General features: G+C 43.8%; 1 protein-coding gene and 3 long non-coding RNA genes across 11 annotated transcripts; 1 reads left to right on the top strand and 3 right to left on the bottom strand.

The window, feature by feature from the left end:
- The first annotated feature begins 84,471 nt into the window (after positions 1–84,471).
- Positions 84,472–86,066, top strand: LOC139833475 (uncharacterized). Its single transcript, XR_011749298.1, has 2 exons — positions 84,472–84,519; positions 85,786–86,066. It is a non-coding gene; the product is annotated as an uncharacterized lncRNA (long non-coding RNA).
- Positions 86,067–153,303: 67,237 nt separating this feature from the next.
- On the bottom strand, positions 153,304–283,999 carry LOC139834217 (uncharacterized). Its single transcript, XR_011749750.1, has 3 exons — positions 283,894–283,999; positions 283,683–283,763; positions 153,304–153,552 (listed from the first exon to the last, which is right to left on the bottom strand). It is a non-coding gene; the product is annotated as an uncharacterized lncRNA (long non-coding RNA).
- LOC127314544 (uncharacterized) lies at positions 198,832–205,780 on the bottom strand. Of its 7 annotated transcripts, none has more exons than XM_051345025.2 (6): positions 205,666–205,780; positions 205,093–205,245; positions 203,634–203,787; positions 201,306–201,389; positions 200,311–200,439; positions 198,832–199,399 (listed from the first exon to the last, which is right to left on the bottom strand). In XM_051345025.2, the coding sequence occupies exons 4-6, from the start codon at positions 201,372–201,374 to the stop codon at positions 199,085–199,087; spliced, it is 513 nt and encodes a 170-aa protein (XP_051200985.1). In that variant the 5' UTR covers positions 201,375–201,389; positions 203,634–203,787; positions 205,093–205,245; positions 205,666–205,780; the 3' UTR covers positions 198,832–199,084. The 7 variants fall into 7 exon arrangements, with proteins under 7 accessions (XP_051200985.1, XP_071679300.1, XP_071679301.1 ...); XM_071823199.1 differs by adding an exon at positions 201,468–201,663 and having other exon boundaries at positions 205,093–205,774; XM_071823200.1 differs by adding an exon at positions 201,472–201,663 and having other exon boundaries at positions 205,093–205,774.
- Positions 205,779–206,840, bottom strand: LOC139833059 (uncharacterized). 2 transcript variants are annotated; one of them, XR_011748135.1, is made up of 4 exons: positions 206,566–206,840; positions 206,397–206,491; positions 205,928–206,010; positions 205,779–205,828 (listed from the first exon to the last, which is right to left on the bottom strand). It is a non-coding gene; the product is annotated as an uncharacterized lncRNA (long non-coding RNA). The 2 variants fall into 2 exon arrangements; XR_011748134.1 differs by lacking the exon at positions 205,779–205,828 and having other exon boundaries at positions 205,835–206,010; positions 206,566–206,834.
- Positions 284,000–288,358: the final 4,359 nt, after the last annotated feature.

The following is a 288,358-nucleotide window of genomic DNA, read 5'->3' as shown; positions in this document are numbered from 1 at the left end:
CCTAGAGATGGGAATGAAGCCTAGGAAGCTTTTTTTTGTGCCACCCCCGCCTGTGGCATCTACAGTGCCGGTGCTCCCCTAATCCTAAGAATTACACACAATGAGCACCCGTCGGGTTCCTCCGTCTCATTGCTGGAGAGACAGATGCGGGAGCAATACACATGAGCTAAGAAAAATAGTCAAAATGCAATTAAGCTAATGACTATGGCATGCATAGTAAACATATGAGAACATTGGAACATTTTGGCCGATTAAATAAGCTCTAAAGCAAAGTCATTAAGACAACTTATATTGTTAATTATGCCAACAGAACCTACATGACAAGAAGATTAAAAAAAATAGCACCTTGTCTATATCTCTACATGTGTAAATGACCTGATAAATCCAGATGATCAGTCTTGATTTCTCTCTTTGCTGCAAGAGAAGATATAAGAAACACAAATACGATGAGCCATTCAGCCTATAAAAATAATATCACCAACTAAAGGTACAACGGAATGATCTTCCTCTTTAGCATCAACACTGAATGTTTTTTTTTTTCCGATAAAGATCAACACTGAATGTATCCTTCAGCTTAAAAAAACTGAATGTACCCGGTACCCAGATTGTAGTTCTTTTAACACGTCAGAATGCCCGCCACGAGGGAAAATCAATCAATGACCCATGGGCAGTGCCGAAGAAAAATTGAGAGCAAACAAGCCCAAACAATCAACGCTACCGGAGTAGTAGAGTTGAAGAGTGATTAGCGCTGATCATGGTAGAGCTGGCTGCCGTCCGTCAGTTCGCCGGCAGTGTTTCGCTGGACGGATGACGGGGCGGAAGCCGGATGCAGAGTGGAGCGGCTTGGCTGCAACCGCGCCGCCGCCAGCGGTCAGAGTGCCCGGTCGATCCGTAGCCCGTAGGCGGCGTCCCGCCACTTGTACAGAGCATTTCTCAGACCAAGCTCCTCGATGCTCTCTTGCGGCAGCGGCGTGGTCGGTTGAGGCCCCATTGTCGCTTGTCCAGCACCTGCGCCATCTCCCCGACACACACTCGTCCGCCACCACTGGCCACTCCCGCCCCACCCTGTCGCTCGCCCCTCTCGGCCGAGTTCAGCACGGTAGTACATCGGAAACCGACAGGCGCGCGTGGGCAGAGTCCGCTCGACTGCGCGCACAGACCAGAGACCGTCCTGGACAGGTCCACGGCACCGTCGTCCGCCTCCTCACGCAGTCACGCCCGGTGTCGTCCGCCTCCTCACGCCAGACGTCGTCCTCTTGTCTGAACTTTAGCACCCATCGGCCGTCGCCAGCTTCAGTCCCTCCTCGTCTTGGGCATGACGAGCTGGCGGCGGCGTGGCCTACCTGTCGTCCTTATCTTCTCTGTAGTAGTTGTAGAACTCGTTGTTGCTTGCTAAAGGCTAGCCGCTGGCGACGTGGCCTCATCGAGCATATCGACGTCGTACTTTTCCTTCCACAATCCCTACTCTTTCTCGTCTTCACTGCCACCGGCCAGGCGTCTGATCGATCACGGCGTGGACATGGCCCGTCCAATCCCTACTCTTTCTCGTCCTGGCTGCGGTCGGCCGGATGTCTGATCAATCAGGGCGTGTCCTGATGGACTCTGCATCCGCGTGTGGCCTGGACCTACCATTATTAGTTTAGATAGTATCTAGCGTGTTAGAGCAAGAGTCTACTGCCAATCAATGACAGAACAGGACAAACGAAACCAAGGTGGGACATTGAATAGAAGGCGTAAAGTGGGTTGGACGAAAGCCCAAAACCGACGGACGAAACCACGGAAACGCTTCTTTTTTTATTATTAGGTATAGATATAGATTTCTGAAGTTACCCATTGGCTAGAATTAAATCGGCTCTATAAAAATTAAGTCGACCTCCAGTCCACGTAAATAAGTAGTCAGTTTTCACATACACATACTCCGATTTTGTGAACAACAAAATTTAGTCAACCCACTCATTGGTCATGTCAAAACTCCCTTCAAAATTTCAGGGTATTACACTTTCACCAATGGACTAGTGGCACATCCGCTTATCCAATAATTTTGCAAAAGGAGCTGGCAACGCGGTGCCCAGCCCCAATTAATTACAACTTTCATTAATAATTCTCTTCACATGGTTTGCCCTGATTTATCAGTAAGCAACTTAATTTGCAAATAGACACTCCTCCATGGTATGAGAATGTTGGAAGGCACCCGAGGATTCGGTTAGCCATAGTTTGTGTAAGCAAAGGTTGGGGGGAGTGTCATCCATAATGAAACTAAAATACATGTGTAAACAAAAGAGAAGAGGGATGATCTGCCTTGCTGGTAGAGATAACGTCCTTCATGGGAGCCGCTCTTGAAAGTCTGGTTGACAAGGTAGTTAGAGTCCCCACTATCATTCGTTGACAACAACAAACACCTCTCAAAACAATTTTACTTCTGTTTCAAAAATGAAAAGCTCTAGCACACGTTAATCCCTGCTTCCCTCTGCGAGGGGTCAATCTCTTACTTTTATGTTGAGTCACCATCCTTTCTTTGAGCACCTTCTTGAGAGCATAATTGTCATTCTTAGTTTAATATGTTTGTCCCAGAACATGGTTAACTGTGGTATGACTTTGATGCTTTTATCTTTGATAATTTTTACTTCTAGTCTTTCCATGAACTTCAGAGGTGCCTGGGCATTTATGTTTTGCTGTAGAAATACGGGCAAGCGAGATACCACTTTATCATATCTTTTTATGAACATTGCAATCCTGCTGATAGATATGATTCATGATGCTTATTATTAGTTTGTTGGTATCTTTTTCATGATTGACATAACTATTAGATGACTTTATTTGCATTTATCTTATTATGAATTGCCTAAGTACTCGTCCATATAATGAGAATATTTACATCATATGAGCAAATGTGTTCATGAAAGTTCTTTTATCGCACTCAGTTGTTAACTGAATTGCTTGAGGACAAGCAATAAGCTAAGCTTGGGGGGAGTTGATACGTCCAAAACGTATCTAATTTCCCGAACACTTTTTCTATTGTTTTGCCTCTAATTTGTGTATTTTGGATACAACTAACGCGGACTAACGCTGTTTTCAGCAGAATGGCCCTGGTGTTTATTTTTGTGCAGAAAATCAACTTTCAGGAAAATCCCCGGAAATAATTGCGAAGGGCCTATTTTCACAGAAGACTTACGGAGCCAGAAGACAAGACGGAGGGGGGCCACGAGGTGCGCACACCATATGGCGGCGCGGTGGGCCCCTGGGCCGCGCCACCCTATGGTGACGCCGCCTCGGCCAGCCCCCGACGCTCCCCACTGGACTACTTAAAGCCCTTGACCTAAAAACGCGAGGGGGTTCGACCACTTTTCCAGAAGACATCCAGAACGCCGCCACCATCGCGAAACCCAATCTCGGGATCAGAAACTCCGTTCTGGCACCCTCCCGGGACGGTGAATTGGAGGAGATCATCGCCATCATCGCCATCGACGCCTCTCCATCGACCATCCATGATTCCCCCATCCATGTGTGAGTAATTCCCCCGCTGTAGGCTGAAGGGGATGGTAGGGATTGGATGAGATTGTTCATGTAATAGCCATAAGATTGTTAGGGCATAGTGCCTAGTATCCGTTGTTGGTACTTTTATGATATAATTGCAACTTGTTATGCTTAATGCTTGTCACTAGGGCCCGAGTGCCATGATTTCAGATCTGAACATGTTATTGATTCATGATGATATTCATTGTTTTATGATCTTACCTGCAAGTTGTATACACATATTGCTATCCGGAACCCGAGGCCCCAAAGTGACAGAAATTGGGACAACCGGAGGGGAAGGCTGTGATATGAGGATCACATGTGTTCACGGAGTGTTAATGCTTTCCTCCGGTACTCTATTAAAAGGAGTACCTTAATTACCAGTAGTTTCCCTAGAGGCCCGGCTGCCACCGGCTGGTAGGACAAAAGATGCCGTGCAAGTTTCTCATTACGAGCACGTACGACTATATACGGAACACATGCCTATGGTTGTTTAGTACTTGGATACTGTTTTATTATTATCTGCAAATGCCTAGCCTTGATTATTACATGAGTTATCTTATCCATGCAGCGCCCGTTCATCCATCCCTATGCCTACAGTATTTTAATCCTGCTGTTTACTACAATCACTACTGTTGTCTTTATTACTCTGCTGCTTATATTTCACTACTGCTATTGCTATAAAACTGTTGCTACTGATAAATTCTTGCGAGCAAGTCTGTTTCCAGGTGCAGCTGAATTGACAACTCCGCTGTTAAGGCTTACAAATATTCTTTGGCTCCCCTTGTGTCGAATCAATAAATTGGGTTTTACTTCCCTCGAAGACTGTTGCGATCCCCTATACTTGTGGTTCATCAGGCACCAATTATTGGATCCGCATTCTCATCCAAATCATATATGTTCCTTGCCACAAACTTTTGTACATACTGCCATCCTTTTCTAGATCTGTCTTCCAAGAAAAGTACCTTGGCCGCTTGAGGTACCAAAATATAAGGATCATCCTTGTACCACTGAGCAGTAGTATTGACTGATATGAAATTCCCATCATTTCTGGCACTTTTGCCCTTGTTTGGATCTTGGTTGTACCAATAACACTTAAATAGAACCACAGATCGGACAGTAACCTTATCACTATAGAACAACTGAATAACCTCTTCTATGTGACCATAATGGTCAAATGACTCTGACCTCTTCTTTCTGGTTGTCAAGTGATCTCCACTGGTTGTGATGCCACTATTTCGTGTCTTCAAATGTTGTTCACGCTCATAGGAGCTGTAATGGACACCATTGGCATTGCAAGATGCAGCTACCAACACCCTCTTATCTGGACCACGTGATAGGACAAGGAGATCAGCACTAACAGCGCCTGGATTCTCCGCATGGAGTTTCGAGATCTACGATTACAAAATAGACAAGAGGTCATCTCATGTGAAAACGCATAGACAAGTCAGAGTGCAATTGAACATCTTACATGTTTCTCAAACCAGTCCTGAAACCCACTCCCACGTGCCGATAGCTTTCCATTCGTTTCCATGTACAATGTGCAAAACATGGCCAAGTCAGCTGAATATATTTCATTTTGATACAAGTTCATAGTATATGCGAGGAACTGAGGATTTCGTGTGCATAGTACCCACTTAACATATTCATCAGCCTCCGCAGCATTATTCAGCACATACCAAGACAGCTGTTCAAATTCAGACTACTCTAATGTTTTTTCGGTCCTCTTTCCTATTAGCTCAACACCATGATTAAAAACAGATCCTCCAACTTCCAAAATTCTGCGACCCCGGTTGAATCTGGTCTCAATATCAGGAATATATCTTGATGCAAATGTATATGCTTCAGCAGCAATATACGCCACTGCAATGCAAGCCTCCGGTTTAGCTTTGTTCCTAACTGTATTCTTGAAAGTGCACAGTCGACGTTCTATAGGGTACATCCATCCATACAGTACCGGACCTCTTAAAAGTACCTCATCAGGTAGATGAACAGCCAAATGCACCATCACATCAAAGAAGGCTGGAGGATATATCAGCTCCAGCTTGCACAGAGGATTACTGCTATGTCCACCTTAAGACATTTTACAACAGCTCTGCTTAGAGTTTTACTACATATTTCCCTAAAGAACCTTCCCAACTCTGCAATCACGTTGTACATATTTGGCTTCACTAAATCTTTAATGCTAATAGCTAAAAGCCTTTGCAGCAGGATGTGACAATCGTGAGTTTTCAACCCTTGGAGCTTGTTTCCTTCAGCATTGAGACAATTTGCAATGTTGGAAGCAAATCCGAACGGGAACATCACACCTCGGAGGTACTCACAAAATAATCTCCTTTTAGGCATTGGCAATGTGAATTTCGCGCCTCGAAATTTATAATGTTTTTCCTTGCCTTTGTTCACTTTGTCATTACGATCCAGTTGCAAGTGCCTGTTAACATTCAATGTTGCACAATCAATCCTAGCATTTGAGCTATCTTTTGTCTTGGATGGAATGTTGAGTAATGTGCCGACAATGCTGTCACATATATTTTTCTCCATGTGCATGATATCAATATTATGCCGAAGCTTCTTACCAGCCCAATACGGCAAGTCCCAAAGAGTGGCCCTGCACTTATAAAATATTCTCGGTCTATCATTTTCCATTTCCTTCCTCTTGGTACATGCTGCTATTTCATCTCTCATCTTCCTTTTGGTAGCTGCTAGACTCAGTTCATCTCCTCTCTTCTTCCTTTTTCTACCTGCTACTATCGCTTTGCATCTTGTATTCTTCTCTGCTGTACCTGCTGTGGCGGCTGGTGGTTTTCCAGGTTTAACATTTCTGACCGCTTCTAGGTGCGCCTCCAACTCGTGACTCGTAAAGTGCTGCGGTTCAGTCTTTGCACAGGCCTGATCACCAATAAATTGCAATTTTTTTATTTTTTCGGAAACTGTGACCTATTGGAAGGAAACGGCGATGGCCCATATAGCATATTTTGTTTATTATCCTCACTGCCAGTTGATCTGTATCACAGTGAACACATGCATTATAACCTGATGTTACTCTGCCTGACATAGTGCCCAAAGCTGGATAATCATGGGTGCAATACAGTACAGCAGCACGTAATAGAAAATTGTGTTCTTTAGGTTGACACACATCCCGTTTAGGGACACCCTCCCATAATGTTTGCAAGTCTCTAATAAGAGGCTGCATGAACACATCAAAATCCTTCCCAGGAGATTTGGGACCTGGGATGAGTAAGGCCATCATACAGTTCGACTGATCGGTGCATGTCCAGGGAGCCTGGTTGTAAGGTGTAACTAGTACTGGCCACATGCTATACGAGTTGCTCATGTTGCCAAATGGGTTCAATCCATCTGTAGCAAGGCCAAGTCTCAGGTTCCTTGGATCTGCAGCAAAATCTGGATGATCCAGGTCGAATTGCTTCCATTCATCGCCATCAGCAGGATGCCTCAGTAAATCAGGGTCGGGCGTGAGAATCTCTTTGTGCCATCTTGTTTCCCGAGATGTTTGTTCTGAAGCAAACAACATCTGCAATCTTTGTACAAGTGGAAAGTATCTCAGAACCTTCCAAGGAATCTTTTTCTTACCACCAGCTCCATCATGTTTCCATCTTGATTCCTTACATACTGGACATTCATCGAGGTCATTATACTCCATCCAAAATAGTGCACAGTTGTTTTTGCAAAAATCAATCTTCTCATATCCAAGTCCCAGTACCTTGATGTACTGCTTCACCTCATAAAAGGGTTTTGGCAGTCCAGCCCCAGGGAGTGCGTCGATGTATGTCTTCGCAACTGCATTGAAGGCTTTATTGGTAATCCCCTGGTATGACTTGTCATGAAGTAATTTCACAATTAATTCGAATCTTGACACAATAGAACCAGGGGCCACTAAGCGCTTAGCATCTTCTATCAGGTCATGGAAAAGAGGCTTTTTGTGATAACCATGGGGCTGTTGGCTTGCATATGGATACAGATCCCGTAACAAATTAGCAGTAGCCTCCTCCTGGACGAGATCTTCAGGCCGATAACCATCAGAATAAAGAGGATCAATAATGTCAGGCTGATCATAGTGTTCACCATGGTTAATCCACCTGATATATGTCTGGTCCATCCCATAAACGAATAAATGATCTGAGACTACATGTTGAGGCTTGGACCCAATATTCAAACATACGCGGCATGGACAAATCACTCCCTTTGTCGTGTCGCTGTCAGTAAAATCACTAACGTGCTTCATGAAGTCTTCAATACCACTCAAATATGTTGGTGTGTTTAATGAGTGAAATAATATCCAAGTTCTGTCCATCTGTTGAGGAGGTAGATGGTCAGAGAAGCGATAAGCTATTTCAACAAACAGGTCAGCTACGAATGTAAGCAAACATACCTGAGCAAACATGTCGAATATAAAACTATAAATGCTACATTATTTGAGCCGATTTCAGCAAACGAACTGAGTGCAAAACTACTGCTACCTAGCGAACATATTTTTTTTGGCTGACCACTGGGTTTCCCCACTTTGTATTTTTTCTTTTTATTAATAAAAAGAGGGAAATATGTACAAAAGTTGCTGGAGAGCAGCAACTAAAAGGATCATAGATCCCAAACAGTAAAATATATATAAAATGTTCTACCCATGATATGATTTCCTCTTTGCCTTATGAACAAGGAGAGCAATTTCATCCTTGAATCTCTTGTGCCATCTGTAAATGCTTGGGGGGGCGAACAGATCTATCGAAAGCAATTCAATACGAACACATTCTTTCTTCTTTTTTGCCATAATTCCGCCGATCTATTAGCAGTGCAAAGAAGTCAAAAGTAATAAGATTACAAACAGGTCCATAGACCACCAGGACCGTACCTGAGAATACGGAGGGCCTGAGCAAAACAAGAAATAGAGGACCTCAACATGATCATTGGCAACTAAAATGATTTTATATATACTACTCACTCCATTTCAATAAACAATGCACCTTTGTTTTTCGTAATTTATCTTCGAAAAAATATTAATCTATATCTCTCTATTTAAAAATGAGGTTTCAATTTTATGTAGATATACATGTATTTAGATGAGTTTAGTTTGCAGATACATGCAAGTTTTGATGAAGTTGTGTTGACTGTCAAAACCCACCGGCGAGCAGCGACGGTCAACACGGTAGAGCCGGGAACAACCTAGAGCTGCGGCTGGCTGAGGTCCCTCCGAGCGACGGCCCGCAAAGCCTTCTGGTCACACGTCCGATGCTGATTGCAAGGGCGTGCCACCTGACCTATACCTGGTCAGGAAGGTGATGGAGATGCCTCGCTTAGTTTCCTGCATGGCATACACGTAAACATTAAATACGAGCCTCGATCGGCTCTCAGGTTATCCTGTGAATCGGCTCAAGGAGCCGATCCACCCATGATTCGTACGGGGTGCACGAATATATGGTGGTCCTGCTTGATCAAGATAAAGCTAATTAGATCTACGACGATTTAGGGTTTTCACCGCATAATCGGATCATCCTACTCCAGGTTGGGCCTCGCGGCCACGCACGGTGATCGTAAGCCGATCCTAAACAAGGCCTAAAAACCAACATGAAGTTGATCCCCGGAACATCCTGTTTAGGACTAGCGAACGACACCCTACGTGCCGCTGGATCCTCCCCCCCTTTGTAAGGCCTAACTATTGCAGATATTAAACTAATCCTTGTAGAACAAGGAGCAATCGTAACGGATCAAATCTACTAAATAATGATCAAGCGGGGTGCCGCCCCCACACCTAAGATAGGTGTGAGGGCGGCTAGACATGCAAGGGTTGCACTACGATAGCATATTACGCGAAGAACTATGCTAACCCTAACACATCTATGATAACTACGTTGCTCGCCATCAACAAGGCTTCAGTACGAGCAACGCATGAACAACGTGGAGCTTGTGCTGCCTAGATCGCAAGATGCGATCTAGGCAGCATGTCGCTTACCGGTAGAAACCCTCGAGACGAAGGAGTTGGCGATGCGCCGAGATTGATTTGTTTGGTTGAACGTGTGTTGTTGTTTTTTCCATAAACCCTAGATACATATTTATAGTCCAAGGGACTTTCTAACTTTAGACGTGCACCTAACCGTGCACGGGTAAAATTCTATCTAAGATACGATCTATTACATTACAGATATATGGGCAATCTAGCCCAACTTTGCATATAAGGCCGATCTACGTATTTTCTTCATATATAATCTTCAAGCCCATCTTGATCGTGGCCCACCTCTGACTTGGTCAAATTCTGGTGATAACACATGCCCCCCTGGTTTTGGAATTATCAATTCCAAAATCACTCCGTTTTTTCTTCGTCGGGTCATGTTATGGCAGAACCGTTGCAATATCATGATGTCTTGTCTCCTCAACTTCTTGCAAAACTTGATAACCTTAGCACCATTTCTTTGGAAACCGCAATGGCTTTAAATCCCCCATTAGGCTCCTCCTTATTAAACTGTGCCGATTGACTAGCCTCTTTCATCCCCTTCCTCTGTTCGTGCTATCGGCACTAAAAACCCTCTCTCCCTGTAGCAATGTCTTCTTCCTCCTCTGTCTCCTCCGGCCTTTCTTTCCAATCCTCTTCCCCAAGCGAGCCAATGTCGGAGTCCGAGTGGGACCTCGATCTCATGTCAGATGGCGACATGCCCCTGACCGATGAGGAGGGCGACCTCCACCTCCTCGTTAAAGGGGAATTGGAGAGCGAAAACGAAGATGACCTCTCCTCCTGGAGGAATCCCACTTCCTATGATAAGGAAGAGGAAGACGAGGATGCGGAGGAAGAAGAGGAGGAGGATGATTCCTCCTCCTCCACTGGATACCCGTCGGCGAAGCGCCTCCGTGCTTGGGCAGATAGTGAAGATGACGATGACGACGCGGAGGAAGAAGCTCCGGTCGAGGGCTGGAGCAGCAGTGACGAGGAGTTCTCCGGAAGCAGCACCGGTGACAGCTACGATGCCGACGACGAGGGCGGCGAGGATTAATGACATAGCATCAGTAGTATGCGAGCAATCGGCTCTTTCTTTTGTTCCTCTTTGAGCAATCGGCTCTTTATTGTAAAAAACCCTCCTTTGTTAATGAAGAAGCATTTCCAGTCAATTATTTTGCCGATAGTCAAAGTCACACAATCTCCAAAAAGAGCCGATGGCATCGCATCGGTCTCTATCATAAAAACACGAGTAACGTCGACCTAGCCGCCCTTCCAAACGGTAACCTGCGACCTCCATCTGAAAAGGCAAACTCAGATCCCCAAATCGCCGCCTGAGCAGTTCCAACCCACCACTACCTACACAGATCTCGACCGCGCCTCCCCCAACTCCTTCAACGCATCCCATGGCGGAATCATCCAACACCGAGACCACGGCTTCCGGACTGAAGGTAATCCTAAACCTCCTCTCGCCGTTCGAATTGACATGGGATTAATGGCAAACACCTGAATTAATGTCTCGCTCCGCTACTAATTTAGGTTTCAGACATTCTTCTGCCACATCCTTCTCTCGTAAATTTGATGTGCCTCGGTCCTCGTTCTTCTGAGAGTCCTGCCCTGTTAATTTCGTGCGAAGCTAACAGAATCCCCTTTGTGAGCCAGAACCTAGATCTGACTTCCTGGGCCGACTGCTTGCGAGCCTGGCCTAATCCTCCTGAGGGTTGGGTGGCATGGTACAATAGAGTATCAAAAACCCACTATGCCACTTGGGAAACCATAGGGATAGCCGATGCCCTGTCTTTATCATTATCTCCTCTTGAGAAGAATGAGAACATCCTGAAAACCATCGGCTACTTCTGGTCTGATGCACTGAACTGTTTCATGTTTGGTCATGGCCCTATGACACCGACCTTGCTGGATGTGGCCATGATCACAGGGCTAGACATTGCATCCCCCAGCCCTTCTGCATTCAAACTGCCAAAAGTCCCTTTCACTCTTTCCTCTAAAAAAGAGTGTACCAGCTGGGGCGCCTATCTCAATCGTTATATGAAAACCAAAGGCCCCGTGACGGAGAGGGAGCACACAGCCTTTCTGAATTTCTGGCTGGAGCACTTCATATTCTGCGGCCCATCACTTGCTCCCACCAAGAATTACCTCTCCCTGGCCTATGAACTTGCTAAAGGCACCCAACTCGGCCTAGGCAAACTATTTCTTGGAGAGATTTATCGATCCCTTCAACTGATGTCTGTCAAACTGTTCTCTCGAAAGACAGTTAAAACTGGCGGCCCCTGGTGGTTCATTCAGTTGTGGGCCCAACTATACTTCCAAAACCGAATTCCAGACTTCCCATCGCTGACCACCTGCACCTTTCCGGATGTAAACGGAAAGGAAATTCGATGCACCAGCTACGGCCAAGCCCTGTATGGTCTCCCGGGCAGCAGGCTGATCCCCAAGGAAGCAGCAGGGTGGTTTAAGATTTTCTTCCAAGGTTTGGACAACCCCCTGTTCGATCCTTATACTGAATCGGCAAATTTTGAAAACCCAGTCTCTTTCCGATTGGATGACTTTGCCGATGACGCCAGCACACAGCATTTGTACTCCCTCATGATTCGTCCTTGCTTCCTCCCTGTTGGCATGAGTACCTCGAACCGGATCATAAAGCCCGGTTATGAGTGTTACCAACCGGTAGTGGCAGCCCGACAGCTTGGTCTCGGACAGGTGCCTCCACACTTCTTCTTACACCACCTGACAGCAAGTAGAGCTGAACTGCCTGACATCCTTACTGCCCAAAGGTGTTATACCTTCTTTGATGCTTTGGCCATCCCAATTCCTCACGACCTCCGCTTCTCCTTCACTACCGATGGTTTTGAAACTTGGTGGTCTATGTGGAAGACCCACGTCTTCAGGAGGGCTCTAGGACCGCTGCTGAGAGAGCTTGACGCCGAGTATGACATCCCTGCAGACCAGGTACCATTACTTAAGCATTTCCTGTAACCGCCTTATGGTGATCGTCTGTGACCTGACTCTTTCTCCTGGCAGCAACAAGATGGTCCGGCTCCCACACAAGCCGACGGTTCCCCTTTCGTATTCCTTCCTCCGGCACCAGTGGTTCTCTTCTGCCAGAGCTCGCCACCCCTGAAGAAAGTCATAATGCAGAGTCAGCCGATTTCACCGAAATCGGCTCCCAAGAGTAAAGCATCTTCGGGGCCGGTTGCCCCCCGAGCCTCGACTCAGGCGAGGACGACAGTGAGGAAGGTGGCTACCAAAAAAACCCTGAAGCGTAAAGCTCCAGCCCAAGAAAGCTTGCGTGTAAGTTGGTTCAGACCCTGTAGACACTTGTCCGCTTTCAACAATTTGTTTACAATACGCTCGTATTCTTTCCTACAGGCCTCCATTGAAGGAACCTCCAGCGGGGCCGAAGAAACCAGTCAGGGGGACTTGAGCTCGGGTAATTCCGAGAGGTCCACCACCCAGAGCCAGACGGCTTCACCAGCGCCGGCTTCCAAGAAAAGGTCGATCACTGAACCCCCTGCCCCCCAAGCCCCGAGCAGATTGGGGTCACGCACGAAGCGCCGCTGCGTCAAAAGGGCTCGTAAGAACCCACGAGCCTCTTCATCAAGCCAGGAGGTTTCAAATGTAATCATCTTCTTGGTCATACTTCATGCTTTCCCGTCGCCATGTGTGGATCGGCTAATCACTTCCTCTTGCAGGCCGAAGAAACTTCTAGCGGAGACGTTGAGGAGATACCGATGCCGTCCGCCACCCTGGACCTAGCCACCTCGGCGATTGCGGCTGCCCAAGTGGCTGACCCATCTCAGTCCACAGAAAAGCCGATCGTCACGACATCGGCTGTTCCTCCTACAATGGGAGAGGTATGCCCCTCCTCCTTAGCTCCATCAATTTCTTCATTGCATGCCAACTCACTTTGTTTGCCCTGTCAGGGTTGTGATCTCTCGAGCTTGCTGACGTTCGATCCAGAATCCATCGAACCCACTTCTTCCAAGGCAAGTGGAGAGCCGAACCCTAGTACGGTCCGTGGTCCACTTCAGCGTCTCAAAGACTTGCTTTCTGCCTCAACTGAGACTCTGATTGAAAATTCCGAGGAAGCCAAAGGCATCCTCGAGGATATCCAGCCTCATCTCCCTATGACCCTGCAAGTGAAGCTCTGGCCCGCTGTTACCCTGTCGGTCTTTAAGTCAAGGGTGCAATCGGCTCGCCAAAGGATTACTCTTCGCCACTCCCAACTTCCGCTGAGAGCCGATATTGCCGAAAAGTGTCGACGGCTCAATGAGAAGAAGGCTGCTCTGGACGCCAAGACGGACACTTCTGCCACTCGCGCCGAACTCGAGACCCTGCGCAAGGAGCTGGAGAATCTTGAAGAGAGGGTAAGGGTGACCAAACAGCTCATCCAAGACAAGGAAGCCCTTGTTGCCCGTTCTCAAGACGAAGCACAAGGCCTCACAGCCGATCTGAAGACCGATCTGGCTGAAATCCGTACCCTGAGCAATCAGCTGGTGACGGGTAAGGACGAGGATGACCAGGCTGAGATCGCTGAGGCGGATCGCATCCGTGTTGACGCCGTTCTCGCCCTCGGCGTGTTTCTTCAGTAGGGCCTTCAGAGACAGATGATGTTCCGCTGGACTGGATCTTTCTGTACTTGCTACATTTGCACTTGCTAAATTTTTTTTTTACTGGCCGATTTTCCATCGGCTCCTGACATTTTCTTTTCTTACCCATGCGTCTGTCTGCTGCTCACATGCCTCCCCCGAGCCGAATCTGTCAGGTGACTGCAGCTATCGGCTCTGTATTATGCCAAGGCACTGTACTCGTACGTCGGCTCCGTTGAGATTCGCGTAGCCGACGTGGCCGCTGTTCGTTAGATCACCGTTGAACCCAAGCAGACCGTGTGGTGAGAATAATCTTGGCCGATTCGCTGGATCGAAGCGCTCCATGAAGGTTTTGTAATATCCCTACATAGATCCTCGGGGGTCGACCCCAATGTTATTACTACCCGGCCTTCGTCACGTCGATGCGTTTGTCGCCGTTCAAATTGGGTACCTCGTGTAATCCTGGAGCACTAGGCTCCGTCGGGAGGACGAGCATCGTGTTCGTACCAGCCGATGTCTCGTCACCGGCTTTCCTTTGCTCGGAGTCCCACCGGGCGTGCCAGAATGTGTTGACTGTCAAAACCCACCGGCGAGCAGCGACGGTCAACACGGTAGAGCCGGGAACAACCTAGAGCTGCGGCTGGCTGAGGTCCCTCCGAGCGACGGCCCACAAAGCCTTCTGGTCACACGTCCGATGCTGATTGCAAGGGCGTGCCACCTGACCTATACCTGGTCAGGAAGGTGATGGAGATGCCTCGCTTAGTTTCCTGCATGGCATACACGTAAACATTAAATACGAGCCTCGATCGGCTCTCAGGTTATCCTGTGAATCGGCTCAAGGAGCCGATCCACCCATGATTCGTACGGGGTGCACGAATATATGGTGGTCCTGCTTGATCAAGATAAAGCTAATTAGATCTACGGCGATTTAGGGTTTTCACCGCATAATCGGATCATCCTACTCCAGGTTGGGCCTCGCGGCCACGCACGGTGATCGTAAGCCGATCCTAAACAAGGCCTAAAAACCAACATAAAGTTGATCCCCGGAACATCCTGTTTAGGACTAGCGAACGATACCCTACGTGCCGCTGGATCCTCCCCCCCTTTGTAAGGCCTAACTATTGCAGATATTAAACTAATCCTTGTAGAACAAGGAGCAATCGTAACGGATCAGATCTACTAAATAATGATCAAGCGGGGTGCCGCCCCCACACCTAAGATAGGTGTGAGGGCGGCTAGACATGCAAGGGTTGCACTACGATAGCATATTACGCGAAGAACTATGCTAACCCTAACACATCTATGATAACTACGTTGCTCGCTATCAACAAGGCTTCAGTACGAGCAACGCATGAACAACGTGGAGCTTGTGCTGCCTAGATCGCAAGATGCGATCTAGGCAGCATGTCGCTTACCGGTAGAAACCCTCGAGACGAAGGAGTTGGCGATGCGCCGAGATTGATTTGTTTGGTTGAACGTGTGTTGTTGTTTTTTCCATAAACCCTAGATACATATTTATAGTCCAAGGGACTTTCTAACTTTAGACGTGCACCTAACCGTGCACGGGTAAAATTCTATCTAAGATACGATCTATTACATTACAGATATATGGGCAATCTAGCCCAACTTTGCATATAAGGCCGATCTACGTATTTTCTTCATATATAATCTTCAAGCCCATCTTGATCGTGGCCCACCTCTGACTTGGTCAAATTCTGGTGATAACAAGTTGAAACATATTTTTCAGGATGAAGTATATATTTTTTTTTGATATAAAATTGGTATCATTAGAAAGTATTTTCCAACACGATTCTAACAATGCTGCTTATGTATTATATGATCGTGATATTGTTGTCCTATTTATTTGGTCAAGTTTCACATTGAAATGTGGTAAAATAAATTAAAAGAAGTGCATCGTGTGAAAAAGCAATCTAAGAATTCAAAAGTGCTAATTGTTAGTCGAAACATGACATCTTTCAAAAATGAATCTTCAATTAGTACTTCATAAAAATCATTGAGACAAAATATTAATATTCATTGGAAGACTAATTGAATTAGCTGCACTCGCGATGAAAGAGAAAGAGAAGATACGGGTAAGAGCAAGTACAATAAGGTACAGTCTTTTTGTTTGTTTGTTTGGGTTGTTCATCAAGCTTATCGCTCGATATAATAAGGTACAGTCAGCGGGAGTGGTGTTTTGGAACATGGGTGCATAGTGGATGGTATCATGGAGTACTATCATAGATATGCTATATTTATTATAGTGGAGTATTGAAAATGGCATAGAAGGGGATATTGAGAATTGAGAGTGGCATAAACACAAGTTCAGTTTTTGTAATGGCATAAACACAACTTGTGAATTGAGGAGTGGCATACAACCAATTAACCCTTGTTTCAAAAACAGCCATCAAAAGCCGATCGAACGCACGAGAATGGATCCAAAATTTACCCATTTTAAGTTTGATGAGAAAATTTAAAATTTTAAATTCGTATTGCCTAGAAGTTTTTGAAACAAAAATCCAGTAAATCTTATATGTTGGGTTATGCATTCTGGGGGAGTTTCATCAGATTCAGCCATATTGTTTATCAATAAACCTCATTTTATGTTTTACAACAAACTTTAAACTTAAAATTCAAATTGTCTAGAAAAAAAGAACAACATTCCAGTAAATCTTATATATTTCTTCTGCATTCTGGGAAAGATTGGTCGGATTCGAAAAAATAGTTTGGGAATAAACATTGTTTTAGTCTGGAAACGACTTATTGTAGAGTGATTTTTGGTTGGATGCATTCATGTGCGTTCGATTGGCTTTGGATGGCTATTATTGAGACAAAGTCATGGCTGGACTTTTGACCTGAACGTCAGTGGAGCTGCGCGTTCGATTGGCTTTTGATGGCTGATATTGAACCAAAGTTAACGCTGGACTTTTGACCTGAACGTCACTGGAGCTGCGATGCAGCTCCACTAACGTTCAGGTCAAAAGTCCAGCCATGACTTTGTCTCAATAACAGCCATCAAAAGCCGATCGAACGCACAGGAATGGATTCAACCAAAAATCACTCAACCGCTGGAATTTTGACCTGAAAGTCACTGAAGCTGCGTCCATACTTGCCCAACAGGTTGCTTACGAATGTAAACCAACATATCTAAGCAAACAGGTCGAATATAAAACTATATAACTAAATGCCACGTTATTTGAGCCGATTTTAGCAAACCAACTGAGGTCTATTTTTTTAAGGCTAGATAGTGGTTTCCTCGCTGTGTATTTTTTCTCTGTAATAAAAAAGAGGGAAAAGGTTACTGGAGAGCAGCAACTAAAAGGATCATAGATCCCAAACAGCAAAATCTAGCTAAAAAAATTATACCCATGATGATAAGCCATTTTATGATTTCCTCTTTGCCTTACGAACAAGGAGAGCCATTTCATCCTTGAATCTCTTGTGGCTTCTGTAAATGCTTGGGGGCGAACAGATCAATCGAAAGCAAAATAATACCAAAAAATTATTTCTTCTTTTTGGCCGTAAATCCACCGATGTATTAGCAGTGCAAAGAACCCAGAAGTAATAAGATTACAAACAGGTCCATAGAGGACTAGCACCAAGCGACGACTACAGAATTTGGGCAATGGTGAGCAGTACAGTGTATAGTACGAACGAATTCGAGCAAATAGGTAAAGCGGAAAACAATGTCAAACAAACACATCGAGAGGAAAACAATATCAACCGATCGATTCGAACGAACTAACGAACTTATAAGGGCTGGGCGACGGCGACTGACTTCAATTGAGCTATAATGAATCATACTTGCCCAGGCCTGAAGATAGCATGCATACCATGAGGATCTACCAGCTGACCGCGCCTGCCGGTGCGGCTGGAGAAGAACGGCGCCACCAGCAGTCGCCGGCTGATGTGGCTGATAGACAGCGTGGGGAAGTTTTGGTGCACGGCCTGGTTCACCGAGGGTGTGTCTAGAGAAGAACAGGGCGCCGAAGGACGTGTCTAGAGAAGAACAAGGTGGGCTGGCTGCTGGGTTAAAGGCGGGCGTTCGAAATATTGGGCGCGCGTTCGAAAGTTTAGGTGCGCGAGGGAGGTGTCTGCTGGTGTAAATTTCCCCGTCCTCTTCGTTTTTGGGCTAATCTATTTATCTATAATATCTATCTATACCTCTATCTATCTACATGTTTTTTATTTTTTTCTATTCTATACATGAGTTTTTGAATTCGAATTTTTTCACTCTGTCAGCCTTCCGGCCAATGCTCATTTGAAGTAATTTAAGCCATTGATTTGCAGCTTAGAGGTGCTATCTACCGCTCATCATACAAGGACTCTTCAGATCTAATGGCTGTGAATGCATGGATTCGTCACCGATGCTTCCCTTGGACTGGCGATGCTGAAAGCCGGAAACACTGGAACCTCTAGATACTTCGGGATACCTCACTGCTCCACATTATTAAACAGGCCTTTTCCGACATGGGAAGTCAAAAGTTGGGGGCTCCATGTAGTACATATAAATACTCGCTAGCTGCATGGTCTAGAAGCAGACTACTAGAGTAAATCATCAATTCATCAAATCAATTGGTGTATAATTTTTTAGGAGCTAAGACGCCGGCATGAACCATTTTCAAGCGTTTAAATTCCTCCTACCTGAAAAATGATTCTTTAGATTGACACCAACAAGAGAACTCTTTTAGAAAGAGTGAGAGAAAGGGAGATGTGATTGTACACACTATTCTTAGAAGGGAAATCATGTACTTGTTCATGGAGAGATACAAGTATATCGACTATCTACACTACAAATTTGAAATAAAAGAAACAAAATTGCAAATGTCTATTCTAACTAGATATGTTGATATTTCTAAATAGTACCAAAGCAATACTTATTCTAAGCTGGGCGAAGTTTAGCACTCAACTTCTGAAATGCGCGAGTATTCGTAGGTCGATTTTTTACATTTTTATTATTATTACTAGGCAGCACATGTGTTTGCCCGTCCAGTGAAACTCTTTCATTTCATTTTTCTTTTCCGCAAGGTCGGGAGTCGGAGGAAGAGGGATCACACGGGAGGAGACGAAGGGAGAGCAGTCACAGGGCCCCACTTATTTATGGTGTCTAGATTTTTTCGGGTGATGTTGACTGTTGTGCAGGGTTGTCAGTGCGCAGGGGGTGCGAGCGAGCGATGCCGAGAATGAGAGAGATTTTTTTGTTAGAGGGACAACCGAACGATCCTGAAGGACCCAGATTTCCAATACGCATCAGAGCACAGTTTACAGCAGGACACAAAATAAACAGGAAATTACGTCTAAATCCCTAAGATTGACATGGTAGACCCCAGGCTGAAAGCAAGAAATGTGATCGGGTCCTTAACACCCACCGCCCGGATTGATCCTCGTCGCAGCCGGGCGCGAACCACTTGGCGCGACCAAATCACCATGGCTACAGAGCCTGCACACCATGGCCTCCGAGCTTAGCTAGAAACGCCCTGCCAAAACCGGCAGCCAACGGAGGTGGATAATTGGAGAGATGGAGAGAGAGAGAGAGTCTTGATGCCTCTCTCTTGACAAAGAAGATGGGTGGGAGTTTGCCTACCTAGCGTACCTGACTTGTGCTCACTGAAGTGTGGAACCTCACGCATGGGAACCACATGTAAGGGACAGACTTGTTGCTCTAATAACTCGGGTGATTATTATACTGTATTAGTGCATAGTTTCCTATGGATCCTTCTTAGTCACTCCAAAATGAAGCTTTTGGGAGGTTTTTTAAATTTCCATGTTTGAAACCAAAAACCACTTCTCTTCATGCATGCTTGACTTCATAAGACAGAGTTTAGCTAGGGTTAGGGGGTAGATACATGATTTGTCTAGTTTGAATATGTCCAAACCTTGTTTATCAACTTGAATGCTTACTATATGACATAAGAAGACTATATGCTTTGGTTTTTCATTTTTCTGATTTTTTTTGAATTTTATGCCCGTTTGAATCTTTTGGTCAAATCTTAGGTTTGACCATGATTTAAACAAGTTTAAGACATGAAAATGAAAAGGGAAGCCTGCATCCATCTTAGTCACTCTAAAATGAATTTTTTAAGAGGTTTTTGAAATTTCCATGTTTGAAACCCAAAACCACTTCTCTTCATGCTTGACTTCACAAGACAGAGTTTAGGGGTTAGGAGGTAGATACATGATTTGTCTAGTTTGAATATGTCTAGACCTTGTTTATCAACTTTAATGCTTACTATATGACATAAGAAGACTATGTGCTTTGGTTCTTCATTTTTCTATTTTTTTGAATTTCATACCCATATATTTGAATCTTTGTGAAATCCTAGGTTTGACCAGGATTTAAACAAGTTTAGAACATGAAAATGAAAAGGTAAGACTGGATCCTTCTTAGTCACACTCTAAAATGAAGCTTTTTGGAGGTTCTTGAAATTTCCATGTTTGAAACCCAAAACCACTTCTCTTCATGATTGACTTCATAAGACAAAGTTTAGGGTTAGGGGTAGATATATACATGATTTTTCTGGTTTGAATATGTCTAGACCTTATTTATCAACTTGAATGCTTACTATATGACATAAGAAGACTATGTGCTTTGGTTTTTCATTTTTCTACTTTTTGAATGTTATACCCATATATTTGAATCTTTGTGAAATCCTAGGTTTGACCATGATTTAAACAAGTTTAGAACATGAAAATGAAAAGGTAAGCCCGAATCCTTCTTAGTCACACTCTAAAATGAAGCTTTTGGGAGGTTCTTGAAATTTCATGTTTGAAACCCAAAACCACTTCTCTTCATGATTGACTTCATAAGAAAGAGTTTAGTGTTAGGGGTAGATATATACATGATTTTTCTGGTTTGAATATGTCTAGACCTTGTTTATCAACTTGAATGCTTACTATATGACATAATAAGACTATATGCTTTGGTTTTTCATTTTTCTGGTTTTTTTTGAATTTTATGCCCGTTTGAATCTTTTGGTCAAATCTTAGGTTTGACCAAGATTTAAACAAGTTTAAGACATGAAAATGAAAAGGGAAGCCTGCATCCTTCTTAGTCACTCTAAAATGAATTTTTAAGAGGTTTTTGAAATTTCCATGTTTGAAACCCAAAACCACTTATCTTCTTGCTTGACTTCATAAGACAGAGATTAGGGGTTAGGGGGTAGATACATGATTTGTCTAGTTTGAATATGTCTAGACCTTGTTTATCAACTTTAATGCTTACTATATGACATAAGAAGACTATGTGCTTTGGTTTTCATTTTTCTAATTTTTTGAATTTTATACCCATATATTTGAATCTTTGTGAAATCCTAGGTTTGACCAGGATTTAAACAAGTTTAGAACATGAAAATGAAAAGGTAAGCTTGGATCCTTCTTAGTCACACTCTAAAATGAAGCTTTTTGGAGGTTCTTGAAATTTCCATGTTTGAAACCCAAAACCACTTCTCTTCATGATTGACTTCATAAGACAGAGTTTAGGGTTAGGGATAGATATATACATGATTTTTCAGGATTGAATATGTCTAGAACTTGTTTATCAACTTGAATGCTTACTATATGACATAAGAAAACTATGTGCTTTGGTTTTCATTTTTCTGATTTTTTTAATTTTTGATGCCCATTTGAATCTTGGTCAAATCCTAGGTTTGACCAAGATTTGAACAAGTTTAAAACATGAAAATGAAAATGGAAGCATGTATCCTTCTTAGTCACTCTAAAATGAAGTTTTTGGGAGGTTTTTGAAATTTCCATGTTTGAAACCCAAAACCACTTCTCTTCATGCTTGACTTCATAAGACATAGTTTAGGGTTAGGGGTAGATACATGATCTGTATGGTTTGAACATGTCTAGACCTTGTTTATCAACTTTAATTCTTACTATATCACATAAGAAGACTATGTGCTTTGGTTTTTCATTTTTCTGTTTTTTTTTATTTTCCGCCCATTTGAATCTTGGTCAAATCCTAGGTTTGACCAAGATTTAGACAAGTTTAACACGTGAAAACGAATAAGTAAGCCTGGATCCTTCTTAGTCACTCCAAAATGTACCAATTGATAGATGTGTTAACTTTGCTTCATGGAAAAAATAATGTCATGTAAATGAGTTAACTTGGATTTCCTACCCTTGAATCCATAGGAAACTTTTTTCTAATGCACTATAATAATCAACCGAGTTTTTACACCAACAGTTCTGTCACTTACGTGTGGTGCCCATGCGTGCGGTCCCACACTTCAGTGAGCACAAGTCACGTGCAATAGGTACACAAACTCCCAGCCATCTTCTTTGTCAAGAGAAGACGCATCAGCATGCGTATTGGAAGTCTCTGGGTCCTTCAGGATCCTTCGGTTGTCCTCTCACGAAAAAAACAAATCTCTCTCATTCTCGGCCTTGCTCGACTCGCTCGCTCGCTCGCACCTCCTGCTCACTGACAAACCCTGCACAACAGTCAACATCATCACCCGAAAAAGGGGAGACACCATAATGATCTCCCTTCTTCTCTCCTTCCGAGTGATCCATCTTCCTTCGAGTTTCACTCGACGGGCAAACACACATGTGTTGCATAGTCATAATAAAAAGGTAGAAAAATCGACCTACGAATCTATAATTAAATAGGTTAAACTAGGCTTTTGCCCAGTACTACAGATCAAGGTTCAAAAAAATCCAACTACGAGGTTCGAACAACCCCATTTCTAATCCAAGAATTTTTTCGACCTCATCCAAATGGCCTCAAACTATAGGGTTAGCATCTAGTGCAGTATGTGTGAACATGTATGCACTATGTGTGCTATAACTTGTATGTCTTTCAAATTTGAAACAAATTTGAATAAGTTTGAAATATTTGAAATGGGGCTTTTGGCTTAAACGTTTGAAACCCAAAACGACTACTCTTCATGCTAGACTTCATAAGACCGAGTTTAGGGTTAGGGGGTAGATACATGATTTGTCTGGTTTGAATATGTCTAAACCTTGTTTATCAACTTGAATGCTTACTAGATGACATAAGAAGACTATGTGCTTTTATTTTTCATTTTTCTATTATTTTTGAATTTCATACCATATATTTGAATCTTTGTGAAATCCTAGGTTTGACCAGCATTTACACAAGTTTAGAACATGAAAATGAAAAGGTAAGACTGGTCCTTCTTAGTCACACTCTTTTGGGAGGTTCTTGAAATTTCCATGTTTGAAACCCAAAACCACTTCTCTTCATGCTTGACATCATAAGACAGAGTTTAGGGGTTAGGGGGTAGATACATGATTTGTCTAGTTTGAATATGTCCAGACCTTGTTTATCAACTTTAATGTTTACTATATGATATAAGAAGACTATGTGCTTTGGTTTTTCATTTTTCTGTTTTTTTTAAATTTTCTGCCCATTTGAATCTTGGTCAAATCCTAGGTTTGACCAATATTTAGACAAGCTTAAGACATGAAAATGTTAAGAGAAGCGTGCATCCTTCTTAGTCACTCTAAAATGACTATGTACTTTGGTTTTTCATTTTTCTGATTTTTTTAATTTTGTGCCCATTTGAGTCTTAGTCAAATCCTAGGTTTGACCAAGATTTAAACAAGTTTAAAACATGAAAATGAAAAGGTAATCATGGATCCTTCTTAGTCACTCTAAAATGAAGCTTTTGGGATGTTCTTGAAGTTTCCATGTTTGAAACACAAAACGACTTCTCTTCATGCTTGACTTCATACGACAGAGTTTAGGGGTTAGGGGGTAGATACATGATTTGTCTAGTTTGAATATGTCTAGACCTTGTTTATCAACTTTAATGCACACTATATGACATAAGAAGACTACGTGCTTTGGTTTTTCATTTTTCTATTTTTTTTGAATTTTATGCCCATATATTTGAATCTTTGTCAAATCCTAGGTTCGACCAGGATTTAAACAAGTTTAAAACATGAAAATGAAAAGGTAAGCCTGGATCCTTCTTAGTCACTCTAAAATGAAGCTTTTGGGAGGTTCTTGAAATTTCCATGTTTGAAACCCAAAACCACTTCTCTTCATGTTTGACTTCATAAGACAGATCGAGTTTAGGGTTAGGGGTAGATATATACATGATTTTTCTAGCTTGAATATGTCTAGACCTTGTTCATCAACTTGAATGCTTACTATATGACATAAGAAAACTATGTGCTTTGGTTTTTCATTTTTTTGATTTTTATTTTATTTTTGATGCCCATTTGAATCTTGGTCAAATCCTAGGTTTGACCAAGATTTGAACAAGTTTAAAACATGAAAATGAAAAGGTAAGCCTGGATCCTTCTTAGTCACACTCTAAAATGAAGCTTTTGGGAGGTTCTTGAAATTTCCATGTTTGAAACCCAAAACCACTTCTCTTCATGATTGACTTCATAAGACAGAGTTTAGGGTTAGGGGTAGATATATACATGAATTTTCTGGTTTGAATATGTCTAGACCTTGTTTATCAACTTGAATGCTTACTCTATATGACATACGAATGCTATGTGCTTTGGTTTTTCATTCTTTTGATTTTTTTCTGAATTTTTATGCCCATTTGAATCTTGGTCAAATCCTAGGTTTGACCAAGATTTAAACAAGTTTAAAACATGAAAATTAAAAGGGAAGCATGTATCCTTCTTAGTCACTCTAAAATGAAGTTTTTGGGAGGTTTATGAAATATTCATGTTTGAAACCCAAAACCACTTCTCTTCATGCTTGACATCATAAGACAGAGTGGGGTTAGGGGGTAGATACATGATTTGTCTAGTTTGAATATGTCTGGACCTTGTTTATCAACTTTAATGCTTACTATATGACATAAGAAGACTATGTGCTTTGGTTTTTCATTTTTCTATTTTTTTTTGAATTTTATACCCATATATTTAGATCTTTGTGAAATCCTAGGTTTGACTAGGATTTAAACAAGTTTAAAACATGAAAATTAAAAGGTAAGCCTGGATCCTTCTTAGTCACACTCTAAAATGAAGCTTTTGGGAGGTTCTTGAAATTTCCATGTTTGAAACCCAAAACCACTTCTCTTCATGATTGACTTCATTAAGACAGAGTTTAGGGTTAGGGGTAGATATATACATGATTTTTCTGGTTTGAATATGTCTAGACCTTGTTTATCAACTTGAATGCTTACTAGCTATATGACATAAGAATGCTATGTGCTTGGGTTTTTCATTCTTTTGATTTTTTTCTCAATTTTTATGCCCATTTGAATCATTTGATCAAATCCTAGCTAGGTTTGACCAAGATTTAAACAAGTTTAAAACATGAAAATGAAAAGGGAAGCATGTATCCTTCTTAGTCACTCTAAAATGAAGTTTTTGGGAGGTGTTTGAAATTTCCATGTTTGAAACCCAAAACCACCTCTCTTCATGCTTGGCTTCATAAGACAGAGTTTGGGGTTAGGGGTAGATACATGATTTGTATGGTTTGATTATGTCTAGACCTTGTTTATCAACTTGAATGCTTACGATATGACATAAGAAGACTATGTACTTTGGTTTTTTCATTTTTATGATTTTTTTAATTTTGTGCCCATTAATTTGAATCTTGGTCAAATCTTAGGTTTTTGAAATTTCCATGTTTGAAACCCAAAACGACTTCTCTTCATGCTTGACTTCATAAGACAGAGTTTAGGGGTTAGGGGGTAGATACATGATTTGTCTAGTTTGAATATGTCTAGACCTTGTTTATCAACTTTAATGCTTACTATATGACATAAGAAGACTATGTGCTTTGGTTTTTCATTTTTTTTTGAATTTTATGCCCATATATTTGAATCTTTGTCAAATCCTAGGTTTGACCAGGATTTAAACAAGTTTAAAACATGAAAATCAAAAGGTAAGCCTGGATCCTTATTAGTCACTCTAAAATGAAGCTTTTGGGAGGTTCTTGAAATTTCCATGTTTGAAACCCAAAACCACTTCTCTTCATGATTGACTTCATAAGACAGAGTTTAGTGTTAGGGGTAGATATATACACGATTTTTCTGGATTGAATATGTCTAGAACTTGTTTATCAACTTGAATGCTTACTATATGACATAAGAAAACTATGTGCTTTGGTTTTTCATTTTTCTGATTTTATTTTTATTTTTGATGCCCATTTGAATCTTGGTCAAATCCTAGGTTTGACCAAGATTTGAACAAGTTTAAAACATGAAAATGAAAAAGGGAAGAATGTATCCTTCTTAGTCACTCTAAAATGAAGTTTTTGGGAGGTTTTTGAAATTTGCATGTTTGAAACCCAAAACCACTTCTCTTCATGCTTGACTTCATAAGACATAGTTTAGGGTTAGGGGTAGATACATGATCTGTATGGTTTGAATATGTCTAGACCTTGTTTATCAACTTTAATGCTTACTATATGACATAAGAAGACTATGTGATTTGGTTTTTCATTTTTTTGTTTTTTTTTTACTTTTCCGCCCATTTGAATCTTGGTCAAATCCTAGGTTTGACCAAGATTTAGACAAGTTTAACACGTGAAAACGAATAAGTAAGCCTGGATCCTTCTTAGTCACTCCAAAATGTACCAATTGATAGACGTGTTAACTTTGCTTCATGGAAAAAATAATGTCATGTAAATGAGTTAACTTGGATTTCCTACCCTTGAATCCATAGGAAACTTTGTTCTAATGCACTATAATAATCAACCGAGTTTTTACACCAACAGTTCTGTCACTTACGTGTGGTGCCCATGCGTGCGGTCCCACACTTCAGTGAGCACAAGTCACGTGCAATAGGTACACAAACTCCCAACCATCTTCTTTGTCAAGAGAAGACGCATCAGGATGCATGATACGTCCCAAACGTATCTATAATTTCTTATGTTCCATGCTACTTTTATGATGATACTCACATGTTTTACACACATTATATGTCATTATTATGCATTTTCTGGCACTAACCTATTGACGAGATGCCGAAGAGCCAGTTGCTGTTTTCTGCTGTTTTTGGTTTCAGAAATCCTAGTAAGGAAATATTCTCGGAATTGGACGAAATCAACGCCCAGGGTCCTATTTTTCCACGAAGCTTCCAGAAGACCGGAGGAGATAAGAAGTGGGGCCACGAGGCGACGACACGCCAGGGCAGCGCGGCCTGGGCCCTGGCCGCGCGGCCCTGTTGTGTGGGTCCCTCGTGTGGCCCCCTGACCTACCCTTCCGCCTACATATAGTCTTCATCGCGAAACCCCCAGTACCGAGAGCCACGATACGGAAAACCTTCCAGAGACGCAGCCGCCGCCAATCCCATCTCGAGGGATTCAGGAGATCGCCTCCGGCACCCTGTCGGAGAGGGGAATCATATCCCGGAGGACTCTTCATCGCCATGATCGCCTCCGGATCGATGTGTGAGTAGTTCACCCCTGGACCATGGGTCCATAGCAGTAGCTAGATGGTCGTCTTCTCCTAATTGTGCTACCATGTTCGTTCTTGTGAGCTGCCTATCATGATCAAGATCGTTTATTTGTAATCCTACATGTTGTGTTTGTTGGGATCCGATGGATATTGAATACTATGTCAAGTTGATTATCAATCTATGTTCTTGCATGCTCTCCGTTGCTAGTAGAGGCTCTGGCCAAGTTGATACTTGTGACTCCAAGAGGGAGTATTTATGCTCGATAGTGGGTTCATGCCTCCATTAAATGCAGGACGATGTGAAAGTTCTAAGGTTGTGGATGTGCTGTTGCCACTAGGGATAAAACATCGATGCTATGTCTAAGGATATTTGTGTTGATTACATTACGCACCATACTTAATGCAATTGTCTGTTGCTTGCAACTTAATACCGGAAGGGGTTCGGATGATAACCTGAAAGTGGACTTTTTAGGCATAGATGCATGCTGGATGGCGGTCTATGTACTTTGTCGTAATGCCCTGATTAAATCTCATAGTACTCATCATGATATATGTATGTGCATTGTTATGCCTTCTTTATTTGTCAATTGCCCAACTGTAATTCGTTCACCCAACATGCTATTTATCTTATGGGAGAGACACCACTAGTGAACTGTGGACCCCGGTCCTATTCTTTACATCTGAAATACAATCTACTGCAATACTTGTTCTTTACTGTTCTTCGCAAACAATCATCTTCCACACAATACGGTTAATCCTTTGTTCACAGCAAGCCGGTGAGATTGACAACCTCACTGTTACGTTGGGGCAAAGTACTTTGGTTGTGTTGTGCAGGTTCCACGTTGGCGCCGGAATCCCTGGTGTTGCGCCGCACTACACTTCGCCGCCATCAACCTTCAACGTGCTTCTTGGCTCCTCCTGGTTCAATAAACCTTGGTTTCTTTCTGAGGGAAAACTTGCTTCTATACGCATCACACCTTCCTCTTGGGGTTCCCAACGGACGTGTGTTAATTGCACGCATCAATGCGTATTGGAAAGTCTCTGGGTCCTTCAGGATCATTCGGTTGTCCCTCTCACAAAAAAAAACAAATCTCTCTCATTCTCGGCCTCGCTCGACTCGCTCGCTCGCTCGCACCTCCTGCTCACTGACAAACCCTGCACAACAGTGATCCATCTTCCTCCGAGTTTCACTCGACGGGCAAACACACATGTGCTGCATAGTAATAATAAAAAGGTAGAAAAATCGACCTACGAATCTATAATTAAATAGGTCAAACAAGGGTTTTGCCCAGTACTACAGATCAAGGTTCAAAAAAATCCAACTACGAGGTTCGAACAACCCCATTTCTAATCCAAGAATTTTTTTTGACCTCATCCAAATGGCCTCAAACTATAGGGTTAGCATCTAGTGCATTATGTGTGAACATGTATGCACTATGTGTGCTATAACTTGTATGTCTTTCAAATTTGAAACAAATTTGAATAAGTTTGAAATATTTGAAATGGGGCTTTTGGCTTAAACGTTTGAAACCCAAAACGACTTATCTTCATGCTAGACGTCATAAGACAGACTTTAGGGTTATGGAGTAGTGATACGTCTCCAACGTATCTATAATTTCTTATGTTCCATGCTAGTTTTATGACAATACCAACATATTTTAGTCATACTTTATAATTTTTTTATGCATTTTCCGAGACTAACCTATTAACAAGATTCCGCAGTGCCAGTTCCTGTTTTCTGCTGTTTTTTACTTCAGAAAAGTTAGTTTACGAATATTCTCGGAATTCGACGAAACAAAAGCCCACGGTCTTATTTTCCACGGAGTCTTCCAGAACACCGAAGAGGATACGAAGAGGAGCCACGAGGCGGCCACACCATAGGGGGCGTGGCCCCACCTCCTGGCGCGCCGCCCTATGGGGTGGGCCCCTCGGGCGCCCCGCGACGTTGCCCCTTCGCCTATATATTCCTTCCGTCGCGAAAACCCTAATACCGAGAGCCACGATACGAGAAAAGTTCCAGAGACGCCGCCGCCGTCAACCCTACCTCGGGGGGTTCAGAAGATCGCCTCCGGCACCCTGCCGGAGAGGGGAATCATCACCGGAGGGTTCTACATCACCATGCCCGCCTCCGGACTGATGCGTGAGTAGTTCATCCTTGGACTACGGGTCCATAGCAGTAGCTAGATGGTTGTCTTCTCCTCTTGTGCTATCATGTTTAGATCTTGTGAGCTGCCTATCATGATCAAGATCATCTATTTGTAATGCTACATGTTGTGTTTGTTGGGATCCGATGAATATGGAATACTATGTCAAGTTGATTATTGATCTATCATATATGTTATTTATGTTCTTGCATGCTCTCCGTTGCTAGTAGAGGCTCTGGCCAAGTTGATACTTGTGACTCCAAGAGGGAGTATTTATGCTAGATAGTGGATTTATGTCTCCATTGAATCTGGGGGAGTGACAGCAACCCCTAAGGTTGTGGATGTGCTGTTGCCACTAGGGATAAAACATCAATGCTTTGTCTAGAGATATTTGTATTGTTTACATTACGCACAGTACTTAATGCAATTGTCTGTTGTTTGCAACTTAATACTGGAAGGGGTGCGGATGCTAACCTGAAGGTGGACTTTTTAGGCATAGATGCATGCTGGATGGCGGTCTATGTTCTTTGTCGTAATGCCCTAAGTAAATCTCATAGTAGTCATCATGATATGTATATGCTTCTCTATTTGTCAATTGCCCAACTGTAATTTGTTCACCCAACATGCTATTTATCTTATTGGAGAGACACCACTAGTGAACTGTGGACCCCGGTCCATTCTTTTACATCTGAAATACAACCTACTGCAATCATTGTTCTCTTTTGTTTTCTGCAAGCAAGCATAATTCTCCACACCACACGTTTAATCCTTTGTTTTCAGCAAGCCGGTAAGACTGACAACCTCACTGTTAAGTTGGGGCAAAGTAGTTTGATTGTGTTGTGCAGGTTCCACGTTGGCGCCGGAATCACTGGTGTTGCGCCGCACTACACTCCTTCACCAACAACCTTCACGTGGCCTTCATCTCCTACTGGTTCGATAACCTTGGTTTCTTACTGAGGGAAAACTCGCTGCTGTACTCATCATACCTTCCTCTTGGGGTTCCCAACGGACGTGTGCTTTACCGTCACAAGCAGCTACTTTTCTGGCGCTGTTACACCCTAGGGATTTCTAACTCCCACACGCCAGCAACTACTTTTCTGGCGCCGTTGCCGGGGAGATCAAGACACGCTGCAAGGGGAGTCTCTCACACCCAATCTCTTTACTTTGTTTATTGTCTTGCTTTATTTTATTTTCTGTCTTGTTTGCTTTGTTTATATCAAAAACACAAAAAAATTAGTTAGTTGTTTTACTTTATTTAATTCGGTTTGTTTTATTATTGCTAAAATGAATACTCCTGAGAACACTAAGTTGTGTGACTTCACTAGCACAAATAATAATGATTTTATATGCACTCCTATTGCTCCACCTGCTACTACAGCAGAATTTTATGAAATTAAACCTGCTTTACTAAATCTTGTTATGAGAGAGCAATTTTCTGGTGTTAGTACTGATGATGCTGCTGCCCATCTTAATAATTTTGTTGAACTTTGTGAAATGCAAAAGTATAAGGATATAGATGGGAGTATTATCAAAACTGAAATTGTTTCCTTTCTCCTTAAGAGGAAGAGCTAAAGATTGGTTGCTATCTTTGCCTAAAAATAGTATTGATTCATGGACTAAATGTAAAGATGCTTTTATTGGAAAATATTATCCTCCTGCTAAAATTATATCTTTGAGAAGTAGCATTATGAATTTTAAGCAATTGGATAATGAACATGTTGCCCAAGCATTGGAGAGAATGAAATCTTTGGTAAAGAATTGTCCTACCCATGGACTAACTACTTGGATGATCATCCAAACCTTTTATGCAGGATTGAATTTTTCTTCAAGGAACTTATTGGATTCAGCTGCTGGAGGTACTTTTATGTCCATCACTTTGGGTGCTGCAACAAAGCTTCTTGACGATATGATGATCAACTACTTTGAATGGCACACTGAAAGAACTCCTCAAGGTAAGAAGGTAAATTCTGTTGAACAAACCTCTTCCTTGAATGATAAGATTGATGTTATTATGTTTATGCTTGTTAATGGTAGATCTCATGTTGATCCTAATAATGTTCCTTTAGCTTCATTGATTGCTCAAGAAGAGCATGTTGATGTAAATTTCATTAAAAATAATAATTTCAACAACAATGCTTATAGGAATAATTTTGGTAACAACAACTATAGGCCATATCCTTCTAATAGTGGTAATGGTTATGGTAATTCTTATGGTAATTCTTACAACAATAGTAGGAGTGTACCCTCTGATCTTGAACTCATGCTTAAAGAATTTATTAGTACACAAACTGCTTTTAATAAATCTCTTGAGGAAAAGTTTGGTAAAATTGATGTTCTTGCTTCTAAGGTTGATAGTCTTGATCTTGATGTTGGTTTTTTGAAACTGAAAGTTATGCCTGGTGAAGTTAAAGATACTAAGTCATTTGCTAAAACAAATGCTATCCAAGTTCGCATTAATGACAATATTAGAATGATGGCTAAATTGCATGCTAGGTGGAAAAGAGAAGAAAAACTTGCTAAAGAGAATAATATAGCTAAAGTTTGGAATATTACCACCACTAGTGATGTTGATGCTTCTTCCCTTGATGTTACTTATTGATTTTCACTTTCTGCGCCTAGCTGAAAGACGTTAAATAAAAGCGCTTATGGGAGACTGCCCATTGTTTTATTTCTGCAATTTTTGTTTTATATTTGAGTCAAGGTGCTTGTTACTACTGTAGCAATACCTTTGTATCTTTATTTTCTTGTATTGTTGTGCCAAGTAAAGTCTCTAATAGAAAGTTGATACTAGATTTGGATTTCTGCGCAGAAACAGATTTTTAGCTGTCACGAATTTTCGTTTTTCTCTCTGTAGAAGAATCTAAAAATTCTGAAAAAATTCATGCGTGATCCTCAGATATGTTCGCAACTTTCATTAGTTTTGAGTTTTCTGATCGGAGCAAGTTAAGTGCCTCGAAAAAATTCGTCTTTACGGACTGTTCTGTTTTGACAGATTCTGCCTTTTATTTCGCATTACCTCTTTTACTGTGTTTGAGTGGATTTCTTTGCTCCATTAAATTTCAGTAGCCTTGGGTAATGTGCAGAAGTGTTTGTAATGATTGTGTCCTTGCTGAACATGTGAATTTTTGATTATGCACTAACCCTCTAATGAGATTGCTTTGAGTTTGGTGTGAAGGAAGTTTTCAAGGATCAAGAGAGGAGGATGATATAATATGATCAAGAAGAGTGAAAAGTCTAAGCTTGGGGATGCCCCCGTGGTTCATCCCTGCATATTTGAAGAAGACTCAAGCGTCTAAGCTTGGGGATGCCCAAGGCATCCCCTTCTTCATCAAAACTTATCAGGTCACCTCTAGTGAAACTATATTTTAATTCCGTCACATCTTATGCGCTTTACTTGGAGCGTCTGTTTGCTTTTATTTTTGTTTATGTTTGAATAAATTCGGATCCTAGAAATCCTTGTGTTGGAGAGAGACACGCTCCGCTTTTTCATTTGAACACTTGTGTTCTTCGTTTTATTTTTTTTCAGGGCGAAAGCTGAAAGCCACAGCACTTATACTTATTGTTATTTGGTTGGAAACATAAAATGCTTCATATTGTCTTGAATAATTTGATACTTGGCAATTGTTTTGAGATCTCAAGTAGATCATGTTTAAGCTCTTGCATCATCTAGTTTAAATGTATTAGTGGAGAACTACCGTAGAGCTTGTTGAAATTTGGTTTGCATGATTGGTCTCTCTAAGGTCTAGATATTTTCTGGTAAAAAGTGTTTGAACAACAAGGAAGACAGTGTAGAGTCTTATAATGCTTGCAATATGTTCTTGTGTAAGTTTTGCTGTACCGGTTTATACTTGTGTTTGCTTCAAACAACCTTGCTAGCCAAAGCCTTGTACTGAGAGGGAATGCTTCTCGTGCATCCAAAAACCTTGAGCCAAAACCTATGCCATTTGTGTCCACCATAACTACCAACTATGTGGTATTTTTCTGCCATTCCAAAGTAAATTGCTTGTGTGCTACCTTTAAAACCTTTCGAAAATTTATTCCTTGTCTTTGCAATACATAGCTCATGGGAAAGTAGCCTAAAAACTATTGTGGTAATGAATATGTCGCTTATGTATCTTAGTTCTTATAAGTTGCTTGTTGAGCGGTAACCATGTTTCTGGGGACGCCATCAACCTGTCACACCTTTGTTGAATATCATGTGAGTTGCTATGCATGTTCGTCTTGTCTGAAGTAAGGGAGATTTGCCATGAGTTGAAATGGTTTGAGTATACATGTTATTAGAGAAGAACATTGGGCCGCCAACCAAAGCCATGTATCATGGTGGAAGTTTCAGCTTGGACATTAATCCTCAGAATCTCTTATGAGAATATTATTGTTGTTGAATGCTTAAAGCATTAAAAAGAGGAGTCCATTATCTGTTTTCTATGTTGTCCCGGTATGGATGTCCTTAAGTTGAGATCTATCAAAATCGATAAATCAAATGCGATTTATCTCCTTGGACCTTTGTACAGGTGGCATAGAGGTACCCCTTTGTGACACTTGGTTGAAACATATGTAATGCGATGATAATCCATGGAAATCCGAGCTAATTAGGACAAGGTGCGGGCACTATTAGTATTCGATGCATGAGGCTTGCAACTTATAGGAAGTTTTATGCATAACCCATATGAATTATTACTACCGTTGACAAAATTGTTTCCATGTTTTCAAAATAAAAAGCTCTAGCACATGAGTAATCCCTGCTTCCCTCTGCAAAGGGCCTTTCTTTTACTTTATGTTGAGTCAGTTTACCTACTTCTTTCTATCTTAGAAGCAAACACTTGTGTCAACTGTGTGCATTGATTCTTACATGCTTACTTATTGCACTTATTATATTACTTTGTGTTGACAATTATCCATGAGATATGCATGTTGAAAGTTGAAAGCAATTTCTGAAACTTAAATCTTCCTTTGTGTTGCTTCAAAACCTCTTATTAAGAATCTATTGCTTTATGAGTTAACTCTTATGCAAGACTTTTTGATACTTGTCTTGAAAGTACTATTCATGAAAAGTTTTTGCTATATGATTCAATTGTTTAGTCATTATCTTTTTGCTAGCAAACTATATACCATTGCTTTGAGTCACTTCATTCATCTCATATGCTTTACAATAATGTTGATCAAGATTATGTTGGTAGCATGTCACTTCAGAAATTATTATTTTTATCGTTTACCTACTCGAGGGCGAATAGGAACTAAGCTTGGGGATGCTTGATACGTCTCCAACGTATCTATAATTTCTTATGTTCCATGCTAGTTTTATGACAATACCAACACATTTTAGTCATACTTTATAATGTTTTTATGCATTTTCCAAGACTAACCTATTAACAAGATGCCGCGGTGCCAGTTCCTGTTTTCTGCTGTTTTTGATTTCAGAAAAGTTAGTTTACGAATATTCTCGGAATTGGACGAAACAAAAGCCCACGGTCTTATTTTCCATGGAGTCTTCCAGAACACCGAAGAGGAGACGAAGAGGAGCCACGAGGCGGCCACACCATAGGGGGGCGCGGCCCCACCTCCTGGCGCGCCGCCCTATGGGGTGGGCCCCTCGGGCGCCCCCCGATGCTGCCCCTTCGCCTATATATTCCTTTCGTCGCGAAAACCCTAGTACCGAGAGCCACAATACGAGAAAAGTTCCAGAGACGCCGCCGCCGTCAACCCTACCTCGGGGGTTCAGAAGATCGCCTCCGGCACCTTGCCGGATAGGGGAATCATCACCGGAGGGCTCTACATCACCATGCCCGCCTCCGGACTGATGCGTGAGTAGTTCATCCTTGGACTACGGGTCCATAGCAGTAGCTAGATGGTTGTCTTCTCCTCTTGTGCTATCATGTTTAGATCTTGTGAGCTGCCTATCATGATCAAGATCATCTATTTGTAATGCTACATGTTGTGTTTGTTGGGATCCAATGAATATGGAATACTATGTCAAGTTGATTATTGATCTATCATATATGTTATTTATGTTCTTGCATGCTCTCCGTTGCTAGTAGAGGCTCTGGCCAAGTTGATACTTGTGACTCCAAGAGGGAGTATTTATGCTAGATAGTGGGTTCATGTCTCCATTGAATCTGGGGGAGTGACAGCAACCCCTAAGGTTGTGGATGTGATGTTGCCACTAGGGATAAAACATCAATGCTTTGTCTAAGGATATTTGTATTGTTTACATTACGCACAGTACTTAATGCAATTGTCTGTTGTTTGCAACTTAATACTGGAAGGGGTGCGGATGCTAACCTGAAGGTGGACTTTTTAGGCATAGATGCATGCTGGATGGCGGTCTATGTTCTTTGTCGCAATGCCCTAAGTAAATCTCATAGTAGTTATCATGATATGTATATGCTTCTCTATTTGTCAATTGCCCAACTGTAATTTGTTCACCCAACATGCTATTTATCTTATTGGAGAGACACCACTAGTGAACTGTGGACCCCGGTCCATTCTTTTACATCTGAAATACAACCTACTGCAATCATTGTTCTCTTTTGTTTTCTGCAAGCAAGCATAATTCTCCACACCATACGTTTAATCCTTTGTTTTCAGCAAGCTGGTGAGATTGACAACCTCACTGTTAAGTTGGGGCAAAGTAGTTTGATTGTGTTGTGCAGGTTCCACGTTGGCGCCGGAATCACAGGTGTTGCGCCGCACTACACTCCTTCACCAACAACCTTCACGTGGCCTTCATCTCCTACTGGTTCGATAACCTTGGTTTCTTACTGAGGGAAAACTCGCTGTTGTACTCATCATACCTTCCTCTTGGGGTTCCCAACGGACGTGTGCTTTACCGTCACAAGCAACTACTTTTCTGGCGCTGTTACACCCCAGGGATTTCTAACTCCCACACGCCAGCAGGTAGATACATGATTTGTCTGGTTTGAATATGTCTAAACCTTGTTTAACAACTTGAATGCTTACTAGATGACATAAGAAGACTATGTGCTTTTGTTTTTCATTTTTCTATTATATTTTGAATTTTATACCCATATATTTGAATCTTTGTCAAATCCTAGGTATGACCAGGATTTAAACAAATTTAAAAAATGAAAATGAAAAGGTAAGCCTGGATCCTTCTTAGTCACTCTAAAATGAAACTTTTGGGAGGTTCTTGAAATTTCCATGTTTGAAACCCAAAACCACTTCTCTTCATGATGGACTTCATAAGACAGAGTTTAGGGTTAGGGGTAGATATATACATGATTTTTCAGGATTGAATATGTCTAGAACTTGTTTATCAACTTGAATGCTTACTATATGACATAAGAAAACTATGTGCTTTGGTTTTTCATTTTTCTGATTTTTATTTTTATTTTTGATGCCCATTTGAATCTTGATCAAATCCTAGGTTTGACCAAGATTTAAACAAATTTAAAACATGAAAATGAAAAAGGGAAGCATGTATCCTTCTTAGTCACTCTAAAATGAAGTTTTTGGGAGGTTTTTGAAATTTCCATGTTTGAAACCCAAAACCACTTCTCTTAATGCTTGACTTCATAAGACATAGTTTAGGGTTAGGGGTAGATACATGATCTGTATGGTTTGAATATGTCTAGACCTTGTTTATCAACTTTAATGCTTACTATATGACATAAGAATACTATGTGCTTTGGTTTTTCATTTTTCTGTTTTTTTCCCACCCATTTGAATCTTGGTCAAATCCTAGGTTTCACCAAGATTTAGACAAGTTTAACACGTGAAAACAAATAAGTAAGCCTGGATCCTTCTTAGTCACTCCAAAATGTACCAATTCATAGATGTGTTAACTTTGCTTCATGGAAAAAATAATGTCATGTAAATGAGTTAACTTGGATTTCCTACCCTTGAATCCATAGGAAACTTTATTCTAATGCACTATAATAATCAACCGAGCTTTTACACCAACAGTTCTATCACTTACGTGTGGTGCCCATGCGTGAGGTCCCACACTTCAGTGAGCATAAGTCACGTGCGGTAGGTACGCAAACTCCCAGCCATCTTGTTTGTCAAGAGAAGACGCATCAGGATGCGTATCGGAAAGTCTCTGGGTCCATCAGGATCCTTCGGTTGTCCCTCTCACAAAAAAAATCTCTCTCATTCTCGGCCTCGCTCGACTTGCTCGCTGTTGCGGTCAGAAACCCGCCGGCGAGCAGCGACGGGCAACACAGTAGAGCCGGGAACAACTTAGGGCTGCGGCTGGCCCTGGTCCCTCCGAGCGACGGCCCGCAAAGCCTCTGGTACGCACGTCCGATGCTGGTGCAAGGGCGTTCCACCTGACCTATACCTGGTCAGGAAGGTGATGGAGATGCCTCGCTTAGTTTCCTGCATGGCATACACATAAACATTAAATACGAGCCTCGATCGGCTCTTAGGTTGTCCTGTGAATCGGCTCAAGGAGCCGATCCACCCATGATTCGTACGAGGTGCACGAATATATGGTGGTCCTGCTTGATCAAGATAAAGCTAAAACGATCTACGACGATTTGGGGTTTTCACCGCATAATCGGATCATCCTACTCACAATTGGGCCTCGCGGCCACGCACGGTGATCGTAAGCCGATCCTAGACAAGGCCTAAAAACCAACACGAGGTTGATCCCCGGAACATCCTGTCTAGAACTAGCAAACGACACCCTACGTGCCGCTGGATCCTCCAACCCTTTGTAAGGCCTAACTATTGCAGATATTAAACTAATCCTTGTAGAACAAGGAGCAACCGTAACGGATCGGATCTACTAAATAATGATCAAGCGGGGTGCCGCCCCTACACCTAAGATAGGTGTAAGGGCGGCTAGATGCGTAAGGGTTGCACTACGACAGCATATGATACGAAGAACAATGCTAACCCTAACACATCTAAGATAACTACGTTGCTCGCCATAAAAAAGGCTTCAGTACGAGCAACGCATGAACAACGAGATAAACTTATGCTGCCTAGATCGCAAGATGCGATCTAGGTAGCATGATGCTTACCGGTAGAAACCCTCGAGATGAAGGAGTTGGCGATGCGCTGAGATTGATTTGGGGTGAACGTTGGTTGTTGTTTATTTCATAAACCCTAGATACATATTTATAGTCCGTAGACTTTCTAACGTGGGAATAATCCCAACCGTGCACGAGGCAAACTCTAACTAACCGACACGTATCCTACTATGTTACAGATACAAGGGCAAACTAGCCCAAACTTTGCATACAAGGCCGATTCACGTATTTCTTCCATATATAATCTTCAAGCCCATCTTGATCGTGGCCCACCTCTGACTCGGTCAAATTCGGGTGATAACACATGCCCCCTGGTTTTGGAATTGATAATTCCAAAATCACTCTGCTTTTCCTTCGTCGGGTCATGTCATGGCAGAGCAGAAACGTTGCAGTATCCTTCATCATGATGCCTTGTCTTCTCAACTTCTCTACAAAATTTGATAGCTTTAGCATCACTCCCTCGGAAACTGCAATGGCATTAAATCCCCACTAGGCTCCTTCTTTACTTAACTGCGCCGATTGATCAGCCTTCTTCATCCCCTTCCTCTGTTCTAGCTATCGGCACCGAAAAAACCCTCTTTTCCTTTAGCAATGTCTTCCTCTTCCTCCGTCTCCTCCGACCTCTCCCTCCAGTCCTTCTCCTCGAGCGAGCCGGAGTGGAACTCCGATCATGTGCCAGACGGCGACCTGCCTCTGACCGATGGGGAAGACGACCTCAAGTTCCTCATCGAAGGGAAGCTGATAAGCGAAAGCGAAGACGACCTCCATCCCTGGGTGAAACCCACCTCCTCCGACGGGAAGGAGGAAGAAGAAGAAGTAGGGGAAGAAGAGGACAAGGAGGAGGGCGACCCCTCCTCCCCCGCTAAGCTTCTGCCGGCAAAACGATTCCGCGCTTGGGCGGACAGCGAAGACGATGATGATGACGAGGAGGAAGAGGAGGAGGATGAATCCTCCTCCATCGGATACCCGCCGACAAAGCGCTTCCGCTCTTGGGCGGACAGCGAGGATGATGATGATGACGAGGAAGACGAAGCTCCGGCCGAGGGCTGGGGCAGCAGCGATGAGGAACTTCCTGGGAGCAGCGCCGACGACATCGACGACGGCGACGATGAGGACAGCGATGACTAGTAGAGTGGGACTAGTAGTAGTAGTGCACTAGGCACCAGATCCCCCTTTTGAGAGCCATCGGCTCTTTCCTGTAAAGCCGCTCCTTTGAATTAATGAGAATTGTTCTTCCAATTTATCTTTCAATTAATCCAATTTCAATCCTTCCGCTTGCCACACCAAGACCGATAGCACCGTATCGGCTCTTTCTTCCTTAGACTTCCATGAAGCCGGACTCAGATATCGATTAGACCGTTAGTCAAGCACTTCTCAAATTCAGACTGTGATTTGATACCTGACAATGATATTTCGCCACCCTATAGCCGATGACTGTTCATCGGCTATTTTGAGAATCCAGTCTCCTTCCTTTTCTTGCAGCAACAGGACGGTCCAAACCCTGCAAAAGACGACGGCTTCCCTTTCCGGCTCCTCTCCGTAGCCTAAGCAGTCTTCTTCTGCAAACAGCTCACCGCTTTCGGAGAAGGTCATGATGCAGGGTCAGCCGATGCAACTCCAATCGGCTCCAAAGAATAGAGCATCCACCAAGTTAGTTGCCCCCCGAGCCTTACCCAAGGCGAGAATATCGGTGAGGATGCACCAAAGCCGATCACCTTTCTTCACTCAAGAGCCGATATATTGACAGCACTGCTGAACTGGCACAAAGGGTTGAAAAATCCTCGACGAGAAGGTCCAGGCACCAGAATCGGCTCAAGGCAGCTGAGGAAGCTCCCATTGTTTTACTCCCTCGAGGAAGCAGAAGGCCCCACAGCTGAACTGGACTTGGTGAAGATCCACGCTTTGAACACATAGCCAGTAGATCCTGCGTAGTTATACTAGAGTCGATGGCTGTGCATCGGCTTTGCGTGATGCTGATTTTTTTTACTGGCCGATTTTTTCCTATCGGCCCCCTACATTTCACTGCACACATGTTCATCTGCACCTGTTCATTGCGCCTGTTCATCTGATTATATGCCCCCCGAGCCGAATCTGCCAGGTGACTGCAGATATCGGCTTTGTGGTTAGCCAAGGCACTGTATCTGCACGTCGGCTCCGTTGGGATTCGTGTTGACTCTCATCCGCCGACGTGACCGCTGCCCAATAGATCGATGCTGAACACAAGCAGAACATGTGGTGAGGATAATTTTGGCCGATTGTTGGAATCGGCCTCCATATTGAATTGGTCAATGAAGGCTTTGTAATGTTCCTCCATAGATCTTTGGGGCCGATCCCAAGGATCAGCCTCGCCACGTTTGCTCATTGGTTTGTTCTTGCTACACGGTCAGGCCGGTGGATAAGACCAGCCTAACCTCATCCTTTGCTATGTCGATGCGCTCGCCGTCGTCCACCTTGAGTGCATCGTTTAATCCTCGAGCACTAAACTCCGTTGGGAGGATGAGCACCATGTTTGTGCCAGCCGATGTTTCATCATCGGCTTTCCTTTGCTTGGGGCGCCACTCCATTTTTTGTGGTCGACCCTCCTCATCCAGGGTTCGCTGAATTTTCGCAGCCAGATCAGGCCGCGCCTTCCTTAGCGTGTGCAGATACAACCTTTCGGCTTCCTCCAAGCCACGCAGTCACTGAACCCTACGCTTTTGGGAGCGGCTGAGTCCATCAGGGCACCACCTTGGCCGGTGGTACCTGTCTTCTTCTTCATTGTCTTCCAAATCCTCGAGTTCTTCCACCCGAGGGGACTCAGCGTGCTTGTTCCGAGGCGGGAGAGGCCCTAAGCGTTGGAACACGGACACGTTGGCTGCCTCCTTCTTCTTCTGTTTACATTCTGGGCAATTGCCGATTGTAGGCAATCGGCTCATTCCTGAATCCCAGCAGTGCCTGAAGAAGGGACAGTCCCAGTGCCTATCCTCGTCGTCTTGCTCCCTTGCCTTTTCCTTGGCACGGCACTCGTACTTCTTCTCATCGCGATCATGCCGACGATGTCTTCTGGCTTCTCTAGCCAGACAATCTCTTTCATCATCATCGCTGGATCGTCGGCGTTGGTCATACTGACTCACATACTTGTTGAGGAGGTGATCAGAGAGAGGTCGCTGATATCTTACGTTCCTTACTTCTCCCTCTGTGATGTAGCGCTTGCCATCGTGCCGGAGCCGATCGCGTGGAGCGGCCTCCTCTGTATCCTTGCTACGAGAGCAGCTGCCCTCGTCTCCGTCCTTGCCAGCGTGGTGTCCAGGTCCTACCATGTTGATGCTGAACGAGGATCCTGGCTGGCAACCTTCAGGGTAAGTGCACTCCACCATGTTTACGGCGGGGAAGGGGTGGGTGTCGACCTTCATGGCGTACTGGTTGAAAATCAGACGTCCTTGTTCTATCGCCATTTGGATCTGCTGACGCCACACCCTGCAGTCGTTGGTGGCATGGGAGACCGAGTTATGCCATTTGCAGTATGGCTTTCCGTTCAGCTCCTGTACCGTGGGGATTTCGAGGCCTTCGGGTATCTTCAACTGCTTCTCCTTGAGTAAGAGGTCGAAGATTTGCTCAGTCTTGGTCACGTCAAAATCGAACCCCCTGGGCGGACCTGGTGGCTTCACCCATTTGCAGGACACGGGGGTTGCCCCCCGAGTCCATTCAGCCACTGCCACTTCTTGATCTCCCACAGAGCCTTCATCTTCATCTGCCTCGACCAGGACTACTGCACGCTTGAATTTGTCCTGGTACAAGTCCGGGTGGCGCTGTTCATATGCCGACAATTTCTGAACCATGTGCGCCAGTGAAGGGTAGTCTGCTTGGGAGGCCATGTCCTTGAGTGGCGATGCAAGGCCCTCCACTGCCAACTCGACTGCTTCCTTTTCAGTCACACGAACCGAATAACATCGGTTCCTAAGATTCCTGAAGCGCTGGATGTATTCTGCCACAGTTTCTCCATGCTTCTGACGTATTTGTGCTAGATCGGCAAGGCCAGACTCGGAAGCCTCTGAGTGGTACTGCATGTGGAACTGTTCTTCCAACTGCTTCCAAGTCCGGATCGAGTCTGGTGGCAACGAGGTGTACCACCCGAAAGCCGATCCCGTGAGGGACTGTGCGAAGAACCTCACGCGTAATGGATCCGACACTGAAGCCGTTCCTAGTTGTGCCAAATATCGGCTCACATGCTCGACGGAGCTGGAACCATCTGATCCACTGAATTTGGAGAAATCCGGGAGCCGATATTTGGGTGGTAGCGGGATCAATTCGTACTCGTCGGGGTACGGCTTGGAATAGCCGATTGTCCTCCTTTTCGGCACCATGCCGAACTGGTCTCTTAGTATGGTACTAATTTGATCCGCGGTGCTGGCTGCAGGAGTTGAAATCTGAAGATTCGCCGGGGTGGCGTACTTAGGCAGCCATGCTTGCTTTTCCAGCTCTGAGCCAACTGCAGGAGCTGAGCTCTGGAGGTTCGTCGGAGTGGCATACTTAGCTAGCCACGTCTGCTTCTCAGGATCGGTCGCTGACGTTCCTCCTGCTTTCCCAGAAGTCCCTGCTGCTGCGGCCTGGTTTGTGAGTGCCCAGTTACCGCAATCTGGCACGTATGTGCACATGTATCCATGAGGGATCTCCTTGGGCGCCTCATGCAAGAACTGGCAGTCACTAGGGTCACCACCGATCTTGTAGACGACGAATGCCGGTGAATTCGGCACTTCTGGTGCTGCCCACGCTAATGGCAGCGGTGGACGGGACTGGAGTGGCATCTCTCCTTGGTATGTCCCGAGAGCTGGTCCTGACGGAGAGTACTGGTGCCTCATGATCTCCTGGATCACCCGGAGAGCGACACGCTCCAAAGTGTTCACCAGGTTCTCAGAGTGGCGGTGTAGCGAATGAGCTACCATGAAGTTGATCTCCTGACGCAGGGACATGGTGCGTTCTTCTGATGGGGCGGATAGGTCTATTCCATCGCGCGCACCTTCAGGCGAGAACCCTTTCCACCTGATGCCATGTGAACGGGTTCTGTGAAAAGAGCCGATGAGATCGGCCTCGAGGATAGCTTTGACCTCATCATACTTCTTCTTGAGCTCGTCAGTCAGATCCTCGTACGTGACTGGGGTGCCGTCCGCCATCTCAGATGTAGATGGCGATGTGGTTGATGTCGAAGATTGTCCCACCGGGTGTGCCAGAATGTGTTGCGGTCAGAAACCCACCGGCGAGCAGCGACGGGCAACACAGTAGAGCCGGGAACAACTTAGGGCTGCGGCTGGCCCTGGTCCCTCCGAGCGACGGCCCGCAAAGCCTCTGGTACGCACGTCCGATGCTGGTGCAAGGGCGTGCCACCTGACCTATACCTGGTCAGGAAGGTGATGGAGATGCCTCGCTTAGTTTCCTGCATGGCATACACGTAAACATTAAATACGAGCCTCGATCGGCTCTCAGGTTGTCCTGTGAATCGGCTCAAGGAGCCGATCCACCCATGATTCGTACGAGGTGCACGAATATATGGTGGTCATGCTTGATCAAGATAAAGCTAAAACGATCTACGACGATTTGGGGTTTTCACCGCATAATCGGATCATCCTACTCACGATTGGGCCTCGCGGCCACGCACGGTGATCGTAAGCCGATCCTAGACAAGGCCTAAAAACCAACACGAGGTTGATCCCCGGAACATCCTGTTTAGAACTAGCAAACGACACCCTACGTGCCGCTGGATCCTCCAACCCTTTGTAAGGCCTAACTATTGCAGATATTAAACTAATCCTTGTAGAACAAGGAGCAACCGTAACGGATCGGATCTACTAAATAATGATCAAGCGGGGTGCCGCCCCTACACCTAAGATAGGTGTAAGGGCGGCTAGATGCGTAAGGGTTGCACTACGACAGCATATGATACGAAGAACAATGCTAACCCTAACACATCTAAGATAACTACGTTGCTCGCCATAAAAAAGGCTTCAGTACGAGCAACGCATGAACAACGAGATAAACTTATGCTGCCTAGATCGCAAGATGCGATCTAGGTAGCATGATGCTTACCGGTAGAAACCCTCGAGATGAAGGAGTTGGCGATGCGCTGAGATTGATTTGGGGTGAACGTTGGTTGTTGTTTATTTCATAAACCCTAGATACATATTTATAGTCCGTAGACTTTCTAACGTGGGAATAATCCCAACCGTGCACGAGGCAAACTCTAACTAACCGACACGTATCCTACTATGTTACAGATACAAGGGCAAACTAGCCCAAACTTTGTATACAAGGCCGATTCACGTATTTCTTCCATATATAATCTTCAAGCCCATCTTGATCGCGGCCCACCTCTGACTCGGTCAAATTCGGGTGATAACACTCGCACCTCCTGCGCACTGACAAACCCTGCACAACAGTCAACATCATCACCAGAAAAAGGGGAGACACCATAATGCTCTCCCTTCTTCTCTCCTTCCGAGTGACCCATCTTCCTCCGAGTTTCACTCGACGGGCAAACACACATGTGCTGCATAGTAATAATAAAAAGGTAAAAAAAATCGACCTACGAATCTATAATTAAATAGGTTAAACTAGGTTTTTGCCCAGTACTACAGATCAAGGTTCAAAAAAATCCAACTACGAGGTTCGAACAACCCCATTTCTAATCCAAGAATTTTTTCGACCTCATCCAAATGGCCTCAAACTATAGGGTTAGCATCTAGTGGAGTATGTGTGAACATGTATGCACTATGTGTGCTATAACTTGTATGTCTTTCAAATTTGAAACAAATTTGAATAAGTTTGAAATATTTGAAATGGGGCTTTTGGCTTAAACATTTGAAACCCAAAATGAGTTCTCTTCATGCTAGACGTCATAAGACCGAGTTTAGGTTATGGGGTAGATACATGATTTGTCTAGTTTGAATATGTCTAAACCTTGTTTATCAACTTGAATACTTACTAGATGACATAAGAAGACTATGTGCTTTTGTTTTTCATTTTTCTATTATTTTTTGAATTTTATACCCATATATTTGAATCTTTGTGAAATCCTAGGTTTGACCAGGATTTAAACAAGTTTAGAACAAGAAAATGAAAAGGTAAGATTGGATCCTTCTTAGTCACACTCTAAAATGAAGCTTTTGGGAGGTTTTTGAAATTTCCATGTTTGAAACCCAAAACCACTTCTCTTCATGATTGACTTCATAAGACAGAGTTTAGGGTTAGGGGTACATATATACATGATTTATCTGGTTTGAATATGTCTAGACCTTGTTTATCAACTTGAATGCTTTCTATATATGACATAAGAAAACTATGTGCTTTGGTTTTTCATTTTTCTGATTTTTTTACCCATTTGAATCTTGGTCAAATCCTAGGTTTGACCAAGATTTAAACAAGTTTAAAACATGAATATGAAAACGTAAGCATGTATCCTTCTTAGCCAGTCCAAAATGAAGCTCTTGGGAGGGTTTTTGAAATTTCCATGTTTGAAACCCAAAACGACTTCTCTTCATGCTAGACTTCATAAATCGACCGAGTTTAGGGTTAGGGGGTAGATACCTGATTTGTCTGGTTTGGATATGTCCAAACCTTGTTTATCAACTTGAATGCTTACTATATGACATAAGAAGACTATATGCTTTTTTTTTTCATTTTTCTGATTTTTTTTAATTTTATGCCCGTTTGAATCTTTTGCTCAAATCTTAGGTTTGACCAAGATTTAAACAAGTTTAAGACATGAAAATGTTAAGGGAAGCCTGCATCCTTCTTAGTCACTCTAAAATGAATTTTTTCAGAGGTTTTTGAAATTTCCATGTTTGAAGCCCCAAACCACTTCTCTTCATGCTTTACTTCATAAGACAGAGTTTAGGGGTTAGGGGGTATAGATACATGATTTGTCTAGTTTGAATATGTCTAGACCTTGTTTATCAACTTTAATGCTTACTATATGACATAAGAAGACTATGTGCTTTGGTTTTTCAGTTTTCTATTTTTTTGAATTTTATACCCATATATTTGAATCTTTGTGAAATCCTAGGTTTGACTAGGATTTAAACAAGATTAAAACATGAAAATGAAAAGGTAAGCCTGGATCCTTCTTAGTCACACTCTAAAATGAAGCTTTTGGGAGGTTCTTGAAATTTCCTTGTTTGAAACCCAAAACCACTTCTCTTCATGATTGACTTCATAAGACAGAGTTTAGGGTTAGGGGTAGATATATACATGATTTTTATGGTTTGAATATGTCTAGACCTTGTTTATCAACTTGAATGCTTACTAGCTATATGACATAAGTATGATATGTGCTTTGGTTTTTCATTCTTTTGAATTTTTTCTGAATTTTTATGCCCATATGAATCTTTTGGTCAAATCCTAGCTAGGTTTGACCAAGATTTAAACAAGTTTAAAACATGAAAATGAAAAGGGAAGCATGTATCCTTCTTAGTCACTCTAAAATGAAGTTTTTGGGAGTTTTTTGAAATTTCCATGTTTAAAACTATGTGCTTTGGTTTTTCATTTTTCTGATTTTTTTACACATTTGAATCTTGGTCAAATCCTAGGTTTGACCAAGATTTAAACAAATTTAAAACATGAATATGAAAAAGTAAGCATGTATCCTTCTTAGTTAGTCCAAAATGAAGCTCTTGGGAGGGTTTTTGAAATTTCCATGTTTGAAACCCAAAACGACTTCTCCTCATGCTAGACTTCATAAAATCGACCGAGTTTAGGGTTAAGGGGTAGATACATGATTTGTCTGGTTTGAATATGTCCAAACCTTGTTTATCAACTTGAATGCTTACTATATGACATAAGAAGACTATATGCTTTTGTTTTTCATTTTTCTGATTTTTTTTTTGAATTTTATGCCCGATTGAATCTTTTGGTCAAATCTTAGGTTTGATCAAGATTTAAACAACATTAAGACATGAAAATGTTAAGGGAAGCCTGCACCCTTCTTAGTCACTCTAAGATAAAGTTTTTCGGAGGTTTTGTAAATTTCCATGTTTGACACCCAAAACCACTTCTCTTCATGCTTGACTTCATAAGACAGACTTTAGGGTTAGGGGTAGATACATGATTTGTATGGTTTGAATATGTCTAGACCTGGTTTATCAACTTGAATGCTTACTATATGACATAAGAAGACTATGTACTTTGGTTTTTCATTTTTATGATTTTTTTAAATTTTTTGCCCATTTGAATCCTGGTCAAATCCTAGGTTTTTGACCAAGATTTAAACAAGTTTAAAACATGAAAATCAAAAGGTAAGCCTGCATCCTTCTTAGTCACTCTAAAGTGATGTTTTTCGGAGGTTTTTGAAATTTCCATGTTTGAAACCCAAAACCACTTCTCTTCATGCTTGACATCATAAGACAGAGTTTAGGGGTTAGGGGTAGCTAGATACATGGTTTTTCTGGTTTGAATATGTCTAGACCTTGTTTATCAACTTAATTGAATGCTTACTATATGACATAAGAAGAATATGTGCACTGTTATTTCATTTAATTTATTGATTACTTTTTGAATTTTTATCCCCATTTGTTGAATCTTGGTCAAATCCTAGGTTAGACCAAGATTTAACAAGTTTAAAACATGAATATGAAAAAGTAAGCCTGTATCGATCCTTCTTAGTCACTCCCAAATGAAGCTCGTGGGAGGTTTTTGAAATTTCCATGATTTTTCTGGTTTGAATATGTCTAGACCTTGTTTATCAACTTGAATGCTTACTATATGACATACAAAGACTATGTGCTTTGGTTTTTGATTTTGTTTTTGAATTTTTATGCCCATTTAAATCATGGTCAAACCCCTAGGTTTGACCATGACTTAAATAAGTTTAAAACATGAATATGAAAAAGTAAGCATGTATCCTTCTTAGTCACTCCAAAATGAAGCTCTTAGGAGGGTTTTTTGAAATCTCCATGTTTGAATCCAAAAACCACTTCTCTTCACCATGCATGCTTGACTTCATAAGACAGAGTTTAGGGTTAGGGGTAAATACATGATATTTCAGGTTTAATATGTCTAGACCTTGTTTATCAAGTTAATTGAATGCTTACTATATGACATAAGAAGACCTTGGTATTCATTTTTTTTGGAATTTTTATGCCCATTTGAATCTTGGTCAAATCATAGGTTTGACCAAGATTTGAACAAGTTTAAAACATGAATATGAAAAGGTAAGCATGTATGCTTCTTAGTCACTCCAAAATGAAGCTCTTGGGAGGGTTTTTGAAATTTCCATGTTTGAAACCAAAAACCACATCTCTTCATGCTGGATTTCATAAGACAGAATTTAGGGGTAGCCAGATACATGATTTTTCTGGTTTGAATATGTGTAGACCTTGTTTATCAACTTAATTGTATGCTTATTCTATGACATAAGAAGACTATGTGCATTGGTTTTTCATTTTATTGTTTTTTTTGAATTTTTATCCCCATTTGGTGAATCTTGGTCAAATCCTAGGTTTGACCAAGATTTAAACAAGTTCAAAACATGAATATGAAAAGTAACATGCATCGATCCTTCTTAGTCACTCCAAAATGAAGCTCGTGGGAGGTTTTTGAAATTTCCATGATTTTACTGGTTTGAATATGTCTAGACCTTGTTTATCAACTTGAATGCTTACTATATGACATACACAGACTATGTGCTTTGGTTTCTGATTTTTTTTTGAATTTTTATGCCCATTTGAATCTTGGTCAAATCCTAGGTTTGACCATGACTTAAACAAGTTTAAAACATGAATATGACAAAGTAAGCATGTATCCTTCTTAGTCACTCCAAAATGAAGCTCTTGGGAGTGTTTTTGAAATTTCCATGTTTGAAACCAAAAACCACTTCTCTTCACCATGCATGCTTGACTTCATAAGACAAAGTTTAGGGTTTGGGGGTAGATACATGATATTTCAGGTTTAATATGTCTAGACCTTGTTTATCAACTTAATTGAATGGTTACTATATGACATTAGAAGACCTTGGTTTTTCATTTTTTTTCATTTTTTCGAATTTTTATGCCCATTTGAATCTTGGTCAAATCCTAGGTTTGACCAAGATTTGAACAAGTTTAAAACATGAATATGAAAAAGTAAGCATGCATGCTTCTTAGTCACTCCAAAATGAAGCTCTTGGGAGGGTTTTCGAAATTTCCTTGTTTGAAACCAAAAACCACATCTCTTCATGCTTGACTTCATAAGACAGAGTTTATGGTTAGGGGGTAGATACATGATTTTTCTGGTTTGAATATGTCTAGACCTTGTTTATCAACTTAATTGAATTCTTACTATATGACATAATAATACTACGTGCCTAGGTTTTTAATTTATTTTGATTTATTTTGAATATTTATGCCCATTTGAATCTTGGTCAAATCCTAGGTTCATGAATATGAAAAATTAAGCATCTATCATTCTTAGTCACATCAAAATGTAGCTCTTGGGAGGGTTTTTGAAATTTCCATGTTTGAAACCAAAAACCACTTCTCTTCATGCATGCTTGACTTCATAAGACAGAGTTTAGGGTTTGGGGGTAGACAGCACGCGCCGACGCGTGGATGCAATTTATTCTCTGTCCCCCTGACATGCACTTGCCAGTGTCTTCAACAGTCTGACACGAGCAGTGAAGCTTTTGCCCAGCGGAGAGGGGCTCCATTTCTCGAGCGGTAGCGAGGTGACATGCACCTTTTGCATGTCACCATGTGACATGCGGCCTAAATCCAAATTTAAACATTGTAGAAAAGTCTGAAAAAAATCATGCACGTTCACAGCACATATTAAGATAACCCCTAAAAATTTCAGATCAAAATTCTAAACATACATCGAGAAACAAAAAAGAGAAACTCAGATGTGAATAGTCTATAGAGATTCAGGAACTATTCATGGCAGATTTCTCTTTTTGTTTTCTCGATGTATGTTTCGAATTTTGATCTGAAATTTTTAGGGGTTATATTAATATGTGCTGTGAACATGCATGATTTTTTTCAGATTTTTTCGCAATGTTTAAATTTGAATTTAAACCGCATGTCACACAGTGACATGCAAAAGATGCATGTCACCTGATCTGCGGTGATGCTAGGGCTAAAAAGAAGACCTTTTTTTTCTCCATCAATTCAATGAAAAAAATACCCCTTTTTTCACCTTGCGCGACATGAGGAGCAGTTCGACCGGGGGGAGTACTGTTATCGGGTCTAGTCGTCGCCCTCCTCCTCCCCACCTCATTTCCTCCACTGTTTCACATATTTTAGCTTCTAATTATGCGGTGCCGTGGAGGTGGGGGTCTTGTCGTCACCCTCCTCCTCCCCACCTCATTTCCTCCACTATCTCGCAACTCCTTGATCTACTACTCCTATCCATATACATGCCACTCAAATGGATGTATTTGTAGATACATCTATTTTAGTGGCAGTTAATATGGACCGGAGGAAGTACGAATAATATGAGGCATGTTTTTGTTATCACCAGAATTTGACCGAGTCAGAGGTGGGCCGCGATCAAGATGGACTTGAAGAATCTACATAGAAGAAATACGTGAATCGGCCTGTTATGAAAAGTTTGGGCTAGTTTGCCCTTGTATCTGTAACATATTAGGATACGTGTCGGTTAGTTAGAGTTTGCCTCGTGCACGGTTGGGATTATTCCCACGTTAGAAAGTCTACGGACTATAAATATGTATCTAGGGTTTATGGAATAAACAACAACCAACGTTCACCCCAAATCAATCTCGGCGCATCGCCAACTCCTTCATCTCGAGGGTTTCTACCGGTAAGCATCATGCTGCCTAGATCGCATCTTGCGATCTAGGCAGCATAAGTTTATCTCGTTGTTCATGCGTTGCTCGTACTGAAGCCTTTTTGATGGCGAGCAACGTAGTTATCTTAGATGTGTTAGGGTTAGCATTGTTCTTCGTATCATATGCTGTCGTAGTGCAACCCTTACGCATCTAGCCGCCCTTACACCTATCTTAGGTGTAGGGGCGGCATCCCGCTTGATCATTATTTAGTAGATCCGATCCGTTACGGTTGCTCCTTGTTCTACAAGGATTAGTTTAATATCTGCAATAGTTAGGCCTTACAAAGGGTTGGAGGATCCAGCGGCACGTAGGGTGTCGTTTGCTAGTCCTAGACAGGATGTTCCGGGGATCAACCTCGTGTTGGTTTTTAGGCCTTGTCTAGGATCGGCTTACGATCACCGTGCGTGGCCGCGAGGCCCAATCGTGAGTAGGATGATCCGATTATGCGGTGAAAACCCCAAATCGTCGTAGATCGTTTTAGCTTTATCTTGATTTAGCAGGACCACCATATATTCGTGCACCTCGTACGAATCATGGGTGGATCGGCTCCTTGAGCCGATTCACAGGACAACCTGAGAGCCGATCGAGGCTCGTATTTAATGTTTACGTGTATGCCATGCAGGAAACTAAGCGAGGCATCTCCATCACCTTCCTGACCAGGTATAGGTCAGGTGGCACGCCCTTGCACCAGCATCGGACGTGCGTACCAGAGGCTTTGCGGGCCGTCGCTCGGAGGGACCAGGGCCAGCCGCAGCCCTAAGTTGTTCCCGGCTCTACTGTGTTGCCCGTTGCTGCTCGCCGGTGGGTTTCTGACCGCAACACATTCTCGCACGCCCGGTGGGACAATCTTCGACATCAACCACATCGCCATCTACATCTGAGATGGCGGACGGCACCCCAGTCACGTACGAGGATCTGACTGACGAGCTCAAGAAGAAGTATGACGAGGTCAAAGCTATCCTCAAGGCCGATCTCATCGGCTCTTTTCACAGAACCCGTTCACATGGCATCAGGTGGAAGGGGTTCTCGCCGGACGGTGCGCTCGATGGAATAGACCTATCTGCCCCATCGGAAGAACGCACCAGGTCCCTGCGTCAGGAGATCAACTACATGGTGGCTCACTCGCTGCACCGCCACTCTGAGAACCTGGTGAATACTTTGGAGCGTGTCGCTCTCCGGGTGATCCAGGAGATCATGAGGCACCAGTACTCTCCGTCAGGACCAGCTACCGGGACACATCAAGGAGAGATGCCACTCCAGTCCCGTCCACCGCTGCCATTAGCGTGGGCAGCACCGGAAGTGCCGAATTCACCGGCATTCGTCGTCTACAAGATCGGTGGTGACCCTAGTGACTGCCAGTTCTTGCATGAGGCGCCTAAGGAGATCCCCCATGGATACATGTGCACATACGTGCCAGATTTCGGTAACTGGGCACTCACAAACCAAGCCGCAACAGCAGGGACTTCTGGGAAAGCAGGAGGAACGTCAGCGACCGATCCTGAGAAGCAGACGTGGCTAGCTAAGTATGCCACTCCGACGAACCTCCAGAGCTCAGCTCCTGCAGTTGGCTCAGAGCTGGAAAAGCAAGCATGGATGGCTAAGTACGCCACCCCGGCGAATCTTCAGAGTTCAACTCCTGCAGCCAGCACCGCGGATCAAATTAGTACCATACTAAGAGACCAGTTCGGCATGGTGCCGAAAAGGAGGACAATCGGCTATTCCAAGCCGTACCCCGACGAGTACGAATTGATCCCGCTACCACCCAAATATCGGCTCCCGGATTTCTCCAAATTCAGTGGATCATATGGTTCCAGCTCCATCGAGCATGTGAGCCGATATTTGGCACAACTAGGAACAGCTTCAGTGTCGGATCCATTACGCGTGAGGTTCTTCGCACAGTCCCTCACGGGATCGGCTTTCGGGTGGTACACCTCGTTGCCACCAGACTCGATCCGGACTTGGAAGCAGTTGGAAGAACAGTTCCACATGCAGTACCACTCAGAGGCTTCCAAGTCTGGCCTTGCCGATCTAGCACAAATACGTCAGAAGCGTGGAGAAACTGTGGCAGAATACATCCAGCGCTTCAGGAATCTTAGGAACCGATGTTATTCGGTTCGTGTGACTGAAAAGGAAGCAGTCGAGTTGGCAGTGGCGGGCCTTGCATCGCCACTCAAGGACATGGCCTCCCAAGCAGACTACCCTTCACTGGCGCACATGGTTCAGAAATTGTCGGCATATGAACAGCGCCACCCGGACTTGTACCAGGACAAATTCAAGCGTGCAGTAGTCCTGGTCGAGGCAGATGAAGATGAAGGCTCTGCGGGAGATCAAGAAGTGGCAGTGGCTGAATGGACTCGGGGGGCAACCCCCGTGTCCTGCAAATGGGTGAAGCCACCAGGTCCGCCCAGGGGGTTCGATTTTGACGTGACCAAGACTGAGCAAATCTTCGACCTCTTACTCAAGGAGAAGCAGTTGAAGATACCCGAAGGCCTCGAAATCCCCACGGTACAGGAGCTGAACGGAAAGCCATACTGCAAATGGCATAACTCGGTCTCCCATGCCACCAACGACTGCAGGGTGTGGCGTCAGCAGATCCAAATGGCGATAGAACAAGGACGTCTGATTTTCAACCAGTACGCCATGAAGGTCGACACCCACCCCTTCCCCGCCGTAAACATGGTGGAGTGCACTTACCCTGAAGGTTGCCAGCCAGGATCCTCGTTCAGCATCAACATGGTAGGACCTGGACACCACGCTGGCAAGGACGGAGACGAGGGCAGCTGCTCTCGTAGCAAGGATACAGAGGAGGCCGCTCCACGCGATCGGCTCCGGCACGATGGCAAGCACTACATCACAGAGGGAGAAGTAAGGAACGTAAGATATCAGCGACCTCTCTCTGATCACCTCCTCAACAAGTATGTGAGTCAGTATGACCAACGCCGACGATCCAGCGATGATGATGAAAGAGATCGTCTGGCTAGAGAAGCCAGAAGACATCGTCGGCATGATCGCGATGAGGAGAAGTACGAGCGCCGTGCCAAGGAAAAGGCAAGGGAGCAAGACGACGAGGATAGGCACTGGGACTGTCCCTTCTTCAGGCACTGCTGGGATTCAGGAATGAGCCGATTGCCTACAATCGGCAATTGCCCAGAATGTAAACAGAAGAAGAAGGAGGCAGCCAACGTGTCCGTGTTCCAACGCTTAGGGCCTCTCCCGCCTCGGAACAAGCACGCCGAGTCCCCTCGGGTGGAAGAACTCGAGGATTTGGAAGACAATGAAGAAGAAGACAGGTACCACCGGCCAAGGTGGTGCCCTGATGGACTCAGCCGCTCCCAAAAGCGTAGGGTTCAGCGACTGCGCGGCTTGGAGGAAGCCGAAAGGTTGTACCTGCACACGCTAAGGAAGGCGCGGCCTGATCTGGCCGCGAAAATTCAGCGAACCCTGGATGAAGAGGGTCGACCACAAAAAATGGAGTGGCGCCCCAAGCAAAGGAAAGCCGATGATGAAACATCGGCTGGCACAAACATGGTGTTCATCATTCCTTCGGAGTTCAGTGCTCCAGGATTAGACGAAGCACCTGTGGCACAACTTGACTGCGGCCCACGGCCGGTTATCTTTGAGAAGCCACGAGAAAGAAGCTACAGACATCTGAAGGCCTTGTACTTGCGAGGTTATATCGATGGGAGGCCTGTCAATAAGATGCTGGTGGACACCGGAGCGGCAGTCAACATTATGCCATACTCTATGTTACGTCGGTTGGGACGCTCTAGCTCGGATCTGATCAAGACCAACGTGACATTGAGCGATTTCAACGGCCAAGCGTCTGACGCACAAGGTGTTCTGAACGTGGATCTAACCGTAGGAAGGAAAACTATCCCTACGACGTTCTTCATCATCGATAGCAAGAGCACCTGTGCTGTTCTGCTAGGAAGAGATTGGATCCACGCCAACTGCTGCATTCCCTCCATGATGCACCATTGCGTAATACAGTGGGATGGAGATGAGGTAGAGGTCGTCCAGGCCGATGATTCAGCCGAGATTTCAACGGCTGACACGAATGCTTGGGAAACAGCAGGCCAAGAGCCACTCTCAGATATCAATTTGGATGACTGCGAGCGCATCGACGTGACGAAGGGCAGGGTTAGGCTGGTCTTATCCACCGGCCTGACCATGTAGTTGGAGCAAACCAATGAGCAAACGTGGCGAGGCTGATCCTTGTGATCGGTCCCAAAGATCTATGAAGGAACATTACAGAACCTTCATTGAGCGCTCCAATCAATATGGAGGCCGATTCCAGCAATCGGCCAAAATTATCTTCACCACATGTTCTGCTTAACATCGATCTATTGGGCAGCGGTTACGTCGGCAGATGAGAGTCAACACGAATCCTAACGGAGCCGACGTACAAATACAGTGCCTTGGCTAACCACAAAGCCGATATCTGCAGTCACCTGGCAGATTCGGCTCGGGGGGCATCTAATCAGATGAACAGGTGCAGATGAACATGTGTGCAGTGAAATGTTGGGGGCCGATAGAAAAAATCAGCCAGTAAAAAAAAATCAGCATCACGATATACAGCCGATGCAAGGACATCGACTTTAGAACTAAGGAACAAAGCCGATGCGCAGCCATCGACTCTAGTACAAATGCACAAGATCTACCGGTTGCGGGTCCAAGACACGAATTTTGACCAAGTCCAGTTCATCTGTGAGGCCCTCTACTTCCTCGAGGGGGCAAACAATGAGAGCTTCCTCAAGCTGCAATGAGCCGATTGCAACAGTACTGTCAGAAGTCAGTTTTGGCGTACAACATCGGTTCTCAACGGGGGAAGAGGCAATCGATGGGGTCAAGAGCGGCTGTATCGGCAGGGTGGCTGTCTCAGAATTATCTGAGTTCCAAGCCTTTGGTCTGATCTGTGCATCCTCACTAGTATTCTCGCTTTGGTTGAGGCTCGGGGGGCAGCTGGCCCGGTAGATGCTCTGTTTAGGAGCCGATTGAGGTCATCGGCTTATCCTTTGTTGCAACCTTCTTCACAAAATGATGAGTGCTCGTAGAAGAGGATCGCTGAAATTGGTGGGAGAAATCTAAGGGCTCTTTTGAAGACTCCACATTATCCACCAGATCTCAAAATCATCAGTTGAAGAATCGATTGGATTTTAAAGGACCGATGCGTTGCTATCGGCTCGTGAAGCATTGGCTAAGGGGACAAATCGGCAATATCAGTATGAGGGGAAATCGGCAAAATCAAATTGGGAGAAGTTCTTCATTGATAAGCGAGATTTCTTACATAAAGAGCTGATTGCTCTCAAAAGGAAGTACTAGGAGATACATTGCCCCATCTACTATTACTGGTCCTATGCTAGAAGTCCTATCTACGGGCCGTCACTGCCCTCGTCGTCGCCATCGTCGCCGCTGTCGGCGCTACTCCCGGCGGGCTCGTCGTCGCTGCTCCAGCGGCCGCCGACCGGGCCTTCGTTGTCCTCGTCCTCCTCGTCGGCGTCGTTGTCGCTGTCGAAGTCGCTGAGGTTCCCGGGCCAGGGGCAGAAGCGCTTGGCCGGCGGCTCGTCGGAGGGGGTGTCGTCCTCCTCCTCCCCCTCCTCCTTCTCCTCCTCCTCCTCCTCGGGAGAGGTGAAGTCGTTGCAGGAGAAGCGATCATCATCGTTCTCCTCCTCCGTTTCCCCATCGGCGAGGAAGCGGAGGTCGCTTTCCCCGTCGGTCAGGGACTTGTCGTCCTCCGACCAGATGGAGAAGTCATGACTGGACTCCTCCCCGGCCTCAATGGCGCGACGGGTGTTGGCCGCGTGAACCTCCTCCTGGTTCGGCTCCGGCGTCGGCTCGCGGGACGAGGAAGACTGGGTGGAAAGATCCGATGAAGTGGAGGAGGAAGAAGACAAGGTGGCGCAGGAGGGCTTTTTGAGTGCTAATGCGAAGGAGATGCAGAAGCAAACTGTTCAGAGCGGTTAAATAAAAGGGGATATGGTGGAAATTCAATGCCACAGCAGTTTCCGAGGAAGTGGTGCCTAAAAGAAAAAAAAAATGCCAGGTCACGCGGAGAAGTTGAGAAGGCAAGGCATCATGATGAAGGATACTGCGATGGTTCTGCCACGACATGACCCGACGAAGGAAAAGCAGAGTGAACCAGGGGGGCATGTGTTATCACCAGAATTTGACAGAGTCAGAGGTGGGCCGCGATCAAGATGGACTTGAAGAATCTACATAGAAGAAATACGTGAATCGGCCTGTTATGAAAAGTTTGGGCTAGTTTGCCCTTGTATCTGTAACATATTAGGATACGTGTCGGTTAGTTAGAGTTTGCCTCGTGCACGGTTGGGATTATTCCCACGTTAGAAAGTCTACGGACTATAAATATGTATCTAGGGTTTATGGAATAAACAACAACCAACGTTCACCCCAAATCAATCTCGGCGCATCGCCAACTCCTTCATCTCGAGGGTTTCTACCGGTAAGCATCATGCTGCCTAGATCGCATCTTGCGATCTAGGCAGCATAATTTTATCTCGTTGTTCATGCGTTGCTCGTACTGAAGCCTTTTTGATGGCGAGCAACGTAGTTATCTTAGATGTGTTAGGGTTAGCATTGTTCTTCGTATCATATGCTGTCGTAGTGCAACCCTTACGCATCTAGCCGCCCTTACACCTATCTTAGGTGTAGGGGCGGCACCCCGCTTGATCATTATTTAGTAGATCCGATCCGTTACGGTTGCTCCTTGTTCTACAAGGATTAGTTTAATATCTGCAATAGTTAGGCCTTACAAAGGGTTGGAGGATCCAGCGGCACGTAGGGTGTCGTTTGCTAGTCCTAGACAGGATGTTCCGGGGATCAACCTCGTGTTGGTTTTTAGGCCTTGTCTAGGATCGGCTTACGATCACCGTGCGTGGCCGCGAGGCCCAATCGTGAGTAGGATGATCCGATTATGCGGTGAAAACCCCAAATCGTCGTAGATCGTTTTAGCTTTATCTTGATCAAGCAGGACCACCATATATTCGTGCACCTCGTACGAATCATGGGTGGATCGGCTCCTTGAGCCGATTCACAGGACAACCTGAGAGCCGATCGAGGCTCGTATTTAATGTTTACGTGTATGCCATGCAGGAAACTAAGCGAGGCATCTCCATCACCTTCCTGACCAGGTATAGGTCAGGTGGCACGCCCTTGCACCAGCATCGGACGTGCGTACCAGAGGCTTTGCGGGCCGTCGCTCGGAGGGACCAGGGCCAGCCGCAGCCCTAAGTTGTTCCCGACTCTACTATGTTGCCCGTCGCTGCTCGCCGGTGGGTTTCTGACCGCAACAGTTTTTGAGTTGGCCTTGTTTAGTAGAGTTTACATTTGAGAGTTTACATCTTTCTACCACCATTTTTTTGATTTAGCTTGTCTTTTGTGCCCACCATTTTATCGAGCAGGGTTAATGCAAGATCCATAGCAAACTAGCTTGTCATGAATTTTTTTTGGCGGAGTGCATCTTCTCATGGCGAGCTAGCGACTTTGCCTACTAGAGTTTTTTTGTTGAACTACATTTTTTGGATTTTCCCATTTTATTTGTGCACAAGCTATGAGCCGCCCGCAATTCAGCACCATATATTGGTGCCATATATTGGCGGGATTTTCTAGTTCAATTGTTTTGTACTAGGATATTAGCAGGATGCTATCTTCTAGGGCTTTCATTTCCCCTATATCCAGCCCCACCCAAGGACAAGCAAGGGCCTCTCTTCCTACCTCGCTCCTAGTCCATCTCGCTCCCTCTCAGTCCTCCATCCGTAGCCTACATCCACCGCACCAGAGCCAGCTCAGCGACGCTTTCAACCACACTCCGTCCGCTTCATCGGATCTGCTTCCCCGACTCACTGGTTCATCGCACCGGCCGGCGAGATCGGTACACAAAGCGCCACCATGATCCACCGAACCAAACCAAACGGCCAACGCGCCACCTCCCCAGTCGACCAAGGTTGAACACTTTGTCCGGCAGCTTTTGTTATGTATTTGATTTCCGAGACTAGTTTATTGCTTGCTTCCACTGCTTGTTATTATCATTTGTTTTTTGTGTAATGCCTGCTAGATATTCCACTCGAGAATGCCTACGAAGAATCTCGGAGGCAAAATATCTTGCGGAATAAGATAATTGCAGCTTCGATCGGCATACCGTGGATTGGGACAAAATCACCGCACCCCAAGTTGTTGCCGAGTTTTTTCACCCGTGTGATGTGGCGCCAAAAGGACGATCCCGTGGGGCTGCTGCTGAAGAAGGTATTTAGCCGCACTGCTCAAATTTCATATGTGTTGTTTGCTCATTGATTTGATGAACTTTGATTTGCAGCAGCTAGCCACTCCTCATGTAACTAACAAAGACAGTGAGCGCGCCAGTGATGCAGACATTGGTAGAAAGGAGGCGGCATTTGGTCCTATTGTTCTAGCAAGCAATCATTTGAGGGGCCGCCTAGGATCAGCACATCTGGATCCTTCTGAGCTCAACATTAAGGAGGTAATTTTATAATAGTGTTTTAAACATGACATAATCTAATGTACTGAAAGAGATCAAACTGTCAACAGGAGTGGAGTGGTAGAGATGGTAGAGATATAGATATAGATTTCAGATTTCCTATTTTTTTCTTCAAAATAGGGTCGCCCCGGCCTCTGCATCCAATTGATGCACCCACCCTTTTATTGCAATGTTTTAGACTCCATTTAAGGTTTAGAAACTCATGGGTTGCTCAAAGTGGTGACATGAATCAACCAACATATTTCCTTTTAATCTGCTGATTGATTTTATGCATGGCAAATCGCAGAAGCAAGTGATCAAGCTCATGTCCCTGCCAAGCAGCATTGTAGCACAGATGTCCAGAGTTCCAGTGATGCAAACGTTTGTAGGAACAAAACAGAAGGATGTGGCACTGGGGAAGCTAAGATTAGGCGTCTTCAAAAGGACTTGGATGTGGCCACTTGGCGGAACAAAGAAATGAACTGAGGATGGAATTCTACAATTCAAGATGGCCTACATGTTGTTGCTGATATGCAGAAGCTAGTGGCTGGCAACTTGGTTACCGCTTTGGCTGATGCAGATGTCCATGAGATCAACTGGACGATCTTCGAACAGGTGAAAGCACGAGCAGAAACTCTGCAGTCATCTTTGCAGGTAGATGATTTTCAAAGGGTGATGCAAGAGCCGTTATATGAATAGATTGTTGTTTCAGTTGATGATGTCTCTGGTTCTTTTGTTTACTTATGTGTTGGTAGTACTTAGGGGAACTAGCTTGTACAAGTATTTTTTCCGATAAAGTTGTACAAGTAAATGGCACATGTGATACGTCCCAAACGTATCTATAATTTCTTATGTTCCATGCTACTTTTATGATGATACTCACATGTTTTATACACATTATATGTCATTATTATGCATTTTCCGCACTAACCCATTGACGAGATGCCGAAGAGCCAGTTGCTGTTTTCTGCTGTTTTTGGTTTCAGAAATCCTAGTAAGGAAATATTCTCGGAATTGGACGAAATCAACGCCCAGGGGCCTATTTTTCCACGAAGCTTCCAAAAGACCGAGGATGATACGAAGTGGGGCCACGAGGCGACGCCACACTAGGGCGGCGCGGCCCAAGCCCTGGCCGCGCCGGCCTGTTGTGTGGGCCCCTCGTGACGCCTCCTGACCTACCCTTCCACCTACATATAGTCTTCGTCGCGAAACCCCCAGTACCGAGAGCCACGATACGGAAAACCTTCCAGAGACGCAGCTGCCGCCAATCCCATCTCGGGGGATTCAGGAGATCGCCTCCGGCACCCTGCCGGAGAGGGGAATCATCTCCCGGAGGTCTCTTCATCGCCATGATCGCCTCCGGATCGATGTGTGAGTAGTTCACCCCTGGACTACGGGTCCATAGCAGTAGCTAGATGGTCGTCTTCTCCTCATTGTGCTATCATGTTCGATCTTGTGAGCTGCCTATCATGATCAAGATCGTTTATTTGTAATCCTACGTGTTGTGTTTGTTGGGATCCGATGGATATTGAATACTATGTCAAGTTGATTATCAATCTATCATATATGAGTTGTTTATGTTCTTGCATGCTCTCCGTTGCTAGTAGAGGCTCTGGCCAAGTTGATACTTGTGACTCCAAGAGGGAGTATTTATGCTCGATAGTGGGTTCATGCCTCCATTAAATCTGGGATAGTGACAGAAAGTTCTAAGGTTGTGGATGTGTTGTTGCTACTAGGGATAAAACATCGATGCTTTGTCTAAGGATATTTGTGTTGATTACATTACACACCATACTTAATGCAATTTTCTGTTGCTTGCAACTTAATACCGGAAGGGGTTCGGATGATAACCCGAAAGTGAACTTTTTAGGCATAGATGCATGCTGGATGGCGGTCTATGTACTTTGTCGTAATGCCCTGATTAAATCTCATAGTACTCATCATGATATTTGTATGTGCATTGTTATGCCTTCTTTATTTGTCAATTGCCCAACTGTAATTTGTTCACCCGACATGCTATTTATCTTATGGGAGAGACACCACTAGTGAACTGTGGACCCCGGTCCTATTCTTTACGTCTGAAATACAATCTACTGCAATACTTGTTCGTTACTGTTCTTCGCAAACAATCATCTTCCACACAATACGGTTAATCCTTTGTTACAGCAAGCCGGTGAGATTGACAAACTCACTGTTACGTTGGGGCAAAGTACTTTGGTTGTGTTGTGCAGGTTCGACGTTGGCGCTGGAATCCCTGGTGTTGCGCCGCACTACACTTCGCCGCCATCAACCTTCAACGTGCTTCTTGGCTCCTCCTGGTTCGATAAACCTTGGTTTCTTTCTGACGGAAAACTTGCTACTGTCTGCATCACACCTTCCTCTTGGGGTTCCCAACGGACGTGTGTTAATTGCACGCATCAAGCTAATTTTCTGGCGCCGTTGCCGGAGAACGAAGAAAAGTTACACCATAAAGATTTCTAACTCCCACGTCAACTACACGCCAGCAAGTAATTTTCTGGCGCCGATGCTGGGGAGATCAAGACACGCTGCAAGGGGAGTCTCCACTTCCAATCTCTTTACTTTGTTTTTGTCTTGCTTTATTTTATTTACTACTTTGTTTGCTGCACTAAAACAAAACACACAAAAAATAGTTGCTAGCTTTACTTTATTTACTGTCTTGTTCTCTATATCAAAAACACAAAAAAATTAGTTACTTGCATTTACTTTATCTAGTTTGCTTTATTTACTATTGCTAAAATGAATACTCCTGAAAACACTAAGTTGTGTGACTTCACAAACACTAATAATAATGATTTCTTATGCACGCCTATTGCTCCACCTGCTACTACAGCAAAATTCTTTGAAATTAAACCTGCTTTACTGAATCTTGTTATGAGAGAGCAATTTTCTGGTGTTAGTTCTGATGATGCTGCTGCCCATTGATACGTCTCAAACGTATCTATAATTTCTTATGTTCCATGCTTGTTTTATGACAATACTTACATGTTTTGTTCATACTTTATGATGTTTTGATGCGTTTTCCGGAACTAACCTATTGACGAGATGCCGAAGTGCCAGTTCCTGTTTTCTGCTGTTTTTGGTTTCAGAAATCCTAGTAAGGAAATATTCTCGGAATTGGACGAAATCAACGCCCAGGACCTTATTTTCCCCGGAAGCATCCAGAGAGTCAGAGAGGCACCAGAGGGGAGCCCTGGGGGCCCCACCCCACAGGGCGGCACGGCCTGGACACTGGGCGCGCCAGCCTATGGGGGGGCCACCCCCTGGCTCCTTGATGTCTACGGGTGCTTCTATTCTTGTAGACAGTGTTGGGCCTCCAAGAGCAGAGGTTTGTAGAACAGCAGCAAGTTTCCCTTAAGTGGATCACCCAAGGTTTATCGAACTCAGGGAGGAAGAGGTCAAAGATATCCCTCTCATGCAACCCTGCAACCACAAAGCAAGAAGTCTCTTGTGTCCCCAACACACCTAATAGATGCACTAGTTCGGCGAAGAGATAGTGAAATACAAGTGGTATGAATAAATGCGAGCAGTAGCAACGGCACCAGAAAAGTGCTTGCTGGCGTGCAGTTGGTGGTATTAATATTGCAGGAAGTAAAGATGCAGTAAAACAGTAAACAAGCAGCGATAACAGTATTTAGGAACAAGGCCTAGGGATCATACTTTCACTAGTGGACACTCTCAACATTGATCACATAACAGAATAAATAGATAGATGCTAGACTCTACACCCTCTTGTTGCATGATGAACACCACTAACTGTGTAGGATTACACGAACCCTCAATGCCGGAGTTAACAAGCTCCACAATATTCAATGTTCATATTTAAATAACCTTAGAGTGCATAACAGATCAACATAACCAAACCAAGTACTAACATAGCATGCACACTGTCACCTTCACACTACGAAAGGAGGAATAGATCACATCAATACTATCATAGCAATAGTTAACTTCCTAATCTACAAGAGATCAGAATCATAGCCTACGCCAAGTACTACACGGTGCACACACTGTCACCATTACACCGTGCAGGAGGAATAAACTACTTTAATAACATCACTAGAGTAGCACACAGATAAATTGTGATACAAAACACATTGCAATCATAAAGAGATATAAATAAGCACTTCACTATGCCATTCATAACAGTGAATAAGTATTCTGTGAAATATAGCCTAAGAGACCCACACGGTGCACACACTGTCACCTTTACACACGTGGGACAAGGAGTCTCCGGAGATCACATAAGTAAAACCCACTTGACTAGCATAATGACATCTAGATTACAAGCATCATCATATGAATCTCAATCATGTAAGGCAGCTCATGAGATTATTGTATTGAAGTACATAGGAGAGAGATTAACCACATAGCTACCGGTACAGCCCCGAGCCTCGATGGAGAACTACTCCCTCCTCATGGGAGACAGCAGCGTTGATGAAGATGGCGGTGGTGTCGATGGAGGAGCCTTCCGGGGGCACTTCCCCGTCCCGACGGCGTGCCGGAACAGAGACTCCTGTCCCCCAGATCTTGGCTTTGCGATGGCGGCGGCTCTGGAAGGTTTTCTCTGGTTTCATCGAACGTGTCGAGGTTTTTAGGTCAGGGACCTTTATATAGGCGAAGAGGCGGAGTCGGAGGGTCGACGAGGCGACGACACACTAGGGGGGCGCGGCCAAGGCCTAGGCCGCGCCACCCTGTCGTCTGGGGCCCACAGGGCCCTCCTCTGGCGGCTCTCGGGTGTTCTGGAAGCTTCGTGGAAAAATAGGATGTTGGGCGTTGATTTCGTCCGATTCCGAGAATATTTCCTTACTAGGATTTCTGGAACCAAAAACAGCAGAAAACAGGAACTGGCCTTTCGGCATCTCGTCAATAGGTTAGTTCCGGAAAACGCATAATAATGACATATAATGTGCATAAAACATGTAGATATCATCAATAATGTGGCATGGAACATAAGAAATTATCGATACGTAGGAGACGTATCAGCATCCCCAAGCTTAGTTCCTGCTCGTCCCGAGCAGGTAAACGATAACAAAGATAATTTCTGGAGTGACATGCCATCATAACCTTGATCATACTATTGTAAGCATATGTAATGAATGCAGCGATCAAAACAATGGTAATGGCATGAGTAAACAACTGAATCATAAAGCAAAGACTTTTCATGAATAGTACTTTCAAGACAAGCATCAATAAGTCTTGCATAAGAGTTAACTCATAAAGCAATAATTCAAAGTAAAAGGTATTGAAGCAACATAAAGGAAGATTAAGTTTCAGCGGTTGCTTTCAACTTGTAACATGTATATCTCATGGATAATGTCAATGTAAAGTAATATAACAAGTGCAATATGCAAGTATGTAGGAATCAATGCACAGTTCACACAAGTGTTTGCTTCTTGAGATGGAGAGAAATAGGTGAACTGACTCAACATAAAAGGTAAAAGAATGGTCCTTCAAAGAGGAAAGCATCGATTGCTATATTTGTGCTAGAGCTTTGGTTTTGAAAACATGAAACAATTTTGTCAACGGTAGTAATAAAGCATATGTATCATGTAAATTATATCTTACAAGTTGCAAGCCTCATGCATAGTATACTAATAGTGCCCGCACCTTGTCCTAATTAGCTTGGATTACCAGGATTATCATCGCAATACACATGTTTTAACCAAGTGTCACAAAGGGGTACCTCTATGCCGCCTGTACAAAGGTCTAAGGAGAAAGTTCGCATTGGATTTCTCGCTTTTGATTATTCTCAACTTAGACATCCATACCGGGACAACATAGACAACAAATAATGGACTCCTCTTTAATGCATAAGCATGTAGCAACAATTAATGTTCTCATATGAGGTTGAGGATATATGTCCAAAACTGAAACCTCCACCATGATTCATGGCTTTAGTTAGCGGCCCAATGTTCTTCTCTAACATTATGCATGCTCTAACCATTAAATGAGTGGTAAATCTCCCTTACTTCAGACAAGACGGACATGCATAGCAACTCACATGATATTCAACAAAGAGTAGTTGATGGCGTCCCCAGGAACATGGTTATCGCACAACAAGCAACTTAATAAGAGATAAAGTGCATAAGTACATATTCAATACCACAATAGTTTTTAAGCTATTTGTCCCATGAGCTATATATTGCAAAGGCGAATGATGGAAATTTTAAAGGTAGCTTTCAAGCAATTTACTTTGGAATGGCGGAGAAATACCATGTAGTAGGTAGGTATGGTGGACACAAATGGTATAGTGGTTGGCTCAAGGATTTTGGATGCATGAGAAGTATTCCCTCTCGATACAAGGTTTAGGCTAGCAAGGTTATTTGAAACAAACACAAGGATGAACCGGTGCAGCAAAACTCACATAAAAGACATATTGTAAACATTATAAGACTCTACACCGTCTTCCTTGTTGTTCAAAACTCAATACTAGAAATTATCTAGACTTTAGAGAGACCAATTATGCAAACCAAATTTTAGCAAGCTCTATGTATTTCTACATTAATAGGTGCAAAGTATATGATGCAAGAGCTTAAACATGAGCACAACAATTGCCAAGTATCAAATTATCCAAGACATTTTATCAATTACTACATGTAGCATTTCCCGTTTCCAACCATATAACAATTAACGAAGCAGTTTCAACCTTCGCCATGAACATTAAAAGCTAAGAACACATGTGTTCATATGAACCAGCGGAGCGTGTATCTCTCCCACACAAGCATTTATTCAAACAAAAACAAAAACAAAAGCACACAGACGCTCCAAGTAAAGTACATAAGATGTGACTGAATAAAAATATAGTTTCAAGAGAAATGACATGATAAGTTATCGATGAAGAAGGGGATGCCTTGGGCATCCCCAAGCTTAGATGCTTGAGTCTTCTTATAATATCCAGGAATGAACCATGGGGGCATCCCCAAGCTTAGACTCTTCACTCTTCTTGATCATAGTATATCATCCTCCTCTCTTGACCCTTGAAAACTTCCTCCACACCAAACTCGAAACAAACTCATTAGAGGGTTAGTGCATAATCAAAAATTCACATGTTCAGAGGTGACACAATCATTCTTAACACTTCTGGACATTGCACAAAGCTACTGGACATTAATGGAACAAATAAATCCATCCAACATAGCAAAAGAGGCAATGCGAAATAAAAGGCAGAATCTGTCAAAACAGAACAGTCCGTAAAGACGAATTTTAAAATGGCACCAGACTTGCTCAGATGAAAATTCTAAAATTGAATGAAAGTTGCGTACATATCTGAGGATCACCCACGTAAACTGGCATAATTTTCTGAGTTACCTACAGAGAATTAGGCCCAGATTCGTGACAGCAAGAAATCTGTTTCTGCGCAGTAATCCAAATCTAGTATGAACCTTACTATCAAAGACTTTACTTGGCACAACAATGCAACAAAACTAAGATAAGGAGAGGTTGCTACAGTAGTAACAACTTCCAAGACTCAAATATAAAACAAAAGTACTGTAGCAAAATAAACACATGGGTTATCTCCCAAGAAGTTCTTTCTTTATAGCCATTAAGATGGGCTCAGCAGTTTTAATGATGCACTCGCAAGAAATAGTATTTGAAGCAAAAGAGAGCATCAAGAGGCAAATTCAAAACAAATTTAAGCCTAACATGCTTCCTATGCATAGGAGTCTTGTAAATAAACAAGTTCATGAAGAAAAAAGTAACAAGCATAGGAAGATAGAACAAGTGTAGCTTCAAAAATTTCAGCACATAGAGAGGTGTTTTAGTAACATGAAAATTTCTACAACCATATTTTCCTCTCTCATAATAACTTTCAGTAGCAACATGAGCAAACTCAACAATATAACTATCACATAAAGCATTCTTATCATGAGTCTCATGCATAAAATTATTACTCTCCACATAAGCATAATCAATTTTATTAGTAATAGTGGGAGCAAATTCAACAAAGTAGCTATCATTATTATTTTCATCATCAAATATAGGAGGAATATTGTAATCATAATCAAATTTATCCTCCATAACAGGCGGTACTAAAAGACCAATATCATTATAATCATCATAAATAGGAGGCAAAGTATCGTCAAAGTAAATTTTCTCCTCAATGCTTGGGGGACTAAAAATATCATGCTCATCAAAGCCAGCTTCCCCAAGCTTAGAATTTTCCATATCATTAGCAACCATGGTGTTCAAAGCGTTCATACTAATATGTTCCATAGGTTTTTTAATTTTCGCATCAAACCATCCATGTCTTAAATCAGGAAATAGAATAAGAAGCTCATTGTTGTCCATTATGCCTAACTAGTGTAAACAAGAAACAAAAAGATGCAATTGCAGGATCTAAAGGAAATAGCTTCGAGCACACACACACAACGGCAACAGAAAAGTACTTTACCTGGGACCGGAGTATGAGTGCCTTTTACCTTTCCTCCCCGGCAACGGCGCCAGAAAATAGCTTGATGTCTACGGGTGCTTCTATTCTTGTAGACAGTGTTGGGCCTCCAAGAGCAGAGGTTTGTAGAACAGCAGCAAGTTTCCCTTAAGTGGATCACCCAAGGTTTATCGAACTCAGGGAGGAAGAGGTCAAAGATATCCCTCTCATGCAACCCTGCAACCACAAAGCAAGTAGTCTCTTGTGTCCCCAACACACCTAATAGGTGCACTAGTTCGGCGAAGAGATAGTGAAATACAAGTGGTATGAATAAATGCGAGCAGTAGCAACGGCACCAGAAAAGTGCTTGCTGGCGTGCAGTTGGTGGTATTAATATTGCAGGAAGTAAAGATGCAGTAAAACAATAAACAAGCAGCGATAACAGTATTTAGGAACAAGTCCTAGGGATCATACTTTCACTAGTGGACACTCTCAACATTGATCACATAACTGAATAAACAAATACTACCTTGGGGATGCTTGATACGTCTCAAACGTATCTATAATTTCTTATGTTCCATGCTTGTTTTATGACAATACTTACATGTTTTGTTCATACTTTATGATGTTTTGATGCGTTTTCCGGAACTAACCTATTGATGAGATGCCGAAGTGCCAGTTCCTGTTTTCTGCTGTTTTTAGTTTCAGAAATCCTAGTAAGGAAATATTCTCGGAATTGGACGAAATCAACGCCCAGGACCTTATTTTCCCCGGAAGCATCCAGAGAGTCGGAGAGGCACCAGAGGGGAGCCCTGGGGGCCCCACCCCACAGGGCGGTGCGGCCTGGACACTGGGCGCGCCAGCCTATGGGGGGGCCACCCCCTGGCTCCTCCGAGGCCGCCTCTTCGCCTATAAGAAGCCCCCTGACCTAAATCTTCGATACGAAAAAGCCACGGTATGAGAAACCTTCCAGAGCCGCCGCCATCGCGAAGCCAAGATCTAGGGGACAGGAGTCTCTGTTCCGGCACGCCGCCGGGACGGGGAAGTGCCCCCGGAAGGCTTCTCCATCGACACCACCGCCATCTTCATCGCCGCTGCTGTCTCCTATAATGAGGAGGGAGTAGTTCTCCCTCGAGGCTAAGGGCTGTACCGGTAGCTATGTGGTTCATCTCTCTCTCCCATGTGATCTTTATGTGATCATGAGATTTGTGATTTAGTTGAATATCATCTATTTGCTACTCTAGTGATGTTATTAAAGTAGTCTATTCCTCCTTCATGATGTAATGTGGACAGTGTGTGCATCATGTAGTACTTGGCGTAGGTTATGATTGTGATCTCTTGTAGATTGTGAAGTTAACTATTACTATGATGGTATTGATGTGATCTATCCCCCCCTTTCATAGCTAATTTTTACAGGCGCATGCTATGTTAGTACTCGGTATAATTGCGTTGGTCTATCATGCACTCTAAGGTTATTTAAATATGAACATCGAATGTTGTGGAGCTTGTTAACTCCGGCATTGAGGTGCTCTTGTAGCCCTACACAATGAATGGTGTTTGTCATCCAACAAGAGAGTGTAGAGAAAGTAGTATTTGTTTATTCAGTTATGTGATCAATGTTGAGAGTGTCCACTAGTGAAAGTATGATCCCTAGGCCTTGTTTCCAAACATCGAAACTCCGTTTACTTACTGTTCTGTTGCATGTTTACTCGCTGCCATATTTTATTCAGATTACTATTACTACTCATATACATCCATACAACTTGTATTTCACTATCTCTTCGCCGAACTAGTGCACCTATACATCTGACAAGTGTATTAGGTGTGTTGGGGACACAAGAGACTTCTTGTATCGTGATTGCAGGGTTGCTTGAGAGGGATATCTTTGACCTCTTTCTCCCTGAGTTCGATAAACCTTGGGTGATTCACTTAAGGGAAACTTGCTGCTGTTCTACAAACCTCTGCTCTTGGAGGCCCAACACTGTCTACAAGAATAGAAGCACACGTAGACATCAAGCACTTTTCTGGCGCCGTTGCCGGGGAGGAAAGGTAAAAGGCACTCATACTCCGATCCCATGTAACTAAGTACTTTTCTGTTGCCGTTGTAAGTTCTCGAAGCTATTTCCTTTAGATCCTGCAATTGCATCTTTTTTGTTTCTTGTTAAACACTAGTAAGGCATAATGGAAAACATCTGTGAGCTTTTTATACTATTTCCTGAGTCAAGACATGAATGGTTTAATGCAAAAATTAAAAAACCTATGGAATCTTATTTGCATGCTAGTAGCAATGATATTAGTATGAACGCTTTGAACACCTTGCTAATGATATAGAAAATTCTAAGCTTGGGGAGGTCGGTTTTGATGAAAATGATCTCTTTAGCCCTCCGGGTATTGAGGAGAAAGTTTATGTTGATTATGATATGCCTCCCATATATGATGATTATAATGATAGTGGTCTTCTGGTGCCGCCTACTATGGAGGATAAGTTTAATTATGATTACAATATGCCTCCTATATTTGATGATGAGAATAATAATGATAGCTACTTTGTTGAATTTGCTCCCACTACAACTAATAAAATTGATTATGCTTATGTGGAGAGTAATGATACTTTTATGCATGTGAATAAGAATGCTTTATGTGATACTTATATTATTGAGTTTGTTCATGATGCCTCTGAAAATTATTATGAGAGAGGAAAATATGGTTGTAGAAATTTTCATGTTACTAAAACACCTCTCTATATGCTGAAATTTTTGAAGTTACACTGGTTTTATCTTCCTATGCTTGTTACTTTGCTTTTCATGAACTTGTTTATTTACAAGATTCCTATGCATAGGAAGCATGTTAGACTTAAATGTGTTTTGAATTTGCTTCTTGATGCTCTCTTTTGCTTCAACTCTTATTTCTTGGGAGTGCATCATTAAAATTGTTGAGCCCATCTTAATGGCTATAAAGAAAGCACTTCTTGGGAGATAACCCATGTGTTTATTTTACTACAGCAACTTTTGTTTTATATTTGTGTCTTGGAAGTTGTTACTACTGTAGCAACCTCTCCTTATCTTATTTTATTGCATTGTTGTGCCAAGTAAAGTCTTTGATAGCAAGGTTGATACTAGATTTGGATTACTGCACAGAAACAGATTTCTATCTGTCACGAATTTGGGCAGGGTTCTCTGTAGGTAACTCAGAAAAATCTGCCAATTTACGTGCGTGATCCTCAGATATGTACGCAACTTTCATTCAATTTGAGCATTTTCATCTGAGCAAGTCCAGTGCCTCTAAAAAATTCGTCTTTACGGACTGTTCTGTTTTGACAGATTCTGCCTTTTATTTTGCATTGCCTCTTTTGCTGTGTTGGATGGATTTCTTTGTTCCATTGACTTCCAGTAGCTTTGTGCAATGTCCAGAAGTGTTAAGAATGATTGTGTCACCTCTGAACATGTGAATTTTTGATTATGCACTAACCCTCTAATGAGTTTGTCTCGAGTTTGGTGTGGAGGAAGTTTTCAAGGGTCAAGAGAGGAGGATGATATACTATGATCAAGAAGAGTGAAAAGTCTAAGCTTGGGGATGCCCCGGTGGTTCATCCCTGCATATTTCAAGAAGACTCAAGCATCTAAGCTTGGGGATGCCCAAGGCATCCCCTCCTTCATCAACAATTTATCAGGTTTCTTCTCTTGAAACTATATTTTTATTCGGTCACATCTTATGTACTTTACTTGGAGCGTCTGTGTGCTTTTATTTTCGTTTTGTTATTTTCATTCTCTGAATAAATGCTTATGTGGGAGAGAGACACGCTCCGCTGTTGCGTATGAACACATGTGTTCTTAGCTTTACTTTTAATGTTCATGGCGAAGGTTGAAACTGCTTCGTTAATTGTTATATAGTTGGAAATAGGAAATGCTTCATGTGGTAATTGGTATAATGTCTTGAATAATTTGATACTTGGCAATTGTTGTGCTCAAATAGATCATGTTTAAGCTCTTGCATCATGTACTTTGTACCCATTAATGAAGAACTACATAGAGCTTGTTAAAATTTGGTTTGCATGATTGGTCTCTCTAAGTCTAGATATTTTCTGGTTAAGGTGTTTGAACAACAAGGAAGATGATGTAAAGTCTTATAATGCTTACAATATGTTCATATGTGAGTCTTGCTGCACCGTTTTATACTTGAGTTTGCTTCAAACAACCTTGCTAGCCTAGCCTTGTATTGAGAGGAATTCTTCTCGTGCATCCAAATCCTTGAGCCAAAAACTATGCCATTTGTGTCCACCATACCTACCTACTACATGGTATTTCCTGCCATTCCAAGCAAATACTTCATGTGCTACCTTTAAACAATTCAAAAGCTATTATCTCTTATTTGTGTCAATGTTTTATAGCTCATGAGGAAGTATGTGGTGTTTATCTTTCGATCTTGTCGTTTACTTCGGACAGACTTTCACAATGGACTAGTGGCTCATCCGCTTATCCAATAACTTTGCAAAAAGAGCTGGCAATGGGGTTCCCAGCCCCAATTAATTAACTTTCATTAATAATTCTCTGCACATGTTTTGCTCTGATTCATCAGTAAGCAACTTAATTTTGCAAATAGACACTCCTCCATGGTATGTGATTGTTGGAAGGCACCCGAGGATTCGGTTAGCCATGGCTTGAGAAAGCAAAGGTTGGGAGGAGTGTCATCTAAAAAAATAAAAAAATAAAAACTAAACTAAAGTACATGTGTAAACAAAAGAGAAGAGGGATGATCTACCTTGCTGGTAGAGATAACGTCCTTCATGGGAGCCGCTCTTGAAAGTCTGGTTGATAAGGTAGTTAGAGTACCCATTACCATTCGTTGACAACAACAAACACCTCTCAAAACTTTACTTTTATGCTCTCTATATGATTTCAAAACTTAAAAAGCTCTAGCACATGATTTAATCCCTGCTTCCCTCTGCGAAGGGCCTATCTTCTACTTTATGTTGAGTCAGTTTACCTATTTCTTTCTATCTTAGGAGCAAACACTTGTGTAAACTATGTGCATTGATTCTTACATGTTTACTTATTGCACTTGTTATATTGCTTTATGTTGACAACTATCCATGAGATATACATGTTACAAGTTGAAAGCAATTGCTGAAACTTATTCATCCTTTGTGTTGCTTCAATGCCTTTTACTAAGAATTTATTGCTTATGAGTTAACTGTTATGCAAGTCTTATTGATGCTTGTCTTGAAAGTACTATTCATGAAAAGTCTTTGTTATATGGTTCAGTTGTTTACTCATTGTCTTTACCATTGCTTTGAATCGCTGCATTCATCTCATATGCTTTACAATAGTATTGATCAAGATCATGTTGGTAGCATGTCACTTAAGAAATTATCATTGTTATCATTTACCTACTCGAGGGCGAGTAGGAACTAAGCTTGGGGATGCTTGATACGTCTCAAACGTATCTATAATTTCTTATGTTCCATGCTTGTTTTATGACAATACTTACATGTTTTGTTCATACTTTATGATGTTTTGATGCGTTTTCCGGAACTAACCTATTGACGAGATGCCGAAGTGCCAGTTCCTGTTTTCTGCTGTTTTTAGTTTCAGAAATCCTAGTAAGGAAATATTCTCGGAATTGGACGAAATCAACGCCCAGGACCTTATTTTCCCCGGAAGCATCCAGAGAGTCGGAGAGGCACCAGAGGGGAGCCCTGGGGGCCCCACCCCACAGGGCGGCGCGGCCTGGACACTGGGCGCGCCAGCCTATGGGGGGGCCACCCCCTGGCTCCTCCGAGGCCGCCTCTTCGCCTATAAGAAGCCCCCTGACCTAAATCTTCGATACGAAAAAGCCACGGTATGAGAAACCTTCCAGAGCCGCCGCCATCGCGAAGCCAAGATCTAGGGGACAGGAGTCTCTGTTCCGGCACGCCGCCGGGACGGGGAAGTGCCCCCGGAAGGCTTCTCCATCGACACCACCGCCATCTTCATCGCCGCTGCTGTCTCCTATAATGAGGAGGGAGTAGTTCTCCCTCGAGGCTAAGGGCTGTACCGGTAGCTATGTGGTTCATCTCTCTCTCCCATGTGATCTTTATGTGATCATGAGCTTTGTGATTTAGTTGAATATCATCTATTTGCTACTCTAGTGATGTTATTAAAGTAGTCTATTCCTCCTTCATGATGTAATGTGGACAGTGTGTGCATCATGTAGTACTTGGCGTAGGTTATGATTGTGATCTCTTGTAGATTGTGAAGTTAACTATTACTATGATGGTATTGATGTGATCTATCCCCCCCTTTCATAGCTAATTTTGACAGGCGCATGCTATGTTAGTACTCGGTATAATTGCGTTGGTCTATCATGCACTCTAAGGTTATTTAAATATGAACATCGAATGTTGTGGAGCTTGTTAACTCCGGCATTGAGGTGCTCTTGTAGCCCTACACAATGAATGGTGTTTGTCATCCAACAAGAGAGTGTAAAGAAAGTAGTATTTGTTTATTCAGTTATGTGATCAATGTTGAGAGTGTCCACTAGTGAAAGTATGATCCCTAGGCCTTGTTTCCAAACATCGAAACTCCGTTTACTTACTGTTCTGTTGCATGTTTACTCGCTGCCATATTTTATTCAGATTACTATTACTACTCATATACATCCATACAACTTGTATTTCACTATCTCTTCGCCGAACTAGTGCACCTATATATCTGACAAGTGTATTAGGTGTGTTGGGGACACAAGAGACTTCTTGTATCGTGATTGCAGGGTTGCTTGAGAGGGATATCTTTGACCTCTTTCTCCCTGAGTTCGATAAACCTTGGGTGATTCACTTAAGGGAAACTTGCTGCTGTTCTACAAACCTCTGCTCTTGGAGGCCCAACACTGTCTACAAGAATAGAAGCACACGTAGACATCACCCATCTTAATAATTTTATTGAACTATGTGAAATGCAAAAGTATAAGGATGTAGATGGTGATATTATAAAATTGAAATTGTTTCCTTTCTCCTTAAGAGGAAGAGCTAAAGATTGGTTGTTATCTTTGCCTAAGAATAGTATTGATTCATGGACTAAATGTAAAGATGCTTTTATTGGTAGATATTATCCTCCCGCTAAAATTATATCTTTGAGAAGTAGTATAATGAATTTCAAGCAATTGGATAATGAACATGTTGCTCAAGCATGGGAGAGAATGAAATCTTTGGTGAAGAATTGCCCAACCCATGGACTAACTACTTGGATGATCATCCAAACCTTTTATGCAGGACTGAATTTTTCTTCACGGATCCTATTGGATTCAGCTGCTGGAGGTACCTTTATGTCCATTACCTTGGGGGCGGCTACAAAGCTTCTTGATGATATGATGATAAATTACTCTGAATGGCACACTGAAAGGGCTCCACAAGGTAAGAAGGTAAATTCTGTTGAAGAAACCTCCTCCTTGAGTGATAAGATTGATGCTATTATGTCTATGCTTGTGAATGGTAGATCTAATGTTTATCCTAATAATGTTCCTTTAGCTTCATTGGTTGCTCAAGAAGAGAATGTTGATGTGAACTTCATTAAAAATAATAATTTCAACAACAATGCTTATATGAATAATTCTGGTAACAACTATAGGCCATATCCTTCTGCTAATAGTAATGGTTATGGTAATTCTTATGGGAATTCTTACAACAATAATAGGAGTGTACCCCCTGGTCTTGAAGCCATGCTTAAAGAATTTATTAGTACACAAACTGCTTTTAACAAATCTGTTGAGGAAAAGCTTGATAAAATTGATATTCTTGCTTCTAAGGTTGATAGACTTGCCTCTGATGTTGATCTTTTAAAATTGAAAGTTATGCCTAATAAGGATAATGAAAATAAGATTGTTACTACAGCAAATGCCATCCAAGTTAGAATTAATGAGAATATAAGATTGATGGCTGAATTGCATGCTAGGTGGGAAAGAGAAGAAAATGAAAAACTTGCTAAAGAGAATAATGTAGCTAAAGTTTGGACTATTACCACCACTAGTAATGATAATGATTCACATGTTGCTAAACCTCCTACTATCAATGGTAAAATAATTGGTGTTGGCAATGTTTCTACTCCTAGTGCAAAGCGTGCAAAATTGCCTGAAACTGCTAAAACTGCTGAAACTGCTTGTGATAAAACTGCTGAAATTTTTTCCAACGTTGGGGACGATGATTCCATTGCTGTAGGTCATAATGATTTAGACTTTGATGATTGTCACATCTCTGAAGTTATAAAGTTCTTACAAAAACTTGCTAAAAGTCCCAATGCTAGTGCTATAAATTTGGCCTTTACAAAACATATTACAAATGCTCTCATAAAAGCTAGAGAAGAGAAACTAAAACTTGAAACTTCTATTCCTAGGAAGTTAGAAGATGGTTGGGAGCCCATCATTAAGATGAGGGTCAATGATTTTGATTGTAATGCTTTATGTGATCTTGGTGCAAGTATTTCTGTTATGCCTAAGAAACTCTATGATATGCTTGACTTGCCACCATTGAAAAATTGTTATTTGGAAGTTAATCTTGCTGATAATGCTATAAAGAAACCTTTGGGGAGGATTGATAATGTTCGTATTATGGTTAACAATAACCCTGTCCCCGTTGATTTTGTTGTCTTGGATATTGAATGCAATGCATCTTGTCCCATCATATTGGGAAGACCTTTTCTTCGAACTGTTGGTGCTACCATTGATATGAAGGAAGGTAATATTAAATATCAATTTCCTCTCAAAAAGGTATGGAACACTTCCCCAGAAAGAGAATGAAGTTACCTTATGATTCTATTATTCGAACAAATTATGATGTTGATGCTTCATCTCTTGATAATACTTGATTCACACTTTCTGCGCCTAGCTGAAAGGCGTTAAAGAAAAGCGCTTATGGGAGACAACCCATCATTTTACTACAGTACTTTGTTTTATATTTGAGTCTTGGAAGTTGTTACTACTGTAGCAACCTCTCCTTATCTTTATTTTATTGCATTGTTGTGCCAAGTAAAGTCTTTGATAGTAAAGTCAATACTAGATTTGGATTACTGCGCAGAAACAGATTTCTTGCTGTCACGAATCTGGGTAGGGTTCTCTGTAGGTAACTCAGAAAAATCTGCAAATTTACGTGCGTGATCCTCAGATATGTACGCAACTTTCATTCAATTCGAGCATTTTCATATGAGCAAGTTAAGTGCCCCTGTAAAATTCGTCTTTACGGAATGTTCTGTTTTGATATATTCTGCCTTTTATTTCGCATTGTCTGTTTTGCTATGTTTGATGGATTTCTTTGTTCCATTAACTTTCAGTAGCTTTGTGCAATGTCCAGAAGTGTTAAGAATGATTATGTCACCTCTGAATGTATGAGTTTTCAATTATGCACTAACCCTCTAATGAGTTTGTTTCGAGTTTGGTGTGGAGGAAGTTTTCAAGGGTCAAGAGAGGAGGATGATACAATATGATCAAGAAGAGTGAAAAGTCTAAGCTTGGGGATGCCCCCGTGGTTCATCCCTGCATATTTTAAGAATACTCAAGCATCTAAGCTTGGGGATGCCCAAGGCATCCCCTTCTTCATCGACAACATTATCAGGTTCCTCTAGTGAAACTATATTTTTATTCAATCACATCTTATGTGCTTTGCTTGGAGCGTCTGTTTATTTTTGTTTTTGTTTGAATAAAATCGGATCCTAGCATTCTTTGTGTGGGAGAGAGACACGCTCCGCTGTTTCGTATGAACACATATGTTCTTAGCTTTATCTTTAATGTTCATTGCGAATGTTGAACTACCTCGTTCATTGATATATGGTTGGAAACGGAAAATGCCGCATGTGGTAAATGGTATAATGTCTTGAATAATTTGATACTTGGCAATTGTTGTGCTGATATAGATCATGTTTAAGCTCTTGCATCATGTACTTTGCACCTATTAATGAATAACGATATAGAGCTTGTTAAAATTTGGTTTGCATGATTGGTCTCTATAAGTCTAGATATTTTCTGGTTGAGGTGTTTGAACAACAAGGAGACGAGGTAAAGTCTTATAATGATTACAATATGTTTATATGTGAGTCTTGCTGCACCATTTTATACTTGAGTTTTCTTCAAACAACCTTGCTAGCCTAGCCTTGTATTGAGAGGGATTCTTCTCGTCATCCAAATCCTTGAGCCAAAATCCATGCCATTTGTGTCCACCATACCTACCTACCACATGGTATTTCCCTGCCATTCCAAAGTATATTACTTGAGTGCTACCTTTAAAATTCCATTCTTTACCTTTACAATACATAGCTCATGGGAAAGTAGCCTTAAAAACTATTGTGGTGAAGAATATGTACTTATGTATTTTATTTTATGTCTTAATAAGTTGCTTGTTGTGCGGTAACCATGTTTCTGGGGATGCCATCAACTTTTACCTTTGTTGAATATCATGTGAGTTGCTATGCATGTTCGTCTTGTCTGAAGTAAGGGCGATTTTCATAATCAAATGGTTTGAGTATGCATATTGTTAGAGAAGAACATTGGGCCGCTAACTAAAGCCATGAATCATGGTGGAAGTTTCAGTTTGGACATAAAACCTCAATCTCTTATGAGAATATTATCTGTTGTTGAATGCTTAAGCATTAAAAAGAGGAGTCCATTATCTGTTGTCTATGTTGTCCCGGTATGGGTGTCTAAGTTGAGAATGATCAAAAGCGAGAAATCCAATGCGAACCTTCTCCTTAGACCCTTGTACAGGCGGCATAGAGGTACCCCTTTTTGACACTTGGTTGAAACATATGTTATGCAATGATAATCCGTGTTAATCCGAGCTAATTAGGACAAAGTGCGGGCACTATTGGTATACTATGCATGAGGCTTGCAACTTATAAGATATCTTATACATAACTCATATGATTTATTACTAACGTTGACAAAATTGTTTCATGTTTTCAAAATGAAAAGGTGTAGCACAAAAATAGTAATCCATGCTTCCCTCTGCGAAGGGCCATTCTTCTACTTTATTGTTGAGTCAGTTTACCTATTCTTTCTATCTTAGAAGCAAACACTTGTGTAAACTGTGTGCATTGATTCTTACATGTTTACCTATTACATCTGTTATATTACTTTGTGTTGACAATTATCCATGAGATATACATGTTGAAGTTGAAAGCAACCGCTGAAACTTATATCTTCCTTTGTGTTGTTTCAAAGCTTTCTACCAAGAATTTATTGCTTATGAGTTAACTGTTATGCAAGACTTATTGATGCTTGTCTTGAAAGTACTATTCATGAAAAGTCTTTGCTATATGATTCATTTGTTTACTCATTATCTTCTTCATTGCTTCGAATCGCTGCATTCATCTCATGTGCTTTACAATAGTATTGATCAAGATTATGATAGCATGTCACTTCAGAAATTATCATTGTTATCGTTTACCTACTCGAGGGCGAGTAGGAACTAAGCTTGGGGATGCTTGATACGTCCCAAATGTATCTATAATTTCTTATGTTCCATGCTACTTTTATGATGATACTCACATGTTTTATACACATTATATGTCATTATTATGCATTTTCCGGCACTAACCTATTGACGAGATGCCGAAGAGCCGATTCTTGTTTTTCTGCTGTTTTTGGTTTCAGAAATCCTAGTAAGGAAATATTCTCGGAATTGGACGAATTCAATGCCCAGGGGCCTATTTTTCCACGAAGCTTCCAGAAGACCGAGGGAGATACGAAGTGGGGCCACGAGGCGACGCCACACTAGGGCGGCGCGGCCCAAGCCCTGGCCGCGCCGGCCTGTTGTGTGGGCCCCTCGTGACGCCTCCTGACCTACCCTTCCGCCTACATATAGTCTTCGTCTCGAAACCCCCAGTACCGAGAGCCACGATACGGAAAACCTTCCAGAGACGCAGCCGCCGCGAATCCCATCTCGGGGGATTCAGGAGATCGCCTCCGGCACCCTGCCGGAGAGGGGAATCATCTCCCGGAGGTCTCTTCATCGCCATGATCGCCTCCGGATCGATGTGTGAGTAGTTCACCCCTGGACTACGGGTCCATAGCAGTAGCTAGATGGTCGTCTTCTCCTCATTGTGCTATCATGTTCGATCTTGTGAGCTGCCTATCATGATCAAGATCGTTTATTTGTAATCCTACATGTTGTGTTTGTTGGGATCCGATGGATATTGAATACTATGTCAAGTTGATTATCAATCTATCATATATGAGTTGTTTATGTTCTTGCATGCTCTCTGTTGCTAGTAGAGGCTCTGGCCAAGTTGATACTTGTGACTCCAAGTGGGAGTATTTATGCTCGATAGTGGGTTCATGCCTCCATTAAATCTGGGACAGTGACAGAAAGTTCTAAGGTTGTGGATGTGATGTTGCTACTAGGGATAAAACATCGATGCTTTGTCTAAGGATATTTGTGTTGATTACATTACGCACCATACTTAATGCAATTGTCTATTGCTTGCAACTTAATACCGGAAGGGGTTCGGATGATAACCTGAAAGTGGACTTTTTAGGCATAGATGCATGCTGGATGGCGGTCTATGTACTTTGTCGTAATGCCCTGATTAAATCTCATAGTACTCATCATGATATTTGTATGTGCATTGTTATGCCTTCTTTATTTGTCAATTTCCCAACTGTAATTTGTTCACCCGACATGCTATTTATCTTATGGGAGAGACACCACTAGTGAACTGTGGACCCCGGTCCTATTCTTTACATCTGAAATACAATCTACTGCAATACTTGTTCGTTACTGTTCTTCGCAAACAATCATCTTCCACACAATACGGTTAATCCTTTGTTACAGCAAGCCGGTGAGATTGACAACCTCACTGTTACGTTGGGGCAAAGTACTTTGGTTGTGTTGTGCAGGTTCCACGTTGGCGCCGGAATCCCTGGTGTTGCGCCGCACTACACTTCGCCGCCATCAACCTTCAACGTGCTTCTTGGCTCCTCCTGGTTCGATAAAACTTGGTTTCTTTCTGAGGGAAAACTTGCTACTGTCTGCATCACACCTTCCTCTTGGGGTTCCCAACGGACGTGTGTTAATTGCACGCATCAAGCTAATTTTCTGGCGCCGTTGCCGGGGAACGAAGAAAAGTTACACCACAAAGATTTCTAACTCCCACGTCAACTACACGCCAGCAACATGCTTCGCATGTTTGACCAATTAAGTTAAAAAGCTCCATAAAATCCTGCTATCATGTAGGCGGGCTTGCATTGGCTTTCAACCCAAGTGACTGTTGACTGCAATGTTTGGGTTTTCCAAGAGGGGTTGATTGTTTTCCAATGGGAAGGCAAAGAGAAGAGTAGCAGAGCATGTGGCGGCAAGGTGACGCAGCTTAATGGATGGAGTGACGGCGTGAACTCCTTCAATTAGTTTGTCTCGTGTCGCCAGCTGGGCATGTGCTGGACGCGGCCCTGCTATTCTTCTCTGCTCGTAGTGGAGGCATAACGAAGAGATGGAAGTATGTCAGATTCGTTGCCGGAGCCGACCTGCCTTGGACTAGGGATTTCCTCAATCTGTAGGACACACACGGCGGCCTCTGATTGCTGGCCGACTGTGAATGCCATGTGGTGGCCATGCTCGCCGGCGTTTCTTCTGTTGGAGATATGCCCTAGAGGCAATAATAAAGTGGTTATTATTTATATCTTTATGTTTATGATAAATGTTTATATATCATGCTATAATTGTATTAACCGAAACATTAGTACATGTGTGATATGTAGACAAACAAAGAGTCCCTAGTATGCCTCTTAACTAGCTTGTTGATTAATGGATGATTAGTTTCATAATCATGAACATTGGATGTTATTAATAACAAGGTTATGTCATTGTATGAATGATGTAATGGACACACCCAATTAAGCGTAGCATAAGATCTCGTCATTAAGTTATTTTCTATAAGCTTTCGATACATAGTTACCTAGTCCTTATGACCATGAGATCATGTAAATCACTTATACCGGAAAGGTACTTTGATTACACCAAACGCCACTGCGTAAATGGGTGGTTATAAAGGTGGGATTAAGTATCCGGAAAGTATGAGTTGAAACATATGGATCAACAGTGGGATTTGTCCATCCCGATGACGGATAGATATACTCTGGGCCCTCTCGGTGGAATGTCGTCTAATGTCTTGCAAGCATATGAATAAGTTCATAAGAGACCACATACCACAGTACGAGTAAAGAGTACTTGTCAGGAGACGAGGTTGAACAAGGTATAGAGTGATACCGAAGATCAAACCTCGGACAAGTAAAATATCGCGTGACAAAGGGAATTGGTATCGTATGTGAATGGTTCATTCGATCACTAAAGTCATCGTTGAATATGTGGGAGCCATTATGGATCTCCAGATCCCGCTATTGGTTATTGGTCGGAGTGAGTACTCAACCATGTCCGCATAGTTCACGAACCGTAGGGTGACACACTTAAAGTTGGATGTTGAAATGGTAGAACTTGAATATGGAATGGAGTTCGAATATTTGTTCGGAGTCCCGGATGAGATCCCGGACATCACGAGGAGTTCCGGAATGGTCCGGAGAATAAGATTCATATATAGGATGTCATTTTATGTGAATTAAAATGACGCGGAAGGTTCTATGGAAGGTTCTAGAAGGTTCTAGAAAAGTCCGGAAGAAACCACCAAGGAAGGTGGAGTCCACATGGGACTCCACCTCCATGGCCGGCTAACCCTAGTGGGGGTGGAGTCCCAAGTGGACTCCCCCTTAGGGGGCCGGCCACCCCTCCATATGGGAGGTGGAACTCCCACCTCTAGTGGGAGTCCTAGCTTGGGTAGGTTTGCCCACCATATGGAAGGTTTTGGGTTCGGGTCTTATTCGAAGACTTGGAGACCAACACTTGGGGTTCCACCTATATAATGAGGGGCCAATGGAGGGGGCCGGCCACCCCAAGACCACAAGCTGGCCGCCCCATTGAAGTGGCCGGCCACCCCCTCCCAAACCCTAGCCGCCCCCCTCTCCTCCATATCTCCCGCGTAGCTTTAGCGAAGCTCTGCCGGAGTTCTCCACCGCCACCGACACCACGCCGTCGTGCTGTCGGATTCAAGACGAGCTACTACTTCCGCTGCCCGCTGGAACGGGGAGGTGGACGTCGTCTTCATCAACAACCGAACGTGTGACCGAGTACGGAGGTGCTGCCCGTTCGTGGCGCCGGAAGCGATCGTGATCAAGATCTTCTACGCGCTTTTGCAAGCGGCAAGTGAACGTCTACCGCAGCAACAAGAGCCTCATCTTGTAGGCTTTGGAATCTCTTCAAGGGTGAGACTCGATACCCCCTCGTTGCTACCGTCTTCTAGATTGCATCTTGGCTTGGATTGCGTGTTCGCGGTAGGAAATTTTTTGTTTTCTATGCAACGTTTTCATACAGTGGTATCAGAGCCGTGTCTATGCATAGATGGTTGCACGAGTAGAACACAATGGTTTTGTGGGCATTTATGCTCTTGTTATCTTTAGTTTGAGTACTTTGCATCTTTGTGGCATAGTGGGATGAAGCGGCCCGGACTAACTTTACATGACCGCGTTCATGAGACTTGTTCCTCGTTCGACATGCAACTTGTACTGCATAAGAGGCTTTGCGGGTGTCTGTCTCTCCTATTATAGTGAAGATTCAATTTACTCTTCTATTGATAACATTAGTATCACCGTTGTGGTTCATGTTCGTAGGTAGATTAGATCTCTCCCGAAAACCCTAAACCACGTAAAATATGCAAACCAAATTATAGACGTCTAACTTGTTTTTGCAGGGTATGGTGATGTGATATGGCCATAATGTGATGATCATTATGTATGAGATGATCATTATTGTATTGTGGCAACCGGCAGGAGCCTTATGGTTGTCTTTAATTTTCATGTTGAGTAGTATTTCAAAGTAGTTGTAATAGTTTCTACTTGATTATTGTTGCATAATTCATAACTTCATCTCTACAACTCCGAATTTGACAAACTTTATATCTTTTTGTATCAGAAAAATGTGAGGAATTCAATTTTAACATTGTCATGCATCATTGGCATCATCCCTGGTTCGAAATAAGTAAAATTTGCAACCATAACTAAATGTTATGTGTGGGTGTTCCATCTTTTCATGCTATATTTGAACACCCCACTTAATTTGCTATACATGAAACCTTGCACATATCATCTTGGCATGTCATCATGCATCATATTGCGCATTGCATCATCTTGTATTGATTTGTGCTATACTTTCCTTGTATGTGCTATTTGGTTCTTCTCGAGTAGACGCCGACGCAGAGCAGCACCCCCTGGAGGATCGTGTCGGTGCTTCTACCTCTGATCTGACAGGCGAGCCCACCCCTTCACCTATTTTACATTTACATGCTCTTTTGATATATTGCTATCCTTATGTTGCGATTCTGTTGTGTCACGTGTTCTATCCACCTGTTACCTATATGTCCGAGATACACCTCCTCGCCCTACCTATTGTTTGTTGTTTGCCAGCTTTGCGAGTCGTAGGCGAGTTTAGGGTTTTTGCTGATATCTCGAAATGTTCGGGATATCTTGTTGGGATGTTGACACATGTACTACCTTTTCAAAATGATGATGATAACTTTTTCTACAACTAAAATTGCTAAGGGTTATAATATTGCAGAGGCATCGGTGAGCCCCTTTGCGAAAGCATCGGATTTTTGTCTCGCTTGTGTCCCCTAGGACCCGAGTTCTTGTTATCTGTTTCTAAGACTGAGCGCGCTAACCACTCGTGGGAGGTTTTATCGGGACCCCCCATCACCCATTACCATTTCTCAAGTCTGTTGAAAAGGGGGCCACAACCTTGGTTTTATTTGCCTATGCCATGTATGACATGTATGCCATGCTTTATTACTGTTGCCTTCGGGTGTTTATTACTGTTGCCTTCGGGTGTTTACTTCTGTACTGTACCCCGCGGAACGTTTAGTGAAGCGTGTGGTTCGCACGCCTAGCCGTTAACGCAAACCCTGAGTCCGCATCGGAGTACGGCCGAACTTCGTTTCGGGTAGCTTAGTCGGGTGGCCCCCCTAGGCATTCTTGTTGATTTGGGAACGGTCTTGTTGTGAGACTCCGCCGTAATTAAGCGGGTTCGAGCATGCGTGTATGGTAACATTGGTGCACGCCTGCAGGGTTAAATCTTATCGATAAGCCGTGTCCGTGGTTATGGACGACTTGGAGCTGTTTAACTCGATCATAGAACAACTTACACCTAATGATGTCGCTAATAACTTGCTAATTACTTGCATAGTAAGTTAGCCCTATTATAATGGAATGGATATAAAATTGTCAACTGTGTGAGTGCCTTGTTAGTACCTCTTGGCTAAGGGGGATCGCATTGGCAGGGTTTGATTGCAGAGTATAGAACTGCTAGAATATGCGCTCTCTCACCTTCTCTATTAGACGGAAGTTGTAGCGTGTCTCTATTGGTTAGTGCTTTGCTGCCGCTAAACCCCACATATAGCCGGGCGAAGTTTACACCGCCCACCAGCGAGCATAGCTGGTCTTGTCTCGCAAGTACGTGCCATTCGGTACTTACCCTCATTTTTCTCCCTCTTTTTCCGGGACACGCTTTTCGACAAACAGGTACGACAGATGATGAGCAGTACACAGGTGGCTACTTTGTCGAGTTCACGGACGACGACTTCGTTGCGTAGCAGGATCGTTCCTAAGGCAGCAGCCTGTGGCATGTTGGTTATGGGAACACCGCTTGATTATCTTCAGGACTCTTAGTCTCATTTGGTTCTTGTCTGTACCCAGACTATTTGGCTATCTTATGTATGATGTAATGTTGGGACATGTGTCCTCTGAGTGTCATTTGGATCTTGCTCATTAGAGCGTTGCTATATATATGAACCTTATTTCCATCTTTTGTGTCATACATAGTCATGTTGTGATATTCAAGCTGTATTCTACCCTCGTATCCTGTGCACAGTGTGTGTATGTGTGAAGTGCACAGGAAGGTGAAGCACTCAGGCTTGGAAAGCCTATCGTGAGCCTTAGAGGTGGGTGTTGTGTGCATGGGCGTGTCGAGCTGTTGCTTGGCCTACCCATATGCTTGGGAATGCGAGGCGACCTCACGGTCCTTTGTAGTGACCTCATGCATATAAACCCCTCTTACCTGCGCGCTCTAGGTTTTCCTACTCCTGGGGCTTAGAGATCATAATCTCTTGTAGGTTATGGAGTTAATTATTACTATGATAGTATTGATGTGATCTATGCCTCCTTCATAGTGTGATGGTGACAATGTGCATGCTATGTTAGTTCTCGGTGTAATTGTGTTGATCTATCTTGCACTCTAAGGTTATTTAAACATGAATATCGAATATTGTGGAGCTTGTTAACTCCGGCATTGAGGGTTCGTGTAATCCTACACAGTTAGTGGTGTTCATCATCCAACAAGAGGGTGTAGAGTGGTTCTATTATGTGATCATTGTTGAGAGTGTCCACTAGTGAAAGCAGGATCCCTGGGCCTTGCTTCCAAGCATCGAATCTCCGTTTGTTTACTGTTTTGTTGCATGTTTACTTGCTGCCATATTTTATTCAGATTGCTATTACCACTCATACTTATCCATATTACTTGCATCTCACTATCTCTTCGCCGAACTAGTGCACCTATTAGGTGTGTTGGGGACACAAGAGACTTCTTGCTTTGTGGTTGCAAGGTTGCTTGAGAGGGATATCTTTGACCTCTTCCTCCCTGAGTTCGATAAACCTTGGGTGATCCACTTAAGGGAAACTTGCTGCTGTTCTACAAACCTCTGCTCTTGGAGGCCCAACACTGTCTACAAGAATAGAAGCACCCGTAGACACCAAGCTATTTTCTGGCGCCGTTGCCGGGGAGGAAAGGTAAAAGGCACTCATACTCCGGTCCCAGGTAAAAGTACTTTTCTGGCGCCATTGTGTGTGTGCTCGAAGCTATTTCCTTTAAATCCTGCAATTGCATCTTTTTGTTTCTTGTTTACACTAGTTAGGCATAATGGAATACAACTATGAGCTTTTTAATTTATTTCCTAAGTTAAGACATGAATTGTGTGATGCGAAAATTAAAGAATCTATGGAGCCTCAATTGCATGCTAGTAGCAATGTTATTAGTATGAACGCAATCACTGCTAATGCTATGGATAAGTCTAAGCTTGGGGAAGCTAGTTTTTGTGATCTTTTTAGTTTCCAATCTTTAGGGGAGAAAATTTGTTCTGATAATGCTTTATCTCCCATATGCGATAACTCTAATGGTGCTTGTCCACCAACTGCAAGTACTGCTTTCAAGATACCCATGAAAATTATTGAACGTGTTATTGATAACCGCTATGAAGGGGATGGAACTGTCCATCCTGGAGATCATTTACTGTTTTTGCATGGATTATGCGGGTTATTCAAGTGTGCAGGTATCTCTATGGATGAAGTGAGGAAGAAGCTATTCTCTTTTTCGCTGTCTGGTAAAGCGGCGCATTGGTATAAATTGTTGAAGAATAGTCATTCTCTTGGTTGGGAGGAAATTGTACCTCTCTTTTATTCTAAATTTTATCCTCCTCATGAAGTGCATATTGATAGGAATTATATTTATAACTTTTATCCTCGTGATGGAGAGAGTATTTCTCAAGCATGGGGGAGATTGAAGTCACTAATGCTCAAATGTCCCATTCATGAGCTCCCCCGTAATGTTATTATTAACAATTTTTATGCGAGGCTTTCAGGACAACACAAGGACTATCTGGATGCATGTTCAGAGGGATCTTTCACAAGCAAGGAGGTTGAAGCTAGGTGGGATCTTCTTGATCGGATTGAGGAGAATGCTGAAGGATGGGAGAACAACAAAGGTGAAGAGTCAGGTATAAATTATGATTATGAATGCATTGAAGCTTTTATGGATACTGATAAATTTCGAGATATGAGTGCTACTTATGGTCTTGACTCTCAAGTTGCTGCAAATCTTTATAAAGCCTTTGCTTCTCATTTTGAATTGCCTAAAAAGAATTTTGATAAGTATCATGAACCTTTTAAAGAGGCTTGCATGAAGGATGAAATTGTTGTTAATGATTGCAATAAGCATGCTCAAACTCCTAAGAATGCTATTTCCTATAAGCATGTTAATTTTTGTGGAATGCATAGACCTTGTGGAATTAATCAAATCAAAGATGAATATTGTATCCATCATATTAATGAAAAAACTAGAAAGTGGGCTAGGGCTCTAGATGATCTTGGTAAAAAAGTTTGTGCCCTCTATCCTTTTATTTGTGAAGTTTGCCATGAAGTGGGTCATTTTAATTTTCAATGCTCCACCAATGATAATTTGAACCCAATGAGTGCTGCAAATTTGTATTGTGATGATGAAATTACTCCTAATCAGCATGATGAACTCACTTTATTTTTGTGGTGTGAAGAGTTATCAAGGAAAATTTCTTTGTTAGATATTAATGATCTTGATATTGATGATGTCCTGCATGGGTGTTTTTCTTATTGCATTGATAATAGCCATACAAATACTTACATACAAAATATTTTAGAAGATGACACCTTGGCAAAATATGATAGGACCGCTGTGTGTTTTGAACTAATTAATGAAAAGGAGGAATCCTCCCAAGTTTCTTCTATTGTTTCTGAAAGTAAATCAGGTTATGCGGACAAGCCACCCTTCAAGCCTCTTCCTCCTAAAGAAGGGAACGAGGAGAAGGAGGAGAAGAAGAAGAAGGGAACGAAGAAGAAGAAGAAGAAGAAGAAGAAGAAGAAGGAGAATAAAGAGAAAGAGGTAATGGCATATCCCCGCGTGAATGAGATAACGCTAGGTAACCGTAAGTATGTTGCTCCTAATGATTATTATGATAATGAATCTGAATACAATGATCTTCCTATGCCCTTTACATACATTAGTGATCATGATTTGAATGAGCACACTACTTTTGATATTGCAAATCTCTGGGAAACTAATTCTGAAAATGATAATGATAATAATTGCCATAGTATCAGTGCTATCCATGCTTCCTCCCATAATGATATAGAAAGCTCTAAGCTTGGGGAAGAGGTGTTTGAAAATCCTTTTGCTACTGATCATTATGTGTTTGATACATCTCCTTCTAATAACAATGATGATATGGTCACAGATAAACCGACTGTGAAAGATAACTATTATATTTCTTATGATGACACTGTGCCTCCGACCTTTAATGATTATTATAAAGAATGCTATGATATAGGTTATAACTATCCTTATGAAACTTGTCATAGTTATGATTGGATTGCTAAAAACAATTCCCTTAATATGCAACTTGTTTACCATGTTCAAATTCTTGATAATAATCTTGCTCCAACTACTATTAATGAGAAGAACTCTTCTTACGCCAAAATTAATGATACCTTTATGCATATGAACCATGATAAGAATGTTTTAAGTGATGGTTATATTGTGGATTTCATCAATGATGCTACTGAAAGTTATTACGAGAGAGGGAAACATGGTTATAGGCATCTTAATAATATTAAGTTTCCCCTCTATATGTTGAGAATCTTGAAGCTACTCGTGTTTTATCCTCTTATGCTTGTCACTTTGTTCTTCATGAATTCATTTGTGTACAAGATTCCTTTGCATAGGAAGTGGGATAGACTTAAATGTGTTTTGAATTTGCTTCTTGATGCTCTCTTTTGCCTCAACTCTTATTTCTTGGGAATGCATCATTGAAATTATTAAGCCCATCTTAATGGCTATAAAGAAAGAACTTCTTGGGAGATAACCCATGTATTTATTTTGCTACAGTACTTTTATTTTGTATTTGTGTCTTGGAAGTTGTTACTACTGTAGCAACCTCTCCTTATCTTAATTTTGTTGCATTGTTGTGTGATGACCCACAAGTATAGGGGGTGTATCGCAGTATCTTCGATAAGTAAGAATGTCGATCCCAACGAGGAGCAGAAGGTGTTGACAAGCAGTTTCGATGAAGGATTCACTGTAAATGCTCACAGACAAGTATTCAGGGGGTTTTGATGTAACAGATGAATAAAGTACGAGTAAGTAAAGTGCGAGAGTAATAATTGCAGCGAGTGGCCCAATCCTTTTTAGCACAAAGGACAAGCCGGTTTGTTTACTTATAATGACCAAACGTTCTCGAGGACACACGAGATTTTAGTCTAGTGCTTTCGCTACATACGGCTAATTAATCTTCATTGTTTTGATAAGTGTTGTGTGGGTGAACCTGTGCTAATGTACCGCCCTTCCTAGGACTAATACATACTTGTGATTATACCCCTTGCAAGCATCCGCAACTACAAGAAAGTAATTAAGATAAATCTAACCACAGCCTTAAACTCTGAGATCCTGCTATCCCTCCTGCATCGATATACCAACGGGGGCTCAGGTTTCTGTCACTCCGGCAACCCCGCAATTGGCAAACGAGTACAAGATGCATTCCCCTAGGCCCATAAAGGTGAAGTGTCGTGTAGTCGACGTTCACACGACACCACTAGAAGAATAACACCACAACTTAAATATCATAACATTGAATATTACTCAACCATACTTCACTACTAACATTTAGACTTCACCCATGTCCTCAAGAACTAAACGAACTACTCACGAGACATCATATGGAACATGATCAGAGGTGATATGATAATGAATAACAATCTGAACATAAACCTTGGTTCAACGGTTTCACTCAATAGCATCAATAACAAGTAGAAATCAACACCGGGAGAGTTTCCCCTATCAAACAATCAAGATCAAACCCAAATTGTTACAGCGGTGACGAGGTGCAGCGGTGGAGACGGCGGTGATGATGATGAAGATGATGATGATGGTGATGGAGATGATGTCCAGCTCAATGACGGTGACGATGGCGTCGATTTCCCCCTCCGGGAGGGAATTTCCCCGGCAGATCTCAGCCTGCCGGAGAGCTCTTTTCTCTCTGGTGTTCTCCGCCCCGCAGAGGCGGTTGTGGCTCTTCGCGATGTACCCCCGGAGCTTAGGTTTTTGGGACGAAGGCGTACGCGAAGAAAAGGAGGCGAGAGGGGGCTGTGGGCCCCCTCCTCACAGGGCGGCGCGGCCAGGGCAGGGCCCGCGCCGGCCTGTGAGGGGGGCCCATGGCGGCCCTCCTCGGCTCCCCCTTCTGTCTCCCTTCGTCATCTGGAAAAATAGGATTTTTCATATAATTTCCGTCAACTGTTGATCTTCCGAAATATTGCATTCTGACGGTGCTTTTTCCAGCAGAATCCTGGCTCCGGTGCGCGATCCCCAAATAATCATGAAACATGCAAAATAGATAAAATAACATAAGTATCATCTCCAAATATGAAATATATCAATGAATAACAGCAAATTATGATATAAAATAGTGATGCAAAATGGACGTATCAACTCCCCCCAAGCTTAGACTTCGCTTGTCCCTAAGCGAAACTGAACTCGGTAAACAAGACCACATGTTTATGGAGTGAAGAGTCGATAAATAAAATACGGACAAGAAGCATCATATTCATTCACACAAGACATTCTAGTAAACAACTTCCTCATATAATTCAACTTGAAACAAGTATAAGGTAATCACAAATAAAAGTGCATAAAAAATCATAGTTGGTGATGGCAAACTTCGTTCTTGGTCAGAGAACAGTTAACAGATTATACTTATCTATTGAGCAGCGCTCTCATGTTAAAGTCTATATGGCTCATCTCGCATACTCAATCATAATGATCATTGATAACTTTCAAAGCTATATTCGTTCAGATAAAACTTGTACTAAACAAGGAAGAGTAAAAGACATGATGAAGCAAATCACAATATAATGGTTTGATCACAACAACTCAAATGCTTGCTTGAGGTGGAGGGAAATAGGTGTACTGACTCAACATAAAGTAAAAGACAGGCCCTTCGCAGAGGGAAGCAGGGATTAAATCATGTGCTAGAGCTTTTTCAGTTTTGAAATCATATAAAGAGAATAAAAGTAAAGTTTTGAGAGGTGTTTGTTGTTGTCAACGACTGGTAGCGGGTACTCTAACCCCCTTGCCAAACAGACCTCCAAAGAGTGGCTCCCATGAAGGACGTTATCTCTACCAGCAAGGTAGATCATCCCTCTTCTCTTTTGTTTACACATGTACTTTAGTTTATTTAAGGATGACACTGCCCCCCAACCTTTGCTTACACAAGCCATGGCTAACCGAATCCTCGGGTGCCTTCCAACAATCTCATACCATGGAGGAGTGTCTATTGCAAAATTAAGTTGCTTACAGATGAATTAGAGCAAAACATGTGAAGAGAATTATTAATGAAAGTTGATTAATTGGGGCTGGGAACCCCGTTGCCAGCTCTTTTTGCAAAATTAAAGGATAAGTGGATGAAGCCACTAGTCCATTAGTGGAAGCTACCTAACAAGACTGAAAGATAAAACACCACATACTTCCTCATGAGCTATAAAACATTGACACAAATAAGAAGTAATAAATTTCACATGAAGTATTTACTTGGAATGGCAGAAAATACCATGCAGTAGGTAGATATGGTGGACACAAATGGCATAGGTTTGGGTTCAGGTTTGGATGCACGAGAAGCATTCCCTCTCAGTACAGGTCTTTGGCTAGCAAGGTTAATTAGCAAGCATAAGAGTTGAGGGAAACAAACAAATATACATGTGATAGACATAATCATGCATCTTTCTTGCAAGCACAAACAATTTTAACTTCAGAATAATAAGCTATGAGCTAACAAGAAAGGAAGACAATGAAACAACTATATGTATTTCTCTTTTCTACTTAAACCTCAAGGTGTTGTTGCTATTGACCAATGCTAAGTTTGCCAAAACCAAATAGATTTACTCAATGCTCCCAAAGTGGTACCAATACTAAAATCAAGATCAATCATATAATAGAAATTGCAAACTAAAATAAGGTGTGAAATATATAAATGATAAGACTTCTCATTAATATTTTATAATGATAACTCACACCAAGGGATACATAGACAACCAACTAAAGGAGAGATACTTCCATACTGCAACCCATCTTATATGATAACTTCCCTACTCATGATATGACACTACTTGATAGTAAAAAGTAAAAGGTAGTGATGATGTGATACCGCGGCACTCCCCCAAGCTTGGAACAAACCAAGGGGATGCCAATACCGATGATGAATTACTCCTTTGGCGATGGTGGTGGTGAATTCCCATCTTCAGACTTCCAAGGAAGAGGCTCTCCATCAACAAACGACATCTTGGTCTCGGGAATCCTGAAACTAGCAGCATGGCTTATGTGTTTAAACCTGTTTTCATACTCACAATTCTGATTCTGAATGTCATAGAGTTGAGCTTGGATTTTGTTGGTGGTGTCGTGAAGTGAGAGGATGTCGCCCCATAGCTTCGCAGTTTCCTTCTCGTGTTCAGCAATGAGTTCAGACACAATCTTGTGGAAGATATCCACCTCACGCTCAGCCATCTTCTTGTAGTTGAAGACCTCTTGTTCTAGCTTCTCCATCCTGTCTTCCAAACTTCCTTCTCCTTTAGGGCCCTAGACATCTTTGATCTGCAGCTCCCCATCAACGAGCAACAACTCCTTGGGATGCTTCCTCAGCTCGTTCATGTACATGTTGTCAACGTCCTTGCAGGAGCTGTCCTTCGGAGTTTCTGACGAAGACATGATACCTCTAGATCCGAAGCAAATCCTGGCAGAAACAACTCGAAACAAAACACGTCGAGAAAACAATATACGGACCTCCAGGGGTCCGGGGGACTATATAGCAAAAAATTTCACAACAAACGGAAAGTACCAGGTCGAACCAGAGTCGGAGAGGGGCGACGAGGGGGCCAGCTCATAGGGCGGCGCGGGCCAAGGCCTGGCCGCGCCGGCCTATGGGGGCACGCCCTCGTGCGTCTCCTCCACTCCGTTTCGATCTCGTAATTTTTCGTATTTTCCAAAAACAGCAAAAACATTGTTCAGAAAGTAAATCGCGAACTTTTTATTACATGTACTGTTACCTATTCAAAGTCGAGTTCTGGCGGACTATCAATTTGACCTTTGATGAAAGCCTCCGGTGTTTCCACTCGAATAACATCAACATCTACATTATAAGAATCACCTGAGATATAATGCTTGAGTCTTTGTCCATTCACCACTTGCGTGGCATTGCCTTGGAGAGAACTAATTTTAATTGCTCCTGAACGATACACCTCCTCAACAACATATGGTCCTTCCCATTTCGAGAGTAATTTCCCTGCAAAGAATCTGAGACGAGACCGATACAATAGGACTTTATCCCCAATATTAAACTCTCTTTTGATAATCCTTCTATCGTGCCATTTCTTAACTTTCTCTTTAAAGAGTTTAGCATTTTCATAAGCTTCACTTCTCCATTCATCTAGAGAACTTAATTGCAGCAACCTCTTATTACCGGCTAGTTTAGGATCTTTATTTAGTTCTCTAACAGCCCAATAAGCTTTGTGCTCTAGTTCTAAAGGTAAATGACAAGCTTTTCCATAAACCATTTTATAAGGTGACATTCCCATGGGATTTTTATAGGCAGTTCTATAAGCCCATAATGCTTCCTTCAATTTACTAGCCCAATTCTTTCTAGTTTTATTAACAGTCTTTTGCAAGATAGATTTAATTTCTCTATTTGATAGTTCTACTTGCCCACTAGTTTGAGGATGATAAGCGGAAGCAATTCTATGATTAATACCATATTTAGCAAGAGTTTTTCTAAAACCACCATGAATAAAATGAGAACCTCCATCTGTCATAATATATCTAGGCACTCCAAATCTAGGAAAAATAATGTCTAAAAGCATTCTTAAAGAGGTCTCACCATCAGCACTTTTTGTAGGTATGGCTTCCACCCATTTAGTAACATAATCAACAGCAACAAGTATATGAGTGTTACCTTCTGAAGAGGGAAAAGGTCCCATGAAGTCAAATCCCCAACAATCAAATGGTTCAATAACAAGAGTATAATTCATAGGCATTTCATTGCGTCTGGAGATATTACCAACCCTTTGACATTCATCACAAGATAAAATAAACTTCCTTGCATCTTTGAAGAGAGTTGGCCAATAAAAACCTGATTGTAGAACCTTTTGCGCGGTTCTATCTCCAGCGTGATGTCCTCCATAAGCACTACCATGACATTTACTCAATATCTCTTGTTGTTCATATTCGGGAACACACCTTCGCAGAATACCATCCACTCCTTCTTTATATAAGTGTGGGTCATCCCAAAAATAATGCCTCAAGTCATAAAAGAATTTCCTCCTTTGCTGAGCTGAAAAGGTTGGAGGCAAGTACTTGGAAACAATAAAGTTAGCATAATCAGCATACCAAGGACTGTCTCGCGAGCTCACCTTTATTACAGCCAATTGTTCATTTGCAAAACTATCATTAACAGGAACATGATCATAAGTAATATTTTCCAATCTAGACAAATTATCAGCAATAGGATTATCAGCACCTTTCCTATCTACAATATGTAAATCAAATTCTTGCAAAAGAAGTACCCATCTAATAAGCCTTGGCTTAGCATCTTTCTTTGGCATAAGGTATCTAATTGCAGCATGATCAGTATGAATTGTAAATTTTGAATCAACAATATAAGATCTAAATTTATCACAAGCAAAGACTACAGCTAATAATTCTTTTTCAGTTGTAGCATAATTTCTTTGAGCAGCATCAAGAGTTTTACTAGCATAATGAATAACATTCAGTTTTTTATCTACTCGCTGTCCAAGAACAGCGCCTATAGCAAAATCACTAGCATCGCACATAATTTCAAATGGTAAGTTCCAATCAGGAGGTTCAACTATAGGAGCTGTTGTTAAGGCTTTCTTTAGAGTTTCAAAAGCTTCCTTACAATCATCATCAAAAACAAAAGGTACATCTTTTTGAAGAAGATTAGTAAGAGGCTTTGAAATCTTAGAAAAATCTTTAATAAATCTCCTATAAAACCCAGCATGACCAAGAACACTACGAATACCTTCAACATCCCTAGGATAGGGCATCTTCTCAATTGCTTCAACTTTAGCTCTATCAACTTCAATACCTCTTTCGGAAATTTTATGTCCCAATAAAATTCCTTCATTAACCATAAAGTGGCATTTCTCCCAATTAAGAACAAGGTTAGTTTCTTCACATCTCTGCAAAACTTTATCAAGATTCCGCAAGCAATTATCAAAAGAATTTCCATAGACGGAAAAATCGTCCATGAATACCTCTACAATACTCTCACAAAAGCCATGAAAAATAGAACACATGCATCTTTGAAAAGTAGCAGGAGCATTACATAAACCAAAAGGCATACGCCTATAAGCATAAGTTCCATAGGGACAAGTGAAAGTGGTTTTCTCTTGATCTTTAGTTTTAACAGCAATTTGTGAAAACCCAGAATAACCATCAAGAAAGCAAAAATGAGTATTTTTAGATAACCTTTGTAACATTTGATCTATAAAAGGCAAAGGGTAATGATCTTTCTTAGTAACCTTATTAACTTTCCGATAATCAATGCACATTGATCTATACCCTACAACTACTCTTTGAGGGATGAGCTCATCATTATCATTAGGCACAACAGTCATTCCTCCTTTCTTAGGAACACAATGCACAGGACTAACCCATCTACTATCAGTAATAGGATATATAATACCAGCTTCAAGGAGTCTTAATACCTCATTTCTTACCACATCCTTCATCTTAGGAATTAGACGACGCTGAGGTTCAACAACAGGCTTCGCATCATCTTCCATATTAATGGCGTGTTGGCAAATAGAGGGAGAAATCCCCTTCAAGTCATCAAGAGTGTAGCCAATAGCACCTCGGTGTTTCTTCAGTATTTCCAATAACCTTTCTTCTTCAAACTCTGAAAGCTTAGAACTAATAATAACAGGATATATTTTCTTATCATCAATATGAGCATATTTAAGATTATCAGGCAATGGTTTTAAATCAAAGACAGGATCTTCCTTTGGTGGTGGTGTTGTACCCAGATCTTCCACCGGTAAATCATGCTTAAGAATAGGTTGACGAAGGAAAATTTCATCAAGCTCATCTCTTTCTTCCCTAAAAACTTCACTCTCACTATTCTCCAGATGTTGCTGCAAAGGATTACTAGGAGCAAGAGCAATAGATGCACACTGTTCAACTTTAAAATCACTATTAGGCGAATCAATTTTATAAGGGGTTTTGGTAAATTTAGAGAAGTTAAACTCATAAGATTCACCAGCAAATTTAGTCAAAATTTTCTCTTTCTTGCAATCTATAATAGCTCCACAAGTATTTAGAAAAGGTCTACCAAAAATGATAGGACAATATTTACTAGCAGCAGAACCAAGTACCAAAAAGTCGGCAGGATATTTAATCTTACCACATAAAACTTCCACATCTCGAATAATACCAATTGGAGAGATAGTTTCTCTATTAGCCAGCCGAATAACCACATCAATATCTTCAAGTTCACAAGAACCAATTTCGTGCATAATCTCCGTGTAAAGCTCATAAGGAATAGCACTAATACTTGCACCAATATCACATAAACCATAATAACAATGATCACCAATTCTAACAGATAGCATAGGAACACTAGCTTTCCTAGACTTATTAGGATGCGAAACAATATTAGAGGCATCTTCACAGAAAATAATATGACCATCCTCCACATTTTCAGTCACAAGATCTTTAATAATTGCAACAGCAGGTTCAACTTTTATTTGTTCTTCAGGTTCTATAGGTTTCTTTTCACTTTTATGAACCACACTATTTATAACAGAGTACTCCTTCATTTTAGCAGGGAAAGGAGTTTTTTCAATATAAGCTTCAGGAATAACATGATCAACAGTTTCAACTACAACACATTTATTTATAGATGAATCAATTTTATCTTTATACGGTTCATGATACTTATCAAAGTTCTTCTTAGGCAATTCATAATGAGAAGCAAAAGCCTTATAAAGATTTGCAGCAACTTGAGAATCAAGACCATAAGTAGCACTCATATTACGAAATTTATCAGTATCCATAAAAGCTTCAATGCATTTATAATCATAATTTATACCTGATTCTCTATCCTTGTCGTTCTCCCATCCTTCAGTATTTTCTTGGATACAATTAAGAAGGTCCCTTTTAAACTCTTCCTTGTTGCGTGTAAATGATCCAGAACAAGAAGTATCCAGCAAGGTCTTGTCTTGAAAAGAAAGTCTTGCATAGAAATTATCAATAATAATATTACCAGGAAGCTCATGAATGGGGCATTTGAGCATTAAAGACTTCAATCTCCCCCAAGCTTGGGCAATACTCTCTCCTTCATGAGGCCAAAAATTATATATGCGATTCCGATCTTTGTGAATCTCACTTGGAGGATAGAACTTAGAATAAAACCGGGGCACAATATCATTCCATTCAAGAGAATCCCCATTATCCAGTAATTTATACCAATGCGCCGCTTTACCAGACAGCGATACAGAGAATAGTTTCTTCCTCACTTCATCCATAGCAATACCTGCACACTTGAATAAACTGCATAATTCATGTAAGAACAGTAAATGATCTCCAGGGTGGACAGTTCCATCCCCTGTATAACGGTTATCCACTTCACGTTCAATAATTTTCATAGGTATTTTGTATGGTATTTCTTCCTTACCTCGCGCCTCATCCACTACCTTTGCAGTAGTAGTAGATCTCCCAAATAAACACTCAAGAGAAGATCTCTCCATAATGAATTATAGCAGCAGGCAGAAATAAAATCAGCACAAACAGTAGAAATTTCCCTTACCAATAGCGCTTCACTCCCCGGCAACGGCGCCAGAAAATAGTCTTGATGACCCACAAGTATAGGGGGTGTATCGCAGTATCTTCGATAAGTAAGAATGTCGATCCCAACGAGGAGCAGAAGGTGTTGACAAGCAGTTTCGATGAAGGATTCACTGTAAATGCTCACAGACAAGTATTCAGGGGGTTTTGATGTAATAGATGAATAAAGTACGAGTAAGTAAAGTGCGAGAGTAATAATTGCAGCGAGTGGCCCAATCCTTTTTAGCACAAAGGACAAGCCGGTTTGTTTACTTCTAATGACCAAACATTCTCGAGGACACACGGGATTTTAGTCTAGTGCTTTCGCTACATACGGCTAATTAATCTTCATTGTTTTGATAAGTGTTGTGTGGGTGAACCTATGCTAATGTACCGCCCTTCCTAGGACTAATACATACTTGTGATTATACCCCTTGCAAGCATCCGCAACTACAAGAAAGTAATTAAGATAAATCTAACCACGACCTTAAACTACGAGATCCTGCTATCCCTCCTGCATCGATATACCAACGGGGGCTCAGGTTTCTGTCACTCCGGCAACCCCGCAATTGGCAAACGAGTACAAGATGCATTCCCCTAGGCCCATAAAGGTGAAGTGTCATGTAGTCGACGTTCACACGACACCACTAGAAGAATAACACCACAACTTAAATATCATAACATTGAATATTACTCAACCATACTTCACTACTAACATTTAGACTTCACCCATGTCCTCAAGAACTAAACGAACTACTCACGAGACATCATATGGAACATGATCAGAGGTGATATGATAATGAATAACAATCTGAACATAAACCTTGGTTCAACGGTTTCACTCAATAGCATCAATAACAAGTAGAAATCAACACCGGGAGAGTTTCCCCTATCAAACAATCAAAATCAAACCCAAATTGTTACAGCGGTGACGAGGTGCAGCGGTGGAGACGGCGGTGATGATGATGAAGATGATGATGATGGTGATGGAGATGATGTCCAGCTCGATGACGGTGACGATGGCGTCGATTTCCCCCTCCGGGAGGGAATTTCCCCGGCAGATCTCAGCCTGCCGGAGAGCTCTTTTCTCTCTGGTGTTCTCCGCCCCGCAGAGGCGGCTGTGGCTCTTCGCGACGTACCCCCGGAGCTTAGGTTTTCGGGACGAAGGCGTACGCGAAGAAAAGGAGGCGAGAGGGGGCTGTGGGCCCCCTCCTCACAGGGCGGCGCGGCCAGGGCAGGGCCCGCGCCGGCCTGTGAGGGGCGCCCATGGCGGCCCTCCTCGGCTCCCCCTTCTGGCTCCCTTCGTCATCTGGAAAAATAAGATTTTTCATATAATTTCCGTCAACTGTTGATCTTCCGAAATATTGCATTCTGACGGTGCTTTTTCCAGCAGAATCCTGGCTCCGGTGCGCGATCCCCAAATAATCATGAAACATGCAAAATAGATGAAATAACATAAGTATCATCTCCAAATATGAAATATATCAATGAATAACAGCAAATTATGATATAAAATAGTGATGCAAAATGGACGTATCATTGTGCCAAGTAAAGTCTTTGATAGTAAGGTTCATACTAGATTTGGATTACTGCGCAGAAACAGATTTCTTGCTGTCACGAATCTGGGCCTAATTCTCTGTAGGTAACTCAGAAAATTATGCCAATTTACGTGAGTGATCCTCAGATATGTACGCAACTTTCATTCAATTTGAGCATTTTCATTTGAGCAAGTCTGGTGCCTCAATAAAATTCGTCTTTACGGGCTGTTCTGTTTTGACAGATTCTGCCTTTTATTTCGCATTGCTTCTTTCGCTGTGTTGGGTGGATTTCTTTGTTCCATTACCTCCAGTAGCTTTGAGCAATGTCCAGAAGTGTTAAGAATGATTGTGTCACCTCTGAACATGTGGATTTTTGATTATGCACTAACCCTCTAATGAGTTTGTTTCGAGTTTGGTGTGAAGGAAGTTTTCAAGGGTCAAGAGAGGAGGATGATATACTACGATCAAGAAGAGTGAAAAGTCTGAGCTTGGGGATGCCCTGGTGGTTCATCCCTGCATATTTCAAGAAGACTCAAGCATCTAAGCTTGGGGATGCCGAAGGCATCCCCTTCTTCATCGACAAATTATCAGGTTCCTTCTCTTGAAACTATATTTTTATTCGGTCACATCATATGTACTTTACTTGGAGCGTCTGTTTGTTTTTGTTTTTTGTTTTTGTTTGAATAAATGCTTTGTTTGGGAGAGAGACACGCTCCGCTGTTTCGTATGAACACATATGTTCTTAGCTTTATCTTTAATGTTCATTGTGAAATTTGAACTACTTCATTCATTGTTATATGGTTGGAAACGGAAAATGCCGCATGTGGTAAATGGTTTAATGTCTTGAATAATGTGATACTTGGCAATTGTTGTGCTCATATAGATCTTGTTTAAGCTCTTGCATCATGTACCTTGTACTCATTATTGAATAACTACATAGAGCTTGTAAAATTTGGTTTGCATGATTGATCTCTAGAGTCTAGATATTTTCTGGTTGAGGTGTTTGAACAACAAGGAGACAATGTAAAGTCTTATAATAGCTACAATATGTTCATATGTGAGCTTTGCTGCACCTTTTATACTTGAGTTTGCTTCAAACAACCTTGCTAGCCTAGCCTTGTATTGAGAGGAATTCTTCTCGTGCATCCAAATCCTTGAGCCAATAACCATGCCATTTGTTTCCACCATACCTACCTACCACATGGTATTTCTCCGCCATTCCAAAGTACATTACTTGAGTGCTACCTTTAAAATTTCCATTCTTTACCTTTGCAATATATAGCTCATGGGACAAAATAGCTTAAAAACTATCGTGGTGAAGAATATGTACTTATGTGTCTTATTTCTTAATAAGTTGCTTGTTGAGCGGTAACCATGTTTTCTGGGGACGCCATCAACTCTTTTACCATTGTTGAATATCATGTGAGTTGCTATGCATGTTCGTCTTGTCTGAAGTAAGGGCGGTTTTCACAATCATATGGTTTGAGTATGCATAATGTTAGAGAAGAACATTGGGCCGCTAACTAAAGCCATGATTCATGGTGGAAGTTTCAGTGTGGACAGCTAATCCTCAATCTCTTATGAGAATAATAACTGTTGTTAAATGCTTATGCATTAAAGAGGAGTCCATTATCTGTTGTCTATGTTGTCCCGGTATGGATGTCTAAGTTGAGAATAATCAAAAGCGAGAAATCCAATGCGAGCTTTCTCCTTAGACCTTTGTACAGGCGGCATAGAGGTACCCCTTTGTGACACTTGGTTGAAACATATGCTATGCAATGATAATCCCTGTTAACCCAAGCTAATTAGGACAAGGTGCGAGCACTATTAGTATACTATGCATGAGGCTTGCAACTTATAAGATGTCTTATACATAACTCATATGCTTTATTACTACCGTTGACAAAATTGTTTCTTGTTTTTAAAATGAAAAGCTCTAGCACAAATATAGTAATCAATGCTTCCCTCTGCGAAGGGCCTATCTTTTACTTTATTGTTGAGTCAGTTTGCCTATTCTTTCTATCTTAGAAGCAAACACTCGTATCAACTGTGTGCATTGATTCTTACATGTTTACTTATTGCACTTGTTATATTGCTTTATGTTGACAATTATCCATGAGATATACATGTTGAAGTTGAAAGCAACCGCTGAAACTTTATCTTCCTTTGTGTTGCTTCAATACCTTTACTTTGAACTTATTGCTTTATGAGTAACTCTCATGCAAGTCTTATTGATGCTTGTCTTGAAAGTATTATTAATGAAAAGTCTTTGATATATGATTCAATTGTTTACTCATTGCATTAACATTGCTTTGAATCGCTGCATTCATCTCATATGCTTTACAATAGTATGATCAAGATTATGTTGGTAGCATGTCACTTCAGAAATTATCTTTTATTGTTTGCCTACTCGAGGACGAGTAGGAACTAAGCTTGGGGATGCTGATACGTCTCCAACGTATCTATAATTTCTGATGTTCCATGCTTGCTTTATGACAATACCTACATGTTTTGTTCACACTTTATATCGTTTTATGCGTTTTCTGGAACTAACCTATTGACGAGATGCCGAGAGGCCAGTTGCTGTTTTCTGCTGTTTTTGGTTTCAGAAATCCTAGTAAGGAAATATTTTCGGAATCAGACGAAATCAACACCGAAGATCTTATAATTCCCGGAAGCTTCCAGAGCACCGGAGAATGGCCAGAGGGGAGCCAGGGGGCCCCACCCCACAGGGCGGCGCGGCCCAAGGGGGGGCGCGCCCCCTAGTGTGTGGGTCCCCTGTGGCCCCTCCGACTCCGCCTCTTTGCCTATTTAGTCGTCCCTGACCTAAAACCTCGACCAAGTTCGACGAAACCAGAGAAAACCTTCCAGAGCCGCCGCCATCGCGAAACTCCAATTCGGGGGACAGAAGTCTCTGTTCCGGCACCCTGCCGGGACGGGGAATTGCCCCCGGAGTCATCTCCACCGCCGTCTCCACCGCCATCTTCACCGCCATCGCTGTCTCCATGATGAGGAGGGAGTAATTCACCCCCGGGGCTGAGGGCTCCGCTGTAGCTATGTGGTTCATCTATCTCTTTATGTGATCTAGTTGAATATCATCTATGTGCTACTCTAGTGATGTTATTAAAGTACTCTATTCCTCCTCCACGGTGTAATGGTGACAGTGTGTGCATCGTGTAGTACTTGGCGTAGTCTATGATCATAATCTCTTGTAGATTATGGTGTTAATTATTACTATGATAGTATTGATGTGATCTATGCCTCCTTCATAGTGTGATGGTGACAGTGTGCATGCTATGTTAGTTCTCAGTGTAATTGTGTTGATCTATCTTGCACTCTAAGGTTATTTAAACATGAATATCGAATATTGTGGAGCTTGTTAACTCCGGCATTGAGGGTTAGTGTAATCCTACACAGTTAGTGGTGTTCATCATCCAACAAGAGGGTGTAGAGTGGTTCTATTATGTGATCATTGTTGAGAGTGTCCACTAGTGAAAGCAGGATCCCTGGGCCTTGCTTCCAAGCATCGAATCTCCGTTTGTTTACTGTTTTGTTGCATGTTTACTCGCTGCCATATTTTATTCAGATTGCTATTACCACTCAAACTCATCCATATTACTTGCATCTCACTATCTCTTCGCCGAACTAGTGCACCTATTAGGTGTGTTGGGGACACAAGAGACTTCTTGCTTTGTGGTTGCAGGGTTGCTTGAGAGGGATATCTTTGACCTCTTCCTCCCTGAGTTCGATAAACCTTGGGTGATCCACTTAAGGGAAACTTGCTGCTGTTCTACAAACCTCTGCTCTTGGAGGCCCAACACTGTCTACAAGAATAGAAGCACCCGTAGACATCAAGCCTACAACCAAGTATAAGTCCTTGGCTGTAGCCTCGGGGGCTACTCCCATCGGGAACGCTGTTAGCGTGCCCGATGAAATTGAAAAAGTATAATGCGTATATTTCGAGTTATGCAAATAACTCTTCATATACTCCCATCGGGAAGACAAGATAAGTCATCCGTTGACTCAATAAAATGTGTTATTCCAACAGCCGAAAAAGCACTCGACAATATATTCTCAGAGCACTTAAAGTCACGAACAATCTCTGAATGCCGCAAAACTTTGCGAAGGTAAGACCCCAGATCCGTTCTGAGCGGCGTGGCACCGTCTCTGACGTCAGTTTGCTACTTTTTCCGTATCAACAGATACGAAGAAAAATCCTAACGGACACGTTAGGTACCCGATAAAATATGACTGGGACTCGACAGATGGTAAGACCTTAAGCGGCACCTGTCGGGTTAACACCAGTATCCCGAGATCATGTCCAGGGACGTGATCTTGAAGTAGGTTTTTGCGGATTGCCAGTAGAGCAGTTAACTAGTACCTGATCCGTCAGATGAACTAGCCCCAACTACCATTATCCATGTGCAATATATAATTATTTATCTAAAGATATGTGGTGGCTTGAAAAGTTACTTGACGATTATAAAGTTGGAGATTTTCCCTGATTCTTCGGTTCAAGCAAAATCTCGGGGGCTACTGACATAGGCATCCCCAATGGGCCTGCCGAAGATGGTTCCCGGGGTTTATTGAAGGCCCACAAGTCGAAGAATATGAAGTTCGGAAGCCAAGTTAATATTAAGGAAAGTTAGAGTTGTATTAGGAAATATAGAGACTTGTAATTTTACGGGACATGTTAGAAACCTTCCCGGACTCTGTAACTTGTGTATTACGAATCCCTCGGCTCCGCCTCCTATATAAGGGGGAGTCGAGGGACAAAGAGAGGATCGAATCCATTGTCAACATAACCCTAGTTTCTTAATCGTCGAGTACTTTTCGGCTTAAACCTTCGAGATCTACTTGCCCTCTACTTCCAACCAAACCCTAGTCTACAATACGTAGGCATTGACAAGTTAATACCTTGTCAACCGTAGGCCTTGGATTCTTGAACAGAGGCACTACGCCGGTCTACCATTTTTCTAGTACAGTACTAATATTGCTTCTACTGTAGCAAAGTTCAAAGTTCAAAATCTCAGTCGAGAGGCAAAACCCCCCGCAAAATGAATCCGAAATATTTCAGACGCGTTTTTGAATTGAACTTTGGAGAACTTGGGTGTAAATGATTTTATGATGATGGCTTTATGTGACCCCTGGCCTTTTTTTTGCTGAACAGGGCTACTAAGTAGCATGGTCTACCCCTGGCCTTATATATTACAATCACGAGTATATTACTTGCACCATAGCCGTATTCAAAATCAATTTTCAGTCAAGCTGCAAAATCTCCTACCAATCCTGAAATATTTCGGAAGGGCTTTTCAAAATGGATTTTCAAGATACATCATGATTATGATCGTGGTAACCGATTTTCAACGTGATGATGACTTGATGTGACACTTGGCCGTACTAGTACGGTCTCATATTTTTGTATTACTTGGACCGTAGCCAAATTCAAAATCTCATTCCAGCGGCAAAACTTCCCGCCCAAAAATTACAAATATTTCACACGCTTCTAACTTCCCATTCTACCCTCGTAAAGATGACAGGAATGCCCATGTATAAGTCGGTTGGTGGGGGGTCTACCCGTCATTTTTTCCGATCACCACCTCCCTAGCCCCGGAAACTCCCCGAAAAAAATTTCATTTCCCTCAGTCTCTCCTCTGAGACCACCCACCGGAACTTCCCAAGTCGCTCTCTCTCCCACCTCCACGACCACCGCACCGGAACATCCCCGCCGGACTTCCCTGGCCTACCCGAGGCCTCGCGATCCTCCTCATCCGGCTGTCTGCCGGAGCCGCTTCATCGACGCCATCATCAACCGGACCGGATCATCCCCGCCGAACCTCGAAACCATATACTCATCCAGCAGTCTACCGCAGTCGCTTCAGCTGCGGTATCGTTCACCCCACAGGAGCCGCTTCGCCGGATCCGTCGTCCACCGCATCGGATCTAGCTCACCGACACCGCTATGCATGAACCGGATCTGCTTCACCGGCGCCGTGCATGATCTAAACTTTTCTATTGTTGCTTTTCTATTGCTTGCCTGCAAGTTCTTGTTTAATCTTGGGGGAACCTGTTTGTGCTAACGACGCGCCGTTACGTTTTTGCATATGAGATGAGTAACCATGAAGTGTAATGACCGTCTCTCCAACGCCAAGTAGCACATGTAGTGTACTTCATCACCGGATCTATCAACCCCATGAAGATCTGCAGTGACACCCACATAATGCTTCTCCTAATGTAAGTCCCTTGTTTTAGCGCCATGTCCTAGGTTCAGATGCTTGTTTGTCTGAAGCTCTTTAAGTTCATCCCTAGCTATGACAGTATCACCCTGCTATTTTCTAGTTCATTGCTAACTTTAAGCGATTGAACATTTTGGTTTGTATTCCCTGCTCTGTAGATGTAGCCATCATAACTTCTATACCTTGCTCAGTCGTTGTTACAAAAATTATAGCCTGCTACTATTCTGTTCATGCCAATTTTGTACTCCCTGAACATGTTGGTTCGCATTCCCTGTGCTACAGGTGATGCCATTGTTATTTCTATCTACTTCATCGTAAGCTAACAAAATAACTGCCTGCAGCTATTAGTTCCTGCAAGCTATCGCTCTGCCATCCTGCAGTACAAATTTATTTGAACTCGTCATAGTAGCTACTTCGATCATAATTTTGTCTGCCATCTGATTCTTCAAAAGCTGCAATATTAACCTGTTTCTCTTACTTGGCATGGCGCTCACATATGGAATGCTGAACACATTGGTGTGCATTCCCTCTTCTACAAGTTCACAGGTGATCCCACTATATTCCTTTTCTGGTCCATCCTAAGCCGTAGCATTAACTATCCTCTATGTGTTGCTCATTACAACTTTATATCCCGAAACAAATTGATTTGCATTCCCTTATCTACAAGTTTATGAGTGATGCCATTATAACTCCTATCTGTTTTATTCCTAACTATTATAGAAGTTTATATCCCGAAACATCTTGATTTGCATTCCCTTCACTATAAGTTCAGGAGTATTATTTAATTCACGGCCAATTTGAAGTAATTGCACTTGGCACATGTTGGTTTGCATTCCCTCCTCTTTAGCTTTTACCATCGTAACTTTTATTTTTGGTTTACATTCCCTGCTCTATAGATGTAGCCATCATAACTTCATCTTGCTCAGTCGTTGTAACAAAAGTTATAGCCTGCTACTATGTTCTTCATGCCAATTTTGTACTCCCTGAACATGTTGGTTTGCATTCCCTGCACTACAGGTGATACCATAGTTAAATCTATCTAGTTCGTCGTAAGCTAACGAAGTAAGGACTTAGTTGGCACACTATCACTCTGCTATCTGGGCTGTAGTACAAATAAACTGTTCATACTACTAGATAATAATTTTGTGCGCCATCTTGTTCTTCAAAAGTTGCAATACTGACTTATTTCTCTTAGTGTGGCGCTTGACATAGGCATCCCCAATGGGCCTACCGAAGATAGTACCCGGGGTTTACTGAAGGCCCACGACTCGAAGGATAAGAAGATTCGGAAGCCCAAGATACTATTAAGGAAAGCTAGAGTTGTAATAGGAGTCATCGTTTGTAATCTTGCGGGATGGGTTGGAAACCCTCCCGGACTCTGTAACTTGTGTATCACGAATCCCTCGGCTCCGCCTCCTATATAAGGGGGAGTCGAGGGACAAAGAGAGGATCGAATTAGCTGTCAACACAACCCTAGTTTTATATTCGTCGAGTACTTTTCGGCTGAAACCTTCGAGATTTACTTGCCCTCTACATCTAACTAAACCCTAGTCTACAATCCGTAGGTATTGACAAGTTAATACCTTGTCAATTGGCGCCGTCTGTGGGATCTAGAGGCGACAAGGAGCTGATCTCGATGGCACGTTCAAGATCGTCGACTTCATCAGTAGCAAGCAACATCATGGACAGAGGTAAACAGATCGAAACTGGTCTCGTTGATTTTGTTCCTCACCCGCCCTCCCGTTTGGATGCATATGCGTATCTGGAGGAGCCCATGAAGATGACGTTTGGAAAGTTCCACTTCCGCATCGAAAAAGAAGGAGCGTATCGTCTCGAAGTTCCGATCTCGTCGGGATTATCGGCAGTTGGTCCTGACTTCTCAAACTCAGCATCATCCATCGAATCAAGCAACGAGGAGATTTCGTCGCCACGCTTCATCGGCAGCAGGGCAAGCGAAAAACTCGCCAAGATCTTCAGCGACATGTCCTTCGAGTCATCTGCGGACTCCTATATAAGCGATGATTCGAGCAACACCGACAGCTTCGACTTCATCGACAAATCCATCTCTATTGGGAAGGTCTTCACCAATCTCTATGATGGTGTCACCAGACCAAGCAAAGTGAAAACTCCAAAATATCACCAAGTTTATGCCATTGGAGAAGCAAGTCGCGATCAAGAGGAAACATCAGAGGCTTTCGACGATTTGGGAAACCCCTATGTCGATCCCTCAGATCTAAGGAGAGGTTTGGGCACTAAATATGTCGGGCCCACACCACGTGTCAGAGTTCAACTTCCACAAGCAGCATGGGATAGAGCCGCGAAAGCTTTGGATGGCTCTGAACCAATGGAGACAACTGCTACGGTCGAAGAACTGCAAGCTTACCAATATAGACTCGCCCGAGCTGGAAGAGAGTTGGAAAAGCAGACAGCTGCTTTGAACAGAAGAAAGGAGGCAGCTTCTGCGTCAAGCAGGCGACGAGCAGAATTAAGTCGACAATCAGGAACTTCGGGAGATAGTCACAGAGAAGCTCGGAGGAGAGCAACATCTCAGCTGCAAAATATACCGGAAGCTGAAAGAGAGACTCTAATCCAAAACCTCGACATGTCCTTTATGTCAATCGACACGAGGGGGAATATTATCCCAAAAACACCGGAAGCAGGATACATGGCGACACAAGCTTTCATCTTAGCGTCCAGGCCACCTCCCGGAGATCCAAGAGAAGCGTTGTACAACATGGCCATGGCAGGATGTGGAGCCATGGGAGCAGCATTCATAGCTACACCTCCCGAAGGAACTGCAAGGCAAAATAGTCCGAGACCTACCGCAGCAGTGCAAGATCCACCAAGAGCGAGTGGAGCCAGAGACACAACAACTCAGGCCAGAGTTGATAGAGCGCGACAAGAAAGAAGGGAACGTCAACATTCACCAGAACTTGCTGAAGAGGATATGTGTGGACTCCCATGTTTTACACGACGGGTACGAAAAACTCGAGTTCCATCAGGATTCAAGCTACCCGACAGTTTCAAGAAATTCGATGGCCTGCAAGACCCCGAGGACTGGCTAGTCAATTACCTCGAGACAGTAAAATTGATAGGCGGGACCAGAGCGACAGCCATGCAGAGCATCCAGATACATTTGAGCGGAGCCGCCAGATCATGGATAAAAAAGCTTCCCCCAGGTTCCATCGACAACTGGGAAAGTTTTGAGGACGTGTTTATCAAGAATTTCCGGTAAACCTGCAAGAAACCTGCGACACTAGAGGAGTTGAGGTCATGTCGACAAAAGCATGATGAATCAGTGAGGAAGTACATCCAAAGGTGGAACATCATCAAAAACTCGGCAGAAAATATATCTGACGAAAGAGCAATAGATGCGTTTGTTGCAGGAGTTCGACGAGGAGATTTCGTGGAGGACTTGGGGAGGACAAACCCAAGAACAGTATCAACATTAATGGAAATAGCAAACAGATGGGCAGATGGTGAAGATGCGGTACATAACAAACGACATAGGTCCCCAGAGGAGGATCGCAGTCGAAATTTTCAAAATAGACGCCGATTTCCCCGTCAATTTTCAAGCTACGATGCACCTGGCCAAATATCAGCTGGCTTTCGGGGAAACAATGGAGGAAACAGTAGAGATGACTACCAGAGAAGTAATGCACAGCAAGGCGACAATAGAGATAACAGGCAAAATAGCGGGTCAAGGTTTCAAAGATCTTTTGTAACTCCCGAAGATATGATGAACGGGCCGTGCCAGATGCATTTTTTCCTCGACAGCAATGGGAAAAGGCAATCAGGACATTTGCAGAAAGACTGCCGCAATTTCCAAGCAATGTTGCGGGTCGCAGGGATGGCCAATGCTCAAGCCGCAAACAGAAACCCTCAGGGGCCCAGGAGTGAGATCCACTTGCCACCTCCTCCCGCGATCACGGATGAAAATCGGCACCAGCTCAGAATAGCGGCAGCACCACAACCACCTCCATATGTTGATCCGAACAATAATGGTGCGGTCTCGATGATTCAAAAAGCTAGGCCATCTAATAGGGCTCAGAAGGTAATCTTGCGGCAAGTATTCATGGCAGAGAAGATGCCCCCACCAACGATCGAGTACTTAAATTGGTCAGGGCAAGACATTGGTTTCACAATAGCGGATCACCCGCAGCAAGTTCCTCGACCAGGGCAATCAGCACTTATCTTACCAGCAGTAATTGCAGGATTCGACGTATCTCGAGTGTTTATAGATGGCGGCAGCAGTTTAAACCTTATGTACGCAGATACACTAATGAAGATGAACATCTCCCTAGCAAATTTGAAACCAACCGACACACGTTTCCACGGCATCACACCGGAGAAACCAAGTTACCCACTGGGGAGGATCAATCTCGACGTTCAGTTTGGGACTCGAGAAAATTACAGGATAGAAAGGTTGGAATTCGAAGTTGTGGATTTCCCGTCGCAGTATCACGCTTTGTTGGGGCGACCAGCGTATGCCAGGTTTATGGTGGTACCACATTACACGTACTTGCTTTGGAGGTTACCTGGACCTAAGGGACCAATCACAGTCAAAGGAAGCTTCGCGTTGGCCGATAAATGCGACAAAGATTTTCATCGACTATCAGAAACTTTCGGGATGCAGGCAGAGTACGCAGCGTCAAAACTCATGACTGATTATGATGTGCTGTCAGACGTAGGGAGGCCCAACAAGGAATCAACTTTCAACACCGCCAAAGATTCTAAGGAAGCGCAGATCCACCCAACCAATCCGAAGAAAACGACATCCATCGCAACAAACATGGACCTCGCATAGGAAAGCGCGCTCGTCGAGTTCCTCCATGAGCACTGGAAACTCTTCGCATGGTGTCCAGCTGACATGCCAGGAGTACCCAGGGAACTTGCCGAGCACCACCTAAACTTGGATCCAATAGCGAGACCAATCAAACAACCATTGCGGCGTTTTTCGGAACCAAACCGCAAAGCCATGCTGTCAGAAATTGATCGACTTAGAGAAGCTGGTTTCATCAAAGAGATATCTACCGAGGCCACTTGGGTAGCTAACCCAGTGATGGTGCCGAAGAAAAACACGAAAGTCCTTCGCATGTGTGTCGACTTTACGTGCCTCAATAAACATTGTCCAAAGGATCACTTTCCCCTCCCAAGGATCGATCAAATTATCGACTCCACGGCAGGATGTGAACGTCTTTCCTTCTTGGACGCATATTCTGGATACAACTAGATTAGATTAAAAGAAGATGACGAAGCCAAAACAGCGTTCATCACACCGTATGGCGTATTTTGTTACAAAACAATGCCTTTCGGGTTGAAAAACGCGGGAGCAACTTATCAACGGATGATGCAAAAGTGCTTAGCAACACAGATTGGGAAAAATGTACAAGTGTACATCGACGACGTCGTCATCACATCAAAAAAGGGGGCAACATTAATCGAGGACTTGAAGGAAACTTTCGACAACCTCGACAAATTTTGTCTCAAGTTGAATCCGACGAAATGTTCTTTCGGCGTCCCTGCAGGAGAACTTCTCAGGTTCCTAGTTTCAGCGAGAGGGATTGAAGCAAATCCCGAAAAAATCCAAGCTATCGTAACAATGAGGAAGCCAACAAAGTTGAAGGAAATACAACAGTTAACTGGGCGAGTCGCAGCTTTAAGCAGATTCGTCGCCAGGCTGGGAGAAAAGGCGCTACCATTCTACGCCTTAATCAAACAAGGAGAGAAGTTGCAGTGGAACGAAGATGCAGATAAGGCCTTCGAGGACCTCAAACGGAAAATTTCGACACCACCAATTTTAGTGGCGCCAAAAGAGAAGGAACCGCTCCTGTTATATATTGCGGCTACACCTCAGGTGGTCAGCACGGCGCTAGTTGTCGAAAGAGAAGAAGAAGGAAAACTCCATGGAGTGCAGAGGCCAGTATATTTCACTAGTGAAGTATTATCGCCTTCAAAATAGAGGTACCCGCAGTACCAAAAGCTAGCATATGGAGTATTCACAACCGCAAGAAAATTGCGGCACTATTTTTCGGCGCATCCGATAATAGTGGTCAATGAGGCGCCTTTATCCAACATACTCAACAATCCAGAAGCTACAGGCCGTGTCTCCCTTTGGGGAATAGAACTTTCTCCTCAGGACATCACGTATGAAAAAAGAAAGGCAATAAAGTCGCAAATTTTACCAGACTTCATCTCAGAGTGGATGGAGTTGCAAAACACAGGACCTCCGGATTTATCGAGAACCTGGACTATGAACTTCGACGGGTCCAAAAGGTTAGAAGGACCTGGAGCAGGGGTGATACTCATATCACCTGAAGGCGACAAATTGAAATACGTCCTGCGGATGACGTTCCCAAACGCATCTAATAATGAGGCAGAATATGAAGCCCTTATACATGGGATGAAGATGGAGAAAGCCTGCGGCGCAACTCGACTAAAAATATTTGGCGACTCACAATTGGTGGCTCAGCAAGTCATGAACCAATGTGATGCGGTCAATGATAGCATGGTGGCGTATAAAGAGATGTATAATGAGCTGGAGAAGCTGTTTGATGGATGCGAAGTAAACCATATCAGTAGGTTGAGCAATGATGAAGCCGACGTTCTTGCAAACATCGGGTCGCAGTGCCTCGCAATTCCTCCAGGTGTGTTCTGGGAAGAGATAACAGAAAGATCCACGAAGCCGAAGAAATTAACAAAGAAGGAGAAGAATGAGAAACCTTCGGGGGCTACGAAAGAAACATTGGAAGAAGAAGAAGAGGAACAGGATCTAGTACTGATGGTGCAAATCCCATGGATGCAGGCGTACATATCATACATCCTAAGAAAGACAATACCCGACGATCCAGTTGAAGCAAGGCGAGTTATTAGGCGATCCAAAGCTTTCACGGTGGTCAAAGGGGAGTTGTACAAGCGAAGTATCTCGGGTGTGTTACAAAGGTGCGTTACACCCGAAGAAGGCAGAACAATCCTGAAGGACGTACACGAAGGAATATGTGGCCACCACGCGAGCAGTCGAGCTATTGCAGCCAAAGTTTTTCGAGCTGGGTTCTACTGGTTGACAGCAATTGAGGACGCGAAGGAGATAGTGCGAACTTGTGACGCATGTCAGAGATTTGCCGCAAAACCCCACTCTCCGGCAGCAGAATTAATGCCAATACCCTTATCTTGGCCCTTTGCTCAATGGGGTCTCGATATGGTGGGAAAGTTACACAAAGCCTTGCCAGGAGGATACGAGTACATGTTGGTCGCTGTCGATAAATTCACCAAGTGGATAGAAGCAAAGCCGATAAACTCACCAGATGCAGCATCAGCAATAAAATTCGTGAAGGGCATCGTTTTTCGATTTGGAGTACCTCACAGCATCATCACAGACAATGGTAGCAACTTTACGACGAAGGAGTTCAAGGCATACTGCGCAGAAGTAGGCATCAAATTGCACTTCGCGTCAGTTGGGCACCCGCAAACCAACGGTCAAGTCGAAAAAGCCAATGGTATTATCTGCAATGGTATTAAAAAGCGCCTGCTTGGACCGCTTGAAAAATCTTGACACACTTGGCCAGAAGAATTGCCAAGTGTTTTGTGGAGTATTCGAACAACACCAAATACGGCGACACAAGAAACTCCGTTCTTTTTAGTCCACGGAGCTGAGGCAGTACTACCGATTGAAATAGAGCATGACTCCCCAAGAGTCACAGAGTATGACGAGGAAACTTCAAGAAGAGCTTTGGAGGACGATGTGGATGCACTCGACGAAGCTCGGGATGAAGTACTCTCACGAGTCACCAAGTACCAGCAGGACCTGAAAAACTACCACAGTCGACGGTTGCGGCCAAGATCTTTCCAGGTCGGCGATCTGGTCTTACGGCTCAATCAGCAAAGTACTGAAAAGCTCGAGTCACCATGGCTGGGCCCTTACGTCGTTACAGAAGTAATTGAAGGAGGAGCGTACAGGATCAAGGACAAGAAGACAGGGGTTCCCGAGAAAAACCCCTGGAACGTGGCGCAGCTCAGACGTTTCTACGCCTAGAGCCGAAATATAGTCCTCCTTTGTAAAAATACAATATGCTGAAATGCCCGCGAGTTTTTAGACGCACTCTTTTCCTTTTTCGGGGCACCGAGTGGGGCCGGGAAAGGTTTTTAATGAGGCGGGCTCGCGGTGCTGCAATATAATAAATATAGTGGAGATACATATCTTTTTCTTCGACACGCTCGGGGGCTCACACCTCGAAGTTACAATATAGATGAATTTAACAGATACAAATATTTCGCCTTGGTATCAAATACCTCGCCAGGAACAAAACAGCAATAAAAAAAAGAGAACAAAACACTCGGGGGCTCGTACCCGCAAATATAGTACATTCAATAATAATTTGGGTGCCTTGGTTCATAACCTCGCATATACAATAAAGAGACTCATCACGGAAACACTCGGGAGCGTGAGGAGGAAAAATAGAAGTATTTACTTTACAATATAGAATGTGTACAACACACAAGATGCAATCCTTGAGAAAGCTCGACAAAGTCAATGGCGGTTCAGTATATTATCTATGGTCAAACGTCCAGCATCTGAAGCACGAGTACTATGTGCAGCATAGCTACCCCTCACAAAAAACTCAGCATCCATCCGAAGAAGTTCATCCATCATATCTTCGGCAACAGGGGTCACGTGATCTTCAAGCTTGCTAACATCTCTTTTTCTTTTCGCCATCTTGGCCAAGCACTTGGTCACAATCTGGCTCATGTCAAACTTGGGATAGCAAATTTTTATCATCATCATAGCAAACTTGGCACCAGCAGAAAGTTGAGCTCGCACGAAGTGATGGATACGAGGAGCATCTTGAAATTTCTCCAACAAACCAGGGAGAGTGTCGGGCGCCTCGTTCCGAGGAAATAACGTCTTATAAACCAGGGTCAGTGTCCTGCTGCAGAAATCAAGGAAATCGTGAACTTGACAAGCGCGGTCCTGAAACCTGACAATCTGTCGGGTACGTTCTGGAGTGTCCCAGAAAAGAGAACCATGATCAAGAGAAAGATTAACAAGGAGATTTGTCCTCGTATTTACCCTATCGTCTTCAGCAGCGGCGTCGAGAAAGGAGCCTATTTGGCGACAGCGTAAAGACTCTAAAAAAGGAGACACCAAGGAAATAGAAGGAGTACTAGTGTGAAGCATACCTGACATATCTGCACTGGCTTCATTCATCAACTCAAGCATAAAATTCTCTCGAGTGGTCGCTTTTTCAGCTTCAGAAACAGCGGCTTCTTTGGCAGCTATGGCATCTCGAGCCTGTTGAAGTGCAACTTTCTCCCTTTCGGATGATCTTCGAGACTGCTCCATCATCATAAGTACTTTGATCTCTGCTGAATTTTTACTCGAAGAATTTTCAACACGCCCGACAGCAACAGGAACTTTCTTTGAACGGGACAACGCAGGCAACACATCAGAAGGACGAGGAGTTGCAGAATAGTTGTCAAAAATCAACTGAAAGAAAAGGCTCGACATCAATCATCAAGCAAAGATAGATTTCCATTGATTCTCAAAGTATGTACATTGCTATTACAAAATAAAGGTCCCTAATGGACTATTGAAGCAGCTGTCGCTAAAACTAACTAGGGCGATAGCGTCAAAAGATAGAAAAAGAGGACAGGGTGGTCTACTTGACCTCCGGCTTGGACGTGCTTGGAGCAGGAGTTGGTTTAACACCAAGGAAGGATAGAATTGGTTTGGAGGGAGGCTTGGCAGCTTTAATCAAAGATTGCCATTCCTTCGTTTCCATCTCCCTTATGTCGCCAACTTTGGTCCAATCGACGTTTTGTTGGCTATCCGCAATTAGCGCAATGGTGCCCTCAACGCCAATCTTCAGGCCCTCTTGGCGAAGTTTGAGCCCAATATCTTCCGGCACGTTGAACGCCTTGGCAAGAGCGACGAAGGTATTGGGCTCCTCTTTCTTCGGGAAGAAATATGGGAAAAGCTTCGACAGACCTGCTTCAGCTTCAGCAAGGCCATCGCGTGCTTCATCCCCATGAATTTCAAGAAGAGTCAGCGCGTCGAGCAGTTCATCGCCTTCAGGACCATCCACCTCATAGTCTTGATGAGTTCTCCCTGACGACAAAATAAAATACAGTTCGTGAATAACATGCTTAGAAAATGAGAAGTAACCCGAGGAAAAAATAGCAGAGATCAAAGTACTTACTGACAAAACGTCAACTCTGCGACTCCAAGCGACTGAGGATTTCTGTCTCTCGAGCAGTTTGATGTTGAATATTCTCGCTCAGAGAGGTTTCCGCGCCATGAAGTCTTTTGCGAAGATCTTCGACAGTGGCAGCATCGACTTCAGCTTTCTTGCGGGCCTTTTCGCTCTGCTCCAACTTGGCAGCAAGAGCGTTAGCACGTTTATTGGCTTCCGCAAGTTCTCCTGGCAAAATAAGCGACAATCAAATATTTATGACAAAAAATAGCGGAGTGCATGCAACAAAGGAGGCGGATGAAGATAGTACCTTCCAGGTTTTTGGTGTGATCACGATACCCAACGAATTGGGTACCGAGACGGATAAATTCCTTCATTAAAGGCTGAAGAAAGAACCAGAAGAAGAAGAAGTCAATATAGCTAGTCTTAATTCGACGACATATTGCAGGAAACAAAGAAGAGATGAAAAGCTCGGAACACGAACAAAAAATAAAAGATTGAAAAAACTTACGTCATCCAATGAAGGTGTCGAAGAGTGGCCAGGGAACAGGATGGGTTCCTTGGATGGCTCGACCCTTGCCCTTTTCGGCGAAGGGGCACGGGGGCTCGCAGGTGGAGGCGAATGCTCGACGTTTTGCTCAGGAGGCGAAGTTTCCTCCCCATCACGCTGAGTTTCGGACACAATTAAAGTACGCGACATACTCGTTCGAGCAGCCGCGTCAATAGGTTGTTCTTCTTCGTCATCACTGCAATAAAAATGTCGACAGTATAAGAAGCAAAATATTATAAGAGCAAAGAAGTAAGGAGCGCGGAGTAACTCACGAGCTGATGAGGGCATCAGTGTATGGATTGAAAATTGCCTTCCTATCTGAAGGATCAGTGTCTTCGGCATTAGAGGTGCCGGAATCCTTGATTTCACTCCTTTTCCTCTTGTTCTCTGGAGAGGCAGGAGGAAGGGAATGTGTCGAAGCAGTGGCTTCAGATTCAGCATCTTTTTCAGAAGCTGCGGATCGGTGAGAACCCGCAACTTCACTATCAGGGCGTGAGGGGCCTTGGTTGTCATCATCGACAACAGTACGGTCTTCAACTTCTCCACCCTCAGGAAGAGGAGGAAGAGAAGTGAGAGAGGGATGGTTCTGAGAAAAAGAAAGAATGTCGATAAAAGCCAACAAAATAATAGTCGATAAAAAGAAAGAAACTCGAGAAGACAATATAGCAACCAAAAAGGAAAAATTACCTCGGGAAGAGGATTGGCGCCACTATATGGCGCAACGCGGCAAGAAGTAGGAATGTTGTCCTTCTTGCTGAACTTCGACATCCTTCGGATCAATTTTTCCAAGTCCTTCACAGGAAGGTCCTGGGAAATTCTCTCGACATCTTCATCACTAGCATACATCCAAAGGGGATTTTTGCGAGCTTGCAGAGGCTGCACTCTAATCCTGAGGAAATACGCTGTGATTTGGATACCCGACAGTTCCTTGCCGCGGGTGTTCTGAAGTTCTGGGATGCGAGTCATCAGCGCCTCTGTCGCCAATTTCTCTTCCTCGGTAGCTTCAGCATCCCAGGAACGGCGGCGAAGAATTTTGGTTTTCCCGTCAAAGGGCGCAATGTTGTATTCCGTTGAATCAGAGCTTTCTTCGTGAATATAAAGCCATCTCTTGCGCCACCCTTGGATAGAATCAGGGAATTTGACGTCGAAGTATTCGACGTCAGGGCGAACACAGATAACAACGCCGCTAATGTTATAGGCGATGCCGTGGGCGCCATTACGGCGGATGCAGAAAATGCGCTTCCACAGAGCCCAATTAGGATGGACTCCGAGGAAGCACTCGCACAATGTGATAAAAATCGACACGTGGAGAATGGAATTGGGCGTCAGCTGATGTAGCTGAAGCCCATAAACAAAGAGAAGACCACGGAGAAATTCGTGGATAGGAGGGGAGAGACCGCAGATGAGATGGTCGACGAAACTGACCCGGTACTCCATTGGAGGTGATGGGTAGCTTTCCTCCTTGGGGAAGCGCAGCATGTTCTCCTTCTTGGTGAACCCCAGCCTCTTCAGGAGGTTCATGTCTTGATTGGAGATCTTGGATCTCTCCCACTCCAGATCTTCGGCAGCCATCTTCGATTCTGGAGTACTGTGCCTAGTCAGACGTGCGCGCGGTGGCATCAAGTGAGCTTGGTGGCGGAAGGTGTGAATATGCTGGAGCGCTTGGAATAAGGAGAGTAATGGAGGATTTTGCAGAGTAGTAGCAGAGGTGCGGCGAAAGCGAAAGAACTGGCGGAGGAAGACGATGACTCTATATAGTGGTGCGGTGAATCGACGCGCCGTTGGATGAAGAATTTGCGGGATAGATGCTGTACATGTGGATAAGGGGTAAAAAGTAATTTCATATAGACGAGAAAGCACAGCGGCTACAGTACGTGCGCCAGGAAAAGCGGAGGACATGTGTCCCCCACTTGCACAACGTGTCAAATTGACAGGACTTCTAGGCCCGCAAGGCAGAGAGATAGCAGTTCTCGCGTTTTCCCGATACATTGGTCGTGGCTGTCATCAGCAGTGATGTCACCTTGGTAAAAGAAAATCTCGGTTATGAAGCTTTGCATGAATGGCGACAGCATAAGATTGTTTCGAGAGCTTTTGAACAAAAACAAGTATTTGCTCAAATGCTCGGGGGCTACTTTGGAAAAAATGAAAAGGTTGAGAAAGTCAAAATAGAAATGGCGAGAGTCTATGATCAAAAACAAGTATTTGCTCATAGCCTCGGGGGCTACTCCCATCAGGAACGCTGTTCGCGTGCCCGATGAAATTAAAAAAAAAAAGAGAGAGAGAAAGATAGAAGAACAAGAGAGTATATTTCGAGTTATAAATAACTCTACATATACTCCCATCGGGAGAGCAATATAAGTCATCCGTTGACTCAATAAAATGTGCCATTCCAACAGCTGAATAAGCACTCGACAATATACTCTCAGAACGCCAAAGTTGCGAACAATTTCTGAATGCCGCAAAACTTTGCGAAGGTAAGACCCCAGATCTGTTCTGAGTGGCGTGGCGCCGTCTCTGACGTCGGTTTGCTACTTTTATACGTATCAACAGATACGAAGAAAAATCCTAACGGACGCGTTAGGTACCCGATAAATATAACTGGGACTCGACAGAATGGTAAGACCTTAAGCGGCACCTGTCGAAGTTTACACCAGTATCCCGAGATCATGTCCGGGGACGTGATCTTGAAGTTGGTTTTTGCGGATTGCCACTAGAGCAGTTAACTAGTACCTGATCCGTCGGATGAACTAGCCCCAATTACCATTATCCCTGTACAATATAGAAAATTCATATGAAGAAATATAGAGAAGTTTAAAGTTGTCGAGTAAATATAAACAGTGGAGATTTTCCCTGACTCTGCGATTCAAGCAAAATCTCGGGGGCTACTGACATAGGCATCCCCAGTGGGCCTACCGAAGATAGTACCCGGGGTTTACTGAAGGCCCACGACTCGAAGGATAAGAAGATTCGGAAGCCCAAGATACTATTAAGGAAAGCTAGAGTTGTAATAGGAGTCATCGTTTGTAATCTTGCGGGATGGGTTGGAAACCCTCCCGGACTCTGTAAACTTGTGTATCACGAATCCCTCGGCTCCGCCTCCTATATAAGGGGGAGTCGAGGGACAAAGAGAGGATCGAATTAACTGTCAATACAACCCTAGTTTTATATTCGTTGAGTACGTTTGGGCTGAAACCTTCGAGATCTACTTGCCCTCTACATCTAACTAAACCCTAGTCTACAATCCGTAGGCATGGACAAGTTAATACCTTGTCAGCGCTCAAATAGGCCTGCCCGTGTGTATATATGCATGAACACACATTCTAGGGAGATTCATGCCACATCGCTCACTATTTTTGGTGTTCAATGCATGAATACCACCGGGACGGAGGGAGTACAAAATTCTGTTTATCATGCTGGAACTCGTATGTATGACTGATCGTGTCTTGATGCAGAGTAACAAATAACTCCCTTCAGAAATAAGGGCAACATTGGACAACTTCAAGTGCAGCAACTAGGTGAGCTGCATGGCACTCGACAGTAGTAAGTCTGATGTTTCATTCTAACGTGCTCTGTTATATTGACTGTTGTTATGCGACATGCACTCTTTGTTTGCTTATTGGTAGTCTATATTAGCCCCATACCGGTAGACTATCTGTGCGCATTACAATGATCTTGTTAAAATGACGAAATGATGAGTTCCAAATTCTTTGGCAAACAACATTGTAGTGTCTTTGCCTTTCCATTGTTGCTGTCTTAACTTGTAATGTCTTTGTTTCAGATATAGGTGGTGCACGTACAACATAAAAGATTGCTGAATCGCTTCATTGTATTGCTAGGTTTAATTGCCATTCCATTTCTCTGTGTTCTGTAATATTTTTTCAAAGCCTTGCAGCTGATGTAATATTTTTTTCAAAGCCTTGTAGCTGATGTAATTTTTAGTTAGTTTCTATGTTTATTTTGGGTATTCTTTCTATGGTGATTGTGGTAAGAGAGGCTATCCGACTGAAATTATGTGCTGCGTATCTTTCTATGTGTTGCGCAATCTAAATCACAAATTCCCATCCCTTCAACGGCCCAATTAAGCGAAATCGCATGGCCCGACCCAACAATTAAAAAAAGTTTTTAACGCACGTCGAACCACCAATTAAACGGGCCGTCGCACAGGCTTACTAGGCCAGCCCAATTGTGCTTGAAGTGGACCCCACTTACTAACTGGGCTGGCCCGTTAATAGAAAAGTGGGGCCCACGTCCTTATTGGGCCAGCCCACTTGGTTTCAGGTGGACCCCACTCACTAACTAGGCCGGCCTGGTAACAGAACAGTGGGCCCCACCTTTTGTTTTGGGCCGGCCCAATTGATTTAAAGCGGACCCCACATACTAACTGGGCCGGCCCTATAACTGTAAAGTGAGACCCACAGGCTTATTGGGCCGGTCCACTAACTGATTGGGCCAGCCCACTTGCTCTATGGTGGGCCCCATTTACTAAATGGGCCGGCCCCATAAAAGAAAAGTGGGACCCACATTCTTAATGGGCCGGCCCACTAACTTATTGGGCCAGCCCACTTGCTCTATGGTGGACCCCACTTACTAAATGGGTCGGCCCCATAACAGGAAAGTGGGTCCTACATTCTTAATGGGCCGGCCCACTAACTTGTTGGGCCTGCCCACTTGCTCTATGGTGGACCCCACTTACTAAAATGGGCCGGCCCCATAACAGGAAAGTGGGTCCCAAATTCTTAATGGGCCGGCCCACTAACGTATTGGGCTAGCCCACTTGCTTCATGGTGGACCCCACCTACTAACTGGGTCGGCCCTATAACAGGAAAGTGGGACCCGCATACTTTATGGGCCGACCCACTAACTTATTGGGCCAGCCCACTAGTTTCATGGTGGACCCCACTTACTTAATGGGCCGGCCCTATAAAAGGAATGTGGGACCCACATGTTTAGTGGGCCGGCCCACTGGCTTATTGGGCCAGCCCATTTGCTTTATTGTGGCCCCACTTCTAAATGGGCTGGCCCGATTACAGGAATGTGGGACCCACATGCTTAGTGGGCCGGCCCAATTAAGTTTTGACCAGTCAACCTTAGAGGTTAGGCCCGACCCACGTACCGAATGGACCAGCCCAGCTATATAGTTGACCGGTCAAACTAAGTCAGCTGGCCCGGCCCGCAAACTAAATGGGCCGGCCGGCTTAAGGCGTGGCAGGCCTCGTGTGGGCCTACCATCTACCACGGGGTTTCAGCCGGTTAACGACGTTAACTGGCAGTTAACGGCGTCTGCCACGTGTCAGTTTGCATGACGTCAGCAGTCAACGGGCTCCCGAAAACACTTCTGCAACGGTCCGATTTTCCGTGGCGGAAGGGCGCCCAAACGCGACGGACCGAAAAAAACGTGGTAGGACTTTGCCTGACGCAGTTTCGACAACAGAACCCATATCGTCGGGTTAGGCCCATAGGCGACGAAAAATGGCCCTTAGTTGACGATTTTGGGACGTTGTGTATCAGAACTTTTCTTGTAGTGACAGGTATGTATTCTCAGTGGTTTAGTATTAATTGGCATATAGTAAAGTCTTATTTTTAGTCTTCCTGCTTCTTACATTAGTATCAATTTTCACATGCAGACTGTACCTTGTGAACTTCGTCCAATGATTAACCAGATGTGTCCGCATGAAGGGTCTTTCACTATGCATGGCAATGGCAAATTGATGAACACCTACACGGTCTATGAGGTGTATGTCTACAAGACGTAGGCCATCACTTATTTGTATGGAGATGATTGGAGAAAGTTTGCTTTTGACTACGGTCTGAAGAAGGGCGACAAGCTGAGGATCAGAAACTCAAACGGGCAGATATACGTAACTGCTTACAGAGTTGGAGACACTTCCAAATATATAATACTCCCTCCAGTTCATATTAATTGCATTCCGAGAAGTTGTTCTAAATCATTCTCTCTGTTCTAGCTTGCTGGGTTTAACATGATCAAAGCTGCAGATCCCCTGATGGAACAGGAGCGGATGTCACAAAGGGCACCCACACCAGCACCTTCACCGGCTTCCCACTCTCCTGCATCAGCACCGGTTCCTGTACCAGCTCCGTTTACTGCATCTACCCAGCAGGCCCCTACATGAGCATTGGTTCCTGTAGAGGCCCCATATACTACACCTACCCAGCAGGCTCCTGCATCAGCACTGGTTCCTCTAGAGGCACCGTTTCGCACCTACCCAACGGTCTCCTGCATCGGCACCGGTTCCTCTAGAGGCACCGTTCTTCGCACCTGCCCGAGTCTCCTACATCAGCACCAGCTCATGTACCAGCCCAGGCTCTGCACCTGCCCCGGCCGGATCACCGAGGTCCGAGCCCATTCTTGTGGCCACCCGTGTGGTGACCGGGACGCATCCGAAGGCTATGTTCGTGAGTATATGACGACATAAGCTTGCTCTTATCTTGATGTATTCTCTGCTCAAAGTCTCACATGGTTCAGTGCATTGGTGCCATTGACTAATTTTTGGTGGTATCTCTTGCTTTGAATCAGAAATTGCCTAAAAGTATCTCCAAGGATCTCAATGCTGGCCGAAGGGGCAAGATATCCCTCGTCATGGAGAGTGAAGGTCTCACCGTGGAGGGACGGTACTCTGTCAGTCCCACAGATGGCCGCTTGGCTGTTACTTCCAGGTGGAAAAAGTTCATTGACGGTGCCAAACTTCGCATTGGATCAAAGTTGAAGGTCAAGATCTTTCGATGCTGCTGTGACATGTTGGTCATAAAGTTCGCGGTTGTCGAGTTCTGTTGTCCCATGAGCCCTTAGCAAATGCATTTGTAGTTATACTTATATAAGGTTATCTTATCTGAACTGCTAATTAATTATATGGGTGGTAAAACTCTGGCAAGCTTTTGCTCTTAGCAAGTATGTATGTATGATCAGCTATTATGATAACTAATATTTGTGTTCATCTTAATTTGCATTTCCGTTTTAGAAAAAAACTTAATTTATATTTTGGCTGACATGTTAGAGAACTATCAGATTGAACCCACAACATGATTCAAATAGATTCATTACACCGAACCACATGTCTTGACCTTGCTATACACTACTTCCATTAATCAGTGCAAGAAGGCTTACCTCAGCTGACTGAACCACGGCAGATTCGAATCCACCTTAGCTATCTAGAAATACAACCTTTGCAGAAAGAGGATTTGCAGTACGGGGAGGCTGACATTGGGGACCCATGAGCCAGCAGTGTCGTCAACGTTTTAAAGGCGGCAGGAGATCGAAAGAAAAAAATAAGCCAAACATCAGTTGGTAAACAAAATCCAAGAAAAGAAACATTTACCTTTCTGAGAGGATGACATGCAGGACCCATGAGGCAGCAGCATCCTTAACTATTCCAAGGCGGCAGGGGATCAAAAAAAAAAAGGAAATAGCCAGAAATTAATTAGGGTCAAAAATAAATCCATCAAAGGAAACTTTTATTGTTCATAGAGGATGACATGTGGGACCGACCTGCTAGTTGCGTCGTCATCGTTTCAAAGGGGGCAGGGGATCAAAAGAAAAAAAAGGCAAATAGCCAGAAATTAGGGGTAAAAAATAAATCCAACAAAGGAAACTTTTATTGTTCATAGAGGATGACATGCCGGACCCATGAGCCAGCAGCTTCCTCAACGTTTCAAAGTCGGCATGAGATCGAAAGAAAAAGGCAAGTGACCAAATATCAGGAGCCAAAAATAATCCAAGAAAAGAAACTTTATTGTACATAGAGGATGACATGCGGGTCCCATTTTGCATCAGCACTCTCAACGTTTCCAAGGCGGCACAGGACCAAAAGAAAAATGAAGTAGCCAGAAATCACGGGGTGAAAAAAATCCAAGAAAACAAAGATTTCAATTGGGCTGCATCTGGACATCTAGGTCTTCGAACTATCGTGCTGGGCCTTTTGACTCGTACAATTTCAGCCCACTCCAAAACAAGAAAGTTGGGATTTTTCTCAAAAAAAAAGGAAAGTCCTATGCTTCCCAAAAACAAAAAACAAGGAGATTCAACATATAAGTTTGTTTATGTAAAAATAAAGATTTAATTTATCCATTTGCAATAGCTCAGAGCGAAATACACTTTTTATTGTCTACAAAATAATCAAGATATCACATGTTTCTTGTACGGGGAGGCTGACACCGGGGACCCATGAGCCAGCAGCGTCTTCAACGTTTTAAAGGCGGTAGGGGATCGAAAATAAAAAAACAAAAATCAGTTGGTAAAAAAATCCAAGAAAAGAAAACATTTATCGTTCTGAGAGGATGACATGCGGGACCCATGAGGAAGCAGCATCCGTAACGTTTATTGTTTATAGAGGCTAACATGTGGGACCCGTGAGCCAGCAGCGTCGTCAACGTTTTAAAGGCGGCAGGAGATCGAAAGAAAAATAAGCCAAAAATCAGTTGGTAAAAAAAATCCAAGAAAAGAAATATTTACCGTTCTGAGAGGATGACATGCGGGACCCATGAGGCAGCAACATCCTCAACGATTCCAAGGCGGCAGGGGATCAAAAGAAAAATAGGAAATAGCCAGAAATTAATTAGGGGTCAAAAATAAATCCATCAAAGGAAACTTTTATTGTTCATACAGGATAACATGCGGGACCGACCTACCAACAACGTCCTCATCGTTTCAGAGGGGGCAGGAGATCAAAAGAAAAAGGCAAATAGCCAGAAATTAGGGGTAAAAAATAAATCCAACAAAGGAAACTTTTATTGCTCATAGAGGATGACATGCGGGATCCATGAGCCAGCAGCTTCTTCAATGTTTCAAAGTCGGCATGAGATCGAAAGAAAAAGGAAAGTGACCAAATATCAGGAGCCAAAAATAATCCAAGAAAATAAACTTTATTGTACATAGAGGATGACATGCGGGCCCCATTTTGCAGCAGCGGTCTCAACGTTTCAAATGCGGCTTGAGATCAAAAGAAAGAGAAAGTTGATTGTACATAGAGGATGACATGCGGGTCCCATGAGTCAGCAACTTACTCAACATTTCCAAGGCGGCAGGGGATCAAAAGAAAAAGGAAATAGCCAAAAATCAGAGGGTGAAAAAAAATCCAAGAAAAGAAACTTTTATAGTACATAGAGGATGACATGCGGGTCCCATGAGCCAGTAGGTTCCTCAACGTTTTCAAAGGCGGCATGAGATCGAAAGAAAAAGGCAAGTGACCAAAAATCAGAGGGTGAAAAATAATCCAAGAAAAGAGACTTTTATTATGCATAGAGGATGACATGCGGGTCCCATTTTGCAGCAGCGGTCCCAACATTTCAAATGTGGATTGAGATCAAAAGAAAAAGAAAGTAGCTAGAAATTAGGGGGTCAAAAAACTCCAAGAAAGGATAGCTTTATCGTTCATACAGGCTGAATGTGGGACCTATGAGCCAGCAGAGTCCTCAACGTTTCAAAGGCGGCAGGGGATCAAAAGAAAAAGGAAATAGCCAAAAATCAGAGGGTGAAAAAATCCAAGAAAAAAAACTTTTATTGTACATAGAGGATGACATGCGGGTCCCATTTAGCCGCAGCGGTATCACCGTTTGAGAGGCGGCACGGGATCAAAAGAAAAAGGCAAGTGACCAAATATCAGGTGCCAAAAATAACTCCAAGAAAAGAAAGTTGATTGTACATAGAGGATGACATGCGGGTCCCATTTAGCAGCAGCGGTATCACCGTTTGAGAGGCGGCACGGGATCAAAATAAAGCGGCAAGTGACCAAATATCAGGTGCCAAAAATAACTCCAAGAAAAGAAAGTTGATTGCATATAGAGGATGACCTGCGGGTCCCATTTAGCAGCAGCGGTATCACCGTTTGAGAGGCGGCACGGGACAGAAAGAAAAAGGCAAGTGACCAAATATGAGGTGCCAAAAATAACTCCAAGAAAAGAAACTTGATTGCACATAGAGGATGACATGCGGGTCCCATTTTGCAGCAGCGGTCTCAATGTTTCCAAGGCGGCACGGGATCAAAAGAAAAAGGAAGTAGCCAGAAATCAGGGGGTCAAAAAAATCCAAGAAAAGAAAGAATTTTCGTTCATAGAGGATGACATGCAGGACCCATGATCCTGCATCGTAAACGGCTCGATCGGAGAGCGTTGAACGAGATGGCGCGATCGAGAAAAAAAACAATGCTAGAGAGGCTGTCATCTGGGCCCTACATCCCTGGGCGGTGCTGATTTGCGTTGACTCGGCCGGCGAACTCGAGAATTCGTGATGCACCATGTCCCGGGCCACCATACGCGACGTTTAAGACGTTTTCGTCGGGCTAGGTGGCCTCAAAAACGAGAAAAAAAGTTTTGACATGCACCACGGAGAGACCAAAAATCGTCGGCCATGGTGCAGCAGCAACCACTGCGCGACTTCAACTTCGTCGGCTATGGCAACTTTTCTTGTAGTGGTGTCCCACCTATAAGTTACGCGTCGAGGTGTGTTTGGGCCGGATTGGCTGACTAAAGGCCCAAGACCAATTTATTCAGGTCGAAACAAGACATTCAGAGGAAAATACTGGCCCCAGGACCAATTTATTCAGGTTGAAAGAAGACACACTGAGTTAATGACTGGGCCTAAATTACTGAGCCAAGGCCAATTTATACAGGTTGAAACAAAACACATAGAAGAGCCCAGATTATATTCAAAGCTGAATAAGGGCCCAATGCCTTATCCTGGAATCGCATCCCTCAGTAACATTGATGCAACAAAAGCAGATCTCTGATAAAAAAAAGAATGTTCCTAGTAGCAGCACGCGCGGGGCTCTATGTGACACTGAGATGTCTCAGCCACAACCAAACTTGACGGAAAAAACTTGCAGAATCACCCATACCATCAGTCCGACGGATAGCCATCGTAGTAATCATAGTACGATAAACCTAGCTCGCCATAAGGATGCACCCTCTGTAGTTCATATAACTGGATGGTTCTGCAATACTCGGCCAACATCTAGTCAAGACGGTAAGGGCCTCCATGTCTGTCTAGAGAACCTACATAGCCAGGAACATTTTCTGGCTCCTCTTGCCACGAGAGACCCCCGTCATCATAAGCTCTATTCTCGTATAAATCCGCGTAGTAGATGATGCCGGATTGGATGGTGTGGACCTTGCTGGTGTCAACGGAGATGCACCTGTTCTACCCGACGAAGATGGAGCGGCTGCTGATGCTTCTGACCGGCACTAGGACACGCATTTTGGTGTCCACCCGGTAGATAACAGGTTCGCCATTGTAAAATTGCCCGCTCACCACATACAATAGCTCCCCCTCAGAACCCACAAGGTAACACAAATTGGCTAGGTATTGGCCGGGCAGAGTTGGGCCAGAAATGATGGCGCACATCTTCAGAGTCCTTGTTGAGCGTAGCAATTGAGTTCCTTCATCGGCGGCGTAAGTCATTGTTGAAATGATGGAGCCGTATTTATCTGTTGCGAATATATCGCCTTCATAGTAGGTGATGATGTGGAGAACTCTAAAGCAACCAACCGCCCGGTACTCTGCTTCTTCAAAGCTTAATGCAGAGGGCCCTTCTCGGTGCTCTGATCAGCCCACCGCAAGCCACAATTTTGAAAGTCTGATACGAACACCATGAGCGGGGACGTCATCACAACGACGGAGGACAACTGTAATATCCCAGGTTTAGAGGCAATAAAATGAGCGAACACCAAAGTGTGCATTGCATTCATGCATAGAAAATCCGGGGAATTTTCGCGCTTTCAAATAAAACTTACCACAATACCTGAAGTTTCACCTGACTTGCTGGAATTGAAGTAGATCATCAAGTCAAGCGCTATAAACTTCACTGTGATCTTTGCAAAAACCTTGTTTTGGGTAGAGATGATTTGATCTATGGTTTAGATTAAATGGGATTAGCTTTACAATAATAACACCTTAAGTAAGGATCAACTACAAGATCTTATAAAGGATCTCAAAATGACATTCCTTACAACAACACATGAATAATTATTCAATTATGAATCAAAGAACACAATCAATTAAGACACTATTCTTTACTTATCTTTTCCATGTCTTTTACTAAATAAATATCCCTACCTTGATTCACATGGTACATCTTTTCAACTACAATACTTGAATCCATGTCAAGGACATTCATACTAATTCCTTATTAAACCTTGACCATTCCAATCTTGTTTGTCCAAACTCATTTCCATTAAACCTCGGAGAAGGGAGAGAATCATCCATGTGCATTTACACCATCTATTAAGTAGAACTCTAGGTTAATATTCAAATCCTATCCTGATGATATAAGTCCTTGATATTAACTAATGCTATAAGAAGTACAAGTCAAGTACTAAATCCTACTTGACTTAGACAACCTTTGGTGGTAAGTGAGAACCTACCTTATTAGGGATTCAAGAGAGGCAAGTGTTGTGATCATTACACCTTGGTAATGCTCATAAACCCTAGAAGAACCCTACCTATTCCAAAGAGCTCAAGCTAAAGTGGTATACCCAAGTATATGGACTTATACTTCATCTTGGAGAGGACAACCATGATTCATTAATAAACCATTATGAGACTAATGCTTTGATCATTGCAAATTGAGTAATGATCATAAACCCTAAGAACCTAAGCGAGTGTATTGATAGAAATAATAAAGAAGTGATTAGTGAGGAATAAGTGGATCATGCCTACTGCATGATCTTACTTGGTAGATTAAGATGGTAAGACAAACTTGTGAGATAATCAGACATCATCCACCACATAAAATGATAGATCCCTAGCAACTAAATCTAAACCCTTTCTCATATCTTGAATGGAGGAGTAATGGCATAAACTCAACCCTTGTTTATCCAAACACTTGAGATAATCCAGCGTTGCCTTGATGCATGAATCCTAACCTAGTGAGGAGGATAACCGTAGCCAATCAAACATGATCAAAGCTTATGCCCATATCCTAATCCTAGTTGTGTATCACATGGGTGATCACCACTAAAACCCTAGACTCTATTTGAATTTCAATCCAAGTACCACTTGGGATGATAAGTAGAACCCTGCCATGCCTCATGCCTATTTTATACTTCAATTAGTGAAGCATCATCAAATCCCTAAACCCTTTCACATGGGATCCACTCCACATAAAATATTATGTCCTAACTTGTGTATCATGGATCACCAGTATCAACCAAGCCATATATACCTAAAGCCTAAATGCCATTTAGTGATTAGTGTAAAACCAATATTAAACCCTACACTTCCATCTTAGTGGCCAGAGTTGTTAAAGTCTTACTTCACTCAAGTATTTGATTTGGAAACAATTCTCCACATAAAATCATGAACCAATCCCATTCTCAATATCATTTATTTTAAACCTAGCCACCATTAAACTATATGGGAACAAGCAATATGGTTAAGTACTAGCAAAATCCAATATTATGTTCACCATGCCCATGTTATCAAATTCCAAATCACTTAAATAAATTTGGTCCCTAAAGTAAGAATAATTGAGATAAACACTTAAACCCTATCTATTTTAAATTTAGAATGACCTCAGAAAATATCAATCTAATCATAAATCAAATATTTATTTAAACAGCAACACTATGCAGTAAGCAATAGTATCAAGTTATATTGAAACTCAAATATTTTAGAACCGGCAAAAGAAAACAGAATTCAAATTTGAATTCAAATAACAAATTTAAAGCAGAAAATAAAAAGAACAAATAGAAAAAGGAGAAGGAGCTTACCAGGCTTACCTGTTCGGACGAAGCCCAGCAGTAGGCCAAGACCAGCGCCACCTCCACGGCCCAATCCGGCACAAGATACCATTTTGTCGCTGGCATAAAACAAAGAAGGGGCATCATCTTCTTCTTCTTCCACCTGCTCGACACGGCGACACTGCCCAGCTCCACCTCACCGTCGACGATAGGGACGAATCGGACGCAAACTTCAAACCAAAGCCACTTCAAAGCTCAACCGTGTCCGAGCCTATCCAAATAGGCAGAGATTCGCGCCCGAAACCCTAGTTACCGTGTCCATTCTATCCTGGCCGTCGCCGGCGTGTCGCCATGGTCTCCAAGTTCGCCTCGTTCTATAAAGTCACTAAGAGAAGCGCCGTGAAGTCCTTGTTCCCCTCAGCCATCCTCAACCTCTCCTCATTCCCTCTCTCTCTCTCGAGTTCTTTTGCCACATCACCGAACCGCCGCCGAAGAAATCTCTGGCTTTCCGCCGATTAAGACCACCCCAGAGTTCAAGGATGGGTCGAGGAGATGCGCCAGATCACGGTGGTCGTCCAGCTGAAAGGAATCGAGAAGGGAAGGCTCCAGACGCCAGGGATTCTCCGTTCCCTTTCGTCGGCAAGTCGCGGTAGAATCAACATCGTCGTCATCTCCGACCTCAATCCTCTTTATCGACCAAACCAACACAACCAGGGTACAATTACACATCGATACACCTATTATTCGCCTCATTTAGTCAACTGTAGCCCGATTTCAAGATTTGGCCGGCTAGCGCCGCTGCAGACGAGCTCACCGAAGCAGCTCCGGTGACCATTTGGTGGTGTCGATGATACCGTTTCACTCAGGGAGATGAGAGGATTCGAACGGGCTAAGTTATGTAGTCTCTGGGCGTCCCTAGCAGCCTTTCCATAGCTCGCCGGAGCATCACCGGCATCCTCTCCAGCGAGAGGGACGTGTCACTGCCACCTCTACCTCTGTTGACTGGTCATTGCCCTCGTGGCAATTGACCTAGTCAAAAGGCCCACCAGTCAGTGATTGTGGGTGTGTACCGCCAGGGTACGTTTATAATTTTAGTTTCAATTTAAAAACCAGTAAATAGCTTAAAATTTGCAGAAATAAATAAAATTCATTTTAGCTCAGAAAAATATAAATAATATATCAAAATTCTCACAAAAATAAACTCTATTCAATAAAAATCTAAAATAAAAATGTGTGTCAAAATAAAAATTCACTTATTTTAAACTTTATTAATTATGTCTTTTCATTTGTTTTAAAATACAATTTGAATTAAATAATGAGTTAAGCTTCAAAATTAAATATTTCCTATTTAGTAAGTAAATAAAATGTTAAGATTAATTTTCTTAATCATCTTTTCATTAACTAAATATTAGTAGAATTTCATAAAACCCTAATATGCAAATTATTGTTTTCTATTATCTTTAAATAATAATAGAGCAAGAAAATATTAAAAGCCAATATTATTTTGGTAGCTTAAAGATTGTTTACTTAAACATTTTTAGTTCACAAGTTATTATTTTAAAACCTAATAATAATATAAAACCCTGGTTTCTAAGTAAACCCTAAATAGTATTTATCTTAATTAGAAAATCTTTTAAAATTAATAAAATGCTAATACCATTATTAATTTTGTTTCAAAGTAATTAGTGACCACACCTCTATTGTAAATTATTAGTTCAAGAGTTGTATCATAATTTAGAAACCTTAATACTACTATAAGTAAGAACCTTGCTCCCATTATTTTATGTGATCATCCCACATTAGAATCAACTCTAAAACCCTAGTTGTTTATCACATGTGATCATGTGAGTTTCACTTTACATGTAGAACCTTAATAAGCAACCAATGAATGCATGCTCAACTAAAATAAAACCAATTCACATGAGATCAACATTTCATGTCTTTATTTTTTGATTAATACCTATATGATCCACTAGTGCCACTTAGGGGCAAACCCTAACTTGTTACTCTCATTTAAACACCATTGATCACCATTCCTATATACCACACCATTGGAATCAACCTCAACCATCATATCCTAAAAGAACCATAGTGATGAACCCTAATACCAATCTTGTGTAGTAATTCACATCACATGCTCCTATTCCACTAAACCCTACTTGAGCAATAATAAACCAACTAGCTTAGGAACACATTATTAATTACTTAGTGAAGCAAATGAGAAGCTACAGTAAACCCTAATAGCTAACTTATGGAACCACCTTGATAACCATCCTTTGATATGATGCTTATGAGAAACCATAGTAACAAACCTTCCAAAACTTGCTACATATAGATCCAGTTTACTTAAGAACCCAAATAGTCCCTATTAGAGAACTAAATGAATCCAATAGTAAACCCTAGAAGCCATAGCTCCTATTTATAGTAGTTCTTGTTCTTAATTAACCTGATCTTCAAAAGTTATTCTTTTGAAGTAAATACACAAGTAAACCATATAAGTAAATAGTTCTTGTTGAAACTACTTATTATTTCTTAATTAACTTGTTCTTCAAAAGTTATTCATTTGAAGTATAATATAAGTAATCATCCATCATGGCATGTAGAACTTAAAACTGACAACTACTCTTGACTTGTTATGCAACCACCTTTCCTTTGTGTGTATGATTGTTATGATGCATTATCTCATTTTTTCATGCTATTCATATCACCAAACCTTAATAAGAACCTTGTTTAAGAACCATCCTAAAAGTGCAACACACCCTAAAAGAAATCTTTACCACTCACCCAATCCTAAATCATCGGGGTTAGGTTACGCTCGGGACTATTGCATCTCATACTATGCATTATAGCATCTTTGCCAGTTCTTTAAACATTGTCCTTACCGGACGATGAAGGTCTTTCAGAATTTGGAGTTATCACGTATCGAAGCTTTTGCCTGCATAATCTTGTAGTCAAGAAAGGCAAGTGATACGTCTCCGACGTATCGATAATTTATTATGTTCCATGCCACATTATTGATGATATCTACATGTTTTATACACATTATATGTCGTATTTATGCATTTTCCGGCACTAACCTATTAACAAGATGCCGAAGAGCCAGTTGTTGTTTTCTGCTGTTTTTGGTTTCAGAAATCCTAGTAAGGAAATATTCTCGGAATTGGACGAAATCAACGCCCAGGGTCCTATTTTGCCACGAAGCTTCCAGAAGTCCGAGGGAGAGTCGAAGTGGGGCCACGAGGTGGCGACACACCAGGGCGGCGCGGCCCAGGCCCTGGCCGCGCCGGCCTGTGGTGTGGGCCCCTCGCGTCACCCCTTTACCTGCCCTTCCGCCTACAAATAGTCTTCGTCGCGAAACCCCCAGTACCGAGAGCCACGATACGGAAAACCTTCCAGAGACGCCGCTGCCGCCAATCCCATCTCGGGGGATTCAGGAGATCGCCTCCGGCACCCTGCCGGAGAGGGGAATCATCTCCCGGAGGACTCTTCACCGCCATGGTCGCCTCCGGAGTGATGAGTGAGTAGTTCACCCCTGGACTATGGGTCCATAGCAGTAGCTAGATGGTCGTCTTCTCCTTATGTGCTTCATTGTCGGATCTTGTGAGCTTCCTAACATGATCAAGATCATCTATCTGTAATGCTATATGTTGTGTTTGTCGGGATCAGATGGATAGAGAATACTATGTTATGTTGATTATCAATCTATTACCTATGTGTTGTTTATGATCTTGCATGCTCTCCGTTATTAGTAGAGGCTCTGGCCAAGTTTTTACTCTTAACTCCAAGAGGGAGTATTTATGCTCGATAGTGGGTTCATGCCTCCATTAAATGCAGGACGGTGATGAAAGTTCTAAGGTTGTGGATGTGTTGTTGCCACTAGGGATAAAACATTGATGCTATGTCCGAGGATGTAGTTATTGATTACATTACGCACCATACTTACTGCAATTGTCTGTTGTTTACAACTTAATACTGGAAGTGGTTCGGATGATAACCTGAAGGTGGACTTTTTAGGCATAGATGCATGCTGGATAGCGGTCTATGTACTTTGTCGTAATGCCCAATTAAATCTCACAATACTCATCATATCATGTATGTGCATTGTCATGCCCTCTCTATTTGTCAATTGCCCGACTGTAATTTGTTCACCCAACATGCTATTTATCTTATGGGAGAGACACCTCTAGTGAACTGTGGACCCCGGTCCATTCTTTTACATTGAATACAATCTACTGCAATACTTGTTCTCTTGTTTTTACGCAAACAATCATCATCCACACTATACATCTAATCCTTTGTTACAGCAAGCCGGTGAGATTGACAACCTCACTGTTTCGTTGGGGCAAAGTACTTTGGTTGTGTTGTGCAGGTTCCACGTTGGCGCCGGAATCCCTGGTGTTGCGCCGCACTACATCTCGCCGCCATCAACCTTCAACGTGCTTCTTGGCTCCTCCTGGTTCGATAAACCTTGGTTTCTTTCTGAGGGAAAACTTGCCGCTGTACGCATCACACCTTCCTCTTGGGGTTCCCAACGGACGCGTGCTGTACGCGTATCAGCAAGTTCATCGCTTGCTCATGTCATTTGATTATTTTTATCAAACTATATGCAAAGTACTATACTTATCACTCCTGGATGGAAAAGTAAAATATTATTTTACAATTATGAATATGACTATGTGGTGGGCAATGGAACCATGGTATGTGTTGATTGGTGGAGGTTCCATTGCAAGGGTTCTATTCATCTAGGACTAATTACCAATGGCTAGTGATTCTAGCGCCATACATATCGCGTTAACCATAAGATCTACAATGACTCTGGGGAAGTCAGCTGTATCTTTTCCCTCCTGCACATCAACGGACTTGATAGAGCCTGGCTGGGTGTTGGGATAACACTGCAGTAGGTTGGGAAATCCTTTAAAATCCCCCTCCGTGTGCATGAGAGGCTCTACCGTCTATGAGGGATTGTCCATAGTACATGGGGGGTAAAGCCGTATGATCGGGAGAAGTCTACCGGGGATGTATGGATGGACAAAAGGGTGGGTATGCAGGGTCGCAGAGAAGGCAGTGATTGGCTTGGATCAACCTGGCCTCACACCAAGGAAGTGTGGACGGTAAAGTACACCCGGATGGTATCAAGGATAAGTTCTCTTATGGGAAAAGTAACGCACCTCTGCAGAGGGTATCGAATTGTGGCTGTCACTCCCTGTTTCGGGAAGGGAACTACGAACACGGCAGGAAAGGAACTCCACGAAGTTCTGTTCAACCTGTGAAGACTAACGGGAATAGTTTTCAGAATAAAATAAAACTTTTGAAGAAATATTTACGAAAACTTGCATTCGCCTATGACTTCCTTGTCTATGGTTGTAGCTAGTGCATGATACACCTATTTCCTAATATGAACTTGCTGAATACGCTCGTACTCATTCCCTCCCATTTGAACCCCATTCTTAGATCAAGGCACCGAAGGAGAAACTACCGTGGAACTCAAAGACAAAGGAGTCAACTGCAACATGATGAAGAATCCAATCAAAGAAGTCAATGGAGCCAACTTCTGCATCAGCTAGAGTGGAAACTTAGACTAGTAATAGAAGGGAACATTTCCCTAATCCTAGCACCTAAGTAGCTAGATTTCTATAGCAAGCCAAGTAGCTCTTAAGATTGAGTTAGCAATAAGTTAGACTATGAGTCGTTCTTCTGGAGCTTTATTTTAAGTTTTACCTCACTGTAAAGTAGGAGGCTAGGTTGATCTTCTGTAAACAGTTCATGTATCCTTCTATAGACATGCCTTGGACTCCCATATGTTTCTGTTGTACCACTCTGAGGGATGTAATATGAGTGGAACGGTGTTTCACTTGTGTTATGTCAACGACTTGTGTACTACACCATGCAGTGGTACGCTGGGTCACCACAGCTGGTATCAGAGCAAATGCTTTGACCCTAGGATTAAAACCCCATTAAATGAGACCTATAGGTTTGGTAGTGTCTATAGGAAGTTGTCTTAGCTAAACCAACTATTCTTTTTTTACTTGAGATGGGTATTCACTTGAGAATAATCCTGACACACTTGAGTCAATCTTTCTTATCTATCATTCTTGAGTAAAGTTGATTAGTTATCTTGCTTCATTCCAAATTAATAGAACATCATTGGAGCTTAAGATAATGGGTGGTAGTAGACCACAGTTGGTATACAATACATGGTAGTCCAAAGAAAGGATACAACCATAGGAAGATATCCTATTGGAAGATGTATACCAAGACATGTTATGGCTAAGTAAAAGTCATTTAAAATGTCAAATGATTGATGTTAAGTAAGGGAGATAAGTTATATAAGGTAGTATATGCCTATGATGAGTCAATTATAGGAAGTAAGGAAGAGTGATTGGAATTATATAAGTCTATTTTCATGGTAGAGTTGGTAATCATACATGATTCACTTGAGAAGCATGATGTGATGGAGTAGAACATTATGAGTGAGTTAACAAGAGTGTGATAAGGAGTAGGATTTAAGGAATAGTTCAAAAAACACAGGTTTTAAAACCATGGCAACTATGTCAAGTATGCTAGAACCATAGTTGATAGTCTGAAGAAGTCTTTGTTAGAGCATATCCTATAGAGAAACCCTGGAGTTATAGGTGGTATACTCTAACAACCATGTGTTTAGAGTGGCCATGTTATAGTCTCGAGAGATCATGTGAGGTTAGTTTTCAATAGAATGAAAGGTAAGTTAGTATTTCCCAAGGAAACTAGGTTGACCACAACTATTCTGGACCAATTTGTTCAAGTTTATTTGATTCCAAGTGAGCAATTGAGGTAAATATTGAGACAAATAGTAGGAATCCATATATATGTGCTAAGTATCACAACCTAAACCTATTTTATGTGGTGTTATATACTACACATCTGAGCCTGATGTTTAGGGATGTCTTACCCAACTATTATATTCGGGCATATAAGGATGTGTATTATAAGCACAAAGCTGAATCTTCTTGGATTTTATTGGATTTTCATTGATTGACTAGATCCATACATGAAGTTTGACTTTGATATGCAAATGCATGTTGCAATATCAAGTTCTTACTTGATGTTATAGGTCTAGAGGGTAAAGGTATTCGTGTGAGGAAGTGATGAATTCTGAAGATTTTGAAAACAAGAGGAAGGTTCACTAGAAGAAGAAGTCAAGTTGTGGGAAGCAACCACAATACTCTAAAGGAAGGACTAATCAAAACTCACTTTTATCCTCACTTTAGGAGTACTTCAACATGCAAATACCATGAAAGTGAGAAAATAGTGAATATCGAGCAGTAGAAGTGGAACCATATCCATTAAGGAAGAAGGGAATGCAAGTGAAGTCACTTACAATGCTATCTTTATAGTGTCAACAAGTGATTTTCTTGCAAAACAAACCCTGGAAGAAGGACAATGGACAAGTGAAGTCGCAGCTGATATAATAAGATCGCAGCTGATATAGGATAATCATGAAAAGTAAGCACTTGAAGTGAGGTAGAGGTTGAATAGAACTATAAAAGTGTTCGCATCTGGTATCAGATAAGCCACATCTGGTATCAGATAGTCCGCAACTTAATCATTTCTTCACTCTAAAGGAAAGAGGGATTCCGCAGCTGGTAAACATTTAGTCGGAGGATTTACATCGGATACCCACAATTGTGTGGATACACCGCAAGAATTCTTTGTGAGACTCTAGAAAAATATAAACTATAAGCCAGACCAAGACCAATCTTCTAGCCTTGGAGTTTAATGATTATGAGAAAAGGAGATTGAAGATCATTAGTAAACTCCAAGGGGGAGAGGAAAGCTGAAGGAGAAGTATTAAGATAGGATATTTGGAGAATGATAGACGAAGTAGAAGGTCTGAACTGAGAGAAAGGTCTGATCTTATTTTCATAAGGTTGTTAGGAAGTAACCATATAAAAGTACTCTCAGGAGGTTGTCAGACTAGAAGCCGAGGTTAATATCTCGAAGAAGTAAGGATTAGATCCTAACTTGAGCGGGTAATTGATAACTACTCAGAAGTAGAAGAGCTCAAGTAAGTCTAAGGTAATGAAGTTGGATGAAGTAGATGTCGGAGGACAATCAAAGCTCAAGAAGCTCAAAGATCAAAGGAGTTTGACCATACCAAGAAACTAAGACTATTAGAAAGATTCCTTTCATGGAACCTAAAGAAACCAAAAGGAAGATAATTTGCATAAACTAGAAGCCATGATTGGATTGAATAAATGAGTCTAATCCATTCGTATGAATAAACCACCAGGACCATGCCTATTGTAAATACCTTACCAAGTACCATTACTATAGTTATGATAGTAAGGGAAAACAATACCTTACCTTAAACAAATCGTTTAGAATTAACCTTTGGATCACGCAGCTAGCAGAACCAAGTTTTGGGTACCCAGATAGGAAGTTGTCACCACAATTATTAGTCAGGTCCATTAGTTCAATAAGATGTCCTAATTCAAGGATCTTTGAAGAGCAAGACAATAAGCTTAGAGTGTTGGAAGTAATAATAGAATAGAAGAAAGTATCAGTGACAGACGTGAGAAGACTCCAGGAAGGATCTGGACAAGGGATATATCCAATTATATCTAATGAGATCACCATGGAGTTTGGAAGGATCGTGATCTATTCAAGTCAGTTCCACATTCCGAAACATGAGAGCATTCGAACTTCGGGACGAAGTTCAGTTTAAGGGGGAGAGGCTGTAATATCCCAGGTTTAGAGGCAACAAAATGAGCGGACACCAAAGTGTGCATTGCATTCATGCATAGAAAATCCGGGGAATTTTTGCGCTTTCAAATAAAACTTACCACAGTACCTGAAGTTTCACTTGACTTGCTGAAATTGAAGTAGAGCATCAAGTCAGGCGCTATAAACTTCACTGTGATATTTGCTAAAACCTTGTTTTGGGTAGAGATGATTTGATCTATGGGTTAGATCAAATGGGATTAGCTTTACAATAATAACACCTTAAGTAAGGCTCAACTACAAGATCTTATAAAGGATCTCAAAATGACATTCCTTACAACAACACATGAATAATAATTCAATTATGAATCAAATAACACAATCAATTAAGACACTATTCTTTACTTATCTTTTCCATGTCTTTTACTAAATAAATATCCCTACCATGATTCACATGGTACATCTTTTCAACTACAATACTTGATTCCATGTCAAGGACATTCATACTAATTCCTTATTAAACCTTGACCATTCTTATCTTGTTTGTCCAAACTCACTTCCATTAAACCTCAGAGAAAGGAGAGGATCATCCATGTGCATTTACACCATCTATTAAGTAGAACTATAGGTTAATATTCAAATCCTATCCTTGTGAGATAAGTCCTTGATATTAACCAATGCTATAAGACGTACAAGTCAAGTACTAAATACTACTTGACTTAGCCAACCTTTGGTGGTAAGTGAGAACCTACCTTATTAGGGATTCAAGAGAGGCAAGTGTTGTGATCATTACACCTTGGTAATGCTCATAAACCCTAGAGTAACCCTACCTAGTCCAAAGAGCTCAAGCTAAAGAGGTATACCCAAGTATATGGACTTATACTTGATCTTGGAGAGGAGAACCATGATTCATTAATAAACCATTATGAGACCAATGCTTTGATCGTTGCAAATTGAGTAATGATCATAAACCCTAAGAACCTAAGCGAGTGTATTGAGAGAAATAATAAAGAAGTGATTAGTGAGAAATAAGTGGATCATGCCTACTGCGTGATCTTACTTGGTAGATTAAGATGATAACACAAACTTGTGAGATAATCAGAGATCATCCACCACATAAAATGATAGATCCCTAGCAACTAAATCTAAACCCTTTCTCATATCTTGAATGGAGGAGTAATGGCATAAACTCAACCCTTGTTTATCCAAACACTTGAGATAATCCAGCATTGCCTTGATGCATGAATCCTAACCTAGTGAGGAGGATAACCCTAGCCAATCAAACATGATCAAAGCTTATGCCGATATCCTAATCCTAGTTGTGTATCACATGGGTGATCACCACTAAAACCCTAGACTCTATTTGAATTTCAATCCAAGTACCACTTGGGATGATAAGTAGAACCCTGCAATGCCTCATGCCTATTTTATACTTCAATTAGTGAAGCATCATCAAATGCCTAAACCTTTTCACATGGGATCCACTCCACATAAAATTTTATGACCTAACTTGTATATCATGGATCACCAGTATCAACCAAGCCATATATACCTAAAGCCTAAATGCCATTTAGTGATTAGTGTAAAACCAATATTAAACCCTACACTTCCATCTTAGTGTCCAGAGTTGTTAAAGTCTTACTTCACTCAAGTATTTGATTTGGAAACAATTCTCCACATAAAATCATGAACCAATCCCATTCTCAATATCATTTATTTTAAACCTAGCCACCATTAAACTATATGGGAACAAGCAATATGGTTAAGTACTAGAAAAATCCAATATTATGTTCACCATGCCCATGTTATCAAATTCCAAATCACTTAAATAAATTTGGTCCCTAAAATAAGAATAATTGAGATAAACACTATATCAATCACTTAAATAAATTTGGTCCCTAAAAATAAATTTAGAATGACCTCACAAAATATCAATCTAATCATAAATCAAATATTTGTTTAAACAGCAACACTATGCAGTAAGCAATAGTATCAAGTTATATTGAAACTCAAATATTTTAGAACCTGCAAAAACAAAACAAAATTCAAATAACAAATTTAAAACAAAAAATAAAAAGAATAAATAGAAAAAGGAGGAGCTTACCAGGCTTACGTGTCCGGCCGAAGCCCAGCAGTAGCCCAAGACCAGCACCACCTCCACGGCCCATTCCGGCCCAGGGTACCATTTTGTCGTTGGCATAAAACAAAGAAGGGGCTTCTTCTTCTTCTTTCCACCTGCTCGACACGGCGACGCTGCCCAGCTCCACCTCACCATCGATGATAGGGACGAATCAGACATCAACTTCAAACCAAAGCCACTCTGAAGCTCAACCGCGTCCGAGTCTATCCAAATACGCAGAGATTTGCGCCCAAAACCCTAGTTACCATGTCCATTCTATCCTGGCAGTCGTCGACATGTCGCCGTGGTCTCCAAGCTCGCCTCGTTCTATAAAGTCACTGAGAGAAGCGTCGTGAAGTCCTTGTTCCGCTAAGCCATCCTCAACCCCTCCTCATTCCCTCTCTCTCTCTCTCTCTCTCTCTCTCTCTCTTGTTCTTTTGCGACATCACCGAACCGTCGCTGAAGAAAACTCCGGCTAGCCGCCGATTAAGACCACCCCGGAGTTCAAGGTTGGGTCGAGGAGATGCGCCCGATCACGGTGGTCGTCCAGCTGAAAGGAATAGAGAGGGGAAGGCTCCAGACGCCAGGGATTCTCCGTTTCCTTTCACCGGCAAGTCGCGGAAGAATAAACATCGTCGTCATCTCCGACCTCAATCCTTTTCATCGACCAAACCAACGCAACCAGGGTACAATTACGCATCGATACACCTTTTATTCGCCTCATTTAGTTAACTATAGCCCGATTACAAGATTTGGCGGGCCGGTGCCGCCGCAGACAAGCTCACCGGAGCAGCTCCGATGACCATTTGGTGGTGCCCCGATGACCATTTGGTGGTGCCGATGATACTGTTTCACTCAGTGAGATGAGAGGATTCGAACACACTAAGTTATGTAGTCTCTGGGGGTCCCTAGCAGCCTTTCCATAGCTCGCCGGAGCATCACCGGCGTCCTCTCCGGCGAGAGCGACGTGTCACTGCCACCTCAGCCTCTATTGACTAGTCGTTGCCCTCATAGCAATTGACCTAGTCAACAGGCCCACCAGTCAGTGATTGTGGGTGTGTACCGCCAGTGTACGTTTATAATTTAAGTTTTAATTTAAAAACCAGTAAATAGCTGAAAATTTGGAGAAATAAATAAAATTCATTTTAGCTCAGAAAAATAAAAATAATATATCAAAATGCTCACAAAAATAAACTATATTCAATAAAAATCTAAAATAAAAATGTGTGTCAAAATAAAAATCCACTTATTTTAAACTTTATTAATTATGTCTTTTCATTTGTTTTAAAATACAATTTGAATTCAGTAATTAGTTAAGCTTCAAAATTAAATATTAGCTTTTCAGTAAGTAAATAAAATGTTAAGATTAATTTTCTTAATCATCTTTTCATTAACTAAATATTAGTAGAATTTCATAAAACCCTAATTTGCAAATTACTGTTTTCTATTTTCTTTAAATAATAATAAAGCAAGAAAATATTAAAAGCCAATATTATTTTGGTAGCTTAAATATTGTTTACTTAAACACTTTTAGGTCACAAGTTATTATTTTAAAACCTAATAATAATTATAAAACCCTAGTTTCTAAGTAAACCCTAAATAGTATTTATCTTAATTAGAAAATCTTTTAAAATTAATAAAATGCTAATACCATTATTAATTTTGTTTCAAATTAATTAGTGACCCCACCTCTATTGTAAATTATTAGTTCAAGATTTGTATCATAATTTAGAAACCTTAATACACTATAAGTAAGAACCTTGGTCCCATTATTTTATGTGATCATCCCACATTAGAATCAACTCTAAAACCCTAGTTGTTTATCACATGTGATCATGTGAGTTTAACTTTACATGTAGAACCTTAATAAGCAACCAATGAATGCATGCTCCACTAAAATAAAACCAATTCACATGAGATCATCATTTCATGTCTTTATTTTTTGATTAATACCTATATGATCCACTAGTGCCACTTAGGGGCAAACCCTAACTTGTTACTCTCATTTAAACACCATTGATCACCATTCCTATATACCACACCATTGGAATCAACCTCGACCATCATATCCTAAAAGAACCATAGTGTGAACCCTAATACCAATCTTGTGTAGTAATTCACATCACATGCTCCTATTCCACTAAACCCTACTTGAGCAATAATAAACCAACTAGCTTAGAAACAAATTATTAATTACTTAGTGAAGCAAATGAGAAGCTATAGTAAACCCTAATAGCTAACTGATGGAACCACCTTGATAACCATCCTTTGATATGATGCTTATGAGAAACCATAGTAATAAACCTGTCAAAACTTGCTACATATAGACCCAGTCTACTTAAGAACCCAACTAGTCCCTATTGGAGAACTAAATGAATCCAATAGTAAACCCTAGAAGCCATAACTCCTATTTATAGTAGTTCTTGTTCTTAATTAACCTGTTCTTCAAAAGTTATTCTTTTGAAGTAAATACACAAGTAAACCATATAAGTAAATAGTTCTTGTTGAAACTACTTACTATTTCTTAATTAACCTATTCTTCAAAAGTTATTCTTTTGAAGTATAATATAGGTAATCATCCACCATGTTATTTAGAACTTAAAACTGACAACTACTCTTGACTTGTTATGCAACCACCTTTCCTTTGTGTGTATGATTGTTATGACGCATTATCTCATTTTCTCATGCTATTCATATCACCAAACCCTAATAAGAACCTTGTTTAAGAACCATCCTAAAAGTGCAACACACTGATACGTCTCAAACGTATCTATAATTTCTTATGTTCCATGCTAGTTTTATGACAATACCTACATGTTTTGTTCAAACTTTATGATGTTTTTATGCATTTTCTGAAACTAACCTAATAACAAGATGCCGAAGTGCCAGTTCCTATTTTCTGCTGTTTTTGGTTCCAGAAATCCTACACAGGAAATATTCTCGGAATTGGACGAAACAAAAGCCCAAGACCTTATTTTCCACGGAAGCTTCCAGAGAGCCAGAGAGGGACCAGAGGGGAGCCCTGGGGGCCCCACCGCACATGGCGATGCAGCCAAGGGGGGGCAGCCTATGGGGGGCCACCCCCTGGCTCCTCCAAGGCTGTCCTTCCGCCTATATATTCTCTCCGCCTCGAAAACCCTAAAAACATAAGCCACGATACGAGAAAAGTTCCAGAGCCACCGCCATCACGAAGACAAGTTTCGGGGGACAGAAGTCTCTGTTCTGGCACGCCGCCGGGACGGGGAATTGCCCCCGGAAGCCATCTCCATCGACACCACCGCCATCTTCATCGCCGTTGTTGTCTCCCATGATGAGGAGGGAGTAGTTCTCCCCCGAGGCTGAGGGCTCTACCGGTAGCTATGTGGTTAATCTCTCTCTCATGTACCTCAATACAATGATCTCATGAGCTGCCTTACATGATTGAGATCCATATGATGAGCTTTGTATCACTATTAATCTATGTGCTACTCTAGTGATGTTATTAAAGTAGTCTATTCCTCCTTCATGATGTAAAGGTGACGGTGTGTGCATCATGTAGTACTTGGCGTAGGTTATGATTGTAATCTCTTGTAGATTATGGAGTTAACTATTACTATGATAGTATTGATGTGATCTATTCCCCCTTTCATAGCTTAAAGGTGACAGTGTGTATGCTATGTTAGTACTCGGTCTAAATTGCAACGGTCTATTATGCACTCTAGAGGTTACTTAAATATGAATTCCGAATGTTGTGGAGCTTGTTTACTCCGGCTTGAGGGAGCTCTTGTAGCCCTACACAATGAATGGTGTTTGTTATCCAACAAGAGAGTGTGAATGTAGCACAAGTGAGGAGAAGTTATTTATTTATTATGTGATCAATGTTGACAGTGTCCACTAGTGAAAGTATGATCCCTAGGCCTTGTTTCCAAATACTGCATCTTTACTTCCTGCAATATTTACTTCATATCGCAATTACCGTCTACCACCATCTATATCATCTGCGTTTTACTATCTCTTCGCCGAACTAGTGCACCTATACATCTGACAAGTGTATTAGGTGTGTTGGGGACACAAGAGACTTCTTGTATCTTAATTGCAGGGTTGCTTGAGAGGAATATCTTTGACCTCTACCTCCCTGAGTTCGATAAACCTTGGGTGATCCACTTAAGGGAAACTTGCTGCTGTTCTACAAACCTCTGCTCTTGGAGGCCCAACACTGTCTACAAGAATAGAAGCACACGTAGACATCAAGCTATTTTCTGGCACCGTTGCCGGGGAGGTAAGGTAAAAGGTATTCACATCCTCCGACTACTAAGCTATTTCCTAGCACTGTTGCCGGTGTGTGAGTGCTCGAAGCTATTTCCTTTGGATCCTGCAATTGCATCTTTTTGTCTCTTGTTTTTATTTTCACTAGTTAGGCTTAATGGAAAACAACAAAAAAAATAGAGATCTTTATGAACTTTATCTTGTACTAGGACATGATGTGTTTGAAGAGAGAATTAAAAAACCCATGGAACTTTGTTTGCAAAATAGTTGTAGCAATGTTATTAGCATGAACTATTTGAACACTATTATTGCTAATGCTATGGAAGAATTTAAGCTTGGGGAGGTCGGTTTTGATGAAAATGATATTTTTAGTCCCCCAAGTTTTGAGGAGAAAATTTACTTTGATGATACTTTGCTCCTATTTATGATGATTATAATGATAGTGGTATTTTGGTGCCACCTACTATGGAGGATAAAGTTTATTATGATTATACCATGTCTGCAATTTATGATAATTACAATGATGGTTGTGATAGTTTTACTCCCACTATTACTAATAAAATTGATTATGCTTATGTGGAGAGTAATGATATTTTTATGCATGTGAATAAGAATGCTTTATGTGATAGTTATATTGTTGAGTTTGTTCATGATGCTACTGAAAGTTATTATGAGAGAGGGAAACATGGTTATATGCATCTTAATAATATTAAGTTTCCCCTCTTTATGTTGAGAATCTTGAAGTTGCGCTTGTGTTGCCTTTCTATGCTTGTTGCATTATGCTTACATGACTTGTTTATTTACAAGATTCCTTTTCATAGGAAGTGGGTTAGGCTTAAATGTGTTTTGAATTTGCTTCTTGATGCTCTCTTTTGCTTCAACTCTTATTTCTTGCGCGAGCATCCTTAAAATTACAGAGCCCATCTTAATGGCTATAAAGAAAGCACTTCTTGGGAGATAACCCATGTTTTTATTTTGCTACTATTTTGTTGTGTCTTGGAAGTTGTTACTACTGTAGCAACCTCTCCTTATCTTTATTTTATTGCATTGTTGTGCCAAGTAAAGTCTCTAATAGGAAGTTGATACTAGATCTGAATTTCTGCGCAGAAACAGATTTGCTGTCTGTCACGAATTTGAGTAGATCTCTCTGTAGAAGAATCAAAAAATCTGCCAATTTACATGCGTGATCCTCAGATATGTACGCAACTTTCATTAGTTTTGAGCTTTTTCATCTGAGCCTGTTAAGTGCCTCTAAAAAATTCGTCTTTACGGACTGTTCTGTTTTGACAGATTCTGCCTTTTATTTCGCATTGCCTCTTTTGCTATGTTGAATGGATTTCTTTGTTCCATTAACTTTCAGTAGCTTTGTGCAATGTCCAGAAGTGTTAAGAATGATTATGTCACCTCTGAATATGTGAATTTTTGATTATGCACTAACCCTCTAATGAGTTTGTTTTGAGTTTGGTGTGGAGGAAGTTTTCAAGGGTCAAGAGAGGAGGATGATACAATATGATCAAGAAGAGTGAAAAGTCTAAGCTTGAGGATGCCCCCATGGTTCATCCCTGCATATTTCAAGAAGACTCAAGCATCTAAGCTTGGGGATGCCCAAGGCATCCCCTTCTTCATCGACAACTTATCAGGTCACCTCTATTGAAACTATATTTTTATTCCGTCACATCTTATGTGCTTTACTTGGAGCGTCTGTGTGCTTTTATTTTCGTTTTGTTATTTTCATTCTCTGAATAAATTGGATCCTACCATGCTTATGTGGGAGAGAGACACGCTCCGCTTTTTCATATGAACACTAGTGTTCTTCGCTTTTACTTTTAATGTTCAATGGCGAAAGTTGATCGCTTCACCTATTGCTATTTGGTTGGAAACAGGAAATGCTTCATGTGGTAAATGGTATATGGTCTTGAATAATTTGATACTTGGCAGTTGTTTTGCTCAAATAGATCATGTTTAAGCTCTTGCATCATGTACTTTGCACCTATTAATGAAGAACTACCATAGAGCTTGTTGAAATTTGGTTTGCATGATTGGTCTCTCTAAAGTCTAGATATTTTCTGGTGAAGTGTTTGAACAACAAGGAAGACAGTGTAGAGTCTTATAATGCTTGCAATATGTTCTTGTGTAAGTTTTGCTGTACCTGTTCATACTTGTGTTTGCTTCAAACAACCTTGCTAGCCAAAGCCTTGTACTGAGAGGAAATGCTTCTCGCGTGCATCCAAATCCTTGAGCCAAAACCTATGCCATTTGTGTCCACCATACCTACCTACTATGTGGTATTTCTCTGCCATTCCAAAGTAAACTACTTGAGTGCTACCTTTAAAATTTCATTCCTTGTCTTTGCAATATATATCTCATGGGAAAATAGCCTTAAAAACTATTGTGGTATTGAATATGTTGCTATGTATCTTATTTCTTATAAGTTGCTTGTTGAGCGGTAACCATGTTTCTGGGGACGCCATCAACTATTACACCTTTGTTGGATATCATGTGAGTTGCTATGCATGTTCGTCTTGTCTGAAGTAAGGGCGATTTTCATGATCAAATGGTTTGAGTATGCATATTGTTAGAGAAGAACATTGGGCCGCTAACTAAAGCCATGAATCATGGTGGAAGTTTCAGTTTGGACACTAATCCTCAATCTCTTACGAGAATGTTATCTGTTGTTGCATGCCTATGCATTAAAGAGGAGTCCATTATCTGTTTTCTATGTTGTCCCGATGTCCATGGTTGAGATATATTAAAAACGAGAAATCAAATGCGATTTATCTCCTTGGACCTTTGTACAGGCGGCATAGAGGTACCCCTTTGTGACACTTGGTTGAAACATATGTTATGCAATGATAATCCATGTTAATCCAAGCTAATTAGGACAAGGTGCGAGCACTATTGGTATTCTATGCATGAGACTTGCAACTTATAAGATGTATTATGCATAACACATATGAATTATTACCACCGTTGACAAAATTGTTTCTATGTTTTCAAAATCAAAGCTCTAGCACAAAAATAGTAATCCATGCTTCCCTCTGCGAAGGGCCATTCTTTTACTTTATGTTGAGTCAGTTTACCTACTTCTTTCTATCTTAGAAGCAAACACTTGTGTCAACTGTGTGCATTGATTCCTACATACTTGCTTATTTGCATTCATCATATTACTTTGTGTTGACAATTATCCATGAGATATACATGTTGAAGTTGAAAGCAACCGCTGAAACTTATATCTTCGTTTGTGTTGCTTCAAAACTCTCTACTAAGAATTTATTGCTTTATGAGTTAACTCCTATGCAAGTCTTATTGATGCTTGTCTTGAAAGTACTATTCATGAAAAGTCTTTGCTATATGATTCAGTTGTTTAATCATTGTCTTTACCATTGCTTCGAATCACTTCATTCACTTCATATGCTTTACAATAGTATTGATCAAGATTATGATAGCATGTCACTTCAGAAATTATCCTTGTTATTGTTTACCTACTCGAGGGCGAGTATGAACTAAGCTTGGGGATGCCTGATACGTCTCAAACATATCTATAATTTCTTATGTTCCATGCTAGTTTTATGACAATACCTACATGTTTTGTTCATACTTTATGATGTTTTTATGCATTTTCCGGAACTAACCTATTAACAAGATGCCGAAGTGCCAGTTCCTGTTTTCTGCTGTTTTTGGTTCCAGAAATCCTACACAGGAAATATTCTCGGAATTGGACGAAACAAAAGCCCAAGACCTTATTTTCCACGGAAGCTTCCAGAGAGCCAGAGAGGGACCAGAGGGGAGCCCTGGGGGCCCCACCCCACATGGAGGCGCGGCCAAGGGGGGGCACCAGCCTATGGGGGGGCCACCCCTGGCTCCTCCAAGGCTGTCCTTCCGCCTATATATTCTCTCCGCCTCGAAAACCCTAAAAACATAAGCCACGATACGAGAAAAGTTCCAGAGCCGCCGCCATCGCGAAGACAAGTTTCGGGGGACAAAAGTCTCTGTTCCGGCACGCCGCCGGGACGGGGAATTGTCCCCGGAAGCCATCTCCATCGACACCACCGCCATCTTCATAGCCGTTGCTGTCTCCCATGATGAGGAGGAAGTTGTTCTCCCCCGAGGCTGAGGGCTCTACCGGTAGCTATGTGGTTAATCTCTCTCTCATGTACCTCAATACAATGATCTCATGAGCTGCCTTACATGATTGAGATCCATATGATGAGCTTTGTATCACTATTAATCTATGTGCTACTCTAGTGATGTTATTAAAGTAGTCTATTCCTCCTTCATGATGTAAAGGTGACGGTGTGTGCATCATGTAGTACTTGCCGTAGGTTATGATTGTAATCTCTTGTAGATTATGGAGTTAACTATTACTATGATAGTATTGATGTGATCTATTCCCCCTTTCATAGCTTAAAGGTGACAGTGTGTATGCTATGTTAGTACTCGGTCTAAATTGCAATGGTCTATTATGCACTCTAGAGGTTACTTAAATATGAATTCCGAATATTGTGGAGCTTGTTTACTCCGGCTTGAGGGAGCTCTTGTAGCCCTACACAATGAATGATGTTTGTTATCCAACAAGAGAGTGTGAATGTAGCACAAGTGAGGAGAAGTTATTTATTTATTATGTGATCAATGTTGAGAGTGTCCACTAGTGAAAGTATGATCCCTAGGCCTTGTTTCCAAATACTGCATCTTTACTTCCTGCAATATTTACTTCATATCGCAATTACCGTCTACCACCATCTATATCATCTGTGTTTTACTATCTCTTCGCCGAACTAGTGCACCTATACATCTGACAAGTGTATTAGGTGTGTTGGGGACACAAGAGACTTCTTGTATCTTAATTGCAGGGTTGCTTGAGAGGAATATCTTTGACCTCTACCTCCCTGAGTTCGATAAACCTTAGGTGATCCACTTAAGGGAAACTTGCTGCTGTTCTACAAACCTCTGCTCTTGGAGGCCCAACACTGTCTACAAGAATAGAAGCACACGTAGACATCACACACCATAAAAGAATTCTTTACCACTCACCCAATCCTAAATCATCGGGGTTACGTTACGCTCGGGACGATTGCATCTCATACTATGCATTATAGCATCTTTGCCAGTTCTTTAAACATTGTCCTTACCGGACGATGATGGTATTTCAGAATTTGGACTTATCACGTATCGAAGCTTTTGCCTGCATAATCTTGTAGTCAAGAAAGGCAAGTTCATCGCTTGCTCATGTCATTTAATTATTTTTATCAAACTATATGCAAAGTACTATACTTATCACTCCTATATGGAAAAGCAAAATATTATTTTACAATTATGAATATGGCTATGTGGTGGGCAATGGAACCATGGTATGTGTTGATTGGTGGAGGTTCCATTGCAAGGGTTCTATTCATCTAGGACTAATTACCAATGCCGTCTAGTGATTCTAGCGCCGTACATATCGCGTTAACCATAAGATCTATAATGGCTCTGGGGAAGTCAGCTGTATCTTTTCCCTCCTGCACATCAACGGACTTGATAGAGCCTAGCTGGGTGTTGGGATAACACTGCAGTAGGTTGGGAAATCCTTTAAAATCCCCATCCGTGTGGATGAGAGGCTCTACCGTCGATGAGGGATTGTCCATAGTACATCGGGGGTAAAGCCGTATGATCGGGAGAAGTCTACCGGGGATGTACGGATGGACAAAAGGGTGGGTACACTACAAGAAAAGTTCTGATAGACAACGTCTCAAAATCGTCCGCTAAGGGGTATTTTTCGTCGCCTATGGGCCTAACCCGACGATATGGGTTCTGTTGTGGAAACTGCGTCAGGCAAAGTCCAACGACGTTTTTTTCGGTCCGTCGCGCTTGGGCGCCCTTCCGCCACGGAAAATCGGACCGTTGCGCAGGTGTTTCCGGGAGCCCGTTGATTTGCGACGTCATGCAAGCGACACGTGGCGACGCCGTTAATCGCGATTAACGGCGTTAACCGCTGAAACCCCGTGGTAGATGGTAGGCCCACACGAGGCCTGCCACGTCTTAAGCGGGCCGGGCCGGTGACATAGTTTGACCGGTCAACTATAGAGAGGGGCTGGGCCATTCGGTACGGGGGCCGGGCCTAACCTCGAAGGTTGACTGGTCAATACTTAAATGGGCCGGCCCAATTAACATGTGGGGTCCACCTTACAAAGAATCGGGCCGGCCCAAGAAGCAAGTGGGCGGGCCAAAACGCAGTGGGTCCCACTTTCTGTTAAAGGGCCGACCCATTTAGTGTGTGGGGTCCACCATATAGCAAGTGGGCGGGCCAAAAACACAGTGGGTCCCACTTTCCGGTTAAAGGGTCGGCCCATTTAGTATGTGGGGTCCACCATATAGCAAGTGGGCCGGCCCAACAAGATAGTGGGCGGGCCAAAAACACGGGTGGGTCCCACTTTCTGTTAAAGGCCGGCCCATTTGGTGTGTGGGGTCCACCATATAGCAAGTGGGCCGGCCCAACAAGATAGTGGGCCGGGCCAAAAGCACAGGTGGGTCCCACCTTCCTGTTAAAAGGCCGGCCCATTTAGTATGTGGGGTCCACCATATAGCAAGTGGGCCGGCCCAACAAGATAGTGGGTCGGGCCAAAAACACAGGTGGGTCCCACTTTCCAGTTAAAAGGCCGGCCCATTTAGTATGTGGGGTCCACCATATAGCAAGTGGGCCGGCCCAACAAGATAGTGGGCCGGGCCAAAAACACAGGTGGGTCCCACCTTCCTGTAAAAGGGCCGGCCCATTTACCATGTGGGACCACCATATAGCAAATAGGCTGGCCCAACAAGATAGTGGGCCGGCCCAATAAGCATGTGGATCCCACTATCGTGTAATCGGGCCGGCCTACTAAAGAAGTGGGCTGGCCCAAAATGAAAGTGGGTCCCACACTACTGTAAGTGGGCCGGCCCAATCTGTTGTAGTGCCCTACTTGTTTGACTAGTCAACTTGCATTAAATTTCATGAGCCTAAAATCTGATATCAATGATACACACAATTACATACACAAATAAAACAAGTAGGAAAATTACAAGGCAATTAATGTGCCCAAACAAAAATATTACATAGAATCATTGAGGACTTCTATTAGCATCATCAATAACACGTTGACATTTGGCAATCGCCTTGATTGAATCTTGTGTACTCTTTGTCAACATATCAGCTACAGATCTTAAAGCAGCAATACCATGTCTTTTATAAAGTACAGCCTTGAGATATTTACTGTTTGATGAAAGCAATGGTCTAGGTTGACGGCTATGAGAAGATGCATCAGAAGAAATATCAGAACTTTTTGTGGGCCTCACTTCTAATGAAGATTGCTTCATCACAACTGCATTCTGATAATAATGCAAAAAGAGTTAAACAATGAACTATGCAAACATTTATTATGCAATGTAGATATAAGATAATAACAAGTTGCATAAATAAGACAATGTATGGAACTTGTACTAAGCACAAACTTACATCATAATGTTGCACAGGGTCGCTACAGATCCTTTTTTGGCGACTATCTTCTAATGATGATCGCTTCATTAAAATCGCATTCTGGTAACATTGCAAACATAGTTACAACAATTAACTATTCAAACATGTATTACGCAATGTAGAGATCAGATAACAGCATGTAGCAGAAATAAGCACAAGATAAGATAAGACGCATGTACTAAGCACATACTGGCTCGCTGCAGGTCCTTCTCTTGCATGCACTAGTCGTGGTCAACATGCCTGTCATTTTAGGTTCAGCCATCAAGTGAAATGCCAATCCTCCTGCTCCATTGTCCTTAATCTGTGTTTAGATATCACATTTAAGACCAAGTCAGCTGGTTTCAAATAACAAAAAACTTGAGCTGCCAAATGAATAAGCCAATATTTACCGAGATATCGATTAAAACCAACTAGATGTTGCTTTGCATGAGATACGAATTTCAGACATTCAGATTTAGAGTAGGGTAATGCCAAGGTTTTCCACATAAAGTAAACTGGCATTAAGAATGACCAAATGTCAGGTTCAAATCACCTTCGCAGTTTCTCCAAGACAAGCATATCAAATAGGCCGCAACATCGTAACGCATGAATAGCATTGCTATGGCAGGGTTCCAAGTGTTAATCTCTTGCATAAGGAACAATGCATATATGTTATAGATAATAACGGAAGTAAACTGCCAAAATTACCAACCAAGAACTCAGATTCCAACCTTCCCTAGCGTCCCCGCTGTTAATGTTGGATGTTCTAATAAGTGGTTCGCATGCTCAATCCCTAGGAAAAATAACATTGACAAGTCAGTCTACGATAATACAAAGACCAGACATGCACGCAGCAATAACTATATAAGCTAAAGACGAGGTATAAGAGCAAGCAGATTGGAAATGCACATAGCATGATTATAAAAGCAGTGTGAGAATAGCAGACACGAGAAAACAGCTAGCGGCTAGCGGTGAGCTAATGACGTGGTATAAGAACAAGCAGATTGGAAATGCCCATAGCATGACTATAAAAGCAGTGCGACAATAGCATGCAGTACAAAAACAGTTGGCAGCAAATGAATGGATATAAGGCTATAAATATGTGGATGCACACAGTGTCGATAGAATGAACAGGATGGTAGCGACCGGATAATGCTTTTGTCTTGTACAATATTTAAACAAACTTCATGCGAAGCAACACATCAAGAAAGTTAACGGCATATGAGATCTGCAAATAACTACACAAAACATGGCTAAAGAAACACCGCGATCTAACGGGCCAGCGTACTAACCAAGGCTGCGGCGGGGTGGACGGGGCGGCAACTTGCATTCCGGCGGCGGCGAACGCGGAGACGATGAATCGACCTGTTTCGGTAGAAGCGGGCGTTAGTGAAGCAGATCTGGTTGGCTGGCAAGGGATTCGGTGAAGTTGATACAGCCGCTGCGCCGAGGTAGTCGGTGGCGAGGTCGGCGGTGAAGCAGATCCGTCGGTGGCGAGGTCGGCGGTGAAGCAGATCCGTCGGTGGCGAGGTCGGCGGTGAAGCAGATCCGTCGGTGACGAGGGCGGCGGGGAGCGGATCAGGTGGGTGGACAGCCAACACGATCAAGGCTACGTTGTGGAGGAGTATGCCGGCGGCGAAGCAGATCTAATCTTGTAGAGAGTCAGAGCTTTGGCGTGTGAGAGTATTTTTGAGCTAATGGGGCGAATGGTTGGTGGGTGGGTGTGGGCCTGTGGGGAGGGTTCGGGATCTAGGCAAGATATTTCATTGTTACCGAATGAGCCCTCCATGGTCGGTGTGTTGTAGCTTAGGACCAGGGTTAAAAGGGTAAAACTGGTCACGGGATTTTCGAATGGATGCGGCGGGATGATTTGGCGTGCGGCCGAAATTTTCAGTTTCAAGCTACGAGCAGAACGACAAAAATAATGTTCTTCCCCAGGGTGCTCTCATTTCTTCCTCTTCTCTTTCTCTCTCGAGTCTCTCCCACTCCCCCGGCTCCTCTCCCCCTTCTCTCCGGCGGCCTCACCGGCCGGAGACGAGGCCGACTTCTCTCTGTATATTGTACACCCTCCGAACTAAATTAATTGATTCAACTTTCCTTAGACGTGTATGTATCTAGAGTAAAAACATGTGTGGATACATCCATATTTAGATAAGCAAAGTTGAGTCAGCTAATTTGGATCCGAGGGAGTTAGTGTTGTTGTAAGCTTAGATCCAGTGTTTCCGATGAGCAGAATGGCGCAATGGAGTCGGGGATCTCGTCATCGGCTTCAGATCTGGCCTATGGTGAATCTGGCGGATCTTGCCGGCCAAACCCCGATCTGGTGCCATCAACGTGATGGCGCTAACGGTGAGGCTTGCTTTGGTCAGTGCTTCAGATCTGGCCAATGGGGAAGTCAAGCTGCTAAAGTTCACAAGCTCGGGGCATACGACGGCGTCATCCGTCTTGCCCGTGCACATCTTGGCCTTTCAGCGGCCCTTCTCAGAGCCAATACGCCGTTCTTTGAGGCCCTTCTTCTCCTTCGTCCTGGCGACTACCGGCGACACCGTCCCAAGTGGTGCGTCCCTGGCGACGGAGTTGCTGGAAAGGATGCGGAGCAGAGATCTGATGTGCGGTCGAGAAGGACTCGATTGATTTTCTTCTATATGTTTTGGGGTCCTTTTTGTAAAGTTGCAGGTTCTATTAGTTATTGTCTAGTACTTTTGGTCCTTTATGTAATTTTTTGGACTAGTTTCCATTGGCACTGATAAACTTGAATTTTGACAAGTTCACAGGGAAAAAAATTCCTTTGCACATATGGCCTATCATGTATAAACATTCTTGAGATTTAAACTATATGTAATGTGCCATGCATTAACCCTAAACCATATATATGTAACTAACCCTAGCTGATCAAACCCTACTTAATTAAAACAAATAACCCTAAACTATACGCATGCACTTTATGCGCAAAGGCGCGGGTGCCTCTAATAATGTGTGTGCGCACTCGATCGATGATCCCTAAACCTTATACAACACTGAAACACTAAACCCTAATCCCTATACCCGAAACACCCTAAACTCTAAACCCTATACCCTAAACCCTAACCCTAACCCTAAACCCTAATTAAACCCTATATATAGGCCAACGACACTTAATTGTGCATCAAGCAGGCCAGGGGTGCCTCGCGGTCCTCTAATTAAATTAAATGTGCCATGCATTAACCCTAAACCATATATATGTAACTAACCATAGCTAAACAACCCTACTTAATGAAAACACATAACCCTAAAGTATACTAGCTATAACCCGATCTAATAAAAACATGCTCTATATATAGCAGCTAGCTAGCAAACCTTAGATTAACACCAATTAATATATACATGGCCTATATCGATCATGTTGTATAACATATCCACGAGATTCATTAATTAATTATATAATTATCGTGATAAATTAATTAACTCTAATTTTGACAAGTTCTCTCGAATGAAAACACATTTGATTAAGTTGCCTCATAATATATATATAATTAGTGTGCATGCATGGCCTACCATGCATTCATGCATATATTTTAATGTATATTTGAACATATTCTTGGGGATTTCAATCTCTCTCTCTCGATCATCTATATATCGTTGGTGGCCAAAAAACACACATATATATGCATGCAATTTATGCGTAAAGGCGCGGGTGCCTCTAATAATGTGTGTGCGCACTCGATCGATTATCCCTAAACCTTAAACAACCTTAAAACCTTAAATCTCTAATCCCTAATCCCTAAACCTAAACACCCTAAACACTAAACCCTAAACCCTAGACCCTAAACCCTAACCCTAACCCTAACCCTAACCCTAAACCCTAGCTAACCCTAAACCCTAATTAAACCCTATGTATAGGCCAACGACACTTAATTGTGCATCGAGCAGGCCAGGGGTGCCTCGCGGTCCTCTAATTAAATTAAATGTGTCATGCATTAACCCTAAACCATATATATGTAACTAACCCTAGCTAATCAACCCTACTTAATTAAAACACATAACCCTAAACTATACTAGCTAGCTATAACCCGATCTAATAAAAACATGCTCTATATATAGCAGCTAGCTAGCAAACCGTAGATTAACACCAATTAAAATATACATGGCCTATATCGATCATGTTGTATAACATATCCCTGAGATTCATTAATTAATTATATAATTATCGTGATAAATTAATTAACTTGAATTTTGACAAGTTCTCTCGAATGAAAACACATTTGATTAAGTTGCCTCATAATATATATATAATTAGTGTGCATGCATGGCCTACAATGCATTCGTGCATATATTTTAATGTATATTTGAACATATTCTTGGGGATTTCAATCTCTCTCTCGATCATCTATATATCGTTGGTGGCCCAAAAAACACACATATATACGCATGCACTTTATGCGTAAAGGCGCGGGTGCCTCGATCTAATAATATGTGTGCGCACTCGATCGATGATCCCTAAACCTTAAACAACCCTAAAACCCTAAATCCCTAATCCCTAATCCCTAAACCCTAAACACCCTAAACACTAAACCCTAGACCCTAAACCCTAACCCTAACCCTAACCATCTGCCCTAGCTAACACTAAACCCTAATTAAACCCTATGTATAGGCCAACGACACTTAATTGTGCATCGAGCAGCCCAGGGGTGCCTCGCGGTCCTCTAATTAAATTAATTAAATGCGCCATGCATTAACCCTAAACCATATATATGTAACTAACCCTAGCTAATCAACCCTACTTAATTAAAACACATAACCCTAAACTATACTAGATATAACCCGATCTAATAAAAACATGCTCTATATATAGCAGCTAGCTAGCAAACCGTAGATTAACACCAATTAAAATATACATGGCCTATATCGATCATGTTGTATAACATATCCCTGAGATTCATTAATTAATTATATAATTATCGTGATAAATTAATTAACTTGAATTTTGACAAGTTCTCTCGAATGAAAACACATTTGATTAAGTTGCCTCATAATATATATATATATATATATATAATTAGTGTGCATGCATGGCCTAGAATGCATTCGTGCATATATTTTAATGTATATTTGAACATATATATTCTTGGGGATTTCAATCTCTCTCTCTCTCTCTCTCTCTCTCGATCATCTATATATCGTTGGTGGCCCAAAAAACACACATATATACGCATGCACTTTATGCGTAAAGGCGCGCGCGGGTGCCTCTAATAATGTGTGTGCGCACTCGATCGATGATCTCTAAACCTTAAACAACCCCTAAAACCTTAAATCCCTAATCCCCAATAATCCCTAATCCCTAAACCCTAAACACCCTAAACACTAAACCCTAAACCCTAAACCCTAACCCTAACCCTAACCCTAACCCTAACCCTAACCCTAACCCTAACCCTAAACCCTAGCTAACCCTAAACCCTAGACCCTAAACCCTAGACCCTAAACCCTAACCCTAACCCTAACCCTAACCCTAAACCCTAGCTAACCCTAAAACCCTAATTAAACCCTATGTATAGGCCAACGACACTTAATTGTACGTGCATCGAGCAGGCCAGGGGGTGCCTCGCGGTCCTCTAATTAAATTAAATGTGCCATGCATTAACCCTAAACCATATATATGTAACTAACCCTAGCTAGCTAATCAACCCTACTTAATTAAAACACATAACCCTAAACTATACTAGCTAGCTATAACCCGATCTAATAAAAACATGCTCTATATGTAGCAGCTAGCTAGCAAACCGTAGATTAACACCAATTAAAATATACATGGCCTATATCGATCATGCTGTATAACATATCCCTGAGATTCATTAATTAATTATATAATTATCGTGATAAATTAATTAACTTGAATTTTGACAAGTTCTCTCGAATGAATACACATTTGATTAAGTTGCCTCATAATATATATATATAATTAGTGTGCATGCATGGCCTACAATGCATTCGTGCATATATTTTAATTTATATTTGAACATATTCTTGGGGATTTCAATCTCTCTCTCGATCATCTATATATCGTTGGTGGCCCAAAAAACACACATATATACGCATGCACTTTATGCGTAAAGGCGCGGGTGCCTCGATCTAATAATGTGTGTGCGCACTCGATCGATGATCCCTAAACCTTAAACAACCCTAAAACCCTAAATCCCTAATCCCTAATCCCTAAACCCTAAACACCCTAAACACTAAACCCTAGACCCTAGACCCTAAACCCTAACCCTAACCATCTTCCCTAGCTAACCCTAAACCCTAATTAAACCCTATGTATAGGCCAAGGACACTTAATTGTGCATCGAGCAGCCCAGGGGTGCCTCGCGGTCCTCTAATTAAATTAATTAAATGCGCCATGCATTAACCCTAAACCATATATATGTAACTAACCCTAGCTAATCAACCCTACTTAATTAAAACACATAACCCTAAACTATACTAGATATAACCCGATCTAATAAAAACATGCTCTATATATAGCAGCTAGCTAGCAAACCGTAGATTAACACCAATTAAAATATACATGGCCTATATCGATCATGTTGTATAACATATCCCTGAGATTCATTAATTAATTATATAATTATCGTGATAAATTAATTAACTTGAATTTTGACAAGTTCTCTCGAATGAAAACACATTTGATTAAGTTGCCTCATAATATATATATATAATTAGTGTGCATGCATGGCCTACAATGCATTCGTGCATATATTTTAATGTATATTTGAACATATATATTCTTGGGGATTTCAATCTCGATCTCTCTCTCTCGATCATCTATATATCGTTGGTGGCCCAAAAAACACACATATATACGCATGCACTTTATGCGTAAAGGCGCGCGCGGGTGCCTCTAATAATGTGTGTGCGCACTCGATCGATGATCCCTAAACCTTAAACAACCCCTAAAACCTTAAATCCCTAATCCCTAATAATCCCTAATCCCTAAACCCTAAACACCCTAAACACTAAACCCTAAACCCTAAACCCTAACCCTAACCCTAACCCTAACCCTAACCCTAAACCCTAGCTAACCCTAAACCCTAAACCCTAGACCCTAAACCCTAGAACCTAAACCCTAACCCTAAACCCTAGCTAACCCTAAAACCCTAATTAAACCCTATGTATAGGCCAACGACACTTAATTGTACGTGCATCGAGCAGGCCAGGGGGTGCCTCGCGGTCCTCTAATTAAATTAAATGTGCCATGCATTAACCCTCAACCATATATATGTAACTAACCCTAGCTAGCTAATCAACCCTACTTAATTAAAACACATAACCCTAAACTATACTAGCTAGCTATAACCCGATCTAATAAAAACATGCTCTATATGTAGCAGCTAGCTAGCAAACCGTAGATTAACACCAATTAAAATATACATGGCCTATATCGATCATGTTGTATAGCATATCCCTGAGATTCATTAATTAATTATATAATTATCGTGATAAATTAATTAACTTGAATTTTGACAAGTTCTCTCGAATGAAAACACATTTGATTAAGTTGCCTCATAATATATATATAATTAGTGTGCATGCATGGCCTACAATGCATTCGTGCATATATTTTAATGTATATTTGAACATATTCTTGGGGATTTCAATCTCTCTCTCGATCATCTATATATCGTTGGTGGCCCAAAAAACACACATATATACGCATGCACTTTATGCGTAAAGGCGCGGGTGCCTCGATCTAATAATGTGTGTGCGCACTCGATCGATGATCCCTAAACCTTAAACAACCCTAAAACCCTAAATCCCTAATCCCTAATCCCTAAACCCTAAACACCCTAAACACCCTAAACACTAAACCCTAGACCCTAGACCCTAAACCCTAACCCTAACCCTAACCATCTGCCCTAGCTAACCCTAAACCCTAATTAAACCCTATGTATAGGCCAACGACACTTAATTGTGCATCGAGCAGCCTAGGGGTGCCTCGCGGTCCTCTAATTAAATTAATTAAATGCGCCATGCATTAACCCTAAACCATATATATGTAACTAACCCTAGCTAATCAACCGTACTTAATTAAAACACATAACCCTAAACTATACTAGATATAACCCGATCTAATAAAAACATGCTCTATATATAGCAGCTAGCTAGCAAACCGTAGATTAACACCAATTAAAATATACATGGCCTATATCGATCATGTTGTATAACATATCCCTGAGATTCATTAATTAATTATATAATTATCGTGATAAATTAATTAACTTGAATTTTGACAAGTTCTCTCGAATGAAAACACATTTGATTAAGTTGCCTCATAATATATATATATATAATTAGTGTGCATGCATGGCCTACAATGCATTCGTGCATATATTTTAATGTATATTTGAACATATATATTCTTGGGGATTTCAATCTCGATCTCTCTCTCGATCTCGATCATCTATATATCGTTGGTGGCCCAAAAAACACACATATATACGCATGCACTTTATGCGTAAAGGCGCGCGCGGGTGCCTCTAATAATGTGTGTGCGCACTCGATCGATGATCCCTAAACCTTAAACAACCCCTAAAACCTTAAATCCCTAATCCCTAATAATCCCTAATCCCTAAACCCTAAACACCCTAAACACTAAACCCTAAACCCTAAACCCTAACCCTAACCCTAACCCTAACCCTAACCCTAACCCTAAACCCTAGCTAACCCTAAACCCTAGACCCTAAACTCTAGACCCTAAACCCTAACCCTAACCCTAACCCTAACCCTAACCCTAAACCCTAGCTAACCCTAAAACCCTAATTAAACCCTATGTATAGGCCAACGACACTTAATTGTACGTGCATCGAGCAAAGCCGGGGGTGCCTCGCGGTTCTCTAATTAAATTAAATGTGCCATGCATTAACCCTAAACCATATATATGTAACTAACCCTAGCTAGCTAATCAACCCTACTTAATTAAAACACATAACCCTAAACTATACTAGCTAGCTATAACCCGATCTAATAAAAACATGCTCTATATGTAGCAGCTAGCTAGCAAACCGTAGATTAACACCAATTAAAATATACATGGCCTATATCGATCATGTTGTATAGCATATCCCTGAGATTCATTAATTAATTATATAATTATCGTGATAAATTAATTAACTTGAATTTTGACAAGTTCTCTCGAATGAAAACACATTTGATTAAGTTGCCTCATAATATATATATAATTAGTGTGCATGCATGGCCTACAATGCATTCGTGCATATATTTTAATGTATATTTGAACATATTCTTGGGGATTTCAATCTCTCTCTCGATCATCTATATATCGTTGGTGGCTCAAAAAACACACATATATACGCATGCACTTTATGCGTAAAGGCGCGGGTGCCTCGATCTAATAATGTGTGTGCGCACTCGATCGATGATCCCTAAACCTTAAACAACCCTAAAACCCTAAATCCCTAATCCCTAATCCCTAAACCCTAAACACCCTAAACACTAAACCCTAGACCCTAGACCCTAAACCCTAACCCTAACCCTAACCATCTGCCCTAGCTAACCCTAAACCCTAATTAAACCCTATGTATAGGCCAACGACACTTAATTGTGCATCGAGCAGCCCAGGGGTGCCTCGAGGTCCTCTAATTAAATTAATTAAATGCGCCATGCATTAACCCTAAACCATATATATGTAACTAACCCTAGCTAATCAACCGTACTTAATTAAAACACATAACCCTAAACTATACTAGATATAACCCGATCTAATAAAACATGCTCTATATATAGCAGCTAGCTAGCAAACCGTAGATTAACACCAATTAAAATATACATGGCCTATATCGATCATGTTGTATAACATATCCCTGAGATTCATTAATTAATTATATAATTATCATGATAAATTAATTAACTTGAATTTTGACAAGTTCTCTCGAATGAAAACACATTTGATTAAGTTGCCTCATAATATATATATATATATAATTAGTGTGCATGCATGGCCTACAATGCATTCGTGCATATATTTTAATGTATATTTGAACATATATATTCTTGGGGATTTCAATCTCGATCTCTCTCTCGATCTCGATCATCTATATATCGTTGGTGGCCCAAAAAACACACATATATACGCATGCACTTTATGCGTAAAGGCGCGCGCGGGTGCCTCTAATAATGTGTGTGCGCACTCGATCGATGATCCCTAAACCTTAAACAACCCCTAAAACCTTAAATCCCTAATCCCTAATAATCCCTAATCCCTAAACCCTAAACACCCTAAACACTAAACCCTAAACCCTAAACCCTAACCCTAACCCTAACCCTAACCCTAAACCCTAGCTAACCCTAAACCCTAGACCCTAAACCCTAGACCCTAAACTCTAACCCTAACCCTAACCCTAACCCTAACCCTAAACCCTAGCTAACCCTAAAACCCTAATTAAACCCTATGTATAGGCCAACGACACTTAATTGTACGTGCATCGAGCAGGCCAGGGGGTGCCTCGCGGTTCTCTAATTAAATTAAATGTGCCATGCATTAACCGTAAACCATATATATGTAACTAACCCTAGCAAGCTAATCAACCCTACTTAATTAAAACACATAACCCTAAACTATACTAGCTAGCTAGCTATAACCCGATCTAATAAAAACATGCTCTATATGTAGCAGCTAGCTAGCAAACCGTAGATTAACACCAATTAAAATATACATGGCCTATATCGATCATGTTGTATAACATATCCCTAAGAATCATTAATTAATTATATAATTATCGTGATAAATTAATTAACTTGAATTTTGACAAGTTCTCTCGAATGAAAACACATTTGATTAAGTTGCCTCATAATATATATATAATTAGTGTGCATGCATGGCCTACAATGCATTCGTGCATATATTTTAATGTATATTTGAACATATATATTCGTGGGGATTTCAGTCTCGATCTCTCTCTCTCGATCATCTATATATCGTTGGTGGCCCAAAAAACACACATATATACGCATGCACTTTATGCGTAAAGGCGCGGGTGCCTCTAATAATGTGTGTGCGCACTCGATCGGTGATCCCTAAACCTTAAACAACCCCTAAAACCTTAAATCCCTAATCCCTAATAATCCCTAATCCCTAAACCCTAAACACCCTAAACACTAAACCCTAAACCCTAGACCCTAAACCCTAACCCTAACCCTAACCCTAAACCCTAGCTAACCCTAAACCCTAAACCCTAGACCCTAAACCACCCTAGACCCTAAACCCTTACCCTAACCCTAACCCTAACCCTAACCCTAAACCCTAGCTAACCCTAAACCCTAATTAAACCCTATGTATAGGCCAACGACACTTAATTGTGCATCGAGCAGGCCAGGGGGTGCCTCGTGGTCCTCTAATTAAATTAAATGTGCCATGCATTAACCCTAAACCATATATATGTAACTAACCCTAGCTAATCAACCCTACTTAATTAAAACACATAACCCTAAACTGTACTAGCTAGCTATAACCCGATCTAATAAAAACATGCTCGATCTATATATAGCAGCTAGCTAGCAAATTAAACGGTAGATTAACACCAATTAATATATACGACATGGCCTATATCGATCATATGTTGTATAACATCTCCCTGAGATTCATTAATTAATTATATAATTATCGATGATAAATTAATTAACTTGAATTTTGACAAGTTCTCTCGAATGAAAACACATTTGATTAAGTTTCCTCATAATATATATATAATTAGTGTGCGCACTCGATCAATGATCCCTAAACCTTAAACAACCCTAAAACTCCCCTAAACCCTAAACACCCTAAACACTAAACCCTAGACCCTAAACACCCTAAACACTAAACCCTAAACCCTAGACCCTAAACACCGTAAACACTAAACCCTAAACCCTAAACACCCTAAACACTAATTAAACCCTAAACCCTAGACCCTAAACACCCTAAACTAAACCCTAGACCCTAGCTAAACACCCTAAACACTAAACCCTAAACCCTAAACCCTAATTAAACCCTATATATAGGCCAACGACACTTAATTGTGCATCAAGCAGGCCAGGGGTGCCTAGCTCGCGGTCCTCTAGTTAAATTAAATGTGCCATGCATTAACCCTAAACCATATATATAACTAACCCCTAGATAATCAAACCCTAGTTCATTAAAACACATAACCCTAAACTATACTAGCTAGCTATAACCCGATCTAATAAAAACATGCTCGATCTATATATAGCAGCTAGCTAGCAAATTAAACGGTAGATTAACACCAATTAATATATACGACATGGCCTATATCGATCATATGTTGTATAACATCTCCCTGAGATTCATTAATTAATTATATAATTATCGATGATAAATTAATTAACTTGAATTTTGACAAGTTCTCTCGAATGAAAACACATTTGATTAAGTTTCCTCATAATATATATATATAATTAGTGTGCATGCATGGCCTACCATGCATGCATTCGTGCATATATTTTAATATATATTTGAACATATTCTTGGGGATTTCAATCTCTCTCTCTCGATCATCTATATATCGTTGTTGGCCAAAAAAACACACACATATACACATGCACTTTATGCGCAAAGGCGCGTGTGCCTCTAATAATGTGCGTGTGCGCACTCGATCGATGATCCATAAACCTTAAACCCTAATTAAATAAACCCTAATCCCTAATCCCTAATCCCTAAACCCCTAAACACCATAAACATTAAACCCTAGACCCTAGACCCTAAACCCTAACCTCCTAACCCTAAACCCTAAACCCTAATTAAACCCTATATATAGGCCAATGACACTTAATTGTGCATCAAGCGGGCCAGGGGTGCCTTAGCTCGCGGTCCTCTAATTAAATTAAATGTGCCATGCATATATATATGTGTTTAATTTGGGGATTTCAATCGCTCTCTCGTATGTAGATCTCTCTCTACCTCTCTCTCTCTCTCTGTCTCTCTCTCTCTCTCTCTCGTTAATTGGTGGCCAACAACACACACATGCACTTTGTGCGCAAAGGCATGCGCCTCTAATAATGTGCGCGCAGTCGATCAATCTAGTTTTGATTAATCATAGCACACAAATAAAGAAGTTGTATTTGAATCCACACAACCTAATCTAAAACACATAACCCCTAACATGGCCTAATTAATTAACCCCTTCTCTCTACCTAATTAGTGGAAATTGCACAAAATCAAAAGGGGTCCCTCACTAATTGTGCATATCTGCTAGATTGTGATAAACTTTTGCCCCACATATATTTGGTGGATGGGTGCATCTTGGCATGTAAAACAATTAGTGTTTGCAAATGGCGTTGTCAAAATTTATGTACAAATGATTTCTTTCCATCCAAAGTGCATAAAATGGGAGTTTTAATGAAGAAAGTACAAATAAAACAGCTCAACATGCTTCCACACCCCGATTTCCACACGAAGTAGAGCATATTTAAAGGATAATTCCAGAGTTTTACTATTTTTCAAGCAACTTTGCTAATTTTCCCCCACTCACATGACTTTATGTCGATTTAACGAAAATATGGCGAATTTAAACTACATGGGCGGGATAGTTTGAATTGTGCGCGCGGCAAAGGGAACCGCCTATTCCTCAACCTTGTGCACGGCAAATTACACACGCAACTCCATTAAACGCCACCTACCGACCTTAATTATCACCCCGGCGGCCCGGCCGCATGACCCCCCACCCACCCCTACACAACTTATCCCCGTCCGTGCGAAGAGCTTCCCCTCCCCGTCCCGTTCGTGCGAAGAAGAAGCTTCCCCTCCCCGTCGTTCTTCTCGAGACGCACCGGCGGTCAAGTTGATCCACGGTAGGGCTGCTATCTCTAGCTCAATCATGTATCGGGCAAGACGGCCTAACAATTTATATTTTCTTGATGCTGCTAAAAAAATTCGTCAGTATGCTCGAACTAATTGGCACTTTATAGTTTTCCGCTCGATTTGTCATCGATCAATTTGTTCATTTGCGTGGGCATATAGAGTCAGTTATGCACTCGATCCGTTAATTTGCTGAAATGCCATGGCAGAGTTTTGTACACGATCTGTTTGCTAAAATGTCGATGGGCATTTTTTGTTTTGTACTCAACATGATTGCTGAAATGCATAATCATGTAGTATAGTTTTGTACTCGATGGATATACATTTCCTACTTCGCCTTAAATTAATCACCAACCACTGTATCTCATAATTAAACAGATGGACAGAACTTGGATACTGCATGGACACTTATGTTCCCCTTCATATATAAATGGTGTTCAACCCTTTATGGGGTTTATTAGAGCTCATGAAGGTCACAACCTGGACGTGTATTGCCCTCGCTGCACATGTATGAATGGTGAGAAGAGGCCTCACCCTGTAGTGGCAGATCATTTACACATTTTTGGGATGGACCGCACATATGTTAGGCGGGTTTAGCATGGTGAACCATATAATGATCCTTTAGCAGGAGAAGCAGATCTTGCTCACACTATATGTGTGCTGGCATATGTAGTTAATTATTTATATTGATGCTGCCGCTGTTTCAATCAATAGTTTGCATTGTTGTGCAAGGTTCTGTACTCAAATTTAACTTGTTGCAGATGGATGGACGGGAAGGAGAGAAAAAGCGCTTGCTTCAGGAAACGGGTTTCAGCTCGGGGACATGTGCTGTGCCAGATGAGAAGGTAAATATGTAAAACGGCATTTGTTCAGGTTGCATCCCTTAGATGTTTGTCTAATCGGTTGATGTACTAATTGCAGAAGCATAGAGTTGAAGAGGTCTCTCAGTTTGATGGGAGATTTGAAGATGAATCTCAGTTTGATGCACCTGTGGATGGTACTGATGATGAGCCTTTCATAGACGAAGGTCCTGCACCTGAGATTATCCAGCCTACAGAAGGAGGCCATGGACCGAGTACACAGCATTGCATTGAAGTGGATGCACGCCCGGAGATCATCAGGGGCGTCCGGGTAGTCTCAAGACCACCCAGCCCTGATGCACCTGTGGATGGTACTGATGACGAGCCTCTCATAGACGAAGGTCCTGCACCTGAGATTATCCAGCCTACAGAAGGAGGCCGTGGACCGAGTACACAACTTTGCGTTGAAGAGGATGCACACTCGGAGATCATCAGGGGCGTCCCGGTAGTCTCAGGACCACCCAGCCCTGATGCAAAATGTTGAGCTACTTTATGATTCGTACTCTTATGTTCTGGTGCTGTAGTATGTTATGATTTGTACGCCTTTGGCGCTAGATTAAGCATTCAGTGGATGATCGCATTGCAAAATTCGACACCCACACAATCAGTTCATCGTATGAGTAGTAGCACAATTACTTCTACAGCGATTCCTGCGCCGCATTAGTTGGTAGCATGAAACACTTTCAGGTACTCCCCTACGATTCATATTAATTGACTCAATTCTGTCTAGATATGGATGTATCTAGATGCATTTGTTAACTAGACTAACAAACTTGAGTCAGTTAATATGAATCTGTGTAAACCGCCCAGTCCTCGAGCAGCTAGTTTATTGACTCTGGACTCCAAGCCTCTCGCGGCAAGCCATCGACGAAGCTTTGACCAGATCTTGGCCCGCAATTTTTTTTGTGTGGCGAATAGCAAAGCTTTGACCAGTTCCTCTCGGGATGCAGCACGCCGGTGAGCTTGCACGGTTGCCATGAGCACTTTCCGGCGGAACTTCCTCTTCAGCGCCCTCAAGCCGCTGCTGCGAGACAGCACGCAGTGCCTCGAGGTGGACGGAATTCTGGATCTCAGGGCGGGGGGTCCGCATCGTCCGGGAACGATCTCCAGCGGGTTAACGAGGACATGCATGGCGGCCAGGGGTTTTTTTTTTGGTTTGAGCTTGGGATTTGGGGTTTTTTCGGATAGGGGAGGAGGAACCGAGGAAGAGGAAGGAACAGCCGCGTGCTTGGCGCGTGGCGGTGTGCTTGAATTTCGAATTTTTGTGAAATGTTTCATTTCCCCGCTACAATTCGGGGGTTTCTTGACGCGCCAATGCGTCCCGCCGGGCAGCTTCAAGTGAATTTGGGGTGCCACGCTATGGGCCCTAGTTTCAGTGAGACATGTAATGACTAGGCACATCAGTAAGTTCACTGTGTAGTAAAATATGTTACCCCTCCCCTTTATGTAGCACCCCTTCTCTCCCGATCGAGTGCCGATTGCCGACGGATGCAAGCCGCTAGCTCGATCCCCTCCTTTCGCCTCCACCGTCCAGGCATCCAGCTTGGAGGGGCAAGCTGCATCTAGACCAAGCGGATTAGGTAGGACTAGTAATGTTCTTTCCTTTCTCGAGATCGGTTCTTTTTTCCTCTCCTCGATATCTTGCGCATCTCTTTCCTATTCTGGGCGAAGGGGTGTCTTTCTGGTCACCCTCGAGCTGGGAGTGATTGATGGGGGTGGGGGCGGGGGCTACCTTTGCTTGGATTGGGGTGTTCTTCCCTTATTTGTCGACATTTGCAACCTTTGTAGTTTCTGCTGATCCTCACTGTATCTTTTGTCAGCTTGTACAGGAAAGGTAAGACCTCGGCGGTGGGGGCAATGGAGCGTAAGGCCACCACGCATGTGGGCAGTTGGCTGAGCCCGAGCTGCGTCCCCAGCCCCGCGGGTGTACTCTGTTTGCTTATCCACTCTTTACCTTTTAAGTGTCTCTCTGCATCCTCAATCTGTTCTGTTACGGAATATGCTTAAAGTAGCACATGTCTTCAGGTGTTTGTGCGTAAAGCCTCTGTGACACCATGCTCTATATTCTCTCGTATCAGGTTGGTACCTCCAGGGTTCCGTCTTTGAGGCTATGGGGAACGAGAATAGCGCCCCACCCGCTGCAGGAGCATGGCCCGATCTGCAGCACAAGAAGCGAAATGCCATCGCCGAGCTGGGCGGGGACCGCCTGTGGGTAATTTTTTTAACCAACTTACCATGATGTAGTCTGAATCTGATACTCCCTCAGATCCAAATTAATTGACTCAACTATCTGTAGATACGGATGTATGTAGATGTGTTTTAGCTCTAGATACTACTGCATCCATCCCAAAGCTTTGGGCTTATATTATTTTTAGAAAGTCAAACTATACCATGTTTGACTAAGCTTTTACCAAAAATCAGTAACATGCAAAATACAAAATTAATATCATTAAATAGATAATAAAATATATTTTCCTACGGTATCTACACAGTATTATATTTGTTGATAGAATGTTCTAAAATTTTGGTCAAACTTTGCTTGTTTTGATTTCTCAAAAATAAATAAGGCTTAAGCTTTTGGATGGTGGTAGTACATTCATATCTAGACAAAGCTGAGTTAACTAGTTTTTTGTCTGTCCATAGCTAGTGTTCACGCTGCAAAAGGCTAAGAGCATCCACTATATGCATCAGTCTATCTCATACAGTAATTCAATATCACTGCTGAGGTCTGCCTTTTGTTTTGCTATTCATATGCAGACTGAAACTTTAGGGCCTTTACTGAAAAGGAAGATCAAAACTGCGGCTGATCAGGCTGCCAGTATGTTGATGCCGCCCCCATCTTCTAAATGCCTCTACAAGCACAAGGCCACGCGCCAGCTGGGTGGTGATCTTTTAATGAATATGGTATATTTTCTTAATCCACAAAACATGCCTTGATTTTTCTCTGTTTATTGTCGGTTTTTTCTATGCTTGCCAAAAGTTTACAACAACAACAACAACAACCAAGCCTTTCAGTCCCAAACAAGTTGGGGTAGGCTAGAGTTGAAACCCATAAGATCTCGAAGCCAAAAGTTTAGAAACACCAAATTCGTTTGCTTACAATCATCATACAGTAATGTTCATCTACTCCAGTTCCCCTAACCCAACAAAAAATGATGTTAATTACGATTTTTAGATTAAAAGAGCACCATTAGGCGCTGTTAATTATGACTTTGAGATTAAAATGTCATTTGCAATTGTTAATTACAATTTTGAGACAAATGGTTAGTTTAACCTCGATCTCTTCTGCTCTCCATTTATCCCAACCGAACAAAAATTTAACCATTCCATTCCTCTGAAATGGAACCATTCCATTCCATTCCACGTTGTTTCAGAACCGAACACACCCTTGCATTGTTGTGAACTGTTGTCCATACACGGCCATACCCTTCCACTTACATCCAGCACTATATGCATCAGTCTGTCTCAGAGTCATTCAATATCACTGCTGAGATCTGTTCCCATTCTTACGCAGGCTGAAACTGCTGCGCCTTTACTCAAGTGGATGCAAAATGAGGCTAATGAGGCTGCTGTGAGGACTATGGTGCCGGCACCATCTTCCGAAAACCTCTACAAGCACGAGGCCATGGGCCAGCTGGGTGGTGACCTTTTAATGAATCAGGTATATTTTCTTAATCCACATACATGATTTCATTATTATCTGTTTAATTACTATTGGCTTTGTCTAATGCTTACTAAAAGTTCAGAAACACTGCGTTTGCTTACAATCATCATACACTAATTTTTCACTTTTCAGTCTGTCTCATCCAGTATATAAACTGTTGATTTCCATTGGCTTCTTTTGTAATCATTTGCATTGTTGTCGACTGTTCTCTATGCACAACCCTATTCTTCCACTTACACCCGCACTATTTGTATCAGTATATCTCATAGATTTATTAAATAACAATGACGAGTTCTGTTGCTATTCATATGCAGGATGAAACTTTTGTGCCTCTACTCAAATGGATAAAAAATGATCCTGATGAGGCTGCTGGGAAGACGATGGTGCCGCCACCATCTTCTGAAAACCTCCTCAAGCACAAGGCCACGGGCCAGCTGGGTGGTACCCTTTTCGAAGAAGCGGTATATTTTCTTAATCCTCATACATGATTTGATTTTTGTCTGTTTATTGCCGGCTTTGTCTAATGCTTACCAATAGTTCAGAAACACACACACCTATTCTTACACTTACATCCAGCACTATATGCATCAGTGTCTCATAGATTCATTTTATATATCACTGCTGATGTCTGTTGCTCTTCAATTTTCATATGCAGACTGAAACTGCTAACCCTTCATTGGTCAAAAGGATTGCAACTGCTGCTGATGAGGCATCTGCAGAGGCTGCCACCAAGTTACTGTCAGCCCCACCTTCTGGATGCTTATATAATCTCAAGTCCAAGGACCAGCCGGGCCGTAACCATCCAAGGGTTCGGGTATATTTTCTTAAGCCACATATACATGCCATGATTTATGTCTGATATTATCACCGGCTCTGTCTAATGCTTTTTGGAATTCGGAAACACCAAATTAGCATGCTTATATTCATCATACACTAATTTTTCACTGTTCAGTTTGTAACATAGTGTTATGCACTCGCTTGTCAACATTTGCATTGCTCTGAACTATGCACTTTACACAACCTAATTCTTCCACTTACATTCAGCGCTACGCACCAGTAGTACCTCCCATGTTTCCGTCACCATCCCGATGCCGAGCTTGCGGGAATATGGCGGGCCCATGTACATACCCCGCATATAACACCTCCTATGGCTCTATCTACCTTTCTAGTAGCTCCTTCACAGAGTTACAGGTATGTATTCTCAGTGGTTTAGCATGAATTGGCATATAGTAAAGTCTTGTTTTTAGTCTTCCTGCTTCTTACATTTGTATCAATTTTCACATGCAGACTGTACCTTGTGAACTTCGTCCAATGATTAACCAGATGTGTCCGCATGAAGGGTCTTTCACTATGCATGGCAATGGCAAATTGATGAACACCTACACGGTCTATGAGGTGTATGTCTACAAGACGCAGGCCATCACATATTTGTATGGACATGATTGGAGAAAGTTTGCTTTTGACTACGGTGCGAAGAAGGGCGACGAGCCGAGGATCGAAACTCAAACGGGCAGATATACGTAATCGCTTACAGAGTTGGATACACTTCCAAATATATAATATGTAACTTTTTTCTACTCATATCTTTTGATAAGCTGTTACGAGCAGTTGTTCTAAACCATTCCCTCTGTTCTAGCTTGCTTGGGTTTAACATGATCAAAGCTGCAGATCCCCGATGGAACATGAGCGGATGTCACAAAGGGCAACCACACCAGCACCGGCACCGGCTTCCCACTCTCCCGCATCGGCACCGGTTCTGTACCAGCTCCGTTCATCGCATCTAGCCAGCAGTCCCCTACATCAGCATTGGTTCTGTAGAGGCCCCATATACTACACCTGCCCGGCGGCTCTGCATCGGCCTTGGTTCCTCTAGAGGCACCGTTTATCGCACCTGCCCAGCAGTCTCCTGCATCAGCACCGGCTCGTGTACCAGCCCGAGGCTCCTGCACCTGCCCTGGCCAGATCACCGAGGTCTCGGCTCATTCTTTGTGGCCACCCGTGTGGTGACCAGGACGCATCTGAAGGCTATGTTCGTGAGTATATGACAGCATAACTGCTCTTATCTTGATGTCTTCTCTGCTCAAAGTCTCACATGGTTCAGTGCATTGGTGCCATTGACTAATTTTTGGTGGTATCTCTTGCTTTGAATCGAAAATTGCCTAAAAGTATCTCCAAGGATCTCAATGCTGGCCGAAGGGGCAAGATATCCCTCGTCATGGAGAGTGAAGGTCTCACCGTGGAGGGACGGTACTCCGTCAGTCCCACAGATGGCCGCTTGGCTGTTACTTCCAGGTGGAAAAAGTTCATTGACGGTGCCAAACTTCGCATTGGATCAAAGTTGAAGGTCAAGATCTTTCGATGCCGCTGTGACATGCTGGTCATAAAGTTCGCGGTTGTCTAGTTCTGTTGCCCCATGAGCCCTTAGCAAATGCATTTGTAGTTATACTTATATAAGGTTATCTTATACGAACTTGCTAATTAATTGTATGGGTGGTAAAACTACGGCAAGCTTTTGCTCTTAGCAAGTATGTATGTATGATCAGCTATTATGATAACTAATGTTTGTGTTCATCTTAATTTGCATTTCCGTTTTAGAAAAAAACTTAATTTCTATTTTGGCTGACCTGTTAGAGAACTATCGATTGAACCCACAACATGATTCAAATAGATTCATTACACCGAGCCACATGTCTTGACCTTGCTATACACTACTTCCATTAATCGGTGCAAGAAGGCTTACATTTGCTGAACCATGGCAGATTCGAATCCACCTTATCTATCTAGAAATACAACCTTTGCGAAAGAGGATTTGCGGTATGGGGAGGCCGACATTAGGGACCCATGAGCCAAGAGCGTCGTCAACGTTTTAAAGGTGGCAGGAGATCGAAAGAAAAAATAAGCCAAAAATCAGTTGGTAAACAAATTCAAGAAAAGAAACATTTACCTTTACGAGAGGATGACATGCGGGACCCATGAGGCAGAAAGCATCCTCAACTATTTCAAGGCGGCAGGGGATCAAAAGAAAAAGGAAATAGCCAGAAATTAATTAGGGTCAAAAATAAATCCATCAAAGGAAACTTTTATTGTTCATAGAGGATGACATGTGGGACCGACTTGCCAGCTGCGTCGTCATCGTTTCAAAGGGGGCAGGGGATCAAAAGAAAAAGGCAAATAGCCAGAAATTAGGGGAAAAAAATAAATCCAACAAAGGAAACTTATATTGTTCATAGAGGATGACATGCGGGACCCATGAGCCAGCAGCTTCCTCAACGTTTCAAAGTCGGCATGAGATTGAAAGAAAAAGGCAAGTGACATAATATCAGGAGCCAAAAATAATCCAAGAAAAGAAACTTTATTGTACATAGAGGATGACATGCGGGTCCCATTTTGTAGCAGCGGTCTCAACGCTTCCAAGGCGGCACGGGACCGAAAGAAAAATGAAGTAGCCAGAAATCAGGGTGTGAAAAAAAATCCAAGAAAAGAAAGATTTCAATTGGGCTGTATCTGGACATCTCGGGCCTTCGAACTATCTGCCGGGCCTTTTGACTCGTACAATTTCAGCCCACTCCAAAACAGGAAAGGTCGGATTTTTCTCAAAAAAAAAACAGGAAAGTCCTATGCTTCGCAAAAACAAAAAACAAGGAGATTCAACATATAAGTTTGTTTATGTAGATATAAAGATTTAATTTATCCGTTTGCAATAGCTCAGAGCGAAATACAACGTTTATTGTCTACAAAATAAAATATCACATGTTTCTTGTACGGGGAGGCTGACATCGGGGACCCATGAGCCAGCAGCGTCGTCAACGTTTCAAAGGCGGCAGGGGATCGAAAATAAAAAAAAAGCCAAAAATCAGTTGGTAAAAAAAATACAAGAAAAGAAAACATTTATCGTTCTGAGAGGATGACATGCGGGACCCATGAGGCAGCAGCATCCTCAACGTTTCAAAGTCGGCATGAGATCGAAAGAAAAAGCCAAGTGACATAATATCAGGAGCCAAAAATAATCCAAGAAAAGAAACTTTATTGTACATAGAGGATGACATGCGGGTCCCATTTTGTAGCAGCGGTCTCAACGTTTCCAAGGCGGCACAGGACCAAAAGAAAAATGAGGCAGCAGCATTCTCAACAATTCCAAGGCGGCAGGGGATCAAAAGAAAAAAAAGGAAATAGCCAGAAATTAATTAGGGGTCAAAAATAAATCCACCAAAGGAAACTTTTATTGTTCATAGAGGATGACATGTGGGACCGACCTGCCAACAGCGTCCTCATCGTTTCAAAGGGGGCAGGGGATCAAAAGAAAAAGGCAAATAGCCAGAAATTAGGGGTCAAAAATAACTCCAAGAAAGGAAACTTTTATTGTTCGTAGAGGATGACATGCGGGACCCATGAGCCAGCAGCTTACTCAACATTTCAAAGGTGGCATGAGATCGAAAGAAAAAGGCAAGTGACCAAATATCAGGAGCCAAAAATAATCCAAGATTTATTGTACATAGAGGATGACATGTGGGTCCCATTTTGCAGCAGCGGTCTCAATGTTTGTAATGCGGCTTGAGATCAAAAGAAAAAGAAAGTAGCTAGTAATTAGGGGGTGAAAAAAAATCCAAGAAAAGAAAGTTGATGGACATAGAGGATGACATGCGGGTCCCTTGAGCCAACAGCTACTCAACGTTTCAAAGGGGGTAGGGGATCAAAAGAAAAAGGCAAGCCAAAAATCGAGGGTGAAAAAATCCAACAAAGGAAACTTTTATAGCACATAGAGGATGACATGCGGGTCCCATGAGCCAGCAGGTTCCTCAACGTTTCAAATGTGGCATGAGATCGAAAGAAAAAGGCAAGTGACCAAATATGAGGTGCCAAAAAAAATCCAAGAAAAGAAAGTTGATTTCACATAGAGGATGACATGCGGGTCCCATTTAGCTGCAGCGGTCTCACCGTTTGAGAGGCGGCAGGGATCGAAAGAAACAGGCATGTGACCAAATTTACGGATCCAAAAATAATTCAAGAAAAGAAAGTTTTATAGTCCATAGAGGATGACATGCGGGTCCCATTTAGCAGCAGCGGTATCACCGTTTGAGAGGCGGCAGGGGATCGAAAGAAAAAGGCAATTGACCTAATATGAGGTGCCAAAAAATCCAAGAAAAGAAAGTTTTATAGTACATAGAGGATGACATGCGGGTCCCATTTAGCAGCAGCGGTATCACCGTTTGAGAGGCGGCAGGGGATCGAAAGAAAAAGGCAAGTGACCAAATATGAGGTGCCAAAAAAATCCAAGAAAAGAAAGTTTTATAGTACATAGAGGATGACATGCGGGTCCCATTTAGCAGCAGCGGTATCACCGTTTGAGAGGCGGCAGGGGATCGAAAAAAAAGGCAAGTGACCAAATATGAGGTGCCAAAAAAAAACTCCAAGAAAAGAAAGTTGATTGCACATAGAGGATGACATGCGGGTCCCATTTAGCAGCAGCGGTCTCAACGTTTCCAAGGCGGCAAGGGATCAAAAGAAAAAGGAAGTAGCCAGAAATCAGGGGGTCAAAAAAAATCCAAGAATAGAAAGAATTTTGGTTCATAGAGGATGACATGCGGGACCCATGATCCTGCATCGTAAACGGCTCGATCGGAGAACGTTGAACGAGATGGCGCGATCGAGAAAAAAAACAATGCCAGAGAGGCTGCCATCTGGGCCCTACATCCCTCGGCGGTGCGGATTTGCGTTGACTCGGCCGGCGAACCCGAGATTTCGAGATGCACCACGTCCCGGGCCACCATACGCGACGTTTTGGCCGCTTTCGTCGGGCTAGGTGGCCTCAAAAACGAGAAAAAAAAAGTTTTGACATGCACCACGGAGGGACCCAAAATCGTCGGCCATGGTACACCAGCAACCACGGCGCGACTTCAACTTCGTCGGCCATGGCAACTTTTCTTGTAGTGGTATGCAGGGTCACGGAGAAGGCAGTGATTGGCTTGGATCTTACACCTGGCCTCACACCAAGGAAGTGTGGACGGTAAAGTACACCCGGTTGGTATCAAGGATAAGTTCTCTTATGAGAAAAGTAACGCACCTCTCCAGAGGGTATCGAATTGTGGTTGTCACTCCCTGTTTCGGGAAGGGAACTACGAACGCGGTAGGAAAGGAACTCCACGAAATTCTGTTCAACCTGTGAAGACTAACGGGAATAGTTTTCAGAATACAATAAAACTTTTGAAGAAATGTTTACGAAAACTTGCATTCGCCTATGACTTTCTGGTCTATGGCTGTAGCTAGTGCATGATACACCTATTTTCTAATATGAACTTGCTGAGTACGCTCGTACTCATTCCCTCCCATTTGAACCCCCTTCTTAGATCAAGGCACCGAAGGAGAAACTACCGTGGAACTTGAAGACAAATGAGTCAACTGCAACAAGATGAAGAATCCAATCAAAGAAGTCAATGGAGCCAACTTCTGCATTAGCTAGAGTGGAAACTTAGACTAGTAATAGAAGGGAACATTTCCCTAATCCTAGCACCTAAGTAGCTAGATTTCTATAGCAAGCCAAGTAGCTCTTAAGCTTGAGTTAGCAATAAGTTAGACTACAAGTCGTTCTTCTAGAGCTTTATTTGAAGTTTTACCTCTCTGTAAAGTAGGAGGCTGTGTTGATCTTCTGTAAACAGTTCATGTATCCTTCTATAGACATGCCTTGGACTCGTATATGTTTCTGTTGTACCACTCTGAGGGATGTAATATGAGTGGAACGGTGTTTCACTTGTGTTATGTTAACGACTTGTGTACTACACCATGCAGTGGTACGCTGGGTCACCGCAACAACTCTTCCGCTGGTATCTGCGCCTTCAGACATACAATGCAACCAGTTAAGGGGTTGAGCACCCGAGTCTTGTACGGCTGCACTCTCTGCCCTAGCACAATGAAGCCGCCCGTTGTGGTGACAAAAAATACCTACTTAGAGGTGAGAATTAGAGCTTTAATCAAAGAAAAATATCGATAACAACAAATATATACTGAAGTGAACCAATTCACTTCTTACAAGGAGAAGCAAAAAAACTGAAGGTAACACATGAACGACAATAATTAACTCAATAAACTGAAGTCGTGCATATGCAAATTAAACTATATATGTGAAACTGTTGCATATGGCAAAGAATCACCTACCGATGGCATCAGAGATCTTCTTCCGGAGGCAGCGGTCAGTGATCACATTCAAGAATGTGACACCGCCCTCGTCCTCGTCAGAAAGCGAGTGCTCAAGAATTATCCACTTCATAGGCTTAAATTCGGGCGCTCGTGTGGCGCTGCGCCAGCAACCGCATACTGCACGGAAATAGGTATAGTAGTCGAGGTCATCCGTGGACAAGAAGATGTCACCGATATTCTTGATGAGGTTGTTGGGGAGATCGCGCCAGTCCACATCATTAACCATACCTTGGAGATGGCCGACCATGGCTGTACGAGGGTATTCTGATGTGAATCGTCGGTGAATGGAGAGTCGTGGTGGAAATGCTTCCCGAGGAACTGCTTAATAAAGGGACCTTGGAAAGATGAACAGCTGAAGTAGTGTAAAAGCGTCTGTAGCAACCGAACCGGCTTAATATTTTTATGTTATCCGGATGTTCTGTGCGCCACAGAGTTCAGCAATTCCTGAGGCAACATTATCTCCTACAAACGATCTCCAAAGAACTACGAATATTCAGAGATACCAGAAAACTGCAATCCTAACTACATGTCAATTTGTCATCGCATCCATGTTGGCTTCCTCTCCTCTCTTTCTCTAAACACGCATAGCAAATTAGCAATGCATATCACTATTCACTACAATAGTTGTAACACCAACAGAAATATATGCATACTGTGCAGCTGGGCAGATAAGTTCAGCAAAGAGCTCCTACATGACGCTGGCGAGGACGCCGCTCAGCCAGTGCTCCTACCCGACACTGGCGAGGACGACGCCGCTCGTCTAGAGCTCCTACGGAATGTTGTCCTAAGAGGACGACACTCAACCAGAGATTCTACGCGATGCTGGCAAGGATGACGCCGCTCGGCCAGAGCTCCTAGCTATGCGAAGCTAGCGAGGACGCCGCTCGGCCAGACCTCCCACCCCGACGGTGCAATCCTCCTGGCGCCGGCTAGCTAGTTTATACCCCCCTCTCCCTAAAAGAAACACCATACCTTGGGCCAGCGGGCAGGTCAAGGACGGCAACCTCGCGGTCGTCCTCGAAGTTCCAACGTCTCTAGATGGAGGACCGGCAAGGAGAGCGAGCCTCAGAACTCGGTCAGTAATTAATTTCGACACTGTCGTGTGGGCAACATCGACCGAAATTAGCGAACGTATATGGATTCAGATTTAAAGAGTTATTTCTTGGTTAAGTCCTCCGCCATCTGATTGTATCGTGATCGGTGCATAAGAGTTGCAAGGTTGAACGCATGCAACTGAGCTTTTTTCAACCCAGATTGTGAAAGGAATCAAGAAAAAAGCTCTGTATATTTCATATTTTGTTGACCAAATTAATGTTCAAAGTTTTTTTTTGCACGTGTGTATTACTATTTAAACCTGTATGGACAGAGTAATTTTTCGATTGCCATCTACAAGTATACAATACAATGTTAGATTTTAAATATCACGTTGGAGTTTGGAGAATGTATTTCTCCACACCTCTCTATCCAAAAGTAAAATCCTAGCCGGCATACATAGTGCAGATGGTGTGCATGGCAGCCGTCCAAATTAGACCATGCATCTTTGCAAATGACGCAGAGACTAGAGATTCCCCTTTTAAAATAGCCACAAAGACACGAAACTACTTTTATCACCGCTTTTCAAGCCTGATCGTATTCCTTTCTCAATTGAAAACACACAGCAAGAGACATCATGCAGAACATAATTACCAGTAAGAATCAATTCACTTGTAAGATCAATTCACCTGTACGAAAACTTAACTAAGATCAGCTCACCAGTTACCTTCACATCATTAAATCACATGTTAACTACTTAAGACAGAGGGTAGCTGGTCATGAATTGTGAGCACTATACAAGCTTCAGCACATTCTCGGCCCTGCTGAAATCGTAGACTTACCACACCTTCAGAAGTGAAGGATCCACCAGTTGGAAGAACATGTAGCATCGGAAAATTGTCTTGACATAGGATGGGAAAATATTTTGACATGTCGGTACCAACTAAAGGATTGAAGGTTCCACCAGCTGAAAGATTAGAAAGTAGATGACCATGGGATACCTTGCACAAGTCTGTTCTAACCAGCATTGCTAATCGAGCTGATGGGGCTTACTTTTGGCATGGCGGTACCACTTTCAGGTTTAAAGTTACCAGCAGCTGCAAGGCCATAAAGTAGCTAACCATCCTCTAGGGGATAAACTCCAGTGCTCCAAGAGTTTGTCCCAGTCAAAGATAATTGTATTTATATTATAATTGGGATCAAAATGTCAAAGATAAGGATTATACCCCAATTTTGAATGGTATGTTTGATTTCACCAAGGCATGATCATATGAGTTTCAAAATACTCATAGTTTATTTTATTCAAATAGTTTGAACTATAATTCGTAATGTAAACGATTTTAGTTTTGTGATATTCCACATATTTAATAATTTATGATTTTAAATAACAATATATGGATTTTATGCACTTTAGACCCTGGGTTTTACCATATTTGGTAATAAGCTTTAAAATTGAACTAGGATTTACACAAAGGTAGTTTCTTAACTTTTAAGTGTTAATAACTTAGAATTTGATTCTTATATATTTGATGGTTATAGGCCTCTCCCATCTCTAGGGTTGAATGATAAGCTTGTGTTAGTGTTGAGTTCAAGAGTTTAGTTCAAAAAAAATACCATGAGGTTCATGGTAGGGATATTTATTTGTTTAAGACAAGGAAAAGACAAGTTAAGACTGGTTCCTAATTATTTCATATTCTTTTATTTGTGGTTGAGTAATTATCTATATGTGTTTGCAAGGAATATCATATTATGATCTTTTAGAAGATCTGATCATTGTTCCTTGCTTAAGGTGTTGTTGTGTTGGTTTTAGTTCCATTTGATCTAACCCATAGACCAATTCATCTCTACCCAAAATAAGGTTTTAGCAAAAGTCACATTGAGATTTATAGCGCTTGACTTGATGATCTACTTCAATTCCATCAACTCAAGTGAAACTTCAGTTACTGTGATATGTTTTACTTAAAAGCGCGAAAATTCCCCGGATTTTCTATGCATGAATGCAATGCACACATGTGTTTCCTCTCTTTTTGTAACCCCAAATCCTGGGATATTACAACAACCCTAGTGATAATCTTGTTGTTAATCTTGCAATTCCATTAGGAGGTAACATCGTTCGGGGATCATAGGGGCACGTGTGCTCTCTACAATCTGCAGGTCGCACCGCCTAAAAACATGTTGCAGTACTGCTCACGCTATACAACATGCACTGTAGACGTTATGGCTGTCACAAACTTATGAACGGGAAATTAAACACGCATTAACCTACGGACGACGTAATTCATCAGGGTGGAACCATGGTAGTGATAAATCGTGATTATCGCTCAGTATTTGGAACGCAAAAAAATCTATGGGCAAATTATGCACTGGACCGAATCTTAACTTACCCGAATCGATGCTCATGTGATCAACACATCATCCCCCATCAGAGGTTGCGCCGCGATGGGGCAACGATGTTGCTTGACCTACATTCGTTGCGAATCTTCTCTAAAACTCCATGGCCGCGGCGTATTCTTCAGTAGTCTGTTTATTGGCAACGTCGGAAGGATATACCGTGCTTAGTAAGCCTACCTTCTTTTAATTCGATAGGGGAATGAGGAGCTCTCTATCTCTCCCTTTTCCCCCTTAATAAATGGAGGAATGGGAATTTGGCCTTGTGGAAAACAGGACGGCTTACGCGGAGGGCACCCGTGTAATACGGAAGTTCGTATTGTCCCTTAAGATAATGAGGATGGATTTGCTTGGGCCCATCGTATGTGAGATGCGTGGACACATCTTTCCATTATACTGATCCGAGCCGGTGTACATGAATTATGTTGCATGTGTTCATACTGCCTTGAACAGAACATATGTGCTGCTTTGACAAGCCTTGCCTCATTGGCACTGCTCACGATTGACCATTTGTACTGCCTAGCATACTCCCTAGAGTGTTACTGTTCGTTATTATATGGTCGTGGTTAACATAAAAAACGCCCCCTCAACTGCATTTGAAGCGTGAATCCTGTGATGCTTGTATTCTAACACAGCAGCGATCTTACGCCTGCCTCGGATACGAGTGGTGCACCGCCTTGAGTATGCACGGTGCTTTCTATATTCATGTACTTGACTGCATTCACGGCTCCCCGTCCGGATGTTCTTTCTATCCACATCCACTACACACATGTTTTGTTCGGTAATGCTCAAACAATATTGGATGCACCGCCTCGGAAGTCTGCACCTTGGGTGTCCGTCGGAAGCGAGGTGCCGTCCTAAATCTGCCGTCTTACCCTGAGTCGGGGAGTTTCCCTTTGACAGGCAAGGCTGGATCCACATGAGCTTCAGCTGAATGGCGTATTCTCTTAAACCGATGCATCACCTGTCTCTGCCCTTCACCTCTGCGTAGGGCTGCTCCACCGCTTGGATCTCGGATCCATTTGCCGACTACCACGGTTAACCACTAGTCTCTCACCTGCGACGCTCGTAATCATCTATTCATCGATCGGTTTCACGACGCGTCAACTTTTTACCTGTGTACAAGGTTCGGAATCTTCCATATTATCTAGATTACTCGACTGCTTATATAATCAGTTTCATCACGTACGATCATGGTTCGGAAGGCGTCGTGCCGTGATACATAGCGTATGTTGGTAGGTGTCAAGGGCGTATGACTTGGTACCTTCATCTGTTGTTTGATAGTCTGAATATTGCGTGTTGAATTTCTGAGATATACATCAGTTTTACTCGCCTGAATGCATATATGGGACACTGATATCACTAGATTGCTCGCTCCGTTCCCTAGTGTTTGTATGTTCCTTCTCATTATCCTTACTGATGAATGCTAACTACCCAACAGGGATCTGTGGTTAGATGGTCATGGTTGAAAACCTATTCTCTACGCAGCTGTCTCTGCCGAAGTTTATAAGGCTAACGAAGAGACTCACAGTGATCAAAGAGATATCATGGAAGAAATTGGATTCGATGGCATGCTCATTATCTGTTGTGATGAGTTGCCTAGGTGCCTCGTGAAGTGGCTTGTGTCGCACTACCACAACCCCAGCAAAACATTTGAACTTCCAAACGGTTGCAATTTTCAACTAAAACCATTCCATTTCAACAAGGTGCTTGGACTCCCGATCGGAGGCCGAGAAATCCAGAGAGTATGCCCACAGTGGATAAGGGATGAGATCAGAATGGATACTGGGTGTGAGGGGCCAACCCCGACCATATCTGAACTCGACAAGTACATCACTCCTGACTTGATCGGGGACAGATTCAAGAGGGCGCTCGTGCTTTATGCTGTCACGTCCATGTTATATATGCCCCAACACATTTGATGGAGCAAGTCCCAATTGCTACTCTGCAATCAGCCACCCGGATGAGATCCAAACGTATGATTGGTGTCAAGTTGCATATAACAAACTGTTGCATCATATAAACAATTACCATTCATGTGGAAAGAGGGGTGCTCTCGGTGGGTTCCTGCTAATCAGCCCGGTTAATAAAAAATACAAAAAAATAGTCTACACAACTGTCATACATATCACGAATGTTTATGTTCACCGAATAGTGTGTGTTACTTTAGGAGTGATCGGTGTTTGATGTGTATCAGGTGTTGTACTTCGAGCTGCTGGACACGAATGTCTTGTACCTTGGTCGTGCCTTGCCAAGGGTCTCATTCTGGACCACTGACAATATTACAAGATACGAGATCCTTGACCAGAATCCGGAAGGGCAACATGTATATGGGGTACATAAGGTATGCTGTCTTCGGAAACTCCTAATTGAACCGCGCGGCATGTGAACTGGCCGCATCGACGGCTGACAGCGTCGTGAGATTCGGGCATAGAGTAGTAATGGGCAGTGTATGCACACATGGATACAAGGAATGAAAGCGTATCAGAGCAGAGGAACAGGACCCGGAAGATGGTCCATGGCAGACATACACTAACTGCACGGCTGCACACGTCAGAAATAAATGACCATTGACAGATTCTGGAGTTTTTACCATCGTTGCCTTTTCAACGAGTGGCCAAGAGCACAACGAGCATCCGTCTCCGCCTTCTCACCAGTTTTGCACAGTGCATTCATCCGAAGGATCTGTTGTTCCATTTACATGACTTAGCGACATGTAATTCAGCTGAAAGTACACTGTAAAATGGATCAAATTCTTTATCAAAAAGAAAAATTGCACTCCATTGGGTGTTGTTTGCATCATTGCATGATTTGAAACATGTCCAAATCTGGGAAAGGTACATTGTTAAAGCCATAAGAGCATCTCAAACAGACACGTGGTAACGCTGCACGCTAAAAAAATTATACAACGCCATTTTATGCGCCGGAAAATTTAGCGCGTCGCTATCAAGCGCTTTACCAGGTGTGGTAAAACATAGCACGCGCAGCAGGATTTTGATGCTTAATAAAATACAATATGCAACAATATGAACACAAACAATGAACAAGTTTCGCACCAGCGCGGAGCTAGGGTTCACCGTCACAACCGCGAAAGAAGCTACGGCCGACGGAATTGACTTATTGGTGTCCACGCCAGCAAAATTCGGTGGAAGAGGAACGGAGCAACCTGCCATCGCCGGTGAATCGCAGGCGCGGGAGCGAGAGAGGGCGAAATCAAGAGCGCATGAGGGGAATGGTCGGGCGGTTGCCTTTCACGCGCTCGCCTTTTCCTTTACCGCGCGCAGTGCCGCGTGCGCCAAATATACATCGCGTTGGGCTATTGGTGTGATAGAACTTCCACGCCGAGTAGCTCTAGCTCCCCGCCAACAGACGGCTAGGAGGAGGATGGGGAGGCCGTCGCCGACGACGACCATGATGAGGAGGGGGATGTCGGTTTCGTCAATGGCCAGGACAAGGAGGAGGAAAAGGAAGATGGTGAAGATGCAAGGTGGAGACGACTGGAGGCGGAGGAGGCGGTCGAGGCAAAGAAGGAGGCAAGGGTCCGGGCGAAGGCGAAGGCGCGGGTGGAGGCACAACATGCGTGCACCGACGACAAGGAAGACACCAATGACTGCTTGTCGGAGCGGGACACAAGCTTGTCTGATGCATCGACCGCCAGTACTCTTCCGAGAAGGTGACCAGTAGGAAGCGCCTTCATGAAGAAGAAGACGCAGAAAGCGCCTTCGTGAAGAAGTACCTAGTTTAGAAGTTAGTTTGCACATAATTTTTCGCAGTTTGTATGTTTAATTTGTTTTAACATGTTGCACTAATTTCAAAACATCTATTCTACCTAAAAATGTGAATATCTCAATGTTGTCTACCATGGTGAACATTTTTTTCTCTCTACTTTCCAAATATATAACATGTCAGTCTCGCTGGACGAAATGCGTCGGCCCGCTGGAGCTGTCTCCATCGCAAACGAATAATCTTAGTCTGGCGACCATTTCGGTATCCATGGACCGGTTGATTTTAGCGTCGAATTTACGTCACCCAGTTAAAATGTCCTTGATCTAGCCAGCCGCATTAAAACCCATTTTCTTACCATCCGACATGCACGGGTCGTCCGACCTGCTAAAGGTCCGTCCATCCAGACGCTCCAAACGAGGACCAAACACTTTACGGCCGTCGCGCCTCTGTATTCGACCTGGGAGCTGAGTACAATAAAATCTCATCAATGATTTCGCTGCATAACGCGATGGACAGCGGCCGGCCAGATATCCAAGCTCACATGTCGCCCGGTTCTATATATTCACTCTCGTGCTGTCTTCCACAAAACAACATCATATTTTTCATCGTATAGTGTCCTTTTCTGGCACACTTACGCTGCCATCCCTTTACGTCATTACAACTGAAAGACATAAACACGACCGTGTTTTCTGACTCCGATGCAAGTACATGGGTGGTTGATGTCGCTTCATTGTTTATTGAGAGATTTGTAACAGACCTGGTATGCTTCTAGACACTATGGGAGAGCTCCAGTCTGCCGACGGCTGCGTCGGCACAGCAAAGAAGGCCGTCGGCATAGGCTGTGCCGACGATGACCGTCGGCGTAGCGTCGTCGGCATAGTTCTGGTCGGGGACTGCCCGATCACCATCGGCACAGACTGGCCGTCGGCATAGATTGTTGTGCCGACGGTATAACCGTCGGCATAGTATTTCAAAATTTTCAAATTTTTTTTGAAAAAAGATTCAAATTATGTTTTTCTTTTTAAAAAATATTTTTTTTCCAATTTTCTTCTTATTCTTTTTTACTTGTTAATCTTTCACAATCACACTTACACTTAGTACACCTAATATTAGGTTAAATTGCACTTGTAGTCAAACTTCCCAGTGGGTCACCCATCCTCACACTACTCCCGCCCCAGCACGCTTAACTTCTTGGCACGCTTAACTTCTTGGTTCTCTTCGGATGAGCTTCCATGAAAGAAATGACGCCCTTGTTGTTAATACTACCATATCAATCATATTAACCCTTTGACCGTGCTGCCACATCTCTATATTTTTGAATTCTAAACAATTACTTAAGTAAACAACAATGAATATATATAAATAATAATAATATAGAATTTGAAAAATAATTAAATAATTTCATTTTTATCTTTTTTATTTAATATGGAATAATTAATATCAGTAAATACGAATTTGGCAAATAATATGTCTAAATTGATCAGAAAAATGAGAGGAATACAAATATGACATCCATATCATATTTTGAACCTACAATTTAATTTACTCAAAAATCATGAGCAATAGATCGAGTACCTCTAGTTTAAATCTGGTTGATTTTATCGAAAATGAGGTGGGAAACGGCCTCGGCATGACATAGTTTGCCGAAATGAGGTCATATTTGGCACGTGTGTGGGCCCTAGGATGGGAAGCAAGACCTCGGACGCGGATTTCTAATCCGGCCCACGCGCAACCATCTTTTCATTTTTGGCGTGCCCAAACGGTTTTTATTTGTGAAGCAGCTACATGGGGCGCATTTTAGTATGACGTGAAACCTCCGTGCGATGATAGTAGACCATCTACGCACTACCTATCACATGGCATGTACACGCATTAGCTTTTTGGAAACCCATGCGGTTTCCGGCGGTGTCCCGCCGAATTCGCTGGAAACTGACCGGATTTGAACTAGGGCTCAACTATCCGTCACTCCAGAAATTCCGGAAAAAATGTTTTTAGTTCTACGACGCATCATTATATGTGCTAATTTTTGTTCGTTTAGTTTTTTCGCGAATGGGTGCACCCGCACGCCCGGTACGGCGATACCGCATGTCTTGGGGGGGGGGCCTGTTTTGGCCAGATGGCAATTTCAACAAAGTCAAAAAATCCCACGGAGCCGCGTGGTGTCATTTTATATGTCATAGTAACTATTCCGTTTGTCAAAACTGGGATGTGGCAATTATTTTGGAAAACCCTTCACGAAAAGAGCTATCACGTCCGGGGTTCTATGGATTTCAGGAGAAATGAGGTGGGAAACGGCCTCGGCATGGCAAAATTTGCCGAAACAAGGTCATATTTGGCACGTGTGTGAGCCCTAGGATGGTAAGCAATACCCCAGACGTGGATTTCTAATCCGACCCACGAGCGACCATTTTTCATTTTTGGCGTGTGTGAAAGCCATGAAACCTCGAACATTATAGATCATTTCTAAGAAAATTTATTTAGGTATTCGAAATATTCCATTTTTGATATTTTTCTATGATAGATCTTGTTTTTCTGCAAAATTTGATATATTATACTTATTTTTCTCAGTTAGAATGATTTAGTTATGCTCTTTTGAAGACTGCAATGGAGAAATAGGAAAAAACTATGCCGACGGTTAAACCGTCGGCACAGGTCTATAGTGGAAAAAAAGGAAAAAAAAATGTTATGCCGACGGCCAGACTGGTCCTGTGCCGACGGCCAGAACTGTGCCGACGGTGACCGTCGACACATCCAGCTTGTACCGACGGTCAATTTAGCGCCGACGGTCATCCTCGTCTCCGCGCTCCGGAGGCTGCTGTGCCTGGGCCGTCGGCACATCGCCTGGCCGTCGGCGTACGGCAATTCTCCGGTAGTGAGAGGTAGGGGTCTGACACCACTACCTCCCTAGTTTATATTGATATTTTGCATGGGTGGCTTCGGGGTGTCTTGCACGTGGCAACCGTATGAGTGTACAATCTTCTGATCATATATGGCCTTGTGCATGACTGAACCGGACACTTGTGCGTGGAACGAACATTTGCCTTATGACCGATGGCACAGTGCATCATAAGAATTGCATGTCTGTGAATTGTTCGCCATTGTACGGGCAGGGTAACACAATATACTAACGCAATTATGTTCAAACATGCATCACTCGGTTAATGTGGCCGCTGCTCACATGGACAAACAGACATATTTAAGTGGGTTGACACACTGATGTGTGCATGCATAAATATGATATGTATGGCCTTTCCACATGATGACACCATAATTATAATATAATTCATTTATTCAGTCGAAGAAATACTCTTGTCTCGTCAATTTTCATAATTATTAATTTGTGTGCTGATAATACCATCTTTTACGCACGGTATATCACTTCCTGTCTGGTTAACTCGCAGGCTGGCAAGGTGATGGAACACATCGTGACGAGCTTTTACTCGGACATGATGTCCGTGTTTCATACTAATATGGAGAGAAATATTGCGAAAGTTTCAATTGCATCTTCATCGACGTCAGTAAATAATTATGTTGCAAATACATCGGAATGAGTTGGTTCTGTAGTCAGGAATAACAATACAGGAGGTATGGTTGGTCATTCGGAGTCTGGTAACCTAGATGAACAAAGAAGGTCAATATGCAGAAGGTTGTCCGAAGATTGGAAGTTACTTATTGAGATATCTGCTGCCTGCAACACCGACACCGGACCTGATTATGTGTCATATCTGGAAACGTTGGAACACCGATGTGGATCCCTTGTAAGTGTGTTGCCGACCTACGAAGACCTGATACCATCCGATGATTGGTTGCATACACATTGTGGAACCAACATCCGCAATGCCGAATCAGGCTTCACTCGGTCAGAAATAATGGTGTCTACTGCTAATGGTGCTGCAACATCCACCACGTGTCTTCCTGTTGAAATCGGATTTGATACATTACCGGATGACAAAGTTGTGACTGCATTTGACCATATGGATGTAGGCCAAGTCCTGTATCTATTGTCCGTTGCACGCCTTGTGAAGCGAGCACGACCAATATGTGCACGACATCGCTGGAGGTACCCGGGCCGATCGCTGATGTCAGGCTCATGCGAGATCACCCGTTCCCATGACTGTGGCTCCAACCTTGCCTGATGATGCTGAGGCACCTGCATGCACAGAGAGAATCGAGGGAAAAAGCATGATTCGACACGTCACAGAAGGTGTGAGCCGGATGGGTATAGAAGCAACGTACACTGAAGCTAAAAATATCACCGTTCGAGATTCTGATCCTGCTTGTCGGCCATCACAGACAGCTACCGCACTGGCGACACCCAGCATTCGGGTTAGGAAATATATGGTTTGCAAAATAGTTCGGCTTCGAACTCCAGATCCCTTGCCCAAGGCAGAACATGAGCATCACAACGAACTTGTCAGCGTATTCTGTCCTTATAAGGTACCTGTTCGTGTCTCGAAGATATTCAGCCATATAAAAGACAGTCTACGTGTACCAAGTGCCTTAACAGGCACCCGTTGTGTTGATGACCATCAGGACACAACCGAAAGGAACGGGGGTGACATTAATACAGCTGTCCTCATGCAGGAGCACACCTATACGCTTGAGAGAAGAGCAGTAGCAAGGTCACTGGAAGGCGAGTTTGACATTGCTGCGGAAGAGCATGTCGCCAAAAAGCAAAGATTTTACCATCATGATGCAAGTGAGAATTCGGACTGGGTCTGGAATGACAATTTTTGGTCGGATGTGGTCGTCCTGGCCATTGATGTTGGTGGCATCCGCACACAACACGCGGAACCCTTGGATTCAGTGAGGATGGAGCATGAACCAAATGGTTGTTCGCAACCTATCCTCAACAAGCATCAAGGAACAGATTGTATTAATCTTCCGGTTGTCATTTACACGCAGGACGCGCGCACACAACAATGTAATGAAGGTCTAATCCATCGCGGAAACGCGCATACGATCAGGGCGCGGGGTTGCTCCAGCGTTTACACGTGGCAAGCTAGCAGTGTCTTGCAGCGTATTCCTTCCATGCGAGTACGTGCACATGCCTCGCGCGAGTACTTCTCTTGCGCGTGTTGCTCCAACGAGTACCAGCGCCCGCGTACGCGCGAGACATGCCCGAGTACAACCAGCCAAGATCGATTCATCTTGCGTGACAAAAAAAGTTATGTAGACCTCGCATGTATGGAGCTAGCTAACCTGCACATTTTTTGATATTAGGAGTACTAGCTGGATGCACGTGCTTTGCTACGGGCCTTACAAAGAATTAATATCATGCATATGACATGGTAACACTAACATATCATATATATTAAATTCGATGTCACTATATAAAATTTGGCGTCAAACTTAAACCTCGTGGCCACTGCGTTGAACCCGATGAGCACCCATGCCGACGTGAGCAAACACATGATCACCGCCCACTGGTTGACCACGCTGCATTTGGTGGTGACCGCGGCGAGTCGTGCACATGCATTGCAACACATTAACCTATGAGGCCATGGAGAATTGCAGTACCGAAGCTTATTTCTTTGATCGGACGGAGCTTTTTGGCCATGGAGGATTTCTCCAAGAAAAATATTTGTTCCTCGATGAGACAAACTTTTTTAGGCGATGGAGAAATTCGGTACAAATATATTTGTTGTTGGCATGATGAATGTATGCTAATTCATGGACACAAATTACCACTTGAGATATTTTAAATATTCGATCACCTTTTCCCAGTCGTTCCCAATTCCCATCGCGCTGGAGGCGTCCTCGCTCGATCTCGCTCTCCCGTCGATGCTCCCATTGTCCTGCTCGCCCCGCCGCCCCGCCGCCCCGCATCGCCCTTCGTCTCCTACTCCTCTACCTCGACTGCCAAATACTACCCAATACTACCTCACCTTCAAGCACCTTGGGCTGCACGGGCCACGAAGTACGTCGTGCATGAGTACGAGATCCTCTCGTCGCGGTCCCTCGGTACCGTGCTCCCCCGCATAAGGGCCAAAAGAACACCTACTGTCAGCCGTTCGCGAAAGAGGGTGGCGCCAACAAACGCTGGAAGCATGATTGGTTGCTCGCAAGCCTGTTTTCCGCATCCACTTGGCCAAAAAACGGCTGCTTAGTTGGCTCGCTCACAGGAAATTTCTGCAGCGCACGAAAATTAAAGTGGCCCAAAAGTTGGCTGGGAAGGCACGCTTAATTCGGCGGTTTCCGCTGGGACAAGGATGGCGAGCGCATATCGAACAGGGGGGAACACGGGGAAATAGCGGGAGCTGGAAACTGGTACCGCATTTGTGCGCGCAAAGTAGCCTAACTACAATAGTAAAGGTGACGGCGGTGGCATTTTAGATCTGCGGCACCGACGACTCCGACTGGGGAGATCTCCTGCACCGGCTCCGTCACCCTCTCCGTCTCATGGTCCTGCAAGTGTGGGCGTCCAGTGACGGGCTATCTCGACCTCCATCAACATATGATCCGTATCGTCTCCGATCCGACAGAACGAGGCCTCCATCGAAGAAAACTAACCTGTAATCCACTCCAACCTCTACCTTTAGTGTTTTAGCTCATTTGCTTAGGCCGATTAAGCTCACACGTATGCCACGTCGAAATAATTAGGCTAAGCTGTTGAGGCTCTTTATTCAAGCGGGTACGTGTCTAGATATACATCTGTATCTGGACAAAGTTAAATCAATTAATGTGGATCGAAGGGAGTATCTTATTCACCACTATGAACCTACATATTGGGAAAACAGAGTGGATACAATTGCTGCCAAACAAAAAAGCACAAACAGTGACCTACCACCTGGCTTACAGCTAAGAGTAATGTCAAACGTTAATGTCATATTAAATGCTCACATTTATTTATGTAGACTACAACTGTTATATAAAAAAGAAAATAAATTCAAAATACCTAAACTGGAATCACTTAGATACGAGGTATATACAATGAATTTTCTTTGTGCAATAACCAATCTTATAAGCTCATGTATCTATTTCACCTTGCTACAACTAGTGTTTATGCTGGCACTACCATGACTACCACAAAGCAATATCGTTGTAGGCCCAAAATCATGATGTATTCTGTAAGTTGATATAGCTCCCACAAAATAGTTCAAAGATTTCTTTTGAATTGGTATTCGCAGAAGCATAACTCGAGCAGTAAATCAAGCTTTTTTAGGAGCACGTGGATAGGAAGAATCAATAACATTTCCGTTGTGAATTACTTTCCATAATTTCGAACATAACAAATAAAAAAAAACAATATCAGAACTGTAATAATGCAGAGTGTTATTCATAGGGCCAAAATATGTGTACTTCTTCAGGTCGGTGTTGGTTATGATACATACGCACTTATGATTTACCTGTTGTGTTGCTGTGGAGCAAATTCACATCTTTAGGTCATACTATGGGTCTTAGGTTTCAAACAGCTCACTGCTGCATATTTATCTTTGGAGTTAAGATGTTAAAAAGGAAATTATCTGCTTACTATGCAAGAAAGACTGAATGACGATGCAACACATAAGATATGCATTCATAGATTCTGGAAGCATAATGGTGAAGAAGAATCCGCACTATTCAATTATTAGCTATATGAAATGAGTTGTTTATAATGAGAAGAACAATAAGGTGTAGATGCAAACACGGTAATTTGATCTCGTTACAAATTGGTAAATATATTATGAACATAATCTCAACATATGGAACTTGTTAAGTCGAATATGGGGGAAATCTACACTCATATGTTATTAAGTGTTGATATCAGAATATCAGAGAATCCGCATGAAAAATAGGAATGACATGATAAGTGCAAGTTATACAAATCCACAGGTAGGTGACCATTCATAAAATTCTCTAAGTAGACTGCATAATTCTGCTCGAGGGCACATATACAAAAATTAAATGTGCATAATCATGTCCCTTCTACTCCCAATACAGTACATGGCAAATGTAACACTGAGGCATGATTTAAATCTTGAAATCTATTGAGAAAGAAGGTAGAAAACACGGAGTAAATACGACCAGCAAGTCATGTTGGAAACTGATATTCTTCATGAATTCTCAAATTATTACTCAGAAAAATAAAGGGATGACCTGCGGAAAATAATCCTCTGCCAAGAAAAGAACACAGACAGCCTGCAAAATAACCTAAAGTTTCTATTACCACCAGTAACATAAAAACCAATGTCATTACTTCACCCTTCCAGTAATAAATATCACATATGTGACTAATTCTAGCAAGCAGATGGCTATTGTGCAAGACATCACAAACTGGAGTAAAGTTTCAATCAGTTAGGTTCTCAGGCGAAGACATCAATGGGTTACTCACTATCTAGCTAGCAAACTCAATTTTAATCAGTTAATTTTTCAGGCCAAAACATCATGTAATAGTTCACTATCAGGACGTGAGGGGTGAAGATTACTAACAAACGTTCGAACAATGAAAAAGAACTGAGATACTGGCCCTTGCTTTTATCAACATCCAGAATAAAAAGTACCATTGCTAAACGATGCTAGGCGTTACAAACTATAAAATATACGACACCACAGTTCTAGCATTCTACACCACTCGGGCTAGGCTCTAGCAAATCCTAAGTTTAGTTAACATACTAACAAAATACTCAAAGCCTCTGGAATACTTCCAGTTTTCGTCTCCTAAACTCACCTGGCCGAGATACTCATACCCTCGGCATACCACGGGCAGCCGGGCAGGCAGGCGTGAAGCGGGCGGGTAGGAGACTGCATCTAGAGGGAGAGGGAGGCGTCAGCGACGCTGCTCCACCGGCTTCGACGACGCGGGCAGCGGTCATGCTGTTGCTCCTCCTGCTGGTGGGGGTGGGCCCACAATTGATCGTAGGACACTGGCGAAATCGAAGCACAAGCCGACAGCAAGAGTAGCGCCGAGCGGAAGGGGGTGGCACAGAGGAGGCAAGGCTCGCGGTCGGGGGAGGAAAGGAGGTGGTGGCGGGGTGAAATCTGGAGAGGGTAAAATGGAAGGGGGGAGAGTGTCACGTTCCCCGTTGCCGCCGGCGATCACCGGGACGTGAGGTGGATACAGGCCGCTTGTGGAGACCAGCTACACCATTAGGAAGGAGATACAGGGAATCAGGAGAAGGAGACGGGAAGAAAGGCAAACACCTGGTTCAGTTCTGTACTTCTGTTCGATCCTTCCGACGCAGCAGCAACCTTGTCGCCACCACGCCATATGACAAGCCCATTGCAGTCAGCCCACAACCCATGTCAGTTGAGTCCAGAGTATCATAACGGACGGGCATGACATTACCGCCCCCAAGAAAACATTGCTTGGCCCTCGCAGCCGACCTGCACGTCGGAGAAATAGTAGTGGCGTCAGACTGCACTGAAGTGGTACAGGGGTTGCTGGAGCATTGCATGGGCCGCTTAAGCAATGTCCTCCGAGAAATTAAAGCTTCAGCGAAACAGCGGGACGGTGTCTCTTTCCACCATGAGGGAAGGAGCTCCAATGGTGAAGCTCATTGCTTGGCTCGGCTAGCGACAACCCTTTCAGTAGGCCGGCATGTTTGGCTTGGTACCCTCCCAGAGGGGCTGTCTTTTCCTGTAAAGATTGTGAACAATAACCAATAAAGTGGATGGAGGTCTCAAAAAAAAAATTTGCTTGCCCCCAAGCAATGGATCGGTCAGGTTGCAGCACTGTTGAGCTCCAATTCGTATATATGAACCTGGTGGTAACATGTATAACCCCTTGACAGCTTTCCAATCTTCTTCCAGCTTGCCGCAGATTCTCAATGAATTGATTGGAGGACTGAAAGGAGAACAAATCTTCAAATGTGAATTTCCACATGTTCTTGTTTAGTACAGAATATCCATCCTTCCATGGAAGAGCTTCTAGATTGCCTGGATCCGTGGCAGATCAATTATTGCCAGTATCCGTCAGGAAATCATGGAGCTTAGAGGGGGTTTTGCTAGCTTTAAATTATTGTTTGTTGCTAGACTTGCCAATGAGGCTCATCATTGTTGTGCTAGGAAAGCTAGTAGTGTTAGAAGAAGGTGTTTGTGGGTGAACTACATACCACCTTTTCTAGCTGATATCCTGTCAAAGGATTGTAACTCTGTTACTTGATTAATGAAGCTCCATAATTCGCAAAAAAAAGATTGCCTGGATCCTATTGTTTGTACTGAAGCTGACTCTCGAATGCATTAGCAGTAATGGCACCTTCTAGCAAACTCAGAATATCTGACAGTTCATCCATACAGGCCATTGCATCTATAAGAAAAGTCATCATAATTCCTGGGTCCCACTGGAAATAATGCTCAACTGTAAGAACTATTGCCTTGTTGTCCTTCCAACCCATTAAATTCATTAGCAGATTACTCCTGGAATAAACATTGTTGTGTCCAGCAAAGGGCGTGCTATTCAGTGCCAAGCTTGCAACGGTTAAACCTCCAGGATCCCAAGAGTTGTGTAACCTGCTAGCCAAGAGTTGCTCTACATGAGCTGGTGGAGCATGGGTATAGTCAAGTAAGCTATGGCATGTACACCCTTCAGTTGTCCTTTCCCTGATTATCTGGCTCAATATGCTTTGGGTAGAGCCACAAATTGAAAATGAACCAATATTCCTAAATTCTTGTGTGCAATCAGTGGCTCGCAGCAGCTTGGTCAGATTAACTCCACCATTACAAGGATTACTTGCAGAACAACTGACTTGGAACTCAGGACAAGTATCCATATCATGCTCAATGAACAATGAACAATCACAGATATGAGTGGGCACGGTTTCACCAAGCTCCTCATCCGACACCATGTCCTTGGAAATCCGTTCAGCACACAAATCATGTGCAAAGGTCAAACCAAGTTTGCAAAACAGAGACACATGAGTGATCACATCATCACAAATCTCATCGTAAGTCTGATGGATAGCACTATTCATGTTCGTCTTGTCTTCGCAAACGACTAGCACTGCCTCACGCACCAAAAAAACAGCCACCGCAACTAGTGTGTCTTGTGGCAACACCTCGACAACACCATCTTGCAAACCTGGAACGACTGCCAGCCATCAGGGACGAATATGGACTGGATAACTCCACCACATGGCAGCCCAATATCAGACTAAAAGCCCCAGCAGAATTTTTTTCTTCCATGGCCCTGATGAACTGGGACCAATCACCAACAGGTCGAATCAACTTGTACTCGTTGTACGAATCGGCAGCCGCACCCTGCATGTAAAGTGTAGCAGTAGTAACCCAAATGCACTCGTTTATCTTGAAGTACTCGAGGCACTTATCTCTCCAAAGCTGTGGGTTGCCACCATGAAAACGAGGGAATGAGATCTGCGGAAGTAGTGGAAACCGAACTGCAGGGTGCTCCTCCCCTTGGCAAAGAGGACCACAAGTCCTGTTGGTGTCGATGTCGCGAGCGCGTGCACCAGGAACATCTGGAAGCCATGTGTGAACCTGCGTCGAACAGCCTGCGGGCGTGTTCATGGCAGCATCGCCCACACCTGTCAGTGTGCAGCTCCAGGCACCGGACATGTTTCTGGCAGGTGGTGTAGTGTCACTGGCTATGAACACAAGTTCGGCATGGTCGTATTGGGCAGGAAATTTTCTCGAACACCTGGTGGGCATAGCAGAAGCGAAGACGGCGTCCACGTGAAGGGGCACCAGCTCTCACAACCTGAGTCGTCGAGGAACGCGAGGATGATGATGCCGTGGTTGTTTGCTGCTCCAGTACTCGACCCGGCACGAGCAGTGGCGTGGTTGTGGCGATGGGCATTAGCGCCGCCGTCATCTTCTTCAATTTGACTAGCATCTTCCTGCCTCTGCCTGGCGGACACACCATTCAGCGTGACGCTGATTTGCATCGAGCTCTTGTTGATGACAGTTCTCCGTCATTGTTGTCGACAACTCCATCGCTTCAGCACAAATCTGTGGGAATTTTACGTGTGTGATTTTTGCGGAGGGTAAATTTGTGGAAGGGGCCTTGCTCTAGATACCGACGTGAGGTGGATACAGGCCGCTTGTGGGGAGCAGGAGATACAGCGAATCAGGAGGAGAACCGGAAGAAGGCAAACGTTCAGTTCTGTTTGATCCCTCCGACGCAGCCGCAACGACTATCTCCATCGCTGTACCGTGGGGCCAATAATAAGCAGGTCCAGTTGAAACGTTGGAATCATAGCTGTAGCATAATAAAAAGTCAACCCACCAGCCCATTCGGACATACCAGAACGCCCTCTTATGATGATCGAACGGCCAGTACATACAGCTTAGATAGATTATTATCTGGTTGATGTCGGCCAGTACATACAGCTTAGATAGATTATTATCTGGTTGATGCCAACATCAACCATCGCTGAGCAGGTCTTAAGAGAAGCTGCAGCAGAACAATTACCCAGCTCCACGGCAGAAAGAAAAGCACCAATCAATATTCCATAATGCAAATCTAGAAGCTCGAAGCTCCACGGTAGAAAGCACAAATCACACCCATAATGCCTTACAGAAGCAAAGACTATTGATGAACATGCTGTATAAGCACAGAAACAAAACTCTGCAGGCATCCAACATTCGAAACTAATATTCCCCCATTGCTTGCACAGCAAAGCAAGTACATCAAACACTGCTAGTCTCCAGGCTAACAAAATTAACATGTGCATTACATAACATTTGATTCATTGCAGGCATATAGAAAAGACCAGACAAACTCTTTGATGCATAGCAGGTGTTTTTTTGATGCATCACGGGCATTCTCACTTCTTTGGCACGTACATAGGGTAGTCACTGAATTGCTCCGGAACGTCCACAGGAATACCACGAGCATCATTAATCTTGATGAACAACTCTGCTACCTCATCTTCATATGCGTCAAGTTCCCTACGGATCGCTTTCTTCTCCTTCTTAGTCTGATCAGTTTCCTGGCCTCTAGTTCTGATTTCAAGCAAGAGGTAATCCCTGCGCCTATCTCCCATAACGGTGTATCGTTTGCACACTTCGACGTTCAAGGGATCAACATCAGGATTCTGACCCTGCCTGAAGGTCGGTACATTGTAAACTGGCACAAGTTCCTGATAAACACAAGACAAACACAGATTGTCAAGAGCGAAAAAAATTGTTAACCACCCAAGTAAATATAAATCTCTTAACAACCAATCACTTTGGTAGAGCAGGTCGTCTTCACATAGTAATCCAATAGTGCAAGCAGTAATACATCGAAAAAATCTTTCATTAAACTTCAAAATGACTTACTACCCTCAAGGAATCCTGACACAATTAGAGATGTCTTCTTATAACTTATAAGAGAGAGGATTTTCTGAAAAGGAGGGTAGCTACCCATCCTATAGGAACCGTTCGATGATATCAATCTCAAACAGGCAGCTAACGCCTAGTTAACGGTTCTCAGTCGGGGCTTGCATGTGGTCTGACCAAAAGAAAATGGGCTGCTGCTCTCTGGCAGTGTCAGTCGTTTGAAAGCCACATAAAGATTGTTCGCGAGCATGCATGCATGAACGAGGGACCAGTTGCAATAAAATTTATCAATCCCTATTTGCGCTTTCTACCACACTGACCAACTAGCTCAACTATTGATATGGTATAGCCTGCAAAATGTCTAATGCCCAAATATGTTTTTTTCTCACTTCTGGTTTGGTAAAGGTTTTCCAGCTCGCAAATTCCAAAACAAACGAACTGGTACCACTTATCGACGCTAAACTAGTATCAATGCCCAAAGCTAGACTAGTATTTTCTTCTTGCAAATTCAAAGCTAGACTAGACGTGGGTAGCTACGCTCCTTTGTAGGAGACAATTTTCGTAACTTATAAAAGATACTATGCAACAGAATATATGCCCTATATGCCCACCAGAGCCAATGGGCACTGCCAAAAAATGGGCATATAGAAACCTTTTTTTTGTTTAAGGATAAATACCACTACAGATATCATTAACAGTTGATTGTTTGCAATCTGTCAAGTTCACATACCAATTTGGTGACACCAAAGGAACGAAGAACTTCAATGATCTCGAGTCTCTTCTCCTCCCTTGTGACCACTATGTTTGCAGGGGCATTAGGGCTACCCACTTCCCATTGTTCACTGGGGGATAACACCAGCTGCAAATTGCGAGATAGATACAACCCAACATTAGCACATTCAAAATGCAGTACCTAAGTAAAAAATAACAGGTAAAAGTCTATATCATCATTCAGCAACATTCATATATCCACATGTAATAGAAGAAAGTGCAGATGAAAAGTGTGCTGAAATTTGCATTTGTGGTTAGACTTTTCTCAAGAACTCTACTCTTACTTTGTTAATCTTCTCGGACATTCAGATGATGGGGAATACTGACAAGGAGAGTCAGTACCACGAGGGAGCACTAACAGATAGTGGTGTTAAAGAACAACCAAAACTGAATGCGGGAAAACTAGATTCATCATGAGATAGATCGCATGAAGCTAAGTGTGATGCATCGCAGGTTGCTACAAATCAATCAAAACTAATCAAAGGATCTTCTGCAAGCTACAACCTTTTTCTCCTCTCTCTCCTCCACTGCAACTGCCCTCCGAGCTGGACCTGTGGACCATCAGTCCATGCTGGAGTGTTGGCCATGCCCAAATCAACTACTCAGGAAACTATTTTCATGTTGAATATGACGTTTTGGCTAAACTATCCATGGGGAAAATTAATTTTTTTTATCTGTTCTGGTCCAGAACCCCAGGGACTTCAACAATTTGGGAGTAATTTTACAAGAAGTACTATTTCGAACTGAAATTTCGAAAGGATTCGAAAAAAAAACTATATTTTGTCTGCCCAGTACCCCCAAACTTCTTTGTTAGGAATTCCAAAAATTCGGCAAATACCAAATAAATACCCTGGAATCCGATATTATTAGGCTAAATGGGCAGTATTAGCTTGGAAGGAAAGGATAATTGGTGGAAGATCGACAGCACTGGAATTCGAGAAAAAAAAAAATCACCTTCCCGGAGGAGGAGCCCTTCTTGACTTTGCCTACCCTGCGACCTCCACCACCAGCTCGGTACGCCATGAATCTCCAAGACTCCTGCGGGTACCAAGTGAGAGTAATTAGTGACAGTAATAATTCGAATCGAGAGGTGGTGAAGAGTACTGGACAATCGACCTGCCTATCGCTGATCTTGGAAGGGGCAGGAGAAGTGGCCGCCTTCACGAAGGTGTTAGGTCTTGCAGGGAGGGGAAGGCAGAGAAGATATATAGACGACCCAACTGGGTGACATGGGCTGGGCCAGCTTCGCACATTCCGCCTGTTTCTTCTAGAGACCAATTTTCACTATAGGGCTAGTTTGCGTCCTAGAAACCTTCACTTTTTTTTAGACGGAAATCTTGAAATGAGCCCTTCTTCCAATTAAAAATAATGAGGATCCCACGGCTTAAAATTTTATAGTAGGATTCGTGGGTACGCGCCATGCCTACCATCCCAGCTACGTTGGGGTTCTTCGTCTTTGAATTAACGAAGCCATCAACCGGTTAGAAGTACATAGTGCGACCATAAAGGAGAATAATGGCTAAAAGCAGAAGGCTTGGAGTCTTAAATCCCCCGCCACCAGAGAGTGTCGCCGGATTGGGCCCAAACCTTAACCGGAGTCCCTATGTCTTCATAGCAAACAAACCCAAGACACGCGATGACCACACGCCAGGAGCATAAACACTACTAAAGGCTTCTAAGGCAACGCCTTCAAGAAGATGGCAACACCGGAGTGCTGTCGTCGCCCGACCAAGAGGGTCCAAGTTTTCATCTGAAGATTTATGACGATTATGAATGAAGAGCGAAGGTTCTACTACGATACTTCAAGCAGGGGAATTGCGCTCGTGAGCATCATGGTCGCTAGCACCGAACAAACGTGGAGCGCTTTCGCCTAGAGCCTTCAGCTCTTCGCACCGCAACGCCACAAAAGAGGAAGTTGTGGTGATGACCAACTGGAACAGATGGCCATGCACGTCACTAAGGAGCTGACGAGACGACATAACGCAGGAAGGAGACCTTCTCCCAAGGACCGGCGGCTGGCCAAGGAAGAGGGGAAGGAGATAGTCGAAGGTGGACTAGATTTATATCAACAAACAAAAATAATGACGGAAATTGGGGAAAAGGAAGGACTGAGAGGCTTTGCTCCGCCCCGATGGCATGCGAGGCACCCGAGTTCGCACAACATATCTCCCACTGACGTCCCACACCGCTTTTTGGTAGCTACGTGCCAGCTCCAACCAAGCGCAATGGCAAGAGCCTGAAACACCCTTCAAGCCTAACCCACCGAAACATGCGCAAGGCACTACCACTAGATCCAACCCAAAATGCCAAGATCTGCTCGAGACCGAGCATGGAGCCAGCCACCTCCACGTTAGGCGGCCGGGCGCCGCCACCACAACCGGCGCCGGCTAGGGAGGCGCAGATCAGGCTCTTTGTTTTTTGGGAGCCTTTGGAGCCGTCCGTGCGGACAGCCCGGGAGGGAGCGTCTCGTACAAATACACGGGTTGACAACACATCCAAGAAAAGATTTATAAGTTAGGCTGTGCATTCAGCCCTTGTTGTGATATCAAAATACAAGCAGCACAAAAGGATTCAACATATAGAATTGGAGATGGGTCTAACATCATGGAAATTATTATTTCTATTAAATTGCAACTAGACATGCACCTTTTTCTATACACAAGCAAATAAGATTAAGCTGAATACATTGAAAATACATGAAATCTGTTCATATGTTTGAACATACAATACAATAATGCAATATGGGAACCATTCCTTCACTAAAACAACCAATTACAGTCTGGTAAGAATTTTTTGATCACTTGGCTATCAATTTAATCACAGAGTTCATGCTTTTTTTAATTACCAGAGAATGAATTTTTTCATAATATTAAATGTAATTTTTACTAATATATATATATGTATAATTAGTAATGTGTAGTATTTAATCATGGAGTTCATGCATTTCCTTTTTTTAATTACTAGAGAAAGATTTATTTGATAATATTAAATGTAAATTTGTTACTACTATATATGTATAATTAGTAATGCGAGAGACTAGAGAGTGTAAGGGGTAAACAAATCATCACCACGAATTTACACCTTTATAATAAGAGTAAATAGAAATGAACTATTGTGGAAGTCAGTTTATTATATTTATTCATGTGTTTTTCATTCCTACAATGAAAAGAAGCCCTGCACTCATTGTCTCGTAAAAAAAGTGTCAATTTTTTTTAAAACAATGACTTGCTTGAATTCTAGAGAAATAGAGTGAAAGATGTTTGGCAAAGCTAGTCAAGTTACCTTTTAGATAGCAAGATGGTGGTCCGCACGATAATACCCTCGAATGCATCAAGGGGATCTCAAGGGCCCGGCTCCATAGGCGCAAAGCTGGTACGTAGAGAGCATCATGTATTTCAGTCTCATCAATGTGCAATTGTGACATTAGCTTAACCTGCTGGTAGTCACGTACAAGATTCCAAATAGATCAGAACACGTGCGGACATCAGTGCGGACATGAAGAGTTAGACTGGGCAATATCTAAAATTGTACAACACTTATGATTCCAAACTAGAGCTTCAGGTGAAAAAAGGTACGTAATACTCTCTCTTTGCAAAAATATAGTGCATACTTTATAAAATTTGTCGATGTATGTAAATTATCAACAAATCTACAACATCAAATAAATATAATATGAAAATATATTTCATAATGATTCTAATAATATTTATTTAATGTTGTGAGTGTTAATATGTTTTCTATATAGTTTGACTGATGTGTGACATTTTTTGGAAAAAGGGTGTATCATTATCATTACACTTGGATTAAATATGATATTAACAAAACTAGAAACAACTAGAAATATACAAGCATACTAGACAATTGAGGTAGCGGTATACAGAACTATTGAGATGCCAGTTCACATGCTTGCGAAGAGCCATATAGTAAAGAATATCACATTATTCTTTCTAACTCAAGCGAGTGCTAGCTTTTGTATACTCCTCGATCCTCAAAATGTAACGCACCCTTGATTTCCACTAGTCAATAACTTACAACTTGAACTATGATTGTAACTATGATTGTAAATTAGTATATAGACATATAAAAAAAACTGCAAAAACTGCAAATGTATCATTTATACATTACTCATCCATATAATTTGGTATATATTAGAGGTCAATGTTGGAACCGATGCCATGATCAAGCATCTCTTTGAGCCAGAGTGATATGGTCAGTTAGAGACAGACTCGATCAATGTCGCCCATTGTTTCTTCCTTAAGGCAAGAATTAAATGTTTGATTCAAACTTTTTTAAGGAAGTAAAATAATCGTACTAAGTTGCTCCCTCCAAGCAGAAAATATTGTATTGTGTTTTCAATGAACATCGTAACACATTTCTATGATGCCACACGGCCATTGACCATGTCTAGCAAACAAGAGGTTCCTCTGTCCCAGGGAAGGTCTCAACACGTGAGGCAACCTCCTTCAAAAGATTATTGTTATGTGACGCTAGCCTTCGACTATACATGCTTGCATCTTGCAGACCCCAAGAAAACTTGGCACATGCAGCTACTTTAAGTCGTCAACACGACAAGACTAGACTCTCCGGTTCAAAATTCAGCTTCGAAGAATTTCACTAATTTCTTACTGATAGGATTCTATGTAAACCTCTAATTTTTAGTAGAATATAGATGCGAGGACATCCTCGTGTGTAAAAATCAGAATTAGGATAAAAGGTGCTCAGTACAATAAGGACACTATACCAAATAAGTAGAGAAAACAATGATGGCTTGAGTTCTTGTGCAAAATGGCCTCCCTCCAAGGTGGAGACATCAACAGCTCGACTAAAACCTCAGAAGAAAGCTAGTGTACCCTAACCAGCAAGGCATCGTGTGTAGCCAAACCATTAGCTCAAACTAGAAAAGCAAAGACATATAAGTATATAGTCAGAACAAAACTGTGACTATAAAGTGGAAAGAGATTGCTGCAAAAGTAGAAGGTGCCACAATTATCTTTACAGCAAGGATCAAGATGCACTGAAATCGATATGGTTATAAGTTTCTAAAAACAGGGAATACTGTAATAAGTATGCTAGTTAATAAGGAGATCAAAGTAATATGGAAATATATGGCTGGCATATTGTATAGGGGTGCTAAAGTATCACATGATATTTTGTTCACAAAAAGAAGAGAAAAAAAAAAAAAAACCCCACTCCAAGAAAAAAAGAAGGTTATACGTTTCTAAAAACAGGGAATACTATATAAAGTATGCTAGTTAATAAGGAGAAGTAATATGAAAATATATGCTGGCATATTGCAGGTGTGCTAGAGTATCACATGATATTTCGTTCAGAAAGAAACATAACCCCAACACGCCATATGCTTCCTATACGGCCTCACAGATGGCCGTAGCCAGCAGGCGAGGCGAGCCGGAACCGGAGGGGGTGGGGGGCGTAAAGGGCTCGTGGGTCGCCTTCTTCCATCCATCGAGCGCTTGCATCTGGCGAAAAGAAGGGACATCATGACTGACGGACATATCAATTCAACAGCAACAACATTACATGAATACTCGTTTTAATGAGCAAAAATGAGAGAGAACATAGTTACTAGACTGCTCATCGTCCGTTAAGCTGTCCAACTCAAGCATCAAGGATCCTTCCATGTGGTGGTACTAAATTGCATCTGGCGAAAACAAGAACGATAGGGAAAAACAAGTCACATATGGGAAGAAACAAATCCACAAACTCCAAGCACGAGGGGGAAACAACGGAATTATCAGAAGAAATAAATCCACAGCCGCATCAGAGAATCTATAGATGCGTTCGTTTCAGTTGGAGAAAAACAAACTTAACCTGTAAAGATTGAAAAATCAACGAGAAGATCGACTAAACGGAGTCTCGGCGGTTTGATTAAAAAACCGAGGAGAAACCAAAAGAGGATACCCGGTAGTTGATTGAAAACCAAAGCTGTAGATCAAAACCAGATCTACCGGCCAGAGGAGAGAGTCGTTTTCATCGGCAAACAAGAGGGGAGTAACTGGGAAACGCATGAACAGACAGTTGACTCACCTCAAAAACTTAGGCAGTTCATCGTTCGAAGAGATCCCGATTCATACTCCATGTAAACATACAAGCGCTTGCTGAGAGCCAAGAGAAAGGCCTGCCTACGCAAGAGAAGAAGAATTAGGAAGAAATTCACCACGGTGGGTAGCTGGGGCGGCAGGAGAAAAATTAATACCATATTGATTGCGTTCAAGCACAGAGACAATCGAGAGAAGAGAGGTGCCTACGTCGACCACCACATACGCAAGAGGGTAGAGGGCTTCGTACATGTCTCCGGAAGGCACGCCGGCGGCGACGTTTCTTCTAAGATCCATCGCCGGAGGCAGAGCGAGAGGATGAGGGTAGAGGGAGAGATGGGGGACGAAGAGAACCAACGCGACTACGATACCGGGTCGGTGGTTGCGGCCACGCTATATCGCCTTGTTTCGACATAGGAAAGAGTCTGACTCTGACACGGTTGTGATATAGACGTGTCCAACATGTATTCGCTCGTGGCTTACAAACGCAGTCTACACCAAATAGTGCGGATTTTCTACCGTGTGTGGAAGATACAGTGCATGCATCTATCCACCGCCCCTTGGTGATTGGAGATTAGTGCCCCGCTTTGTATTTTGTCGAAGCTTTTGTCATGCTGAGAATGTCGCATGCATGATGTTTTCTTCCCGGTTTATTAGTTATTAGAGCATCTCCGGTTGCGTCCCCAAACCGATTTGGTGCCCGGGGTTTCAGCCGCGTTCTTTAAAGCTGATTTTTGTCCGGCCGGCCCGATACGAAGTCCGGCGGCCCGAACCCGTCCCCGTCCCACAGGGGATGCACCGGGACGCCGGACACAACGAAAAGCGAAGCGAAGCGAAGCGACGCAGGCCCGACGCATCAGCGGCTCGGAAGGCTAAAACCCCGTCGCCTACCTTTGGTCAAGCGACGTTAATGGCGTCCCTGTTCTGGGGCATTCCGGGGCGCACCCTCGACAGCGTCATCCGCGGCATCCGCAACGGCGCTCCAAGGTTGGAGACGCCGCCCTCACCGCCACCGTCTCCTCGAGGAGGACCACCGCAATGGCAGCCGAGGAGGACCACGTACTCGTCCTCCTCGAACTCTTCTTCCTTAGGACCGGCCCGATCGACGCTGTCCTCGTCGTACCGCTCGGCGCCCTACACCGTCCCCAATCGCATGGTGAAGGAGGAGCCAGCGACGCCCGTCAACACGAGGCGTGGCGGCAGCGGCAGCCGGCGGCAGCAAGAGAGGCGTGGCGGCGCCCTCCTCATCCCGAAGCCGGAGGTGAAGGAGGAGCCGGAGGAAGCGTCGCAGGCGGCGCTGCTGGCGGAGTACGAGCGGCAGCAGGGGCTCATCGCCAGCAGCGACGACCCCGAGGACTACCCAGGGCTGCGGGCGGCGTGCTTGGCGTCGATGAACGACAAGGACGCCTGGAGGGGCGTCCTCGACATGGCGATCGCCAGGGTCCATCCGCGACACCGGCAAGCCGCTCGTGGACCTCACCGACGACGGCGAGGCAGGACCAAGCGGCTTGGTGAAGGACGCGCCCGTCGACGAGCCCGACGAGCGCGTCAAGCAGGAGGTCGTCACCGACGACATGTACACCTTCCACCAGTACTACGACGCCTCCGGCCGCCGCAAGTACTTCTAGATTAGGTTTAGTTTAAATTTAGTCAAATTTCGTTTGAATCTATGTAATATATGCCAAGTTTGGATGAATCTAATCGAATCTCGCTCAAGTTTAAAATTTCCGAAATTTTGTTTGGGGGACGCGACTGGGGAGCGACGTCCTCCAAACGCGGCATGAACGAAACATGTCCTCCAAACGCTCAATCCGGCGCGGTTTGGAGACGGTTTGGGGGACGCGACAGGAGATGCTCTTACATCATGTTGAAGCTGGTATGACAAGACGAGCTTCAACATAAGTATTTCTCAATTAGAAGCCTTGCATTGGCTTTATCATTCGAAAAAATAATTTCAAATATATTTCCCTTCTCCATTCTCTGCTCGGATGATTAGCCCTTGTGTGAATTTCATTGCTGACTTGGTCACCATTGAACTTGTTAAGCATATCTCTTTTTTTTTTGCAAAAAAAGGGCACTAGCATTAAAAGAAACACCGAACAGTACAAAGTAGCTCAAAAAAACGAAAATTACAACGAGATCCTTGAGAAGCCCTTCATCTTCAACCTCCAGACCGTGTCGACGGCGCACCGTCGCTGCCGCTCCTCCCTGAGCCAGCCTGCCGTTGTTGGTTGCGGACGAGAAGTCGTCGAACGGGTCGAAAAGACCACATCCGTACCGGAGACGAAGAAGTAGGATGAACTGTCGATGAAGCTCCTTGACGATCCGAAGATCCACACAGTCAGACGAAATCCTCGAAGACCATACCATACCCACAAGCTTCTCGACGTAGCCGTCAAGATGGGGCTGAAGCCGGGGAAATATTATTGCACGAGGCGCCCCCACCACCACCTGAGCGCCGCCCCTACAAACAAAAAACCTAAAGACGGGGAACGAAGCTCTCAAAACTGGGAAACGGAACCCTCCCACCGATCAGAGCCCCGATCCGCCCCACCTCCATGACCCGAAGGCCATAGAGGCGGCTAGATCGGAGGCAGCCCCGACGGGAGGCAGACAACCCTAATCGTCTGAGGTTCACCTCACGAGCGAAGGGGTATGTATATCTCTTTTGTTTTAACGGGGAAGAACCCTGAAGGGTCCGGATGCTACATTAATTAAGAGTTATCGGGTTACATTTTACAAGGAAGGTCTCCAAATAAAAGAAAATTACAAAGCAGTCTCCAAATTTTACACAAAGAACTCTACAGAGGTATAGGAAAACGCCATCGGGTCCTTGTCCACCGTCGATGAAGTCAAGCTTGATTCCACGACAACCAACGTCTTTGTTGGGGATTGTACCACTTGGAGACAGACCGGCGTGGATTGCCATGACCGAGCTGATGAAAACCCTCCTCTTTGGCGCACTAGCCTGGAGGGAGAAGTACCAGAGCTCGGAGTGGTCGCTAGATGACCATTTGATACAGCAGCTTGACAACGTCATGTCGTCGATGAAGCGTTGATGTTGGAGTACTCCCGGAGATCCCAACGGATGTAAAGACATGGCAACAAACAGAAGCCAATTGTCGTTGTGTGATCGACGATACTCCGGTGAGGGGTGCCTCCCAAGAGCTATGTAAAATAGGTAGGCTAGGCCCATATCGGGTAAACCGATCTATATGTTGTAACCGACCCAAAGGTAGACTATGGAACCTAGCCCACTATATAAAGGCTAGGAGGAGCCACCAGGAGGGAGATCTAGATTCACAACCATGCAACACCCCTATAACCCTATTTTCGTAATACAATCTCGGCGACTTGGTCCTTGATCATACTTTTCGTTGGCTACCTAGTTTGGCTGACCGATCTTCGATATCACCAGCGCTCTCTTTTTCTGAAAATCCAAGTCCATCATCAACAGGCATTGTCAAGGTTACCCCCTTGTCAGGCCAGATTTGGCAACCTATCTCTGGGTTGGATCCCTCCACCTTGGTTCTCCGGCAACCTCAGCCATCTACGGGCTGCCTCACCGTCGGAGAGGACCTTAGCTTGGCCGAGGACACTCGAGGAGAATCTCAACTACCGTAGCGATGAGAAAGAGAGGAGAAGCTAAGAATGCGAGCATTGTTATACACTAGATGATACTCCGCGCGTTGCGGCGGAAACTTCAACATAATTTGATGTGAATAAATAAAAATCTGATGAGCATGAATATTGAGTGTCATATTGCAACACATATGTGCCTGTAATATGCATTTTCTCAGGTCAAATGTCACCAAAGTACAACTATTAGTCTAACTCCTTTGAAGAGGATTGGACCGAGCTTTGAAGAACATTACACTTATTTTAGTTAGTAACAAAGTTTCTTTGAGAGTGACTACATGTGTACTTATAGTAAAAGTACAATTTTCTATTTAAGTCTGATAAGCTTGTTTCTAGTATTTGTTTTCACATGTGAATATTCAGTGTCAAATTCTCTTGAGATATTTTTACGGATAAAAGAAGCATCTTCTGATATCCATTTTTTTTTTTTGAAACGAGGCAAAAGCTTTGCCTTTCATTGATATAGGAGAAAAGAGTTGGCCCGTTTATGAGGAAAACTGGCCGAAAAACCGTACAACACGACACCACACGCCAGCCCCGAGGCTGCGCTCCACACGGGTCGACGACCAGCTAGGTCGACACCACACCTCAACGCAACAGGCGGAGGCGAAAGACCGGAGCCACCGCTCCAACTACCACACCGGCCCCGAGGCCGCGCCCCGCCTGACCGAAGACGAACCCGCCTCCACCGAAAAACCACCAAAACGCTCCACAAGTCCCCTTGTCCGGTGGACATCCAAACCGAGGCCCCAGGAGGCAAAGCGACGTAAGAGCGCCGCCCACGCCCGATCCCGCGAGGGATCTAGGGTTTCCCCCGGAGAACCCGAGCGGAGAACAAGAAACACCCGCTACGACGACGCCTTCAAGAAGGTAGCGGCGCCCACAGGCGTCGCCGTCATCGGTCCCGGCCGGCCGCCAAGACAGAGCTTTCGCCCAGCGAAGAGTTCCAAGACCTCGCGCCCGCCAACAAGGACCGGCACAAAACCACCATCAGCAACCGCTAACCCGTAGCCGCCCACGCGCAGAGGGCAACACATCCCGAAGCCAACGGAGAATCGCCGAAGAACACCGTGGGCGCCGCCGGAACGCCACATAGAGGGGACGCCGACAACACCGACACGGGGCTCGAGGACGACCGCCGAAGCCCGCAGACGTGAACACCCTGCACCATCCGAAGCCGCCACCGCACAGCCAACTGGCCCAACAGGCCTGACAGGCCCAGATCGGGGCCCGCCCAACGCCGCAGACACCAGATGCAGCACCGCCGCCATGGCCATCGGCAGGCCCCTCCGCCCACGCTGCTCCCGCTGCGGCTCCACCGCCGCTGCCGCCCGAGGCAGACCCGCCGCCGCAGCCTCCCAGAGCAGACCCGCCGCCGCCGCAGCTCCCAGAACCAGCGCCGCCGCCCGATGCGGCACTGCTGCTGCGCAAGCAGCGCCGCCGCCGCGTGACCAAGCGAAGCAACGCCGCCGATGCGGCCGCCGAAGCCGCTCCGCCGCCAGCCCGTAGCCAAAACGCTGCCGCCGCAGCGCCCCCGCGCCGGGGAACGCGAGGGAAGACGAGGAGGCGGAGAGAGACTGCCCCGCCGCCACCATCCTTGAGGTGCGCGCGGCTTCGCCGGCGCTCTCTCCGGCGGCGGCGATGCGGGGGAGGGAGAGGGCGGGAGGGGCTAGGCGGCGGCGCTAGGGTTTCCCCCCGAGCCGCCAGGGGAGACGACGCGGGGGCGTGGCCACTTCGGAAAGAACATTTCAAGAACTTCTTCTGATATCCATAAAACTGAGGAAACAATAAAGCACCCTAAATGATGAAAAGGAAAAAAACAAATTTTAAGTCTAGACCAAATTAATCCATATAAATAAAGGGAAAAGAAAGATTGTTCTCCAGATTAAGAACAAAAAAAACTGAATTCTTGCATGAAAGATTTTAGAACTAATTTTAGAGAACAATTGCACAAAATAGAGTAGGTAGTAATGGTTTTTCTACTATATCATAAGCCCAAAATACGTGGAATTTTACACCCATATTTTTAAAATCATAGCTGCAAAATAGATGGTGTAGCTTGCTCCCTGCACCTCTATATTTTTACTTCTTGAGAATCAATCACATCTTCGTACGTTGAGCTGGAGAAAGACTACAGAACAGAACGCATTCACCAGCTAGTTCACACACGCATACAAAACTGAGTTGCATAATACTTGTGGCACACCTAAATAAGAAATTTTATAAATGGATGGAGAGAGAACTTGGCATACCTGGTTGAATTTTTTACAGCCACATACCTAGTTGCATGGTGGAGAAGAAATAACTTGTGATGTGATACTTTAACCCCCGCTTTTGCGTCCAGTATACATGGTTGCAAGCCTTTGTTAGCTCGATCAAGTCGATATGCAGATTGGGTTGCTCGACTGAAGACAAACCATAATCAGCAGACATAAGAAGTATACTCTAAATTGGATTCGATCGATCAATGATGGCTTCAACAATATAGCACATAGCGATAGGAGAAGCGTCAACAAACAATGTCCACGCGCTTCATACACTGTCCCGCACATGAAAAATTCGAAAAGTGACTACTCCTGGTAGATGAATGCCTAACCGTGATGGAGGAAATATGTGTTGGATCGTAGAGAACACCAATCGTCTATATGGCTGGAGATTCCCTCTTTGGAGTAGGGCTTTTTATATCACAATATGTCTCCTCAGATTCTTCATTAGTTTCAAACGTAAGCTGCTCAGGTGCCTCCATAAATTTCTTCTTGTAGAGATCATGGAGGAGAGAAAGTGGTCAGGTGTTGGCGTGTCAGTTTCTAAGAGAATTTAATGGAGAAGAGGAAGAGGATAAGAAATGAAACCATTTGGAAGAGGAAGTTCGACAACAGCCGAAGGCCTAGGTTGTGCATGGCCTGTGCTATTGACTTTTGGGAGTGGAAGATGAGGAGAAGCAAAGTTATAAGTCAATGGACAATCACAAGACATGAGCAAAGAGATGAACGTGCGTGAGGGAGGTGAATAGATGGTGCATGACGCCTTTTAATGATGATTGATTAATTAGAAGAAATGGAAGTGATTATTTGCTGCTAATAAAAATAAAAAGAGAAATTGATAATGTGGCATAGCTATATTTCCAGATATAAGTTTTTTTTAATATGGGCCCCAAATGATGTGGCATGCTTGCATGTTGAGAGAATTATTCTTAGTGGGTTGCTCCAATTTAGATATTATAGATATCTAAATGCATAATGCAAGTTCCACGCGTATACATGGCTACATCGAAGGCTAGTAGTAATAATTTACTGGCAAAGACAAAATCTACACCCTAAATTAAGCATATACGGGAGGTCGGTGGTGGATCGCAAATGCCACACCTATATTTGGAAGGACATTATTTCCCTGAGCTGCATTTGGAAGGACATAATAAGTCATTACTTATGCTAGGTTAACGCCGTGTAAAATACTGACAACTTACCTTTTGTCGAAGTGAAATCGTAGAGCACAATGTGATACGATGAGATAGAATGCAATAGATATAGAAATAAGGATAGAGAACGGGTTACCTACTCCTAAGGGTCAAAGCAAGCCCTTTAATTCAATTCTTTATTCTTACATTAAAGAATAAAACAAATCTCCCCAAATAGGATTCGAACCTAGGACCAGTCGGTTAACAGATCTCGGGGTGGATGGAGTATCAAAACTGCACCGTCCACGGGAAGAGAAGCGAACAGAATTTCCATTTAACCCACGCCAAAAAAAGTAAAGAGTTTCCATTTGACCCCTGTAGAAACCGAGTGGTAGAAAATAAAGAGTTTGATAACCAACCCGTGGTTGGATGGTTAGGAGGGCAGTGGCATCTCTAGTCCACCAGAGTTTAAATCCTAAATTTTACACTTTGGTGTCTCTCTCATAAAGGCGGAATATTTTTTCAGTGGGAGGCGATGTTCCCGTCGACAGCGAGGCGCCTGTGGTGACTCCGTCAATCTCAAGACCCGCCATATCAGTTCTTCGACGCAGTCTCTTGGTGGTGCTCATAGGGGTAGGGTGTGCGTGCATTCACAGGGGTAAGTGTGTGCGTGTATGTGTGAGCATCTTTGTTTGTACTGTGTTTCGAAGAAAAAGACTTTCCATTTGATCCGCGGATGCACGCAGAAACCGAGTGTAGCTGGGCTATCCATTCTATTCTGCGCGGTCTGAAATGATCCGTGCGGATAGGCGGACCAAAAAAGACCCTCCAGCGGACGACTCAAACAGACCGATTGTCCGCGGGCGACCCATCCATGGACCAAATTTGGGTCACGGATGGGTCGAAGCGAACATGCGCGGGCGTCAGGTCTGTCCGCCTGTGATTCACACCGGCCCCGCACGTCGGTTTCTTGATGTCCTCCTCCTCCTTCATTTTCTTTTCTTTTTTTCTTTCTCCCTCTCCCTCTCTCATATTCTCATGTGGTCCTCCTTTCATCCCCTCCGTTGTTCCTCCTCATTCCTCTCCCGCCTCCACTAGCACCGACGAGCCAGCTAGAACCCGTCGCTCTATGGCGCTGTCCTCCTCTTCCTGGTTCTCGCCTTCGCGCCGAGGAACTAGGCCATGGAGCGGGACCTTGACCCGGAGTTCTGCGCCTTCCTACTCCTCTGCATCCGCCCCTCCCGCCTCCACTCCGCCTCCTCTTCTGCTCCCTGCAGCGCCTCCTCCTCTTCCGTGACCTCCCGTCCCGCCTCCACTCCGCCTTGGGAAACAGGCCCGTCGCCGGCGCCGCCTCAACCGTGGATGTTGTTGATGCTTGCTTCGGGAGGTGTTGCTAGTAGTTGTTTGCATGTGTGTTGCTAGCCGGAGCGACGAGGGATGCTGGAGCCGGCCGCGGGTGTTTTGGAGGAGCAGCTTGGGCCTGGGCGTGAAGGAGGTGTTGGGCGCAGACATAGGTTGGCGGCACACAGTTGAAGGGAGGGGCCCTGGTACGCGACACGCGCGTGTGCAGCAGCGGAGCTCGGCCGCCGAGGTCAACGCACAACTGTTGTTGTTGCTTGCCCGCACTACACCTGGGCAAAGTTCGGGCCGGGCCAGGTTTAAAAAAGCCCGGCGGTAAAAAGTCAGGCCCGAGCCCGGGCTTAACTGTCGGGCCTGTAATTTAAGCCCGAACCCGGCCAGAACGTGCAAAAAGCCCGGCTCGACCCGACAAGCCTGGCCCGACCAGGCTAAAACGCGCAAAAAAGAAGGCCCGAGCCCGGCCCGGTCTGACGTTCGGGCTCAGATTTCAGGCCCGAGCCCGGCCCGAAGTGCAAGCCCGACCCGGGATTTTCGGGCCGGGCCGTCCGGGCCGTCCGGGCCGGGCTGCCCATGCCCAGATGTAGCCCGCACGGCCTCACAACTCGGTGATGGTGTTGGCTTTGGGGAGCAGTGGGGCCGCTGCAGCTGGGCGCGGACGGTGATGCGCGGATGGACGTCGAGGTGCGCATGGACGCCACCCTCCTCTCTTCCCGGCCGTCGCTAGCCTCACCCTGCCGTCCTCCTCCTCGTTGGCCATGCTCCACGGCTCCCCTCCCCCCTTTTTGTCGACGGCCACGCCCAGGTCGCCAAGCTCGCGCACGGAGCATGGAGGCTAAGCTCCTCCGTCAGAAAAAAATTTAAGTAGGACAAGTTGTGTCGCCCCACTGTGGCATCAGTTTAGACATGCCGGACGAACCAACCCAAATGGTCCTCCACGTGGCCCAAACAGACCAAATCGGACAGATTTTTGGGTCTCCTCGCTGGAGATGCCCTAACCAGGCATGGAAGAGTAAAAAAAAATTTGAACAGGGGCATGTCCCAGAGGGACCTAGAAGCTTGTATTAAGCGGTGGAGTCACAATTACAAGAAGGACTACAAAGCAAAGAGAAATTACAAACCCGTCCTCACAAAGACCCTAGAAGAAATACATGAAACACAACCAGGTCCCGCTCCTTCTCCGCCGCTAGCAAAACTCGCAGAATAGACGAGCGCCTCACTGCCGGGGATGAGACCACTTGGGGTGGTTCACCGGGAGCATTCTATGCTGGAGTAGGAGGACCTCCGCAGTGACATCTTGGCCTGGAGGTTGTTGTAGACCTGCAGTCACAGGCCGGGGTACACCGTCGCTGACGAAGGATGAGGGAGTGGTTGCCCTACGACCAGTTTTGACGGCTGTCGACCAAGGACCAACGTGGGAAAGCTCACGGGAGCAGCTTCATGACTCCCCTGGCGCAGATCAGGGAGTTGGCTATCGGAGCGCCACCATGGCGAGCAACAAACAGGAGGGACCAATCTTGGGCAGCGTCGCCGATCTGCAAATAGCACCAGCCATGACCCCAAATCCTAGATCCGGGACCCTGACCTCGACATCAAGCTTATTCTTGGATTGGGGGAGGAGGAGCTTGAGCAGCAGCCACCGCCGCCACCAGCAAAGATCTCCATCCCCGGCCACCCGACGCCGCTCGGAAACGCCGGGAGCTCTCCATCCACCGGCATAGCGTCATACTCCACTAGGGGAACAACTACTACTCCTAAACTACTATGTACAGGGGGAGCCGGCCTCCCCTCTCCCAGTCACTCCGACCGATGAGGCTGTTGGAGGAGAGTGAGAGGGGAGCCCGCGAAGAGAAGGAGACTCTCAAGAAACTGTTCACGCAGAGCACCGGGAATGGGAAATAAGAGCAGCTCAAAGAGTAAATTATTTGAACCGCGCGTGAGTCTAGCTAGCGGTCATTTCGTCGGGTCCATATACTGACTCAGCACGCTGTAAAAAGCTACCGGCCTGACTCGGGGAATCTGGCGCACATCGCAGCCACCAAGGAGTCCCATCTCAACTCCGGTCAAAAGTTCACTTCCACGAACGAACAAATAAACAACCAAGCAAACAAACAAACAAACTCGTCGTGTATGCCCAGCTAGAGCTACGTACATAGTACTCTGCGTTTCACCTGTGTAGCTGTACCTGCTTCATGTAACAATTCGTATGGCGTCTCTGCATGCTGCCCATAGCTAGGCCTAGAGCGTCCTACGGTGCTACATTCTTACCAGGAGTAATTTGTCGGTACCGGAAAGAATTTGCTACATCTAAAAAAAAAAGAATTTGCTAGCTAGAGCGCAAATTAAAGGTGCTCCCAGTCCCAGCACAGCTGCTACACCTCTCGTTACTTGAGTAAAAGTAAGTACAATAAAGTACAGTTAGCTAGCTATAAAATATAAAATATTATAAGTTGCTTAGTTGGAGGAGAGAGATTATGAGAGAGAAAGGAAGTAGGCTCTTATCTAATAAGAGGAAGTACAATAAGGTACAGTCAGCAGGCTATAAGAGTTAAAATAATATAGTTTTCCTGAGTTGGATGAGAGAGAAGAGGAGAGAGAAGAGAAGCAGGCTACAAGATAATAGCCAGCTGCAGCGCGTGCTCCTAGGCACTTTGTGAGAGTGATATGTGGATCATCTACATAAAAAGTAGCACACTTCTATAGCTAACTATTGTATATATTGGCTATAAGCTAACTATAGATGATATGGCACTTTCTTATAGCCCGTTGATGGCTTTTCTATTGTTCTTGCACGTGCTTATAGACACTATGTGAGACTAAAAGACGGATCATGTATTATAAATGTACTATACTTTTATAGCTTACTATAGATGATGTGGCAAATTGTTGTAGCTATCGTTCTTGTTCTAAGCAATGTAACGTACGTACTCCACTATAAGATAATAAGATAATAATCTGTTTGGGAGGAGACATCATGTCGCGTGGGGCGCGAATAAAGCCACGGAGCCCGGTACCGAGATCTGGCTTTGGGACACGCACAGAGCCGGACCATGTGGTGGAGCTAACTAGCATCCTATGCTTAGCTAATCGACATGGAAAAATGATTTCGTTTTGTTTGGAAATACTCGAAGGGTTTTTATTTTACTTTTCAAAGTAGTATATGGTCACCAAGGGGACACCACGAGAGCTTTGTTGAGTTGAGCGAAGGAAAAGATCATGATATGATGCATCCACTGAGTTGAGCAAGGGACCGTCTGGCCATCACGAGAGCGTGCTGAGTTGAGCAAATCAGGAAAAGGTCATGACTCGTGATGCATCCATGTACCACTACAAGTAGCTAGCAGAGTGAGTCGAAAGGACAAGTAGCTAGCTCGAGTGACCTCCATCTTTCTAGGAAGAGCGCTAATTAGTTGCAGTTAACTTATTCGAGCCATAGGAATCTTGCTTAAGGATCCTGCATCGAGAGAAAATATTTAAAAATATGTGCTAGTCGTGGCTTTAGCCAACACCTCATCGTGGGCGAGGAAAGCCGAGGATATGTCCGAGATGCATGTGACCGGCTTAAATTTGTGGTTAGGGCATCTCCAGCGGCGCGACGCATTTCGGATGTCTGAAATGTCCGTTTACGTCGCGCGGCGGACGCGAGACAGACCGTTTTTGTCCGCGTGTCCGTTTGCATCTTGGGGTGGCTCCAGCGGCGCGACGTATTTTCGCGTTTGCATCAAATATGAAGTTTCGAAACAACAAAATAAGGAATTCAACGAAGTCATAGTTATTGCATTTAAATTTTAAAAAGTCTACATGAAAATAAGATAGTACTCCTCTAGGCATGATCTTCATGGCCAGCCAATGTCCACTGATGCTCAATCAGATCCGTCTGCAGCTGTTTGGAGACGTTCTCGTTTGTGACTTCTACATTCATATGTAGATAGTCGGCCCAAGATAATGCTCCAGGAACTGGCGCAACCAACTCACCTTGAAATTCCCAGTGGTTCTCATTGCGGCCATCAGAACGCTCGTTCTCAACGATCATGTTGTGCATGATCACGCAACATGTCATCAACTCATGCATGGTCTTCAGCGACTATGTTCTTGCCGGGTGACGGACAATTGCCCACCGAGCTTGGAGCACACCAAATCCGCGCTCCACATCTTTCCTGCAAGCCTCTTGCATCTTGGCAAACCTCCTCGTCTTCTCGGAGTTTGGATTACGGACAGTCTTCACCAATGTGGTCCAGTCAGGGTAGATACCATCAGCAAGATAATATGGCTTGTCATATGCATTTCCATTGATCTCATAGCTCACCCGGGGAGCTTTGCCTTGCATGAGACTTTCGAAAACCGGTGATCGGTGCAACACATTGATGTCATTGTTGGAACCGGCCATGCCAAAGAATGAATGCCAAATCCATAAATCTTGAGATATGACAGCTTCAAGAATGACATTCCGTTCCTCCTCATGCCCGCTGTACATACCCTGCCATCCAAATGGACAGTTTTTCCACTCCCAGTGCATGCAATCTATGCTGCCAATCATTCCTGGGAACCCTCTAGACTCGTTGATACACAGGAACCGCCTTGTATCCTCAACATTTGGCTCCCTACAGTAATACTCTCCGAACACGGCAATCACGGCTCGGCAAAACCTGTACATGGACTCAAGGCAGGTGCTCTCACCCATTCGAAGATACTCATCGAATATATCAGCAGCCATTCCATATGAGAGCATGCGAATAGCCGCGGAGCATTTTTGGTAGGAGGTGAAGCCTAGCGCACCTGTTGCATCGGGCCTGCATTGGAAGTAGGGGTCGTAGTTTCTGACGCCCCGTAGAATGACCAAGAACAGGTCCCTTGACATCCTGTATCGGCGCCGGAATAGTTTTTCCGGGAAGAGCGGATAGGTGAGGTGGAAGTAGTCCTTGTGGAGGCCGACCTGCCCTGCCACTCTGTTGCGCGGCAGGTTTTTGGAGCGCCCCTTCACAGAGCCCCGGTGTTGCGGCCCCGGGTTTGAGGTGAACTCGTGGATCATGGAGGCTGCAGTAGTTGCCAATGTCTGCGCCGACTGATCGGACTCGTCGTCGGAAGAGGAGTCAACGATCTCCGCGCAGAACTTCTCCACCATATGCCACGCGTCCATCTGCGTGGGTACGAACTGTTGATCAATGGCCGCCACAAATCGCGCCGAAAAGAGGAGAAGGAACCTACCGGCGCAATTGATCGAACAGGTCGTGGGCGGCGCGGAAGGGCGACGCAACCGGCAACGTTTGGCCCGAAAACAGCCCGTAGGTTCGTGCCGGAGCCAACCCCGAGTACGATCCTGCTCTCCTGCGCGGCGACAACGGAGCCAACGATGAGTATTGCGGCGCTGCGGCGGACGGCGGCGGCTGGGGTTGGGGTGGTGGCGTCGCACTAGGGCAGCAAAGAAGGGGAAAAAGAAACAAGTCGAAGTGGTCGATATCGCTGTCCCTGACTTGCGGGACCGGGTAAGAAATGGAGGACGCTCGGCGCGTCCGCGCAGCGTCCGCGGAGACGCAAACCTGGCGCATATTTGGGCCAGGTTTGCGTCTCCGCGGATGGGCCGGTCACTTTGCGTCGCCCCGCTGGAGCAGGGCCCAGACGCATTTCCGGTCACGGCGGATGACGAGGGTGCTCCTCGACAATGCCCTCCGATTGGGGCTTAGGGTTGATGGAATCCTGTAGGCTGACACGAGACATCGGTTCGCAGACAAGCGGGGAGAGCAATTTACCCAGGTTCGGGGCCCTCGATGAGGTAAAACCCTTACGTCCTGCCTGTCTGATCTTGATTATGAAAATATCGGGTTACAATGGGGTGCCGAAGGTTTCGGCTGTGATCTCGTCGAGAGGCTAAGGGCTGCAGCGACCTAGCTCTAGACTTATGGTGGCTAAAGTTGTTAAGATTGATTGTGTCCCTCGGTAGCCCCTCTCCTGGCCTTTATATAGGAGGCCAGGTCTCAAGAGATCTGTCCGGGTACGACTAGGTTTACAAAAGACCTAGTTCTAAACTTTCCTTGTTCGGCTCCTCTTCGTCTTGTTCTTCAAGGAATCCTCTTCGGCACCGTCCTAGTGGCCCACCTTGCCATCGGGTATCTTCATGGGCCTCCAGTTGGGCCGCACAGGATAGGGCAATGTCGGTTACCCGAAGGGTAATGCCCACGTCAGTAGTCCCCGAGTGTCTAGCCGAAGATCTTTCGGGTAGAGACTAAAGCATGCCTCCACTGAACGTTCTTCTGCCTTGATTGCTCTTGTCCATCTTGTAACAACTTCATCTTCTTTTATCGGGTGCGCGTTCAGCGCTCCCGATGTGAGTAGCCCCCGAGTCTAGATACGGATGCTTGCAATCCGTGTGTATACTCAAGTTGTGCCACTCGAATGTCTTCTTCTGCCGAAGTTTCTTGCAAGTCTTCATAAGTCATCCGATAGATTCATATCAGGGCTTGTACTTTTCAGTAAAGCTTGGACGCGTAAAGGATATGGAGTAACGTGCCCAGCTTTGCTGGTTAACTGCCGTTGGCAAAACAACGTTACTCTACTCAGAATCAAGTCCCCGGGCATGATCCTGAAATGCAAAAAAATTTTATCGGGTGCGCATCTAGCGCTCCCGATGGGAGTAGTCCCCGAGTCTGGGCGCGGGCGCTTGCGACCGGGTGCAGACTCGAACTGAGGATACCGTTCTTTTGTTCAAATACTTCTTCACACCCTTCTTTCTGGGAAAAATCTTCGAGTCTTCTTTTATCGGGTGCGCGTCCAGCGCTCCCGATGGGAGTAGCCCCCGAGTCTAGGCGCGGATGCTTGCAATCTGTGCGTAGACTCAAGTTGACCACTCGGCAGTTTCATTTCTTCGACTCCTCAACCAAGCTTTTACGACTTCATTGATGACGTAACCACTGCTACGGTTTAACTGACAAGACGTGACCTGACGGGCCCATCCTAGTTCTGCGCGGGCAGTTTTTAGGAAATGACTAGTGCATGCGCATTAACCGAGGTGCCTCCTCGATTTCCGCACATCGTGGGAATAATGGGCCGCCGGTTCCGCTCTCTGCAGAGCGACACGTGTACGACTAGATCTCATCCACCTCCCACGATGGCTTTAGGGTTATGGCCACGATCTTCCAGCGGTCTTACGGTATAAATAGAGGTCCTTTGTCATTTTTTACTTTTTACGCCTCCATACTGCTCATCTTCTTCCTAGCCTCGAAAGCTTCGGGCGCCATGGGCAAAAAGAAGAGCACCAGTGCCTCGGGCTCAACCAAGGTCAGCCGTGATTGGGCCGCCTCCACCATTACCAATCGCGAGGTGAATAAGCTCCGCTCCCTCGGCTTCATCTCCTCTTCCGACGATGATATTCGTCTTCCAGGTCCTTCCTCTCGCCCAAATCCCCCAAAGGGCTTTACTGTCATGTTCGTCGCCTTTCTGTTTCGCGGGCTTTCTCTTCCTGCGCACGAGTTTCTTCGTTCCCTTCTGTTTTTCTATGGGATCCAGCTCTGGCAGCTGACCCCAAATTCCATTCTCCACCTTTCTATTTTCATCACTATCTGTGAAGCTTTCCTCGGCATCGATCCCCACTGGGGTCTTTGGAGGAAAATTTTCTATGTCAAGCGTCATAACGACAACAATGCCCCCCCCCCCCCCGTTATCGGCGGCGTTGGCTTTGTTGTCAGAAAAAAGTTGATTATCTTAACTTCCCAATGAAAGAATCCGTCCAGGGCTGGCGCCAGAAATGGTTCTACCTGCGAGACACTCCAGTGCCTGGGCGACGTTCCAACCTTCCTCCCTTTGTAGATGTCTTAGTGGCTAAGCCGAAGAAGTCTTGGCGAAACACCCTGTCTCCTGACGAAAGTGCTCTAGCCGACAAGCTGTTCGAGCAAGTCGTTGATCTGAAGAACGCAGGAGGCCTGACGATGTGCGGTACTGAAGTAGTTTCAGTGTTTCTAAAACTTCGGGTGCAGCCACTAATGTCCCGTCCTCACCAGTTATGGTTGTACACTGTTGAAGGCGACAAGTCGAGAGTAAGCTCTGCCAACCTGTCGGATGATGACCTTCACGACGAGGTGCGGCGCCTTACTTGCTACAGCATGAAGGACACCATTGTCTTAACTTCGGCTTGCTCTCCATATGATCTAACACACCTTCCAGCTGAGGTCTTTTTATCGTATTCATTTCTTTTTGCTTTTATCGTATTGTTTTTCAATTTTCCGTTGATCCTCTCTTGTTAACAGGCCTCCACCGTGGTCCGATGTTATCCTCCCACACCCGAAAGTGGTGTGGAGCCAGAAGATGATGAGGATTCCGAGGAGATCGATGATGCTCATCATGCCCTTGAGGACAGCGACATTCACGAGGAAGAAGCCCCCGAGGACGATATCCTTACCAGGAGCAGACGATGCAGGAGGATAAACGATGACTTAATCACGACGGCTGAATCGAGTCCTAGCGGACAAGATGATGAAGCCGATGAAACTGCATCGCCTCCTTCTGCCCCGAAAAGATTGGCAGGCTTTCTTGCTGTCGAAGATGACTGTTGACTGTCAAAACCCACCGGCGAGCAGCGACGGTCAACACGGTAGAGCCGGGAACAACCTAGAGCTGCGGCTGGCTGAGGTCCCTCCGAGCGACGGCCCGCAAAGCCTTCTGGTCACACGTCCGATGCTGATTGCAAGGGCGTGCCACCTGACCTATACCTGGTCAGGAAGGTGATGGAGATGCCTCGCTTAGTTTCCTGCATGGCATACACGTAAACATTAAATACGAGCCTCGATCGGCTCTCAGGTTATCCTGTGAATCGGCTCAAGGAGCCGATCCACCCATGATTCGTACGGGGTGCATGAATATATGGTGGTCCTGCTTGATCAAGATAAAGCTAATTAGATCTACGACGATTTAGGGTTTTCACCGCATAATCGGATCATCCTACTCCAGGTTGGGCCTCGCGGCCACGCACGGTGATCGTAAGCCGATCCTAAACAAGGCCTAAAAACCAACACGAAGTTGATCCCCGGAACATCATGTTTAGGACTAGCGAACGACACCCTACGTGCCGCTGGATCCTCCCCCCCTTTGTAAGGCCTAACTATTGCAGATATTAAACTAATCCTTGTAGAACAAGGAGCAATCGTAACGGATCAGATCTACTAAATAATGATCAAGCGGGGTGCCGCCCCCACACCTAAGATAGGTGTGAGGGCGGCTAGACATGCAAGGGTTGCACTACGATAGCATATTACGCGAAGAACTATGCTAACCCTAACACATCTATGATAACTACGTTGCTCGCCATCAACAAGGCTTCAGTACGAGCAACGCATGAACAACGTGGAGCTTGTGCTGCCTAGATCGCAAGATGCGATCTAGGCAGCATGTCGCTTACCGGTAGAAACCCTCGAGACGAAGGAGTTGGCGATGCGCCGAGATTGATTTGTTTGGGTGAACGTTGGTTGTTGTTTATTCCATAAACCCTAGATACATATTTATAGTCCAGGGGACTTTCTAACGTGGGAATAATCCCCACCGTGCACGATACAAACTCTAACTTCTAAACCGACACGTAATCTAATATGTTACAGATACAAGGGCAAACTAGCCCAAACTTTGCACGTAAGGCCGATTCACATATTTCTTCTATATGTATATCTTCAAGTCCATCTTGATCGCGGCCCACCTCTGACTCGGTCAAATTCTGGTGATAACACATGCCCCCTGGTTTTGGAAATGACATTTCGAAAATCATTACGCTTTCTTTCGTCGGGTCATGTCGTGGCAGAGCAGAACTGTCGCAACATTCTTCATCATGATGCCCTGTCTTCTCAACTATTCCGTGTGATTTGACCGTTGTCTTTGGGCACCGCCTCCTCGGAAACTGCTGTGGCATTGAATTTTTTCACCATAGCCCCTTTATTTAACCGCTCTGAGCAGTTTGCCACTCCATCATCCTGCTCTGTTCCGGCCATCGGCACCCAAAAAAAAAAACCCCCAATCTCCCATAGCCATGTCTTCCTCTTCCTCCTCTTCCTCATCGGTCTTTTATGACTCCTCCCCCTCCCGCGAGCCGACGCCAGAGTGGGGCTCGTTGGCGGCGCACGACATTCTCGCCCCGACGACGTGGGACAAGGAGGAGCACGATTCCTCCATCTGGTCTGAGGATGACAAATCCCTGACCGACGGCGAGGGCGACCTTCAATTCCTCGTCGAAGGGGAAGAGGAGGCGGAGAGCGAAGACGACCGCTTCTCCTGGGATGATTTCACCTCTTCCGAGGAAGAGGCGGAGGAAGACGACGACGACGACTCCCTTGAAGGCTACCCACCAGCGAAGCGCCTCCGCACCTGGTGGGATGACGACAGCGAGGACGACGACGAAGAAGATGAGGCTCCCGTAGAAGGCTACGGAAGCTCCGATGAGGAGCCTCTCAGCAGCTGCGCCGGAGGCAGCGACGACGAGGGCAGCAACGGCCCCTAGATTAGGGACCCGTAGTAGTAGCTGGCTTTTGCCCTTTTCTACCTTGAGCAATCGGCTCTTTCTTTGTAAGGAATCCCCCTATTAATGCAGAAAAATCCCTTAATCAATTTCGCCTCCTTGTTAACCTTGCCGATTGTCGAATGGCGTTGTCGTACAGGGAGCCGATAGCATAACATCGGCTCATATTGCTATCCGAGGCCAAACTGTTGCCTAAACACCTCAACAGGCCTAATTCTCGTCCAAACCATCAGATTGAATCCCTCAGCAACCATTAGGAGATTCGTCTCTCATATCACGATTTCTGGCTTGAACCGATTCCGTTCACTTGCTAATCTGGGCTTATTCCTCTAGAGTCGATATCAGTGTATCGGCTTTGTTTTTCTGAAGTCGATGCCCGTGCACCGGCTGCATTTGCATACTGTTATCTCCATACGTTTTCTCAAGTCGATGTCTGCGCATCGGCTGTGATTTTTTTTTTACTGGCCGATTCTTAAATCGGCCCCCACATCTTACTGCCCATCGTCCCACATGCTTGGGAAATATTTCTTGAGGTGTTGACCATTGACAGCCACCGGGAACTTTTCGCCGCTTAATTCTTCCAGCATGTATGCATTACCCTTCAAGGCCTGGACAACTTTGTACGGACCGTGCCAATTAGGAGACCATTTGCCATATGCCTTGTCCCTGGTTCCTAATGGCAACACAGCTTCCCATACTAGATCACCAACTTGGAACTCCTTTGGTCTAACCTTTTTATTGTAAGCACGAGCCACCCTGGCTTTGTTTTCCTTAATCTTCTCCAACGACCAAAGCCTAAGTTCTGTTGCGTCCTCAATAGTGTCGCTCATCAAAGCTGCATATTCTTCAGCTGTCAAATCATTCTGAAACGCGACACGTCTTGATCCAGCCGTAATTTCCCAAGGCAATACGGCTTCCTGTCCATAGACGAGCTGGTATGGCGAAGTCTTTATAGCTCCATGGCATGACATGCGGTAAGCCCATAATGCTTCTGATAACTTCTCATGCCAATCCCTAGGGTTCTCGTCGATTTTCCTCTTGATTAGCTTGATCAGACTCTGATTGGACGCCTCAGCCTGCCCATTAGCTTGAGCGTAGTACGGGGATGATCGGATCAGTTTAATCCCCATGTCATCGCAGAACTTCCTGAATTCTTTAGAAATAAAGACCGAACCTCCATCGGTCGTGATAGTTTGGGGAATCCCGAACCTATGAATGACGTGTTCTTTCACAAACTTGATCACATCTTCTGATTTCACTTTTTTCATAGGGACGGCTTCCACCCACTTGGTGAAGTAATCTGTGATAACCAAAATCCATTCATGTTTTTTACTCGGCGCCGGATGGATTTTGCCGATCATATCCATGCCCCACCCCCGAAACGGCCAAGGCTTGATGATGGGGTTCATCGCTGATGCTGGTACCATCTGAATCTTCCCGAACATCTGACATGCTTGGCACCCCTTGTAATAATTGAAGCAATCCTCAAGCATGGTGGGCCAATAAAACCCTGATCGCCTGATTAACCACTTCATCTTATGAGCCGATTGATGAGTTCCACAGGCGCCTTCATGCACCTCATGTAAGAGCCGATTAAACTCAGTTGGCCCCAGGCACTTAAGCAGTAATCCTTCCAACGTCCTGTAGAACATATCGTCTCCTATGAGGACATACTTCATGGCTTTGTACCTTATTCGTTTAGGTGCCCCCCGAGCCGAATCTTTTAAATAATTGAAGATTTCGGCTCTCCAATCATCCTGTTCCAGGTATTGCACCTGAACCTCTGATCCGTCAGATATATCTATATAGCCTGACGCCATTTGTGCGAGGTTGTTGGCGTCGGCATTTTGGGATCTTGGGACCCAATTAAAGTTGATGTATCGAAACTGTGTCATCAACTCACGGCATTCCACCCAATATGGGAAAAGCGATTCACTTTCGCACTTATATTCATCCGTGAGCTGGTTAATCACCAACTTTGAGTCCCCAAAAAGCTCTACTGCTTCAGCTCCGGCTTCCAATAGCAACTCCATTCCCTTACGTATTGCCTCATATTCTGCTACGTTGTTGGTGCAAGGGGTAGATAATCTGATGGAGAAGGAGTATTCTGCCCCCCGAGGCGACACGAGCAGAATGCCGATGCCACAACCATCGTCACAAACCGATCCATCGAAGAACATAGCCCATGCACGTATAGATAGTGCTGCTATATTGGTACTGATCTGTTCAGCGATAAGATCGGCCAACGCTTGTCCCTTGACTGCCTTCGCAGTCGATGATCGGAGATCAAATTCGACAACGCAAACATCCACTTACCAAGTCGGCCTTTCAAAACAGGGGCCGACAACATGTGCTTGACAACATCCGACTTGCATATGACGATGATCTCTGCCGTCAAAAGGATGTGATGAAGCTTGGTGCGAGTAAAGAACAGCAGAGGCAAAGTTTCTCGACCTCGGGATATCTTGTCTCCGCGTCCGGCATCCTTGGCTGAGGTAAAACGACCTTCTCAACGCCATCGTAGAGTTGCACCACCACCGAAGCGATGGACGTGTCGCCCATGCGACAAGTAGATGTAGAACGGCTCGTCTTGTGGGGCGGAACTAGCACAAAGCGGCGTCGTCGATACCGCTTAATCTCATCAAACGCCTCGTTGCTGTTTCGCCCCCAGTGAAACTCGTCATCAGATTTAGTCTTCACCAGCGCCATGAACGGCTCGATTCGTCCTGACAGGTTAGAGATGAATCCTCGGACAAAATTGATTTTGCCGATGAGGCGTTGGAGCTCCTTTTTCGTGGTCGGCGGCTGCATGGTACGCACCGCCTCCTGACTTTTCAGGCCGATCTCAATTCCCCGTTCATGAACCAGAAAACCTAGGAATTGACCAGCCGTCACGCCAAAAGCGCACTTCTTCGGATTCATTCTCAGCCCGAATTTCCGAGTTCGGTCCAGGACGCGCCGCAGATCATCCAAGTGTCCTTCCATGGAGACTGATTTGACTACCACGTCGTCGATATAGATCTCCACCAACTTGCCGATCAGATCATGAAATATATAATTCATGGCCCGTTGGTACGTTGCACCAGCATTCTTCAACCCAAAGGTCATGACCACGTACTCGAACAAGCCTACTGCCCCTGGTACTCTGAATGCGATCTTGTGTATATCTTCCGGAGCCATGAAAATCTGGTTATAACCGGCGTTGCCATCCATGAAGCTCAACACCTTGTGGCCAGCAGCGGCGTTTATCAACGTTTCTGCCACGGGCATTGGATATTCGTCCTTTGGAGTGGCTCTGTTAAGATCTCGGAAATCGATGGCCACGCGCCATCGGCCGTCCTTCTTTTCCACAGAACGATCACGGAGATCCACTCAGCATACCTGCATGGCCTGATGAATCCGGCGGCCAACATTTTCTCGATCTCTTTCTTGACTTCTTCCAGAATTTCGGCCCTCATCTGACGTGCTCGTTGTTGGAACGGCCGAAATCCTTTCTTAAGGGGGAGCCGATGTTCAATGATGCTCCTGTCCAACCCAGGCATCTCCGTGTAATCCCATGCAAAGCAATCTGGGTATTCTTTTAACAGGGCTATCATCTGTCCCCTGAGCTGTGGATCTAGCTTCTTGCTGATAAAAGTCGGTCGTGGCTTATCCCCAGGACCAATGTCGACTTCCTCCAGCTCGTCAGCCGATGTAAACCCATACCCTAGCTTTCCGTCCCCTGTGAGGTCGACGCCATATACCGGGAGAGCAGGTGGTACCGACGATACAGGCCGATCGCTAGAATCGGCTTCCATCTTGATCATCACCAGGATCTTTCGGCAGTGTCGGAGCCGATCGCGTGGAGCAGCTTCTTCCTTATCTTCGCTATGAGAGCAGTCGCCCTCGCCTCTATCCTCATCAGGGGGGTGCCCCAGTTCTATCATGCTGATGTTGAACGAGTATCCTGGTTGGCACCTCCCAGGGTGAGTGTCGTTAACCCTGTCAACGGCGCACGACGGTAGACGGGACTGAAGTGGCACTTTTCCTCGGTAGGTCCCGAGAGCTGGTTCTAATAGAGAGTGCTGATTCTTCATGACCTCCTTGATCATCCGAACGGCGACATGCTCCAGAGTATTCACCAGGCTCTCAGAATGGAGACGCAACGAGTGAGTCACCATGCCACTAATCTCCTGGCGCACGGCCCTGGTGCGTTCCTCCGACGGGACAGATAGGTCCACTCCATCGAGTGCGCCTTCCGGTGAGAACCCCTTCCATCTGACGCCATGTGAACGGGTTCTGTGATATGAGCCGATGAGGTCGGCTTCGAGGATGACTTTGACCTCGTCATACTTCTTCTTGAGCTCGTCGGGCAGCTCCTCATAGGTGACTGGCGTGCCGTCCGCCATCTCAGATGTAGATGGCGATGTGGTTGATGTAGAAGCTTGTCCCACCGAGCGTGCCAGAATGTGTTGACTGTCAAAACCCACCGGCGAGCAGCGACGGTCAACACGGTAGAGCCGGGAACAACCTAGAGCTGCGGCTGGCTGAGGTCCCTCCGAGCGACGGCCCGCAAAGCCTTCTGGTCACACGTCCGATGCTGATTGCAAGGGCGTGCCACCTGACCTATACCTGGTCAGGAAGGTGATGGAGATGCCTCGCTTAGTTTCCTGCATGGCATACACGTAAACATTAAATACGAGCCTCGATCGGCTCTCAGGTTATCCTGTGAATCGGCTCAAGGAGCCGATCCACCCATGATTCGTACGGGGTGCACGAATATATGGTGGTCCTGCTTGATCAAGATAAAGCTAATTAGATCTACGACGATTTAGGGTTTTCACCGCATAATCGGATCATCCTACTCCAGGTTGGGCCTCGCGGCCACGCACGGTGATCATAAGCCGATCCTAAACAAGGCCTAAAAACCAACACGAAGTTGATCCCCGGAACATCCTGTTTAGGACTAGCGAACGACACCCTACGTGCCGCTGGATCCTCCCCCCCTTTGTAAGGCCTAACTATTGCAGATATTAAACTAATCCTTGTAGAACAAGGAGCAATCGTAACGGATCAGATCTACTAAATAATGATCAAGCGGGGTGCCGCCCCCACACCTAAGATAGGTGTGAGGGCGGCTAGACATGCAAGGGTTGCACTACGATAGCATATTACGCGAAGAACTATGCTAACCCTAACACATCTATGATAACTACGTTGCTCGCCATCAACAAGGCTTCAGTACGAGCAACGCATGAACAACGTGGAGCTTGTGCTGCCTAGATCGCAAGATGCGATCTAGGCAGCATGTCGCTTACCGGTAGAAACCCTCGAGACGAAGGAGTTGGCGATGCGCCGAGATTGATTTGTTTGGGTGAACGTTGGTTGTTGTTTATTCCATAAACCCTAGATACATATTTATAGTCCAGGGGACTTTCTAACGTGGGAATAATCCCCACCGTGCACGATACAAACTCTAACTTCTAAACCGACACGTAATCTAATATGTTACAGATACAAGGGCAAACTAGCCCAAACTTTGCACGTAAGGCCGATTCACGTATTTCTTCTATATGTATATCTTCAAGTCCATCTTGATCGCGGCCCACCTCTGACTCGGTCAAATTCTGGTGATAACAATGACTTAGACCTTTGAGTAATTATTTCTCTTTTGTAACTTCCTGTCTTCTCGAAGCCTTCCTTTATTCCGTACGATTAACATCCTTGCTTTACCAGCAACTCTGATGATGATGACGATATTCCTCTCGCGAAGAGGGCTAAGTTTTCTTCCAGGAGACCCGAATCGGGCAAGGAGTCAAATCCTTCGCCTGCCAGACGAACGCCGCCTTCAAGGACGGTCGTGGAGAAGATCCCGGTGTCAAAGGTTATTCCTTCTTGCAACGTCTCCGTTCCGTCAGCTGCTCGAGACCATGTAAGTGGTGTATCTGTTTTAGCTTCTGATGCATTTTCATGTTCGGATGGGATTTATTGACCCTTTGCTTTGCAGCCAATTTATGCCACGGTTGACGCTGTGGCAGAGTTCGCCGAGCAGTTCACCCGCCTGGAATCCGAAAATTCTCATCTTCGGAAGTCCATCAAGACTTCGGCTGACCAGGTGTTGGAGGCTAACAGGCTCGCTGCTGATGCTCAGAATAAAAATATCTTGCTAAAAGAGGAGCTGAAGAAGCTGAAGCAAAAAATGAAGGATGATCAAGATGCTAGGCGGAAAGCTACGATTGCTGCCGACGAAAAGGAAGGCATCCTCCGTGAATCTGTTGCAAACTTAATGGGTAAGTTTTTTCCACGTCTGTCTTTTTCCCAATATTTTCTTCCAAGCTGCTTATCTGTCTTCCTTCAGGCGCTGCCGATCTGAGCACCAACCGATCTCGCAAGCTTCGAAAGGATTCCATGATTGACGCTTTGTCACTTGCTGCTGAATCCAACATCCAAGTCCTTGGGGTTTTGCCACGAACCAAAGGGGCATTGTCGAGGTTATTCTCGATGATATTCCCAAAGATGAAGCAGGAAAAGACCCTTGGCGAGATGGCGGATGCTTTCCTCATTGACCCTTCAGAACCTGTGGAGGTACTTAAACGTCGTTCCCGTCTGTTTGGGGCGGTACTTACTTTCTAGTTGATGATGGGTCATGGGCTGGGCTCAGACTTATAAAAGTTGTCTAAGGCATTGCCTGTAGATGACAATGATTGTCTAGTCAATCTCGAGCCCTTCAAACAATCAGCAGTAACGTGTGCTAATCGACTCCTGAAGCTAGTTGACGAAGCGAAGGCCAAGTCTGCTCCCGACGCTGCCCCTGGCTCATCATTGGCTGCTCCTTGAATGACAACTTGCTTTATCAGTCTGTAATTAAGGCCCGATACAATTTAGCCTAGTCCTTTTTTATTTTTGGCTCTGTTACCAGTACCAACAATCTTTTGAATGTAATATATGCGCTCCCGATGGGAGTTTTTATTAACGCTCCTCTGAACTGCGACTTATGCTGCAGATGCCTTCGTCTTCTTCTTCTCGTGCCGATCCTTCTTTAAATCTTTCGGCTAATGACGAATCTGATCTTGTTCGTCGTTTACGCGACCACATATCTCGATTGAATAAAGACATTACCACCCTTCACGCAATGGTAGCGTTGGTGAAAAGAAAAGGTGAGATTGCGACCGCGGTTGAACAACATGCCCTCGATCGTCTCTGTGTTGCTACTAAAAGCTTGAGCTGTAAGTGTCTATCCATCCTTCAGTTTTCATCTGAGTTCGAATGTCTTGTCGTTGACGTTTGTTTCTTCACAGTCGCAGCTCCTGACGAAGACGAAGAGAATAAGAGGATCCATGAGAAGATTGAAGCAATGGCCGATGCTGCTCACCCGAAGCATGAGCTATGGTCCAATCGGCCAAAAGTTGTCGCTGTGGCCAAATTCGAACATCGGGCAGAGAAGGTGCACTACTACTTCAACAAGTTCCACGCCCATCTCACGATGGTTTGGAGGACTTTGTTTCCTCTGGACGAAGCACCCGAGACTTTGTCTGCTCTGTTCACTCGATTCAAGTCCCCTGAGAGGATTCAGCTGTTGGTGCGAAAAGAGCTCCTGGGTGGTGCTGAACGCGCCCTTGCTTCAGTGTTGGCACCCGACCTTAGATTTGGAGGCCATTGTGAAGACCAACAGGAGTTTAGACCAGTACTATGACATTGCCAGAAATCCTGCGTATACTATCATCTCTCGGATGGAAGCAGGTATTGAAAGAGATCCGAGGGCCCGAGAGGACCACAGAGGTCTGTCATGAATATATGTAATAACCTTGTACCTGCAAGGGATAGTCTCATAAAAATTTAATGTGTGTTTTGTACATCATGTACTTTTAGTGAATTTGCTAATTCGATTGTTAATTTTCTGTCGGGGGCGGCTGAGTGATCAATTCAACTCGCTCACCCGACGACTCCATTGTAATTGCAAGTTTATTGCGGAGTCGATACGTAAGTTCTGTAAGAGCGACACCCGTCGAATAATCGAGGGATTTAGACGCTTGGCATCGTCACGCGGTGCACCGGTTTGAGCCTTGTTTTTATGATATAGTAAGTCCATCGTCTGCAGCGCTCGCGTATTTTCTCGAGGCTTGGATGGTTTGTCGTGTGTCATTAACCTTAGCTCCCGATGGGAGTATTTAATTAATGACTCTATGCGCACGTGTTTCTGGCCAGCGCTCCCGATGGGAGTAAGAGCCAATAACAAGGGCACCGAACAATTTGTTCGGATGATGAGTCCTGGAACAATAAAGGTAGAAAACCTGATTAGAATTTTATTAATAATATAAGACAAGCTTTAAGAGCTGTCGAATAATAGAAGGGGGATGACTATATCCTATGCATAGAAACGTCGCAAATGTGCAACGTTCCATGGATTTTCGACATCTTTTCCCAAAGTTGGATTCTTGAGCCGATAAGCTCCTCCTGGTATCACTTTAGTGATGATGAACGGGTCTTCCCATGGAGATTCGAGCTTCGAAGGTCTCTCCTGCTTCAGTCGCAATACCATATCTCCAACATTGAAGCTTCGATTGCGTATTCGTCGACTGTGATAGTTTCGTAGCGCCTGCTGATACACCGCTGTTCTTGCTAAGGCAATGTCCCTTGCTTCATCGAGGAGGTCCACAGCATCCTGCAACGCGATATTGGAGGTAGCTTCTGTGTACGCGGTCACCCGAGGGGCTTCGAACCGGACATCGGCTGGCAGCACTGCTTCGGCTCCGTATACTAGGAAGAACGGGGTGTACTGAGTTGATCTGTTGGGTGTGGTACGCAAACTCCAAAGTACAGATGGTAGTTCTTCGACCCATGCTCCAGCTGCACCCGTAAGGCGTTTCTTGAGGCCATATCCAATGAGGCCGTTGATCCTTTCGACCTGCCCGTTCGTCTGGGGATGGGCTACCGATGCGAACTTTAGCTTGATGCCACCATCGTTGCAAAATTTGCGGAATTTTTTGGAGTCAAAGTTGGTTCCGTTGTCTGTGACGGTACTGTGAGGCATGCCAAATCGACAGGTTATTCCTTTGAAGAACTGGACGGCAGTTTCGGCTTCCTGGTTTCGAACAGGCATAGCTTCAATCCATTTAGTAAATTTGTCGACTGCGACTAACAGGTATGTATGACCTCCAGGTGATGACCTTGGTAGTGGTCCAACCTGGTCGAGTCCCCACTGCGCGATGGGCCACGCAAGTGGTATCGTCATCAAATCTGTTGCGGGAGCGTGAGGTCTTGGCGCGAAACGTTGACAAGGGTCGCACTTCATGACCAGGTCCCGTGCGTCCGAGGCTGCCGTTGGCCAATAGAATCCTGCTCTGAAGGCTTTTGCTACGAGGGCCCTGCTGCCTGCATGGTGCCCGCAGGTTCCTTCATGTATTTCCCGTAGCAGAGCTTTTCCGTCGTCGATGGCGATGCACCTTTGAAATATACCAGAGATACTTCGCTTATAGAGCTCTCTGTTCACCACGGTGAAGGCTTTTGACCGCCTCATGATTCTCCTGGCTTCCACCGGATCCTCCGGTAGCTGTTGATCTAACAAGTATGCTAAAAAGGGCTTGGTCCACAAAGGTTCAAGTAAGAGGACCTGCTCTGTAAGTCGAGGTGGAGATCCTTCGTCGTCTTGCAGTGAACTAGTCTCTGAATCGTCAACCAACGGTTTTGGAGGTGCCGATGCCTTTTCCTTTATCGATCGTTGAGTGATGACTTCGTAAAACACCCCGTCTGGAATGGAAGAGCATGTGGATCCGATGTTTGCCAAGGCGTCGGCTTCCTCATTACTGGCTCTGCCGATGTGCTTAAGTTCACATCCTTCAAACTTGGCTTCCATATTCTGGTATAACTGGTGGTAAGCTATCATGTTGTCGCTGACCGCGTCGCATAAATTCATCGACTGCTGCACCACCAAGTTCGAGTCTCCGTAGATTTCCAAGCAAGTGGCGCCACATGCTTTCGCCATCTTCATTCCATGCAACAGTGCTTCATATTCTGCCTCATTATTTGTCGGCATGGAGAAATCCATACGTAAGATGTACCTCATCTTATCCCCTTGTGGCGATATCAGTATCACCCATGCTCCTGCACCTGTACTCCGCTTAGATCCGTCAAAATACATTGTCCACGAGCCCGACATGTCGGGTGCCGCCGGTGTTTGCGACTGGATCCAGTCTGCCACGAAATCAGGAAGGACTTGAGATTTAATTGTCGTACGGTTGACATAAGTTATGTCGTGTGGCGCTATCTCGATGGCCCATGGAGACACTCGACCCGTGGCTTCTAGGTTAGTGAGTATATTCTTTAATGGTGCTTCGCTGACGACGATAATCTGATGCTCAGCGAAGTAGTGGCACAACTTGCGAGCCGTTCTTCATACTGCGTATGCCAGCTTCTGGTGGTGGGGAAACCTTTGCCTCGCCGGTGTGAGTACTTCGCTGAGGTAATAGACGGGCCTTTGCACACCGTGGACTTTTCCTGCCTCCGCACGCTCAACGACTAGGACGCTGCTGAAGACTTGCACTGTTGCTGCTATGTACATGAGCAGTGTTTCCTTTTCATGTGGGGTTACGAGTACTGGAGACGTTGATAAGATCTTCTTCAGATTATCAAAAGATTCCTGCGCCTCATCCGTCCACTCGAACTTTTCTGATTTCTTCATCAGGCTATAAAATGGTAAAGCTTTTTCTCCCAACTTGGCGATGAACCTGCTGAGTGCTGCCAAACGTCCTGCCAATTGCTGCACTTGGTGCAGATTCTTTGGCGGCTCCATGTCGAGAATTGCTTTGATTTTTAAGGGGTTATCCTCTATCCCCCTGGCTAAAATGAAGTACCCGAGTACTTGTCCTCCTGGCACCCCGAAGAAGCATTTCTTCGGATTCAGCTTGATTTTATACCTGTCGAGGTTGTCGAAGGTTTCCCGCAAATCGTCAATGAGGGTGGCTGCGTGCTTTGTTTTTACCACGATATCATCGATGTAGACCTCAATATTCCTTCCAATCTGTTCTCCAAGACAAGCTTGCATACATCGCTGATATGTTGCTCCCGCATTTTTCAGCCCGAAGGTCATGACGTTTTAGCAAAAAACGCCGTGCGGAGTGATGAACGCGGTCAACTCTTGATCTTCCTCCTTGAGCTTGATCTGGTTGTAGTCGGAGTATGCATCGAGGAAGGAGAGGCGATCACACCCCGCTGTGGAGTCGACTATCTGATCAATGCGAGGTAGAGGGAAATGGTCCTTAGGGCAGTGCTTGTTGAGGCTTGTGTAATCGATACACATGCGGAGAGCAGTCGTGTCTTTCTTTGGTACCATGACTGGGTTGGCCACCCATTCGGCTTCCTTGAGCTCCCGAATGAATCCGGCCTTGCGGAGCCAATTAACTTCTTCACCAATTGCCTTTCTCTTTGGTTCTGAAAACCGGCGCATGGACTGCTGTACTGGTTTGGCCTTCGGGTCAACATTGAGGGCGTGCTCAGCGAGTTCCCTGGGAATACCTGGCATGTCGGATGGTTCCCATGCAAATATTTCCCAGTGCTCACGGAGGAACTCGATGAGCGCGCCTTTCTATGCGACAGTGAGGTCTGCCGAAACATTGACCGTCTTCTTCGGGTCGGAGGGATGCACCTGCAGCTTCTTTGCTTCCTTCGTGACATCGAACTCATTGAATCTCACGCTTTGGTTGTCAGCCGGTGGCTTCGTGTGATCTGTGATAGCATTGATTGCGTTAAGTTCTTCCTTAGCCCCAAACCTTGAGGCAATCTTCTGGAAATCTCTGTCACAGCTATTTGAGCGGGAGAAGCTCCCATGTATGGTTATTGCTGTTCCGTTGTTGCCTGGCATCTTCAGCTTCAGGTACGCGTAGTGGGGGACCGCCATGAATTTTGCGAATGCAGGTCTGCCGAGGATGGCGTGGTACTAGGATTCCCAGTCGACCACTTCAAACTCAATTTTCTCCTTCCTGAAGTTGCTGGGTGTGCCGAAAACTACGTCCACTGATATCTTGCCTAGGGAATAAGCGGGTCGAGTCGGTATGATGCCGTGGAATCCTGTATCGGACTCCCTTAGCATGTCGACTGTTAGGCCCATTGCTTTCATCGTGCTAGCGAAAAGCAGATTCAGGCTGCTTCCTCCGTCCATGAACACTTTGCTCATATTATATCCCCCAATCTGTGCCTCAAGGACTAGGGCTGCGTTGCCAGGCCTTGGGACGGCCTTCGGGTGATCTTCCTTGCCAAAAGTTATACTTTGATCTGACCAGTCAATGTACTCAGGTATGTCGACCATAGCCACTTCCGCGTACTTCACCTCCCGCAAAAACTTCTTAACTTCCCTCTTCGAAAAACTAGTTTTATGGATCATGTTGACCTGTCCGCGAGACTCTGGAAACACCTCAGTTGGCATGTACTTGTCTCCTCCTGCTGGTACGTACGGTTCTGGTCTGTACGGTTCTGGCGGGTAGTTGTAGGATGCCGCCCTTCTCTCCATTGTATGAACTCTTGCTGCAGCTTCTGCTCTAAGATCGTCGCAGAACTATCGAATTTCAAGGAACTGCCGACAGTTTCTGAGCAAATGACTGGATTTTTCAAGGCCATCTTTCGGGTCGATGTAGGAGTGTAGATAACATGGTGCTTCAAGTTGCTATGTGGCTGATAGGCAAGGCGTGCGAAGGCGGTTCCTGCTTGATTGCGTGCTGTGGCATCCTCGTTCGTACTGTCGGGGGCGAGTCGCGTTTCGTTCCTCCTCTTCTCGACGTGAGTCCCTTCATCGTTTCCTTTGCTCCTCTACGGCGCTGAGGCTACCCCGGCTTCCCTCTTCTGCACTCTTGAATAGGACTGCCGAAGCTGCTGCTGGCGTCATGTCTTCTGGAACCGAAGTTCTTAGGCTCGATGCGTTTGAACTAGGGAGGCGAAGAAAGCCTCTGGAATCAATGATGAAGTGAACACCACCGAAAGTAGTGCCCATGTTGTTGCGTGATTCTGCGGAGATCGTACGCGACGCCTCAGTGTGCGGCACGAACTCGAAGGACCCGCAACGAATTGAATCTCTCGGGGCCGACGGTGTTGGCGACTCTAACACGAACGCCGCAGACGTAACTGGTACTGCCGATGACCTGCCTTGTGCCGACAGGTTCCCCACAGACGGCGCCAATTGACGAGGGTGCTCCTCGACAATGCCCTCCGATTGGGGCTTAGGGTTGATGGAATCCTGTAGCCTGACATGAGACATCGGTTCGCAGACAAGCGGGGAGAGCAATTTACCCAGGTTCGGGGCCCTCGATGAGGTAAAACCCTTACGTCCTGCCTGTCTAATCTTGATTATGAAAATATCGGGTTACAATGGGGTGCCGAAGGTTTCGGCTGTGATCTCGTTGAGAGGCTAATGGCTGCAGCGACCTAGCTCTAGACTTATGGTGGCTAAAGTTGTTAAGATTGATTGTGTCCCTCGGTAGCCCCTCTCCTGGCCTTTATATAGGAGGTCAGGTCTCAAGAGATCTATCCGGGTACGACTAGGTTTACAAAAGACCTATCTCTAAACTTTCCTTGTTCGGCTCCTCTTCGTCTTGTTCTTCAAGGAATCCTCTTCGGCACCGTCCTAGTGGCCCACCTTGCCATCGGGTATCTTCATGGGCCTCCAGTTGGGCCACACAGGATAAGGCAATGTCGGTTACCCGAAGGGTAATGCCCACGTCAGCGGACAAAAACGGTCGCTGAGCGACCATTTGCGTCGCGCCGCTGGAGATGCCCTTAGGACATCTCTAGAGGTGCAACGCGTTTCGGTAGCTAAAACGCCTAGCTAAAACTAATCGTCTGTGTTCTTTTGGGTTGGGTCATCCCTAGTTTTATACTAGGGATTTCTATTTTCGTGCCCTCGGGTTCTTAGTTGTGCTCAGTTTTCCCCAGCTCCTTAGTTTTTCCTCAGTTTTCCCCAAGCCCTTGTCTGAAACCATCACACGTGCTGTAACGGCCGGTTGTCCGACGGTTGAACATTATCTTCTGACTAGTGGGGCCATGTAGAGCCTGCAAATACACGTCAGACCATCCATCTTTGTTTGACCATAAGCGTCGATGTATCCCTGACCAAAACGCGAACGAGTGGGGCTTCGGTATATCGAATGACAAGTGGGGCCATGACGCTGATACAAGGGGAAATACACGGGTAGGATTAGATTTTTAAAAGGAGCTCTACGGCGATGGCATGGAGAAGGTGGTCTGCGGGGTGCCGAGAAGAGATCGACGTCCACAAAGAACTGCATGAGGCGAGACCAGACGCATTAGATAGATATGAACTAGACGCGTTTAACATGCAAAGAAGAGAAGAAATGGTCGAGGACATCGACGACCACCTCAAAACTTTGACTGACCGTGTCAGACATGAACGCGAGCAATTTAGAGAAAACTAGTGTCTCTCCTTTCTGGCGTGTATATTTTGGTGCTAGGAGAGTGTGGTGGCGAAGGGAAAGACCTCGCGGTGGTCTGCGGCGTCCAGCATAGCGGGGCAGCGTGGCCGTGCCCACAGCGGCGTGCATGCATGTTCGGCATTGGCATTAGCATGTACGTTCGGCATTGGCCTCGGCAATATCTCTGGTGTGTCAGTGATCGAATGAGGGGACGGGATTGAGGGTGCACCCCGATGGTGACCTAGCAGTGGCGGTGAGCATAGCCGTTCTGACCATGCCGATATCGGCACCGGCATCGTTTGGAGGCTGTGGTGCTCGAATCAAGGTGGGATTTGTTTCTTGTATGCCAAAATGAATTTGAAACAAGTTTCATGTTGAAGGTTAGGTAATGAAAGTTTGTAACTAAAAATTATACTAGCGCTATGGTGAGGTTCTTTTTGATAGAGCTATACGGTTCGGCAAACTTTTTTGACACCTTTTAGATATTCCTTGTTGTTACACGTATGGCATCATGTATGCCAAATTTGGGGTCATTTGGAGATGTTCGAAAAAATCACTTTGCTAAAGCGCATGCCGTTTCGTCTCACTGAAACTTCTAACAAGGTGATTTTTTTCCACCTTCTCTAAATGACCTCAAATTTCATACAGATGATCTTCTATACATAGATAGATAGATTGTTTCATTTTTACATTTTTCAAACTTTTTATTTCCCTTTATAATACCCAATTGATTTTCAGGTCAAAACCTCGAAAAACAGCATCATGTATGGCATCATTTTCACCCTAAATTTCAAAATTTGTGAAACTTTACCTTTTAGATTTTCCTTGTTGTTATAGGTATGGCATCATGTATGCCAAACTTGGTTAGGTCTCACTGAAACCGGCTTTTGTAACAAGTTAGGTTTTTTCGACCTTCTCTAAAGCGATTTTTTCTACCTTCTCTTAGTAACCTCAAAAATCATACAGACGATCTTCTATACCAAGATATAGGTAGATTGTTTCGTTTTTACAATTTTTTGAACTTTTCTTTCCCTTTATAATACCCATTTGATTTTCAGGTCAAAACCTCGAAAGTTAACATAAGTAGATGGGGAACCCTCCCAAACTTCAAACAGAGATAGATAGATTGTTTCGTTTATCATTTTTAGCGTGAATAGTAATGGCTACAAGAAATCGGTGATGGTTTATCATTTTTTGTGTGAAAAGTAATGGCTACAACAAATCGATGATGGTTTATCATTTTTTGCATGAAAATTAATGGCTACAACAAATAGGTGATGGTTTATCATTTTTTGCATAAAAAGTAATGGCTACAACAAATCGGTGATGGTTTATCATTTTTTGCGTGAAAAGTAATGCCTAAAAGAGTTTATAATTTTTAGCGCGTGAAAATAATACAGAAAACCGCCCTTTAGCATACTTAGAGGGTGGAAGCTAACCGCCGACACAGAGAGAGAGGGTGGTGGCCCCGATCAGAGAGAGAGAGAGAGGGGTTATCCTGCCCGTTAGATCATACGATCAACGGTCGGCGGGCACGATCCGCGTGACATGGGCTAGACTAATTAGGGTAATGTTGCACGTTTGTGAGAATTTGTGAAGGGGGAGGGCAAAACTGAGTAGTATCAAGCAATCAAGGGCACCTGAGTAGTAAACAGACTAAGGGATTAAAATATGAGATTTAAAAAATGGAAAATGCATGTTTTGTACAATGAAACCATCTTGGCCTACCTCAAACTATTTGCAATACAAATATACATGAGTGTGAGAATTGTGGCCTCATTTAGACAAAGTATGTGTTGGGAAAATCTGTTTTGGGAGGGCTTATTGTGGAAAGCCATGCATCTTCATAGCTACCAGGTGATTTGAGAAGTGGCAATTTATGGTAAAACTTGATTTATCTATGATTGTTATGGTTCCCAACGTGGCAGGTCGCGTAAGAAGACTCCATGAGTAAGTGCCACTCTTTTTCGGAATTTTTTGCACATTAAATGACTCATTTAACTAGTTAATCTCATTTGTTGACTCTCTGTTGATCAACTACTTGAGGGTAAAACTGAGTATGCTGCACTAGCCAGTATTAGCACTCAAGGGGAAAATTGAGCACACAAAAATGCTAGTATAAGACTCGAGGGTATACCTGAGTATATCTAAATTTCCAGGGTTAGACTCGAGTACGCGTGTTGCGGTGCAGAAGTGGAAGACGTGCAATTGTTGACGCGTAGACGCGGGTCGCGGTGCAGAAGTCGAAGATGTGCAATCGTGGACGCGTTTCGCGTTGCAGAAGTCCAAGATGTGCAGACGTGCAATGGTGGACGCGTAGGACGCGGGTCGCATTAACCACCCCTCGCCTTTATAGATGCCTCCTCGCACTATCTCTGTCACTCTCACTCACTCACGCAACGCCGCCTCTCACGTCCCATCATCTTCTCCAAAGTAAAAAAAACCCTCTCCCTCTCCCTCTCCTCTGCAGGCGAGATGGACAAGGAGAATGCGAATCCCATCGTACACGACGCCGTCGGCTCCAAGCGCGACGCCTCCCTCTTCGACGCCGTCCCCTCAACGGCCGTCGCCGCCGCCGCCGTCGGTGCATCGGAGGCTGCCGCCGGTGGCGGTCAGATCCCGCCGGGATGGGACCCCTATGAGGAGGTGCCGTACATCTCGCCCCCGAACCCCTACGACACCTGCATGGACGACCCATGGAACGAGGTAACTACGGTTTGCTCCCTTTTTTGTTTCCCATTCCTTTTTGAACCCTATTTTTGCTGCTTCCCTAGTAACTATTAGTGCCGATCTGTAGATGGATGAGTATTGGTTAATATTTGCGCCGATTTTATTCCATTTTGTTTTGATGCCTTCTTGATTTCGTTTAAGATTTGGGGTTCGGCCGTTCGGTTAATTTATGCAAGTAATAATGGGATGTCAATCAGTTAATTTATGCAAGTAATCATGGGATCTGAATCAGCTATTTTATGCACGAATCAAAAGATATCAATCGTTTAATTTTACAAATAATCTGGAATGTGTTCAAATTCAGATCTGGAATCTGTTTCTTTGCCTATGATGAATCGTTGGGCACAAATTTTTACAGGGAGGGTTCAGCGAACCATTGCTGTATACAAATCTGTTGTGCATGAGCTTTGGTTCGCTAACACCGTCCCTGTAGATATATAATCGTGTCCACTCTAACTGAGGCTGGCTCTGTTTTTCCTAACTTTGTCAGTCATCGTTGCAACTCATTCACTCATAGTTTCCGTTTGATATGGATCAGGTGTCTGGCAGCGATGTCGGCAGCGACGACGAGGACCAGCACACCAAGACTCGACAGTTGCTGCGGAGGCTGTAGGTCGGCCAGTACATCTCCTACTTCGCCAAGGGTGTCTACATGTGCCCCTTCTGCACGAGGAGACTCGGCGGCACCGACTTCAATTGCCTCCTCACGCACGCCGAGGACATCGGAAGGACCTTCCCCAAGGTCGGCATGACGGTGAACGTCTACTCCTTCCGCGCCAAGCACAAGGCGCTCGGCATTCACCTCCGCAACTTGCAGCGGGTGGAGATCTCTGCTGGGCGCATGCCTCCTCTCAAGCCCAAGGCGCCCAAGGGGAGCAACAAGTGGAGGCAGAGCCAGATGGGGTAGGCGGAGTTCTGGACGTGTGCTGTTGCTGCAAAGCAGCTTCTATTTTGTTGTTAGCTAGGGATCCCTTGTTGTGATGTTGTTAGTATGATGGTGTTGTGAAGAACCTCGAACCTGTTACTATGTTGGATGCTGTGTATGCAGCTTATTATCTAGGGAGGGATCCCTATTATCTATCCCTATTTTACTATATTTTGTTGGCCCTACTTTGTTTTCTCGATTTACTATGACTGTGAATTTATCGTACATTACCCTGAAGATTTGCTTCTAGATTTAACTACATACATATGGACCAGAGACAGTACTAGATTTGCTGCCATATTGGGCAAACAACGAGGGCCAAAAGGCACAAATAATTGAAGAAAGAAAGAAATGCAAGTTTCTCTAGATTTGATACTAATTTGGTGAAAAAAGACAGAGAGAAAAGAGGGGGAAAAGGTGCTCTTAAAAATGTCAATTTGGACCGAGAGAGACAAAACCCAGCTCCTGCTCACGTACAACCAAACGCGGTCTCGTACTGTCCCACGCAGACCCTTTCTACCAGCCCCACGCGACGCAGCCCCACATGACGCGGCCCCACACGTCAGCACGGAACGGTCAACTAAACGGGAGTCCTCCCGTCTGACCTCCTTCTGCGGATTTTAAACAAGGGCTTGGGAAAAACTGAGGAAAAACTAAGGAGCTGAGGAAAACTGAGTACAACTAAGGACCTGAGGGCACGAAAATAGAAATCCCTTTATACTATTGGTACAACGCGTTAAGCGAAAAAGATTGGGACTATTCCATACGTCCAACCTAGATCTGATGGTACGTAGCATCCTCACTCAATATTTAGATTAGCTAATTATGTTGCCATGCCACCGATAAGTGGAAAAGTACTGATTCGTCATATTAGAATATGCAACCAAAAAACAAGGGCCTTGTAAAAAAATGAAAAGAGAAGGGCGGCCCATCGTGACCTCCTCTTAGGATCCCTAGAACAAGTCTCGCCGCCGCCACCCCTATCATCTCACGAACTTCACTCATGCCGAGCGAGACCCCCCAGTGACCGCCGTCGGGAATCCACCGTGCTCTACCGGGGAAGTTCAAATGCACTTGTTGCTCCGTCGACCCAGACCTGCCCGAGCACGCTGCCCATCCCCTGCATCATCGCGCTGGTCAGGAGGCGCTCCGCTTCACTGGGCGCAGGCCCGCTAAGATGGCTGTGGCGGCACCAACAACGAGCACCTCGATCAACTTCTCATCGCGGGGATCAAGTCGCTACGTTGCTGGCCCCGGGGGCGGGGTGCTCGGTTCAACCCACTACTCTAGGTCCACTACTTTCTCGACGCCATCTGCTCATCGACCTTGTGGGATTATTGTGAGTAGGTCCTGATTTCAGCTCAGTGGTCATATCCAACAAGCAAGAGGGAGAGTAGCAACTACATCGATCTGAGGAAATTTTAGATCTCCACATATAATATGTTCTTTCCTATTCTTGACTTTAATCAAAATCTTATTCGTACCAACAACGGTTTCACTTGCTGACATAGGCATCCCCAATAGGCTTACCCGGAGTTTGTTGAAGGCCCACAAGTCGAAGAATATGAAGTTCGGAAGCCCAACTAGTATTAAGGAAAGTTAGAATTGTATTATGAAATATAGAGACTTGTAATTTTACGGGATGGGTTGGAAAACCTCCCGGACTCTGTAACTTGTGTATTACGAATCCCTCGGCTCTGCCTCCTATATAAGGGGGAGTCAAGGGACAAAGAGAGGATCAAATCCATTGTCAACATAACCCTAGTTTCTTAACCGTCGAGTAATTTTCGGCTGAAACCTTCGAGATCTACTTGCCCTCTACTTCCAACCAAACCCTAGTCTACAATACGTAGGCATTGACAAGTTGATACCTTGTCAATTGGCGCCGTCCGTGGGGATTAGTGGAGACAAGGAGCTGATCTCGATGGCACGTTCAAGATCGTCGACTTCGTCGGTAGCAAGCAACGCGATGGATCGAGGTAAACGGATCGAAACTGATCTAGTTGATTTTGTTCCTCACCCGCCCTCCCGTTTGGATGCATATGCGTATCTGGAGGAGCCCATGGAGATGACGTTCGGAAAGTTCCGATTCTATGTCGAGAAAGAAGGATCATATCGTCTCGAAGTTCCGATCTCGTCGGGATTATCGGCGGTCGATTCCGACTTTTCGTCAGGCGAAGAGGAGATTTCATCGCCACGCTTCTGATACGTCCCAAACGTATCTATAATTTCTTATGTTCCATGCTACTTTATTGATGATACTCACATGTTTTATACACATTATATGTCATATTTATGCATTTTCCGGCACTAACCTATTGACGAGATGCCGAAGAGCCAGTTGTTGTTTTCTGCTGTTTTTGGTTTCAGAAATCCTAGTAAGGAAATATTCTCGGAATTGGACAAAATCAACGCCCAGGGGCCTATTTTTCCACGAAGCTTCCAGAAGACCGGAGGACTTACGAAGTGGGGCCACGAGGCGCCGCCACAACAGGGCGGCGCGGCCCTGTTGTGTGGGGCCCCCGTGGCGCCTCTTGACCTGCCCTTCCGCCTACTTAAAGCCTCCGTCGCGAAACCCCCAGTACCGAGAGCCACGATACGGAAAACCTTCCAGAGACGCCGCCGCCGCCAATCCCATCTTGGGGGATTCAGGAGATCGCCTCCGGCACCCTGCTGGAGAGGGGAATCATCTCCCGGAGGTCTCTTCATCGCCATGATCGCCTCCGGATCGATGTGTGAGTATTTCACCCCTGGACTATGGGTCCATAGCAGTAGCTAGATGGTTGTCTTCTCCCCATTATGCTATCATGTTAGATCTTGTGAGCTGCCTATCATGATCAAGATCATCTATTTGTAATCCTTCATGTTGTGTTTGTTGGGATCCGATGAATATTGAATACTATGTCAAGTTGATTATCAATCTATCATATATGTTATTTATGTTCTTGCATGCTCTCCGTTGCTAGTAGAGGCTCTGGCCAAGTTGATACTTGTGACTCCAAGAGGGGGTATTTATGCTCGATAGTGGGTTCATGCCTCCATTAAATCTGGGACAGTGACAGAAAGTTCTAAGGTTGTCGATGTGCTGTTGCTACTAGGGATAAAACATTGATGCTTTGTCTAAGGATATTTGTGTTGATTACATTACGCACCATACTTAATGCAATTGTCTGTTGTTTACAACTTAATACTGGAAGGGGTTCGGATGATAACCTGAAGGTGGACTTTTTAGGCATAGATGCATGCTGGATAGCGGTCTATGTACTTTGTCGTAATGCCCTGATTAAATCTCATAGTACTCATCATGATATATGTATGTGCATTGTTATGCCTTCTTTATTTGTCAATTGCCCAACTGTAATTTGTTCACCCAACATCTGTTTATCTTATGGGAGAAACACCACTAGTGAACTGTGGACCCCGGTCCCATTCTTTACATCTGAAATACAATCTGCTGCAATTGTTCTTTACTGTTCTTCGCAAACAGCCATCATCATCCATACTATACATCTAATCCTTTGTTTACAGCAAGCCGGTGAGATTGACAACCTCGCTGTTACGTTGGGGCAAAGTTCTGTGATTGTGTTGTGCAGGTTCCACGTTGGCGCCGGAATCCCTGGTGTTGCGCCGCACTACACTCCGCCACCATCAACCTTCAACGTGCTTCTTGGCTCCTACTGGTTCGATAAACCTTGGTTACTTTCTGAGGGAAAACTTACTGTTGTGCGCATCACACCTTCCACTTGGGGTTCCCAACGGACGTGTCATCTACGCGCATCAAGACTGTTTTCTGGCGCCGTTGCCGGGGAGATCAAGACACGCTGCAAGGGGAGTCTCCCACTTCCAATCTCTTTACTTTGTTTTTTTCTTGCTTTACTTTATTTACTACTTTGTTTGCTGCACTTATATCAAAACACAAAAAAGTTAGTTGCTAGTTTTACTTTATTTACTGTCTTGCTCTCTATATCAAAAACACACAAAAAAATTAGTTACTTGCATTTACTTTATCTAGTTTGCTTTATTTACTACTGCTAAAATGAATACTCCTGAAAACACTAAGTTGTGTGACTTCACTAGTTAGGCATAATGGAAAACAACAAAAATATGAGAGATCTTTATGAACTTTATCTTGAATTAGGACATGATGTGTTTGAAGAGAGAATTAAAAAATCCATGGAACTTTATATACATGCTAATGGGAATGTTATTAGTATGAATGCTTTGAACACCATTGTTGCTAATGCTATGGAAAATTCTAAGCTTGGGGAAGCTGGTTTTGATGAGCATGCTATCTTTAGTCCCCCAAGCATTTGAGGAGAAAATTTTCTTTGATGATACTTTGCCTCCTATTTATGATGATTATAATGACAGTGGTCTTTTGGTGCCGCCTACTATGGAGAGTAAATTTTATTATGATTATACTATGCCTCCTATAATTGATGATGAGAATAATAATGATAGCTACTTTGTTGAATTTGCTCCCACTACAATTAATAAGAATGACTATGCTTATGTTGGGAGTAGTAATTATTTTATGCATGAGACTCATGATAAGAATGCTTTATGTGATAGTTATATTGTTGAGTTTGTTCATGATGCCACTGAAAGTTATTATGAGAGAGGAAAATATGGTTGTAGAACTTTTCATGTTACTAAAACACCTCTCTATATGCTGAAATTTTTGAAGTTACACTTGTTTTATCTTTCTATGCTTGTTGCATCATGCTTCATGAATTTGTTTATTTATAAGATTCCTATGCATAGGAAGCATGTTAGGCTTAAATTTGTTTTGAATTTGCTTTTTGATGCTCTCTTTTGATTCAACTCTTATTTCTTGCGAGTGCATCATTAAAACTGCTGAGCCCATCTGAATGGCTATAAAGAAAGCACTTCTTGGGAGATAACCCATGTGTTTATTTTACTACAGTACTTTTGTTTTATATTTGAGTATTGGAAGTTGTTACTACTGTAGCAACCTCTCCTTATCTTTATTTTATTGCATTGTTGTGGCAAGTAAAGTCTTTGATAGTAAAGTCAATACTAGATTTGGATTACTGCGCAGAAACAGAATTCTTGCTGTCACGAATTTCGACCTGCCTCTCTGTAGGTAGCTCAGAAAAATCTGATAATTTACGTGCGTGATCCTCAGATATGTACGCAACGTTCATTAAATTTGGGCATTTTCATCTGAGCAAGTCTGGTGCCACTTTAAAATTCGTCTTTACGAACTGTTCTGTTTTGACAGATTCTGCCTTTTATTTCGCATTGCCTGTTTTGCTATGTTAGATGGATTTCTTTGTTCCATTAACTTTCAGTAGCTTTGTGCAATGTCCAGAAGTGTTAAGAATGATTATGTCACCTCTGAATATATGAATTATGCACTGACCCTCTAATGAGTTTGTTTCGAGTTTGGTGTGGAGGAAGTTTTCAAGGGTCAAGAGAGGAGGATGATACAATATGATCAAGAAGAGTGAAAAGTCAAAGCTTGGGGATGCCCCCGTGGTTCATCCCTGCATATTTTAAGAAGACTCAAGCGTCTAAGCTTGGGGATGCCCAAGGCATCCCTTCTTCATCGACAACTTATCAGGTTCCTCTAGTGAAACTATATTTTTATTCCGTCACATCTTATGTGCTTTACTTGGAGCGTCTGTTTGTTTTTATTTTTGTTTTTGTTTGAATAAGATCGGATACTAGCATTCTTTGTTTGGGAGAGAGACACGCTCCGCTGTTTCGTATGAACACATATGTTCTTAGCTTTATCTTTAATGTTCATTGCGAAAGTTGAACTACTTCATTCATTGTTATATGGTTGGAAACGGAAAATACCGCATGTGGTAAATGGTTTAATGTCTTGAATAATGTGATACCTGGCAATTGTTGTGCTCATTTAGATCTTGTTTAAGCTCTTGCATCATGTACCTTGTACTCATTAATGAATAACTACATAGAGCTTGTTAAAATTTGGTTTGCATGATTGATCTCTAGAGTCTAGATATTTTCTGGTTGAGGTGTTTGAACAACAAGGAGACAATGTAAAGTCTTATAATAGCTACAATATGTTCATATGTGAGCTTTGCTGCACCTTTTATACTTGAGTTTGCTTCAAACAACCTTGCTAGCCTAGCCTTGTATTGAGAGGAATTCTTCTCGTGCATCCAAATCCTTGAGCCAACTACTATGCCATTTGTGTCCACCATACCTACCTACCACATGGTATTTCTCCGCCATTCCAAAGTACATTACTTGAGTGCTACCTTTAAAATTTCTATTCTTTACCTTTGCAATATATAGCTCATGGGAGAAAATAGCTTAAAAACTATCGTGGTGAAGAATATGTACTTATGTGTCTTATTTCTTAGTAAGTTGCTTGTTGAGCGGTAACCATGTTTTCTGGGGACGCCATCAACTCTTTTACCTTTGTTGAATATCATGTGAGTTGCTATGCATGTTCGTCTTGTCTGAAGTAAGGGCGGTTTTCACAATCAAATGGTTTGAGTATGCATACTGTTAGAGAAGAACATTGGGCCGCTAACTAAAGCCATGATTCATGGTGGAAGTTTCAGTGTGGACAGCTAATCCTCAATCTCTTATGAGAATAATAACTGTTGTTGAATGCTTATGCATCAAAAAGAGGAGTCCATTATCTGTTGTCTATGTTGTCCCGGTATGGATGTCTAAGTTGAGAATAATCATAAGCGAGAAATCCAATGCGAGCTTTCTCCTTAGACCTTTGTACAGGCGGCATAGAGGTACCCCTTTGTGACACTTGGTTGAAACATATGCTATGCAATGATAATCCGTGTTAACCCAAGCTAATTAGGACAAGGTGCGAGCACTATTAGTATACTATGCATGAGGCTTGCAACTTATAAGATGTCTTATACATAACTCATATGCTTTATTACTACCGTTGACAAAACTGTTTCTTGTTTTCAAAATGAAAAGCTCTAGCACAAATATAGTAATCAATGCTTCCCTCTGCGAAGGGCCTATCTTTTACTTTATTGTTGAGTCAGTTTGCCTATTCTTTCTATCTTAGAAGCAAACACTTGTATCAACTGTGTGCATTGATTCTTACATGTTTACTTATTGCACTTGTTATATTACTTTGTGTTGATAATTATCCATGAGATATACATGTTGAAGTTGAAAGCAACCGCTGAAACTTTATCTTCCTTTATGTTGCTTCAATACCTTTACTTCGAATTTATTGCTTTATGAGTAAATCTTATGCTAGTCTTATTGATGCTTGTCTTGAAAGTATTATTCATGAAAAGTCTTTGCTATATGATTCATTTGTTTACTCATTATCTTCATCATTGCTTCGAATCACTGCATTCATCTCATATGATTTACAATAGTATGATCAAGATTATGATAGCATGTCACTTCAGAAATTATCTTTGTTATCGTTTACCTACTCGAGGGCGAGTAGGAACTAAGCTTGGGGATGCTTGATACGTCCCAAACGTATCTATAATTTCTTATGTTCCATGCTACTTTATTGATGATACTCACATGTTTTATACACATTATATGTCATATTTATGCATTTTCCGGCACTAACCTATTGACGAGATGCCGAAGAGCCAGTTGATGTTTTCTGCTGTTTTTGGTTTCAGAAATCCTAGTAAGGAAATATTCTCGGAATTGGACGAAATCAACGCCCAGGGGCCTATTTTTCCACGAAGCTTCCAGAAGACCGGAGGACTTACGAAGTGGGGCCACGAGGCGCCGCCACAACAGGGCGGCGCGGCCCTGTTGTGTGGGGCCCCCGTGGCGCCTCTTGATCTGCCCTTCCGCCTACTTAAAGCCTCCGTCGCGAAACCCCCAGTACCGAGAGCCACGATACGGAAAACCTTCCAGAGACGCCGCCGCCGCCAATCCCATCTCGGGGGATTCAGGAGATCGCCTCCGGCACCCTGCCGGAGAGGGGAATCATCTCCCGGAGGTCTCTTCATCGCCATGATCGCCTCTGGATCGATGTGTGAGTATTTCACCCCTGGACTATGGGTCCATAGCAGTAGCTAGATGGTTGTCTTCTCCCCATTGTGCTATCATGTTAGATCTTGTGAGCTGCCTATCATGATCAAGATCATCTATTTGTAATCCTTCATGTTGTGTTTGTTGGGATCCGATGAATATTGAATACTATGTCAAGTTGATTATCAATCTATCATATATGTTATTTATGTTCTTGCATGCTCTCCATTGCTAGTAGAGGCTCTGGCCAAGTTGATACTTGTGACTCCAAGAGGGGGTATTTATGCTCGATAGTGGGTTCATGCCTCCATTAAATCTGGGACAGTGACAGAAAGTTCTAAGGTTGTGGATGTGCTGTTGCTACTAGGGATAAAACATTGATGCTTTGTCTAAGGATATTTGTGTTGATTGCATTACGCACCATACTTAATGCAATTGTCTGTTGTTTACAACTTAATACTGGAAGGGGTTCGGATGATAACCTGAAGGGGGACTTTTTAGGCATAGATGCATGTTGGATAGCGGTCTATGTACTTTGTCGTAATGCCCTGATTAAATCTCATAGTACTCATCATGATATATGTATGTGCATTGTTATGCCTTCTTTATTTGTCAATTGCCCAACTGTAATTTGTTCACCCAACATCTGTTTATCTTATGGGAGAGACACCACTAGTGAACTGTGGACCCCGGTCCTATTCTTTACATCTGAAATACAATCTGCTGCAATTGTTCTTTACTGTTCTTTGCAAACAACCATCATCATCCACACTATACATCTAATCCTTTGTTTACAGCAAGCCGGTGAGATTGACAACCTCGCTATTACGTTGGGGCAAAGTTCTGTGATTGTGTTGTGCAGGTTCCACGTTGGCGCCGGAATCCCTGGTGTTGCGCCGCACTACACTCCGCCACCATCAACCTTCAACGTGCTTCTTGGCTCCTACTGGTTCGATAAACCTTGGTTTCTTTCTGAGGGAAAACTTACTGCTGTGCGCATCACACCTTCCTCTTGGGGTTCCCAACGGACGTGTCATCTACGCGCATCAGCTTCATCAACACTATGGCAAGTGAAAAGCTTGCCAAGATCTTCAGCGACATGTCCTTCAAATCGTCTGCATACTCTGATATAAGCAGCGACTCAGACAGTATCGACAGCTTCAATTTCATCGACAAATCTATTGTTGTGGGAAAGGTCTTCACCAATCTATACGATGGTGTCACCAATCTCGATAAAAATCAAAGTGCAAAATATCATCAGATCTATGCAATTGGAGAAACAAACCGAGCAGAGCCGGAGACGTCAGAGGCTTTTGACGATGCGGGAAACCCATATGTTGATCCCGCTGATCTCAGGCGAGGTTTAGGCACCAAATATGTCGGGCCTACACCGCGTGTAAGGCTTCAACTCCCGCAAGAAGCGTGGGACAGAGCCGCAAGAGCCATGGATGGTACAGAACCAATGACCACAACTGCTACAGCAGAAGAATTGCAAGCTTATCAATATAGACTCGCTCGTGTGAGCAGGGAATTAGAAAAACAGACAGCTGAACTAAATAGAAGAAGGGAGGCAGCTTCTGCATCAAGCAGGCGCAGGGCAGATCTAAGTTGACAATCAGGAAATTCGGGAGATAGTCACAAAGAAGCTCGAAGGAGAGCAAGATCTCGGCTGCAAAATATACCTGAAGCAGAGAGGGAGAATTTAGTTCAAAACCTCGACATGTCTTTTATGTCAATCGACACAAGAGGAAACATTATCCCTAAAACACAGGAAGCTGGATACATGGCAACGCAAGCTTACATCCTCGCGTCCAGACCACCTCCTGGAGATCCGAGAGAAGCGTTGTATAACATGGCAATGGCAGGAGTTGGAGCCATGGGAACAACGTTCGCAACTACACCTCCCGAAGGAGCTGCAAGGCAAAATAGTCCGCGACCTACTGCAGCAGTGCAGGATCCACCGAGAGCAAGTGGAGCAAGAGATTCAGCGACTCAGGCAAGGGTGGATAGAGCGTGACAGGACAGAAGAGAACATCGGCGTTCACCAGAAGTTGATGAGGAAGATATGTGTGGACTTCCGTGTTTCACGAGACGAGTTCGAAAAACTCGAGTCCCGGAAGGGTTTAAGTTACCCGAAAATTTCAAAAAATTTGATGGTCTACAGGATCCCGAGGATTGGCTAGTTGATTACCTCGAGACGGTAAAGTTGATAGGCGGAACCAGGGCAACAGCCATGCAAAGCATCCAAGTGCATTTGAGTGGAGCAGCACGATCATGGACAAAGAAGTTACCTTCGGGGTCCATCGACAGTTGGGATAGTTTCGAGGATGTTTTTGTGAAGAATTTCAAATCGACATGCAAAAGACCCGTGTCACTCGAGGAGTTGAGGTCGTGTGGACAAAAACATGATGAGTGAATGAGAAAATACGTACAGAGATGGAACATCATTAAAAACTCGGCAGAGAACATATCTGACGAGAGAGCAATAGATGCGTTCGTAGCAGGAATTTGACGAGGGGATTTCGTCGAAGACTTGGGGAGAACCAACCCAAAGACAGTATCAGTATTGATGGAAATAGCAAACAGGTGGGCAGATGGAGAAGATGTTATACACAACAAGCGACATAGATCGCCAGAGGAGGACCACAGTCGAAATTTCCAAAATAGACGACGATTCTCTCGACAGTTCTCGAGTTATGATGCTCCTGGCCAAATATCGGCCGGTTTCCGAGGAAACACTGGAGGAAACAGTCGAGATGATTATCAAAGAAGTAGCGAGCAGCAAGGCGACAACAGAGGCGATTCCCGTAATAATAGACAAAATAGTGGACCAAGGTTCCAGAGACCATATGTGTCTCCCGAGGATTGATGAATGGACCGTGTCAGATGCATTTTTATCTTGATAACAACGGGAAGAGACAGTCAGGGAATCTGCAGAAGGACTGTCGAAATTTTCAAGCAATGTTGAGATTTGCAGGGCAAGCTAATGCTCAAGCAAATAGAAACCCTCAGGGGCCAAGGAGTGAGATCCACGTTCCACCTCCTCCCGCAATTACGGACGAAAATCGACACCAGCTCAGAATAGCGGCAGCACCACACCCACCTCCATATGTTGATCCTAACTCCAACGGCGCGGTCTCGATGATTCAAAAAGCTAGGCCATCTAATAGGGCTCAGAAAGTAATCTCACGACAGGTGTTCATGGCAGAGAAGATGCCTCCACCAACGATTGAGTACCTGAATTGGTCGGGACAGGACATTGGCTTCACAATAGCGGATCATCCGCAGCAAGTTCCTCGACCAGGGAAATCAGCACTTATCTTACCAGCGGTGATCGCGGGATTCGACGTTTCTCGAGTATTCATAGATGGAGGCAGCAGTTTAAATCTTATGTATGCAGATACACTAAGGAAGATGAACATATCCCTGGCGAACCTAAAACCGACTGACACACTTTTCATGGGATCACGCCAGATAAGCCAAATTATCCGCTGGGAAAAATCAATCTCGATGTTCAGTTTGGAACCCGAGAAAACTACAGGATAGAGAGACTAGAGTTCGAAGTCATGGATTTCCCGTCACAGTATCATGCTTTATTGGGGCGACCAGCGTATGCCAGGTTTATGGCGGTTCCACACTATACGTACTTGCTTTGGAGGCTTCCTGGACCCAAGGGACCAATTACAGTAAAAGGCAGTTTTGCGCTAGCTGATAAATGCGACAAGGACTTTCATCGACTATCAGAAACTTTCGGGATGCAGGCAGAATACATGGCATCAAAGCTAACAACGGATTATGATGTGTTGCCGGATTCAGGGAGGCCACTCAGGGAACCAACCTTCGACACTACTAAGGATTCTAAGGAAGTCCAGATTCACCCGACAGATCCCAAGAAAACGACATCCATCGCAACAAACATGGATCTCGCATAGGAAAGCGCGCTCGTCGAGTTCCTCCGTGAGCGCTGGGAAATCTTCGCATGGTGTCTAGCTGACATGCCAGGAGTACCCAGGGAACTTGCCGAGCACCACCTTAATTTGGATCCAGTGGCGAAACCAATCAGACAACCCTTGTGGCGTTTTTTGGAGCCAAACCGCAAGGCTATGCTGTTAGAAATTAATCGACTCAGAGAAGCTGGCTTTATCAAAGAAATACACACGGAGGCCACATGGGTAGCTAATCCAGTGCTGGCCCCGAAGAAAAACACGAAAGTCCTTCGCATGTGCGTCGACTTCATGTGTCTAAATAAACATTGTCCAAAGGATCACTTTCCCCTCCCGAGGATCGACCAAATTATCGACTCCACGACAGGATGTGAACGTCTTTCCTTCTTGGACGCATACTCTGGTTATAACCAGAGGAGACTAAAAGAAGACGACGAGGTCAAAACAGCTTTTATAACACCTTATGTTGTGTTCTGTTATAGAACAATGCCTTTCGGTCTAAAAAACGCGGGAGCAACATATCAGCGGATGATGCAAAAGTGTTTGGCAACACAGATTGGTAAAAACGTACAAGTATACATTGACGATGTTGTCATAACAACAAAGAAGGGGTCAACTTTGATCGAGGATTTGAAGGAAACTTTCGACAACCTTGACAAGTTCTGCCTTAAGTTGAACCCGACAAAGTGCTCCTTTGGTGTTCTTGCGGGAGAACTTCTCGGGTTCTTAGTTTCAGCAAGAGGGAGCGAGGCCAATCCAGAGAAAATCCAAGCCATCGTAACGATGAGGAAGCCAACAAAGTTGAAAGAAATACAACAGTTGACTGGGCGAGTAACAACTTTAAGCAGATTCGTCGCCAGGCTAGGTGACAAGGTATTAACTTGTCAATGCCTATGGATTGTAGGCTAGGGTTTAGTTAGAAGTAGAGGGCAAGTAGATCTCGAAGGTTTCAGCCGAAAAGTACTTGACGATTATGAAAACTAGGGTTTGTAAGCAATGATTCGATGATCTCTTCGTCCCTCGACTCCCCCTTTATATAGGAGGTGGAGCCGAGGGATTCGTGTTGTACAAATTACAGAGTCTGGGACGGTTTCTAATTCACCCTGTAAGATTACAAATAACACTTCCTATTACAACTCTAGCTTTCCTTAATAACATCTTGGGCTTCCGAACCTTCTTATTCTTTGGGTAGTGGGCCTTCAGTAAACCCCGGGTACTATCTTCGGCAGGCCCATTTGGGATGCCTATGTCAGTAGCCCCCGAGATTTTGCTTGAATCGTAGGGTCAAGGAAAATCTCCACTGTTTATTTTTATTCGACAGCTTTAACTTTTTTATATTTTTCCTCATTGACATCTATATTGTACAGGGATAATGGTAGTTGGGGCTCGTTCATCTGACGGATCAGGTACTAGTTAACTGCTCTAGTGGCAATCCGCAAAAACCTACTTCAAAATCACGTCCCTGGACATGATCTCGGGATACTGGTGTAAACTTCGACAGGTGCCGCTTAAGGTCTTACCATTCTGTCAAGTCCCAGTAAAGTTTATCGGGTACCTAACGCGTCCATTAGGATTTTTCTTCGTATCTGTTGATACGGATAAAAGTAGCAGAGCGCAGTCTTCGGCGATGCCATGCCCAGCAGAACGGATCTGGGGTCTTACCTTCGCAAACTTGCGGCATTTAGAAATTGATCGCAACTTTGGCGTTCTGAGAATATATTGTCGAGTGCTTTTTCGTCTGTTAGAATGGCACATTTTATCGAGTCAAAGATGACTTATATTGCTCTCCCGATGGGAGTATATGTAGAGTTAATTATAACTCGAAATATACTCTTTTGCTTTTCTATCCTTCTTTTTTCTCCTTCTTTCTTTCTTTTATAATTTCATCGGGCACGCGAACAGCGTTCCCGATGGGAGTAGCCCCCGAGGCTACAGCCAAGGACTTGTACTTGGGTGTAGGCTCCACGTCTTATGCCGACATATTTCTTTTTGCTCCCGAAGTTTCATAATTTCTCGGGTGCGCGAACAGCGCTCCCGATGGGAGTAGCCCCCGAGGCTATGAACAAATATTTGTATTTGGTCATAGGCTCATGCCATTTCTATTTTGTCTTTCTAGGTCTCCCTTCTTTTTTTTTTCCAAAGTAGCCCCGAGCATTTGATCAGAAACTTGTATTTGATCAAAGGCTCAATCATTATTTTTCCATGTCGTCTTTTATGAACCTGTTGAGTCGAAGTTTTTCTTCTATCAGAATGACGTTGTTGCTGACGATAGCCACGATTGCCTGTCAAAAATTTGCGACAAGCTTTTTCTCGCTGCCATGCGGGCCCAATTAATCCACTATCTTCACACATCGTGCAAGTGGGGAACACACGTCCTCCGCCTTTTCTGGCGCACGCACCGTAACTTCCGCGACATTGAATTACTTCTTTACCCTTGATGCTACGTGGCTATCATCTGTCACACATTTTTCTTATCCAACGGTTCGTCGTTTCACCGCACCCTTATATAAGTTCGTCTTCCTCATCCTTGAACACTTCCGCCTGCACCGTCTCCCCTCTCTCAACTGCAAATTTCTCCTGCGATCCACAGCATCCTAATCTCTTTGCTTCCCTGCGACGAAATCCTGCGCCATTGTTGATGCCACCTCATCGCTTGACAAGGCATAGCACGCCGGAGTCCTCCATGGCCGCCGCGGATCTTGGAACGGCGGAGTGGGAAAGATCAAAGATTTCCTCTCAGGACATCAACATGCTGAGGAAGCTGGGGATCAGCAAGAAACCCCAGGCATTGCGCTTCCCCCGCGAGGAAAGCTACCCAACCCCTCCAATGGGGTACCGGGTAAGTTTTGTCGACCACCTCATCCGCGGTCTTTCCGCCCCCATTCATCCTTTTCTCCGTGGACTTCTCTTTATCTACGGTCTGCAACTCCACCACCTTACGCCAAATTCCATCCTCCATATTTCCATTTTCATCACTCTGTGCGAAGCCTTCCTTGGCGTCCAGCCTAACTGGGCGCTTTGGAAGCGCATTTTTTTCTGCCGCTGCAATGGCTCGCCCAATGTCGCCTATAATATAGGCGGCGTTGTGATTTCTGTTCGACCCACCGTCGACTACTTCGACGTTAAGCTTCCCGACTCAGTCCAAGGATGGCGCAAGAAGTGGTTGTACATTCAGGAGGAGAACCATGGATGTGCAGAGGACAACATCCCTCCTTTTGATGGTGCCGAGAAAAATTTTCGCCGCCGCTCCTAGGACGCAGAGGCCACCGAAGAAGAAAGGGCGTCGATAGAAAACTTGATGACTGATACGTCTCCGACGTATCGATAATTTCTTATGTTCCATGCCACATTATTGATGTTATCTACATGTTTTATGCACACTTTATGTCATATTCGTGCATTTTCTGGAACTAACCTATTAACAAGATGCCGAAGTGCCGCCTCGTTTTCTGCTGTTTTTGGTTTCAGAAATCCTAGTAACGAAATATTCTCGGAATCGGACGAAATCAACGCCCAGGTTCCTATTTTCACCGGAAGCATCCAGAACACCCGAGAGCCACCAGGGAGGGGGCACAGGCCCACCAAACCACATGGTGGCGCGGCCAGGGGGGGGGGGGCGCCACCCTATGGTGTGGGCACCCCTTCGACCCTCTGGCGCCGCCTCTTCGCCTATATAAAGCCCCTGGATCGAAAACCCTGATACGTTCGACGAAACCCACAGAAACCTTCCAGAGCCGCCGCCATCGCGAAGCCAAGATCTGGGGGACAGGAGTCTCTGTTCCGGCACGCCGCCGGGACGGGGAAGTGCCCCCGGAAGGCTTCTCCATCGACACCGCTGCCATCTCCACCGCCATCTTCATCACCGCTGCTGCTCCCATGAGGAGGGAGTAGTTCTCCATCGAGGCTCGGGGCTGTACCGGTAGCTATGTGGTTCATCTCTCTCATATGTGCTTCAATACAATAATCTCATGAGCTGCCTTACATGATTGAGATTCATATGATGATGCTTGTAATCTAGATGTCATTATGCTAGTCAAGTGAGTTTTACTTATGTGATCTCCGGAGACTCCTTGTCCCACGTGTGTAAAGGTGACAGTGTGTGCACCGTGTGGGTCTCTTAGGCTATATTTCACAGAATACTTATTCACTGATGAATGGCATAGTGAAGTGCTTATTTATATCTCTTTATGATTGCAATGTGTTTGTATCACAATTTATCTATGTTCTACTCTAGCAATGTTATTAAAGTAGTTCTATTCCTCCTGCACGATATAATGGTGACAGTGTGTGCATCCGTGTTAGTACTTGGTTCATGCTATGATTATGATCTCTTGTAGATTATGAAGTTAACTATTGCTATGATAGTATTGATGTGATCTATTCCTCCTACATATGCATGAAGGTGACAGTGTGCATGCTATGTTAGTACTTGGTTTAGTCTTTTGATCTATCTTACACTATAAGGTTACTAAAATATGAACATTAATTGTGGAGCTTGTTAACTCCGGCATTGAGGGTTCGTGTAATCCTACGCAATGTGTTCATCATCCAACAAGAGTGTAGAGTATGCATTTATCTATTCTGTTATGTGATCAATGTTGAGAGTGTCCACTAGTGAAAGTGTAATCCCTAGGCCTTGTTCCTAAATACTGCTATCGCTGCTTGTTTACTGTTTTACTGCGTTACTACTGCTGCAATACTACCACCATCAACTACACGCCAGCAAGCTATTTTCTGGCACCGTTGCTACTGCTCATATATATTCATACCACCTGTATTTCACTATCTCTTCGCCGAACTAGTGCACCTATTAGGTGTGTTGGGGACACAAGAGACTTCTTGCTTTGTGGTTGCAGGGTTGCATGAGAGGGATATCTTTGACCTCTTCCTCCCTGAGTTCGATAAACCTTGGGTGATCCACTTAAGGGAAAACTTGCTACTGTTCTACAAACCTCTGCTCTTGGAGGCCCAACACTGTCTACATGAAAGGAGGGGGAACGTAGACATCAAGCACTTTTCTGGCGCCGTTGCCGGGGAGGAAAGGTAAAAGGCACTCATACTCTGGTTCCAGGTAAAGTACTTTTCTGGCGCCGTTGTGTTTGTGCTCAAAGCTATTTCCTTTAGATCCTACAATTGCATCTTTTTGTTTCTTGTTTACACTAGTTTGGCATAATGGACAAAAATGAGCTTCTATTTCTATTTCCTGATTTAAAACATGGATTGTTTGATGCGAAAATTAAAAAACCTATGGAATCTTATTTGCATGCTGGTAGTAATATTAGTATGAACGCTTTGAACACCATTGTTGATAATAATATAGAAAGTTCTAAGCTTGGGGAAGCTGGTTTTCATGATCTTTTTAGTCCCCCAAGCATTGAGGAGAAAATTTTCTTTGATGATACTTTGCCTCCTATTTATGATGATTATAATGATAGTGGTCTTTTGGTGCCACCTACTATGGAGAGTAAATTTTGTTGTGATTATACTATGCCTCCTACACTTGATGAGAATAATAATGATAGCTACTTTGTTGAATTTGCTCCTACTACAATTAATAAGAATAACTGTGCTTTTGTTGGGAGTAGTACTAATTTTATGCATGAGACTCATGATAAGAATGTTTCATTTGATAGTTATATTGTTGAGTTTGCTCATGACACTACTGAAAGCTATTATGAGAGAGGAAAATATGGTTGTAGAAATTTTCATGTTACTAAAATGCCTCTCTATGTGCTGAAATTTTTGAAGCTACACTTGTTTTATCTTCCTATGCTTGTTACTTTGCTCTTCATGAACTTGTTTATTTACAAGATTCTTATGCATAGGAAGCATGTTAGACTTAAATATGTTTTGGATTTGTTTCTTGATGCTCTCTTTTGCTTCAAATACTATTTCTTGCGAGTGCATCATTAAAACTGCTGAGCCCATCTTAATGGCTATAAAGAAAGAACTTCTTGGGAGATAACCCATGTGTTATTTTGCTACAGTAATTTGTTTTATATTTGTGTCTTGGAAGTTGTTTACTACTGTAGCAACCTCTCCTTATCTTAGTTTTGTATTTTGTTGTGCCAAGTAAAGTCTTTGATAGTAAAGTCAATACTAGATTTGGATTACTGCGCAGTTTCAGATTTCTTTGCTGTCAGGAATTCCGACCTGCCTCCCTGTAGGTAGCTCAGAAAAATATGCCAATTTATGTGCTTGATCCTCAGATATGTACGCAACTTTCATTCAATTTGGGCATTTTCATTTGAGCAAGTCTGGTGCCATTTTAAAATTCGTCAATACGAACTGTTCTGTTTTGACAGATTCTGCCTTTTATTTCGCATTGCCTCTTTTGCTATGTTGGATGAATTTCTTTGATCCATTAATGTCCAGTAGCTTTATGCAATGTCCAGAAGTGTTAAGAATGATTGTGTCACCTCTGAACATGTTAATTTTTATCGTGCACTAACCCTCTAATGAGTTGTTTCGAGTTTGGTGTGGAGGAAGTTTTCAAGGGTCAAGAGAGGAGGATGATATACTATGATCAAGAAGAGTGAAAAGTATAAGCTTGGGGATGCCCCGGTGGTTCACCCCAGCATATATCAAGAAGACTCAAGCATCTAAGCTTGGGGATGCCCAAGGCATCCCCTTCTTCATCGACAACATTATCAGGTTCCTCCCTTGAAACTATATTTTTATTCGGTCACATCTTATGTACTTTACTTGGAGCGTCTGTTTGCTTTTGTTTTTGTTTGTGTTTGAATAAATTGGATTACATCATGCTTGTGTGGGAGAGAGACACGCTCCGCTGGTTCGTATGAACACATGTGTTCTTAGCTCTTCATGGCGAAGTTTCCTCTTCGTTAAATTGTTATATGGTTGGAATTGGAAAATGATACATGTAGTAATTGCTATAATGTCTTGGGTAATGTGATACTTGGCAATTGTTGTGCTCATGTTTAAGCTCTTGCATCATATACTTTGCACCTATTAGTGAAAAAATACATAGAGCATGCTAAAATTTGGTTTGCATAATTGGTCTCTCTAAGGTCTAGATAATTTCTAGTAAGGTGTTTGAACAACAAGGAAGACGATGTATAGTCTTATAATGCTTGTAATATGTCTTTTATGTGAGTTTTGCTGTACTAGTTCATACTTGTGTTTGCTTCAAACAACCTTGCTAGCCTAAACCTTGTATCGAGAGGGAATACTTCTCATGCATCCAAATCCTTGAGCCAAACAACACTATGCCATTTGTGTCCACCATACCTACCTACTACATGGTATTTCCTGCCATTCCAAAGTAAATTGCTTGAGTGCTACCTTTAAACAATTCAAAATTTATCACCTCTGATTTGTGTCAATGTTTTATAGCTCATGAGGAAGTATGTGGTGTTTATCTTTCAATCTTGTTGGGCAACTTTCACCAATGGACTAGTGGCTTCATCCGCTTATCCAATAATTTTGCAAAAAGAGCTGGCAATGGGATTCCCAGTCCCAAATTAATTAACAAAAAATAGACACTCCTCCATGGTATGTGATTGTTGGACGGCACCCGAAGGATTCGGTTAGCCATGGCTTGTGTAAGCAAAGGTTGGGAGGAGTGTCATCATAATAAAACTAAAATAAAAAGGCACTCCTTCATGGTATGAGATTGTTGGCAGGCACCCGAGGATTCGGTTAGCCATGGTTTGTGAAAGAAAGGTTGGAAGGAGTGCCATCCAAAAATAAAATAAAATGGGAGCCGCTCTTTGAAGGTTTGTCTGGCAAGGGGGTTAGAGTACCCGCTACCATTCGTTGACAACAACATACACCTCTCAAAACTTTATTTTTATGCTCTCTTTATGTTTTCAAAATAAAAGCTCTAGCACAAATATAGCAATCGATGCTTTCCTCTTTGAAGGACCATTCTTTTTACTTTTATTGTTGAGTCAGTTCACCTATCTCTCTCTACCTCAAGAAGCAAACATTTGTGTGAACAGTGCATTGATTCTTACATACTTTCTTATTGCATTTGTTATATTGCTTTGCATTGACAACTATCCATGAGATATACATGTTACAAGTTGAAAGCAACCGCTGAAACTTAATCTTCCATTGTGTTGCTTTAATGCCTTTACTATGAATTATTGCTTTATGAGTTAACTCTTATGCAAGACTTATTGATGCTTGTCTTGAAGTGCTATTCATGAAAAGTCTTTGCTATATGATTCAGTTGTTTACTCATGTCATTACCATTGTTTTGATCGCTGCATTCACTACATATGCTTTACAAATAGTATGATCAAGTTTATGATGGCATGTCACTCCAGAAATTATCTTTGTTATCGTTTTACCTGCTCGGGACGAGCAGAACTAAGCTTGGGGATGCTGATACGTCTCCGACGTATCGATAATTTCTTATGTTCCATGCCACATTATTGATGTTATCTACATGTTTTATGCACACTTTATGTCATATTCGTGCATTTTCTGGAACTAACCTATTAACAAGATGCCGAAGTGCCAGTTCCTGTTTTCTGCTGTTTTTGGTTTCACAAATCCTAGTAACGAAATATTCTCGGAATCGGACGAAATCAACGCCCAGGTTCCTATTTTCACCGGAAGCATCCAGAACACCCGAGAGCCACCAGGGAGGGGGCACAGGCCCACCAAACCACATGGCGGCGCGGCCAGGGGGGGCCCGCGCCACCCTATGGTGTGGGCACCCCTTCGACCCTCTGGCGCCGCCTCTTCGCCTATATAAAGCCCCTGGATCGAAAACCCTGATACGTTCGACGAAACCCACAGAAACCTTCCAGAGCCGCCGCCATCGCGAAGCCAAGATCTGGGGGACAGGAGTCTCTGTTCCGGCACGCCGCCGGGACGGGGAAGTGCCCCCGGAAGGCTTCTCCATCGACACAGCTGCCATCTCCACCGCCATCTTCATCACCGCTGCTGCTCCCGTGAGGAGGGAGTAGTTCTCCATCGAGGCTCGGGGCTGTACCGGTAGCTATGTGGTTCATCTCTCTCATATGTGCTTCAATACAATAATCTCATGAGCTGCCTTACATGATTTAGATTCATATGATGATGCTTGTAATCTAGATGTCATTATGCTAGTCAAGTGAGTTTTACTTATGTGATCTCCGGAGACTCCTTGTCCCACGTGTGTAAAGGTGACAGTGTGTGCACCGTGTGGGTCTCTTAGGCTATATTTCACAGAATACTTATTCACTGATGAATGGCATAGTGAAGTGCTTATTTATATCTCTTTATGATTGCAATGTGTTTGTATCACAATTTATCTATGTGCTACTCTAGCAATGTTATTAAAGTAGTTCTATTCCTCCTGCACGATGTAATGGTGACAGTGTGTGCATCCGTGTTAGTACTTGGTTTATGCTATGATTATGATCTCTTGTAGATTATGAAGTTAACTATTGCTATGATAGTATTGATGTGATCTATTCCTCCTACATATGCATGAAGGTGACAGTGTGCATGTTATGTTAGTACTTGGTTTAGTCTTTTGATCTATCTTACACTATAAGGTTACTAAAATATGAACATTAATTGTGGAGCTTGTTAACTCCGGCATTGAGGGTTCGTGTAATCCTACGCAATGTGTTCATCATCCAACAAGAGTGTAGAGTATGCATTTATCTATTCTGTTATGTGATCAATGTTGAGAGTGTCCACTAGTGAAAGTGTAATCCCTAGGCCTTGTTCCTAAATACTGCTATCGCTGCTTGTTTCTTTGTTTCTTTGCGTTACTACTGCTGCAATACTACCACCATCAACTACACGCCAAAGCTATTTTACGCACCGTTGCTACTGCTCATATATATTCATACCACCTGTATTTCACTATCTCTTCGCCGAACTAGTGCACCTATTAGGTGTGTTGGGGACACAAGAGACTTCTTGCTTTGTGGTTGCAGGGTTGCATGAGAGGGATATCTTTGACCTCTTCCTCCCTGAGTTCGATAAACCTTGGGTGATCCACTAAAGGGAAAACTTGCTGCTGTTCTACAAACCTCTGCTCTTGGAGGCCCAACACTGTCTACAGGAAAGGAGGGGGAACGTAGACATCAATGACTCGTATCCACGAGTTGCAAAATACTCGCGGCAAAGAGTTATCGGGTATCCAAATTACTGCATATTTTCTTAGGACTAGAGTGCAGCCGCTTCAGGCTCGCAAAAATCCTCTATGGAGATATGCTGGCAACGAGGATGTAGATCGGCTGTCGGTGGATTTGGAGGTCAAAGACTTGGAAAAGCTTGTCCGAAAAATCTCATCTCTCAGCAAAAAGGATCCTGTCCCCGCATCTTGTCGTGTAAAGCCATTCAGCGCCTCCAATCCACTCCCCCAGGTAATCTTTGTCTATTATCTTGTTATTGTTTTGCTAACTTTTTGTAACTTCTTTTCTAACTTCTCTCCCTGTTTTATTTTGCACAGAATCATCCTGACCTTGTCTCACTTCCTCCTCTTCCTGAGGGTGGAGAAGTCGAAGAAAGGGCCATTGTCACGGATGACAATCAAGAAGCTCCGTCCTTTGTGAACGAACCCGTGGATTCTCGAAAATCTGCGGGTTCTTCCGAAGGTACTGCATCGGCACAATCTCCTCCTCCCGCTGTCTCCCCGAAAGGCAAAAGGAAAAGGAATGATGTCGAAGACTCCGACACTTCCAAAGCCGAAGAAGTTGATCCTTCACATCAGAAGGCAGCTTACGATCCTTATCTTGAATCCCTCATCAGCTCGTAAGTCCTTTTTATTTCTCCTTATTTCTGTACTCGAAATGTTTGTTTTGTCTTGCTTTTTATACTGCCGATTTTTAACCACAGCGATGATGAGGAAGAAATACCAACTGTTGACGTGGCTCCTCGGACGAGCACGTCACATACTTTACTTGCCTCTGACACGCTAGTTGAAGGAGAAGAATCTTCGCCTCCTCAACAAAACGTCGTCACCACTACTCCGCCATCAAGCCCCCTTGCTCCTTCACCAAAAAGGACGAGGGTTGAGACGATCATTGAGCCTGCCCCTCAATTGGGTAGCTCTTCTACTCTGCTCTTGGATGATGTAAGTTGTTGAATTTTCTTGCCAATATCTATATTTCCTCTATTTTGCTTTTCATGCCTTTATCGATGTTTCTTTTTCCCTGTTCTTCTTTGACAGCCCATGATCAAAGAGCTTATCCGCATCGGATCCCAATTCATTGGGTACCGTGAATATGCCAGCAGAACCGAAGGTAATAACTTTTTTTGCTGTCGTTGTTTTTGACTTCTTGCTCCTGTCGTTTGTCGTAGTTTTTGACCTTTCTTTTTTTATTTCGGCAGAGAAACTTGCAGAGGCCAACAAACGTGCCGACACACTTGCTCAAAAACTGGAGCAAAGTGAAGCGGCCCATAAGAAAGCCGAAGAAGTTGCTAGCAAAGCCAAAACAGAGGCTGATGAAGCCAAAGCAAAAGCTGCTAGTGTCGAGGATCTGCAGAAAAGACTTGAGGATGCTGAAACTGCTTTAAACGAGCACAAAGCTGCACAGGCTACTCGTGAGCAGGGGATCCTCAAGCGCCTGAAATCACAAAGCCGACGCACTCAAGGTAATATTATTGATCCCTTCTATTTTTTATGAGACCCGCTGTTTCTTGTTTTTGACCAACATTTTGTTTCCTGTGGCAGGCCAAACAAACCAAGAGTTTGACCTGGAAAATCCTGACAATGATCCTCTCCTTGACGCACTTTCTTATCTGGAGCTTCATGGATCCGAAATTCGTGAAGGCGTGGCGAATGCTGATGCGGGACTGTCGGCGTTGTTCCCCTACTTCTTCCCGAAGAAAGAGGAGCCCAAGACTTTCCTTGCCCTTGCCCAGTGCTTCAATTCAACAGAGGACCTTGGACTGAAAATGCGCCAAGAGAACATGAAAATTTCTGTCGAGAGCACTGTTGCCTTGGTTGCAGACAGCCAACAAACTGTTGATTGGATGAAGGTTGGCGACACCGAGCAGATAGAGCAACCAAGGTGGAGGTCGTTGATTAAGGCAGCTAAGCCCAACACGAAGAAAATCCTAGCCTATCTCGGGATCAAACCAGCTTCAACTCCTAGCTCATCAAGGCCGGAGGTCTAGTTGCATGCCTTTTTCTTTCTGTCTCTTTTGCCCTTGTCGCCAATTTAGCTGTGGCGACAATTATCCTGGTAGTCCTTTAGGAGAAACTTCTTTTGTAATGCCTATGTAAATATTGCTAGAAATTAATGAAATTCCCTCTGGCACTATCATTGATCCTGGCGCTTTCTTTTCCAGTTAATATTTGACAACTATTCGACCAATCCTTGCTCTGCCGATGCTTCTCCTGCTTCTTCCTTCTCGAAGAAAATGTTAATCAATGATAATCCCCTCGAAGGTTCTTCAAACAAACATTCGTCAGAAGATTTGCAAGAACTTCAACATCAACTTCAATCCATGAAAAAACAAACTCTGGCGATGATGGAAAAATCTCGACAATCGTCCGAGAGAGAGGAAATTGCTCTTCATCAAGCAAAAGAGGCCATCGCTGCGAAGGATGCTGCTGTTGCTGAGGCTGCTGAAGCTTCTTCTCGCGAGAATTATATGCTTCAGCTAATGACTGATGCCAGTTTAGACATGACAGGTATATTTCCCGCTCGTAACCATATTGGATATTAGTCTTCACCATCTGTTCCTTGATTTTTTGTTTGATGTGTCAGGCTCGTTTCTGGACGCTGCTGACGAAGACCAACGTGTTGAAGCTCGAACCACTGTTTTGCTGAGGCTGGCTGCGCAACATGGGTCTAATTTTTGGGTTACTCCTGAGCGCACCCGCCAAATCGTCAGATTTCAAGATCGCGCGGCTCAGGTCCGCGAATTTCTTGACTTCTGTACGAAGACTTTATTCTTGGTTTATGGAACCATGTTCCCTCGGAACAAAATGCCAGAAACCCTTCCAGCTTTAATGGAGAAATTTCGAGATGCTCCTCAAATCCATGGTTTTGTGCGAGCTCAACTTTCTGCTGGCGCAAGATTTGCCATGATGATGATAAAAATTTGTCATCCAAAATTGCCCATAGATCAAATTGTTCCTACTTGTTTGGCGAAGATTGCAAAGAAAAAGAGAAATATGGGCAAGATTGACGATTTGGTGACTCCTGTTGCTGAAGATATGATGGATGAACTTCTTCGGATGGATTCTGAGTTCTTCGTGAAGGGAAGCTATGCTGAACATAGTACTTGTCCTTCTTCTGAACGGATAACCATAGATCATGTGTTAGGTTTTCCTTAAAAACTTCTTCCTCTTTTTTGCTGTATTTCTATCATTGATACATCTTTATATATTTGTAAATATAATCTATATTGTCAAGCTGTATTTTTAGTCACTGAGCCCCCGAGCTTTTGGCTGGAGTCTATATTGTTTTTCTATCTCGGAATTTTTCCTTCTCATAATAAGACATCTCTGTTTTTTCATTGACGGGTTGAAAGCCCCCGAGTGTTGTGGTGTCGGAGTTCTATATTTTTGTTGCGAGGTTCTTGGACCAGAGCAATAAGTTTTTTGACGTATACTCTATATTTATAATTTGGCGAGGTATTTAGTGTACCAAGGCGAAATATTTTGGTAAGTCTGATTTGTCTATATTGTGCGTATTTTGAGATTTGAAGGCGTTGAGCCCCCGAGCGTGTCGAAGAATAAGAAATATATCTCCACTATCTTTATTATATTGCAGCACCGTGAGCCCGCCTCATTAAAAACCTTTTCGGCCCCACTCGGTGGCCCGAAAAGGAAAAGAGTGCGTCTGAAAACTCGCGGGCGTTTCAGTACATTGTATTTTTACAGAGAAGGACTATATTTCGACTCTAGGCGTAGAACCGCCTGAGCTGTGCTACGTTCCAAGGGTTCTTCTCGGGAGCCCCTGTCTTCTTGTCCTTGATCCTGTATGCGCCTCTGTCGATGACTTCCGTGACAACGTAAGGTCCCAACCATGGTGATTCGAGCTTCTCAGTACTTTTTTGATTTAACCGCAAGACCAAATCTCGAACTTGAAAAGATCTTGGTCTTAATCGTCGACTGTGGTAGTTTTTGAGGTATTGCTGGTATTTGGTGACTCGTGAGAGTACTTCATCGCGAGCTTCGTCGAGTGCGTCCATATCATCCTCCCGAGCTTTGTGTGATGTTTCTTCGTCGTACTCTGTTACCCTTGGAGAATCATGCTCTATTTCAATTGGTAGCATTGCTTCGGCTCCATGGACGAGGAAAAACGGAGTTTCTTGTGTCGCCGTATTTGGTGTTGTTCGAATGCTCCACAAAACACTTGGCAATTCCTCTAGCCAAGTATGTCGAGCTTTTTCAAGTGGTCCTAGCAGACGCTTTTTGAGGCCGTTGCAGATGATACCATTGGCTTTCTCGACTTGTCCATTAGTTTGCGGGTGCCCGACTGACGCAAAGTGCAATTTAATGCCTACTTCTGCACAGTATTCCTTGAATTCCTTGGATGTAAAGTTTGTACCATTATCTGTAACAACGCTATGAGGCACCCCAAACCGAAAAACGAGGCCTTTCACAAACTTTATTGCTGACGCTGCATCTGGTGAATTTATTGGCTTCGCTTCAACCCACTTTGTGAATTTGTCGACAGCGACCAGCAAGTACTCATACCCCCCAGGCGAAGCTTTGTGCAACTTGCCTACCATATCGAGTCCCCATTGGGCAAAGGGCCACGACAATGGTATTGGTGTTAGTTCTGCCGCTGGAGAGTGCGGTTTTGCGGCAAACCTTTGACACGCGTCGCAAGTTCTTACTATTTCCTTGGCATCCTCGATTGCTGACAACCAATAAAATCCTGCCCGAAAAACCTTGGCTGCAATAGCTCGACTACTTGCGTGGTGGCCACATATTCCTTCGTGTACATCCTTCAGAATTATTCTTCCTTCTTCAGGTGTGACACATCTTTGCAGGACGCCTGAAATGCTTCGCTTGTATAATTCCCCTTTGATCACTGTGAAAGCTTTGGATCGTCGAATAACTCGTCTTGCCTCAACTGGATCGTCGGGTATTTCTTTCCTGAGGATGTATGATATATATGCTTGCATCCAAGGAATTTGTACCATCATCACAAGCTCTTGGTCCTCTTCATCCTCCGTGGTTTCTTTGAGGGGCATCGATGTTTTCTCTTCTTTTGCTTTTTTCTGCACCCTTTTTGGCTTCGTAGATCTCTCCGCTATTTCTTCCCAAAATACTCCCGGCGGGATTGGGAGGCATTGCGACCCGATGTTTGCGAGAACGTCGGCTTCATCATTGCTCAATCTACTGATGTTATTTACCTGGCATCCATCAAACAGCTTCTCGAGCTCATTGTACACCTCCTTGTATGCCATCATGCTATCATTCCGTGTATGAGGGTTCCTAACTTGCTGAGCCACCAATTGTGAGTCGCCAAAGATTTTTAGTCGAGTTGCGCCACAAGCTTTCGCCATCTTCATCCCGTGTATGAGGGCTTCATATTCTGCTTCATTGTTGGATGCATTAGGGAACGTCATCCGAAGGACGTATTTCAATTTGTCGCCTTCAGGTGATATAAGTACTACTCCTGCGCCAGCTCCTTATGCTCTCTTGGACCCATCAAAGTTCATGATCCAAGTTCTCGACAAATCTGGGGGTCCTGTGTTTTGCAGCTCCATCCACTCTGCAATGAAGTCTGGCAGAACTTGCGACTTGATTGCTTTTCTTTTTTCATACGTGATGTCCCGAGGAGAAAGTTCTATTCCCCAAAGGGAGACACGCCCTGTAGCTTCTGGATTGTTCAGTATATTTGAAAGAGGTGCTTCGTTGACTACTATTATCGGGTGTGCCGAAAAATAGTGGCGCAACTTTCTTGCCGTTGCAATTACTCCATATGCTAATTTCTGGTACTGCGGGTACCGCTGTTTGGAAGGCGATAAAACCTCGCTGATGAAATATACTGGCCTCTGTACTCCATGGAGTATTCCTTCTTCTTCTCTTTCGACAACTAACACCGTGCTAACCACTTGGGGCGTGGCTGCAATATACAGCAGGAGAGGTTCCTTTTCTTTCGGCGCCACCAAGATTGGTGGTGTCGAGATTGTGCGCTTCAAATCCTCGAAAGCTCTGTCGGCCTCTTCGTTCCACTGGAATTTCTCTCCTTGCTTTATCAGAGCGTAAAATGGTAACGCTTTTTCTCCCAACCTGGCGACGAATCTGCTTAAAGCTGCGACTCGCCCAGTTAACTGCTGTATTTCCTTCAACTTTGTTGGCTTCCTCATTGTTACGATAGCTTGTATTTTGTCGGGATTTGCTTCAATTCCTCTTGCTGAAACTAGAAACCCTAGAAGTTCTCCTGCTGGGACGCCGAAGGAACACTTCGTCGGGTTCAGCTTGAGGCAGAATTTGTCGAGGTTATCAAAGGTTTCCTTGAGATCCTCGATCAGTGTTGCTCCCTTTTTTGACGTTATGACGACATCGTCGATGTATACTTGCACGTTTTTCCCGATCTGTGTTGCCAAACACTTCTGCATCATCCTTTGATATGTTGCTCCCGCGTTTTTTAGACCGAAAGGCATTGTTTTGTAGCAAAACACGCCGTAAGGTGTTATGAACGCTGTTTTGGCCTCATCATCTTCTTTTAGTCTGATCTGGTTGTAACCAGAGTATGCATCCAAAAAGGAAAGACGTTCACATCCTGCCGTGGAGTCGATGATTTGATCGATCCTTGGGAGGGGAAAGTGATCCTTAGGACAATGTTTATTGAGACACGTAAAGTCGACACACATGCGAAGGACTGTTGTGTGCTTCTTTGGCACCATTACTGGGTTAGCTACCCATGTGGCTTCTGTAGATATCTCTTTGATAAAACCAGCATCTTTGAGTCGATCTATTTCTGATAGCATAGCTTTGAGGTTTGGTTCCGAAAAACGCCGCAATGGTTGTTTGATTGGTCTCGCGTGAGGATCCAAGTTGAGGTGGTGCTCGGCAAGTTCCCTGGGTACTCCTGGCATGTCAGCTGGACACCATGCGAAGATTTTCCAGTGCTCACGGAGGAACTTGACGAGCGCGCTTTCCTATGCGAGATCCATATTTGTTGCAATGGACGTCGTCTTTTTTGGGTCTGTCGGGTGAATCTGCACCTCTTTAGAATTTTTCTCGGTATTGAAAGTTGGTTCTTTATTTGGTCTTCCAACGTCTGGCAGCACGTCATAGTCAGTCATACTTTTTGACGCCAAATACTCAGCTTGCATCCCGAAAGTTTCTGATATCCGATGAAAATCCTTATCGCACTTATCGGCTAAGGCGAAGCTTCCTTTAACTGTGATTGGTCCCTTTGGTCCAGGCAGCCTCCACAATAGGTATGTATAGTGTGGTACTGCCATAAATCTAGCATATGCTGGTCGTCCCAACAAAGCGTGGTACTGCGATGGAAAATCCACGATTTCAAATTCTAGTCTCTCGATTCTATAATTCTCTCGGGTTCCAAACTGAACGTCGAGATTGATCTTCCCCAATGGATAATTTGGCTTCTCCGGTGTGATACCGTGGAACCTTGTGTCTGTTGGTTTCAAGTTTGCTAAGGATATGTTCATCTTCCTCAATGTATCTGCATACATAAGGTTTAAGCTGCTGCCGCCGTCTATGAACACTCGAGAGACATCAAATCCCGCAATAACTGCTGGTAAGATAAGTGCTGACTGTCCTGGTCGAGGAACTTGCTGCGGATGATCTGCTATGGTGAAGCCAATATCTTGCCCTGACCAATTAAGATACTCGACAGTTGGTGGAGGCATTTTTTCTGCCATAAACACCTGTCGTGAGATTACTTTCTGAGCTCTATTGGATGGTCTTCTCTTCTGAATCATCGACACCGCTCCGTGAGAGTTGGGATCAACATAAGGTGGTGGTGGTGGTGCTGCCGCTATTCTGAGCTGATGTCGATTGTCTTCTGTAATCGCGGGGGGAGGTGGCAAGTGAATCTCACTCCTGGGTTCTCGAGGATTTCTCTGTGCTGCCCGAGCGTTAGCGTGCTCTGCATATCTTAAGATTGCCTGGAAATTGCGACAATCTTTCTGCAGGTGTCCTGACTGACGAGGGAATACCTCGGCAATGCCTACGTATTGTAGACTAGGGTTTCGGGAAGAGCGACGATGGAGATTCCGGGGTCGAGATTAGGCACACGACGTACCCAGCTTCGGGTCCCCTCGGTGGAGGATCCCTACGTGCTGCTAGCAATCCACTATATGATCACAGTATGTTTACATGGTGTCGCCATCGGCGGAGCTATGTTGTCTATATTCTGTCTATCTGTTGTCCCCCTTATTTCGGGTGCCCTGGCTAGCTTTATATATGCAACCAGCCTAGGGTTTTACAAGAGTCCTAGTCGACTACTTCTTCGGGTTGCCTTGTTGGGCCTTCTCCATATTTGGTCTTCTCCATATTGGGCCGAGCCGGGTATACTAATAATGGGTACCCGAAGGGTATGCCCATGTCACTGACTGTCTTTTTCCGTTGCTGTCGAGGAAAAATGCATCTGACACGGCCCGTTCATCATTTCTTCGGGGGACACAAAAGGCCTCGGGAACCTAGGCCCGCTATTTTGCCTATTGTTTCGAGAATCATCCCTATTGTCGCCTCGCTGCTCACTGCTTCTCTGATAATCATCTCTGTTGTTTCCTCCTGTGTTTGCCCGAAAACCTGCCGAAATTTGTCCTGGAGCGTCATAGTTTGGGTACTGCCGAGGAAATCGTCGCCTCGGTTGATAATTTCGACCACGGTCCTCCTCTGGCGACCTATGCCGTTTGTTGTGGACAGCATCTTCTCCATCTGCCCATCTATTGGCTATTTCCATTAACGCGGATACTGTCTTTGGGTTGGTCCTCCCCAAGTCCTCGACAAAATCTCCACGCCCGATTCCTGCGACAAACGCATCTATCGCTCTCTCATCAGATATATTTTCTGCTGAATTTTTGATGATGTTCCACCTTTGGATATATTTTCTCATTGACTCGTCCGGCTTTTGTCGACATGCTCTCAACTCCTCCAAAGATGCAGGCTTTTTGCATGTGGACCGGAAGTTCTTGACGAACATGTCCTCGAAGCTTTCCCAGCTGTCGATAGATCCTGGCGGAAGTTTCTTTATCCAAGATCGTGCGGCTCCACTCAAATGCACCTGGATGCTTTGCATAGCTGTTGCCCTAGTTCCTCCTGTGAGCTTCACCGTCTCGAGATAATCAACTAGCCAGTCCTCTGGATCCTGAAGGCCGTCGAATTTCTTGAAATTGTCAGGTAACTTGAATCCTGAAGGGACTCGAGTTTTTCGAACTCTCCTCGTGAAGCACGGCAAGCCACACATATCCTCGTCGTTAAGTTCTGGGGATTGCCGATGTTCCCTTCTGCCTTGCCGTGCTCTGTCGACCCTTGCTTGTGCTGCCGTGTCTCTTGCTCCACTTGGTCCTTCAGGGGCTGCCGCTGTTGCTGCTGCAGGTCGTGGACTATTTTGCCTTGCCGCTCCTTCGGGAGGCGTTGATACAAACGCTGTCCCCATAGCTCCAACTCCTTCTATCGCCATATTGTATAGTGTTTCCCTTGGATCTCCTGGAGGTGGTTTAGATGCGAGGACAAAAGCTTGTGTCGCCATATACCCAGCCTCTGGTGTCTTAGGGATGATGTTCCCTCTTGTATCTATCGACATAAAGGACATGTCGAGGTTTTGGATCAGGTGCTCTCTTTCTGCTTCAGGTATGTGTTGTAACCTTGATCTTCCTCTGTTCCGAGCCTCCCTGTGGCTGTCTCCCGAAGTTCTAGATTGTCGACTCAAATCTGCCCTTCTCCTGCTGGATGCAGAAGCTGCCTCCTTTCTTCTGTTTAACTCAGTTGTCTGTTTTTCCAATTCTCTTGCAGCTCTTGCGAGCCTATATTGATATGCTTGCAATTCCTCTGGTGTGGCTGTGGTGGCCATTGGCTCTGTACCGTTCATAGCTCTCACGGCTCTATCCCACGCTGCTTGCGAAAGTTGAACTCTGTCTCGCGGCTGTGGCCCGACGTATTTACTGCCTAGGCCTCGTCGCAGATCGGAGGGATCGACGTATGGATTTCCCAGATCGTCGAAAGCCTCAGATGTTTCCTCTTGATCCTCAATGGCATAAATCTGATGATATTTTGTATTCAGATCTATTTTGGGTTTGGTGACATCATCGTTGAGATTGATGAAGACCTTGCCCACTGTAATAGATTTGTCGACGAAGTCGTAGCTGTCGACACTGCTTGAGTCATCGCTTATATATGAGTCCGCAGATGACTCAAACGACATGTCGCTGAAGATCTTGGCGAGTTTCTCTCTTGCCCTGGTGCTGACGTAGCGTGCCGACGAAGTTTCTTCTTCTCCTGATTCGGTTGACGATGTATAGCTTAAAAAATCGGAATCGACCGCCGACGATCCCGACGAAATCGGAATTTCGACACGATACGATCCTTCCTTCTCGACACGAAAGCGAAACCTTCCGAACGTCATCTCCATAGGCTCCGCCAGATACGCATATGCATCCAAACGGGAGGGTGGGTGAGGAACAAAATCGACAAGACCAGTAGCGATTTGTTTACCTCGATCCATTGTGTTGCTTGCGGTTGATGATGTCGAAGATCTTGAACGTGCCATCGAGATCAGATCCTTACGCCTCTAATTCCCAGAGACGGTGCCAATTGACAAGGTATTAACTTGTCAATGCCTATGGATTGTAGGCTAGGGTTTAGTTAGAAGTAGAGGGCAAGTAGATCTCGAAGGTTTCAGCCGAAAAGTACTTGAAGATTATGAAAACTAGGGTTTGTAAGCAATGATTCGATGATCTCTTCGTCCCTCGACTCCCCCTTTATATAGGAGGTGGAGCCGAGGGATTCGTGTTGTACAAATTACAGAGTCCGGGATGGTTTCTAATTCATCCCGTAAGATTACAAATAACACTTCCTATTACAACTCTAGCTTTCCTTAATAACATCTTGGGCTTCCGAACCTTCTTATTCTTTGGGTAGTGGGCCTTCAGTAAACCCCGGGTACTATCTTCGGCAGGCCCATTTGGGATGCCTATGTCACTAGGAGAAAAGGCATTGCCGTTCTACGCGTTGATCAAGCAAGGAGAGAAGTTTCAATGGAACGAGGAAGCGGATAGAGCTTTCAAGGATCTCAAGCGCACAATCTCGACACCACCAATATTGGTGGCGCCAAAGGAAAAGGAGCCTCTCCTGCTATACATTGCAGCCACACCTCAGGTGGTTAGCACAGTGCTTGTGGTTGAAAGAGAAGAAGAAGGAAAACTCCATGGAGTGCAACGGCCGGTATATTTCGTCAGTGAAGTTTTATCGCCTTCCAAACAACGGTACCCGCAGTACCAGAAGCTAGCATATGGGGTGTTTACAACCGCAAGAAAACCGCGACACTATTTTTCGGCGCATCCGATCATAGTGGTTAATGAGGCACCTTTGTCCAATATATTAAACAATCCAGAAGCTACGGGTCGTGTCTCCCTTTGGGGAATAGAGCTTTCCCCTCGGGACATCACGTATGAAAAGAGAAAAGCAATAAAGTCGCAAATATTGCCTGATTTTATTGCAGAATGGATGGAGCTACAAAACACTTGACCCCCGGATTTATCGAGAACTTGGACTATGAACTTCGACGGGTCCAAGAGATTGGAGGGGGCTGGAGCAGGCGTGATACTGATATCACCACAAGGCGATAAATTGAAGTATGTTTTACGGATGACGTTTCCAAACGCGCCTAATAACGAGGCATAATATGAAGCTCTTATACATGGGATGAAGATGGCGAAGGCTTATGGCGCAACTCGATTAAAAATCTTTGGTGACTCGCAATTGGTGGCTCAACAAGTCATGAATCAATGCGACGCAGTCAATGATAGCATGATAGCATACAAGGAGGTGTATAATGAGCTCGAGAAGCTGTTTGATGGGTGTGAGGTAAATCACATCAGCAGGCTAAGTAATGACGAAGCCGATGTTCTGGCAAACATCGGGTCGCAATGTCTCGCAATACCACCTGGTGTGTTCTGGGAAGAGATATCTTAGAGATCCACCAAGCCAAAGAAACAGCAGAAGAAGGAGAAGCATGAGAAACCCTCGGGGGCTAAAGAAATACCATCAGGAGAAGAAGATGAACCAGAGGTAGTAATGATGATACAGATTCCATGGATGCAGACGTATATAGCATATATTACGAGACAGGAACTACCCGATGATCCAGTTGAAGCAAGGCGAGTTATCAGGCGATCCAAAGCCTTTACTGTGAAAAAAGGAGAGTTGTATAAACGAAGTATCTCGGGAGTTTTACAAAGATGCGTCACACCTGAGCAAGGGAGGTTAATTCTGAAGGATGTACACGAGGGAGTGTGCGGACACCATGCAAGCAGTCGAGCTATAGCAGCCAAGGTTTTTAGAGCAGGGTTCTATTGGTTAACAACAATTGAGGATGCAAAGGACATAGTACGCACTTGTGACGCGTGCCAAAGGTTTGCCGCAAAACCTCACTCTCCGGCAGCAGAGCTTATGCCAATACCGCTGTCATGGCCTTTCGCTCAGTGGGGCCTCGATACGGTGGGAAAATTGCACAAAGCTTCGCCAGGAGGATACGAGTATATGCTCGTAGCTGTCGACAAATTCACGAAGTGGATAGAAGCAAAGCCGATAAATTCACCAGATGCGACATCAGCAGTCAAGTTCGTAAAAAGTATCGTCTTTCGATTTGGAGTCCCTAACAGCATCGTGATACGTCCCAAACGTATCTATAATTTCTTATGTTCCATGCTACTTTTATGATGATACTCACATGTTTTATACACATTATATGTCATATTGATGCATTTTCTGGCACTAACCTATTGACGAGATGCCGAAGAGCCGATTCTTGTTTTCATTGCTTTTTGGTTTCAGAAATCCTAGTAAGGAAATATTCTCGGAATTGGACGAAATCAACGCCCAGGGTCCTATTTTTGCACGAAGCTTCCAGAAGACCGAAGGAGTCACGAAGTGGGGCCACGGGGCGCCGCCACAGTAGGGCGGCGCGGCCAGCAAGGGGCCCGCACGGCCCTGTTGTGTGGGGCCCCCGTGGTGCCTCTTGACCTGCCCTTCCGCCTACTTAAAGCCTCCGTCGCGAAACCCACAGTACCGAGAGCCACGATACGGAAAACCTTCCAGAGACACCGCCGCCGCCAATCCCATCTCGGGGGATTTAGGAGATCGCCTCTGGCACCCTGCCGGAGAGGGGAATCATCTCCCGGAGGTCTCTTCATCGCCATGATCGCCTCCGGATCGATGTGTGAGTAGTTCACCCCTGGACTATGGGTCCATAGCAGTAGCTAGATGGTCGTCTTCTCCCCATTGTGCTATCATGATAGATCTTGTGAGCTGCCTATCATGATCAAGATCATCTATTTGTAATCCTTCATGTTGTGTTTGTTGGGATCCGATGAATATTGAATACTATGTCAAGTTGATTATCAATCTATCATATATGTTATTTATGTTCTTGCATGCTCTCCGTTGCTAGTAGAGGCCCTGGCCAAGTTGATACTTGTGACTCCAAGAGGGAGTATTTATGCTCGATAGTGGGTTCATGCCTCCATTAAATCTGGGACAGTGACAGAAAGTTCTAAGGTTGTGGATGTGCTGTTGCTACTAGGGATAAAACATTGATGCTTTGTCTAAGGATATTTGTGTTGATTACATTACGCACCATACTTAATGCAATTGTCTGTTGTTTACAACTTAATACTGGAAGGGGTTCGGATGATAACCTGAAGGTGGACTTTTTAGGCATAGATGCATGCTGGATAGCGGTCTATGTACTTTGTCGTAATGCCCTGATTAAATCTCATAGTACTCATCATGATATATGTATGTGCATTGTTATGCCTTCTTTATTTGTCAATTGCCCAACTGTAATTTGTTCACCCAACATCTGCTGTCTTATGGGAGAGACACCGCTAGTGATCTGTGGACCCCGGTCCTATTCTTTACATCTGAAATACAATCTGCTGCAATTTTTCTTTACTGTTCTTCGCAAACAACCATCATCATCTACACTATACATCTAATCCTTTGTTTACAGCAAGCCGGTGAGATTGACAACCTCGCTGTTACGTTGGGGCAAAGTTCTGTGATTGCGTTGTGCAGGTTCCACGTTGGCGCCGGAATCCCTGGTGTTGCGCCGCACTACACTCCGCCACCATCAACCTTCAACGTGCTTCTTGGCTCCTACTGGTTCGATAAACCTTGGTTTCTTTCTGAGGGAAAACTTACTGCTGTGCGCATCACACCTTCCTCTTGGGGTTCCCAACCGACGTGTCATCTACGCGCATCAAGACTGTTTTCTGGCGCCATTGCCGGGGAGATCAAGACACGCTGCAAGGGGAGTCTCCCACTTCCAATCTCTTTACTTTGTTTTTGTCTTGCTTTATTTTATTTACTACTTTGTTTGCTGCACTATATCAAAAACACAAAAAAATTAGTTGCTAGTTTTACTTTATTTACTGTCTTGTTCTCTATATCGAAAACACAAAAAAATAGTTACTTGCATTTACTTTATTTAGTTTGCTTTATTTACTACTGCTAAAAATGAGTAATCCGGAAGTTGAAGTTCGTTCCTTTAAGAAACAAGGGGGAGAAAGTTTTAAAGATGCTTGGTATAGAATTAGCGATGCTCATCGTAGGTGCATTAAGAAACACTCCACAATTATACTACTTAGGAACTTTTATGTTGGAATCTCTAGTTGGAATAGGTATGTTCTTGATACTCTTGCGGGAGGTAATTTCCTAGGCACTCCGGCTTTAGAAGCTAGTTGCATTATTGAGAGTCTAGTTGGAATACCACCTGTTAATGAAACTAAAATTGAAATCTCTCTTGAAGATGTCATGAAAAAGTTGGAAGCCATAGGAAAAGATCTTCCAAGTATTGAGACTAAATTGGGAATATTACTTAATAGCACTGATAAACTTGATAAATCTCTAGGTGGAATTAATGAGAGAATTGCTGTTTTAGAAACTTGTGCTACTCATGATAATCGAACCCATAGGATTGGTGAACTTGAAGAAGCTATGGGAATCTTGGGTTCAACTTTTTCTTCTCTTAAGTTTAAGGAGAAAGCTTATGTGGGTAAGGAGCAAAAGTTTATGTATGTCTCTAAAGTGCCTAAGCCAAAAAACTATTATAGGCCTAAAATTGACAAAGCCCTTAGCACCACTACGGAAGAGGGAGCATCTAAGATACCTATTGATGTTGATGCTTCGTCTCTTGACAATACTTGATTCACACTTTCTGCGTCTAGCTGAAAGGCGTTAAAGAAAAGCGCTTATGGGAGACAACCCATTATTTTACTTCTGCACTTTATTTTATATTTGAGTCTTGGATGTTGTTTACTACTGTAGCAACCTCTCCTTATCTTTATTTTGTTGCATTTTTGTGCCAAGTAAAGTCTTTGATAGTAAAGCCAATACTAGATTTGGATTACTGCGCAGAAACAGATTTCTTGCTGTCACGAATTCCGACCTGCCTCTCTGTAGGTAGCTCAGACAAATCTGCCAATTTACGTGCGTGATCCTCAGATATGTACGCAACTTTAATTAAATTTGGGCATTTTCATCTGAGCAAGTCTGGTGCCACTTTGAAATTCGTCTTTACGAACTGTTCTGTTTTGACAGATTCTGCCTTTTATTTCGCATTGCCTGTTTTGCTATGTTAGATGGATTTCTTTGTTCCATTAACTTTCAGTAGCTTTGTGCAATGTCCAGAAGTGTTAAGAATGATTATGTCACCTCTGAATATATGAATTATGCACTGACCCTCTAATGAGTTTGTTTCGAGTTTGGTGTGGAGGAAGTTTTCAAGGGTCAAGAGAGGAGGATGATACAATATGATCAAGAAGAGTGAAAAGGAAAAGCTTGGGGATGCCCCCGTGGTTCATCCCTGCATATTTTAAGAAGACTCAAGCGTCTAAGCTTGGGGATGCCCAAGGCATCCCTTCTTCATCGACAATTTATCAGGTCACCTCTAGTGAAACTATATTTTTATTCCGTCACATCTTATGTGCTTTACTTGGAGCGTCTGTTTGTTTTTATTTTTGTTTTAGTTTGAATAAAATCGGATCCTAGCATTCTTTGTTTGGGAGAGAGACACGCTCTGCTGTTTCGTATGAACACATATGTTCTTAGCTTTATCTTTAATGTTCATTGCGAAAGTTGAACTACTTCATTCATTGTTATATGGTTGGAAACGGAAAATGCCGCATGTGGTAAATGGTTTAATGTCTTGAATAATGTGATACCTGGCAATTGTTGTGCTCATATAGATCTTGTTTAAGCTCTTGCATCATGTACCTTGTACTCATTAATGAATAACTACATAGAGCTTGTTAAAATTTGGTTTGCATGATTGATCTCTAGAGTCTAGATATTTTCTGGTTAAGGTGTTTGAACAACAAGGAGACAATGTAAAGTCTTATAATAGCTACAATATGTTCATATGTGAGCTTTGCTGCACCTTTCATACTTGAGTTTGCTTCAAACAACCTTGCTAGCCTAGCCTTGTATTGAGAGGAATTCTTCTCGTGCATCCAAATCCTTGAGCCAACTACTATGCCATTTGTGTCCACCATACCTACACTACAAGAAAAGTTCTGATAGACAACGTCTCAAAATCGTCCGCTAAGGGGTATTTTTCGTCGCCTATGGGCCTAACCCGATGATATGGGTTCTGTTGTGGAAACTGCGTCAGGCAAAGTCCAAGGACGTTTTTTTCGGTCCGTCGCGCTTGGGCGCCCTTCCGCCACGGAAAATCGGACCGTTGCGCAAGTGTTTCCGGGAGCCCGTTGACTGCTGACGTCATGCAAACTGACACGTGCGTACGCCGATTAGGCGATTAACGGCGTTAACCGGCTGAAACCCCGTGGTAGATGGTAGGCCCACACGAGGCTGCCACGTCTTAAGCGGGCCGGGCCACCGACATAGTTTGACCGGTCAACTATATAGCCGGGCTGGTCCATTAGTTACGTGGGCCGGGCCTAACCTCTAAGGTTGATCGGTCAAAACTTAAATGGGCCGGCCCACTAAACAAGTGGGGTCCACCTTACAAGAATCGGCCGGCCCAAGAAGCAAGTGGGCCGGGCCAAAACACAGGTGGGTCCCACTTTCCTGTTAAAGGGCCGGCCCATTTAGTGTGTGGGGTCCACCATATAGCAAGTGGGCCGGGCCAAAAACACAGGTGGGTCCCACTTACCTCTTAAATGGACCGCCCATTTAGTATGTGGGGTCCACCATATAGCAAGTGGGCCGTCCCAACAAGATAGTGGGCCGGGCCAAAAACACAGGTGGGTCCCACTTTCCTGTTAAAGGGCCGGCCCATTTGGTGTGTGGGGTCCACCATATAGCAAGTGGGCCGGCCCAACAAGATAGTGGGCCGGGCCAAAAGCACAGGTGGGTCCCACCTTCCTGTTAAAAGGCCGGCCCATTTAGTATGTGGGGTCCACCATATAGCAAGTGGGCCGGCCCAACAAGATAGTGGGCCGGGCCAAAAACACAGGTGGGTCCCACTTTCCAGTTAAAAGGCTGGCCCATTTAGTATGTGGGGTCCACCATATAGCAAGTGGGCCGGCCCAACAAGATAGTGGGCCGGGCCAAAAACACAGGTGGGTCCCACCTTCCTGTTAAAGGGCCGGCCCATTTACCATGTGGGACCACCATATAGCAAATGGGCTGGCCCAACCAGATAGTGGGCCGGCCCAATAAGCATGTGGATCCCACTATCGTGTAACCGGGCCGGCCTACTAAAGAAGTGGGCTGGCCCAAAATGAAAGTGGGGCCCACACTATTGTAAGTGGGCCGGCCCAATCTGTTGTAGTGCCCTACTTGTTTGACTAGTCAACTTGCATTAAATTTCATGAGCCTAAAATCTGATATCAATGATACACACAATTACATACACAAATAAAACAAGTAGGAAAATTACAAGGCAATTAATGTGCCCAAATAAAAAAATTACATAGAATCATTGAGGACTTCTATTAGCATCATCAATAACACGTTGACATTTGGCAATCGCCTTGACTGAATCTTGTGTACTCTTTGTCAACATATCAGCTACAGATCTTAAAGCAGCAATACCATGTCTTTTATAAAGTACAGCCTTGAGATATTTACTGTTTGATGAAAGCAATGGTCTAGGTTGACGGCTATGAGAAGATGCATCAGAAGAAATATCAGAACTTTTTGTGGGCCTCACTTCTAATGAAGATTGCTTCATCACAACTGCATTATGATAATAATGCAAAAAGAGTTAAACGATGAACTATGCAAACATTTATTATGCAATGTAGATATAAGATAATAACAAGTTGCATAAATAAGACAATGTATGGAACTTGTACTAAGCACAAACTTACATCATAATGTTGCACAGGGTCGCTACAGATCCTTTTTTGGCGACTATCTTCTAATGATGACTGCTTCATTAAAACTGCATTCTGGTAACATTGCAAACATAGTTACAACAATTAACTATTCAAACATGTATTACGCAATGTAGAGATCGGATAACAACATGTAGCAGAAATAAGCACAAGATAAGATAAGATGCATGTACTAAGCACATACTGGCTCGCTGCAGGTCCTTCTCTTGCGTGCACTAGTCGTGGTCAACATGCCTGTCATTTTAGGTTCAGCCATCAAGTGAAATGCTAATCCTCCTGCTCCATTGTCCTTAATCTGTGTTTAGATATCACATTTAAGACCAAGTCAGCTGGTTTCAAATAACAAAAAACTTGAGCTGCCAAATGAATAAGCCAATATTTACCAGATATCGGATTAAAACCAACTAGATGTTGCTTTGCATGAGATACGAATTTCAGACATTCAGATTTAGAGTAGGGTAATGCCAAGGTTTTCCACATAAAGTAAACTGGCATTAAGAATGACCAAATGTCAGGTTCAAATCACCTTCGCAGTTTCTCCAAGACAAGCATATCAAATAGGCAGAAACATAGTAAAGCATGAATGGCATTGCTATGGCAGGGTTCCAAGTGTTAATCTCTTGCATAAGGAACAATGCATATAGGTTATAGATAATAACGGAAGTAAACTGCCAAAATTACCAACCAAGAACTCAGATTCCAACCTTCCCTAGCGTCCCCGCTGTTAATGTTGGATGTTCTAATAAGTGGTTCGCATGATCAATCCCTAGGAAAAATAACATTGACAAGTCAGTCTACGATAATACAAAGACCAGACATGCACGCAGCAATAACTATATAAGCTAAAGACGAGGTATAAGAGCAAGCAGATTGGAAATGCACATAGCATGATTATAAAAGCAGTGTGAGAATAGCAGACACGAGAAAACAGCTAGCAGCTAGCGGTGAGCTAATGACGTGGTATAAGAACAAGCAGATTGGAAATGCCCATAGCATGACTATAAAAGTAGTGCGACAATAGCATGCAGTACAAAAACAGTTGGCAGCAAATGAATGGGTATAAGGCTATAAATATGTGGATGCACACAGGTGTCAGTAGAATGAACAGGATGGTAGCGACCGGATAATGCTTTTGTACTGTACAATATTTAAACAAACTTCATGCGAAGCAACACATCAAGAAAGTTAACGGCATATGAGATCTGCAAATAACTACACAAAACATGGCTAAAGAAACACCGTGATCTAACGGGCCAGCGTACTAACCAAGCTGCGGCGGGGTGGACGGGGGTGGCAACTTGCATTCCAGCGGCGGCGAACGCGGGAGACGATGAATCGACCCTGTTTCAGTAGAAGCGGGCGTTAGTGAAGCAGATCTGGTTGGCTGGCAAGGGATTCGGTGAAGTTGATACAGCCGCTCCGCCGAGGTAGTCGGTGGCGAGGTCGGCGGTGAAGCAGATCCGTCGGTGGCGAGGTCGGCGGTGAAGCAGATCCGTAGGTGGCGAGGTCGGCGGTGAAGCAGATCCGTCGGTGGCGAGGGCGGCGGGGGAGCGGATCAGGTGGGTGGACAGCCAACACGATCAAGGCTACGCTGTGGAGGAGTATGCCGGCGGCGAAGCAGATCTAGTACTGTAGAGAGTCAGAGCTTTGGCGTGTGAGAGTATTTTTGAGCTAATGGGGCGAATGGTTGGTGGGTGGGTGTGGGCCTGTGGGGAGGGTTCGGGATCTAGGCAAGATATTTCATTGTTACCGAATGAGCCCTCCATGGTCGGTGGGTTGTAGCTTCCGGACCAGGGTTAAAAGGGTAAAACTGGTCACGGGATTTTCGAATGGATGTGGCGGGATGATTTGGCGCGCGGCCGAAATTTTCAGTTTCAAGCTACGAGCAGAACGACAAAAATAATGTTCTTCCCCAGGGAGCTCTCATTTCTTTCTCTTCTCTTTCTCTCTCGAGTCTCTCCCACTCCCCCGGCTCCTCTCCCCCTTCTCTCCGGCGGCCTCGCCGGCCGGAGACGAGGCCGACTTCTCTCTGTATATTGTACACCCTCCGAACTAAATTAATTGATTCAACTTTCCTTAGACGTGTATGTATCTAGAGTAAAAACATGTGTGGATACATCCATATTTAGATAAGCAAAGTTGAGTCAGCTAATTTGGATCCGAGGGAGTTAGTGTTGTTGTAAGCTTAGATCCAGTGTTTCCCATGAGCAGAATGGCGCAATGGAGTCGGGGATCTCGTCATCGGCTTCAGATCTGGCCTATGGTGAATCTGGCGGATCTTGCCGGCCAGACCCCGATCTGGTGCCATCAATGTGATGGCGCTAACGGTGAGGCTTGCTTTGGTCAGTGCTTCAGATCTGGCCAATGGGGAAGTCAAGCTGCTAAAGTTCACAAGCTCGGGGCATACGACGGCGTCATCTGTCTTGCCCGTGCACATCTTGGCCTTTCAGCGGCCCTTCTCAGAGCCAATATGCCGTTGCTGAGGCCCTTCTTCTCCTTCGTCCTGGCGACTACCGGCGACACCGTCCCAAGTGGTGCGTCCCCGGCGACGGAGTTGCTGGAAACGATGCGGAGTAGAGATCTGATGTGCGGTCGAGAAGGACTCGATTGATTTTCTTCTATATGTTTTGGGGTCCTTTTTGTAAAGTTGCAGGTTCTATTAGTTATTGTCTAGTACTTTTGGTCCTCTATGTAATTTTTTGGACTAGTTTCCATTGGCACTGATAAACTTGAATTTTGACAAGTTCACAGGGAAAAAAATTCCTTTGCACATATGGCCTATCATGTATAAACATTCTTGAGATTTAAACTATATGTAATGTGCCATGCATTAACCCTAAACCATATATATGTAACTAACCCTAGCTGATCAAACCCTACTTAATTAAAACAAATAACCCTAAACTATACACATGCACTTTATGCGCAAAGGCGCGGGTGCCTCTAATAATGTGTGTGCGCACTCGATCGATGATCCCTAAACCTTATACAACCCTGAAACCCTAATCCCTAATCCCTAAACCCTAAACACCCTAAACACTAAACCCTATACCCTAAACCCAAACCCTAACCCTAAACCCTAATTAAACCCTATATATAGGCCAACGACACTTAATTGTGCATCAACCAGGCCAGGGGTGCCTCGCGGTCCTCTAATTAAATTAAATGTGCCATGCATTAACCCTAAACCATATATATGTAACTAACCATAGCTAATCAACTCTACTTAATGAAAACACATAACCCTAAAGTATACTAGCTATAACCCGATCTAATAAAAACATGCTCTATATATAGCAGCTAGCTAGCAAACCTTAGATTAACACCAATTAATATATACATGGCCTATATCGATCATGTTGTATAACATATCCCTGAGATTCATTAATTAATTATATAATTATCATGATAAATTAATTAACTCTAATTTTGACAAGTTCTCTCGAATGAAAACACATTTGATTAAGTTGCCTCATAATATATATAATTAGTGTGCATGCATGGCCTACCATGCATTCGTGCATATATTTTAATGTATATTTGAACATATTCTTGGGGATTTCAATCTCTCTCTCTCTCGATCATCTATATATCGTTTTTGGCCAAAAAACACACATATATATGCATGCAATTTATGCGTAAAGGCGCGGGTGCCTCTAATAATGTGTGTGCGCACTCGATCGATGATCCCTAAACCTTAAACAACCCTAAAACCTTAAATCTCTAATCCCTAATCCCTAAACCTAAACACCCTAAACACTAAACCCTAAACCCTAGACCCTAAACCCTAACCCTAACCCTAACCCTAACCCTAAACCCTAGCTAACCCTAAACCCTAATTAAACCCTATGTATAGGCCAACGACACTTAATTGTGCATCGAGCAGGCCAGGGGTGCCTCGCGGTCCTCTAATTAAATTAAATGTGCCATGCATTAACCCTAAACCATATATATGTAACTAACCCTAGCTAATCAACCCTACTTAATTAAAACACATAACCCTAAACTATACTAGCTAGCTATAACCCGATCTAATAAAAACATGCTCTATATATAGCAGCTAGCTAGCAAACCGTAGATTAACACCAATTAAAATATACATGGCCTATATCGATCATGTTGTATAACATATCCCTGAGATTCATTAATTAATTATATAATTATCATGATAAATTAATTAACTTGAATTTTGACAAGTTCTCTCGAATGAAAACACATTTGATTAAGTTGCCTCATAATATATATATAATTAGTGTGCATGCATGGCCTACAATGCATTCGTGCATATATTTTAATGTATATTTGAACATATTCTTGGGGATTTCAATCTCTCTCTCGATCATCTATATATCGTTGGTGGCCCAAAAAACACACATATATACGCATGCACTTTATGCGTAAAGGCGCGGGTGCCTCGATCTAATAATGTGTGTGCGCACTCGATCGATGATCCCTAAACCTTAAACAACCCTACAACCCTAAATCCCTAATCCCTAATCCCTAAACCCTAAACACCCTAAACACTAAACCCTAGACCCTAGACCCTAAACCCTAACCCTAACCCTAACCATCTGCCCTAGCTAACCCTAAACCCTAATTAAACCCTATGTATAGGCCAACGACACTTAATTGTGCATCGAGCAGCCCAG

Source organism: Lolium perenne, chromosome 7 (genome assembly GCF_019359855.2).
Source record: "Lolium perenne isolate Kyuss_39 chromosome 7, Kyuss_2.0, whole genome shotgun sequence".
In the NCBI taxonomy this organism is placed as follows: Eukaryota; Viridiplantae; Streptophyta; class Magnoliopsida; order Poales; family Poaceae; genus Lolium; species Lolium perenne.
The sequence above is the reverse complement of the archived record's forward strand: the minus strand, read 5'-3'. Positions and strand labels throughout refer to the sequence as shown.

Excerpts from the sequence above, each read along its gene's own strand:
- LOC127314544 (XM_051345025.2), bottom strand. The coding sequence starts at position 201,374 with ATGGCGTACCGAGCTGGTGGTGGAGGTCGCAGGGTAGGCAAAGTCAAG. Across the intron at positions 200,440-201,305 it reads AGGGCTCCTCCTCCGGGAAG|CTGGTGTTATCCCCCAGTGA; the intron begins GTGATTTTTTTT and ends CGCAATTTGCAG. Across the intron at positions 199,400-200,310 it reads CCTTTGGTGTCACCAAATTG|GAACTTGTGCCAGTTTACAA; the intron begins GTATGTGAACTT and ends TGTGTTTATCAG.